This window comes from Microcaecilia unicolor, chromosome 9 (assembly GCF_901765095.1).
Source record: "Microcaecilia unicolor chromosome 9, aMicUni1.1, whole genome shotgun sequence".
NCBI classification, from domain to species: domain Eukaryota; kingdom Metazoa; phylum Chordata; class Amphibia; order Gymnophiona; family Siphonopidae; genus Microcaecilia; species Microcaecilia unicolor.
Window position 1 is genome coordinate 171,097,094 of NC_044039.1, and position 288,358 is coordinate 171,385,451.

The 288,358-nt window shown below is 43.1% G+C and overlaps 1 protein-coding gene across 1 annotated transcript; it reads left to right on the forward strand.

Moving 5' to 3' along the window:
- The first annotated feature begins 102,288 nt into the window (after positions 1 to 102,288).
- TMEM260 (transmembrane protein 260) lies at positions 102,289 to 209,937 on the forward strand. Its single transcript, XM_030214535.1, has 16 exons — positions 102,289 to 102,595; positions 104,483 to 104,514; positions 110,288 to 110,439; positions 139,166 to 139,343; positions 140,263 to 140,376; positions 145,126 to 145,305; positions 147,279 to 147,319; positions 153,292 to 153,378; positions 153,604 to 153,718; positions 169,415 to 169,587; positions 169,984 to 170,155; positions 182,948 to 183,096; positions 192,477 to 192,653; positions 194,608 to 194,661; positions 205,597 to 205,687; positions 209,215 to 209,937. Exons 1-16 carry the CDS (start codon positions 102,418 to 102,420, stop codon positions 209,467 to 209,469), a joined length of 2,148 nt encoding a protein of 715 aa, XP_030070395.1. The 5' UTR covers positions 102,289 to 102,417; the 3' UTR covers positions 209,470 to 209,937.
- Positions 209,938 to 288,358: the final 78,421 nt, after the last annotated feature.

Sequence of the window (288,358 nt, forward strand, 5' to 3'; positions counted from 1 at the left end):
GGACTTAACAAAGATCTAGGTTTTCTAGCCCATTATAAACCATGAAATTTCACTGCTTTGTCACTCTCTGATCACCATGCATATCTTCCTGTCCCCCATCCTCTCTGTTTTTCACCTAGCCCACCCCTCCCTCATCCTTTCAGACTGTCACTGAAATACTTTGATGTTTCACATATATATGCTGTTACTTATCAAAATTTGCTTATTTCTGATCTGACAAAGGGCTACCTTCAAAAGCTAATCAAAAATGTATTGTTAGTCCAATAAAAAAGGTATCATCTTATTTTCTTTTCTATGTTTTATGTTATTCTATTTCTATTGACTGACTGTTAGAAAATGAAATACATTTCTGGGCTACTTATACAAATGATAGAAACAGCATAGATAGGATGTGTTATCAAATATAACTATTACCAGTTTCATACATGGTGTCTTGTGTCATTCAGCTATTGTGATCTCCATAAGACCAACAAAACAGTTGGTTTTAGAACTGCAGAACAATCTGAAGAATGTGAGACTATCAAGTATGGCCACACATATTACAGATTTCAATTCATTGTCTTACTATCATTTTTTCACATAGGCACTGACTGCACTTCTCCTACGCTACAAGAAGCACACAGACTCCACAATGCAATATCATCTGTTAAACAAGGGAACAGCGCCTGCAGAAAGATATCAAGGGAGAATGTAAATCAGAAAGGCTGGAGTTTATAGCATGCAGTGCAGGTAGGGGAATGCAAATGAACCGGTCTGAGTCAGAGTAGGCTGCAACAGCAGCTGAAGCAAAACGGAAAGAGCAGCTTTCTCAAGCTAAGACGTGACATCATCTCTTCACAGATACATGAATGAGAGAGACACCTTGCCTTTTTTTGTTTCTTTTCACAATTTTAATTTCACATCCCCTAACACACCACTGTCTTCTCACTTTTTCGTTCCCTTTCCCCACCCCCACAGAAATCTATAAACATTTTGCTGATGGTTGTCCTTAGGCATATGTGAAAAATATTAAGATTTTGCAACGGGAGAATGCAATCTGCCCCTTTCATAACATTGCTGAAACCCAGTGGTGTACCAAGGGGGGGGGGGGCGGTGGTGGGGGCGGTCCACCCCAGGTGCACGCCGCTGGGGGGTGCCGCGGCACGCACCTGTCGGCTTCGAGTTCGCTAACCGCTCGTTCACTGCAGCTCCCTCTGCCCCGGAACAGGTTACTTCCTGTTCCGGGGCAGAGGGAGCTGCAGCGAACGAGCGAAGTTAGCGAACTCGGAGCCAACAGGCGCGCGCCACGGCACCCCCCCCAGCGGCATGCACCCGGGGGGTGTCATTTTGCAGGGGGGGGCGCGCTGCACCTGGGGGGGGGGGCGCATCGGCGATCCGCCCCGGGTGTCATCCAGGCTAGGAACGCCACTGCTGAAACCTCTGAGGGAAGAGATCTGGAAGCAGAAGCGTAACCAGGTTGTGACACCACAGGGAACAGAGAGCAGACTGCGTAGATACATGCGCGCACTAAGTAGGCACAAGATCATACCAGGTAACAACGAATGCTGACAGATCACCCCCATGGATACCTGAATGTGGAGTCCCCCAAGGATCCCCCCTCTCACCAACCTTATTTAACCTAATGATGATACCTTTAGCCAATCAAAACCTCAACCCCTACATAAATGCGGACGACGTCACAATCTACATCCCGTTCAAAAACGATCCAAATGAAATCACTTACGAAATCAACCAAAGCCTTCAAATCATGCACACCTGGGCGGATGCATTCCAATTAAAACTTAATGCAGAAAAAACACAATGTCTTGTACTCACCTCACAACATAACACAAAAAACTTCTCCACCATAATCACACCATACTGTTCTCTTCCCGTCTCACAAAACCTGAAAATTCTTGGAGTGACTATTGATCGAAACCTTACTCTCGATACCCACGTGAAGAATACGATGAAAAAGATGTTCCACTCCATGTGGAAACTTAAAAAGAGTAAAACCTTTCTTCCCGAGATACATCTTCCGTACCCTGGTACAATCAATGGTAATAAGTCATCTGGACTACTGCAACGCACTGTATGCTGGCTGCAAAGAACAGACTATCAAAAAACTCCAAACAGCCCAGAATACAGCCGCCAGACTCATATTTGGAAAGACTAAATATGAAAGTGCAAAACCCCTAAGAGAGAAACTTCACTGGCTCCCACTTAAGGAACACATTGCGTTCAAGATCTGCACAATTGTACACAAAATCATTCAGGCAGACGCCCCAATCTACATGCTAAACCTTGTGGACTTACCTCCCAGAAACGCCACAAGATCATCCCGCAAATTTCTCAATCTGCACTTCCCCAGCTGTAAAGGTCTAAAATACAAGCTGATGCATGCCACCACCTTCTCTTACATGAGCACGCAGTTATGGAATGCATTACCTACAGACCTTAAAACAATCAACGAAACAAACAACTTTCGCAAATCTCTGAAGACATATTACTTCAACAAGGCCTACAAACAGAACTTACAACTCTACTAATCCTCCTTACCAACACACCCAGCTATGAAAGTCCACCATCTATACTTACCCACCTAACACCTTTCTTCTTTCTTCCCTTATTTAATCTTAGCACATCACTAATTGTATCTGATATCCTGTATGACAATGTCACATCAAACTATGTAAGCCACATTGAGCCTGCAAATAGGTGGGAAATGTGGGAAAATGTGGGATACAAATGCAATAAATAAAATAAAATAAAATGACTGCTGAAAAAATAGGCGCCATCACTGTCAGAAGTCCGTTTAGGGGAGCGGTCGCTCCCCTGGCGCCCCACCTAGCTACGCCTCTGTCTGGAAGGTCCTGAGAATTCATGCACTAGAACATTGATTTTCTTTGTTGTTGTGATAAAAGATATCAAAACCTCCTATTTCTTCATAACAGCAAGCGTCAACTGTCATTTCATTTTCACATATATAGACCAACCAACTCGCGAGTATAAGGGGGAAGTTATCAATGTTGGCTACTGTTAAGATGTTTTTTGGGGTTTTTTTTACCACAACTCATGCTATTTTAGCACAGGTTCCATTTTATGCAGCAAGACGAGGGAGAAGTTATGAATGTAGGCTATTAAACAGTCCTTTATTATTCTGAGAAAATTCTGGGCTATTAGAAAATATTTTAGTTCTGAGGATTTTAGGATTCTGTTAAAATCATTAATTCGTTCCAGACTAGACTATTGCTGTCTTACTTTAGCTATCACTAATTCACCAGCAAAAATTAGTTCAAAATTCGGCAGTAAGAGTGTTTTTTTGATTTAACTAAATTTGAACCACTCCAGCCTTTTTATTCTAAACTTCATTGGTTACCTGTTGCTGAGAGAAAACAACTTAAACTGAATGACACGACTGTTTATATGTTAGACATAATATTTTTTTTTACAAGGTTCCACTGTAAGATATAGAACTCGTAGTCTTTTTCATCTTAGATATCCAATGTTTAAGGGACTCAGATCAGTTAGACACTACACTTCCTCTATTCAATACAAGCTAGCTAATTTGTGGAATCAACTTTCTTTCTGTTTAAGATCATGTTTTCATTATATTAGGTGTAGAAAGAATTTGAAAGCTTTTCTATTCTGTAAAGCTGGCTTATCTGCTGTTTAATTAATTGTATCTGTTGAATAACCTTTTTTTTTTTTTGTAATCCATCCTTGAACTGTATAAGTACAGGTAAAATACAAGAACTGGTGTAACATCAAAGGCATGGGAATGGGGGAGCCATGGGTGTCATGGCACCCCCCCCCCAAAAAAAAATCTGGAGGGAGCAGGAGACGCACCAGGCTCTCTCCATTCCCACCCAACACCCCGCTGCCGCCGGAGCCACCAGTGCTGCTACCACTGTTTCAACAGTGGTGGCAAAAACAGAAAAAAAGATCATGGAGCCTGCACTGTTCCCACTCGCGGCTGCCGGCCCCATCTTCCTCCGACATCATTTCCTGTTCTGGGGCAGAGCCGGCAGACGTGAACAGGAACAATATGGCTCACGATCTTTTTCTTTGTTTTTGCCATCACTACTGAAACAGCAGCAGCAGCAATGGTGGCTATGGCAGTGGGGTGTTGGGTGGGAGAGGGGAGAGCCTGGTGTGCCAGTGGTGGTGGGGGTGTCTGGTAGGAGGGGAAAAGAGGGGGTAGATGCTGGATATTGGGGGGGAGGCTTAAAAAGAGGGCAGATGCCAGATGGAAGGGAGGAGAGAAATGACAGACGCTGGATGTAGGGGGGAGAGAGGACAGATGCTGGATGAGGGGGAGAGTGGGGCTAGATAGAAGGGGAGAAAGGTGGCAGATACTGGATGTAGGGGGGATGGGGACAGATACTAGATAGAAGGAAGGAGAGAGGTGGTTGACGCTGGATTTAGGGAGAAGAGGAGGGTCAGATGCTGGATGAGGGGGAGAAAGGGGACAGATGCCAATGGAAGGGGGAGGGAGGTGGCAGATGCTGGATGTAGTGGAGAGAAGAGGGACAGATTCTGGATGAGGGGGTGAGGAGATAGATTCCAGATGTAAGGGGGAGAGAGGGGACAGATGCTGGATGTAGGGGGAGAGACGTGGCAGATGCTAGCTGTAGGGGGAAGAGGAAGGATGCTGGATGAGGGGGAGAGAGGGGGCAGATGCTGGATGGAAGGGGGGGAGAGAGGTGGCAGACACTGGATTTAGGGGGAAGAAGAGGGACAGATGCTGGATGAGGGGGATAGAGGGGACAGATGCCGGATGAAAGGGGGGCGAGAGGAGGCAGATGCTGGATGGAACTGGAAAGAGAGAGGGGTGAGATTATGGAAACAAGTAAGGAGAAAGAGTGATCAGATGCTGGATGGAGGAGGGAGAAAAAGAGGAGAGACTCTGTATGAAAGTGAGGAGAGGGAAGGGTCAGACGTTAGCTGGAAGGGGAGAGAGAGGGGGCAGACGCAGGATGGAAAGGGGGAAGACAGAGAAGGGGCAAACACTGGATGGAAAGGGTAGAGAGAGAGAGAGAGAGAGAGAGAGAGAGAGCAGACGCTGGATGGAAAGGGGGGAAGAGAGGGAGCAGACGCTGGCAAGAGATTTAAGAAGACAATGAGGAAAGCAAAACAATTGACTGTGACCAACATATTTAGAAAAAGTAAATGGCTAGACAACAAAGATAGAAAACATGAATTTTATTTTTAGTTTAGGATAAAGTAATGTGATAGCTGTGTTAATACAGAAAATGTAAATAAGGCGAAATCTTTATTGGACTAATTTTAATACATTTTTGACTAATGTTTGGAGACCAAACCATCCTTTCTCATGTCAGAACAGAATACCATAACGGCAGTATACTGTCCCGACCTGAGGAAAGAGGTTTTGGCCTCTGATGTATTTAGTCCAATAAAATTGTATCATCATCATTTTTTATTTTATTTGTATTTGTTAACTTGTAGTGTAGTGATTGGAATATGACAGCTTTTGAAAATTATGCTTTCTATTGTTATATTTGCACAGTACAGGGGTTATGCATCACTTTTTCTCTTTCTCTGGAGTTGCACTGTGGCTTCTTGGGGTCCGGTTTAATATTTGTCTACATATTTTCATTTTTAATTTGTGGTTAGTTATTTTACACTGCATGGGGGACTGTCTGTGTTCTGTGTGTGTGAAACAAACATGGTCTTCTGTTTATCTTTAACTGTGCAGGATGGATCTGTACTAATCTGGCTTCTTTAGTTTTCCAATAAGGTTTATTGATGTTCTAGCACCCATTGCAGTGTTTGTGGTGCTGTGTTTTCATAAGTAGGTGCTTGTTATGGGACTCATGGAAATTATGCTGCTATTATGGTATGGTAGACTTGCTCTTTAGGTCCTGAGTGACCTTTGTAGTGTTTTGTATTACTTTACAGTATGCCTGGTATTGGATTTTGGATTTGAATTTAGATCACAGCTTTCTCAGTAATAGCTCAAGACAAGTTACATTCAGGTACAGTAAGTATTTTCCTGTCCCTGGAGGGCTTACAATTTAAGTTTTGTACCTGATTCAATGGAGGGTTAAGAGACTTTTCCAAGGTTTCAAGGAACAGCAGTGGCCTCTCCGTTTCTCAGCCTGCAGCTCTATTAAGTACAGCTAATACAGATAGTATATATTGTCTATATTAGCTGTACCTAATCTTTGGTAACTCAACCACTTACTAAAGGCTAGCTGAGCTGAAGACTGATAGCCATAGGTAAATTATTTTATGGTTGCCAGTAACCTCAGGATTTCTGTTACAGTGCTGCTGAACATCGCTGTTCACATGGCCAATGGGAAAATGCTGGACAGGTGAGCTAGGGATGACAGAGTGCCAAGTATTAAATTACCTGCTTATATTTCCAGACTACTGCAAAAAATTTTCTGTTTAATATGCTGCATTGTTTTGCCATACATTATTTTGATTTTTATGGTACACGATTCCCTGAAGTGTATTACAAAGTGCATAATACCATCAGTAACAGAGGTACTGGGGGGGGTGGGGGGGGGGGGGGGGGAGAGGCAGCTGGTAGACAGTGAAGGGGTCCTTCCCTACTGTGTTCAACAATGCCCCTGCTGTCCCTTTATTTATATATTTTTAGAGTGATGTTTGTACAGACGGATGCAGTATTCCCGCTAAGCTGTGCTGCTGAGTAAAATTCAGAGTACCTATAAACATAGTTAAACTACAGGCGAACAAGGAGGGAAAACATGCAGAACATGGCTCGCGGAATTCTTTCCAGCTTTCCTGTGAGTATTTATGTATGTGTGTGTGTTATCTGTAAGAAGTACTCACAATATAATATAACAGAAAATTTTTGCTCATGTCAACTTCAGTCCTTAGAAGGAACATTGCTCCAACTTCTCCTGCTCTCCATCTTCCTTGCTCTCCACAATGAATTTAGTACCTTACCTCCCTCCTCCAGGGTGGTGATTCTCCAACCGGCCCAACACCAAAAGCACTGAAGTAGGTAGGCACGGGGCCTTGCGCATGAAATAGGAAGTTTGGAGGGGGAGGGAGCAGGCAGGTCTTGAACATGCACAGATGCTCAAGGCCCCACACCCACTGGCCTCTATGCTTTAGGTGCTGTGCCGGTTGGAGTACGGCCACCCCGAAGAAGGGAGGTAAGGCACTAAACATGTTGTGGAGGGGTGGGGAGGTAGAGAGAAGTGCTGGAGACTATGGGAGAAGGGAGAAGAGAAATGCTGGGCACCAGAGTGGGGGGGGGGGGGGGGGGGGGGGTCAAAGATAGGAAAGGATGCTGGATGCCATGGGAGGGGGGTGACTATGGAAAGGTAGGTAACGGGAGATGCTGGAGCTGGGGGCAGATCATGGGTGAAGCGTAGGGCAGAATTTGGGTGGAGCTTAGCCCCCAAACAAAAAGCCGTTCCGCTGTCCCTGTGTAACATAACGAGGGCAACAAACCTTTTTGTAAGGAAAATAAATAAAAGTAAGAGAAAAAGGAGGCCACTTTGGTTCAGAAAAGGTCAAGAAAAAGAGGTTAGCCTTTATAAACTACATGAGATCACAGAAAGAGGAAGACAGGTGACAATATCTGGAAAAGCTAAGAGAAGCTGGTCGATTAATCAGGAAAGCAAAGATACAAATGAAAGAAAAAATAGCCAATAAGGTAAAAAGGGTGAACAAGACATTTTTTTAGATATGTTAGTGATAGGAGGAAGTGCAAAAGTGGAATTTTGAGACTCAAAGATAAGGGGGAAGAAAATGTAGAAGCTAATAAAGACAAGGCTGAATTGCTTAACAAATAATTCTGTTCTGTGTTCACAGATGAAGGGCCCGGAGCAGCACTGTAGAAGAAAAACACAAATAGGAATGGAGGGGCGGTAGGCCCTGAATGATTTTCAGATTGTGTTCATAAAAAGCTAGCTAAACTATAGGTGAACATAGTGATGGGGCCAGATGACATATATCCAAGGGTACTGAAGGAACTTAGAGAAGTTCTAGTGACTCTGCTGGCTGACCTTTCCAATGCTTCTCTAGAGGTAGGAGTGGTCCTGGAGGACTGGAAAAGAGCAGATGTGGTCACTCTCCACAAAATCAGAAGAAAAGAACAGGTTGGGAACTACAGATCAGTAAGTCTGACTTCTGTGGTAAGTAATTTAATGGAAACACTTTTAAAAGAGAATAGCTTTTGGGATCCAGTGGCTTACTGGACCCAAGGCAATGTGGTTTCACTAGAGGCAACTCTTGTCAGACAAATCTGATTAATTTCTTTGATTGGGTGACTAGAGAATTGGATTGAGAGAGAGTGAGCTAGATGTGGTGTATTTAGATTTTAGCAAAGCCTTTGACATGGTTCCACATAGACGACTAATAAACTGAGTGTCCTTGGTATGGGCCCAAAAATGACTGACTGGGTTAGGAACTGGTTGAGTGGAAGGCAAATTGGTAAATTGATCCCATTCTTAGTAAAATGATGTTACTAATGATGTGCCTCAAGGTTCGGTTCTGGGTCAGTTCTTTTTACAATGGAGAAGGGTAGTTAGTGGGGTTCCTCAGGGGTCAGTACTAGGACCGCTGCTCTTTAATATATTTATAAATGATTTAGAGATGGGAGTAACTAGCAAGGTAATTAAATTTGCTGATGACATAAAGTTATTCAAAGTTGTTAATTTGCAAGAGGATTGTGAAAAATTACAGAAGGACCTTACGAGACTGGGAGACTGGGCGGCTAAATGGCAGATGACGTTTAATGTGAGCAAGTGTAAGGTGATGCATGTGGGAAAAAAGAACCCGAATTATAGCTACGTCATGCAAGGTTCCACGTTAGGAGTTACGGACCAAGAAAGGGATCTGGGTGTCGTCGTTGATAATACACTGAAACCTTCTGCTCAGTGTGTTGCTGCGGCTAGGAAAGCGAATAGAATGTTGGATATTATTAGGAAAGGTATAGAAAACAGGTGTGAGGATGTTATAATGCCGTTGTATTGTTCCATGGTGCGACCGCACCTTGAGTATTGTGTCCAATTCTGATCGCCGCATCTCAAGAAAGATATAGTGGAATTGGAAAAGGTGCAGCGAAGGGCAACGAAAATGATAGCGGAGATGGGACGACTTCCCTATGAAGAAAGACTAAGGAGGCTAGGGCTATTCAGCTTGGAGAAGAGACGGCTGAGGGGAGACATGATAGAGGTATATAAAATAATGAGTGGAGTGGAACAGGTGGATGTGAAGCGTCTGTTCACGCTTTCCAAAAATAGTAGGACTAGGGGGCATGCGATGAAACTACAGTGTAGTACATTTAAAACAAATAGGAGAAAATGTTTCTTCACCCAACGCATAATTAAACTCTGGAATTCGTTGCTGGAGAACGTGGTGAAGGCAGTTAGCTTGGCAGAGTTTAAAAAGGGTTTGGACGGTTCCCTAAAGGACAAGTCCATAGACCGCTACTAAATGGACTTGGAAAAATCCACAATTTTGGGAATTACCTGTATAGAATGTTTGTACGTTTGGGAAGCTGCCAGGTGCCCTTGACCTGGATTGGCCGCTGTCGGGGACAGGATGGTGGGCTTGATAGGCCTTTGGTTTTTTCCCAGTATGGCATTACTTATGTACTTATGTATTTTAACATTATCGTAAGCAATATTCCTGATGGGCTGTCTGGTAATGTTTGCATATTTGCGGATGATACCAGAATCCTCAATAGGGTAGACACCTCTGATGGTGTAGATAACATGAGGAAGGCTTGGTGAAGCTAGAGGAATGGTCTGGAATTTGGCAGCTTAGTTTTAATGCTAAAAAATGCAGGGTTATGTATTTGGGCTGCAAAGACCCGAGGGAAAAGTACAGTTTAGGGGGTACACAAAAGAGGAATGGAACTTGGGTGTGATCATATGTGATGATCTTAAGGTGGTCAAACAGGAAGTAAAGGCAATGGTGAAAGCTAGAAGGGTGCATATGCAGAGGATTGGCCAGTAGGAAAAAGGAGGTGATTATGCCTCTGAAACTCTGGTGAGACCTCATTTAGAATATTGTGTACAATTCTGAAGACCGCACCTTCAAAAAGATATAAACAGGATGGAGTCGGTCCAGAGGGTGGCTAGTAAAATCATCCATGGTCTTCATCATAAAGTGTATGGGGACAGACTTAAAGATCTCAATATGTATACTTTGAAAGAAAGGCGGGAATGGGGAGATATGATGGCGACATTTAAATACCTATGCAGCATAAACGCACAGGAGGTGAATCTCTTTCAGTTGAAAGGAAGCTCTGGAATGAGGGGGCATAGGATGAAGGTGAAAGGGGATAGACTCAGAAGCAACCTGAGGAAATGGATGGTGAATTCATGGAACGACCTCCTGGTGGAAGTGGTGGAGATGAAAACAGTATCTGAATGAGCTTGGGAAAAGTGCATAGAATCTCTAAAGAAGTGATAGGGAGAGTAGATGGTGTAGATTGGCAGACTGGATGGGCCCTATGGTCTTTATCTGCCTACATATTTCTCTGTTTCTCTGTTTACTATTAATTCTAATTATTTTAGCACAGGGTCCCATTTTATGCACTGAGAACCTGTGCTAAAATAGCCCAACTTAACAGATGCCCATGTTCATACCTCCCCCCCCCCCAGTTACTAATAACCTGAGTCAAGAATAAAATAAACTATCTTATTGGTAGTCCGCATTAATAACTCCCCCCCCCCCCCTAAATGCCACAAAGCAGTTTGCAACATTCTCTTCCCTGTGCCTATACGATAAAATTCAGCAAAGTGGGGCCTTGAGATTGTCTCCTTCTACCTATCAAGACCCAAGAACAGGAACCCGAGGTCACTCCTGTTCCACCTGGAACAACCATCCTGAGACAGCTGTTACTTAAAAAAGAACTGGGTTAATTTGCATGGTTTGGAAATTGCAAAGGAATGGGTTTGAAGCCTCTGTGCACTTTTTGCTTCTTTTGACGACAGCAATTGTCGGTCAGGTTCTTTGCCCAGCTTGAAAATTGCCTTCACTTTGAAAAGCAAGGTAACCATAGAGAAGTCAAAAGAAAGACATAAACAAAGATCAGGAAAGCAGAAATATTTACATAGCACTAAGAGTACAATTACTTCTGGATAAGATCATTCATTTTTATACTCTCCTTTTCTCTCAGTTAGGTGCCCTTTCACTAAGCTGTGAGGGCCTAAGTGCGTGCAGTGCCTGCCAAAACGAGACTACTGCCAGGCTAGCACGCCCCCTGGCGGTAATTTCAGATTTGGCGTGCGCTCATTCTATCAGTAGAAATTATTTTTTTTAAATTTTCTACCGCGTGCGGCATTTCCAGCGGAAATCGGCAGTTGGCACACGCCAAATGGCTACCGTGCGTGTAGCGTGTGAGCCCTTACCATTAGAACACTGGGTGGCGGTAAAGGCTCAGGCTGTAAATAGGCGCAGGTTGGTTTTAATTTTAGTAAACGGACTCAATGGGGAGTGGGAGAACAATATCGCAAGATAACACAAATCAAACAGAAACACAAACAGAAACGCCAAAAGATCATCACGAACCTTCCTCAACCTACACTTCCATAACTGCAAGGGCCTGAAATACAAGGTGCTACATGCGTCAACCTTTTCCTACATGAGCACGCAGTACTGGAACACACTTCCGCGCAACCTGAAAACGATTTACGAACAAACCAACTTCCTCAAATTACTGAAAACACATCTTTTTGATAAAATCTACGGAAAGAACCAAAACATATAAAATCCACACTCACTGCTCCGTTATACATCAACACATCCACTTATGAATTCTCAACCCTGAATTCTCACCACACTCATACCTTTAATCACAGAAAATGTATACCATAGGTTATTCGTTTTTATCTGCTATGTATTGTCCTCAGACCCTCTAGTTTCTCATTGTTTTCCTTCCAATGTTTCAATGTTCTTTTCCATTGATATATTCCTTAACGATACTTTGATTTTGTCTCGTATAACTCTTCACAATGTAATCCATAACCGAATTGTAACAAAATGTAATTTCCATCATTCATAATGTATTGTAAGCCACTTTGAGCCTGCAAAAAGGTGGGAAAATGTGGGATACAAATGCAATAAATAAATAAATAAATAAATAAATAAATAAAAAACCCACTATCAGTTTCAGACAAACTAAGGCTTTTCAATGACTTTACAGTTCTGGAAGGAAAAAAGCCTCAAAGAGCTCTCTAATGTGCCATTCTTAGCAGAGCTTAGCGGATCCACTTAATCCTCTCTTCATCATCGGCCTAAAAAAACCTTCCACATATTTTAGTGTTCAAAAATTAAATCTTTATATTATTCTTGTAATTTTCTGTTCTTTTTTTCTTATCTAATTTGTTTCCTGCCTAAGGTTAGTGCGTGCAGGACTCACTTTAACTTAATTCTTAGCAGGTGTACTTTAACACTTTAACAGCTTCTTCAGAGTACTGATAGTGTACTTTAAAGCACTTATCTTTTCTGTGTCTAAATCACTGGTCAGCTGCATTCATCTGTTTTAACAGCGCTTAATATTCCTGTGCTGTGTGGTGCCCTCTTCTCCTTTTCTGCCTCCAAGCCGACGGTGGCCAATGTTTCGGGCTACTGCTTCAGGGTTCTTGGTAGCGGAGTTAGTTTTCAGGTAGCCACAGGGTTACACTGCAAAGCGCTTCCATAGTTTTGATTTTAGCGCAAGCCTATTTCCCGGCCCATTTCAAAAAATGCCCTTTTTCCCAGATGCGGTTAAAAAAATGGCCCAGCACACACCAAAAACACGTGCCCACAATACCACAGGCCACGTTTTACCACAGTTTAGTAAAAGGACCCCTTGGAAGATGGTATAAAAGTTCACTCTTGGGCCTTTGTGCCACACGTTTCGTGAATGATGCTTCTACCTGAATGTCACAGTATCAGACAGTGGCACAGGGCTCCCTGAATGTACCTATATAAATTGGGCAGAGAGGATGGGCAGACTGGATGGGTCATATGGCCTTTATCTGCTGTCATGTTTCTATGTTTCTAAATCATCAAAATGTTAATAGAGAGCAACTGCACCAAGACACAGAGTCATGCAATATTTCCTCTAGGCAACTGTTTTTAAATATTTTAAAACCAAAATGCATTACTGTTTGATTTACACATGTGAATAGATACAGCTAGGAATTCTGAATCCCCCGGGAAATGAGGACTTTAGAAAGCAAGGGCTTTGAAAACCCACCTCTGAAGTGACAGATAATGAAAATGTTCTCATGTGCCAATTTCTACCCAAAAGGCACTGCTGCCACCTGTGGTTGAAAGTTAATATTACATTTCATATATTGATAGTTTTGTTTTCTAAAATCTCTGCTATGATGTGATAAAATGAAGCAGAGCAGCTCAGTTTGTATATTGTAAATGAACTGAAAGCCGCTGAAGATCTTGTGTCTGATTTTTGCTTTTTCCACCTTGAACTCTTTGTGACCTTCTATAACATTAGCAAAATTTGCCCCTTCCTCTCTGAGCACACCACCCGAACTCTCATCCACTCTCTCATTACCTCTCGCCTTGACTACTGCAACCTACTCCTCACCGGCCTCCCACTTAGCCATCTATCCCCCCTTCAGTCCATTCAGAACTCTGCCGCACGTCTTATCTTCCGCCTTAACCGATATACTCATATCACCCCTCTCCTCAAGTCACTTCACTGGCTTCCGATCAGATACCGAATACAGTTCAAGCTTCTCCTACTCACCTACAAATGCACTCGATCTGCAGCCCCTCCTTACCTCTCTACCCTCATCTCCCCTTACGTCCCTACCCGTAACCTCCGCTCTCAAGACAAATCCCTCCTTTCAGTACCCTTCTCCACCACCGCCAACTCTAGGCTTCGCCCCTTCTGCCTCGCCTCTCCCCATGCTTGGAACAAACTCCCCGAGCCCATACGCTGGGCCCCCTCCCTACCCATGTTGAAATCATTGCTCAAAGCCCACCTCTTCAATGTCGCCTTCGGCACCTAATCACTACATCTCTTCTCAGGAAATCTCATATACCCCAACTTGACATTTCGTCCTTTAGATTGTAAGCTCTTCTGAGCAGGGACTGTCCTTATTCGTTAATTTGTACAGCGCTGCGTAACCCTAGCAGCGCTCTAGAAATGTTAAGTAGTAGTAGTAGTAGTATATGTGTAGAGGAAAATGTAGCTCTGTTTCTTTGCTTCCTCGAGTCATAATAATCAACAGAAGCCCCAAATGCACAGTACCTCTTAATAAGGTCAATGCACTAACCCGTGGGTTACTGGCCTGCTTTGCGGGAAATTTGCTACAGATGAAAACGAGCTCTGTAATAAACTTTCACGTGACATTTACATCTTCAAAAAACGGTATGCAAAGATGTTTTTACATTCTGGGTTTTTGAGAAATGTAAAATGAATGAGCTGCTTTGCATATTTTAGCATTGCAGCAGTTCATTCATTTTAAATTTAGTACACTTTTGCCCATATGCCACAAAAGTTTACTGTTGTGAATGGAAAACTTTGTAAAAAATTTTCATAACCAGGGTGTTGTATGCTACAGTGCACAATTTTCACATGAGGCGTTATCTGACAGTGCTGACTTAAACAAGGTTGCATGTTCTGTTAGTACCATGTCACCAGGCTTAAAAAAAAAAGCAAAGTTCTGAGTGACACAGTTGTGAGTCAGTCAGGGGTACTTGGGGGTACTGAGTACCGGCACCTTTTCCATTGTCTGCTAAAATTGACCCATGGTCTCCACGTTTTAATGAAAGAGCTCAGGCTCTACACAACAATTCTGCCTTATCATAGGTTCTGTTACTGGTTGCAGGGGGCCTGGCTATTGTGGGGTGCGTCCCTCAGTGATCACTCCCACCCCTGAAGGGTGGCCTGCCATTTGAGTACCGGCACCTTTTTCGCTAGAAAATATGCACTGGAGTCAGTGCACATTAGCAGAGGCAGTGGCAGCAGTGTTTGCTGAATTCCCTCTTTCACAGCTTTACCTCTACAAAGTACTTTTATAGAGCTGGCCCATGCAAAGGTGTATCTGCAACCATTTGTTGACAGATTCCGGAAAAGATTGGAAACTACTAGTCTGAGCAAGTATTTGGATCAAATTAAGGCTTTGTTCCTTAAAATGGAGTTAAGGGTGGGCCAGAAGACAGCTACGTTTTAGGAATGCGCAGCATATTATGATGTAAATGTCTATCTATATGTGTGATATCTCCTATGTTAAGTTGCAGACCAATGAGAACTGGATAGGATGGGAGGTTTATGAATGTTTTTAAATAAATTAATTAAATAGATATACCCTGTGCTTTTTCTGTAGGAGAAAAGGTGCCAGTTCGACCACCCCCCCTTCTCCACATAACCACAATAGGGACCCTGGTGCTCTAACAGCCTCTTCAGGGCAGGAGCAGCTCCTACCTGTGCCAGTTCCAATTTCAAAATGGCTGCTGCAGCCTGCTATGGGACATTGCGGCAGCCGTTTTGATTGCAAAACCAGCATGGGCAGGAGTGAGTCTGGGTTACTTCTGTCACAAAGAGGCTGCTAGACCACCAGGGCATTTAAGATAGGCCCAAGGTGGACCTACGGCTGGGGGAGGGGAGGTTGTGATTGGGATAGCACCCACTGCTCAGCCGGTTGATGGCAGCTGTAAAAAAAAGTGCAGCTGGGAAAAAGGTGCCGGTTTGCCATACTGGCGCATATCAGCTCAAAAGAGCCCTGTATATTCTATCAGGCAATTGCAGCAAATGAAGACAAGAGAGAGGAAGGAGAAACACATATGCAACTGGCAGAACTGTAAAAAAAAATCTTTATTGAAACAAAGGAAGATAAAACTAAAAAATAATAAATACTGTGATCACATAAAACCTGAAATAGCCGTGTTTTGACTTATACCTGTGTCAGGGGTAACAATAAAAGACAGATTTTTGTGGTGGCTACATTATCATTTATTTACTCGCTTTTTGAGCAATAAGACTTTGGAATTTTGTAGTTGCCATCCTAAAGGTTTGTAATCAGTTTTACTAATTTTCCGGCATTTTGATTTCAAGCCCACATATTTGAAGGAGGATTAACTTAAGACAATGGGCCAAATTCTATAAATGGCACCTTCAAAACTGGCACTGAAAAACCACACAGATACTGTGATTCTGTAAGCTATTCCTAAACTTAGGTGTACTTTATAGACTATGCTTAGCTGATGGTCTTGTGACCAGGGGCATAGCTACGTGGGACCATGGGCCCTGGGCCCTCCTGCTACCAACCCCTTCGACCCCCCCTTCCTGCCGCCAACCCTACCCCGCCACCGCCATCGGGTACCTTTGCTGGCGGGGGTCCCCAACCTCCGCCAGCCGGTCCTCTTGCCACGTTACTGATCTGCAAGGGCAGATCTAAAATGTGCCCCCTCACCTCGGGCTCTGGACCCCCCTCCCGCCGACATCTGGCTACGCCCCTGCTTGTGACTAAAATTTAGGTGCACCTATTTAGGTCATCTAAAACCTAAATAGCTGCGCCTAACTTAGACGCAGATTGGATGTATTCTAGAATAGTGAGAAAAGTTTCTTGAAACACCCATGACCATGCCATTTTTTTTACTGCACGCATTAGAATTTACAAGAACTAAGTTATAGACTAAGCCTAGGAAGAAGTGCGCATAAATTCTAATTAAAGCAATTAGTGCAACTAATTGGTTAAGTACCAATTATCAGCGCTGGTTGGCTTATTAATCAATTAAGTTGTGTGCACAATTTGGCTGAGCAGCCAAATTAGCACTCACAACTTAAGGCGCCATTTATAGAATTTGGGAGAATGTTTATAAGAATGCTAAATAGAACATCTTTTTTAAAATTCATGTTTATGCTTGTTTATTATTTGCTGTACCACCTTTTGAAACCAACATCAAAGCAGTTTGCATCAAAATTGCACAAAATCAGAAAAGAACTCCATCATATAATAGGACAGGAAAAAAACTAGCTCATGCATCTCTATGTCTACAAGGCAGATAATCAACAATCAACAGCTAATAAAAATAAATAGGTCATCACTGGACCATAAATTCTTTATAGGAAAGTTTGGCTGCAAAGGACTCAAACACTTTCTCTAGTAGTTTCCAGCTGGGCAAAGGAGGGCGCATGAACATTAAGGGGCACCTTTTACTAAGCCGCGTAAGCGCCTAGGTGCGCCCAATGTGCATCGATTCTGAGTTACCGCCCAGCTACCACGTGGCCCTTGCGGTAAGTTAATTTCTGGTGGGCGTCCACTATGCGCATTCGAGAAATATTTTTTATTTTCTGGTGTGTGTCAGCTACGCGCGTCAAGTGGCATTTGTGTAGGTCATTACTGCCCAGTTACTGTATGAGACTTTTCCACTAGGTCAACGGCTGGCGGTAAGGTCTCAGACCCAAAATGGACGCGTGGCAATTTTCATTTTGCCGCACGTCCATTTTCAGCAAAGACAAAAAAAAGGCATTTTTTTACAGGTGTGCTGAAAAATGATTCTGTGCTTGCCCAAAACACGCGTCTACACTACTGTAGGCCATTTTTAGGGGCACCTTAGTAAAAGGACCCCTAAGACAATAGTCATGTAGAATCTATGTTGGAGTAGAAAAATTAGCCATAGAAGATAGATAGGACTGATGCTTGGTAAACAAAATTTTATGGACCAAAACAAGCACTTTAAACTGAATTCTGTACCATATCAGAAACTAGTGCAAGTTCACAAGCAAAGGTGTCGCATGATCAGACCAACCAGCATGGAACCAAAGTCGAAGTGCTGTATTATGAACATGCATTAGAAACATTGGCACCAGCATAAACAATTTTGCAATAATCCAACTGAGATATAATGGAGGCACGCATGAGCTAATGTTGAGCTGATGCATCAAGGTAACTATGTAACGACTGAAATTGACATAAGCTACAAAAGCATTTCTTAACAGATGAACTCTGAAGACCAGAGCTTAAGTCTGAGTCAAGCATCATGCCCAAACATTTGAAAGACTCCATGAAAGTAATTGGAGAATCCAAAATAAGAGCCACAAATGGACACAGTGGCCTTCCTGTAAGCCAAATAGGACTAGATTCAATATATGGTGCCAACAGCTTAAAGAGATTCAGATCCTTTTAAGAGTTCTCCCCACCCTCCTCAAAATCCTCCCTGGTTATCTATAAGCAGTGTCTAGCCCCACCTCTCCTCCAATCTCATTTGGTCTTCAGAGTGGAAAAAAAGACATGCTCAAGTCCTGCTCCATGTCCTTTAAACCCAACCCTGCTGGCACCATTTTTCCAAATGATGGCAGCTGATTCTAGGCTTTCCTGTGCCTGGTACCTGCAGAACATACTGGGGTCAACTGGAACCATTTTTGAAGATGGTGCTGGCAGAGCAGAAGCAAGTGGAGAAGTCTTAAAATCTAACTGTATACATCTATTGTTTTCCGTTGGTTTTCTATTCATACTCCTGTTTCAGTCATGCTGTGAACATAAGAACATGAGTTGCTGCACTGGGTCAGACCAAGGCTCCATATGGCCCGCTATCCTGTTCCCTACAGTGGCCAGTCCAGGTCACAAGTACCTGGTAGAGTCCCAAAAAATAGCAAGATTCCATGCAACTTAACCCCAGGGATAAGCAGTGGATTCCCCCAGGTTTATCTTAAAACCAGTTTATTGACTTTTCCTCTAGAAATTTGTCTGAACTTTTTAAAAACTGCTTTTACCACTGGCTCTGACAATGAGTTCTAGAGCTTAACTATAAGCTGAGTGAAAAAAATATTTTCTCCTTTATGTTTTAAATGTTCTATTATATAACTTTATGGACTGTGCCCTAGTTTTTGTACTTTTTGATAGATTAAATGATCGATTTGCATTTACCCATTCCACGCCATACAGGATTTTATGGATCCCTTCATATCTCCCTTCTGCTGTATCTTCTCCAAGCTGAAGGGCCTTAACCTTTTTAGCCTTTCCTCATAAGAGAGTCATTCAATCCCCTTAATCGTTTTGGTTGCCCTTCGTTGTACCTCTTCCAGTTCCACTGTATGTCTTTTTGAGATGTAGTGACCAGAATTGCACACAGTACTCAAGATGTAGTCTCAACATAGTGAGTTAGAGGTGTTATAATATTCTGCTTTGTTTTCTATTTCTTTCCTAATAATTCCTAACATTCTGTTGCTTTTTTGGCCACCACTGCAAGCTAAGTAGAAGATTTTGATATAATGTCCACGATGACCCCTAAATCCTTTTCCTCGGTGGTGACTCCTAATGTGGAGCTGAGCTTAACATCCCATAACTGTAATTATTGGTTATTCTTCCCAATGTGTATCATTTTGTACTTATCCACATTAAATTTCATCTGTTTGGATGTCCAGTCTTCCAGCCTCCCAAGGTCCTCCTGCAATTTCATACAGTCCGTATGCAATCTAGCAACTGTGAATAGTTTTCTGTCATCTGTAAATTTGATTACCTCAATCATCGTTCCTATTTCCAGATCATTTATAACTATGCTAAAAAGCACTGGTTCTTGTGCAGTCATTCTCGCTGTTCTTCGTGGTTATTTATCCCCAGTCTGTATCACAGTGCTAGCCTCTCCCATCCAGCCAGAGACCTTGCCCACATCAAATACTGCACATTTTGATCCTACTAAAGGGTCTGTTAAAGTATCGAAACACAAGAAAACTTTGTTACACTAGAAGCATCCACTTTTCCAATTACTTAATTAAAGAAGGGAAACTGAAACAGAGTCTGTTCTGGGATCAATTGAGGTAATGGTCACCACAGAACAGACAATTAAAGATCGGTTTCAAATGTATAATTGCTGAGAGTTTGCAGAGAATGGCCTTTAAGTTTTTAGTCTGTACATAGATTATTCTACCACCAGAGGGCAGTATATCACCTGAGTAGAACGAACAAGACATTAACAAAGAAAAACACCTATGATGAATTTAAGTGGATAAACAAAACAGCCATTTAGATAAATATGAACCTCCCATTTACCTGCTCATCAATCCAGATCAAAGATAAACTATTAAATAAGGTTAGAAGAAGTCTGATGTTGTGATATGAACATAAAAGTTGGCACTAAATACTACTAAGTACTGCTGTTGAATTTCATGCATGTGCTTACAGTAAAGTGCTGTATTTGTTCTAGATAAAATCCTGAAAATTCACAATTCACAATGAAAAAAGTAAAATGTAAAAACAAGACAGTAGTCACTCTGGATAAGAACTGGTATGCTGTATGAAATTCTCAGGGTGATTTGATAACTAGGCATTTGTTATGTGCATAAATGTTTACCATATGGCATGTAAGTATGTATGTGCCCACATACGTGGAAAAATGCAAAAACTCTAAGTCCGGGTCTGCAAATATCTGCTTACTTACATTTTATTTATTTTTCTATTTATTTGGCATAATTGATATACTGCTATCAGGGGTGTAGCCAGACACCCAATTTTAGATGGGCTTGGGCCCAAGATGGTTGGGCAGAAGAACCTCACCCAGTCCCACAGGTGATTTGGTCTCTCCTCTCGCCTGCATGCCATATGGTCTCTCAAACATCCCCCCTCTCCTGCACACCTTTTAAATAGCAGATTTTCACCAGCAGTGAGAAGCAATTAATATACACTGCTCATGTTGGCCCCACAGCCTTCCCACTGAAGAAACTTCCTGTTTCTGCATAGGTGGGAATACATCAGAGGGAAGGCGGTGGGTCTGGTGCGAGAAATATGTATCAGTAGCTGCTTGCTGCGGGCGAAGATCTGCTATTTACAAGGTATGCTACTGGGTGGGCCTGAGCCCAAAATGGGTGGGCCCGGCCCACCCTGGCCCACCCTTGGCTACGCCACTGCTGCTATGGCCTTAAAAAGGCATAAACTGCCGGATTCTATATATATCGCACCTTAATTTCTGTGTGGAAATTGAAGCACATTCTACAACAATGTGTATAACTTAATTGGTTAACTAGCTAATCTGCACTGTTAATTTGATTTTAACAAGCTATTATCGGCACTAATTGTCATTAATTACAATTTAAGCGCATAACTCGCTAAGCGTATTCTGTAATGTGGTATGTGTAAATTCTAAGTTGCATTGTTGAAAAGGGGGCATTGCCATGGGTAGGGCATGGGCATGTCTAAAATCTATGCACGTTGTTATAGAATACACATGCTCTGTGTCTAATTTAGGCGTCAGAATTTACGCCAAGTAACACATGGCATAAATGGCTGTGATTTAAATTTGGTCAGGTGGAGAGGTGCTCAGTGTAAGTCTATATACCGCACAGAAATTTAAGCTTTTACTATAACATGTAGGCATACTTCAGAGAATACGCCTAGGGGATTTTTTTTTCAACATGGAATTTTCAAGCGCCATATATAGAATCTAGCCCATAGTGGTTAACAATATATAAAAACAATATAAAAAGGCAAGAAGCAGTTAGCAAAGCATAAAAGCGCAAATGCAAATAAAAGCAGAAGATAATTCAAAAATTAGAAAGACATAGTAGTTAGAGATGACGGGAAGAGGAAGGGAAAGCCAGAGAGAACAGATGGGTTTTCAGGGCTTGTCTGAAGGCAGGAAGAGAGGATTGATTACATATGGTGAGTGGGAGGTTGTTCCATAGTTAGGGGCCTAGATAGCTAAAGGCTGTGTCACCAGTGGTTGTCAGGTGAATCTGAGAGGGATAGGGGAGGGTCAGAAGGTTATAATCTGTGTAGCAGAGAAAACGGAGGCGAGTAGGGGATGAGAAGGTTGTGAAGGTAGGAGGGAGCAAAGGGGAGCCTGGATTTGAACATGAGAGTAAGGATTTTAAAATGTATATAGGCAGATAAGGCACAGGCAGCTCCTTGTGACTCTGGGCAAGTCACTTAACCCTCCATTGCCCCAGGTACAAATAAGTACCTGTATACAATATGTAAGCCACATTGAGCCTGCCATGAGTGGGAAAGCGTGGGGTACAAATGTAACAAAAAAATAAAGCCAGTGTTCAGAGCGGAGAAGAGGTGTGACATCATCAAATGTACGTGAGTTATGGAGTAGCTTGACGGCTGTGGAGTGGACCAGTTGCTGGCGCTTGAGAGAGTGTAAAGAAAGACCAGCGTAAAGGGAATTACAGTAGTCAAGGCATGAAACAACTAGTGCCAGAATAAGAAAATGGAGTGAGGCAGCTTGGAGCAAGGGAAAAGCAGAGCGAACACGATGAAGGACAGAGAAAGAGGAACGAAGAACAGCATTAATTTGAGGTTTAAGAGAGGGCTGAGTCAAAGATGACACCGGGAATTTTAATAGTCTTTAAAAGGAAGAGAAAGGCCACTCGATGAAGGAGGGGGGACATGCACTTCACAGGAAAAAGGGAAGAAAATGGACTCCACATTTTGTTTCATTCAGGAAAAGGAGATTAGCTTTTATTTATTTATTTATTTATTTATTGCATTTGTATCCCACATTTTCCCACCTATTTGCAGGCTCAATGTGGCTTACAGAATTTTGTTATGACATAGTCATACCAGGATATCAGATACAATTAGTAATGTACAAGGATTAGGTAAGGGGAGAGAGAAGTAAAGTGTTGGGCAGGTAAGTATAGAGGTGGACTTTCATAACTACGTGGGTTGGTGACGTAGTTTGGTAAGGTTATGGGTTCTCTTTGTAGGCCTTGTTGAAGAGATGAGTCTTCAGAGATTTGCGAAAGTTAGTTATTTTGTCAATGGTTTTCAGGGCTGTAGGTAATGCATTCCACAACTGCATGCTCATGTAAGAGAAGGTAGTGGCATGTGTCAGCTTGTATTTTAGTCCTTTACAGCTGGGGAAGTGCAGTTTGAGAAATGTGCGGGATGATCTTATAGCTTTTCTAGGAGGCAGGTCCAAGAGGTTTAGCATGTAGATTGGTGTGTCTGCGTGAATGATTTTGTGTACAATCGTGCAGATCTTGAACACAATGCGTTCCTTAAGTGGGAGCCAGCGAATTTTCTCTCTTAGGGATTTTGCACTTTCATATTTAGTTTTTCCAAATATGAGTCTGGCGGCGGTATTCTGGGTTGTTTGGAGTTTTTTGATAGTCTGTTCTTTGCAGCCAGCGTATAGTGCGTTGCAGTAGTCCAGATAACTTATTACCAATGACTGTATCAGGGTACGGAAGATGTATCTCGGGAAGAAAGGTTTTACTCTTTTGAGTTTCCACATGGAGTGGAACATCTTTTTCGTCCACTTTGAGCCACAAAGAAACTTGTGATAGATAGGTGTTTTAATGAGGGATGGAAGTGGAGTCAGACACCTTGCAGATGATTTGAATGTCATCTGCATAACAGAAAGGGATGCAACCATGATCTTGAATAACAAAGAGAGCAGAGGAGAGAATAGAACATCTGAAGACAGGAGGAATGGGATTATGGTAGCATGATCAAAAGAAAGTTGATATGTACAATTGTAGAGATAGCTAGTGAAGCATGCAAGAACAGTACCCAATATCCCTATAGAGGCAAGGAGATGGAGAAAAAGTGTGTGATCAACCAAATCTAAAGCGGACGATAAATCCAGAGAAATCAACAAGTACCATCCTTTACTGTGTAATAATGCCAGCATTAGAATGTGGCCTTAACACAGCAGCACTTTCTGCTTCATACATAGGAGGTGGCCAAGGCACTTACATTAGGTTTGCATTATTTGGTTATATTAGAGCACTAGGGATCCCTTTTACAAAGCGGCGGTAAGCACACTAATCTGGAGGTATCGCCGTCCCAATGTGGGCAGCAGTGGTAGTTCCAGCCCCAGGGCGACATTCCCTATGTTGGGGAGAATAGGGTTGTAATTTTTAGCACGGTGCTAACCTGGCATTAATTGGGCAGCTCTTTGCGTTACCCGGTTACTGCTGGGTTAGCCCAGGAGCCCTTACTGCTACCTCAATGGGTGGCAGTAAGTGCTTCCCCTCGCGTGGCCATGTGGTAAGAGCAATCTCATCACATGACCATGGCTATTTTCTGCCTTTTTTACCCACTGTGGTAAAAAGGGTCCCAGTGCATGGCAAAAAAACAGCCCCTGCCGCTATTGCAGGGCCCTTTTTTAACTGCAGCTTGGTAAAAGGACCTCCCTACCTGAACAGCACATCTGCTCTTGTTATCCTCCCCGACATACTCCTCCCCCATATTAAAAAAAAAAAATTAATAATAATTACCACATGGTTAGCACATGAAGATGGCAAAGCTAACCTAGAACACTTTAGCATGTCCTGCGTTAGGTTCTTTTTGCTGTGTTAGGTGTGCTTTAGCGTCCTTACATTACCTCAGGTACAAAATTAAACTGTGAGCCCTCCAGGGATAGGAAAATACCTACTGTACCTGAATGTAACTCACCTTAAGCTACAACTGGAAAAAAAATAAAAGCATGAGCCAAATCCAAATAAATATATAGGCAAATAGTTACTCTGAGCACATGTCAAGGGACTTTCTGTGAACAATTTCCCAAGTGGCTTTCACTAAGGTCAATGACCGTTGAGTAAATGTAGCATCCAAGGGGGTCTTTTACTAAGTGGTGATAACCCCAATGTGGGCTTACTACTACTACTAATCATTTCTATAGTGCTACTAGACGTATGCAGCGCTGTACACATTAAATACAGGTACTTTCTCTCTCCCTAGAGGGCTCACAATCTAAGAGGCCCTTTTCGTAAGGCACGCCTAAAAGTGGTCTGCGCTGGTGTAGGTGTGTGTTTTGGACGCGCGCCGGTCCATTTCCTCAGCGTGCCTGGAAAAAAGGCATTTTTGGTGCCGTAAAATGGACATGCGGCAAAATTTAAACTGGCGTGCGTCCATTTTTGGCCTGAAACTTTACCGCCACCCATCGACTTAGCGGTAAGTGGCAGTAAGGTCTCACATGCTAACCGGGAGGTAAGCGTTCAAAGCACGTAAACTGCCGATTGCCACCAGGTAAGTGCCACCTGGTAGAAAATAGAAAATATTTTCTACCGCGTGTTTTGGGAGCACGCCAAAAATGGAGTTACTACCTGGGGCACATGGTAGCTGGGTTGTAGTGCTAATTTGACATGTGTAGGTGCCTATGTATCTTATTTATTTATTTATTTATTTTGGTGCATTTTTACCCCACATTTTCCCATAAGAGCAGGCACAATGTGGCTTACATTAATTCATAAGAAAACAATACAGTACAGAGATGGCACAGTTAAGGATTATGACAGGAGGGGAAGGAACATAGGATAATACGGGGTGTTATCTTAGTAAAAGGACCCCTAAGTTTTTGTGCTTGGGGCAATGGCTGGTTAAGTGACTTGCCCAAGGTCACAAAGAGCTGCATTGGGAATCAAACCCAAGTTGCCAGGATCAAAACCCACTGTACTAACCATTAGGCTAAACCAGAAATACCACCCCCAGTGTGTTGTTATACCTGGCGCTACAAAATATTTTTATTTTTCTACTGCCGGTGTTTACCCAGTGATAATCGGGCAGTGCTGCATGCTGCCTGGTTACCACTGGGTTAGCACGGGAGCCCTTACTGCCACCGCAGTGGTTGGCGGTAATTGCTTTCCCCGAAATGGCCATTTCTTTTGTTAAAAACCTAGCCTTTTACCCGCTGCGGTAAAAGAAGGCCTCAAAGCGCGTCAAAAACCCATGCCGATGCCAGCGCAGACCCCATTTTGCTGCAGCTTATTAAAAGGACCCCCCAAGTTTTCAATTTGTTTGGCCGGTCTCTAGGCTTCAGTATTATGTATATATATTTTTAAGTATCCACAAAGTCTATCTCAAAGGTCTATGATAATGAGTATTAAATCGGAGATGGAAGTCTGTAGAATTTATTGAGAGCTTCCTGTACCTACAGAATTTTACTTGAATTTTATTTTATTTTTTTGCTAATGATGACAGACTGTTAGTACCTAGAGACTGTGTAATGCGTAATCTGAAAACACAAGGGAAAACTGCTGATCAGTTTAAGGAAATAGAGGAACAGTTTAGCAAATATTTGCACAGGACATTTTCCCCATTGGAAATATGCAGAACTTGAGTGAATAAACCTGGAACAATTTTTGAAATGAAACATAACCTTTCGTACAATTTAACTTTTTAGAAATAGGTCAGAAGCAGTAAAGCAGAAATGAGGAGCAAATACTTTACAGCCAATCTTGTTTTTATTATTATTAATATCAGTGGGGCAAAAGAGCAGGGAACAGTACAGAATTGGGTAGGTAATAGCCAAGATAGCTCTGTACATCAGTTTGGGTCTTTTTACTAAGTGGCAGTATGCTCACTGTCGCGGGGCACGCTTAGGTGTCCCCACAGTAGTGTTGGCATCTGGACATGCTTCCCATGCACTAAAAAACACTTTTTATTTTTTTACCTCTAGGGCCTGTTTGGGGTGCAGAGAGAAGGCACCTTTTGGGGCCCTTTTACTAAGCCGTGTAAGTGTCTATGCGCACCCAACATGCGCCAAAATGGAGCTACCGCCCGGCTACCATGTGGCTCTTGCTCTTGCAAGCCCGATATGTCCGTCTAAAAAATAGTTTTTATTTTCGGATGCATGTACTGGGTGCACGCCAAGTGGCATTTGACGTGTGTAGGTCATTACCCCCCCGGTTACCGCATGAGTCTTTACTGCTTGGTCAATGGCTGGCGGTAAGGTCTCAGACCCAAAATGGACGCACAGCAATTTTCATTTTGCCGCATATCCATTTTTGACAATCATTTTTTAAAAAGGCCTTATATTTTGTTAATCATTTTGTCTTTTCAACTTCAGCGAGAGACACAAGAGCTTGCAATTTATTCCTTTTACTAAGCCATGGTAAAATGTGCCCTGCGGTTGTGCGAGTGTTTCTTTTTGGCATGCGCCAGGTCATTTTTTACTGTGTCTAGGAAAACGAGTGTGCGCTAAAATTGAAACCAGCATGCATCCATTTTCAGCCTGAGACCTTACCACCACCCATTGACCTAGCAGTAAGGTCTCACGCACTACCCATGCGGTAAGCATGCAGCACATGCCAATTGCTATTTACCGCTGGGTAAGCAGCCCACGTGGCAATTTCGGAATCAACACACAGTTCACGCGCTAGCCGGGTGGTAGTGCTGATTTGGCGCATGCTGTACGTGTGTCCACCCCCTCCCCTCAGTTATCCCTTTTTAAAGGGTAGAAAGAGGCTGAAGTTATTGGAGAATCTCTGAAGTGGCAAGATTAGATAAAACTATTTTGAATTTTATGATTTCTACTTTATTTATTTAGATTTTGCTCACATCTTTTTCAGTAGTAGCTCAAGGTGAGTTACATTCAGGTACACTGTATATTTCTCTGTCCCAGGAGGGCTCACAATTTAAATTTGAACCTGCCACAATGGAGAGTTAAGTGACTTGCCCAAGATCACAAAGAGCAGCATTGGGATTTGAACAGGCTACCTCTGGATTGCAAGACTGGTGCTCTAACCACTAGGCCACTCCTCCACTCCAGCCACTCCTCCACTACTTTAGATTACAGGAATTTTAAGCACATGATTAAGACATACCTGTTTAGGAAATGTGTGTTAAATTCTGTAGATTACTGATTATAGATCGTTTATTACCTTGTCATTAATTTTATTGTAAATTTTAACTGGAATTTTTTTTACCTTTTGTAATCCGCATAGAACCAAAAGGTAGATAGTGGACTATAAGATATTGTGTTATGTTATGTTATGTTATCCTGAGAATCAGGTTGAAAACACCTGCTCTAGATGATGAAATCCACATGGAATGATGACCATAACTGACAGAATTTCTATTCGGATGTATTCTTACAGATATTTCAATGCAGTACACATATGTCATTGTGACATGTTAACATAAGGAGGGCATGATTTAGAGAAGTGTTTCGCAAGTCGGTCCTGGAGTGCCCCTTTGCCAGTCAGGTTTAGGATATTCACAATGAATATGCATGAAGAGATCCGCATACAATGGATGTATTGAGCATGCAAATCTTTCTCATGCATTTTTATTGCTAGCAATGTGTGTAATATGCATTATGGCTTCTAAAATAATATTTATTGTTTGCTAATAAAGTATTTCAATAAGATAAGGTTGTAATAGTTACTAGTATTATAAGTGATGCACCCTTGAGGGCTGAACTTGGACAAGCCTGGTTCAGACTCAGAGTTTGTTTGCATGGCAGTTAGACTCAAGGAAAGTTGTCTTAGGGCCCTCTTACCAAGCTGTTGTAAAAAGCGGCTTGCGCTAGTTTGGACGCATGAAATGGGTGCATTCTGGGCCATTTTTTACCATGGCAGGTCAAAAAGGCCTTTTTTAAAATGGGGCAGTAAATGGCCGTGAGCTAATATTAAAAGCAGTGATGGCTATTTACTGCCTGAGCTCTTACCACCACCTATTTACTTGGTGGTAAGGGCTCACGTGCTACTCGTGCAGTAATCAGGCAGGCATGTGGCAACGTGGCCGCGCTGCTGATTACCACCAGGAACACCCCCCACCCCACCCCCCTCCACGCTGTTGAAAATAGAAGATTGATTTCTACTGCGGAAAACCACACACCAACTTCGAAACTACCGCCGGGCGCCCGCTGTACCCCAGCGGTAGGGTCAATTTGGCATGCGCTCTCCGCACATTTGCCCTACCACAGCTTAGTAAAAGGGTTCCATAGGACGGTATTCTCAACTTCGATAAATAAATGAACAGTACATCAGCATTTCTTATTACCTTTCTTTATTTTGTAGTGAGAAGTCATAGGAAGGAACAGTGGCAGCTGGGAGACGTTTGGCAAGGTTTTTCTAAGGGAAATGCCCCTGAGATGTGTTTTTCTTCCTCTTTACGATTTATTGGAAAAATGTCCCTATCATTTTCTGCTTGCCTTTGCATTTCTACAGATTGGCGCTTGAGTGAAACCCTAATTGCACATCCTCTGATGTTCATCACCTAGCCTTAGATGCAGCTCTAGGTCCACAGAAACCCCACAAAAAGATGAAAGTGCTAAGTTTCCAAACACATAATTTAACACAGCATGAGGGTAAGGACAAGAGTGCAGGCACATTACTTCAAAGTAGGACTTGCTTACTGATGCTTCTTCAGCAAAACGTGTATCTGTGATTGAAGCGATATACTTGCTGCTCTTCATCCTCTCCCTGTGCTGGCTTTCATGTAGATTTTCTTAGGAAGTGCTTGAAACCTTTCGGATGCGCACCAAGTGGCATTTGGCACGCGTAGGTCATTACTGCCCGGTTACCGCATGAGTCTTTACCGCTAGGTCAATGGCTGGCGGTAAGGTCGCAGACCCAAAATGGACGCACAGCTATTTTGATTTTGCCGCATATCCGTGTTTGAGAATTGTTTTTTTAAAAGGCATTTTTTTACAGGCACGCTGAAAACTGGATCGGTGCGCGCCCAAAACCCACGCCTACACTACCGCAAGCCATTTTTCAGCGCACCTTTGAAAAAGGACCCCATAGTAAGGAATTAATGACTTCAAATGAGGGCATTGTACTAGGTGATAGTTTCAATTTAAAATTTGCAACAGAAGTCGGAGTCAGCCTTGGATATTACATTTGATCACGCGAGATGTCAGAGGCTATGAACTGTATGCTAGAAGATGACATTGTTATTTTCTCTTGTGTTTAAGACATCCACATAGACGTGTTAAAAATAAAAAGAAAGGGAAAACATTAGACTTTGATATTTATTTGCTTGGAAAGGGCACTTGGGTAGTTCAAAGTCGACCGCAGTTTGAGTCTGGTTGCTGATTATGCCTGTGATCCTCACAGTACTGAAGCAAGAGGACCCTGTAGGCTAGTTTAAATCTATGTGAGCACTGTGTAATCTAACCAACAGGATTGATCCAGGTCAGGTATTAAGGGCTAAAATGGATTAAACAAAAGACATTTCCTTTGTAACAAGGAGGAACAAACTTCAAAGGTGGGATTTGTTCTTGTTATGACAAAGAAAGTAGATTTGCCGATTTGCCTTGAGGCACACCCCTCTGCGACTTTCAATTCGCTGGCCCCAGAGTGAAGAGACAGGACAAATTTTCTGAGCTCCCCAAATCCTCCCCTGAGTGAGAACTTTAGCTTAAAAGGATTGGATTGGGAATATTTTTTTCTTGTTTGCTTTAACAACATGCAGACCACATCAGCTGCTACAAAAAACACAGACAGCCCCCTTACACTTCTCCTGATGATGTGCAGATATTCAACGGTAAGAGCTTACAGAGGAGATGTAGAATATGTTAGCGAAATGACAAAGGCTTTCGCCCTCAATGCTCAGAAGCAAAAGCGGGCGCTAGAGGCCATTAGCTCCAGACTAGCGCCCGTTTTAACTAGCGCAGAATGCTCAGAAGGTTCTAGTGCGGGAAACGAGCGCACCAAGGACTAGAACAAATTGCACGCTAATGTAGTCAAAAGGATGTAAATGAGGTCATTTCCTATTTCCTCCCAATGCTCAGAGAACAATGCAGAAAACAAAGCAGCCTCACTGCTGCAAAAATAACGCTAGCTCAGAGCAGGGGTTAGGGTGTTTGAAGGAATATGAAAGAAAACTCAGATGGGTTTTCCAAGTGGAAGATTCGTCTTTCCTGACAAATTAGAACTGGGCTGAAATCTATCCGCTTTCAGTTTGACTTTGAATTATTTGCAGTTTTCCAGCTTAGTGGTTTGGGAAGTGAGTTGTAAACCAAGGAAGCTGGGGTGCAAATTCTGCTTCCCCCATAGTCATGCCTTGGGATCTTGGGAAAAGCACTTCACCTTCTGTTGCCTAAGGTGAGCCAGACTGTAAGCCAGTTTAAGCAGGGAAGCGACTCATGTACCTGAATATGTAGCTCACCTCGAGCTCAGATTTGGAAAAGGCGAGTAATAAATCTAAAATCCATACCCAGTTCATTTTCCATTGTACTGGTGGCAAACTGAATCACCTTCCTTTCTGTATAATAACAGAATAAGAGCAACAGCAAACTCATCCTGAAGGAAACTGTTTTTGCAAAGGTTTTCCTGTGCGTAATATATTGATTTACAAGCGGAAATCGGCTTTTTGAAAACAGCCTACCTGACTTCTGGGAAAAATTGTACACATAGGGGCCCTTTTACTATGCTGCGGTAAAAGGAGTCCTGCGATGTCCTCGGCTCATGGATTAGCCGCACACCAAGGCCTCTTTTACCGCAGCCAGGTTTTTGTGAAAAAAAGGAAATGGCTGTGTGGTAAGTATACACTTGCCACATGGCCATTTCCTGGGGGAGCCCTTACCGCTTCCTGTTTAGGGGCTCCTGCGCTAACCCGGCGGTAACCGGGCTGCGCCAATTACTGCCAGGTAAGCTCCTGGTGGAAAAAAATTTAAAAATAATTTCTGGTGCACCCAAAATGGCATATAGGAGGGGCGGCACTACCGCCAGCTCCCATGGTCAGCTAACAGTAGTGCTGGATTGGCACATGACAAAGCGGCAGTAGCTGTACCCCCCACTCTGTAAAAGGACCCCTCAATGCATGCAGTATACATAGACTCAAAAACAAAAAAACAACACTCAATGTCTGCTTTAAATCCGGGCTAATAGCACTCCAGATTCAAAAATCTGCTGTTCAATACAAACAGAAATATCAAACATACCTTTTTATAAATGCGTATATATGTATATGTGATAAAGGGAGCCCTCAGCCAAAACACCACTTTTTTTTTATAAAGAGGCAATATGTTTCGTTGCCAAGTGGTATAGCACTTCATTCATCGGGCCTCCCTTTCATTTCATTTCTATATGTGCTATCACCCCACATATTGGTGCTCTAAAAATAAATATGAATCAAAACGTGAACTTATCTGAATAATGTAATGATGTCTTTTTGTTTCACAATTAATTGGCCTCCCCTTGAAGCGCCCGACACCGCGGGTTTTATAAAGTCTTTCTTCAGGGACTCGGGTTAAGGCCTTCTGAGGAAAAAATATGACGACATCTTCTCTCGACAAGTTGAGTATGCAGTATACATAGGACATTATAACAAACGTTATGTTTCTGCACCCTCAAAAGGGTGCAAGAGCAGCCCCTAATTTTAATGGCAAAGAAAATAGGTGGAGACAGGGATTGCGCTCATGCATATACTTTGGTATTCCAAAAGTATGTGTGTAATTTTACCTCATGGAGGGGGATGTTTTTATAAAGGCTTTTCCACATGTAATCTGGTTATGGATAAGACTCTTTTTTTTTTCAACGAATGTGTGAAATAAATACAAAGGATTCCTATATAGAAAAAGGATAGAATCAAATTACAATGAAAGCTAAAATGACTTACATAGTAGATAACGACAGAGAAAGACCTGTCTGCCCAACAAGATAAACTCATATGTGCTACTTTATGTGAATACCTGACTTTGATTTGTATCTAAACAAAAAAACAGCACCACGGGCCTTTAAAAATGGAACACAGTTCTTTAATGAATGAGCCTTGACAAAAAGACCCAACACGGGCCGTGTTTTGGTGACTAGCACCTGCGTCAGGGGTCACAGTGATGACGTGGAAAACTTGGGGAAATAACTCTAATATATTCCTCTACAATATATTATTCCTTACCCCACGTCTCCTATAGTAAAAGCTACAAAGCAACAAGGCACTTTCACTTTCTGTATCCAAACGGATATTCCCCAAGTTTTCCACGTCATCACTGTGACCCCTGACGCAGGTGCTAGTCACCGAAACACAGCTCGTGTCGGGTCTTTTTGTCAAGGCTCATTCATTAAAGAACTGTGTTCCATTTTTAAAGGCCTGTGGTGCTGTTTTTTTGTTTGGACTTTAGTTTGTACTTCGTTCCCTCTCTTTTGTTATATTTGATTTGTATCTGCCATTTTCAGAGCACAGATCGTAGAAGTCTGCCCAGCACTAGCCCCGCCTCCCAACCACTTGCCCTGCCTCCCACCACCGGCTCTGGAGTGAGCTTTGATAACAACTCCAGACGTTGGGCAGTAAGTCTAGTGCCAGGCAGACTTCTATGGTCTGGGTCCTGTAAATGGCAAAAGACAGATCAGGATCAAGGCTGGAGTGGGCTTCGATGGCAATATCAGTAGTTGGGATAATGCCAGTGCTGGGCAGATTTCTACGGTCTGTGCCTCAAAAATGGTGGGAAGAGATAGGGATCAAGTATGCGTATATTATATCACATTCAAAGAGTATGCTATGATTGCAGGTGCTGTCTATCTCTATGGGGGAGGGGTAGAATCATGAAGTTGATACTAGCCAATAAATGATGCTAGTTAGCAGTGAGGGAGCGAAAACATTCTTAAGGTTGAAATGATCGACATCGTGGTATTATGTTCCAAGATACAAATCATATAACTGCCTATATGAGGTTGCCATGGTAACACATTGCCGACTGCCCTGTTTCTAATGCCAGCGTTAAATCATGAAGAAGTGGAACCAGGGCAGAGTGCCAGATTCAACTCTGGCCACCTTTTGTGGGCAGACCATGCAGGTCTGTATCTGTCAACATTTACTATGTTACATATATATCAATGCGCACTGGCATGACGTCATGCACTTATATACATGTTATGCTTAGTTGTCCCTGGGGCCAAAGATTGGGTGGAGCAGAGGCAGAGTACTTTATACACCTTGAAAAGATATATCCAGGATGAAGCTGGTCCAGAGGGTGGCTACTAAAATGGTCAGTGGTCAGTCCACCAAGCCTGGAAGTTCAGTTCACTTAATGGGTGGGCTATGGGGAGTGGGTTGTGGGATGTGGAGATGGGAGAAAAGAATAAAAAAATGTAAGTTAGTCATCTTGTTGTCTTGTTATCAGTTGTTTTCTTTCAATAAACATATATTTTTTAAAATGGTCAGTGATCTTCATCATACATCATTTAGAGACAGACTCATAGACCTAAATATATATATTTTGGGACAAAGACGAAAGAGAGGAAATATGATTGAGGCATTTTAATATCTCCATGGCATAAATGCAGAAGAGGCAGGTCTCTTTCATGTATAAAGAAGCTCTGGAGTGAGAGGGCATAAGATGAAGTTGACGGAGGATAGACTCACAAGTAATCCAAGGAAATACTTCTTTATGGAAAGGGTGGAGACAAGAACTATATCTGAATTCAAGAAAGCATGGAACAGGCATGTGAGATCTCTTAGGAGGAGGGAGAGATAGCGGATGATATGGATGGGCAGACTGGATAGATCATATGGCCTTTATCTGCCGTTATTTTTTTTTATATTTCTATTAAAATAGGCAGGTAAATGCCTAAATATGGTATAAATGTTGGTTTCAGCATTTCAGCTGTTGGGGCTCATTCTGAGATTCTATATTACCAAAGCCAGTAGATCTATAAGACAGATTTCTTACATAGGCACCCTGTTATGGCTCTGGTTTAATATACTTAATATAATGCAATAATGAAATACGTCTTAACAGTTTAGAAATCAAATAAAACACAGGTTAACAAAAAAACAAAAAAAAATCAAAGCTTGAACAGCGAAAAGCAAAACTGCTATAAAATCAGTCCCAAAAGTAACAGGTGCAAATTTGCATGCATACTTTTCCTAGTCCAATTTTAAATGTAAATCAAGATACTTATATCCATTTAAGTAGTTACCCATTTCAGGTTGGATTCTCTTTCATAGAGATCTATCCCACCTCTCAACCCCCACCCCTAACAGACTTAAGTAATTCATTCTTGGAAATGTTTACTCATGGAATCCTCATTACACTGATTGTAGAGATCAAATGACTCCCTTGAGGACAGAATCACTCTAAGCAGCTCTAAGCTGTGCAGGAGTCCTCTGCTGGCATTTCTGTCAGTGGGGGGGTTGTGCTTTAATATCAAAGGATCTTTAAGCCCCACTCCCCACTGGCAGGAGCACTGGTGGATGACTTCCACACGCCATAGAGCTGCTTAAAGGAAACATTGCTTGGGGGCCTATTTATTAAACAGTGTTAGGTGTTTAATAGGGCTTTCATGCAAACTAACTGTTGTTTTGGGTTTTTTTGTTTTGGATTTAGCTCACACTTTTTCAGTACCAGTTCAAGGTGAGTTACATTCAGGTACAGTAGGAATTTCCTAGTCTCCAGAGGGCTTACAATCTAAGGAGGCCTTTTACCAAGCTGCAGTAAAAAGGGGGTGGTTTTTGCCACGCACTGTGGCCCTTTTTACTGCAGCACGTAAAAAAAAGACTGCAAATAGCCATGGCCATGCGGTAAGATTGCTCTTACCGCCTGGCCATGTGTATGGGGGGGGGAGCACTTTCCACCACTCATTGAGATGGCGGTAAGGGCTCCCACGCTAACCCAGTGGTAACCGGATAGCGCATGGTGCAGCCCGATTACCGCTGGGTTATTGCCGTGCTAAAAAATACAGGCCAATTTTCCCTAGCAGAGCAAAGAGCTCACGCTAGGCCTGGAACTACCATCAGTGCCCACGTTGGGCCAGTGGTAGCTTCAGATTAGCATGATGTAAGCCTGCATTGGGTTTACTGCCCCTTTGTAAAAGGGCCCCTAAATGTTAGCGTTACTAACAGGCACTAACGCCATCAGTGTGCATTATTAGAGATCATGCAGAGCTCCAAAACAGTTAATGTGCCATTAGCAGCTAGCATTAACCCCCCCCCCCCCCCCCCCCGATTGCATGCCCAGGTATAGAACACAGTGAATTGGGCATGTAACATAATTAGTTAATTGGTGTTAAATTGGTACGGAATTGGAGATAAGTACTAATAATTGGTACTAACAATCACTAATTTGTACTAAATAGCAATTGTGAGCATAACCGAGTTACGCCTCTATTCTGCCTAACTTCTTTCGTGCACATCTGCTAAGGGGGCATTAACACGGGAAGGGCACAGACATGTCAGGGGTGTTCCAGTTATTCCTGTGCACACTTCATAGAGTAATTGCATTTACATGCCCAACTGCTATTTTCCAGGCAACTGCATTTACACCCATGCCCCTCCCTTGTCAAAGCTCCCTTAGCTGCTGTGCACATTGAGGCTTTTGAAGTTTTACATCCATGCCAATCTTGCTTTATGCCAGGGCACCTCTGTCTTAAATGATCTCCATGCTGCCTTTGACCGTGGTAATGCAGCACTTCTGGTGTCCTTAGGTGATCATTCTTTGCTACTTTCCAGGTTTTCTAACATAAGAATCCCTGGTATTGTTTATCAATAGTTTACCTCCTATCTTTCTGGCAGAAGTTTTTCTGTGATGACACACTCTTCTCAGTCATCCTTCTGGTGTGACCCAATGGTGTATCCTGCTTCCCCCACCCAATACTCTTTAATATTTTCCTCAGTTCTCTAGTTTCTCTGATTCAAAACAATTCAATTAATGCTTATTTCTAAGCTGACAACATTATTTTAGTCTCTATTCAAGACCCCCTATAAACCTAACCTCTCTACTTTACAATCCTGACTTAGCTCCACTGATGATTGCCTTAAGTCCAATCATCTCCCTTTCAGCCCCTTGAAAACCATCATCTCTTAGGTAACAGATTGACCCCTTCAAATATCTGCTGTCCTTACCCTGCATGGTCACCCTTTGATCTGTTGCACTCTTTCAGATATCTGGGAGTTGCTCTGGACTCTCAGTTATCATTTCATTGTCATGTGAATTGTGTCATTTGTTCCAGCTTCCAAGCCCTTCATCATATTTGTTCCATTCATATCTACTTAGTAATATTTTACGTTATTCCCTAGTGGCTTCTAGGTTAGACTATAACATTACCTATGCTGATCTTCTGTCCTCTGTCATCAAGCGACTGCAATCTGTCCAAAATACATCCATTCATTTCTCACACATGCTTGTGGCCGCGATCGTGTTACTCCAGTCTGGTTGCCTATTGATTTTAGGGTACCACATAAGATTTTGACTTTTACACATAAGATTCTCCATTCAGCAACCCTATCCTATTTGTCTTCCTTAATATTCCCTTATCTCTTGCATTCCTGCCATAGGAGTCAACTTTTCAAAATTATTGGGGATGTTAAACCGAACAGAAATTACCTCTCTCTGGACAGAGTCAAGGAGTTTGTTCAATACTTGGGGGTACTTGAGTACCCACAGAGCTGGCTCCTATGGTTTCCTCCATCGAGCATCATCTTGTTATTCCACCGGTTTTCTGTTCTCAGCTGGAATCTACCAGGTACTCTGCAATTTTTTTTTTTTTTTTTTTTTGTATGGCCCCATTTTTGTGGAATTCACTCTTTGTTTCCCTTAGATCAGAGCAAGCCCACAAGAAATTTAGATCCTCACTGAAGGCTCCTCTCTTTTCCCAGGCCTTTCCAGGCACACCAGTGGGCTGGTGGCCTTGTAGATAGCGTTCTCACATTCCCCCCCCTCCCCTTCCCCTTCATTCTGTTCCCCTCCCCTTTTCTGACAAATCCGTCCTTCTTCTATTCCCATTCTGCTAGGCCATCCTGTTATCAATGGAGTTATTTTCTCTTTTGGATTTTAAATGTTTGTACCGCACTTTGATTTTTGCCATGAAAAGTGGTATATTGAAAGCTTTAGTTATAACATGGACAGATTATTAAAATGCTTTGTTGGTGGGGTGCCAGCAATTTCAATTGAATCAATTGCAGTTGAAAGAACATATAGGGGTCCTTTTACTAAGGTGCTCTGAAAAATGGCCTGCGGTAGTGTAGATGTGTGTTTTGGGCATGCACAGAATTATTTTTTAGTGCACCTACAAAAAATGCCTTTTTTTGCCGAAAACGGACGTGCGGCAAAATGAAAATTGCCGTGCGTCCATTTTGGGTCTGATACCTTAGCGTAAGCCATTGACCTAGTGATAAGGTCTCATGCAGTAACCGGGCAGTAATGGTCTATGCGTGTCAAATGCCATGCACCAGAAAATAAAAAATATTTTTCAGACGCGCATAGCGGATTTTATTTATTTATTTATTTATTGCATTTGTATCCCACATTTTCCCAACTCTTTGTGGGCTCAGTGTGGCTTACAATAGGATATGAATAATGGAAATACATTTGTTACCATTTGGTTATGGGTTACATTGTACAAGTTATGCGAGATCATCGAAGTATCGTTAGGAATATAACAATGGGACATCAACATTGCATGCTAAAATTGAAATTACCGAAAGGGCCACGCGGTAACTGGGCGGTAACTTACTTACTACTTATCATTTCTATAGCGCTACTAGACGTCTCCAATTTGGCTCACATTGGGCACAGAAAGGCACCTACGTGGCTTAGTAAACGGGCCCCATAGTGATTGGATTGCTTTATAATACTAAGGTTAGGGATCATGTGACTGTTTCTTAGAGAACAACACTGGTTGCCAGTTGCCGTTCGAATTAAGTATAAAAATGTTGTTTTGTCACATCAAGCAGTAATTTTGGGCAGACCTCAGTACCTGCATTTACTTCTTATTCCCTATCAGCCTATTAGACAACTTTGTTCATTACAAGCTAACGTTTTAGTTGTTTCTCCTTGTTCAAAATTCGGACATGATTCCTCATGAGACACAGCTTTTAGTATCGCACTGCCTTTTTCTCTGGAACTCATTGTCCTGGACTTGAGTATGGAGACTTCAGTCCTGAGATTTAAAATGATGTTAAAGTGTTGCCGTTCAAGCAATTCATTGATTGTTAATGGTACCAGTAAACTAATGGTGGGAACAGCATTCTGGGGCAATTTTTAAAAAATTCCTATTGTGTCTCCATTCATTGTAATTTGCTTTATCTGTTACAGATTGTTGCGCTACTTGCATACCCTCCCTTATGTGTCTTGTGGTGTTTTGCTCCGTTTATTGTTTTAGGGGCCCTTTTACCTAGCCGTGGTAGAGTTACAGTAGGCTTGGCACACGGCGATTCAGCCTTACTGCCAGGCTACTATGGGATCCTGGCAGTAGTGCTGACTCCCACACATGGCATTTCTGGGACCAACACATTATTGTTTTTACTTTTTAGCACCGGGGACTTACCCAGCGATAATCAGGCAGTTTTTATTCCGACTTTGGGGTTTTTTTTTTAACGAACTGTTAGCTCCTGATAACATCTCGGAGCTCACCATCGTTCAGTTGCCTGTTGGCTGAGTGATGGCCAGGTTGGTCGCGTCGGCTTTCCTTGATGCTGCGGGGTCCTGGTGCCGCTCCTTTTCGCCAGTTTTGGTGTGGCGGTTCGTGCAGTCATCTTGGTTGTGATGACCCTGCTCGTGTGGCCTGCTCTGCTGATCTTGAGGGCCCTCAGGAAATTCGTCGGCTTCTGGCTTTGGATCATCTGCTCGTCATCGGGCTTGTCCTTGTTTCGGTCCAGGGAGCCGTGGTCTGCTGTATGTCTGCTACGGCTGCCTCGTTCCCAATCTTCATTGCCTTTGCTGTCCTGGCTTAGAGGGTCCTGACAGTTGGAGCTGCGGAGGAGGGCTGTTCGATTCTCCATCTTGAAATCTGCGCCGTTGGTCTACGGTTTTCATCGGCTTCTGGTGATCGTTGCCTCTCTCCTGGCCACCTAATGTTGCTGCTTTCCCCAGTGCCTGTCCGAGGATCGTCTTGCCAGGACTTGCTCCAGTCCCTCTGTCTAATCTGGATCTCCATTGTCCCCCTTGGCCCGCCAGGACTTTTGCTGTTCATCTTTGCCTCCCTTACCCTTCCCTCCTTATCCTATCCTATCTCCTTATCTTGTTCTCCCGCTCTAACTACTGAATTGTAACTGTAATGTATTTATTTAATTGGTTCTTTGTAAGCCGCTTTGGGGCTGCAACACTGTGGCAAAAGGCAGGGTATAAATGTACTGAAATAAATAAATAAATAAAGGTGGTATATCAAATCTTACAAAATAAATACATAAATAATAATGAACATGAACAAACACCTGTGAAAGTGCCAACATTCTGTACATTTACAAATGCGAGTGGTGCATAAATGCAGGCGCTCGGTTATGCCCTTTAAAAGGCTAATGGCAGGGGGTGGGTGTTGTTAATCTATGTTAACTGTTACTGTGGTAATTAGCATGGAACAGTTTATTACAACTCCAGAGGTGCAGCTAGCTGCATTTCATGTAGCCATTAATGCAAGGTAACAACCTTGATCCTATTTCAGCTGCACAGTTGTCTTCCCTAAAGTGCTAGAAATATTTTCAGCAGTCACTATGGAAGTTTTCCAGAAATTGTTGGTTAACCTTTGCAGTTAACAGAATAGTACATAGGCATTTGCTACCGGATTCTGTATAGCTTACCTAGAGATCTGCATTGAAATCCAGGCGTATTCTATAACAATGCATGTAACTTAACTGGCTTAACAAGCCAATCAGCGTATTTATCAGCACTTAAGAAATAATGAGCACTAATTGGCAATAATTAGAATTTACGTGAACAACTCGCAAAGCATATTTTGTAATAAACTGGCCTAAATTCTAAAGCATGCAGTTCAAAAGTGGCATGACTACGGGCTGGGAAATAAGTGTTTCATGGGCATTCCAAAATGTACGCATGTTGTTATAAAATATGGCCCACTGAGCATAACTATGTGCCAGGATTTACGCCACATTTTCATTGATATAAATGGACATGCATAGTTTTAAGCTCTGGGATATCAACTAAGCATATTCTATATACCATGCATAAATCTAGCATCACTTATAGAACAAGCTTAGGAAGAAATGTTTACCACATGGATTTTTTAGGGGCCATATATAGAATCTGGCCCTTGATGTGATTAATTGCTGTTTTCGTATGGAATGTTGCATTGTAATTGCTTCTGTAGATACTTAGTATTAGGAGAATAGATATAGACCTACAGAAAGAAGAAAGAAATCTGAACTTGTATTTATGAGTCACAAGCTGCAGAGATAATTCTGAGCAGTTATGCAGTAATATGCATATATTTTCTATTATTGCCTGGATATTGTGATATTAGAATATCTTGAAGCAAGGACGTAACTGGGAGATACAGGCTGTGAAGAAGGATCCCGGGGGGAGGTTTGTACTGGTGGTATTGACTTTGGGGGAGCACACTTATACTTTACTAAATATTTATGCCCCCAATCATTCACAGGGTGAATTTTATGAATCTCTAAGTACCCAGCTTTCACGATACATGCAGGGGGAAATCTTGATTGGAGAGGACTTTAATTTGACGATGGATCCGGGGTTAGACAACTCAAAAGGGATAGCTAGTTATGCTCAACCAGATCGTGACAGGCTGATCCAATTTTTGAATCAATGGGGCATGGTAGATATATGGAGACTACTACATGGTAGGGAAAGGGATTATACCTGTTATTCTGCCCCACATGACACCTACTCGAGAATAGATATGTGGATGGGAAGCGCGGGAGTGGCCCTACAGGCAGAATCTGCAGAGATCCACACACGGACCTGGTCAGACCATGCTCCCCTCTCTCTAACACTTCGGGGCTTCCCAGTGAATGACAGGCATAAGAGATGGCAGTTCCCTGATGGAGTGCTGGATGACCCTAAAAATGTTCAGCGCATCACAGGAGAACTTAGGGAATTCTTGCAATTTAATGATATCCCGGGAACATCATCAGAGATTCTATGGGAGAGCTTGAAGGTGGTGATTAGGGGGTCCATGATCTCATTGCAATCCCACTTGCAGAAGGATCACAGGGAAAAAGAAAGAATTTTGAGACACACTTTACAACATTTAGAGCTGCTGGCTAAACAAAATCAGGCTACGTCCAGTCAGCACGAGGAACTACATAAAGCTAGAGTACAGCTTTTAGATCTGGAACTTCAGATTATTAAGGAGCAGATGCAGCGGACACAACAGGAATATTATGAGTTTAGTAATAAGGCAGGTAAAATACTAGCTTATAAATTAAAGCAGTTTAAGAATCGAAATATGATTAGTAGAGTGAGATCAGATGATGGGCAGGTTTGGGATCAAATAGCAGACATAAGGAGAATCTTTACCGCATACTACCAGAAAATTTATCAGCCAGAAGAGAGGGTGAATGAGGACGCTATTCAAACTTATTTGAATAGCGTAGAAAATGCCTTATCTGAGGGGGGCGGAACAAGAGATGCTATCGGCACCGATAGATCTGGAGGAAGTGACTGCGGCCATCAGGGGCTTGCCTACTGGAAAGGCTCCGGGTGCAGACGGCTACAGCAATAGATTCTATAAATGTTTTAATTCCATTTTGGCCCCTATTTTGGTCCGGGTGTTTAATGACATTTGGACCGCTTCAGGGATTCCACGCTCCTGGCAATTAGCAGAGGTAGTCTTAATACTCAAACCACATAAGGACCCGCAGAGCTGTGGCTCATATCGGCCCATATCTCTGCTAGGGACTGATTATAAGATCTTAACCACAATACTGGCTACCCGGTTGCAAAAAGTGTTACCGCGTCTGGTCCATGAGGACCAATCCGTTTTTATCGCAATGAGGCAGACATTTGACAATACCAGACAGGCACAGTATATCTTAGATAGAATCAAACAGGTAGGATGCCCAGCAGTCTTTGTGTCACTGGATGCTGAGAAGGCGTTTGATAGAGTGCTGTGGCCCTTTCTGTTTGCACTGCTGTGGAGAGTAGGAATTAGTGGGCAGTATTTCTGCTGGGTCACGGCGCTCTACGAACAACCGCTGTGTCAGCTTCGGCTCAATGGCACGATCACTGACCCCTTTGCATTACTTAGGGGAACTAGGCAGGGCTGTGCCTTATCTCCTCTTCTGTTCGCACTCGCTATGGAACCGTTAGCAATTCAGATTCGGACAGACCCCGCGATACAGGGTATCTGCATAGGGGCACATGAAACTAAGCTAATGCTGTATGCAGATGACTTACTCACGTTGTCACATCCTGAGAGCTCCTTGCAGGCGGTGATGCAGGTAGTGCAGAACTATGGACAGGTAGCAGGCCTAAAGATTAACATTCATAAATCTGTGATCATGCCCATACAATGCTCTGTTGAGATGCAAGACTTACTACAATCTTCCTTCCCTTTTCAGTGGTCCGCTAAATCTATCCGATGCCTAGGGGTTAATTTGACACCAGACACAGGGGATCTGTTTCGGGAAAACTTTCTGCCAAAGATGAGAGAGCTTTTTCAGGAATTGGAAAGATGGGGAGGGTTACATATGTCATGGATGGGCAGAATTGCTGCGGTAAAGATGACACTGTTGCCTAAACTATTATACCTATTCATGGCAGTGCCGGTCCCCATACCGCATACATTCTTTCGTACACTTAATAAGAAAATATTTGCTTTCATCTGGCGTAAACGACCCCCACGAGTGGCTCGATCTATTTTATTTCAACTTAGGAGGGACGGGGGTATGGGAGTACCCAACTTTGGCCTATATTATAAGGCTGCCCTATTTCAAATGCTCTCTAATGTACAGAGGGGCCCGACTAAACTATGGACTTACGCAGCACAGTGGGGTTTGAAGGGAGTGCCAATTTGGGCCGTGGGATGGCTACCTTTACCGCTACTGAGAAGCCTGGTGTCGGACTTGAAAGGTCAGATGAGGGTAGTATTGGGTGAGTGGATAAAGTGTAGAGCAACCTGGTTTCCAGGGCGCAATTATCATTTAACCTATCATTTATGCAACCGATTTCCCGCCTGGCCGTGCAGAAAGAATTTATGGGCAGTGGTCGGCGTCCTCCCTACGGCTCCTTGGGCAAGTCTGGGAGGATGGGAAGTGCCACTCCTTTAACACCCTAAAAGAAGAATTTGGCTTGGGGGACAGGGATAAGTTTTTTTTATTTGCAAATTAGAGATTCCATTCAGAAAAAAGCGAGGGAGGACCTGTCTCTAGAGCCCACAGAGCTTGAACTAGCTATAAGATCAGGAGAAGGGCGTGGAGGGATATCACGTATTTATAGAGCCTTGTTACACAAGACCCAACCCTTGTCCAAATGTATTAAAAAATGGGAGGCTTTGTTGGGTAGACCATATGAGAAGGGGGACTGGAAAAGAATATTCAAACGCTTATTGACATTCTCTGTGGTTGCTCCCTTGCTGGAAAACGGTCATAAAATGCTGTATCATTGGTACCTGACCCCTAGCCGGCTGGCTCGGATATTTAAAAATGGGTCGGCAGCCTGTTGGCGAAATTGTGGGGCAACAGGCACCTTCTGGCATGTGTGGTGGGACTGCCCACTGATTCAGCAGTTCTGGATGGATCTACAGCATAAACTGCACAGTGGTCTGGGGGCAGAGGTAGTGTCTGACCCTGGCCTATGTCTGCTGAATACTTCACTAGGAGTGAGCAGAGCTCCTTGCTCGGGACTGTTAGCCTACATTGTTACTGCTGCCAGGACTTTGATCGCTAAACACTGGAAACAGCAGACGATACCTACTGTGGATCAAGTGCTAGCGAAAGTGGACTACTGTTGCATAATGGACAAACTTACTGCTTTGAGGCGTGGGGGTATGGTGAGATATCGTAAAACATGGTCTGCCTATGTAGAGTGGCGGGGTCTGTCAAGATGATGATGGTATATTAAAGATTTACAGTGCTGATACTGCAGATGGGGAGGTCTTCATATATAAGAGATGCCCTGAGAGGGGAAGGGGGGAGGGGGGGCGGGGTTCAAGTTGCTGTCTATTTGCAAATAATTAGATTGAAATGTTAGTCTGCATGGTTGATGTATATTGTAAAGCTTCATTAAATAAACAGATGTTTAAAAAAAAAGAGATGGGTGTCCTCGGCCGATAATGGAAAAAAGAAGGGTGTCCCTGGCGAGCATTTAGTCAACTTTACTTGGTCCATTTTTTTTCATGACCAAGCTTCAAAAAGGTGCCCAAACTGACCAGAGGACCACCGGAGGGAATCAGGGATGACCTCCCCTTACTCCCCCAGTGGTCACCAAATCCCTCCTACCCTAAAAAACAAAAATTAAATTTTTTTTTTGCCAGCCTCTATGCCAGCTCCATGACAACAGTATGCAGGTCCCTGGAGCAGTTTTAGTGGGTACTGCAGTGCACTTCAGGCAGGCGGACCCAGGCCCATCACCCCCTACCTGTTACACTTGTGCTGCTAAATGTGAGCCCTTTAAAACCCACCCAAAACCCACTGTACCCACATGTAGGTGCCCCCTTCACCCCTTAGGGCTATGCTAGTGGTGTACAGTTGTGGGAAGTGGGGGTTGGGTGGGGGGGTTGGGGGGCTCAGCACCGAAGGTAAGGGAGCTATGCACCTGGGAGCAACTTGTGAAGTCCACTGCAGTGCCCTCTAGGGTGCCCAGTTGGTGTCCTGTGTGATAAAGTCACATCCAGGATAGTTGGGTTTTCAGTCTGAACTACAAGTCCCAGAAGGCATTGCAGGCAAGGAGCCAGGGGGTGAGATGGAAAACCCGGACTGGACTCCTAGCTGCAATAAGGGAGGACATGGGTGTAAGCTGGCAGGTTGTATAGAGTGGCTGCCACTAGGCGGAAAGAGAGTTAGGAAACCCTGTGTGCAGGAGCTCATCATTGGTCTCATTAGTTTAATGCTCAACTCAGCTGGTATGGGTGTGGGGAAGCTAATGGAAGGAGAATGATTGGTTGTGGTAGCTGAAGCCAGGGATTGATTAGGCAGGTGGGAGTGGAGTTGAGTTCAGTTCAGGAGAGAGGAGCAGAAGGAGAGAAGCAGTTGCAGGCTGAAAATCCTTGGACAGGGAGGTCCCTAAAGTACTGAAGCAGGCTGAGATTCCTTGGGTGAGAGGAAGTCTCAAAAGTATTGAATTCATTGTGAAGCTGATGCAGGGGAAAACCCTTGGGTAGAAGCAGTCCCTAAAATATTGAACTCTCCTGAAGGGAAAGAGGATAGAAGGTAGAAAATGCTGCTTGGTGACTGAACTGTGATGATGAACTGAAAGAACTGTTTGTCTTGGGAATTGAATTACTGTTTATTGTGCACTGGATAAAGAGCCCAGACTGGAGCCTGTAAGCCTGTATTGAAGCCTGGTATGTGCTATGCTGCTGTTGGAACTGTGTACTAGAAACCTGCATGGAATAAAAGTCCTTAAGATTGAAGTTACTGGTGGACATCTATTTCTTCATTGTACCGGGAGCCTGTGGCTGGAGATTGTTCTATCCTTGGCTGCACAAGAGAGGCGCCTGGTTACACCTGGCATGTGAGGGGGACCAGTGCACTATGAACGCTGGCTCTTCCCATGACCAAATGCCTTGGATTTGGTCATTTTTGAGATGGGCGTCCTCGGTTTCCAATATCGCTGAAAACCGGGGACGACCATCTCTAAGGTCGACCATCTCAACATTTAGGTTGACCATCTCTAAGGTCGACCTAAATGTTGAGATTTGAGCGTCCCCAACCGTATTATCGAAACGAAAGATGGCCGCCCATCTTGTTTCGATAATACGGGTTTCCCCGCCCCTTTGCCGGGACGTCATTAGAGATGGGCGCCCTTAGAGATGGTCGTCCCCATTCGATTATGCCCCTCTATGCCATACTTTGTATTGTTATTTGAATATTTTTACTGCTGTAATTGCCTATTGCTCATGTTTGATCTATTCTTACTGTACACAGCATTGAGTGAATTCCTTCAAAAAGGCGGTAAATAAATCCAAAGAAAGAAAGAAAGAATCTCCTCAATAGTTTGCAGAGTTTTTAGATAAAGTACAAAATAGAATGGGATTTTTTTTACATTGTGAGAATAGGCTGTTTCTCTGTGATTTCCTGGTCAACAGTACAGCATTGAAATCATTTCAGATTATCCAGCAGCCAGTCACTAGTTCACCATCCAAGGATCACATGAGATTATTGAAAGCTTTCTGTGGCTGACATGAGAACTGAGCATAGTTTCTGGCTGGAATTAAAGGATATAGTTTAAATTAGATTCAACTATTAAATGAATGTGGTTCCGTGGTTTTCTTTTTATGATCTGCAACCAGTCAACTTGCTACGTTTCTCTTGTTATAATATATTTTATTTATAATACAACAGCAGGGCTAGACACTGAAAATTTTGCTTTGGTTAGTATTCAGATTACTTTTCATTTAATTTGATTCATGTGCGTTTAGAGCACCAGACTCATTTGTTTAGTTCCCTCTATTTGTTTCTGTTAAAGTCAGTGGGGGAAGTAAGTCTGGAATCTTGTGGATAATTTTTACAAAGATTTTTTTCTGCATATAAAGCTTATTTACGAGCAGAAAAGGTTTTTTTTTTTTTTTTAATTGAATTGTTTGACTACATAATGGACATAGAAATTATTTATTTTATTATATTTATTTCATACTGCCAAACTCTAGCGTACCTAGGGCGCGGTGGTGCCAGCAGTAAGGGGGTGTGCGGAGCAGGTGTGTGCTATCAGCTCTGCTGGCCTCCTGCCCCAGAACAGGAAGTTGACATCTAAAGGGGCACGGGGTCGGCAGAGCCGACAGCTCACATCTGCTCTGCACACCCCCTTGCTTGGAGGAGGGGTATGTGCATTGCCTGGGTGGGGGGGGGGGTGTGCTGCCTAGAGGTGGTGTACTCCTCCCTGGGTGGCATATAAGGTAGACATGCCGCTGCTGCCAAGGGCTTTCTCATAGGCGTTAAAGCGGTTTACACAATAGAAGTCTATTTAAGGAAAAGGAAGCAACAACACGGGTAGATAGATAAAAAGGAGTATAAAACTGAAAGAACATGCAAGAGGAAGAAGGAGTTATGAAGGAAGGAAGGAGGTAATAAAGAGGTGTGTCCTAAGCACTTGATTGAAGGTGGAAATTGAACACCAACACTTTCATCAGCCAAAGGCTGCAATAAACGCTCTAGCCCAATGACTGCCAGGCACAAAAATGCATGTATTCTATAACTGTGTGCCTAAATCCTGGGAGTACTCCTGACCTGCGTACGCCTCTCCCCTGACCATGCCCCTTTGGAGTTGCACGCAAGATAAGTTAGGAGCGCAGGTTTTAGAATAGGGGTGTAGGGCAGATCCACATGTAACTACTAATTACTGCCCATTAGTGCTTGTTAACACCAATAATTGATTGCTATCACCTATTTAGCCTTCCCCTCTGACCCGTTCCACCTTTCTGACAACGGGAAGTTGCTTCAGAAGAGCAGGACAGGTAAGAGCCCGCTGCATACCGGAGGCAGCCAATGAGTAAGGCTGCCACCAGTGCCGCAGCACCGAAGACTTCAGGAAAAGTGCCTGTAACAAAGAGCAAGCGAGTAGGGCCAGGAGGTGGGGGGAAGACAGTGGACCGTGCGGGCAGGGAAGGTAGGGGGCATAGCTAATGGGGGGAGGAGGGTCTGGGACAAGGGCTTACTGCTGGGTAACAAGTACTGCCTGAGAATCTGGAAAGTCCAAAAATCTGGACTGACACAATCCCCGAGCAGTCTGGCATTTTGGACTTCTACTGAGCTTTAAAATTGTTGGTAAGCATTAGAAGCATGGGGGAAAAAGCACCCCATGACACCAAAAGAAGGGTCAAAATATAACAGAGGAAGCAGATTTAAATCACCAAAACCAGAAACAGATCAGAGGAGGAAATAGCTACAAAGTATGAAATGCAGTTCACCATGAAGGTGCCTCAGTGCTAAGCACTCCCAGAAAAAGTTCCTAACAAGGGGCTACAAACAAAATAATCATAGGTAGCCTTTAAATAGTCCTGCTGTGGGGAAAAAATCCATAAGGCATAAAACAAACTCCACTTATCTTAACAATAGCTTTTGGCCATACCACTGATGCAGTGACAGCGAAATGAGTGGCATTTTGTTGAGCAGTCTGCAGGAACTTTTGTGAAGTTATGACTGATGAATCACCCCTGAGACAATAAGTGGGTTTTTTCACACTTTGGAGGGTGTGCTACTACAGTATTCCTGGGGTTGCTAGCTATTTTGTTATCGACCTTTTTGAATTTGTTGCCAGAGAATGTGGTAAACGCATTTAGCTTAGCATGGTTTAAAAAAGGTTTGGATAACTTTCTAAAAGAAAAGTCCATAAGTCATTAAGATGGACTTGGAGAAAATCCACTGCTTATTTCTAGGATAAGCAGCATAAAATGTATTGCACTGTTTTGGGATCTTGCCAGGTACTTTTAACCTGGATTGGCCACTGTTGGATGCTGGGCTTGATGGACCTTCGGTCTGTCCCAATATGGGCTATGCTTATGTTCTTATGTTCTTTTTGGACTATTCACTTGAAACCTGGAGTGAAGGCAGGAAGCTATTGTTAAGCTAAGTGTTGTTTATGCCTTTATGGATTTTTTCTCCACAGCAGGACTATATAACGGTTGCCTAAATGGAGACACCAATTTATAGAATTGCCTTAATCAGCACTAGGTGTGTGCAGCCCCCACATATTTTTTTCACGTTACCCATGTCATTTATGAGAATTTTTGTGTGCATTTTTTTCTGTTTTTTTTATGGGAGTAATATTGTTAAGATCATGCACTCATTCAATAAGAGCATGCACTCTTTGTGGAAAAAGACACATTCTTTTGAAAGTTTGCATCCTTTTCACAAAGTGTGCACTATTTGTGAAGTGTGCACTATTTACATACTCTCCTGGAATAGTGCACACTCTTTTTCCAACAGTGTGTGCATTTGCACACTATGGACCATGCTCAATAAATAGTGCCCAAATTTGGGCACCGGAAAAAATTGGTGCCCAGCGCTCTGGGTTGATGGGGGGGGGGCTCTTTATAGAATAGTGGGTAGCATTGATTCCAGTGCCCAAATTTGGGTGCCAGTACTTATGCCTGCTGAAATTAGGTGTAATCCCTGGCATCCAATTTCATCATACATCTTTGGTATTCTATAACACTGCGTGCAAATTTTCAGAATGCCCCTGATCCGCCTATGCCCTTCCTATGGCCACACCCTTTTTGGGTTATACACCATAGGATTTGGGCATGCAGGTTTATAGAATAGCAGCCAACAAACATAGCGGGTAAAAATGATGAATTGTGAGATAAACTTATCAATAATGGAGGGAAAGAAGACCTCAGACCAGTGACACTTATTGATCAGTAAGATCACAGCGTTACAGTCACTTCCATGTAATCACTGGTCTTCTACCAGCCTCCTCCCTAAATGTTTAATTTGTGCGCTCAAACATATATATAAATGCTGTATATCCAAAACACAAAACCTCAGCTACTTAGCTTTATTGTTGCAAACTTAAGGGCCTCACCAACGGTCCCGTTTCGCCAACTGGGGCTTCATCAGGGAGAGAAAGCCCTGCAACATCCAACTGTGGAGAAAACCTGGAAACAAGCACAAAAGAACACATCCATTCAGTCAAAAATCTCACACACTCATATCTCCAGACCCCAAGAAAGCAATATCTACTATAATAAACTCACCCTCAACGTTCTGAGGACACTGACGTCAGTGAAGCCAAGCCCTGACTTCCTTCAAAAAGGTTCGAAGGTTCGTGGTGGTGAAGCCACCAAAATCGCTCCGGGCCCCGCCCTCGAGGGCGGAGCAATGGCAGAACAACGAAGGGGTTGGCAAGGAGGGAGGCAGGGAGGCGGGGGTGGGTGGGAAATCGCTCCGGGCCTCGCCCTCGCGTCAAACGTCATGACGTTGGGGGCGGAGCAATGGCAGAACAACGAAGGGGTTGGCCAGGGAAGGAGGGGGGGTGTTGGCGACGAAAACCTTGCTAGCGCCCGTTTCATTTGTTCAGAAACGGGCCTCTTTTACTAGTATGTAATAAAACCATATATCTTCCCTAACCAATTATTGACGTTGCCTGAAGAAGTAAAATAATACCAACAATCATACAAAAAGTCATGTGTCTACCCCCACAAACTGTTGTTGTACCTCAAAAAACACTAAAAATAGTCCCGCAGTTTGAAATGTCTTACCAGGCAAGCTATCAACGCCGCCGAAAAAAATGCGCCACACTTACCCATAATCCTGTGGGCATTTAAACCTCTCGGTGGCGGAGCTGCCGGAAACAGCTGACTGGCGGGAGAAACAGCACACAACGTCATATCCGATAAGAGACATTGTTAAATCGTAAGGACAAGAAGAAAATCCTCAAAAATGGGCAGGGGGCACCTTCGTTGTTCAGCTCTCTCATAAGTGTCTTAAAGAGAACCCCCATAAAACGATAGAAAAATCTTACTTCCTAAGGCATGCATATCAAAAACGCATGAATGCAAAATCAAACAACCAGACACACTCACCCGATACTAAAGGCTTATTGTGTGGTGCACTTGATTTAAATTGGAGTACCCCCGAGCATACACCAAACATATCTTCACCCCACATACACATCAAACCAATCACACATTCATATGTCTTAGTGGACAAAAAAACCAGCCCTCACCAGTAGTAGACAATCTAAAGCAGCAAGAACAAAACATTCCATCTTTATGTCAAAAAAACACAGTCCAGTCTAATTTGGCATTTAAGCCATCAGGTTCTGTTGCCCGTAGATAGAAAATCCATCTTTGTTCTAATTGCAACAGATGTCTGTCAATGTTGCCCCCTCGTAACTTCGGTGCAACTTGGTCAATCACTCTTACTTTAAAATCTTCAAACATATGAGAGGTTGCTGAACAATGAGATACCAATGGAGCACCAGGGCGAGCATGGGCAACACTGTGTCTGTGTTCATTCATCCTGAGGTTCAGAGGTCTAACAGTTTTGCCCACATATATCTTAGAGCAAGGGCATTGCAGGACATACACAACACTCTAGAGAAAGCAATCAATAGTTCTTGATCTTGAAAAACATGGTGTGAGCGTAGCACGTCCCAATGTGTGTGTAGGATACGTGCTAAATGATCACTCCCCACCATGTTCCTCATAACACATACTGTTTTATTGGCATCTGATGTTTTACTTCTGGGGACAAAAAGCAAATCACGATTGATGTATCTGGCTCTCCTGTAAGCTGATTTCAAAACTTTCAGAGGATATCCTCTTTCCAATAGCTCATAAAATAGAATCCTAGAGTGTTCTTTGAAATCCTCAATGGAAGAACAGATAAGGTGGAATCTCAAGAATTGAGAATAATGCAAACTACGCCGTAAAGCATGAGGGTGACAGCTAGTGTACTGCAAGATGGTGTTGCGATCGGTCTTCTTTTTGAACACTTTGGTCGAGAACTGTCCATCTATTTGCACCACATGTACATCCAAAAAATGTATATCATCAAAGGAACAGGTCATGGTGAATTTGATCGCAGGATTACAATCATTTAGCCATACAACAAAAGCTTCCAACTCCATTCTTGTCCCCGACCATAATACAAAAATGTCGTTGATATACCGACGCCACAATTTAATCTTAGATGTAAAAGGGGACTGTGTCAACCACGTATTTTCAAAGTGATCCATAAAAAGGTTAGCAACATAGCAAGATGCACGCACAAATCAAAATTGGTGCCAATTAACATCAAGGACCCTGTTTACTAAGGTGCAGTAGCTTTTTTAGTGTGTGCTAAATGCTAGAGACACCCACATATTCCTATGGGTGTCTCTAGATTTATCACACGCTAATTTTTATCACAAGCTAAAAACACTAGCATTTCTATACTATAGCTTAGTAAACAGGGCCCCAATAATTGTTAGTGGCCAATTACTGGTATTACTTGGCGTGCCCTTTATAGAATTTGGGGGAATTGGTGCATGCACATTTGTTTGCACATATGCAATATTAGCAAAATCTGACACCCCCCCTTCTTAAAAAACATGAAACGTGATATTTCCCATATTGTTCCAAATGAATGCAACAGCAAAAAGCAGGAAAGGGAATCCCTGCAGCATATCAAAAGTGCAAAGGAAGAAGCAGGGAGTGACACAATGACTTCCAGTGGGCAGGCCAATGTCAACCACAATCTTTATTAAGCAAGCACCAATACAAGACCTGACAAGGGACCATGTTTCGGCAGCTAAAGCTGCCTGCTTCAGGGGTCGGATACACTGTAGAACACAAGTGTAATCGCAATGGTGCAGAATGATATGGTGACTATTGGACTTATTTTCGAAAGAGAAGGATGCCCATCTTTCGACATTAATTGGAAGATGGACGTCGTTCTCCCAGGGATGTCCAACTCGGTATAATCGAAAGCCGATTTTGGACATTCCCAACTGCACTCCATCACAGGGACGGCCAAAGTTCAAGGGGGCATGTCGGAGGCGTAGCGAAGGCGGAACTTGGGCGTGCCTAACACTTGGACGTCCTTGACCCATAATCGAAAAAAAGAAGGACGTCCCTGACGAGCAATTGGACGTTTTCACCCGGACCTGTTTTTCTTATGACTAATGCACCAAAAGGTGTCCAAAATGACCAGATGACCACCCCTTACTCCCCCAGTGGTCACTAACCCCCTCCCACCCTCAAAAAATATCTGTAAAAGTATTTTGTGCCAGCCTCTATGCCATACTCAGGTCCATGACAGCAGTATGCAGGTCCCTGGAGCAGTTTTAGTGGGAGAGTGCACTTCAGACCGGTGGACCCAGCACTATCACCCCCCCCCCCCACCTGTTATGTTTGTGGAGGAAACAGCTAGCCCTCCAAAACTCACCACAAACCCACTGTACCCACATCTAGGTGCCCCCTTCACCCGTAAGGGATATGGTAGTGGTGTACAGTTGGGGTAGTGGGTGTTGGGGGGGGGGGTTTAGGGGCTCAGCACACAAGGTAAGGGAGCTATGTTCCTGGGAGCATTTTATGAAGTCCACTGCAGTGCCCCCTAGGGTGCCCGGTTGGCGTCCTGGCATGTCAGGGGGACCAGTGCACTACAAATGCTAGCTCCTCTCACGACCAAATGGCTTGCATTTGGTCGTTTCTGAGATGGACGTCCTTGGTTCCAAAAATCAGAAACGTCCATGTCTAGGGACGTCCAAATCTAGGGACGGCGAAATTTAAGGATTTGGACATCCATGATGGTATTTTTGAAACGAAAGATGGACGCCCATCTTCTTTCGAAAATATGGGTTTCCCCACCCCTGGATTGGGACGTTTTGCAAGGACGTCCAAATTGAAACTTGGACGTCCCTTTTGAAAATGCCCCTCCATGGCTCATATAAACTGTAGGTTATCAAACGTAATATAGATGCTACTGATTGTAGATAAGCAAAAGCAATCTCAGAGCACAGCTGAGACTCAGCAAATGCTGCTGCCAAAAGGCATGAGAAAGGCCTTTCTTACGACTATTGGCAGCAGCGTTTGTATCCAACTCCTGAAGCAGGCGGTTTTATCCGCTGAAACACAGTCCCATGTTGGGTTTTCTATTGGTGCTTGCTCAATAAAAATTGTTGTTGACATTGGTCTGCCCACTGGAAGTCATTGTGTCACTCAGTACTTCTTTCTTTGCACGTTCCAAATAAATGCACATTCCCTAATAAGCACTGTAATTTTTTGATTAATACTGTTTATAGATCCTCTGATGTCACTAATTTTAGATTTCTTCTGGTGAGATATTCAGCAAAGGTATTGAAGTTTTATATGCAGAAATAGGCATTTATAAAATGTTCTGGGCTATACTCGGAACAAGTGGAGGCAGTCAAAGGGGCGGAGCTTGAACTTGAGCACATAATTTATAAAATACATGTATATATATGTGCATACAATTTGCTGGTACATTAGCATAAGCCTTGGAGCAGGTGTATTTTATGTATTTATTTATTTATTTCACAATGCTTGATTTGCTGCAAAATCAATCTCTGTTTTAAAAGGACTATATTTGCTGATAAACATACATCTGATACCTCAGACGTGTGTTTATCAGCAAATATAGTCCTTTTTAAAACAGAGATTGACTCCTTAATTGAATTGTGATAAATTGTCTCTCTCGGAGGGATTTTCAGCTGCCATTGATTTCCTGCGAAGGCAACCATCAATGGTGACTATAAAATAGTACTAGGTTAATATCTATGGCTAATTTCCGGAAGATAATTTAATACACGTACTTATGTATACAAGTTCTCTTGACACAATGGACTAGATCCAGTAAATGGCACCCAAAAAATGTGCACTGAGTGCGGGTGGAGGTGAATCAATTTTTCACTCATTCAAAAAGTACAAAGACCAGGGGACACTCAATGAAATTACATGGAAATACTTTTAAAACAAATAGGAGGAAATAGTTTTTCACTCAACAAATAGTTAAGCTCTGAAACTCATTGCCAGAGGATGTGGTAACAGCGGTCAACATATCTAGATTTAAAAAAAAGTTTGGACAAGTTCCTGGAGGAAATGTCCATAGTCTGTTATTGAGATGGACTTGGGAGAGGCCACTGCTTGCCCCGGGATTGGTAGCATTGAATGTTGCTAGTAATTGGGTTTCTGTCAGGTACTTGTGACCTGCATTAGCCACTGCTGGAAGCAGGATCCTGGGCTCGATGGACCATTGGTCTGACCCAGTATGGCTATTCTTATGTTCTTAAGTTCTAAATTGTTTCCAAGTTGGGTGCCATTTATTGAATAGCAATGTAATACCGGGATCCGCACCCACCTCTGAGCACAAGAATTTACACCAACTGAAACCTGGTGTAAATTCTATAATACTTCATGTATCTTTAGTGAATGCCCTGAGTCGCCCATGCCCTTCCCATGACCACACGCCCTTTTCAGATACACGCTGAAAATTTGCATGCACATCTTTATAAAATATCACAAATCTAAATTACTGCCAATTAGTGCCAATAAATGATTGTTAGTGCCCAGTTATTGGCACTAATTGTCTCATTGGTCAATTAAATTGCACGCCCAAATTTGTGTGTATAACTGTGGACGCTATATATAAAATTTTGGGGAATAGGCATAATTTATGCATATATCTGTCACAAGTTAAATTGTTTATTATACAGTTACCTAATTTTATCTGCCGCGTTAACTGGGAACTGATCTGAATCTCAGTAAGACCTAGCTAACTTCCAGGTTGCTGCACTAATCCAGATATTTGATATTGGAGGCCGGACATGCCCCAGCATTAAATATCTGAGGTTAATTCAGTCCATGGCTGTGAGCAGTTTACAAGCTATATACGACCGTGGGCTGAATATCGGTCCCTCAGTGCTTATCCCTAGACATGACCAACAGGGAATGGATCTACTCTCTAAGATCTAAGAGGTATTTTTTTTAGTGACCCAGATCAGTTACGGTTGGAGGCAAGATTCTGTGCTTGACGGATCTTTAGTCTGATCCTGCATAGATCTTTTCATTTTATATTTCATTGTTTTCTTCCCTCTCACCCTTTGGTTGTTCTTTATTTTGTTTCTTTTCATTCATTTTAAACAAAACAACAACAAAACAAAAAAATCCAAAATAAAACAAAAAACCAAAATAAAACAAACAAAACAAAAAAAGAAAGAAACAAACAACATTTTTAAAAATGTTTTTAAAAAATCCTCTTGCACTTTTTTCCCTGGATTGTTTCAGTACTTCCTGGCCTCTCTGAAATTATTTGTGGGGTCCTTTTACAGAGCGACGGTAAGCCCAACGCAGGCTTACCGCTCACTCTTTCAGGACTGTTGCTCGCTCTACGTGGCAGCCGGCGGTAGTCCTGTCCTGAGCATGCGCCGTTTCCGAGAGGAAAAGAAAACCCCCGGAAATGGCTTGCACGGTGATAACCTGGTGGTAATCGGGCATCACTGCATGCTGCCCAGTTACCATCGGGTTAGCACAGAAGCCCTTATCGCGACCTCAGTGGGTCGTGGTAAGGGCTCACTGTCGCATGGCCATGCTGTAAGAGTTCTCTTACCACATGGCCATGTGTGCTGGGGGCATTTCTACCCGCTGTGGTAAAAAGGTTCCTGGTGCACCAGAAAAACAGCCTCCGCTGCTGGCGCAGTGCCCTTTTTTCTGCATCTTGGTAAAAAGGCCCCTAAATTTCTTCATGGACAGAGCAGAATTAAGGCATAGGCAAAGTAGGCATTTGCCTTGGGCCCAAAAATTTAGGGGGACCCTGTCAGATGCGCTCAGGATTCAGGAGGCTAGAATTGCCAACTGCCTGGATTTTTCAGGATTAAAAAAAAATTGTAAACTACTTGCCTCAAACAGGGGCGTAGCCAGACCTCGACAGGAGGGGGGGAACAGCCCAAGTTGGGGGGGCACATTTTGGCCCGCATCCCCAGCGCCGCCCTCCCACCACCACTTCCGCTACTCCTGTAGCTGCTACCGCCTCCCCGCCACTGCCCTTCTGCCGCCACTTCCGCCCCCTGCTGCAGCTCCCCCACCCCACCACCACCACGAGTGTGCACAGTGACTGAAAACAGAACAGGGCGCTAGGCAATGTGAGACCAGTGTGGGACAAACACTTTAGCTGGCAAGGTTGGGGACCCCTGTCAGCCAAACTAGGGGCCCCAGAGCCAATTTGGGGGGGGACCAGGCCTCCGTGGCCCCCCATAGCTATGCCACTGGCCTCAAAGCCAGAATGATGGCTAAATGGATATTTTTCAGAGTTTAGCCCAATACTACTACTACTTATCATTTCTATAGCGCTACTAGACGTACGCAGCACTGTACACTTGAACATGAAAAGACAGTCCCTGCTCGACAGCTCTCCATGCTCCCCCCCCCCCCTTCCAGTGCAGAGGCTGTGGTAGGATCCAGCCAATGGGAAGGCTTCTAGTCACAGGAAGGAGGGGCTGAGCCCTGCACTAGAGAGAATCAATGGAATTAGGTAATGTTCTAGGGGGGCAGGGGAGAGATTGTGTGAAACGAGTTGCTTCAGAGGTCTATAAAAGAAGTTTTCAAGCGCTGAATATTTGTTGTTATATTCATTAAAGGATAACATTGAGATACGCTTGATCTTATGTTCTTCATGCCCCCACTATTGACAAGACAAATTGTTTGACCTATTTAATTTGATACAAAATGGCATCCTCATGAATACCCTAAATATTCATTACCTGAGTACGCTACATATTCATTACCCACCCTCTAAATATTCATTGCCAGAGTACTCTGATATTCATTACTCACACTCTAAATATTAATTACTCGAGTTCTCTACATATTCATTGCCCACACTCTAAATATTCATTACTGGAGCATTCTAAATATTCATACCTAAGTACTGTACATATTTATTGCCCACACTCTATATATTCATTATGTGAATACTCTACATATTCATTTCTCACACTCTAGATATTCATTACCTGAGTACTCTACATTTTCATTACCCACTCTCTAAAGATTCATTGCCTGAGTACTCTGGAATTCATTATCCACTCTAAATATACCTGAGTATTCTAAATATGCATTCCTAAGCACTTTACATATTCATTACCCACACTCAAAATATTTATTATCTGAGTACTCTACATATTCATTACCCGCCCTCTAAATATTAATTGCCTGAGTACTCTGGTATTCATTATCCACGCTCTATATATACATTACTTGAGTTGTCTAAATATTCATTACCCACACTATTCATTACCTGAGTATTCTAAATATTCATACCTGAGTGCTGTATATATTCATTACTCACACTCAAAATATTTATTACCTGAGTACTCTACATATTCATTATCCACCCTCTAAATAGTCATTGCCTGAGTAATCTAAATATTAATCAACTGAATACTCTAGTGTTCATTTCCCACATTCTTAATCATTACTCAAGTTCTCTAAATATTCGTTACCCACACTAAATAATCATTACTTGAATATTCTAAATATTCATATCTGAGTACTGTAAATATTCATTATCCACACTCTAAATATTCATTATCTAATCTGGTCACGCTGGCTACAGTATTTCAATAGACAGGACATGATGTGTTTCTGTTACCAAGACATGAGATGGAGGATTTCCGTTTTGTTGTTGTATAGAAACTAGGATGTAGGTACAACAGGTTAAAAGTAATTTATATATTACCAGTCACATCATATTATGGTTATTGGAAATGATTATATCCATATCACAGACAGTAAATAATAGACGTTCTTTCACCTAACATTTTATTCATGTTCTGCTTTAATACAGCAAATGTAAAAGTCATTAATCTCCTAACAAATTGAACTAGTGCATGTTGGGGGGAGGGGGACTTCACAGAGAAGATGATGTTATTAATTTTAGGCTGTCTTCATCTTGCACAATTAGTCACTGTTTGCAGCTGCAAATGTTTTATTAATTTTCCAGAGTAGTTGATTTTCCACAGTTTTCTCAGCTTAAATTAACCACTAAGAGCTGCTGTTTCTTCTTAAATGAATTTCCTTTCCACACATACAAAAAAAATGCCTCTGGCTATGTCAATTTTCCCATTTGATTAAAGTACCAGCAGGCAATTAATAGCAGTGCATTTTACAGTACTTTTTACAAAAGTAATTTGAATAGCCCAACTTGTGTATTTGAATTGACTGTTGCAGAAGATTTCATGTACATTTAAAGCCACAGATTCATGGGACAATATAAAGAAGAAATCCTACTACTTGCTCACTTGTGAGTACAGACTTCATACACTTACACGATCATAATGTTCCCTTGTTTGCAGGAATAATTATCTCCAGTAGGTAAAAATGTACACTTCCAGATATTGTCACATTATCACACTTTGTGTAACATTCAGCCCTATTTTAAACAGGTCATAGAAGTTACCTGTGTGCTTCAGGATGTATTTCAAAGTGTTGATTCTTGTTTTTAAGACTTTGACCAGTGTTAGTCTCGAATATTTGAAGAAAAACCTGAGGCTCTATGAACCAGCTCACTCCCTGCAACCTTCTTTAGTAAAGATTCGATATGTTAACACCAGTGATCAGTGTGTTATCCCTTGCTGGCCTGTTGTGCCTATGGCATAAACTTCCTGGAAGCATTCTGATATGATCATCTATTTCAGAATTTAAGAAAAGGGTGAAAACCCATCTGTTTATTCAGGCTTTTATGGAATAAAGATTGTTTTGCATGGTGTTGCCTGTATCAGAATTTGAGAAAAAAGGGTGTATTTTATTATTAGATATGTTTTCTTGTCCCTTGCCTAGTTAATAGGCGGGTTATAAATGAAATAACTAAGTGGCCCTTTTATTGAGATGCGGCAACTAGTGGCCTGCTGCGATGTGATTGCGTCTTCTGGGCGAATGCTGGGCCATTTTTTGCCACATCCTTGAAAATAGACGTGTTTCAAAATAAAAACCAACGTGCATCCATTTTCAGCCTGAGACCTTACTGCCACCCACTGAATTAGCAGTAAGGTCTCACGCGCTACCTGGGTGTTAGGCATGCAGCACGCATCCACTGCCATTTACCACCAGTAGAAAATATTTACTACTACTGTGTGTTTTTGGCGCACGCCAAATTCAGAATTATCGCCCGAGGCACATGATAGCCAGGCAGTAATGCTGATTTGGCATGCACCGGATGTGCATAGGCCCTTACGCAACTTTGTAAAAGGGCCCCTAAATAACTAAATAATAAATAGGAATTGAGAAGTGCAGGTCAGTGTGTCTGAAATTTCACCTGTATTTTAGAACAGAAGCTGCCGACATAGCACCTGTTCTAAAATGCAGGAAAAATTGATGTGCATTCAACTGGGCGCATGCAACACAGACATTCATTTTAGGAAAATGAAAGTATAAAAAACATTGATAGGTTCAAAGCTGACATATAACTGGTTATCTCTCCTGCTTATAATCGAACGAGAAAAATGCCCACGTTCCGACCTAAATCGGGAGATGGACGTTTAGCTCGTAACCCTAGTAGCACTCTAGAAATGTTAAGTAGTAGTAGTAGTATCTCACAAAAACGAATAACGCGGTATAATCGAAAGCCGAACTTGGACGTTTTCAACTGCACTCCATTGCGGAAGCGTACAAAGTTGACGGGGGCGTGTCAGAGGCGTGGTGAAGGCGGGACTGGGGCATGGCTATCACCCGAACAGAGATGGGCGCCTTTCGCCGATAATGGAAAAAAAGTATGCGTTTGTAGCTAGAATTTAGGGAACTTTTCCTGAACCCTGTTTTTTCACGAATAAGGCCCCAAAAAGTGCCCTAAATGACCAGACTACCACCAGAGGGAATCGGGGATGACCTCCCCTGACTCCCCCAGTGGTCACTAACCCCCTCCCACCACAAAAAATGATGTTTCACAACTTTTTATTTTCACCCTCAAATGTCATACCCACCTCCCTGGCAGCAGTATGCAGGTCCCTGGAGCAGTTGTTAGGGGGTGCAGTGGACTTCAGGCAGGTGGACCCAGGCCCATCCCCCCTACCTGTTACAATTGTGCTGCTTAATGCTTAGTCGTCCAACCCCCCCAAACCCACTGTACCCACATGTAGGTGCCCCCCTTCACCCCTTAGGGCTATAGTAATGGTGTAGACTTGTGGGCAGTGGGTTTTGAGGGGGATTTGGGGGGCTCAATACACAAGGGAAGGGTGCTATGCACCTGGGAGCTCTTTTACCTTTTTTTTTTTTTTTGTAAAAGTGCCTCCTAGGGTGCCCGGTTGATGTCCTGGCATGTGAGGGGGGACAGTGCACTACGAATCCTGGCCCCTCCCACAAACAAATGCCTTGGATTTATTCGTTTTTGAGCTGGGCGCTTTCATTTTCCATTATCGCTGAAAAACAAAAACGCCCAGCTCACAAATTGTCGAATAAAACATGGATGTCTATTTTTTTCGAAAATACGGTTCGGTCCGCCCCTTCACGGACCCGTTCTCGGAGATAAATGCTCATGGAGATAGACGTTTTCGTTCGATTATGCCCCTCCACGTGACCTTGGAAACATAACCGGTTATTACCCTAACGCTGTCACAGTGACCGGTTTCTTTTGGCAGTTTGGCATTTGGGAAGACAAAAATCACTGGGGGGTTAAGGAGGCAACCCCCTCTAATCCCTCCAGTACCGAGCTGCTCAAGAGCAGCTGTTAACCACATCCTATAGGCCCCTGTTACCAAGCTGCGGCAAGAGGGGGTCTGTGCTGGTGTCGGCACGTGTTTTACATGCACACTGAGGCCCCCTTTTAGCACAACTGGTAAAAGGGATGTCTCGCCTTCCTGCAGGAAATGGCTGTGTGGCAAGTAAAGCACTTGCCACGTGGCCATTCAGAGGGGGGGGGGGGGAGGAAGCCTTTACCTCTACCCATTGAGGTGGCGGTAAGGGCTCTCGCATTAACCCGGTGGTAACTGGGAAGTGCAGCACTGCCTAATTACCGCCGGGTACACTGCGGCACTACAAAAATACATTTTTATTGCGCCGGAAATGACGGTACGCTAGGGGTGGGAAGTACTGTCGGACTACTGCGGTAGCCCGGCAGTACTTCCTGTATAGTGAGTGGTAAGCCCAGGTGTAATTCCTGCCATCAATTTTTTTTTTTAGGACATAGATGTTTAGTCCCTTTCTGAAATAGGGAATAAACGTCTATGAACTTGCTACACCCAAGCCACATGGATTTTGTAATGGGAAATCTTGCCTCACCAATCTATTACATTTCTTTGAAGGGGTGACTAAACACGTGGATAAAGGTGAGCCAGCTGATATTGTGAATCTGGATTTTCAAAAGACATTTGACAAAAGTACATCATGAAAGACTGTAGGAAACTGGAGAGTCATGGGATAGGAAGTAATGTTCTACTGTGGATTAAAAACTGGTTAAAAGATAGAAAACAGAGAGTAGGATTACATGGTCAGTATTCTTACTGGAGAAGGGTAGATTGTGGGGTTCCCCAGGGGTCTGGGCTAAGACCGCTGCTCTTTAACATATTTATAAATAGGAGTAACTAGTGAGGTAATTAAATTTACTGACAACACAAAGTTTTTCAAAGTTGTTAAATCGCAAGAGGATTGTGAAAAATTACAAGAGGAACTTATGAGCATAGGAGACTGGGCATCCAAATGGCAGATGACATTTTTAATGTCAGCAAGTGCAAAGTGATGCATGTGGGAAAGAGGACCCCAAAGTATAGATACATAATGCAAGGTTCCACATTAGGAGTCACCGTCCAGGAAAAGGATCTAGGTGTCATTATTGATGATACTTTGAAACTCTCTGCTCAGTGTGCAGTGGGTAAGAAAGCAAATAGAATGTTAGGAATTATTAGGAAAGGAATGGAAAGCAAGAATGAGAAATGTTATAATGCCTTTGTATTGCTCCATTGTGCGACCACACTTTGAATACTGTATGCAATTTGGTCATTGCATTAAAAAAAAAAGAGTGAATCAGAAAAGATACAGAGAAGGACAAAGAAAATGATAGAGGATGGGACAACTTCCCTATGAGGAAAAGCTAAAGTGGCTAGGGCTCTTCAGCTTGGAGAAGAGATGGCTGAGGGGAGATACGATAGAGATTTATAAAATAATGAGTGGAATGGAATGGGTAGACATGAATCACTTGTTTACTCTTTCCAAAAATACTAGAACTAGGGGGCACACAATGAAGCTATTAAGTAGTAAATGTTAAACAAATCAGAGAAAATGTTTCTTCGCTCAATGTGAAATTAAACTCTGGAATTCATTGCTAGAGAATGTAGTAAAAGCAATTAGCTTAGCAGGGTTTTAAAAATGGTTTGGATAACTTCCTAAAAGAAAAGTCCATAAGCCATTATTAACATGGACTTGGAGGGGGGGGGGGGGGGGGGAATCCACTGCTTATTTCTAAGATAAGCATCATAAAAACTATTTTACTGTTTTGGGATTTTGCCAGGTACTTGTGACCTGGATTGGCCACTGTTGGAAACAGGATGCTGGGCTTGATGGACCTTCAGTCTGTCCCAATATGGCAACACTTATAGTCTTATGTTCCATTTGAATGCATTTGGGTTTAATACATGCATATCCTGGCTTTTAAAATGCAGACTTAGATGTTTATGGAAGATAAAGTACCAGTTAATGCACGTATCAAACACAAATAGGGTTTGTAAAATGAGAGCCATTGTGTTGTTGACTGGAGTGTCTGAGATCTCATAATATCTGCTTTACCCATGGGAAAAAGCTCATCTAACAAAAATATTCATATAAATCATCAAAGGGGAAGTATTCATCCCTTCAAAAATCAAAGCAGAACAAAAACGTCAAGGCCCTTGTTTTAGAAGCCTTGTGTTCAATCTACATGCAAATACCAGCATTTACTCAAATATATCACATACACTGGTAAAACCTGATTTTAGAAAGCCAGTTTTACATGGTTAAGTGAGCACTATAGCCTGGATTTGCACTAAAAAGAAATGCACGCTGAGCACTATTCTATAAACAGTGCTCCCGGTTGGGCACTGTTCATACAATCACATGTAGTGCCGGGATCCGGGCACAAGGAGTTATACCAACTCAAGCCTGGTGTAAATCCTCGTGTGTAAATTAGGCACGGATCCCCTGAATTCTATAGTACTGCACACATCTTTAGTGAACACCCCAGACCTGTCCATGCCCCTCCCGTGGCCACGCCCTTTTTTAAGTTGCATGTTAAATGATTTACACATGTACCTTTATAGAATAGCACTTAGCAAGAGGTGTGCGCAAATCCAAATTGTCACCAATTAATGCCAATAATTGTTAGCACCTAATTATAGGCTCATTACTCAAATTATGCATGCACTTTTGAGGGCCATATCTACAATCCAGGGGTATATGTAGATTTCAAGGGGGTGGGGCTTGGGTGGTACCAAAATCTACACATTTATTCCCCATTTCAGAAAGGGAATGCAGTGTATGTCCTAATCATGGGTTTAGTTTGGGGGTGAAGGGGGACCCGGCTACATGCAGCTCTCGGTCCCCCCTGCCTGCACTCTGCTCCCCGATAGCCCTCCTCTCTGTTCCTGCCGCCCTGCATTTAAACCTTTTATTTTAAGTCGCAGTGGCGGCATTGAAAAAAACAGCACAGCAGGCTCGCCTCCAGCCTTTCCCTTCCTTCTCAGTGTTCTGCCTTCCTCTGATGATATATTTCCTGTTTCCGCGAGGGTGGGACACTGAGAGGGAAGGGAAAGGCAGGAGGCGAGCCTGCTGTGCTGTTTTTTACACTGCCACCACTGAGGTGGCACCAAAACATCAGAAAGGGTTTTAGAGCCTAAATCATGACACACTACCTCTTGAAGGATCTACACAAGTTTGTGTATAGTGTTTTGGAGTGGAGAGATTGTGTGTTGGCCTTACTGAGGTGGCACCAAAACATCAGAAAGGGTTTTAGAGCCTAAATCATGACACACTACCTCTTGAAGGATCTACACAAGTTTGTGTATAGTGTTTTGGAGTGGAGAGATTGTGTGTTGGCCTTACTGAGGTGGCACCAAAACATCAGAAAGGGTTTTAGAGCCTAAATCATGACACACTACATCTTGAAGGATCTACACAAGTTTGTGTATAGTGTTTTGGAGTGGAGAGGTTGTGTGTTGGCCTTACTGAAGTGGCACCAAAATATGAGAAAGAGTTTTAGAGCCTAAATCATGACACACTACCTCTTGCACTAACCGCATATTATTAAAAAAAATATTTTTGGAGGGGGCATGTCATAGGCAGAGAATTGGTGTGGAAGCGTTAACCAGCTAGAGCGTTCACATTTGTGCACACTGACTGGCTAATGCTCAGTTTACGAAGAAGTACTCCTGCATTAATGTTTTGCAAGTCCTACACACAGATAATCCATAGGAGAACAATGCAGACCAGAGTGAAAGTAGAACTACACTCTTTATTAAAATCAATTGCCCATCGTGGCCATGTTTCGCCTCCCAGAGGCAGCATCAGTGGTTTATCATTCCACTATAAAAATACACATAAAAAATAAATAATTAAAAACATATTAAATAATAATATCATAAATTATTAATCCCAATAAAAACTAACCCAAGAACAAGTACAGACATATATTAACAACATAAGAATAAAAATATTATTCAGTCAGTATGTTAAAACACATTCATTTACTAATCTTCAAAAAACATACATCCAAAACATATTGTCATACAGGCTTCTTAAAAAAATATTTTAAAAGGGACATGTACCTATCAGAGTCCCTAAAGGCACATACACCTGATAGCAGCTGAAACAAACAATACAGCAGTAAGTTGCAATTGCTTAAAAAAAAAAAAATCAAAAAGAAAACACACATAAGCTCTAAAAAGCCAATTCAGCTCAAGACAGAATGATACTCAAATTCCACAAAAGTCCCAAGTACTCAAATTAGAAGTCATAATAATTTTCTTCCCAAAAGAAGAAAATTGAGACATAAAGATTGTGGTCTCTGTAGTTAATTAGGAACATTTACATATGCAGGTTTCTGTACATGTGTCATTTCTCAAATACCATATGTAAATTACCTAATGTCTTCCATTGATGTTTTCGATGGCCACTATATTCAGCTGGCAGCGATCAGTATTTTGCTACTGATGTTAAACCTGGAAATTCAATGCCGGGGGCCATATCTGGAAACCAGCACTGAAGTTGTGAGTTTCCGGACTCGGCTAACACAGTCGATTAAATGCAATATTTAGCACTTAACTGTACATAAGTAATGCCATACTGGGAAAAGACCAGTTGTTTTATAACAGTTCTACTTCAGTAGATCTTTTTCTGAAATACTACCAAAACTGTACATGACCCAATCTGGATGTATCAATTAAGATTTCTTCATGCTGTCTAAAACGAGCCTTTAAACCAGGCCAAACTTGGCCCTTGAGAGCTTCAATTCAGTCAGGTTTTCAGGATTTCCACAAAGAGTATGCATGAGATCTATTTGCATGCACTGCCTCCATGCATATTCATTGGGGAAATCCTGAAAACCCAACCTGGCAAGGGCCAAAGTTGGACTCCCTTGCTTTAAATAAATCCAATATAGATGCATATAGCTTACAGCAGGTGTGGGCAGACTGCAGCCCACTGTTGAATTATTTGCAGCCGCGAGACTCTGGGAAGTATACATATAAAATGTCATTAACCAGAGTTTTGGCAATTTTGAACATAGTATTTCACAAATGTTTTTAGAATTGCCACTCCAGCAGTTTGTTTCCATCATTTTTAGTTCCATTTTTACTTATTTATCAATCACAGGTCTATGGAGCTCTGTGCATTATGCAACCTTCTGTGCGTAAAGGTTGCCCATCCCTAGTTTACAGGAAATGTAAAGCGCTTTTCAAGGTGGAATTCCATGTTATGTCTGTGAAAGCAGGCAGTGGGGCTTATGTTCCAGATATTGAGCTGATGTGAGGTTTTTTTTTTCACATCCTTAATGAAGACACTGGATCAAATGCATGGGGTGTCAGGAAACAAAGAGCTGCAATTTTTGTTGAGGATACTGGTTGTTTCACACATTCTAAAAGTATGATGTGCCCCAACTGAGATCTTCAGTTCACTTAGTGCAAGATAGAATGGCAGCTGTATTAATTGATTAAAAAAGATAAATCAAGAAATAATAAGATTAGCACCAGTTAGGACTTCATAACCGAAAGGTCATTTTGACAGATGCAGTTCATATTAGTGAGCACCTAAAAATAAATGTGTGATTATTCTGAGGCCTCCAAGGTGGACGTAGGAAAGCTGAACCTGTTAGTATCTCCACAAAGGTCAATTTTCAAAGTAGTTTACATACATAAATAGTGTTTTACCCATGATAGTCAGATGTCTGAAAATTGCCCTCCCTCAATGTGCTATAGAATGCATGATTTCCATAATGTATGCATTTTTAGCCATTTGGAAAGCATTTTGGGGGCCATGTTTATGGTGAAGGAGGAAATGTCAGTACTAAGATTGCATTTTCAAATCTTCACATATCATTTTCCAGCATCTCTTCAATTTAAGATATTTCCCCCTTGTACTTTTGAAAGCCAGGACTTTGAGTGTGTGACTCCTCTCGTCTCGGCCACTATATCAAACTCTAATAATAATAATAATAATAATAATAATAACTCTACTGTCTGATATTCACTGGATGGTGCTTACCTGAACTGTAAAGATGTTTTTTTTCCAGAGGAAGAAAATACAAAGGATGTTTGCACGTTAAAGAAAGAAATCAAGGATCAGAAAGGAGAGAAAAATGATAAATGGAACAGAAATACAGATTTAAAAAATTGATAATAATTAAGTGAAGTAATCTGAATGTAAGTATAGCTTCCGTTATAATCAAAAAACATTGAGCAGCACCAACCCCAAAGAGGAAATATTTGGGTTAATATTCAAAACACAAAGCAAAACAAAACAAAAAAATCCCCTCAAAAACACGAATCAACTCCCCCCCCCCCCCCAAAACCTACTGCTGTCAGTGCTTTGCTTTAAATACTGGCCATGGCATTTAAACTGTCTACATATTAAATTTCAAAGTATTATCCAAGATATTTTCATGGGTGGTGATGCCTAACTCAGGGGATGATGCAGAAAGTTATCACGGACTACAGTGTGTCCTTAGCAAGCAGTTTATCTGCTTGTTAATAGCCACTGAAAGTTAAAAAGGTTTCTGCACTTTATTCCTACAGTAAACATCAGTAGTGCACAGCATATTAAAATTCATGCTAAATAGGCTATTAACTAGCCCACAGCAATGCAGGGCTGTGTGCTGATGTCTAGCAAGAGAGCTCAACATCAGAAACTTACCACCAGGTCTGAGACCTGCATAGTGTCATGGACACAGGGGAGGTGAGACCTTGGGAGGCAGCCAGACCCTGACTGCGGCAAACAAATCCCCTGGGCTGGCACAAGGCAGGAATTTAGGCAAGGTAATGAAGGCAGAAACCTGAGACTGGAACCAAGGCAGGAACTTGAGGCAAGACTGGGACCAAGGCAGAAACTTGAGGCAGGGCTGGAACCAAGACAGGAACTTGAGGCAAGGCTGGAACCAAGACAGGAACTTGAGGCAAAGCTGGAACCAAGGCAAGAACTTGAGGGAGACAGGACTAGAACAAGGAAGGACAAGATGCACAAGGCAAAAAATGAATCTGGACAACGCTACGCAAGACAGGAACCAGACTCGGATGAGGCAAGAAAAAGCAAGGCAATGGGGCTAGAACTGGACCCAGATAGGACAAGGCAAGATAATGAAATAAGGCAAGAACTGGGTCCAGACAAGGGAAGACAAGGCAGGGCAAGAACTGGATCCAGGCATGACAAAGTGCAATACAAGACAAGGCAAGGGCTAGAACTAGACAAGGCAAGGCAAAATGGACAAGACAGGACTGGAGCTTGGCAGGAACTCAGAGACAAGGCAGGACTGGAACTTGGCAGGAACTCAGAGACAAGGCAGGACTGGAGCTTGGCAGGAACTCGGAGACAAGGCAGGACTGGAGCTTAGCAGGAACTTGGAGACAAAGCAGGATTGGAGCTTGGTAGGAACTCAGAGACAAGGCAGGACTGGAAGCAAGACTAGGTACAAGGCAAGGCTGGGTCTGGAACAAGGCTAGAGCAAGAACAAGGCAGAAACTGGAACATGACAGGAATTTAGAGACACATGGACCTTGAAGTCACACTAGAGCTAGTAGACCTTTTGCGAAGGCATCTGACCAAAGTCCTGAGTTCCTGCCAAGCTCCACTCCTGCCTTGTATCTAGAGAAGCAGTTTTTTTCCTATAACTTCTGAATCTTACCAACACTTTGTGAGACTGCAGAAAGAATCTTGGATGAAACATTGTAGAGGACTTCCAAAGTCTGCCAATAGCTGATTATTTGACCAATGGCAGCAGACTCTCAATCAAAACTGCAACCTGTCCCTCCAGTTTCTCCCCTGCTGGCAGTACACCAACCAGTGATTCCTGCATTGCCATGATATCGAATAGAGTCCCAGCACCTGGCCTACTCACACCGAAAAGGAGTGCCAAGATCTGCTGCAACTCTCCAGGGCTCAAATGAAATTCCAGTCTGGGATGCAGGGGAGTGATAGGTTCCTCAGGGCTACACCATACCTCACTCTCATGGCTTGGGCTCTAACCTTCAGCCTGAGCAGCTGGTTTGCCCAAAGCAGTACTCGCATAAACAGTAATCTCAGCCTACCACAAATGAGGAAACACCACCTGATGAGCGGGCTAGACAGAGGGTTTCCTCTGACACTTAGGCATTGTTCCCAAACTGAGAAAGCTGAGAAAACTGTAAAAAAAAAACTGTAGGAGGTTACACTTTTTTTTGCCTCACCCTATATATATATATATATATATATATATATATATATTGCACCCTATGTATATTGCACCCTATATATATTGCGCTTAATTGATGAACAAGCTCTTAAATAGTAATAATTGGGCGCTAATAAACAATCATTGTACAGGCATCTGGCACCTAACTTTTCTAGCACATATCTCAAAGGGAATGGCCAGGGTGCATGTTAACAGACAAAACCCACAGGCTCTGGACTGGTCTGCTATAGACACTAGGAACTGAGGTTTTTACTGTTTTACTCTGTTTCACAATAGTGGCCTACAAATGCTTTTCAAAAACTATTTTGTTGTTATCACAGATGCTTTGATTTATCATTGGTCTTAAGATATCCAGCTTTCTCTGGTTGTTTGCTTTCCAGTTTTCCACACTAATTTAATTCTTCATGACTTCTGACCAGTGCACTTGTACTATTATCTTGTGAATTGCAATTAAACACACAGAAAATGTGTGTGAGATGATGACCAGTTTTGACCTAAGCACACCTAACTTGGGTGCTGGCATTTAAGCCTGGTTTCAGCAGGTGTAAGTCCAGTGCCTAAAAGATAGGCATGGGATCCACGCCTAGGTGCTAACAAAAGTTACTTATAGATAGTCTCTACCAAGTACCTATTAGTATGATATTAACAATTAATTAATACAGGACATAACAGCAGAGTTTAGTAACATGGCAAGGTTGAACTTATGAAAAGAAAAATGCTTCATTCATTTTGATTGATAACTAGCCCCGTGCTTCTTATAAGTATGTTTAATATGAAACAGGTCAGTACTTAAAAGATCAAAATTTGGTGCCCCCCAAAAATCAGAGCTAAGCGCAATTCTAAAAGGCACACACACTTTTCTGTAATAAAGAGAGCAATCTGTGATGGCATTTGTTATGTTGTTAAAATAGAAACGGGTAAAGGGTGTGGAGTTACATGAAAACTTTGGAGTTCTTGATTTTTTTTTTTCAATTATGCTAGAACACTATCAACAGTCTTAAGAAATTTTACAGATGAATTTCTTTTCTGGTATTTGGTTATATTCTCATACATTGTTTGAATGCATTTCCTTGTATTGGTATATTGGGGCAATATTCAGTAATCTTGAACTTATATGAATGAGTTATTCCTTTAAATTTAGGACTGCTGTTTCTGTGATCCACCTGAAAAGAAATATTATTGCAGCTATTTGCACAACTTTTGGTCCTACCCCTGGGATGCCCTTGGTCCCTTCTCAAATTAAATGGATAAACTTTGGCTGTATGTCTACTTCTATAGACAAAATGTACCCATTCACCAATGGATAAGCACTTTATGTAGATAGCACCCAATACTGACAGCAAAAGAGTTTTTAAGTATTGACCTGTTTCGTATTAAACATACTTATGGGACTAGTTATCAATCGAAATGAATGAAGCATTTTTCTTTTCATATGTTCAACCTTGATATGTTATTAAACTCTGCTGTTGATGTCCTGCATTAAATAATTATTCATCTCATACTAATAGGTACTTGATAGACACTATCTATAAGTAAATTTGTTAGAAAAAAAAGTCATATTCTTTGAGCTGTTGTTTAAACTAATTATCTCATTTTTTTTTTTACTCCACGTGACTGTTCCATGTCACTGTAAGTTTAATGTACCAAATTGCTTTAATTATACAGTAATTGCACAGAGTGATGGTAATTAAATCTTGATCATTTTAAGTAAATGAACAAATTAATTGCTCTAACTTGGAATGCACACCATAGCGAGAGGAGCTGTTGTGCACTTTAATTAATACTAGCTACGGAATGCTTATCATAGCTGAAATGTGTTTCCTTAATGAGTTTTATATTCCACTCTCATCTCCGCAGAGCTAGGATGGAAGACATGCAGAGAGAGGTACCTTTGATGGGAAAATGATATGAAACCTAGCATTTATCCACATTGGCTTGTACTGCTAGTTTGATTTACAATGAAACTTGTAGATCTTAAAAAAGTTCAGAGAAGGGTGGCAAAAATGATTACGAGAAGAAACACCTCCATAATGAAGAAAAACTAAACAGGATAGGACTTACAGAAAAGAAGGAATATTATAGCAATTCATAAAATCATGGCTGGGGCAGGGGCGTAGCCAGACAACAGATTTTGGGTGGACCTAGGCAAGAAGTGGGTGGGCACCAGGCATTTCCCCACCCTCCCACCCCACGTTTCTTTCTACCTTGGCAGTCTGCAGCAGGCATGCGCTGAAAACTGAGCATGTGCAGGTGCTGGTGTTATGGAAAGTAGCGTTTTCGTTACCATTATGGGGAAGTCTTCAGCTTGGGGTCCCCAGCAGCTACAGCTAAATGTGTGCTACTGTTGGGTGGGCCTGAGCCCTAAGTGGGTGGGCCCCGGCCCACCCAGGCCCACCCGTGGCTACGTCACTGGGCTGGGGTAAAATAGTGAAAAAGAAAATGGCTATTTAACCTTTCAAAAATCTCAGAGGGCTAGATTCTATATATGGGGGCAGAAAATCTGAACGGCAAAAAAATATGCCAAAATTTTATAGAATTGACTTACATTTCCATGTGTTATATAGAATACGCTGAGTGACTCTCCATGCGATCAAATTTGGTCACATCCACGTAGGCCATGTTTTACAATCATAAATCTTGATGCCTAATGTAGCTTCCGAGTCTCGAAGGCCCTGCAAGCTCTCTATTACCCAAGGCTGAATACCTCAAACTTGCAGTTCAGCTCTGAGCTCAGAGACAAACCTTGTCTCTAAAGTTCTAAACTGTGGAGAGGAAAGGAAACTAAAAGGATTTTAAGACCCAGTAACCAGACAGATGGTAAGTACAAGTTTCTATTTTTTTTTTTAATTTTAAACCCAATTTGGTGTATAGAAAATGAGATGTTGTTAACACGTTAGGTTCTTTTGTTGCATATACATACATACATTTAAACATAAACTAACAACTCAAATTTCTCTAGCAGGTGCAGTAGTATTGATTAAGAACAACACTGAAACCATCAGATCAGTATTGACTAAATTATCTTATTTGCTCTCTCTTACTCTATAGTTATAACTTTCCTTTGTAGTGTTTGTCTCAAGAATTGATTCTTTTTGAACTAATTTATGTCTTTCAGGTGAGAACACCCAGAACCAGTCTCTAGAACAGGTTTGTTTAAACTCAATGATTTCTCAATGTCCTTTCCTTTGATGTGCACAGAAGTACATACTTACCTTTACTTTGGTCTTTCTTGGAGCTTCTTTTTTCTCCTTGCTTGAACGTTGGAGCTCAGGTTCTTTTCTTTCAGTTCAGGAACCTAATGCCTCGCCTCACCCTATGCTTGGGATAAACTCCCTGAGCCCATACGTCAAGCCCCCTCCCTGCCCATCTTCAAATCCTTACTCAAAGCCCACCTCTTCGATGTTGCCTTCGGCACATAACCATTATACCTCCATTGAGGATATCTAGACTACCCCAACTTGACATTTCGTCCTTTAGATTGTAAGCTCCTCTGAGCAGGGACTGTCCTTCTTTGTTAAACTGTACAGCGCTGCGTAACCCTAGTAGCGCTCTAGAAATGTTAAGTAGTAGTAGTAGTAATGCCTCACACTTTAAAGAAAATCAACAAAAAAAGCCTTTCTTCCTGCCTAATACCAGGAACAGCCCTAGCTGGTGTACAGGGATAACTGTGACTTTCTAGCTGACAAAATAAATAATAATTCTGCAACTTAAATAATTGTCCTATTCTTTACTGTATATCCTGACTAAAGAAGGACACTCTTCAATGAATGCTGCAGTGACACTGCCCACAGCAACTTGGTCTCTCTAAAAGCATGCAATCTCCCACACTAGAACATCAGCAGATCATGCAGAACACACAAGCTGCAATACTCCAGGCCCAATCTTAAGCCCTGGAGACCAGTTTTCCCAGTGGCTTAACTGGGATTAATCCACTTAAACTTGTTTCACACAGTCATGCACTTGGTCTCTCTCTTTCTCTCTCTCAGTCTTAATTGCAAAACTTTTAAACAGAACACAAGTAACAAAAAAAATCAGTTTAAGATTTAATGTGCTCATATCCAACACCTTTCACTTCCAGCTCACTTTGCCTTCACTCAGGACTCAGGCACTTGCAGAGAACTCACTTTCAAACAATTTTTTGTCTAAAAAATCCTATCATGCAGTCAGAGCTCCCTCCATCATGTTACACAGGCAACCATTGTGAACTGCTACAAGCAGCCAAGCTTTGTTAAAGATGTGGAGAGGGACGAAACAGATGCAGCTGTTGCAAACGCATCAGATGAAGAGGTTATTGACATCCCAGCCGGTGTTACTAAAGAGGAGTTCCATCGCTACGTAGCTGTTGATTACGATCTACAAACAGCTGAAGACAGCACTGATGTCCAGATATGCGCCTACACGCAGGCAACAATGGCTGATGATGGAACAGATGACGAAATGAGCAGTGAGGCACATGCTGATGAAATTCAACAACCTCCTCCTGTCACTTTTGCAAGAGCGATGGAGAGTCTCATCACCGTGCGGGCCTATCTGGAGGCCACTGGATGTCAGTACTATGACAGTTTTTACGGTCTGGCAGACGTAGTCTATGGAACTCACAGACCCAAGATTGTACTGAAGACTATAACTGATTACTTCAAGTAAGCTTAATATCAGTTAACGGAGACTGTATACTGTACGTATAATAATAAACAGTACTGTACATTGTAAGGAGTATGAAGGAAGGAAAACGGTGGAGAGGAACCCCAGCTTCCTACAGGGGAAAAGAGAGCTGGAGGGTAGGAGGGAAGACCCTAGGGGGGCTCCTGTTTTGCCTAGGAGGGACATACCAATAAGAAACTACAATTCCCAGAAAGCCCCAGGAGAACCCCGGGTAAGGAGAAGTAGGGTGCAGAACCAAGAAGCTCCTGAAGAGGGCTGCCAGAAAAGGGAAAAAGCTGAGTCACCACCCTGGTGGAGGAGGTGGCTGAACCGTGGGAGGGGAAAAGAAAAGCAGCCTAGCCCGGTTAATGAGGAAGAGAGAGATCAGCTGGAAAAGAGGCGGGAGGAGGTCAGAAGAGTAAGGCTGACCAAGAGGGTGGGACCCGAGGCTTTGAGCCCGCGCAAAGCCTGGCTATATTGAACTGAGTGGAGAAAAGCCTGGCTGTAATTGGGACTGTGTTTTGAACAGCCTGGCTATATTGAACTGAGTTGAGAAAAGCCTGGCTGTAAATGGGGACTGTGCTTTGAACAGCCTGGCTATAGTGAACTGAGTTGAGAAAAGCCTGGCTGTAAATTGGGACTGTGTTTTGAACAGCCTGGCTATATTGAACTGAGTTGAGAAAAGCCTGGCTGTAAATGGAGACTGTGTTTTGAACCAGTCTGGCTATATTGAACTGAGTTGAGAAAAGCCTGGCTGTAAATGGGGACTGTGTTTGAAACAGCCTAGCTCCATTGAACTGTGCTGAGAGAAGCCTGGCTGTAATTGGAAGGTGTTAGAAACAGCCTGACTTTATTGAACTGTGCTGAGAGAAGCCTGGCTGTAATTGGACTGTGTTTGTAACAGCCTAGCTCCATTGAACTGTGCGGAGAGAGCCCTGGCTGTAATTGGACTGGGTTTAAAACAGCCGAGGAGCTGTTGAAGAAAGGGGGGTTGGGTTGTCTATCCCAAAAAACAGGCCCAAGAAAGAAGAAGAAACACATAAAGAGGAAAACAGAGAGCTCGGTGCTGGTGGTGAGGAGGCTTCACGGACGTAGCCAGTAGGAGCCTTGTTTACAACATATGTTTATCAGATGTCAAGCTTCTTTGGGTCACAATGGTTAAGTGCATGCTCTGGTTAACTGTATGCATTTCTTTGGTTCCAGACCCTTGCACTTAAGCGGATTGCACTGTATTTCTGATGTATTTATTATATATACTTTACACATTTTTTATGCATATTTTCTTACATTGATATTTGTGGTCAAACACCTTTATTCAATGCTCATATTTATGTTCATGTTTATACTATTTCACGATTCATTTGTCCATACATTTCTTAGATACATGTTTTATGTATATGAATAATTGTGTTTAATATATTTTTGATGCTTATTTTTATTTGATGCTTATATATAATTACTGATATTTATGTTTTATCACCGTTTTACCTTTTTGCTTTTATTGTAGACTCCTGAGGCAGCCACATTACATGCCGAAACACGATGCCGTGTCGAGTCTTGAGCACTGACATTACTTTTACTGCACATTGTTGAATTTTTAGCATATGTATTTCATTATGTACTGTTTTATACACATTGTATTTTGAGCATTGGTTTTATGTTAATTTTTGCAGCGTTTGTACACATACTTTTAGTAATAAACTTTTAACTGCATTGTTTTTGAGGTTTGTGTAGCCTTCCACTGTTCCCACTTCCTTGTGTATCACTGGGAGGTTTCAAATTGAACAAGTTCTTTTGATAGTGATGCTCCTTGAGAGGACCTTAGAGGTCTCAAAGGTGTGTAGAGGGCTAACATACTTTAAATACACTGGCCTATTTTGTCTGAGGGCTTTGAAAACCAAACATAGAGTTTTAAATTTAGCTCTGTAATTGTACTGGTAGCCAGTGTAGTTTTTGAATGAAGGATGTGATGTGGTCATGCTGCAGCATTCTAAATTAGTTGTAGCTGATGCAAACTCTTTTTGTTGTAATCTTTGAAGCCTCAGCAGCCTTTGGCCCCCATTAAGCCTAATGATTGTCATGATCAATTCTAAATAGGGTTCCCCACAGCACACTAAAGGCTCATTTTACTAAGTGGCAGTAAGCCCAACGTAGGCTTACTGCTTGCTATACAGGAAGTACTGTCGGGCTACCACAGCAGACCAGTGGTACTTCCCATCCCTAGCGCGCTGTGATTTCCAGCACTACCAAAAATGTATTTATTTTTGTAGCACTTGAGTGTAGCTGGCGGTAATTGGGCAGTGCTATCCGCTGTCCAGTTACCGCCGGGTTAACGCAGGAGCCCTTACCACCACCTCAATGAGAGAGATGTGCATGAAGTGTGCTCCACTTCATTGTGGATATCCTGAAAACCTGACTGGCTGGGGTACCAGGACCAGGTTTTGGAACCACTGTGCTAGCGTATTAACACATGCTAATGTGAGATCTGCACTTAGGAGTAATTCCATAAGGAGGACACTGACATTTAGGTGCTGAGAACACATGTATCTGCCGCTGTTCTGGCCATTTACATTTTAGCTGAACGTTATTCTATAAAATGGTGCCTAAATGTGATAACACATACCTCCCCTTGCTGCCGGTGAAGTAATGCCTACACAACCCACTCAAAGGGTTTAAAAAAAGGTCTGGACAGCTTCCTAAAAGAAAAATCCATAGACCATTATTAAGTTGACTTGGGGAAAATCCACTATTTCTGGGATAAGCAGCATAAAATGTATTGAACTTTTTCGGGATCTTGCCAGGTATTTGTGACCTGGATTGGCCACTGTTGGAAACAGAATGCTGGGCTTAATGGACCTTTGGTCTGTTCCAGTGTGGCAATACTTATGTAAAGTGAACGGGCTGTGTCTGTATTATTGCCCAGCAGCCGCTAGTGCAGCTTTGCAAAAGTGGGGGATGGTCTGAAGGTAGGCACACACATGGATGGAGCCTAGGCAGGATGCACTGTTATGGGGTGAATTCCATATATGGTGCCAAAAATAATCTACGCCAAAAAAACCCGCTCTTAATATTATTCTACAAACCTCACCTATAGTTATACACAGTTTATAGGATAAACTAAAACCTGGTGTAAATGCCCACACATAATTTAGACGTGGATGGGGCATATTCTGCATCAGCGTGTGTAATATTTAGGAACACCCATGACCCACCCATGGCCATGCTTGCTTTTGAGATCTGTGTATTAGAATTTACATGCACCACTTCATAGAATACTCTTAGAAAGTTGCGTGCATACATTCTAATTAGTCCCGATAATTGCTTGTTAGTGGCCAATTAGCAATGATTAGCTTGTTAAGCAATTAAGTTGTGCACACAAATTATCTATGTGTTAATTGTGCATGCAACTACAGTCACTGTTTATAGAATCTAAGGTTATTGTGTAAATTCTAGAGTACTATAATTTATGCTCTTTTTAAATTTTGCAATCTAGATGTGGTATAGTACAGACAGAGAGGGTGATACAGTATACAATAAGAGAAACAAAAAAGAAAAAGCAACACTGGGCCTTCAAGAGTAGGACAACAGGAGTACTTTATTAGCCAAAGACCCGACACGGGCCGTGTTTCGGCGCCAAAAAGGCGCCTGCCTCAGGGGTCTATTAATAAAAACATATAAATACATCAATAAAATATATCAAATAGATAGTAAAAGTATCAAAGCATAAATGATATATAAAGAATAATAATAATAATAAAATATTGATATTACAAGCAATTATATTGACTTAATAAAATGCGTAAAGTTATATTGTTCCAACAATCATATAGTATTTATGTGTACAGTTTCAATAAACTTTAAAATTTTAGAGTATTAAAAAATGTATAGTATAATAATAAACTGATATAATGTCAACAAAATAGAAATATAGACAAACATCTAATGAAAAGATAACAATGTGCAATTTATGGGACAAATAATTGGTATAAAGAATTTGTTGTGTGTGTACACATATATACACAGATATACATTCAAATCTCTGATAAAGCAGTCATGTTTATATGTTTTTTTGAAAATGAAAAACTGAAAGTTATATATAAAAAAACTTTTGTCATGTGGTGATTCTGATGAATGAAATGATGCAATTTGTCTAATCCCAAATTTTATAGTGGTTATGACGTCATCAGTTTGGTTGTCGATGTGTATATAAATGAAAGTCATTGAAGTGAGCTTACCAATTTGTAGATATAGTAGTTAGACAAAGTTCAAGTTATAAGTGCCTACAAAATGAATACAGAGTAAATAAACAGGCAGAAATAAAAAAGTCATATATACCTTCATTTTTAAAGGGAAGCGGCAAACATTCATGGCCCCCTTAAAAAATAGTATTTAGGTACAGTATGTGAAATATGGTAGTAGCAGTGCCTTTGTAAATATTTATGAATACATTTTGTGAAGGTTACAAGTGAAGCCGGATGTTTTAATGGCTTCTTATAGGTATCGTGCCTTGTTTCTAACATATATATGAAAAAGCGGTTCTCCTGCTTTTTCATATATATGTTAGAAACAAGGCACGATACCTATAAGAAGCCATTAAAACATCCGGCTTCACTTGTAACCTTCACAAAATGTATTCATAAATATTTACAAAGGCACTGCTACTACCATATTTCACATACTGTACCTAAATACTATTTTTTAAGGGGGCCATGAATGTTTGCCGCTTCCCTTTAAAAATGAAGGTATATATGACTTTTTTATTTCTGCCTGTTTATTTACTCTGTATTCATTTTGTAGGCACTTATAACTTGAACTTTGTCTAACTACTATATCTACAAATTGGTAAGCTCACTTCAATGACTTTCATTTATATACACATCGACAACCAAACTGATGACGTCATAACCACTATAAAATTTGGGATTAGACAAATTGCATCATTTCATTCATCAGAATCACCACATGACAAAAGTTTTTTATATATAACTTTCAGTTTTTCATTTTCAAAAAAACATATAAACATGACTGCTTTATCAGAGATTTGAATGTATATCTGTGTATATATGTGTACACACACAACAAATTCTTTATACCAATTATTTGTCCCATAAATTGCACATTGTTATCTTTTCATTAGATGTTTGTCTATATTTCTATTTTGTTGACATTATATCAGTTTATTATTATACTATACATTTTTTAATACTCTAAAATTTTAAAGTTTATTGAAACTGTACACATAAATACTATATGATTGTTGGAACAATATAACTTTACGCATTTTATTAAGTCAATATAATTGCTTGTAATATCAATATTTTATTATTATTATTATTCTTTATATATCATTTATGCTTTGATACTTTTACTATCTATTTGATATATTTTATTGATGTATTTATATGTTTTTATTAATAGACCCCTGAGGCAGGCGCCTTTTTGGCGCCGAAACACGGCCCGTGTCGGGTCTTTGGCTAATAAAGTACTCCTGTTGTCCTACTCTTGAAGGCCCAGTGTTGCTTTTTCTTTTTTGCAATCTAGATGTGAACATTTGCATCAGCTCTATTGCTGGTCATATCATATTTGCCCTGATGTGCTAGTATTCTATAAAGAAAGTAGGTGTTTACTTTCCTTTAAAGAATAGTCCCCTACTAATCTTCCTGGCATATATAATATAGGCAGCCCTTTACAGAATTAATGTCCACAAATCTCTCTCCCTTTCAATCTATTCAAAACTCTGCTGCATGACTTATATTCCGCCAGTGTCGCTATATTAGCCCTCTCCTTAAGTCGCTTCATTGGTTCCCTATCCATTTCTGTATACAATTCAAACTCCTCCTATTGACTTACAAGTGTATTCACTCTGCAGCTCCTCAGTACCTCTCCACTTTTATCTCTCCCTACACTCCTCCCCAGGAACTTGGTTCATCAGGTATATCTCTCTTGTCTGTATGCTTCTCCTCCACTGCAAACGCCAGACTCCAATCCTTTTATCTAGCTGCACCATACACCTGGAATAGACTTCCTGAATCAGTATGACAAGCTCCAGCTCTGGCAATCTTCAAATCTAGGCTAAAAGTCCATCTTTTTGAGGCTGCTTTTAACTCCTAACCCCTATTCACTTGTTCAGTACCCATGTCTGTTTTATCATTCTCTTCTTAAGTAATTCCCTTCTCTCTTATTTGTCTGCCCTGATTAGATTGTAACCTCTGTCGAGCAGGGACTGTCTCTTATATGTTCAAGTGTACAGCACTGTGTACATCTAGTAGTGCTATAGAAATGGTAATAGTAGTAGGATGTTAGTAAATAGACCCCACTGACAATAAGAAAGCATGTGTTTAATTATGTTAAAATACATTAACGCATGTTGCCATTAGCATGTGGGAAAGGCTCATGTGGTAGTTCTGCGCTAACCAGTTAGCACATGGTAATGTAGCTGTGCTAATTAGCATAGGAATACTTACTCTCCATCCCTGACTTGCCCCCTCAAAAATTTTTAAAATATTTTTACTGTGTAGTTAGTGCTCACTAATTTGGCAGTTACCAGAAGATGCCTGAGTGCATCTTGCATTTTTAAGCTGTATTAGGCATGCATTAGTGCCTATCACAGCTTAGTAAAAGGGGCCCTAAGATTTATTATTTATTTATTGCATTTGTACCCCACATTTTCCCACCTATTTGTAGGTTCAATGTGGCTTACATAGTACCGTCAAAGGCGCTTGCCCAGTCGGTTGATAACAGATACAAGGTTGTATAGTGATCGTATAAGTTATAATTGGAGGGTCAGAAGGGATGAAGATTGCGTGTTGTCCAGTACAATTATAGTCTTGTTGTGTTGCTGGGTGGGAGGTTTACGTGGGGTCGTTGGGGTAGGCCATTTTGTTAGTGATTTCCTGAAGTTCAGGTGGTCGTGTATTGTTTTCACAGCTTTTGGGAGACCATTCCATAGTTTTGCGCTTATGTAGGAGAAGCTGGAAGCGTAAGCTGTTTTGTATTTCAGTCCTTTGCAATTTGGGTAGTGTAGGTTTAGGAGGGATCTTGATGATTTGACTTTGTTTCTTATTGGCAGATCTATAAGGTCTGTCATATATCCTGGGACGACTCCGCATGATTTTGAGGACTTAGGTGCAGATTTTGAAGGTGATCTGTTCTTTGATTGGGAGCCAGTGCAACTTTTCTCGAAGGGGTTTGGCACTTTTGAAGCGTGTTCGAAGATAGTTAATAGATTCTACATCTCAGAAGAGGGCAGTCTGAAATCTCACTGAATTTTTATTTTTACTTTATTTGCCCCATTCCAGCCTTCCACATAGACTTTGCTCCAGTTCTGAATAGCAAACATGTTTATTCACTAACCTGTCTGAAGAGCTGTTTGCCTTGGCCTCCTTTCCAGTCACAAATTGAGTAAATCAACCCTTCTGGCACTAGTGCCAAGCAGTCCCTTTAAGCATTAGCACTTTAATCAGATTTAAAATATTCAGCAGATGTTTCTGCTGCACATTAATAAAGTGATGGCATTAGTAAATCTGTCATTCCATTTGTCCATATAGCTGGAGCATTTCTTGTAATTCATGTCTCTTTGTAAAACATGAACATATGTTTGAACACTGTAAAAACATCAGTAATGGAGAATAATGCTTTAGAGAATAATACTTTAAATGTTACTTTTCAGACTGATTTTAGATTACTGAAAACGTAATCCATTCTACTGATTTAACCTAGTGGAAGCAGCAGGGTAACAGGAGTGTGTATAAAAGCATCAAACCATTTCAAGCTGAAGAAAGTATTTTTTTCTTACTAAAACACAGGGTCAGTGGTTTTTTTTTAAAAATATAGTTTAAGAAGAGATGATCCACAAAATGGACTAATAATTCTTCCACTGTAGCTTTAGTGAGTGAATAGGGAAGTGATGTTTTCATAAATATTTGGACATTATATACAACAGACACCAAAGTTAATAAGTACTCTGCTCAAAGCTGCTTTGGAAAAATGTGTTGTAAAGATCAAAACTGAAATAAGCTGTAGCATTCCCCTGAAGGTGAATAGATACATGGAAGTTGGATTGGGACTGCAGATCCTATCTCAATTTCAAAATATTTATGGGAAAAGAGTGGTCTACAGTGGACTGAAAGTGAAGAGCTTTTGTTCCTTGTAGACACCTGTCACAAAACACCCAGCAACCACCTGGAGTTAACCTTGTGGTCACTTGGAGGGTCTGTCCCCAGCACTTCTCAGGCCCGCCTAAACCTGGGCATGTGCTCTGTACTAGTACCCTCCTCTCACTGATTGGGGCCCGCTTGCCTCTGGCCTTGTCTCCTACTCTCAGGTTATTCCTTGATGATTTCTAGGACACTGTGGCCACACTCCAGGGGCCCCACAGTCCATAGAAAGCACCCACAGACTCCATTCACAAACCAGGATTCTTGGTCGGTCCAGAACAGCAGCATTAATAAACTAATAATGTTTACTGTCACAGAACTTGAACAGTGAACAGAAAAAGGTGAAATCAGCAAACAATAACAGATAACTGAATATGGATCAGTTATAAAACTATCTAAACATTTGTTTACTACCTGAGTAGTACTTGGGGAGTTCAAGAAATATAGCTGCTCACAGCTTATAAAATATAACTGCTCACAGGGCCTCAGTAAAGAGATATTTCTCTCTCCGTTCCCTACCTGAGACTTGGGAAAATCCAGTATCTCTTGGTTAGTTTTGAATTCCGGGGCCAATCAAAGCCCAGTGTACCAACTTTGAAAGTAACTGGCCAACGGTACTGCAAATTGCCTTTCCATAATCTTAAACTGGAAAACTACTACTACTACTACTACTACTTAACATGCTATTGGAATTAGACAGGGTAGAAGGTAATGTCGTGGGACCATGACCTATGATTTTCCATGGGAGTAATAAAACTAAACAACACATTTTTCCTTCCATAGAAAACAATGGAAGGTTAGGAAGATAAACAGTAGACTGGAAGGACTTTTATTGCATAGAGCTAGATTAAATCTAGTCAGTGTAGCAGCCTTGGGGTGGTATATCAAATCCACATCACTCTTTACATATCCTGATCAATGAAAAACCATTGCTGGGCAACTACAAAGACAAAAAGGACATTGACAATAGAAAGTATAAGTGGACTCTGCCCTTGTTTTTGCTCCAAATATCTTTATTTCAGCAATGGCAAATAACATTTTGAGACTTCAAAACTCAACGACTGACTATTCCCTTCTACAACAGTACACACTTGGAGAAACAGGGTATTTGCTATTCACTTACTAGAGGCCAAAGCCACCTAGGTGTGTCAGTGCTGGACAAGTGTTTGCTTCAGTTTATCACTAAATGTAAGGCACTAACCCCCATTTACTAAGCTGCGTGACTGTCGGCATTAGCGCACTGCAGCCACTAGCGTGGCTTAGTAAACGGTGGAGGGGGGGGGGAATGATCATGAACAGGACCACTGCAAGGGCATTAGACATCCTAGGCAAACCTTAAGCTCCCCCCCAATTAACTGTCAAGTCCCTAGCCCCTGTCCCTCTGAGATTTAAACTGAAATCATCACCCTTCCTAGAACAACCCTGAGCAAAAGATGTATATTGTTTTGTATATATTTACATATCCAGGACAATTTCCAAAAGCCATTTATCTGGGTAAATGGGCTATTTACTTTATTTATTCATTGGGATTTATTAACCGCCTTTATGAAAAGATTCACTCAAGGCCAAGTACATCAGGTACATTTTAATGTAAACCTTACAATTTTGTTAACAACATAATATTAAAATGACCAAATATAAATATGAGGGACATTTTTGATATGACGTCTAAATCCAACTTTGGATGTTTTGTAGAAAATGTCCAAAAATCCAGTTGCAAAAATGGTCATTTTTGAACTGAAAAAGCCTTTTTTTTAACAGCCATTTGCTAGACGTTGTTGTACTCAGTGCATCTATCTCTGCAATTTTCAACCGGTGTGCCATGGCTGCTCCCTAGGTGTGCCGCAAGAGTTCAAGAATCCCCGTGACACTGCCTTTTATGTGTTTGTTTGCAGCCGCATTGTTTCTCTTTCCCTCCCCCACGCTGCACTTCTCCCTCCCCCTCTCTGAGCGTGAGCCAGCAGATCCCCGACACCCCGCTACATGTCCAAACACCCTTCCCTCCTCCCCCCCATGTCCACACACCCCAATCCCCTCTCTCAACTGCAGCAATGATGAACACATGCCGCCCGCAGCTGCCTGGCCCCAGAACCCCCTCCCCTGTACATCTCGCCCCTCCTGCTGATGGAATTTCCTGTTTACGCAGGAGCCAGGACATGCAGAGGAAAGGCTCCAGGGCCAGCCGCAGACAGCATGTGCAGACTGCCACTGCAGCAAGGAGAAAGGTCTGAAGCTCCACCGGCATGGGAAGAAGAGGAAGAGACGTCTAGACACTTGGGGTGGGGGGGGGGGGCATCAGGAAAGCTGTTGATTTGCACCTAGGGAGGAGGGAAGGAAGTTCTCACGAAAGTTTTCAGTTGATAGTGATATCCTCAGATGCCAAAGTGGGGGAAATGCTGGACTCAGTGGTAGGGACACATGCTGCACCAGGAGAGAGAGAGAAAGAGAGAGGTAGGTAATGGAGAGAGACATACTGTGTTGTGGTGGGATGGAGGAAAGATGAGGGAGAGATGCTGGACACAGGGTGAAGGTTGAAGAGAAGAGAGAGATAGTTGACATTGTGGGGAAAAAGCTCTCAAATATATTCCCTGGACAAGCTTTGGCTACATATCAGTGGTCATACAAACTCCAGTAAAGTACTCCCATTGTTCAAAAATATCACCATGTAACAAAATGCACTTTTTAGACTATTTTTTAGAACTTATTACAAATGAGGAAAAATACAGTGTTGGCAAATACCTTCAAGCATTAAGTTTAACACACTCACAAAAGACATCCAGATTCCAGTGATTCTGTTTCGCTCTGGCTGCAGTTGAGGAATTGACTACATCGCTCCAAAAGGAGTTCAGCCTTTAAAAATGATGGCAAACCTGGATGTTCCATTATGTTGGAGATCTCCACTTTTGTCAACCCATTGGATCAGAAGACATATGAACTCAAGATAAACACTACATGCAGATCGAGTTCAGTAATATATTGTCTACTCTGCCCATGCAAGAAACTATACGTAGGACAAACTTCTAGACCTTTACATGTGCGCATAATTGAACATAAAAGCGCCATAAGTTCTTATAAAATAGGTCTACCTTTGGTCAAACATTGTATCGATCAAATGCATGAGTTTAATGATCTGAAATGTTTTGTCCTACAAGAAATTTCAAAATCCACGCGAGGAGGTGATCATCAAAGACAACTATTACAGGCTGAACAACGATGGATTTTTAAATTGCATTCTTTAGAACCGCGGGGTTTAAATTCACGACTGGATTGGTGCTATTTCTTTTAAAACATCCGACAAGAGCATTTTTCAGAACCCCTGATTGGATAATCATTTGTTAGCGTCTGACGTCAGATTTTCTATTTATACTAGCGGGGCAACGCCTCTCTAGGTTAGACATGCTGCATCTGAAACGCTGTGCAACGAGTTCCAAGTACTATGCTGATGGTTTTGTATTAAGAATTTTTTGTCAAACTGTTTATGCTGCACTATATTAACTTTTGTATTTGTATTCCCTAGTAATTACCCGAGACCTTGAAGAAGCAGCGAAACGCTGGCCAACGTCGGCTCAGGGTAATCTAACAGGGAACAGCGCAGCATGAAGCAGCAGTAATACTGAATACCAAGCAATAAAGCTAAGTGCATTGCATTATATACTAAGTATGTTCTAGAAATTAACATGCTTTTTTTCTAAAAAATTCTTAACTTCAAAAAAATAGAAAATTTACTGCGGTCCATAAAATCTTTTTGGGGCTGCTTACAAGGGGTTTTTGCCTATGATGAAGAGAAGACTAGTTGGTCTGTTTCAGCTCCGACAGATTGACATTTGATCTGGGAGCTCTTTGAGGCTTTTCCCCACCTACTATTGTAGTTTTGTATTGAGTGGAAGCTTTCGTATTTAGAATTTGTTCTTATCTCCACACCACCAAACATATTCGTTTATTTAAACCTGGATACTATCCAGATCAGTCTTGACTCCTGTCTTGTACTCTCCTGGCACTACCAAAATGGTGCTGGGGCACTCCATAAACAATTTAGATAATGCTGCTGAAAATCAAAGCACATTCATTGAATGACTGCCCATATCGAATGGCATATCAAGTTGAAGATTGTGGTGTTGGTGTTTCAGGCGCTTCATGATTATGCTCCACTGGCTCTGGTGCAAGGCTTGTGGGCCTATTGTCCTCCATGGGATTTGGGGTTTTAGGATCACAGATTATTGGAGGTTCCTGCATTCCATCAAGTTTGTTTGGTAGAAGTTTGGGCTCGTGATTTTTTTTGTGGCTGGCCCTCGCTTGTGGAATGCTTTGCCTCCTGTGATGCATCAAATTTCTTCCATAGCTCTATTTAAAAATCAGTTGAAGACCCTGTTGTTTTGTAAAGTTTGTTTTTGATGGGAAAGGGTAGCTGCTGTTTTCGAGGGGTATGGTCCATTTTGTTGTTACTGTTAAGTATGTTATTGATTTATGGGTTTTTTTTTTGTAACCTGCATGGATGGGCAGGATGGACAGGCTATAAATGTATTAAATTAATAAATAAGCACTCCTCAATAACAGGGCCATATTTTTTAAGCATTATGGGGGAGATTCTATATAGGGCACCCAAAAAATAGGTGCAGAAATCAGTGCTGTCTAAGCATATTCTATAAGTGGTGCCTACAGTTAGGTGCGGTACATATGCTTAGTTGTCATCCTAGCACCTAAAATTACATGCATCCATTTACACTAATAAAAACGTGGCATAAATCCTGGCATATAGATTTAGGTGCACCGGGCCATATTTTATAACTACGCATGCAAATTTTGGAATGCCCATAAAATGCCCATTTCCCCGCCCATAACCACACTCCTTTTTGACTGCACACATTAGAATTTAGGCTCATTGCATTACAGAATGTGTTTAGCAACTTGTGCATGTAAATTCTAATTTGTGCCAATTAATGCTCATTATTGCTTGATAAGAACTGTTATCAACGCTGATTAGCATGTTAGGCGCATTGTTACAGAATATACTTGGATTTCGGCACAGATCTCTAGGCACGCTATATAGAATCCCTGGGTATGCACAGTTATACAATTACCCCTTATTGCCCATGGATTAAATTTCCTGCAACTTCTGAAAATGAAAAATTCCAGAGAAAAGAATTAGACACTCTTTTACTAAGCAGTGGTAAAAAGTGGCTTTAGAATGCCCTAACGTGAGTCTTTCCCACTTCCTAAGGCCATTTTTGCCACTGGGCAAAATGGCTGAATTTCAGAATTTTCCACTAATGGTCAAGCACTAATTTTCCCTTTAGTATGTGAGCCCCTACTGCTACCTATTTTGTAGGTGTTAGGAACACACACACTAAACCTGCACTAATCAATCAGTGCGCGGCAATGACGACATGCTAACCAATTTGCATCCACATGCCTACTCTCCACCCCCAGACATATTCCCTGTGCCGAAAAATACATTTTGGGTTATGTTTACTAAGGTGCATTAACATTTTTGATGTGCCTTTAAAGTTAAGGTACGGTTAAAAGCAATTGCGCCTATACATTTCTATGGGCACATTGGCGTTTAATGCATTAAACCATTAACAATGCTAACGGGCCTATAGCGCACCTTAGTAAACATAGGCGTTTATTCTTTAGCACATGGGTAGTATGTTCACATGACAAAATTACCATGGGATACCTCAGCGTGCCCCGACGTGTGCCATTTTTGCTGTGGTAAGCACACATTAGTGCTTGCCATAGCTTAGTAAAAGGGTCTCTTAGACAAGTCAAATGCTAGTAAATGACCTTTTATAAATTACCAACTGAGGAAGTACAAATGTTTTCATGGTCGTACACAGAAGCAGAGTTTGGGTGGGTTGAGCATTATTCACACCTACGTACACAGATTACAGAATTCCATAATGTGCACTATATGTGTGTGGAAAGTATCATTTACTGCAGCCCTGAAATTGGTATAAGTGCTAGTGTCCATATGCATGTGCATTCTTTCACACTTAAACTAGCATTTTATAGAATCAAGTAGGCACATATTTGACTTTATAAAATATGCATAAAATACGTTATAAATTTACCCTTTTAGGGCTTGATTCTATATATGGCAACTGAAAACTCCATGTGGAAAAAAAAGTATGCCTAGGCGTATTCTCTAAAGCATGCCTCTATTTTATAAAATAGGCTTAAATTTCCATTCGGTATACAGAATATGCCGAACTCCTCTCCACGTGACCAAATTTAGATGCAGCCATTTATGCCATATTTTACTTGGCGTAAATCCCGACGCTAAATTAGGCGCAGAGTGGGTGTATTCTATAACAAAGTGCATAGCTTTTAGAAATGCCCATGCCCCACCAATGGCCACATCCTGTTTTCAACTATGCAACTTAGAATTTACCACATTACAGAATACACTTGGTAAGTTATCTTAATTAATCTTAATTAATGCCAATTAGAACTGATAATTGCTTAGCATCCAATTGACAGTGCTGATTAGCTAGTTAACCAAATAAGTTACACACAGTTATAGAATATGCTTTGATTTCCGTGCGAAAATTAAGGCACAATAAATAGAATCCCAGCTTTAGTGACCTATATACATAAAAACTATGCACAAAAATGCTTTTATTTATTTATGAATTTTAAACTTTACATTTATGCAAAATACATAAATCATAGAATATACAGAAAAATATGAGATGAAAAATAATATTTTATCCAGGCACTATAAAGTAGATATCAGTTAGTTCACATTAAGAAGATCCAAGAACTAGGAACTTAGAACATTTATAACACAGTTACATTTGTGTAGGAAACCATTTTCTAAGGGATGGAAGGGATTAGAGTTAGCGCAGCCGATTTAACGTATAAGCCAGGGGTAATGCCAAGTTACTCTTTACTGACAATAAATTTTAACAGCTTTCCCGGATCAAAGAATATATATTTGTTGGAATCCAAAGAAATATAACATTTACAGGGGAACTTAAGAAATGCTTTTCTTTTAAAATTACCAATGTTTTAGCATTCAACACCATCAGTGAGAGCATAAATCTATTTGCATACAGGGTCCAATTTTTTTTCTGCTCGTCTTTCTTCCCTAGTATCTTTTAGGTCACATAAGGATTTGGGCACATTTCTTTATTTTTTTCATTGTACTAATTAAATAATATAATAAAGGATTAACATTTTCAGTGGCTGCTTTATCCTGTTACTTTTATCTAGTACTGTGGCAAAAAAGCTGGCTTGTACCTGTCCTTGCACAGAATTGATAAGAAATAAATGTTGTCTGGCCCTTATGTGAAAGAGATGAATTGATACTGATGGGCCCTGCTGTTCAACAGTTAAAATGTTAACATTCACATCATTTGAAGTTTCATCAAACTGACAGCCTAGCACAATAGTTGTCAACCAGGCACAAATCCTTCTCACTCAACCAAAATTGAGCCTTCACCAATACATGCTCTGCCCCTTCAATTACCCTTGTTCTTGCACATCCCCTCAGTTCAGGGTGCTACGCCTCCAAGGCCATTCTTATTGTCATGAATGGAACAATACATTATGCAGTGTGCTTTCATGCTTTTAGAAATGCCTTTGCTTCATACATTCTGAATATCCTTTAACATTTAAAGGATTACACATACCTGTAATTCAAGATGAGTGTGTCTTCAAAAAAATGTATTACAATTAAAGTTCGTTAACACAATATTTTTTTTGTATTACAGTTTTCACATTACTCTCTCATGGATGGAGTAAAGGGCAGAAGATTCCAGAAAAGAATGACTTTCTCAAAGCCAGTGCTTTCTAGTAAGTGTGTAATTCCTGTGTAGCAGAGCTCTCAGAAGTGCACTATCAATATCCATAAACATGAACATTTTTGAGTCAAAAATTCAGTCCTGGTAACCATATACCTAACTGGGCAAAGTCAGAGTTGCTTTTTATGAAGTCCTATCTTCCCAGTTAGGTATTCATTGCCAGTGCCTGCATATCACTGGTGCCCACATAACTTCTGGGTCTGCCATCATTCCACTCCTGGAGCCCTGACACTTCTCAATTGTGCCAGGACATTTGCTGAATTGCAGCTCTAAACTGCTGGTTAAGTGCCATTGAATATTGGTGGACAGCAAGCTCAGCATGGTTTAATGGGACTGGAACCTCTCCTGCTCAATTAACCATGCTGAATATCAACCCCTATGCTCCTAAATTGAAGCCAGCTTGTGATGTTATGGAGGCTAGACCTCTCTGTCACTCTCAGGACAGGATACCCCTTTCCAAACCACCAGGAACTAAGGGTCTTGCAAGCAAACGCCCATGTCTTCCTTCCATAAAGAGTCTAGAGAAGTAGAAGGCTGAGCCCACAGCTGGTTCACAGAATAGCCAAGGTGCTGCATCTGATGTGACCAACTCAGCCACTTCACCAGGGATAGTAGTTCATCCACAAGCCGTTTAGGCTTCAACCACCAACTTGCTAAATAGAACGAGAAGAAAAATACAGTACAAAGGGAGGTCTGTAAGAGGAGAAAAGAATCCAGCAACACATAGTACCATGGGAGTAGTAACTGTCTAATCATCTGTTTTAGGCAAAGAGGGAAAAAAGGAAAATATACTCAAGGATGAGGGACAGAAGTCTCTAAATTTGTTCTAATGGACCTCCAGTCAGTCAGGTTTTAGAATATCCATATATGCATGATCTAGGTTCTCATGTAATGGAAGCAGTGCATCGAAATCTATAAAACCTAATGATGACCCCACTAGCCAAGTCCCTTTTCAGTGAAGGCCTTAACACTTTTCTGTATGCAGACGATGTCACAATATATATATATATATACCTTTCAAATTGAACCTATCAGAAATCACCAATATAATAAAGAACAATGTAAGCATAATGGATTCCTGGGCAACGGCATTCAAATTAAAACTCAACAAAGAAAAACACACTGTCTCATTCTGGAGTGGAGGAGTAGCAGTCCAGTGCAGTGGACTTTGATCCTGGGGAACTGAGTTCGATTCCCACTGCAGCTCCTTGTGACTCTGGGCAAGTCACTTAACCCTCCATTGCCCCTGGTACAAAATAAACACCTGAATATAAGTAAACCACTTTGAATGTAGTTGCAAAAACCTCAGAAAGGCGGTTATCAAGCCCCATTTCCCTTTCATCCCAACATAGCACAAACCACCCCACAGCCATACATACCCCAGAATACACTCACCCAATCTCAGGCAACCTGAAAATTCTCAGTATTACCATAGACAGCAACTTAACTCTAGAGAACCAAGCCACTGCCACTACAAAGAAAATGTTCCACACAATGTGGAAACTCAAATGGGTAAAACAATTCTTCCCGAGGGAAACCTTTCGTAACATGATTCAAACAATGGTATTAACCTACCTCGATTATTGCAATGGAATATACGCGGGATGCAAAAACAAATCTTAAGGAAATTTCAGACCGCTCAGAACACGGCAGCCAGGCTTATCTACGGAAAAACAAGATTTGAAAGAGCAAAACCCCCTCGCGAAAACCTACACTGGCTATTGCCTTCAAGATTGGTACTTTGGTTCAAAAATAATCCATGGCCTAGCTCTTGGCTACATGATTGAACTAATTGACTTACCAATTAGAAACACAACTGAATCAGCAAGAATGTACCTAAAACTTCACTTCCCAAGATGCAAGGGCCTGAAGTATAAATCAACACATACGTCCAGTTTTTCCTACATATGCACACAGATCTTGAATATATTATCAAAGGACCTGAAAACCATGAATAATCATCTAAACTTCCCCCCAAAAAACTAAAGACTCACCTTTTCAAAATGGCACATCCCACAGAACTGACATGAACATCAAATAATGAAACACAACAATTAAACTAGTAAACGGACAATACTCAATCCTTTTCCGCACGATCCCACCCTTGCATTCTGCATGGGACAAACCACACCAAATCTAAGTACATAAGTATTGCCATACTGGGACAGACCAAAGGTCCATCAAGCCCAGCATCCTGTTTCCAACAGTGGCCAATCCAGGTCACAAATACCTGGCAAGATCCCAAAGAAGTACAAAACGTTTTATGTTGCTTATCCCAGAAATAGTAATTGTACTATCCACTCTATATTTGTTCACACCAGAGTCTGTAACCACCTCTCCGGAACTATGTAAGCCACACTGAGCCTACAAATAGGTGGGAAAATGTGGGATACAAATATAACAAATGGAATAAATAAATAAAATACACATTTTGTGTACAGCACAATGTAGGTAATGATGTGCCTGTAAATGCTTAACAGGTTCTCTCTCCAAAAAAAAAAAAAAAAAGGACATCCATAGATATGTACGTAACTCTATTATACAGTGGGGGAAATAAGTATTTGATCCCTTGCTGATTTTGTAAGTTTGCCCACTGACAAAGACATGAGCAGCCCATAATTGAAGGGTAGGTTATTGGTAACAGTGAGAGATAGCACATCACAAATTAAATCCGGAAAATCACATTGTGGAAAGTATATGAATTTATTTGCATTCTGCAGAGGGAAATAAGTATTTAATCCCTCTGGCAAACAAGACCTAATACTTGGTGGCAAAACCCTTGTTGGCAAGCACAGCGGTCAGACGTCTTCTGTAGTTGATGATGAGGTTTGCACACATGTCAGGAGGAATTTTGGTCCACTCCTCTTTGCAGATCATCTCTAAATCATTAAGAGTTCTGGGCTGTCGCTTGGCAACTCGCAGCTTCAGCTCCCTCCATAAGTTTTCAATGGGATTAAGGTCTGGTGACTGGCTAGGCCACTCCATGACCCTAATGTGCTTCTTCCTGAGCCACTCCTTTGTTGCCTTGGCTGTATATTTTGGGTCATTGTCGTGCTGGAAGACCCAGCCACGACCCATTTTTAAGGCCCTGGCGGAGGGAAGGAGGTTGTCACTCAGAATTGTACGGTACATGGCCCCATCCATTCTCCCATTGATGCGGTGAAGTAGTCCTGTGCCCTTAGCAGAGAAACACCCCCAAAACATAACATTTCCACCTCCATGCTTGACAGTGGGGACGGTGTTCTTTGGGTCATAGGCAGCATTTCTCTTCCTCCAAACACGGCGAGTTGAGTTCATGCCAAAGAGCTCAATTTTTGTCTCATCTGACCACAGCACCTTCTCCCAATCACTCTCGGCATCATCCAGGTGTTCACTGGCAAACTTCAGACGGGCCGTCACATGTGCCTTCCGGAGCAGGGGGACCTTGCGGGCACTGCAGGATTGCAATCCGTTATGTCGTAATGTGTTACCAATGGTTTTCGTGGTGACAGTGGTCCCAGCTGCCTTGAGATCATTGACAAGTTCCCCCCTTGTAGTTGTAGGCTGATTTCTAACCTTCCTCATGATCAAGGATACCCCACGAGGTGAGATTTTGCGTGGAGCCCCAGATCTTTGTCGATTGACAGTCATTTTGTACTTCTTCCATTTTCTTACTATGGCACCAACAGTTGTCTCCTTCTCGCCCAGCGTCTTACTGATGGTTTTGTAGCCCATTCCAGCCTTGTGCAGGTGTATGATCTTGTCCCTGACATCCTTAGACAGCTCCTTGCTCTTGGCCATTTTGTAGAGGTTAGAGTCTGACTGATTCACTGAGTCTGTGGACAGGTGTCTTTCATACAGGTGACCATTGCCGACAGCTGTCTGTCATGCAGGTAACGAGTTGATTTGGAGCATCTACCTGGTCTGTAGGGGCCAGATCTCTTACTGGTTGGTGGGGGATCAAATACTTATTTCCCTCTGCAGAATGCAAATAAATTCATATACTTTCCACAATGTGATTTTCCGGATTTAATTTGTGATGTGCTATCTCTCACTGTTACCAATAACCTACCCTTCAATTATGGGCTGCTCATGTCTTTGTCAGTGGGCAAACTTACAAAATCAGCAAGGGATCAAATACTTATTTCCCCCACTGTACATTCTATTGATACAAATGAAATAATGCGGGCAGCAACCAATTTACAAATAATAAAACATACAATATTCTTTATTGTAAATTCCAAATGGCCAATTGATTTTTGCCACACTGTTGAATCTGTAGACAACCTATGTTTGCTATTCATCCCAATCTGCTAATACCTTACACAATAAATTTATTGACATTAAATTTGACATATGATTTACTGTCAGACTATTTCTCACCCTATATGCCAATCAACCCACTACTTGGAAACTAGAACAAGCTGGACTGTTAAACGTTCCTCAACGGACACTACATGCCAGCAGAGTCCTTCACCTCAGTCGCACATACAAAACATGGACAGACCCTCAACTGATACAAAATAGGGGGCCACAAGAAACATGCAGACAAAAACTAAAGACCCCCCCCCCCCCCCAAGAAAGTCAGATTCTATATGCAGTGAAAATACTGGTATAAGTAACAGAAATACATTTTCTTCCATACTCTGCTACATACAAAATTAGAAGATATATATTTGCAAAAAAAAGCAAGCATCCATGAGCAGCATATCCCTTTCCTTTCCCTGCCCTCCATGAGTAACATGTCCCCCTATCCTCTCCATCCCCTTCTGTATGCTATATTTCTCCCCTCCATACATGACGTCTCCCTCTCTTCGCCCCCTCTCATCCATACAGATTGTTCCCTTCTTTCCCTCTCATCCATGCAGCTTGTCCTCTTCTTTCTCTCATCCATGCAGCTTTTCCCCTTCCCTCCCTCTCATCCACACTTTTCCTCGTCTCTCATCTACGCCGCTTGTACTCTTCTCTCTCCCTCTCATCCACGCAGCTGTCCTCTTCTCACCCTCTCATCCACTCAGCTTGTCCTCTGCCTTGCACAGCATGTTTCTCAAAACCTCCTCCCCCTATTGCCTCCTGCTCCTACCTTACACAGCCCTAGTGGTCAGCTGGGGCAGGGGTGATCCTCCTACGCTCCTGTCCATGCAGTCTCCACTCGCCTCCTTACTGAAAATGGCTGCCGTAAGTCCCACAGCAATCTTTCAAGACTGCTGCTGAAACTTACGGCAGTCACATTCAGTATGGAGGAGAGTGGAGACTGCATGGGCGGCAATGTAGGAGAGCTCCTGCCCCAGCTGATTAGCGCAACAACTGGCTCACAAAAATTGACAAAAAACAACCACCTCCAGCATACCATTGTGCATAGGTCTAGTAGCACTATAAAAATGATAAATAGTAGTAAATACAGCAGTCAGTCCTACCTGTATCCTTTTAATGATACAACCTGCAGAAACTGAAACAGTACTTCAGATGAGGACTCGACAATGATTCCCGCAGAAGCATTATTATATTATTTTCCTACTAGTTATACCTCTCCCTATGCTCTTAATATGTCTCTAGTTCTAGCCACTGCCTTGTTGAACTGTTTTGCATCCTTGAATTCATCAGGTCACCATGAGACTTCTCTCCTCATCAGGATTGCACTGCTCAGTTCTGTCTTAAGATTTTGATACTCAAAGTTTCTTAGATTACTCCTTATCACTCTCTACAAAAAAAAATAACTCTTATCTAATAACCACACTGCAATATTGCTCTTGAAAATATTGGAAAGAATCAACACCAGATCTGATCTCTGAGACAATTTGATTACCTCTTTTTCTTTGACATGAATGCCGTTGACCACAAACTTTTTGTCTATCATTTGACCAGATTTTTTTTACCCAATCAACTGTGTTAGGGTCCATTTTTAAGTTGCCTGATAATCATTACATTTCCAGGTTTTAAACTTTTTATAGCTAAAACAGTTATAAATAGTATTTAAAAGAAGCAACAATGGGCCCAATATTTAAAACGATTTAAATGGATAGGACAGGCTTCTGGCTCTTTTAATCACCTGTTCAGGACTAAAAGGGCATATTCAGGGGCACTTAACTGGATAGTGCTGCTGAAATTAGCAGCCAAGCTGAAATTGGCTATTTTGGGGGTGTTTCAGGAGCAGAGTCAGCATTTGGCTGGTTAAGTGCTGATATTCAGCACTTAACCAGCCAAGATAACTGCATTAATAGGACAGCATAAAAAAGTCAATCCTACCTTTATGTAGTTGATCATAGCTGGTTAAGTATTGCACTGAACCAGCTATATTTTTGACGGCCTCGTATACTCAAATTCAATGACAGAGCCCAGATATCCTGGAAATTCAATGCCAGGCATAACGCCGGGGGCAGTCAGTACGTTGATCGCTGACTGCTAAATATGGGCCCAACAATTTTAGCAAACATTACAGACTCCTGTGTTTGCACAAATGAAACTCATCTTCCACTAGAGTATGCTCTAGTGCCACATTTACTGTCACTACCGTTGCTTTACTACAGAGTGAAATCTGAAGATTTCTAATCTTAAAAAAGAAAAAAAGGTCAGAGAACACTTTCACATAGTACAAGTGATTTTAGGCTATTTTTGTGTGTGCACATCCTGAATTTGCCTTCTGTATGGGAGCATTTTAAGTTTCAGACTTGGCTGTCTTTTCTTGTACTGTATAGTACGTTCTGAAAATAGGAAGGACAAACATATCAGGTGCTGAATGGGACACCATTTACTGTAGGGAGGTGCACAGACAAGAACAATTTGTTTCATTTTCTTCACAAGTTGCATGTGTTATTTCTTGTAGTTCACACATTTATTTTAATAGAATTTTTAGTTGATTAGTAGATTAAGATGCATTAACTGATAAATTAATTTAGTGCATATTAAATAAATTTATTGCATACAAAATGCATACCCGTATTTTATTGGTTTGCTCTTGAAAACATTGCTCTTACATGTCTTGAGGACCTGAACATGTATACCCTGCATGCGAGACAGGGGTGATATGATACATACATTCAATATCTGAAAGGTATTAATCTATAAACAAATCATTTCCAAAGATGGGAAGGAGGTAGAACTAGAGGATATGAACTGAGTTTGCAGGGGGACCGATTCAGAAATGTCAGGAAGTACTTTTTCATGGAGAGGGTGGTAGATACCTGAAATGCCCTCCCACAGGAGATGATGGAGATGAAGAGTAACAGAATTCAAAAATGTACAGGATAAACACAAAGGAATCCTGTATAGAAGGTGTGGAACCAAACAAGCTTAGCAGTGATTAGATGGCAAAACACCAGTAATTGGGAAGCAAAGCCAGTGCTGGGCAGACTTTTATGGTCTGTGCCCTGATCATGGCTGGACAGATTTGGACGGGCTGGAGTGGGGCTTCGATGACAACTTCAGAAGTTGGAGAACAAGGCCAGTGCTGGGCAGACTTCTACAGTCTGTGCTTTGAAAATGGCAAGGACAAATCAAGATCAAGTATACATATGTAGTATCATATCATACCTTATGCTATGAGTTTATCTTGTTGGGCAGACAGGATGGACAATACAGGTCTTTATCTGCCGTTATCTACTATATCACTTTGAAGCTAATGCCAGTTACACTGTAACATGATCAACGAATTGCGTTCAAAATCTGTACCCTGGTTCACAAAATCATTCACAGCGAGGCCCCGATCTACATGGCAGACCTACCAACCAGAAATGCAAAAAGGTCATCACGCACATACCTAAATCTCCACTACCCAAGCTGCAAAGGACTAAAATATAAATCAACTTATGCATCCAGCTTCTCCTACATATGCACACAACTACGGAATGCACTACCAAACATCATGAAAACAAAGCACGACCTAAATTAAAAAACAATTTGTTCTAAAAGGCATACCATAATGACCCAACCTAAACACCGGAACCACACAACACAACGAAACTCATACAAGAACTGGACAAAACTTTACCATTCCTCCTTGACTACCCAATGTACCCTATCACTTATTGATCCTTAATGCAAGTACCACTCTGTATTTCTCATACCGGAATTGGCGATCACCCTCACGGTATCATGTAAGTCACATTGAGCCTGCAAATAGGTGGGAAAATGTGGGATACCAATGCAACAAATAAATAAATGATCAAAGTATTGCAGGAGTAATCAGACCCAGTGTACAGATATTAGGTGCCCTATGCAAACATTCAGTCTTGCAACCCCCTCCCTAATTAACTTCAGGTCCCTTGATGCTCCCCCTCAAAAAAACCTCAAACCCCAAAACCACTGCTCATAGAATAATCCAAGTACATGGACTATTTGACAACTGGCCACCTTGCCTATCCCCTCTACTGGTAAGAAGTACCTCCTGTTGTGTCTTTGTTGTTCATCAGGAGCTAGCTAAACTATGGGTAGACAAAGTAATGATGCAGGATGAATAAATCTAAAGGTACTAAAGGAACCTAGGGAAGGTCTGGCAGCTCAGCTGTCTGATCTTTTCAATGCTTCTTTAGAGTCAGGAGTGGTCCCGGAACTTGAGAAAAGTGGATGTGGTCCATCTGCACAAAAGCAGAAGGTTGGGAACTGCAGGCCAGGTAGTCTGACTTCTTTGGTGACTAATTAACGGAAAAATTTCTTTAAAAAAAAAAAAGATAGTGTAGTTTCTGAAATTCAATGGATTGCAGGACCCGAGGCAGCATGTTTTTACTAGAAGTAGGTTTTGACAGACGTATCTGATTAATTACTTTGACTGGATGACCAGAGAGTTAGATTGAAGGAGAGTGCTAGATGAGGTATACTCAGATTTCAGCAAAGCCTTTGACACAGTTCCGCACTAGTGATTTATAATTAAATTGGGTGCTCTTGGTATGGGACCTAAAATGACTGACAGGGTTCATTTATTTGTTGCATTTGCATCCCACATTTTCCCACCTATTTGCAGGCTCAATATGGCTTACATTGTTTCGTAATGGCGATCGCCATTTCCGGAATGAGAAATACAAAGTGGTATTGCATTAAAGTTCATGAGTGACAGAACAGATTAAGCAATCAAGTATAGAGAATTCATTTTCGTAATGAGAAATAAAGTGGTATTGCATTAAACTTCATATGTGATAGAGTAATTTAGGCAAAGTATAGAGAATTCGGTTTTGTCCAATTCTGGTATGGGTTTTGTTGTCTGGTATTTAGGATGGATCATTGTGGTATGCCTTTTTGAACAGATTAATTTTTAGTAGTTTTCGGAAATTAGTTATGTCGTGTATTGCTTTTGTGGCTTTTGGTAGTGCATTCCACAGTTGTGTGCTTATGTAGAAGCTGGATGCATATGTTGATTTATATTTTAGTCCTTTGCAGCTGGGGTAGTGGAGATTCAGGAATGTACGTGCTGATCTTTTAGTGTTCCTGGTTGTTAAGTCTATTCTGATATGTAGACTGGGGCCTCCCCGTGAATGATTTTATGAACCAGAATGCAGATTTTGAACGTAATATGTTCTTTCAGTGGAAGCCAGTGTAGTTTTTCTCTTAGGGGTTTGGCACTTTTGTATTTCGTTTTTCCAAATATGAGTCTGGCTGCTGTGTTTTGGGCAGTTTGGAGTTTCTTGATGATTTGTTCTTTACATCCGGCATAGATTGCATTGTAGTAGTCTACCTGACTTAGCACCAATGATTGTACCAGGCTGCGGAATATTTCCCTTGGGAAGAAAGGTTTTACTCTTTTGAGTTTCCACATTGAATGGAACATTTTCTTTGTTGTATTTTTCGCATGGCTTTCTAGTGTGAGATTTCCGTCAAGTATAACTCCTAGAATGTTCAGGCTTTTACTCTTTTGAGTTTCCACATTGAATGGAACATTTTCTTTGTTGTATTTTTCACATGGCTTTCTAGTGTGAGATTTCAGTCAAGTATAACTCCTAGAATGTTCAGACTATCTGAAACAGGAAGGGTAAAGTTTGGCTACAAAAGTGGTTAAGCAGAAGGCAACAAAAGATAATGGTAAATGAAGCTCACCAAAGGAAAAGGGAGTTACAAGTGGTGTGCCTCAGGGATAGGGTCTTGATCCAGGACTTTTAACATTTTTGTGATATTGTAGAAGGGCTGTCTGGTATGTTTTGTTTCTTTGCAGTTAATACCAAAACATGGAATAGGGAAGACTCCCCAAATAGTGTGGATAAAATGAGGGATCTAGTGAAGCTCAAAAAATAGTCCAGAATTTTTCAACTAAGATTTAACATTAAAAAAAAAGGATCATGCAGACTACAAAAACCCAAGGGAATGGTAGTAGGGGTGAAGTACTTCTGTGCATGAAAGAGCAAGATTTGGGGATGACTGTATCTGATGATGTTAAGGTGGCAAACATGCACAAAAAAAGCAATGCATAAGCCAGAAAGACATTTGAGTGCAATATACATAAGTATAGTCATACTGGGTCAGACTGAAGGTCCATCAAGCCCAGAATCCTGTTTCCAACAGTGGCCAACCCAGGTCACAAGTACCTGGTAAGATCCCAAAACGGTACATTTTATGCTGCTTATTCTAGAAATAAGCAGTGGATTTTCCCCAAGTCCATTCTAATAACGGCTTATAGACTTTTCTTTTAGGAAGCTATCCAAACCTTTTTTAAACCCCGTTAAGCTAACTGCAGTGTCTGTGGCTCAAGGAGTTGCTGCTGCTGATGCCTGCCAAGCCTGGTAAAAGGGCTGTATCAGGGGAAGTCTTCAGCTGACAGAGCTTGGGGCTCCTGCGATCCTCATCACTTAAAGTATTCATATTATGAGTTGGGAGGTGCTGGGGGGGGGGGGGGGGTGGAGAGTGGGGGCAAGGGGTGCAGAGAGAAAATATTATGCCCACCCCCACTGGACTCAGGCCCAACCAAAATTGGCTGTCTGGCTGCGCCACTGGGTCTTACTGGCCAACCGCTGGAGTTGTCATCAAAGTTCACTCCAACTATGATGTCATTTAAGTTTTGTTTTGATTCACTTTTTTATATATGGATGATCTGTGCTTATCCCACACCTTCTTGCATTCCATCACTGTTTTTGGTCTTCACAACTTCCCCCTAGGACAGCGTTCCAGGCATCCACACCTTTTCCGTGAAAAAGCATTTCCTTGATGTTGCTCCTAAGTCAACTACAACTCATGGCCTCTAGCTCTACTAGTTCCTCTCTGAAAAAAAAGATATTCATCCATAAGACAATAAAAACATCTAAATCATACAAATAAACTAAATTGTTACAATACTATTTTAACTTAACCAAGTATCACATATGAAAACTTTAGTTAACAATCATATCCAAATCAATAAAACTAATATAGTAACTAAATCAATATTCTAATAAATGGAATAAAATCCCACCTACTCTTAACATACATGAAACTCAAAAATCTACATTAGTAAATAAAAACACTAGAAAAAGTACAACTGTAGAACTACTGAAACAAACAAACAAACAAAACAAAGATAAGGAAAGCAGCGTAGATGACCGAAGCGTAAGAGTTCGCACAGATTCTGCAGTAGCTGCTACTACCAGCCTTATAGCTCTCTCTAGCAAGTTGGTTGATAAGAAGACGTCCTTGTTCTCAAGTGACCCACCCTTCCCGAACATACCAAAACCCTAAGCCTCTGTACAGAAGAGGGGGAGACTTACGGTTCTACTAGCACATCGTTGTGCAGCTGAAAACAAAATGCTACTTATCCATCAACAGACACGTTGCTTGCGACCACCTATGAAGTGCTCAGAAAGTAAAGGCACATGACACGACGGCGTTTTATTAAACGAATGGCACTTCACGCAGCCTGAAGAACCACCTCCCAGTTTATGAAAGTGGAAACCGCCTTTGCGCCGGACATTGTTTTAGGACAGGGAGAGGCTGTGAGATGTAAAGGCCGCTTACTAAGCTGTCAGGTGGACAGCGTGTGGCACGCGCCCAATGAATCAAACCTCCTCGCACGCGCGCCCGAAGAGGGAGGTAGTCTCGAAGACCACGCCCTTCCGCCCCTACGGGCTGGGGCTCAGGCAGGCGCCGTGGTGGCCCGGCCTTGCTTTGCTGACTTGCCTTGCAGCAGAATTTATGGATTCCAGAAGGAGGCAGGGCCACGGGCCACACGGCAATCACCGGAAAGGTGGTGTCCGCTGTCTGTCCGTGAAGCCTGCAACCCACCCGGCTAAGATCAGCCTCATGGTGTTCAGCGGCGTGTCTGCGGTGTATATTAATACGCTGCATCCGTCGGTGGCAGGCGGAGACTCGGGTAAAGTAGCCCCAGCTTCAGATCAGAGGGTGCATTGATGATCTTTAGTGCACTGCTGGGGTCATGGTTGAGGGGAATCGAATCTCAGAGGTATAGTCACCCAGTTTTAGGCTGGAGACTTTTTGGCCAGGCCTGGTTTTGAACTTAAAACGCAATTTAGTGTGGAGTTTGTAGTGTCTGAGCCTGTCTGTTGGAAATCAGTGCTGCAAGTCCCATAATGCACCAAAATCCTGAGCCTGAAACTGGGTAACTAGGCACCTCTGGAACCGCTTCCTTGGAAACAGTGGAGGGTAGCTTTAATTTCTGATGTTAGGCCTTCTCTAATTCTAAATCCATCCTGGTCTCTGTGTTTGGGGGGGGGGGGGGGGGGGGGGAGACACATTTTATATTATGAATTATTTGGAAGCAGGTCTTGTTTAAAAACAAACCAAACGTTGTAAATCAAACATTAGTAGGTAAAGGTTTGCATGTAGGGCATTCATTCAAGAAGTTATCAATAGAAATCAAACAAAATAAAACATGGAAAAGAAAATAAGATGATACCTTTTTTATTGGACATAACTTAATACATTTCTTGATTAGCTTTCGAAGGTTGCCCTTCTTCAAGAAGTTAAAACTGTACACCCCTTATAGAAAAGTTTTGGAATCACAGCAGCAGTGATTCTAGATAGTAATGCCTTGTATTGAACCAACAGAAAATGATGATGTGGGATATGAGCTTTTGAATTTAATTACTTCCCTTTCCAAATCCAAGCATTTACAGGTAAAATAGATATGTCCTTCACAGATTACAGTCTGTGACCCGAATTTACGAAAATTGGGGTTTTCAACATGTTTTACTGTGGAACCAGCTTATGTTGCTGACCTCAGTAATGCCAGAGAGGAACCCTTATATAGTACAATGGCTCTAGGATTCTCACGATCAGATGTATGTAGATAACTATCAACTGTGTAAACTCATGGTTTGTCAAAGTCTTGGAATAGGCATTAAATCTATCTGCAGGCATCATTTTTTTTGTCGCACAGCAGAAGTAGCACCTAACATTCGTCACTATATATAGAATTCCACAACAGAGACTACATTCTATATATGGCCCCTGAAAAATCATGCTGAAAAAAAATACACCTAGGCATATTCTATACAGTACGTCTAAATTTAGGTGTACTTTATAGAATTAAGCCTAAATTTCCACAAGGATTATAGAATACACCGAGCGCCCGTCCGTGCGACTAAATTTAGTCGTGGGCAGTTACGCCAAGTAAAACTTGGTGTAAATCCTGATGGGTAAATTAGGAGCGGACTGGGTGTATTTCGTAACGACGCATATAGTTTTGGGAAATGCCCACAACCCGCCCATTCCACGTCCCCTTTTCAACTATGCAACTTAGAAATTACACGTATCATGTTATAGAATACACTTAGATAGTTCTGCGTGTAAATTCTAATTAATGCCAGTTAGTGTCAATAATTGTTAAATGGCAATTAACGATGCTGATTGGCTTGTTAAGTAATTAATATGCATGTGCGCAAATCCAGAATATGACCAGATTTGCGTGTGCAACTTAAGGGTTCTGTTTGCCAAGGTGCGCTCATGTTTTTAGCACGCGCTAAAAATTAGTGTGCGCTAACATTACAGACAAAATGAGCGTCTCCATTAGCGCATGCTAGTTTTTAGTGCGCACTGAAAATGCTAGCATGCCTATAGCGCAGCTTAGTAAACAGGGCCCAAAGTCGCACTACATAGATTCCGGGGATAAGTGCTTAATGCCATTCAGTAAAAGGGCCCCTTATTGTGGAACTCTATTACATGCACTTGGATTTGGAAAACATTGGAACAGTATCATTTCCTAATAGTGGTTTTTGATTTTACATTATTTTTTTCACAGGGGAACTGATCACAGCTGCATGTGAGCTTGGAGTAAGTATTATTTATTGTTTAGTGTTTTCATTAGCAGTTTTAGGAATTAGGGAAGTTTAATTTTTAAACAGTAGTTTTTGTGTGGTCTGAATAGTTTGCCAGTGAAATATTCTTTGAATCTTGTTATAGGCAAAATTTTGACTAATATGAGCTTACAATCAGACAGCAAGCCTAGTTCAGTATCATTTTGCTGCCAGATGTGGTATAAAAAATGAACCTATTCTACTACTTAAATATATTCCATCAGGTTGTTAAAAAAAACACATTTTTTTGTATTAAAAGAAATCTATGAAACAAACAAAAAAAAATGCTCAAAAATTGGGGAAAAAATCTCTGAAAAATTGCCAAAATGAGCCATAAATGTTTGGCCATGCACATTCCATTTGTGGCTACTGGGTTGACAGCATTTTTATCTTTTTGTTCCCAAATGCTGGCACAGTGAGTCACATTGGTCTACCTTAGTTCCAAGGAGGGAAATTAAGTTGCCACTAGAAGTGCACTTTTATGGAGGTGAGGAGCAGTACTTGGGACAGCAAGCTGCATATAATTTCCTGCCTCCTTTTGCTTTTTCTCTGTTGACTTGTCATGGATTAAATACTACCAATTGTTTTTTTTTTTTGTTTGTTTGTTTTGGTGACAGAATGTAAGAAGGATCTGGTACCCACCTGGTGTTTTCATTGATGGTAGACTTGAAATATTTGCAAAATTTTACTAGTTTCCTAAACACAGTTTTTGGAACAAACTCTGTGGAGCCTGTAGTTGGTATGATCTTATAAGCCATCTATTTGCAAGACGTTTACATTTTTGCATTTTCAAGGTCATACAGGGGTCCTTTCACTAAGGTGTGCTGAAAAATGGCTTGCAGTAGTGTAGGCGTGGATTTTGGGCACCCCAATCCAGTTTTCAGCATGCCTGTAAAAAAAATCCTTTTTAAATTTTTGCCAAAAATGGACATGCGGCAAAATCAAAATTGCCGTGCATCCATTTTGGGTCTGTGACCTTACCACCAGCCATTGACCTAGCGGTAAAGTCTCACGTGGTAACTGGGTGGTAATGACCTATGTGCACCAAATGCCACTTGGTGCGCGTCCGATACGCGCTGCCGAAAATTAAAAATAATTTTTCAGCCGTGCATATCGGACGTGTGACAAAAATGAAATTACCACAAGAGCCACGTGGTAGCTGTGCAGTAACTCCATTTTGGCGCACGTAGATGCTTATGTGGCTTAGTAAAAGGGCCCCACAATTTTAGTACAAAAACGGCACTTATTTTAGTGTGCTCCAGCACTGATATTGTACCCCAGGCTGGGCATCTGAAAGCTACTGAGGAACTAGATGTCCAGATTGGATTCTTCAGGTGACATTGGGAATCCCAGCGGAGTTACTGTCCTGGCTAAGATCATGCTTGCCAGTCTCTGCTAAGTCTCAGTCAAGTTTACAATTCTGGGAACACCTAGAGATTTGAGGAGTGGCCTAGTGGTTAGAGTGGTGGACTTTGGTCCTGGGGAACTGAGTTCGATTCCCAGCACAGGCAGCTCCTTGTGACTCTGGGCAAGTCACTTAACCCTCCATTGCCCCATGTAAGCCGCATTGAGCCTGCCATGAGTGGGAAAGTGCGGGGTACAAATGTAACAACAACAAATTACATTAAGGTCTCTAAGATGCAAAACAACTAGAAGCAAATGATTTAATTGCTGATTTGGCATGTACTGTGACATTCCGCTAATGTTCCTAATAAGTACCATATCTAGGATCTTATACAGGTTCCATATGAGTTTTGACTTATGAAAAAAGATTTGATGCTCCATAAAATGTGTAGATTAGGACTTTGATTGGATGCTGCGACACATCTCCTTCAGATGCTGAAATGCAAAGATAAAATCCAAAGTGTAATTGTGGCCACTCAAATGAGACTGGATTATATTATAAACTAGTGGAACAATGCCCGTTTCCTCAACAATGAAACGGGCCCTAGGGAGGCTGTCATGTAAGCTTTTTTTTTTTCTCTCTCCCCTCCATGTCCAATTCTCCTCTTCCCTGCCCTCCCATCCGTGTCCCGCGATTATCTCCTCTACTGTCCTCCCATCCCATCCATGTCCATCAATTCTCCTGTGCCCTGCCCTCCCCTTCCCTTCCTCACTCCCCTTGGTGTGCCACGATTCTCTCCTCCCCTCGATTTGTACCTGAACATTCTCTGGCTGGTTGGCACTGGCTTCCGTTCGTAACATCCCTCCTGACGTCAGCTCGCCTCCAGCGTTCCCTTCCCTCTCACTGTTCTGCCCTCTGACGTCATTACGTCTTGATGCAAGGGCGGGACAGTGAGGGGGAATGGAACGCTGGAGTCTGGCTGACGTCAGGAGATGTTACGAACCCAAGCAGCCAGACATGAACGTTGTAGGTGCAAATTATTATATAGGATAATTGTAGTCTTTGTCCACCTAGATGGGATAGACTCTAAATCATGTTTTAAACTGAGTACCGATTGTATTTATTAAACTGAATTGAAAATCAATCAATCATGCTACTACCGAAACCATCCAATTTCTTACACCACAAAAAAAAAGAGATATATAAAATGAGAGAACAAAGATTTTCCAAGGTACAAATCATGAGGATGTAAATATTAAAGAACACTTGAAATTGGGTAAGTCCAAAGAGAAATTTTGTCCTTAATAAAGCAACTAAATCACACCACCTTCTGACAGAGTTATACAAACAACTAACAGATGAGATAGGGCTCCTGTTAGTATCTGTTTTTATGATATTGGCAGGCAGCATACCCTCCAAACTTCCTTTTTATAATACTACAATTACCTCAGTCTCAAAAGAGAATAAAGACCCAACAATGTGCAGTACTAACAGATCTGTCTCCTTATTAAATTTGATTATTAGCTGAACACAGATCTAAAGGAGTGTCCTTTAAGTAAACTTCTAAACAACATATAATTGACTGATATAATTGGGTAATGAGTTCTAGAGTTTGTTACTTTGGTAAGAAAAATTAGCATTATGGATAGTTTTGTAGGTTAAGTTTTTACAACTTGAGAAATGTAGTATGAGATATTCTGTAGATGATGAGGTGGCATTTCATGGTGATAACTTAATGAGATCTATCATATAAGATGGTAAGATACCATAAAGAATCTGATGAACAAGAACACAGATCTTAAATGTAATTCTTTCATTGATAGGTAATCAGTGAAGATCCTTAAGAAGAGGAGATGCTTTAACGTAACTCGGCGATCTGTATATAAGCGGGCAGCCATGTTTTGTGTAGTTTATAGACTCAGCTTAATACCTGCATAAATTGAATTTGAATAGTCAGATTTGGTTAAGACTAATGACTGAACTAAAGTGCAAAAGACTGATCTTGAAAAGATTGGTCTTAATCTTTTAAGTTTCCACAATGAATTAAAGCATTTGAGATGAGACTACTTTGGAAATTTGGCATTCAAAAGAAAGAAACTGATCAAGTAAGATCCCCAAGATTTCCATTGTTGAATCTAAAGAATAAGTAACATTATCAATCTTAAAATTTGAGATGGTTATTGGTTGATAAGGGCTAGTTACTATCATAAATTTCATTTTATCAGTATTAAGTTTTAATTTAAAATTAAGAGTACAGGATTCCATTTAGTCAATACCTACTTAAATTTTGTTTGCAATCCCATGTATTTGATGAATGGAATATAAATTGTAATATCATCAGCGCATAAGAATGCTGAAAATCCATTTTATTCTAGCAAATGATCTAAAGGGATCATCATAATGTTAAACAAAATAGGTGACAGAGGAGAACCCTGTGGCACTCCACTACAAGAAACCCATGACAAAGAGATTGTACCCAGTTGCTTAACTTGGTAAGACCTGGATTTTAAAATCCAGAGAACCATTTCAAGACAGTTCCACAGATTCCATAGTAGTCAAGTATATTTAAAAGGATGTCATGATCTACTGTATCAAATGCACTAAACATTTCAAATTGGAAAATTAAAACTTTGTTGCCTAAGTTTAATTCTTGTCCAAGATTGGCTACTAATGTAGCAAGAACGGTTTGAGTACTATACGAGGGCCTGAAACCCGATTGATATTTATGTAGAATTGAATGATACTTAAGCTATTTCATTAACTGGTGAGTGATTAGCCCCTCCAAAACTTTGACTAATAGAGGTATTGAGGCCACTGATCTGTAGCTGGAAACAATACTAATACTAATTTAACTATTTGTCGGGATCGGAGTTAAGATTATGCTACCATATACCCTGAGATACATTAAGGTTAGACTTGAATATAGGTGATCAATTAAAACCTTAGGGGCTGGTTTCAAGAGATGATTAGGACATGAGTTGAGCAAGCATTCTGATTTTGTATATTTGTGAAGCAGATGATTGACTTGATCTGATGTGATAGGTTGAAATGTTGACCAACTTCTATTCATAGATTTATTTATTTATTTGTTGCATTTGTATCCCACATTTTCCCACCTATTTGCAGGCTCAATGTGGTGGCTTACATAGTACCGTGATGGCGATGAGGAAAAGGGTGATTGATTTTGTAAATTAAGGAATTGCTGTAATGAGATGGAAGGGTTTTTCAATTCTTGTTTTATTTTAGTTATTTTCTGTTCAAAATAGGCCAATCGGTCCACTGAAGGAACAGATTCATTTATGGAGTTTACCTGATGAGTATTCAGCAATGAATTGACTAAAGCATATAGTTTTCTAGAGTTAATTGATGTTTCACCTATGAATTTAGAGTAATAAGTAAATTTAGCTTTGGAAATCATATGTTTGTATTCTGTTAGTAGCTGTTTCCAGTTTATCCAATTGTCATTAGTTTTACTTTTGGACCCTTCTCATTTTCATTTCAGTTCTAATTGTACCAGGGAGATAACCTTGGATTAGGTCTGGATTTGGTTTTGATCAGTGCTATCTTGTCTAGAACTATGCTAGAGGTGTCATTCCATTTTTGAATAAAGTCAGTGGATGGAGGAAAGGAAAATAGTTGACTAAATTGCTCAGTTGACCAAAAGTTTATAGGGTCAATTTTATCTCTGGTTTGAAAGATATGAGAATCTTTTCATGTTTTAAGATTAAATGTAGCTTCCATCCAATTTAATGTAAATGTGAGGCAGCTATGATCTGACCTAAAACTAAATGCCTCCGTTTACACCAACGACAACATGGCGTAAATCCCGGCATATAGATTTCTGCGGGCTGGGCCATATTCTGTAACAAAGCACCTAAATTAGGGAACACCCATGAAATGTCCATAGCCACACCCCTTTTGAACTGGGCGCTTTACAAAGTAGGCACAGTTCATTACCCGCTTAGTGAGTTATGGAGGAAATTCTAATTATTGCCAGTTAGTACTCATTATTGCTTTTTAATTGCTGTTAACAATGCTGATTGGCTTTTTAGGCCAGTTAAGTTACGCACATTGTTATGGAACTTAGATTTAGGCGCGGAACACTAGGCGCAATATATAGAATCCAGCAGTATATGTGTAACTGACCCTATTCTATAAATCGCATAGACAACTTTGCATGCAACTTTATAGAACTAGGGGGCTAATGTTTAATGACTCCTTTAGTAATACAGATGTTCATGTGCTATTGATGAATGTTTTGAGTAGCTTTTTGGTCTTTCAGTTTTTTTTGCTCATTATATTCCTGACGGCCTTTCTGTGACCTTCACTTTTTCTTTAAATGAGATATTAATGTCAGTGACTACATATGAACACTTTTATTAATTTCTTTTGGATATACTTATAGGTTGCACATCCTCCTGGTTACCCGCTATTCACGCTGCTGGCCGAGCTAATGGTTATACTTGTCCCCTTTGGTTCTGTTGCTTATCGGGTAAATCTTCTGAGTGGGCTGTGTGGAGCTGCGGCAGCCTCTTTGCTGTTTTATACTACCTGCAAGTAAGTTGGCTGTTAATCCAATTCTTTATTTTTAGTAACTGAAGTGTTCTTGTACTGCTTTGGAGAACTTCAATGCAGAACAGATAGCCAGTTTGAGATTTTTAACTTATAGTGCACCGGTACAAAATTAAAATTACAAGTACCAGATTGCTCTGTTTTTAAAGTTGTCTGACTATAAATAACTTAGCGGCCCTTTTACAAAGATGCGAGTAGTGCGTTTCCAATCGGCACTTCTGCTGGGGTAATGCATGTGTCTGGCAGTAGTTCAAATTTTGGCGCACACCAAATCCCATGGTAGAAAATAATTTTCTATTTTCTACTGCATTGGAGGGGGGGGGGGGGGGGGGTGTTCCCAGCGGTAACCGGTAGCGTGCCCACGTTGGCACATGCTGCATGGCTTACACCAGGGATAGGCATCTCCGGTCCTCGACAGCCGCAGGCAGGTCAGGTTTTCAGGATAGCCACAATGAATATGCAGGAGATAGATTTGCAAGCACTGCCTCCATGGTATGCAAATCTATCTCATGCATGTTCATTGTGGATATCATGAAAACCTGACCTGCCTGCGGCTCTCGAGGACCGGAGTTGCCTACCTCTGGTTTACACAATGGGTGGTGGTAAGGGCTCAGGCTGTAAATAGGCACGAGCTAGTTTTTATGTTAGCACAGGCCCATTTCCCAGCCCATTAAAAAATTGCCTTTTTCCCAGCAGTGGTAAAAATGGCCCAGCGTGCCTAAAAGACGCGCCCACACTACCGCAGGGTACGTTTTGCTGTGGCTTTGTAAAAGGACCCTTAGACACACAAAATCCCAATGCTTATAAAACTGATGGAAACATTTTTAATATGCTTAATAAGTGCATAGTTCACAACTCAATATTCAGTGTCTCTATCAATCTTCAGAAACCTCTGCTGGTGACTCGTTTCTCAAGAGGAATTTCAACCCCTTGACTCACCACAATAGTCACTTGTTTTGCTAACAGCTTATTTCACTAAAAAAAAAAAAAAAATCTCTCTTTAAGGTTTGCATTATTTGCATTTTTGTATAATTGTATCATTTAAATTGCTTAACTTAAAAGGACTCGTTGCCTTTTAAGTTAAGTGATTTAAATGATACAACTATAGAAATATGCAAATAATGCAAATGTTAAAAAGAGAAAATTTTATTAGTGAAATAAGTTGTTAGCGAAACCAGTGACGACTGTGGTGAGTGACGGGATTGAAATTCTTCGTGTGAAATGAGTCACCAGCTGAGGTTCCAGCAGATTGATAAGAGACGCTGACACTGAATATTGAGTTGTAAACTATGCATTTATTAAGCATGTTAGAAATGTTTCCATCAGTTTTATAAAAATCGGGGTTTTGTCTGTTTGATGATTGGACCCTCTCTTGTTATTTGCAACTAATGATAAGATTAATTATTAGTAACTTAGAGCCAGCTGATCACTCTGATTTGACCAGTAAGTGATTTATCTTGGCAATGGCAATATATTATTGACGTGGTCCACTCAGAATGTGTTTTACACCATAGGAGGAGATTCTATATATGGTGCCTAAAACGTTGGTGCTGAAATCGGTTCCTACTAAGCACATTCTATAATTGGCACCTAGATTTAGGCACCGATTATAGAGTATGCTTAGTTGATATTTCAGCGCTGATATCTGCGTGCATACATTTACGCCAACAAAAACCTGTTAGCTTTAATGTGTAGGTTTAGGCGCAGTGGGCCATATTCTATAACTAGGTGCCTACATTTTGGAATGCCCATAACCACGCTCCTTTTTTCCTCCACGTGTTAGAAGTTTGGCACACACTGTTACAGAATATGCGTAGCGAGTTGTGCGCCTAAATTCTAATCGGTGCCAATTAGTGCTCATTATTGTCAGTGCTTATTAGCTTGTTAAGCCAATTAAGTTACACATGGAGGCATATTTTCAAAGCACTTAGCCTCCCAAAGTTCCATAGAAACCTATGGAACTTAGCCTCCCAAAGTGCTTTGAAAATATGCCTCATGGTGTTATAGAATCCACACCAATTTCGGCGTCTAAATCTAAGCACACTATCAGGCTCATTTTCGAAAGAGATTGACGTCCAAAAAGTGACAAGTCAGCATTTGGACATTTATCTCACATCTTTCTCTGAAGTCCGTCAGAAGGACGTCCAAATCTCAAGGGGGCTTGCCACGGGCGGGACTTGGGCATGCCTAAGACATGGACGTCTTTCAGCAATAATGGAACAAAACAAAGATGTCCAAGACTAAAACTTAGACATTTTGAGCTAGACTTGTTTTTATAGCGAATAGCTGCAGTGGGAATTAAACCCACTTCCCCAGGATCAAGGTCTGTTGCACTAACCACTAAGCTACTCCACACAAGAGGTGCCGCAAATGACCAGATGACCACTGGAGGGACTCGGGGATCACCTCCCCTTACTCCCCCAGTGGTCACTATCCCCCATCCACCCCAAAAAAATGTGATTAGAAATATTACTTGCCAGCCTCAATGCCAGCCTCAGATGTTATAATCCAGCCAATTAGAATAGCATGCAGGTCCCTGGAGTAGTCTAGTAGTGGTGCAGTGCACTGCAGACAGGTGGACCCCGGCTTCTAGCTCCCCCTACTTGTTACACTTGTGGAGGAAACTGTGAGCCCTCCAAAACCCACCAGAAACCCACTGTACCCACATATTTGTTCTCCCTTCACCTGTAAGGGCTATGGTAGTGGTGTACAGTTGGGGATAGTAGGTTTTGGGGGGCTCAGCAGACAAGGTAAGGGAGCAATGGTGAGATGTGTACCTGGAAACATGTTATAAAGTCCACTGCAGTGCCCCCAAGGATGCCCTTATTGCTTTCCTGGGATGTAAGTTTTCCACTATTCTACCTGATGCCAAGCTTTCTTTTTTTTTTTTTTATAACATCTGAACCTTGTGTCTATTGTTTATCATTAGATTTGAGCTTTGAATTCAGATCTGTAGATGAAAAGGAGATCTCATTATATATGTCTAAATACCAGAGTGCTATTTTTCCATACTTCATAGCAAGAGTGTACATTCCCTAATTACCTGGCCCAGTGCAACTGAAACTTTTACCTCCTCAGTGCATGTGAATGGTTTTTGGATTCTCTGATGCCATGTGAGGCTTTCTTTCCAACCAAAGCTTTTACCACACTCAGGACATGTAAATGGTTTCACTGCTGTGTGTATTCTCTGGTGCATTGTGAGGTTTACCTTCTGACCAAAGCTTTTACCAGACTCTATACATGCAAATGGTTTCTCTCCTGTGCGGACTTTCTGATGCACTTTGAGATTTACATTACAACTAAAGCTTATACCACACTTAGAACATGTGAATGGTTTCACTTTATTGTGGATTTTCTTGTGTATTTTGTATGTTTTGCATTTGTTTGAAAATGGACCAAAAAATAAAACATCCAAATCACAAAACATTTTTCCAAACAGCATTTTCAAAAGGAAAAGAGAGACTTTTTTGTAGAAAATGACCTTTCCTGTTCTGATTTTGGACGTTTTACAAAAAACGTCCAAATTCAGACTTAGATGTCATATCCAGAAATGCCCCTTGTGCATTTGACTTGACCAAAGTCACAAGAAGCAGCAGTGGGAATTGAACCCATGTTGCCAGGATCAAAGCCCACTGCACTAACCATTAACCTTTTAGTGTCCAATGTTCCTGTAATAAGCCATATGGGAACAGATCAATGGGAACATTGGACACTAAAGGGTTAAGCCACTCCTCCTCTGTTTTGGACGTGTTGCATTTGGATGTCTTTTTGTTCGAAAATGGACCAAAAAGAGGACGTCCAAATCACAAAACATTCAAATCACAGGACATCCATAGTATTTTCGAACACAAAGGATAGACATCCATCTTTTTCGAAAATGACCTTCTTTCCTGTTCGGAATTTGGACGTCTTTGGAAAACGTCCAAATTCTGATTTAGATGTTTCTTTCGAAAATGCCCCTCCATATAGAATCCGGGGGATAGGGCCTTATTCAAAGGTTATGCTCCTAAATTTACGCTCCTAAAATTTATGTTCCTAAAATTTTAGGAACATAAATTTTAGGAGCGTAAATTTAGGAGCATAACCTTTGTAAAATAAGGCCCACAGGGGGTCAGTTCTATAACTGGGGCCTCCATTTAGGTGCCTCAGTTCTGCACAAGGAACACCTATTCTATAATGGCATCTGGGTGCCCAGATTCTCTTACGGAATACTAGCATAGACTCACATTGGTACGCCTAAATTTAATTGGATCCAGTTACACCAGGTCAGTGGCAGGCATAGATGGGCACGCTTAAGTGCACCATGCAGAACTTATAGTATTCTGTAAGTTGGAAACACGCCCGTGCCCCTTCATGCTCTGCCCATGTGTACGTCCTCCTGCAGTTATGCATTATGTGTGTACAAGTTAATTGAGTAACAAGCCAGTTAGTGCCTATAATTGGGTGCTAACAGTTATTGGCGTTAGTTGGCAAGAATTTGGATTTACGTGCTATTGTATAAAGATGGGAGAGTAAATCTCTTAGCATGTGACTAAAAAAGGAGTGTGGCCATGAGAAGAGCATGGGCAGGTGAAGGATGGTCCCTAATGATGCACACAGTATTATAGAATTTGGGGGAATCTGCACTTAATTTAGGTTTGAAGATTTACACTGAGGGGTTTCAGTTGGTGTAAATCCTCACAACAAAAGTTGGGCACGGATCCCAGAGCTAGAGAATGACATGGGGACGGGAACCCATGGGAAAAGGGACAGATCCCATGGAGATGGGGCAGGGATGGGGACAGAGCCCACGAGGACGGGGACAAACTTTGCTCCATGTCATTCTCTACTTTGAAGGCTGTTAATGAATTGGACTGTTATTTATGTTTGAGTGATGCAGATGATGATTTCATTTTTTTGGAAAAACAAGCAAAACTGCTGGGTGGGGTGGGGGGGGGGGAGGGCTATTATAGATGCTCATTTGTGATTTATAAAGAATAGTTGCATAGCCTATTCATTTTTATATTTTAATAAAAACATTAAAATATAAAATCATAAGTTTTCAAGGCATCTTCAGGTGAGGACAGAGCCCACAGGAACAGAATCTGTGGGGAGGGGGAAGGGATTAAAACAGAGCCTACGGGATGGGTATTGGGACAAAACCTTCGGGGACAGGATGGGGACAGAGACAGAATCTGCGGGAATGAGATGGGGATGGAGACAGAATCCACGGGGACGGGGTGCGGACAGGAACAAACTTTGTCCCCATGTCATTCTCTACATGGCGCTAGGTGCTGTTCTGTAAATGGCACCCAACTCAGAGCTCTGTTTCTAAATTTGGATGCCATTTATAGAATCTGGCCCTATAAGATTATGCACTGTTTTGTAGCCTATAGTGAACTTATGTGCGTAAGTGGGCTTTTCTGTGTGCAAGAATTGCCTTTTATGTTTGTGGTGATAGTTTGCCACTGCATGAAATTGCAGGTGCTCTGGTTTATAATCATTTCAAAATTGCTTGTACGTTTTTGCTTGTTTAACGCATGGTAATTACTGTCATTACAAAAATGTGCATACAGCTGCTTGTTAGTACCAGTCTTGCACCCCATACATGTGCTAGTCGTACTTCGGTACCAGGTATGGTCAATGGATCCTCAGGAGCTTAGCCTAGAATGGGTGGCAGAGCTGGTGGTTGAGAGGCGGGGCTAGTGCTGGGCAGACTTATACGGTCTGTGCCGGGGCTGGTGGTTGGGCGGCGGGGATAGTGCTGGGCAGATTTATACGGTCTGTGCCAGAGCCGGTGGTGGGAGGCAGGGATAGTGCTGGGCAGACTTATACGGTCTGTGCCAGAGCTGCTGGTGGGAGGCGGGACTGGTAGTTGGGAGGCGAGGATAGTGCTGGGCAGACTTATAGGGTCTGTGCCCTGAAGAGGACAGTACAAATAAAAAAGTAGCACATATGAATTTATCTTCTTGGGCAGACTGGATGGACCGTGCAGGTCTTTTTCTGCCGTCATCTACTATGTTTACTATATTTACTATGTATCTAGAACAGTTTCATGGCATATTTACTGAACAGATAAGATCAGCAAGAGAAACCAATGTGTGCTTCTGTTTTACCCTTTCAGTAGTTTTCCGTTGCCTTATAATATAGCATGATGTTGTTGGCTTCTGCAGGGTAAGTCACTTTTAACCATGAGAAAAGAAAACTGCTTGAATTTCATATAGTTAGGGGTTTTGGAAGCCTTTGTTTTCTTTGATGTAGAAGTTGTCTAGTCTGCTAACTTTAGATTTTACCAGTATTTGAGAGGATTATAGGACATGTTAAAAACAATTTCCAGTTCCTCTTTTGCAGAGCAAAAAATAGGGCAGATTTTGATTGAACTAAGTTATCTAAATCTGGTGCTATTTCCGATAGTATTTAGGTTAACCTATTTTATTAAGTACAAAATGTAGATTAGCTTCTGAAAATATGTGATTGAGGGCTTTCTTATAAATTATGTGTTTTGGATAAATCTTGGCAGAGTCAGATATAAATAATCAGAAAGCATATTTGACTTGAAGTGTAATATTTACATGATTGAACATTGATTAGATTCAGCAAGATCTAAAAATATTACATGTAAAGTAAATGTTTGGCTAGCATGGAACACAGTATTTTGGAAGGCAAGTTTTGATTTCATAGGGGAATGCCATTTAGATTATCTGATGTAGTTGCTCCAACAACCTCTCCAGCATCAGATAACTGGAATTCTCCTATTGAATCAAGCGCTTGTCTAGAGATTTTTTTCAGGTCAGGAATTGTTATTATAACACGGGTATTCAATTAGTTCTACTAATAAAAATATATCCTTGTGATTTTCTATGATGAAAAAGTTAAAAATAGATAACTATATAAAATAAGCCGACTTCATATTTCAGATAAAAATTAGTCTATGTTGAGAAATGTGTTTGGTATATAACTGATTCAGAAACCACATTTACTGTAATTAAGGGCTTATGATAGATTTAAACTAATAAACACTGATAAACACCCCCAGTGCAAAAAAAGGTGAACTAGATGTTAGATAAATAATGGAAAAACATCACTTCCCTTGGTTCCCCTGTTTGTGTGTTTTCCATTCAGTTTTGTGCTTTTTCTGTATTTTATTATACCCTCAAAAAATCTCTAAGTAGGTGGAAAATAAACACCTAAATTTATAATTTATAAATGCCTAATTTATAACTTAGGCGTTTTAAGATGAAATCTGGAAAACCACTTTTGTCAGGCATAACAATTGTGCACTCCGTGCTTCTTTCAGATTTAAATATGAAAATGCTTTAATATTAAGAGTACAAGTAATTGATGAAATACAAGTCCTTTGGGAACATCACAATTCAAGTGGCAAATCTGTCTTGTCAAATCAGACACCCTTCTGTAAGGAGTAAGCCATCTCTATGGTAATAGGACTAACAGTGTCCTATTGATTGAGTGGAAAAAGACATTATACATTGTCAGTTGGGTTGTTACAATTTCATTTCTCTTGTGACCTGAGCTTGATCTCTCAAATCTTCCATCAATGGATGTAAAGCCACCAGCAGTGTGTGTATAGGTTCTATTGCCACTTGTATCAAAGGTGCAAAAAAATTTTGAATTTCTCTAATATTCCTAAATTATATCCTTCCAAGCTGTTAATTTTTAGGGGTCTTTTTACGAAGCAGCGGTAGGGCTAATGAGCGGGTAGCTTGCACTACTACAGGGGTAGAATGGGCACCCTGTGGTAGTTTCGAAGTTGGCATGTGCTGTTTCCCACAGTATTTTCTACTGTGGGGGTGTTCTGGCAGTAATCTGCAGCACGGCCACATTGGCGCGCATTGCATGATTACCGCGCAAGTAGCGTGTGAGCTCTTACCTCTAGATCAGTGAGTGGCAGTAAGGGCTCAGGTGGCAAATAACTGCATGCTACTTTTAGTTTTAGCACACGGCTATTTATTGCCCCATTGAAAAATGCCATTTTTCCCCAGCCGCGGTAAAAAATGGCCCAATGCCCACCAAAAATATGTACCCACACTACCACAGGCTACTTTTTACCGGTGCTCAGTAAAAGGACCTCTTAGTTTGTGAGATGTTTATGTGAAGGTCAGCACAAAAGAAAGTGGAAAAGAAACCAACTTCAAGAGGTCAGTCCAAACTCAGGGTAAGATGCTCCAATAAGCAATTTTATTTGGACCACTCTGACACTCCTCCACTCCCTTGAAATTTGGCCATCCCTGTGGGGGGGGGGGGGGGGGCAGTATGCAGGTCCCTGTGGGGGGGGGGGGGGGGGGGGGTATGTATGTGTTAGCAGAGGCATAACGAAACTGTGGATGTCCTCCTTTCAAACATTTTGGACGTCCTCAACTGCCTCCCACAGGGATGGCCAAATTTCAAGGGAGTGGAGTAGAGTGGAGGAATGGCAGAGTGTCCTAGTGGTTAGAGCACTGGTCTTGCAATCTAGAAGTGGCCGGTTCAAATCCCACTGCTGCTACTTGTGATCCAAAATCCAAATAAATAAATGAAAAGGCTGTCAGAGGCATAGAAAAGGCATGGCTGTCCTTCTCACAAACATGTTGGACATCCTCAACTGTTGTCACAGAGAAGGACGTCCTCAGCTGCCGTTGCTTCCCCTCCTTAGGAAGGAAATCGTGTGCAAATGAGCTAATAGCGAGCAGCTCATTTGCATGCAATTTCCTTCATGCATGCCCATTCCTTTCCAGATCGGTAAGGGAAGGGCTTTTTACATTCAGTTAGTGGGACCAGTGCACTACAAATGTTGGCTCCTCCCACAACCAAATGCCTTGGATTTGGCCGGTTTTGAGATGGCCGGCCTCGGTTTCCATTATCGGCGAAAACCAATGCCGGTTATCTCAAACCCGGCGATCTCAACATTTATGTTCAGATTTGGCCGGCCCCAACCGTATTATCAAAAAAAAAAAGATGGCCGGCCATCTTTTTCGAAAATACGGTTGGCTCTGCCCATTTGCGGAGCCGGCCACAGAGATGGCTGGCGCTGTTCGATTATGCCCCTCCAACTGAGCTAATTCCAATAAAAATTCAATTAAAACACACTGCAGTTGAGGCTGTTTTTCCAACATCGAACCAACAATGTTAAGTGCATCCTGCAGAGGAATAATAGTATACAGACAGGTTACATCCATAGTCACAAAAATCAAAGATTCAGGCACCTGAAGATTCCAAATGGCACAATAAGTCAGTTGTGTCCTGCAAAAAAGATGTTGCTTTATGAGCCACTGGTTTCAAAAAATAATCAATAAATTGTGATAAAGGTTCCAAAATGGAATTTCTTAAAGCCACTATTGGACGTCCTGGAGGTTTACACAAGCCTTTATGAACCTTAGAGAGAAAGTATATCCGAGGAGTGGAAGGATCTTCTTGCATCAAAAAGGAAGCTTCTCTTGAAGTAGTCCTAGAAATTTTCAAGGCAGCTTGCACTACTTTAATTGATGCTTGTAGTTTTATGGTAGGGTCAGCTAGTAGCTTTTGATGTGTAATGTCCGATAATGTGTAATGTCCGATATTGACATATACCCTTGTTGCAATAATGTTCTGTAGACCACACAGTAGTTTGCTCAACCTTTATTGGCCCTTAGGATTAACACCTCCTTATTTCATAATTCCTTTAGTGCTTGTCTTTGAGCATAAGAAATTCCATTGAACATATTAAGAGTTATATTGATGTTCCGGCATCGCTAAATCTTTTTAATAGCAATTTTTGAAAAGTTATAATTACTGGATCCAATCCCTCCAGTGGCATCTATTATGATTCACTACATAAGATGGAGATGTCGATGACCGGAGGATGTGCTGAAGAATGTTTCAAATGCAGTTTCTGGAAAATCATATATAATACCACACAGGTTCTGAAGGAATCATAGATAATTGTCTGAACAAAATTCAGGCCAAACTCTAGTAGGTCCAATTTAACAGCAGTCACTGTACATGCTGAAATGTTTATGATCTTTGATCCTGATTCATTCGAGAATTGGTCTGATATCCTCGATAGTTCTGATCGGTTGGTAGCATCTGCTGTTCTGACCCTAAAAAGCCCAGCCATCAGCTCCCTCGATTTGTAGTTGCTAGGATATCTATTCTCTCAAAAAAAAACAAAACCTTGTAGTTTCACCTTGGTCACATTACTTTCCTTCCGGTTAGAACCGGAATCATTCATAGATCCAGAATACACAGTCTGAGCCGTAAGTCAAGTGGGTCTTTCCTTGTACATCCAAAAATAAACTTGATTGGCTGAGTAATCTCACTCATCCCTCTTGAATTTCTTGATTTTTAACTGTCTTATAGATTTCCCAGAAAGCTTGTAACTTCACTGCCATATCAGCTTGCATTTTATTATATTCCTCCACTACCACCCTCTGTTTAAGTGCTTGAGAAATCTCCTCAATCAGCTTTTAAATTCTGTTCCACACTTGCAGTAGTTTCCACTATTAATAACATCAGATCACAAATGCATCTATTCAAAATGGCATTCCATTTGTTAGCAAAATCTTCATTGTATGCAAAGTAGGCGCTTTTTGCAATTGCATACCTCTAGGTATCATATGCTTCTTCATATATTGAGTGAACATGTCCCCATGTAATTTAGCCTGAATCAGGCATTTACTCAAGTTGTCCTTATTGACCTTAAGTGGCTATTCTGGGCACCTGCCATGGGAGGGCTATGGGCAGGTTCGGGCATTACAAAAATTGTGCACAGTTATGGAATATTGTGTTTCTGTGCTCAACTTGGGCACCAAGATTTACACCAGGTTTGAGCAGGTGAAAGTCTGGTGCCCAGAGCTGGGGGCGGGAATCAGTGTTAAGCCTTATTCTATTAAGGGCACATGTCTTTAAAGAGTAGTGTTTAGGCATCAATCTTTTTGAGTACCATTTATAGAATGTCCCCTTATATGTCTGTAAAATTGCTATAATTCTTTGCCAGGTTTTAAACTAAAATATCTGCAGGTTTGGACAAGAGTAGGTCATTTGGGTTAAAATGTCGGTTTCTTGGCTGCAAGACTAACATACATTTGTAAAACCTCTATTACACTTCATAGCTTTCGCAGGGGTCCAGAGCTTTCTATGAAAAAGGAAATATAAGATTTACATCAGAGAAGTGGAGGGAGAGATTCTGGGGCCATTGGTCCAAAATCTACCCTATAACTTGTTCCAAAGCGTAGCCAGGTTGAGGGCGCGGGGGGAGCGGAGAGCAGACTGACGATGGTGCTGGTGCCTATTTTTAATGTGACAAATCGCGTGGAAAATAGACGCCAGCACCGTCAGAAGTCCATTTGGGGGAGTGTCCGTACCCCTGGCTACCCACCTAGCTACACCTCTGAACTTGTCTGAGAGAGTATCCCCAACTTCCTTTTCCCATATTTTTCTGTGCTAATGTATCTTTTCTTGACATTGGACCTAAGAATTTGATACGAGTTGGAAACCACCTTTGGAAGGGAAATTATTTTTAAAGTGACTTTCTCTAAAAGCAAGTCATCTAAAAAAGCAATTTTTTTTTTTTACCTGTTTGATATGCTGTAACTCGACCCAAGCAAAACACTGAGTAGTGGGAGTTTGAATTCCCGTTGAAGCACTTGAATAGCTTTAAACTTATTCTTTTCAATCAGTTGAGCAAGGGTCCAAATGTTTCTTGTTTACCAGGACTTTGATTAATCAACTTTCTGTCTACCAATAACTTAGGAGAGATACGATTCATCATCCAATACACTATCCAAATTCTTGAAATCTGAAAGGTGGTTCTTATGACAGGCCATTTCTTAAATTTCTGAGAGGAGATCATACCAGGAAGAAGATTCAGTGTTATTGGAGAAGCAAAGGCTTCTTCCATAATCAGCCAGATGGTTTTATAGTATCAACAAAACTGCAGAAACAAAGGCCACCCATGTGTAATATAAAGTCAGCATGGTAAAGGGCAAACTCTGAAAAACATGTCTCCTTCTTCCTCAAGCTGTTTTGGCTGTTTTATTTACGGGCTGGCAATACAGGGAGGCCTGTTGTTCCATAGAAATTAATATGCATTCTCAAGTTTAAACGCTGACACAGTCAACTGTAGAGGATAATCAAGTCCTTAGCTATGGTTGTCAGTACTTCAGTATTTTTAATCTTAGTGTCATCCCGAGTTTTACCAAACCAAACCTATTTGGAACAGGTCAATTGTCACTTAAAGGGATATGATGCAATGGATGTCTTTTGTGTATGGTCATTTAGAGTGAGGCACTCTCTGTTATTACAATTAATTTTGTACCCATTATGGAACCAAAACTACCAATGAGGGACAGCAGGGCAGAGATAGACCTCTTTGGGGTAAAAATCAGCAAATCATCTGCATAACAAAAGGACTGATCTCGTAGCTGCAAGCCTTGAATGTCTAGGGAGTGGCGAATAATGATTGCAGGAGGCTCTATAGCTATGTTTAAAAGGGAGATGGGGTAACTTTGCCTTGTTTCTCAGGAAAGTCCAAAAAGAGGTTGCAGTTTACTATTAGCAAAAATACAAGTGGTAGGTGCCATGTATATTGGATGGTAAAAAGAAAATCCCTGTATATGCGTCGGTGTTCTAGTAGCCCGGTACCTGCTTCAGAGCCTTGACAGATTCTGACACCGCCTGTTCCACCGACCCCGCAGCCTTCTCCGATGCTCGTTCTCGACGAGCGCATCCAGGCCTTGTTTCCAGAACTTCTGGAAGGATTACTACGTCAGTCAGCTTTGGTGTCGGGGGGTACTTGCACCTTCCGTACCGTTTGCTGCAGCGTGTCTGGCCCTTCTCCTGCGGTGAGGTCCCCGGCCCTGGTGCTGCCTGTGTCATCGGCGTCGGCTGCCACCCAGCTTGACTCTCCTTCGATGTCAGTGGAGGAAGCTTCGCCGCAGTCCGAGCAGGCATCGGCCTCTCGACATCGCCATTGAGGACGTCACTCCTTGGTGTCGAGGCAGGCTCAGTCTCTGAGTACCTTAAGAGAGGTCTTATCCGATACTGAACAGGAGTGTTCTTGGGAGTCAGAGAAGGATCCCAGGTACTTTTCTTCTGATGAGTCCTATGGGATTCCCTCTGAACCTTCCCTTCCACCACAGAGGAGACTATCTCCACCAGAGAGTCTATCCTTTTCCTCTTTTGTCCGGGAAATGACTACAGCTGTTCCCTTCCCTGTGGAGGTTGAGGATGAGCCCAGGGCTCAGATGCTCGAAGTCCTGGACTATTCTTCTCCACCTAAAGAGGCTGTAACAGTTTCTCTGCATAAGGTACTGAAGGAAGTCCTTATGCGGAACTGGTCGGTCCCTCTGTCTGGCTCCATGATCCTGAAGAAAGTTGAATCCCAGTATCGGATCCATGGTGAACCTGGATTGATGAGGTCTCATTTACCCCCACAATTCTATGGTGGTGGACTCCGCCCTCAAGAGAGCCAGGAGTACTAGAGACTATGCTTCGGCGCCCCCAGGCAGAGAAGCTAGGACTCTTGATTCTTTTGGGAGGAAGACGTATCAGGCCGCTATGCTTGCCGCCAAAATTCAGTCATACCAGCTCTTCACGAGCGTACGCTTGTGGAACACAGTGAAGCAGCTGTCTAGCTTGGTTGATGCACTCCCCGCGGAGCAAGCCGAGCCTTTTCGCCAGGTGGTCAGGCAGCAGAATGCGTGTCGAAAGTTCCTGGCCAGACTCTGCGCAGACTCTCATGGCTGCGTGTCTCTGACCTGGATCATTCGGTCCAGCAGCGAATGGCGGATGTTCCTTGCCAGGAGGACAACCTTTTTGGTGAGAAAGTAGAGGATCTTGTTGATCAGATCAAGAAGCATAATGATGCTATGGATTCTCTCTCCCACCGGGCATCTTCTGCTACTACCTCCTCATCTAGGAGGTTTTTTGGAGGGAAGAGGAGTGCTCCCTATTCCAATCCTAGGCCTAGGTACACTTCTGCTTCTCAGCAGCCTGCCCAGGCTCAGCCCCAGCGCGCTCGTTCTCGTCAACAGCATGCATCTAAGGCCCATGCTGCTCCCCAGCGACAGCAGAGGATGGGCTTTTGACTGGCTCCAGTTAAGCATAGCCTCAGTAAAAGTGTCCGTACTGGACGACTTGCCGGTTGGGGGGAGGTTGATATTTTTTCACCAAAAGTGGCCTCTCATAACCTCTGACCGATGGGTTCTTCAAATAGTCCGGTTAGGATACACCCTTAATCTCTGGAATCCAAACCTCCAAATTGCCCACCGGGAGCTCATTCGTACAGCTCCCAGCACAAGCAGATACTTGCAGAGGAACTCTTCTAAAGGCCCAAGCGGTCAAACCCGTTCCACCAGGGGAAGAAGGGCTGGGATTCTATTCCAGGTACTTCCTTGTGCAGAAAAAGACAGGGGGGATGCGTCCCATCCTAGACCTAAGGGCCCTGAACAAATTCCTAGTTCGAAAAAAGTTCAAGAAAAGTTCAGGATGGTTTCCCTGGGCACCCTTCTTCCTATGATTCAAGAGAACGATTGGCTATGCTCTCTGGACTTAAAGGATGCTTACACACACATCTCGATACTTCCAGCTCACAGGAGGTATCTTCGATTTCAGCTGGGAAAGCAGCACTTTCAGTACCACGTTTTGCCTTTTGATCTGGCGTCTGCGCCCAGAGTGCATGTGTTCCCTTATCTCGACGATTGGCTGGTGAAGAGCACATCGGAGGCAGGCGCAATTCAGTCCATGCAAGTGACTATTTAGGTGCTAGAGCTACTGTGGTTCGTGATCAATTACTCCAGGTCCCATCTCACCCCAGTTCAAAAGTTGGAATTCATTGGGGCTCTGTTGAACACAAAGACAGCTCGAGCTTACCTTCCCGAGGCAAGGGCAGACAACCTTCTGTCCCTGGTGTCCATAGTTCGAGCGTCTCAACAGATCACTCCCATGGCACGACTAAATATGAGATCAGCTCAATGGACCCTAGCTTCCAAGTGGTATCAAGCTGCAGGGGATCTAGAGGATGTGATCCAGCTGTCCACCGACTTCCAGAATTCTCTTCAGTGGTGGACGATTCGATCCAATTTGACCCTGGGACGTCCATTCCAAATTCCTCAGCCACAAAAAGTGCTGATGATGGATGCATCCCTCGGGTGGGGGGCTCATGTAGATGGGCTTCACAAGGAGCCTGGTCCTTTCAGGAAAAAGGTCTTCAGATCAATCTCCTGGAATTGTGGAACGCTCTAAAGGCTTTCAGAGATCGGCTGTCCAATCAAGTCATTTTGATTCAAACAATCAGGTTGGCATGTATTACACCAACAAGCAGGGTGGCACCGGATCTCATCCTTTGTGTCAGGAAGCCGTCCAGATATGGCTTTGGGCTCGCCATCACGGCATGTTTCTCCAAGCCACTTATCTGGCAGGCGTAAACAAGTCTGGCCGACAGGTTGAGCAGGATAATGCAACCTCACGAGAGGTCTCTGAACATGGGTGTTGCCTGCAAGATCTTCCAAGCATGTGGCACCCTCTCGATGGATCTTTTTGCCACTCAGATCCATCACATAGTCCCTCAGTTCTGTTCCAGGCTTCAGGTCCACGACAGACTAGCGTCAGATGCCTTTCTCCTGCATTGGGGAACAGGCCTTCTGTATGCATATCCTCTCATACCTCTGGTAGGGAAGACTTTGCTGAAGCTCAAGCAAAACCAGGGAACCATGATTCTCATTGCCCCCAGATGAGGGGGCACGCCAGATTTGGTTCCCTCTTCTTCTGGAGTTGTCCTCCGAGGAACCGTGGAGATTGGCGTGTTTTCTATTCCTCATCACCCAGAACGAGGGGTCACTTCTACATCCCAACCTCCAGTCTCTGGCTCTCACGGCCTGGATGTTGAGAGCTTAGAATTCGCTTCCTTGGGTCTTTCAGAGGGTGTCTCCTGAGTCTTGCTGGCTTCCAGGAAAGATTCCACGAAGAGGTGTTACTCTTTCAAATGGAGGAGGTTTGCTGTGTGGTGTGACAGCAAGGCCCTAGATCCTCTTTCTTGTCCTACACAGACCCAGCGTGAATACCTTCTACATGTCAGAGTCTGGTATCAAGACCAACTCCGTAAGGGTTCACCTAAGTGCAATTAGTGCTTATCAGCATGTAGAGGGTAAGCCTATCTCTGGACAGCCTTTAGTTGTTCGCTTCTTGAGAGGTTTGCTTTTGTCAAAGCCCCCAGTCAAACCTCCACCAGTGTCATGGGATCTCAATGTCATTCTCACCCAGCTGATGAAATCTCCTTTTGAGCCACTGAATTCCTGCCTTCTGAAGTACTTGACCTGGAAGGTCATTTTCTTGGTGGCTATTACTTCAGCTCATATGGTCAGTGACCTTCAGGCCTTAGTAGTGCATGTACCTTATACTAAGTTTCATCACAACAGAGTAGTCCTTCGCACGCACCCTAAGTTCCTGCCGAAAGTGGTGTCGGAGTTCCATCTGAACCAGTCAATTGTCTTACCAACATTCGTTCCCCATCCTCATACCCACCCTGGCGAAAGCAGTTTGCATACCCTGGACTGCAAGAGAGCATTGGCCTTTTACGTGGAGTGGACGAAGCCCTTCACACAGTCCACCCAATTGTTTGTTTCTTTCGATCCCAACAGGAGGGGAGTCGCCATCGGAAAACACACTATCTCTAATTGGCTAGCAGATTGCATTTCCTTCACTTATACCCAAGCTGGGCTGACTCTAGAGGGTCATGTTACGGCTCATAATGTTAGAGCCATGGCTGCATCAGTGGCTCACTTAAAGTCAGCCTCCATTGAAGAGATTTGCAAGGCTGCAACGTGGTCATCAGTCCACACATTCACATCTCACTACTGCCTTCAGCAGGATACTCGACGCGACAGTCGGTTTGGGCATTCAGTGTTGCAGAATCTGTTTGGGCTTTAGAATCCAACTCCACCCCCCCAGACCCAGTTTTATTCAGTTCCAGGCTGCACTCTCAGTTAGTTGTTTATGGTTTTAGGTCAATCTATGTTATGTCGTCACCGTTGTGAAGCCCAATTAACCCGTGTTCATTGTTTTGGGTGAGCCTGGTTGCTAGGGATACCCCACATGTGAGAACAAGCAGCCTGCTTGTCCTCGGAGAAAGCGAAGATACTTACCTGTAGCAGGTATTCTCTGAGGACAGCTGGCTGATAGTTCTCACAAATCTGCCCACCTCCCCTTTGGAGTTATTACTTTGTTCTATGCTTTTTGATTAAACTAAAGGGGCACGCTCGCACGACGGGCAGGAAGTCGTCTGTGCATGCGCGGTTTGCGCACCAGAAGACTCTGGCAAAACTTTTATATATTTTTTTGTTTGAAAAAATTGCCGTTTCCTGGGCCGACGCGGATGTCAACCCACATGTGAGAACAATCAGCTTGCTGACTTCAGAGAATACCTGCTACAGGTAAGTATCTTCGCTATCCTTGACATTCATTCAGAAACACGGTCCATTTTCCCATAATAACTTAGCTACTGACTGAAGATAGATATTAAAGATGCGGATAACAAGGAGATTTGAAGAACTCTACAATCCATTTTTCTCCATTTAGACTCTCTTCCATTTAAACACACCTTTGACTTCTGACGGGTTTAAAAAAACACTTCTAAATCACCAGAGTAATTCATTTGTCTCTAAATAATAATTTAATTGTTGCAAGACCCATTTTTTCATAATCTTTGCTAGGCAGATTTGATATGGATCAGTAATTAATTATTGATTTACATCCAGAGCTTGTGCCTTCATAAGAGATTGTACAACAACCTGCTTTACTAGGTAGTTATGTGATAAAGTAACAAAATGTATCATGCACAATAAAAGGGGATTAAAATAGATCTTTCTTTAATAACTTAAATGGACATGCATCAAGCAAAAACCCTTGGCAGAAACTTTGGTTACTAACTGCTCTAACATGGGTCGAATTCCTGGAAGTTTTCATATAAAGAATATTTATTTACTTATTTATTTAAAAAATGTATAACCCACTTAGAGCCTGAGCAGTTCATATCAAGTACATTCACAATAAAAGAAAACATACAATACAGACATATCAAACAAAATCAGTAGTGCTGCTCATCCATTATTTTCTCCAACACCAGTGGTGTTACTAATACATTAACCTTTACTAGCTTGCGTTCTGCGTACTCAAAAGCAAGTTTAATAGTTTCCTAATTAAACGTCTTTTCACACTTAAGTGGAATTGCATTATCATTTGTTAACATGACTTACAGTGCTTCCTGCCGCCTAAGAGGGGATATTCAGCGGCACTTAACCGGAGTGTGCTGCTGAATACCCCTACAGACTGCCTAAACAAAAGGTGCAGAGGACAGGTGCAGCACTGGGGAGAAGCCCAGGGTTATGTAGGTGCTGGCAATAATCAGCTGAAAAGCTTAGCTATGTAGGTGGCAACAATGAATATTGGGTCGGCACCCACTTAACTTTTTTTGTTTTTGGTTTGTTTAAAAAAAGAGCCCCCCTGAGCCCTCTCCCGTCCCCCTCTTTCCTCTCACTGCCCCCCCCCCCCAGCTGTCCAGTAGGCCCCAGGCCTACCTGTATCCCTGGTTTTCCAGCGGGGTTATGGGGGCAGGAGCTCAGTCTCTTTATTCCTGCCCCTTGCAGCGCCTCTCCAAAATGGCTGCTGCGACCTCTTGTGGCAACTCGCAAGCTGCCTCTCATGCAGCCATTTTGGAGAGGTGCTGCAAGGGGCAGGAACGAGGGGGTTTGCATCCTTCCCCCCAACAACCCCGCTGGACCACCAGGGATACAGGTAGGCCCAGGGAGAGGGCCTACCTGGACGGCTGGAGGGAGGGAGGGAAAGTGGGCAATTGTCGGGGTGGGCGGAAGGGGGCTCTTCAAAAAAAAAAAAATGTTATACGGGCCCCCAGCCCAATATTCAGCCAGGGTCGCATAACTCTTATATGAGCCCTGGCTGAATTTCGGCTGGGCCTGCATAAGTTCCGATGCCCAGCCTGCCCAAAATTGTCCACCAATATTCAGTGCCGGTGCCCAGACATGGCCCGGTATTGAATATCGGGGGGATAATTTAGCTGGTAACGATCAGCGTTTTTAAAAAATGCTGACTGCTCTCAGCTGAATATTGGGGGGGGGGGGGGTGGAGGTGGGGTTCGTTTTTTAACAACTTTTTAAATTGAGTCTTACTTGCACATAAGCGCTGAAATTCGCGTGCTGGCATAATGGACTCCGGTCATTGCCTCTACATTTAACCGCATTGCAGTCAGTAATCAGTCTTGTGCTGTATCCTATCTTTCACTGGTACCAGTGGAATTGTTTCAAAATTGGGGTTATATGATCCAATTTAGACACGCCAGCAATCAATCTAGCCGTAGAATTTTGAATAACGCGCCAAGCTTTCACCTACGAATTTGCTGTTCCTAAATACAAAGATTATAGTAGATATTAGATGTACTACTGTAATAGAAGGATTAGTCATATGTAGCTATACCAATCCTAAATTTAACTGTTATTTGTTAAATTTTTACAGTTGTGAATTTATATTTGGTTGACTTATATTGTAAATCCATAGTGGGGGTCATTTTTATAAAACTTTTTCTGCATGTTGAGTCTTTTTTTACACACAGAAAAGGTCATTTACACAATTGTGTGACTGCATATTTAAAAAGTAGGCACATGTCCCCGGATTCCATATAGTGTGCTTAGATTTAGACGCCAAAATTGGCGCGGATTCTATACCAGTGTGCAACTTAATTGACTTAAGCTAATGAGCGCTGATAACAGTACTTAAGCAATAATGAGCAGTAATTAGCACTGATTAGAATTTAGGCGCACAACTCGCTAAGCGTATTCTGTACCAATGTGCGCCGAACTTCTAACACGTGGAGGCAAAAAAGAGGCATGGTTATGGGCGGAGAAGTGGGCGCTTCATGGGCGTTCCAAAATGTAGGTGCCTAGTTATAAAGTATGGCCCAGTGCGCCTAAATCTGCGCGCTGAGATTTACACCAGGTTTCCATTGGCGTAAATAGATGCGTGCAGATATCTGCGCTGAAATATGAACTTAGCATACTCTATAATTGGTGCCTAAATCTAGGTGCAGATTATAGAATACGCTTAGTCGACACTGATTTCAGCGCCACTTTTTTAGGCGCTGTGTATAGAATCTCCTTCATGGAGTATACTTACTTTTATGTTTTCTTTGCATTGGAGTTACTAGGGGTCTAGTTTAGGAGATAGTGGGGCTCATTTTCAAAGCACTTAGCCTTCCAAAGTTCCATAGGTTTCTTTGGAACTTTGGAAGACTAAGTGCTTTGAAAATATGCCTCAATGTATGCATGCGTCTGCAGTTACACGTGTTATAAGTGCATGCACACATTTACATATTTTTGGAGCAGGTACAAATTAGTGCATAGGCATTTGTGATCTGTTGGGGCTGTGTTGCCTTTTTAAAGTACACCTTTTCACATAGGCATCCTGTTATAAAATTATCCCAAATTATGTATGAGGTATATTTGGATTTTTGAGACTTAAACTTTTCCAGTATATTGTATTGTGAGGGGCCTTTTTACTAAGCCGTGTAGGCGCCTACGCGTGTCAATTTGGAGTTACCGCCCAGCTACCGCGAGGCCCGGGCGGTCATTTTGTTTTTTACACGCGTCCGCTACGTTCGCCGGAAAATAATTTTTATTTTCCTACGTGCGGCGGAAACCGGGCTGTAATCGTCATTCTGCGCTCGTAGATGATTACTGCACAGTTACCGTGTGAGACCTTACTGTTAAGTCAATGGCTGGCGGTAAGGTCTCAGACCCAAAATGGATGCGCGCCAATTATAATTTTTGCCGCACATCCATTTTCGGCAAAAATTTAAAAAGGCCTTTTTTACAGGCGCGCTGAAAAATGGATCTGAGTGCGCCCAAAACATTCGCCTACACTAGCGCATCTCACTTTTCAGCGCACCTTAGTGAAAGGACCCCTGAAAGTCAAAAGCACCTGTGGTAAGGTAACAAGAAAGCGCCAAATGTAAGTAATGTGAACTTAAGAAGACATTCTCATGTGTCCTTCCTATTCCTACCCCCCCCCCCCCCCCCCCCCCCCCGTTTTTTTTAAATTAAAGTTTAATTTCAGACTGACTACAAAGAAATCTTTGTTCATCTACATTTTATTTCATTTAGCCCTCTTCAAACCTGGGCTGCCTTTTTTTTCTGCTTGGGTAAAAGTATGCACATTAGACTCAGATAGCAGCGTTTTATTTGGAACATAAAATGAATCAAAACTCTTTTTTTTTTTTTTTAATGATTTACAGTCTTTGACAGCTAGAGTTAGAATTAGTTCCAGGAAATGTTAATAATGCACTGCCTAGTCTAATCCCTTTGATATCACCAGGTATCCTCCTGTTCATGGGTTAATTGCTTTAAAAGCAAAGGCAATATTCTGAGCGGTGGGCCGCTTCACCTTTTCACAGCTGTTACCATTGAGTGACAACTAAATCCCATGTGTAAGATGAGGAAGAGCTCAATCTCCAATTGGGAGAAAATTTATGTAAACTGCAATCCCTTCAGTATGTGCAGAAGTCGTAGACTTTCTTGATTTACTTCTCTTTCCCCAGAAAGCTCTATTGTTCACTTTCCTAAGTCCCATCAACCCTTTGTAGCAGAATATCACAGCGGCAGCAGATAGCTTGAAATATATAAATGCTATCATAGCTCTTATTAATAGCAGTGCTTATGAGTCAAGTCTGATAACAGTGCAGCTCTCCACTCAATTTCAGATACTGCTAATGGAATCTGTCTTCTCCAATTGTAATATGAGAAGGCCTAATTTGCTATGGAGCTTGGAGCTGTCAGCAGTAGGGGATTGTAGGGTCAGATGGGAGCTGCCAGGTTTTTGCCCTGCAGCTTGTATCTCTCACTCTGAATAGAGCAGCCCCCTGCCTGCCAGTTAGCTGATAGGCCGCCATGGGGTTTATGCCACTTCATACAATAGGAAAGGGCTACATAGACTGACTTTATATTTTCACAGCTACCATGCAGCATAATTTCTAATAAGTGGTTTTGAACAAATGTCAGATTATTAAAGTTTCCTCAAGTACAAAAACTTATAAAACATTTAAATTGCTAAATCTGATTCCTATAAGTAGAGCCACACCTGTTATGGTTATGTTAATAAATGGATATGCTTTTAAATAAAAGGGTTTTTTTTTCTACATTTATGAATCAAAAACACTTTTTCAATTGTGATTCTGGGCAAGTCACTTAACCCTCTATTGCCTAGGGTAAAAAATTAGATTGTAAGCCCTCTGGGGTTAGGGAAATACCTAGAGGGGCATTTTCGAAAGAAACGTCCAAGTTCGGATTTGGAAGTCCTTGCAAAACTACGAAATCCAGGGGCGGGGAAACTCGTATTTTTGAAAAAAGATGGACATCCATCTTTCATTTCGAAAATACCGTCAGAGACATCCAAATCCTTCTTAGCCAAGATCAGGTGACCCTCAGGGGGAGGAATGCTGGCTTCGGCCTAACCCCTGGTAAGCCTTTTCTTGGTTGAGAGGTGCCCAGCTCTCCCACCGGTTGCCTTTTCAGGTGCCGTGGAGGACTTGCAGCTCATCTGCATATCCTCGGAGCCTTCACCGAAGTGACTCCCAGGTCCGTTCCGATCCACTCGGGGCCTCTGCTCAAGGTGCACAGTGCTCCTACCAGGTGCTGTGGAGGACTTGCAGCGTTCTGCATATCCTCACAGCTGCATCCGGGGTGACTCCCAAATCCACCCCGACCTTCCCAGGGCCTTCGCCACAGTTACCCAGGGCTTTCGCTCCACCTACCCAGAGCTACCAGGTACTTCTTAGCCAGGATCAGGTGACCCTCAGGGGGAGGAATGCTGGCTTCGGCCTAACCCCTGGTAAGCCTTTTCTTGGTTGAGAGGTGCCCAGCTTTCCTTCTAATAAGTTCTGGGAGAAGAGGATATTTCTCTGGTAAGTGAACAAATTTTGCTTGTGCTTTCGGAACTTGAAGATTGGGGTTTAAAGGAGGAACTGTAAGTTAGTGATAGGCTGATATCCTTAATACTTTAGCAAGTTTTAAATTACGGAAAAACTCAAAAAACACTAAGATGGAGTCAGCAGTCCAGCAGCGAGAGGGGTGCTATCCAGTCTTTTGCATTGAGTGTCACATGTATGATTATCTCCCAATTGGTGAGGTGTCATATGTGTGTGCCCGATGCAAAGAGCTCCTAGCTCTCAGAGAACGTGTCCGTTCTCTTGAGGCTAGAGTAGCAGACTTGATGGAGCTGAGGGAGACAGAGAGGTACATAGAGGAGACCTACAGGGATGTTGTAGAGAAGTCCCACCTCCAGTCAGGTAGCCCCTGTGCTACCTTGGAGGAGGGAGGTCTCCTAGAAGGAGAGCATCACCCTGGTGAAGTAGGAAGTACTCCTGTAGCCAGGACCTGCCCACCAGGGGATGTACTATCCTTTCGCACCGAGGATATATCTCCAAATATTGCCCGGGAGGGAAAGGTTAGGACAGCTGTTGTACTTGGTGATTCGATCATTAGGCATATAGATAGCTGGGTGGCTGGTGGACGTGAGGATCGCCTGGTGACTTGCCTGCCTGGTGCGAAGGTGGCGGACCTCACGCGTCACCTAGATAGGATTTTATATAGTGCTGGGGAGGAGACGGCTGTCTTGGTACATGTGGGTACTAATGACATAGGAAAATGTGGGAGAGAGGTTCTGGAAGCAAAATTTAGGCTCTTAGGTAGAAAGCTGAAATCCAGATCCTCCAGGGTAGCATTTTCTGAAATGCTACCTGTGCCACGCGCAGGGCCCAAGAGACAGGCAGAGCTCCAGAGTCTCAAAGCGTGGATGAGACGATGGTGCAGGGAGGAGGGCTTTAGATTTGTTAGGAACTGGGCAACATTCTGGGGAAGGGGGAGCCTATTCCAAAAGGATGGGCTCCATCTTAACCAGAGTGGGACCAGGCTGCTGGCATCGGCGTTTAAGAAGGAGATAGAGCAGCTTTTAAACTAGAAATGGGGGGAAGGCCGACAGTCGCTTAAAAGAGCATGGTTCGGGATAAGGTATCTTTCAAAGATATCACCATAACAGGGAAGATAGAGTATCCTGATAGTGAGGTTGCAAAAGAGATTGTAGTAGATCGGGTATCCTTAAATAACAATAAAAATCAGACAAAAGATTGCCAATTAATACTGTCAAGTACTAAGCATGATGTACTTAGGAACAACAAACATAGTTTGAAATGTCTATATGCGAATGCCAGGAGCCTAAGAAATAAGATGGGGGAGTTAGAATATATTGCACTAAATGAAAAATTAGATATAATAGGCATCTCTGAGACCTGGTGGAAGGAGGATAACCAGTGGGACACTGTCATACCGGGGTACAAATTATATCGTAGTGATAGGGTGAATCGGATTGGTGGAGGGGTAGCATTGTATATTAAAGAGAGCCTTGAATCAAATAGATTGAAAATTCTGCAGGAAACAAAACACTCCTTGGAATCACTGTGGATTGAAATTCCATGTGCAAAGGGGAAAAGGATAGTGATAGGAGTGTACTACCGTCCGCCTGGCCAGGACGAACAGACGGATGCGGAAATGTTAAAGGAAATCAGGGACGCAAACAAACTGGGCAACACAATAATAATGGGGGATTTCAATTACCCGCATATAGACTGGGTTAATGTAACATCTGTACACGCAAGGGACATAAGATTTCTTGATGAAATCAAGGACAGCTTCATGGAACAGCTAGTTCAGGAGCCGACAAGAGAAGGAAAAATACTAGACTTAGTCCTTAGTGGTGCTCATGATCTAGTGCAGGGGGTAACGGTACGAGGGCCGCTTGATAACAGTGATCATAATATGATCGGTTTTGATATTGGCATTGAAGGAAGTGAAACTAGGAAATCAAGTACGCTAGCGTTTAACTATAGAAAAGGTGATTACGACAAAATGAGAAAAATGGTGAAAAAAAGACTGAAAGGAGCAGCTCGCAGAGTAAAAAACTTGCGTCAGGCGTGGATGCTGTTTAAAAACACCATCCTGGAGGTTCAGGACAAATATATTCCACGTATTAGAAAAAAGGGAAAAAAGACTAAACGTCAGCCGGCGTGGCTAAACAATAAGATAAAGGAAGTCATTAGAGCCAAAAAACAATCCTTCAGAAAGTGGAGAAGAGAACCAACTGAAAGTAATAGGATAGATCATAAGGAATGCCAAGCCAAATGCAAAGCGGAGATAAGGAGGGCAAAAAAGGACTTTGAGAAGCAAAAATACATAGTAAAAATTTTTTTAGATACATTAAAAGCAGGAAACCGGCCAAAGAGTCGGTTGGGCCGCTGGACGAAAATGGTGTTAAAGGGGCGATCAGAGAGGACAAAGCCGTAGCGGAGAAATTAAATGAATTCTTTGCTTCGGTCTTCACCGAGGAGGATTTGGGGGGGACACCGGTGCCGGAAAGAATATTTGAAGCGGAGGAGTCGGAGAAACTAAACGAATTCTCTGTAACCTTGGAGGATGTAATGGGTCAGTTCAGCAAGCTGAAGAGTAGTAAATCACCGGGACCTGATGGTATTCATCCCAGAGTATTAATAGAACTAAAAAATGAACTTGCGGAGCTACTGTTAGAAATATGCAATCTGTCCCTAAAATCTAGTGTAGTACCGGAAGACTGGAGGGTAGCCAATGTTACTCCGATTTTTAAGAAGGGTTCCAGAGGAGATCCAGGAAATTATAGACCGGTGAGTCTGACGTCGGTGCCGGGCAAGATGGTGGAGGCTATTATTAAGAATAAAATTGCAGAGCATATACAAAAACATGGACTGATGAGACAAAGTCAGCACGGATTTAGTGAAGGGAAGTCTTGCCTCACCAATCTAATGCATTTTTTTGAGGGGGTAAGCAAACATGTGGACAATGGGGAGCCGGTTGATATTGTATATCTGGATTTTCAGAAGGCGTTTGACAAAGTGCCGCACGAAAGACTCCTGAAGAAATTGCAGAGTCATGGAATCGGAGGTAGGGTATTATTATGGATTAAGAACTGGTTGAAAGATAGGAAGCAGAGAGTAGGATTGCGTGGCCAGTATTCTCAGTGGAGGAGGGTAGTTAGTGGGGTCCCGCAGGGGTCTGTGCTGGGTCCGTTGCTTTTTAATGTATTTATAAATGACCTAGAGATGGGAATAACTAGTGAGGTAATTAAATTCGCCGATGACACAAAATTATTCAGGGTCGTCAAGTCGCAGGAGGAATGTGAACGATTACAGGAGGACCTTGCGAGATTGGGCGTGCAAGTGGCAGATGAAGTTCAATGTTGACAAGTGCAAAGTGATGCATGTGGGTAAGAGGAACCCGAATTATAGCTACGTCTTGCAAGGTTCCGCGTTAGGAGTTACGGATCAAGAAAGGGATCTGGGTGTCGTCGTCGATGATACGCTGAAACCTTCTGCTCAGTGTGCTGCTGCGGCTAGGAAAGCGAATAGAATGTTGGGTGTTATTAGGAAGGGTATGGAGTCCAGGTGTGCGGATGTTATAATGCCGTTGTATCGCTCCATGGTGCGACCGCACCTGGAGTATTGTGTTCAGTACTGGTCTCCGTATCTCAAAAAAGATATAGTAGAATTGGAAAAGGTACAGCGAAGGGCGACGAAAATGATAGTGGGGATGGGACGACTTTCCTATGAAGAGAGGCTGAGAAGGCTAGGGCTTTTTAGCTTGGAGAAGAGACGGCTGAGGGGAGATATGATAGAAGTGTATAAAATAATGAGTGGAATGGATCGGGTGGATGTGAAGCGACTGTTCACGCTATCCAAAAATACTAGGACTAGAGGGCATGAGTTGAAGCTACAGTGTGGTAAATTTAAAACGAATCGGAGAAAATTTTTCTTCACCCAACGTGTAATTAGACTCTGGAATTCGTTGCCGGAGAACATGGTACGGGCGGTTAGCTTGACGGAGTTTAAAAAGGGGTTAGATAGATTCCTAAAGGACAAGTCCATAGACCGCTATTAAATGGACTTGGAAAAATTCCGCATCTTTAGGTATAACTTGTCTGGAATGTTTTTACGTTTGGGGAGCGTGCCAGGTGCCCTTGACCTGGATTGGCCACTGTCGGTGACAGGATGCTGGGCTAGATGGACCTTTGGTCTTTCCCAGTATGGCACTACTTATGTACTTATGTACTTATGACGTCCCTAGACATGGATGTTTCTGACTTTTGGCGATTTTCGAAACCAAAGATGTCCTAATGCAAGCCATTTGGTCATGGGAGGAACCAGCACTTGTAGTGCACTGGTCCCCCTGACATGCCAGGACTCCAACCGGGCACTGCAGTGGACTTCATAAAATGCTCCCAGGAACATAGCTCCCTTACCTTGTGTGCGGAGCCCCCCAAAACCCACTACCCACAACTGTACACCACTACTATAGCTTATGGGTGAAGGGGGGCACCTAGATGTGGGTACAGTGGGTTTGTGGTGGGTTTTGGAGAACTCTCTGTATCCTCCACAAATGTAACAGGTGGGGGGGGAGGTACGGGCCTGGGTCCGCCTGTCTGAAGTGCACTGCAGTACCCACTAAAACTGCTCCTGGGACCTTCATTCGCTGTCATGGACCTGAGTATGACATCTGAGGCTGGCATGACATTTTAAAGATGTTTTTTGAGGGTGGGAGGGGGTTAATGACCACTGGGGAAGTAATGGGAGGTCATCCCTGATTTCCTCCGGTGGTCATCTGGTCCTTTTGGGCACCTTTTTGTGCCTTATTCATAAGAAAAACAGGTCCGGGTGAAAATGTCTAAGTGTTCGTCAGGGATGTCCTTGTTTTTTTCGATTATGTGTCAAAGACGTCCAAGTGTTAGGCATGCCCAAGTCCCGCCTTCGCTACGCCTCCACTTGAACTTTGGACGTCGTTGCGACGGACTGCAGTTGGAGACGTCATCTGGTACATCTGGTAGCGCTATAGAAATAAGTAGTAGTAGTAGTAGAGAGGGGCATGGATAGGTCAGCGGTATTCCCTTAAAATGTGCACACTGTTATAGGATAGTGTGGATTCACGCCCAGTTTGCGCACTGAGATGTACACCCGGTTTCAGTTAATGTAACTCCTCATGCCCAATATTAGGTGTGGATCGCGGCGCTATGTGCTATTCTGTAAAGGGCTATTCTGGTGTAGGCACGTGTTTTGAACGCATATATGTCAATCAGCGTGCCTGGAAAAAGGGCTTTTTTTTGTGGCCAAAAATGGACGTGCAGCAAAATTAAAACCAGCGTGCGTCCATTTTTGGGCTAAGACCTTAACTGCCACCCATTGATTTAGTGGTAAGGTATCACGCGTTAACCGGGCGGCAAGCGGTCAGCGCACGTAAACTGCCGATTACCGCCGGGTAAGCACCACGCGGTAGAAAATAGAAAATATTTTCTACGGCGTGTTTTGGGCGCCCGTCAAAAATGGAGTTACTGCTGCACGTGGTAGCTTCAATTTGACGCGTGTAAGTGCCTAAGCAACTTAGTAAAAGGGCCCCTAGGTGTTGGTAATGGGAAAATTAACATGTGGCCATTATTTCAGAAATAGGAAAATCGTCCATTTACCGGCAGTGCTAAAAGAGATCTTAGTCCACGGGAAAGACCCACTCTGCAGATAGTGCAGGCCACTTTTTAGTGCTGCTTAGTAAAAGGGACCTTTATCTTTGTTGATTGGGATTATGTATGTATTTTCCTTTTCTTTTCAAAGATTTCATATGTGTATTTCCAGGCTATCTGACTCATACGCTGGAGGAATTTTTGCTGCAGGTATGTTTTCCTTTTCTCGACTAACATGGCAGTGGTCCATTGCAGCAGAGGTTTTTAGCCTGAACGCTTTGTTTGTGGGGATGCTTATGGCTCTGACTGTACAGTTTCAAGAAGCAAGCACTGCAAAGGAGAGATCAAAGGTAACCTGTTTTAACCTAAAAAAAAACGTCTTGTCCTGTTACCGTTGGATTTTTCACATTTTGCTTTGTTTACTATCTTAATAAAATCATGTAATGACAGTTGTAGATTAACTTTGAATTTTTTGTTGGAATCAGTTCCAATTGGAAAACTTACGTGCCTATTTTTCATTAAGAAAATATGGCCCATTTTATGTTGCTGCATTCTGCTTTCTCGGAACATTCTACAGCCCTCCATTTTGATTTTCCACTGAATCTCAGTAATGTATTTGACTTTCTTTGTAATCAAAAAAAAAAAAGGAAAAACATTTTTAAAAAACTCCGAAACGAAAACGTTACAAGAGTCCAAAAGAAAATCCCACAGAGATCAATAGTACTCAAAAAAAAAAAAAAAAAAAAAAGTAAGAAACTTTCCATAAATAATCAAAAACAAAACAACAATCTCTTTGAAAAATGCATGCAGTAAGCTCATCCTCATACACATGGCTGCCACTGATCCAAGTACAGATCAACTGTTCATATCCTTATCTGAGTATACTCCATACACTTGATTTCAGAAACTTTAATTTAATAATCACATTACTGATTCACTTCAAGGTTGCCAACATGGACCATGTTTCACTGCTCGCTTTTTCAAGGAACCCAAAGGGGTTGGTCATCTGCCAATGATATAGCAGGAACACTGCCCTTGTTTGACAGTAAAAGGCAAATATTTCTAACTTTTCTCATTCAAAAGTAAGAGACTTCTGTGTGAAATGTGGGAAACATTTCAAAAAAATGGCAGTTTAGAGCATTTGTCATCTCCACTTCTGGTCATTTGTCCCTGATATAACCTCTGCCTTTGTAAACTAGTCTTAACTGTTGATTCTTTAGAAGCATTGTTGCATTTGAACAAAGTTTTTAATATAATATTTTTTTTCAGGTATCTAAAATTGGAGCCTTTTGTTGTGGTCTTAGTTTGTGCAATCAGCACACCATAGTGCTTTATGTACTATGCATTGCATTGTGGGTTTCATTTCAGCACTTTCAAGAAAGGGTATGTTTTTTAATGTTGACATTTAATGTACTTTTCTGTGAGTTATTTCCTTTTCTTCTGAATGAATATAAGATAAGCCATGGTGAGTAAGGCCAAGAGCCATCAAACCCAGCATCCTGTCTCCAACAATGGTCATTTTGGATTACAAGTAGCCAGCAGACACCAAAAAAGTAGATCAAATTTCTCATTGCACATGTCCAAAGGATAAGTGATAGCTTCCCAGGTCTGCTTGGCTAATAGTTTTATATGGACTTATCTTCCAAGAACGTTTCCAAACCTCTTTTGAACCCTGCTCTATTAGTTGCCTTGACCACATCCTTTGGCAGCAGTTTAATTATGAAAAAATATTTTCTACAATTTTTCAGTCTGCTGGTTATTTAGGACCCTGTTTACTAACGTGTGCTAGTGTTTATAGCGCGTGCTAACCGTGCACACTTCCATAGGAATATTATGGGCATCCACACTGTTATCACATGCTAATGCTTAAGGCGCGCTAAAAATTCTAGCGTGGCTTGATAAACAGGGCCCTTAAGTTTCATGCTGTGTCTTCTTGTTTGTGTTTGAAAGGATATATAACTATTCTTTATTCAGTCATTACATCTCGCTTGTGATTTTGAAGGCGTCTATCATATCTTCTCTGTTTGTCTCTTTTCTAAGCCTAAGAGACCTAACCTGCTTAGCCTTTCATCGTAAGGGAATTGTTTCATCTATTTTAATCTTTTTTTTTTTTGTCGCCCTTCTCTGAACTTTTTCTGGTTTCCACCATATCCTTTTCTGAGATCTGGCAATTACAGCTACAAGCCCCGAAATTCTATAAATGGCACTTAAAATTGCAAGCACAAATTTAGGCACGCACCCAGTTTGCACATGCAATTTAATTGACAAAACCAATTAGCGCCGATAATTGGATGTTAATTATCAGTATTAATTGGCTTTGAAATTTACGTTCGCATTTTAAGTCGCGCACATCTGTTCATAATTTTTATGAGCGGTTCCAAAAAGGGGGTGCAGCCATGGGAGGGTCTTGGGTGGATCAGGGGCATTCCTAGAATTTATGCATGCTGTTATAGAATTTAGTCACGAGGATTTACTCCAAGGTTTACTAGGTATAAGTCCTCGTATCCAAAGTTAGGTGCTAAGGCCCTAATTCTGTAAAATATCAGTGCCTAAATTAGGCATCAATCAACAATTTAGGTGCCAAAAATGCTAAGCTCAGTTCTGTAAAGGTCCATGGCGCCTACTTTTCTGTGCATTAGTAGGCTATCACGGCCAATATTCTGCACCAAAAAAAAAAAAAGAGGTGGAGCGTGGGCATTCCTTGAATTTCCATTCAAAAAGTGTATTCAGGAAATGGTTTGGATCCTGATGATGCCAAAGATCCGTGCTGAGTTTTGCACCCACTATAAATAGCACTCAAATCCAGCTGTGGTTTGAGTCACTTTTGGGACTCGGAGAGTGTGTTGGCGTCTTTCTGGTGATATTTTGCAATATTGATGTGTGCCTTGACCCTACCTTAAACCCTACTCGCCTGCATTCTGTCCTTCCTGCTTCCTACTCTTTTCCTGCTCACCTGCTGTCCCTTGCTCCCCTCCATGATCCTCTATACCATCGCCTTGTGCAAGTAGGTTTGTGTGTGTATGTGTATATCCACTGTTGTTTGTCTTGGTGGAGATGTGGGGTGTGTGGCTGCAGAAGGAAGGAAGAGTGCTGTGCATTTCATTGCTGCCGCATTTCAGGCTTGGTTGAGGCACAGACAAGAAGGGAGAGGTGTGATGCAGCAGGACCTAGGATACAGTTCATGGACCTCACAGATAGGCAGTGTATACACAGATACTGCTTTGATAGGGAGACCGCTGTGAGCAGCTCCAGGAAGCTGTAGAGCCCAGTACTACCAGTGCATTTCAAGATGACTGGAGCCATGGCTTTTCTGGCCACAGGAACCTTTCAGACTCCTGTGGGAGCTGCTGCAGGCATCAGCCAGCCATTCACCTCATGTTGCATTGTCTTCCTATTGTATCTGTGAGGTCCATGAACCATGTTCTATGCCTATACACCCGCTGCACCATCCTTCTTCCTCTCTCCCCTCCTTTTCTGTTTGTGCTGGCAGAACATAGTAGATGACGGCAGAAAAAGACCTGCATGGTCCATGCAGTCTGCCCAAGAAGATAAACTAATATGTGCTACTTTATGTGTATATCTGACCTTGATTTGTATCTGCCATTTTCAGGGCTCAGACTGTAGAGGGACATTAATTGTCTCGTTTGTATTTGAACAAGACCTAAATTCGGTAATGAGATTATACTTTAAGAACTCCCTAAAAACATTTTGTGGTCATAGAATATGGATATTCCCAGACGTGACAAAAACTACGAAAGTTAGAAGGAAGTTGTTTCTTGCTTTTAGAGAAGAGATGAGGGCTCTCGGAGCATCATTTCTTCTGGCATATCCATGCAAATGTCTAATTCGATGCTTGGGAAATAAATATATTTTCTTTGAACCAAAACAACTTTTAACATTTTTGGACATGAAGAAGCTATCTAATAGGCTGAAGGAATGATTGAAGGAACAACTGAGTAAGTTAAAATAGGGTGGGATTATTCAGGCTAGGCTGTTTACTAATAATTTCTGTTTTTCTTATTGTATTTTGGATCTCCTTATCTGTAAATCACCCTCCCTCTCTAGGAATTTTGTGGTCTAAGAAAGAGACTAGTTGTATATTCTTCGAAACATTTTCTTCTTTATCTAATTTTTCTCTGTATTTCATTTTGCAAGTTACACTAAACCCGAAATTACCGCCCGGGCCATCCGGTAGCCGGGCTGTAACTCCAAATTGATGTGCATAGGACGCGTGTATGTGCCTACGCGGCTTAGTAAAAGGGCCCCTAGGACTCTTAAATCTTGAAGATAAAGAGGTATGGTCTCTTGACTGAGAAGAGAGATGATAGAGGTCTATAAAATCCTGTTTGAAGGAACATGTAAATAGGGAGTGATTGTTTACTTTTACAATTACTAGAAGGGGTGAGAGACACTAATAGGTATCACATTTCCAAAACAAATCAGAGCAAGTTTATTTTCATTCAAGGCAAAATGAAGCAATGAAGTTTGTTGCCAGTGGATGTGTTCAGGATAGCACAGCTGGGTTTAAAAAGGATTTTGACAAGTTTCTGGTGGCCAAGATGATAAACCATTATTAGTCATGGAGGCTTGACAAGGCCACTGCTTATCTCTGGGTGAAGGACAAGGATTGGATCTGCTTTTTGGGATCTTATCAAGTACTTATGAGTCTGATTGGCCACTGTCAGAGACAGAGTACTAGGCTTGATGGCCCTTAGGTACGCCCCAGTATAGTATCATTTATATTCTTATTATGAACAAGTACTATACTATATGTTTAAACCAGTCCTGAAGAAATCTGGAATCTAATGGGTCAATATGCAGGTGCTGCGGTCCAGCATTATTTTTAGTTACGCCTGCAGCGGTCAAAAAATATTCAGATATTCATTACCATTATCTGGATAGTGACTTGTGCTGAGTATCCAGATAAAGTGAACAGTGTGAGAACTTATCCGGATTGTGCCAATATCCAGTCTGCTATCCGGATGACAAGACATCCTTCTATCTGTCCTAAGTTATCTGAATAGCATCCTATTATTGCTACCAGATGACTTCAGAGACCATCCTGGCTTTGCCGCAGCACTGTCTGCATAGTGCAGAGGCCACTCTCCAGATAATGCCTCTGAATATACCAGTCAACAGCACTTATACATATAGCAGGTGCCCTTACCCAGATAAGTGTTTTTGAATATTAATCAATAAGTTTATTGTTCATAGGCCAAAATGTGTGTTGTGCATAGTTCAAGAAATCCAGATGTAGACTAGAAATATGTTGCCTGTTGGTTTTATCTGCTAGCTTTCTCTCTTTCTTTCATTTTTCACGCTGTTCCTTTCTCTCTTTGACTTTCCCAGCCCTTCTCTACTTGTATTAAGCTCCCTGTTTAAAATTTAGGGGTCCTTTTACTAAGGTGCACTGAAAAAGGACCTGCGCTGGTGTAGACGCATGTATTGGGACCCGCAGGTCCATTTTTTAGCGCACCTGCAAAAAATCCCTTGGGGGGGGGGGGGCAAAAATGGACGTGTGGCAAAATGAAAATTGGCGCACGTCCATTTTGGGCCTGAGACCTTACCGCCACCCATTGACTTAGCGGTAAGATCTCACACGTTAACCAGGCAGTAATTGTCAGCACGTATACAATGCCAGTTACCGCCCAGTTAGCGCCACGTGCTGGAAAATAAAAAAAATATTTTCCGGCACACGTAGCGGACACGCGTCATAAATGAAATTACTGCCTGGGCCACACGGTAGCCGGGTGGTAGTTCAAAGTTGGGCGCGTAGGATCCGCGGACGAACCTACGCGGCTTAGTGAAAAGGCCCCTTAATCTGCTTGAATTGTAAGCAGTTAGTTTTTAAGATACTATAGTCTCAAAATAAATTACTACTGATTTCCTGTTAAAACGTAATTGTAAACTTGTCTCTTTGAATCAGGATTTAGATTGAAAAGCTACATTGGTCAAGGGCTTTAGGACTAGGGAGACAGGAGATACGGGCAACTTTTTGTTGCTTTTTAGCAAGAGATTTAAATAAGTGCATGTATACAAGTTAAATATACAAGTCTTGTATTTTATGCCTTTCTAGATCTTTTAAGTTATTCTGATTCAGTTCAAACTGTAACATAGAATGTTTCCCAACAGGAATTGTCCTTGGCCCATATTCTGAAGTTAGGTTTGTGCTTCTCTGCTGGTTTTGTGCCTTATCTCTATGTACCTGTTTCATCATACCTTGACTATGCACGTTGGACTTGGGGAGACCAGTCAACATTTCAGGGATTTCTGACTCATTTTCTTCGGAAAGAATATGGGACATTCAGCCTGGTAAACCACTTTTGGAAAATACTGCCAGCATTTTTATTAATTCTTGCTAATCCAAGGATGGTACAAAATACACCTCTGGCTATATCACCAAGATTTAGGGGTATGTTTACTAATGTGCACTTGCGTTTTTAATGCGCCTTTACAGTTAAGGCGCGTTAAATGCTAGCTCACCAATACATTCCTATAGGCATGTTAACATTTAACATGCGTCAACCATTAACGCGCATTTAAAATGCTAATGCGCCTGTAGTGCACCTTTGTAAACACAGGTCTTAGGCACTTGCCGTCGGATTCTATATATCGTGCCTAGCATTCCGCATCAAAATCCAAGCATTTTCTATTACAGCATGCGTAACGTAATTGGCTTTACAAGCCAATCAGTGTTTTAAAAAGCTTAAAAACTTAATAAGCTATAATGAACACTAACTGGCAATAATTATAATTTTCGCGCATAACTTGCAAAGCGTATTCTGTAATGCAGAGTGCCTAAATTCTAATACACTGAGCCAAAATGCATGGTTATGGGTGGAGAATTGGGCATTTCGTGGGCATTCCAAAATTTACACGCACTGTTATGGAATATGCTCCTCTGCGGCTAAATCTACATTCCGGTATTTACTCCATGTTTCCCTTGGTGTAAGTGGATGCGCTTAGTTCTAGGCGCTGGGATATCTACTAAGCTAATTCTGTATAACATGCCTAAATGTAGGTGCTGTTTATAAAATACGTTTAGGTGGAAATTTATTCAGCGTGGATTTTTTTAGGCACCATGTATAGGATCTAGCTCTTTTTGATTTAATGCACTTTTCAAAGACTTGAGGTCTTTTTCAACTTTATTCTGTTCTATTTTGTTTAATGTTTCATGTATGGAATAAGTATCTTCCACTGACCCTTCCTGTGGAAAGAAAATTTGAACTTAATCCATATGGATGAAGTAAATTAAACTTAAAGTTCTAATAATCTTTCCTAAAGGAACCAGAAAACATTAAACAATGTAGGTGAGGAACCTTGTAGACGTCTGCACTTCATCAATCAGGTCTCTGATATTCCAGTCTTCTCTTGAAACTAAACTTTTCCTTCTTTACCACATGCAGAAAATAGGGATACACCAAAAGATGTCCAACTATGTGTTTTTACAGGACTTTCTGAGAGGATTAGGGTTTGGGTTGCCAAATTGTTATGAGGGGGATAGGCCTAGAAGCCTCATGGATAATTGAGGAGGTAGTTCAAGGCTGATCTTGTGCCTTGCATACCTGATATCACTATGATATAGAACTGTAGTTGATTTAAATTTCCAGGGAAGAAAGGGGAATTTGGAAAGGTTCAAATGAGCACTGTCTCCCTATAAATTTGATCTCCATTGATTATCAAACATTGGCTATAACAGACACATTTAAAGGTTTTGAACTTGGAAAATATGCTTGAAGTGTAATTTGTGCCAAAACCTACGATATCTAACTTCTATTGATAGACTCTTCTACTCAGAAACTTCTATTATCTTTTTACTTGTACTGGATACTATTTATGAGTATTAGTTGTTAGCACAAATGACTGAATGTTTGTATAGAATCTTCTAGAAATGTGTGTGCTTAATATGTAACGAAATGCTCATAATTGTTTTCCGTCCTCTTTATAGCTCTCCTTTTCCCTTCTTTTTGAGTTCAATGATTTTAGTTCATTGTGAAAGCTTAGTACCCCCTCTTCATTTTAAATGCTTATATCTTCCAGCAGTTATTTTGTAGTTGATTTGCACATTGTGTTGAATGTTAATGCCATTATATTTCAGAAGTTGTATTCCATTGCTTTGTTGCCTGGCTTAATAGCAGCAATACTGTCATCCAAATAGGTAACATAAACCTTTTTTTTTTTTTAAGTCTTTAATCTTTGCTTTTCACTTATCTGAAAAAATGGAATCATCAGATTGTCAGCGTATCAGTGAACATGCCTAATATTAATTCTCTTTTTGCAACCAGGCTTCGTTAGAGACAGGTTCTGGCACCACACAAATGTTGATGTAAGTAGCCAGAAGAATATGTACTATAAGGTTTTTTTGTTGTTTTTTTTTACCTTGGGGCCCTTTTACTAACATAGTAACATAGTAGATGACGGCAGAGAAAGACCTGCAGGGTCCATCCAGTCTGCCCAACAAGATAAACTCATGTGTGCTACTTTGTGTATACCTGACCTTGACTTGTATCTGTCATTTTCAGGGCACAGACCGTAGAAGTCTGCCCAGCACTAGCCCCACCTGCCAACCACTAGCCCCGCCTCCCACCACCAGCTCTGCCACCCAATCTCCACTAAGCTTCTGAGGATCCATTCCTTCTGAACAGGATTCCTTTATGTTTATCCCATGCATTTTTGAATTCTATTACCGTTTTCATCTCCACCACCTCCCGCGGGAGGGCATTCCAAGTATCCACCACTCTCTACATGAAAAAATACTTTCTGACATTTTTCTTGAGTCTGCCCCTCTTCAATCTCATTTCATGTCCTCTAGTTCTACCGCCTTCCCATCTAGGGAAAAGTTTAGTTTGCGGATTAATACCTTTCAAATATTTGAACGTCTGTATCTTATCACCCCTGTTTCTCCTTTCCTCCAGGGTATACATGCTCAGGTCAGCAAGTCTCTCCTCATGTGTCTTGTAATGCAAATCCCATACCATTCTTGTAGCTTTTCTTTGCATCGCTTCAATTCTTTTTATATCCTTAGCAAGATACGGCCTCCAAAGCTGAACACAATACTCCAGGTGGGGCCTCACCAATGACTTATACAGGGGCATTAAAATCTCTTTTCTTCTGCTGGTCACACCTCTCTGTATACAGCCTAGCAACCTTCTAGCTACGGCCACTGCCTTGTCACACTGTTTCATCACCTTCAGATCCTCAGATACTATCACCCCAAGATTCCTCTCCCCGTCTGTACATATCAGACTCTCACCGCCTAACACATACATCTCCTGTGGATTTCTACTCCCTAAGTGCATCACTTTGCATTGAATTTTAATTGCCAAACCTTAGACCATTCTTCTAGCTTCTGCAGATCCTTTTTCATGTTTTCCACTCCCTCCGGGGTGTCCACTCTGTTACAAATCTTAGTATCTTAGTATCATCCGCAAAAAAGGCAAACTTTACTAAGGCACATAGGCGCCTACGCGTGTACAACATGCATCAAATTCCATTTTTGACGCGTGTCCAAAACACGCAGTAGAAATTTTCTACCGCATGGCGCTTACCCAGTGGTAATCGGCAGTGTACGCTCGCTGACGATTACAGCCGGTTAATGCTTGAGACCTTACTGCTAAGTCAATGGGTGGCGGTAAGGTCTCATGCCAAAAATGGATGCGTGCTGGTTTTAATTTTGCCGCACATCCATTTTCGGCCACAAAAAAAGGCCTTTTTTGCAGGCACACTGAAAAACGGACCTATGCGTGTCCAAAACATGTGCCTACACCAGCACAGGCCTTTTTTTCAATGCACCTTAGTAAAAGGGCACCCTTGTATGTTAAAAAAAAAAAATCAGATTTATGGATTTCAATTGTTTTCCATGGATACAAGTGTTTTAAGAAGGCTCATAAATTAACATAAGGGAAAATCCTTTAAAATGATGAACCTAGTCATTGGGCATGTTAAATTCCATTTCAGTTAATATCTCTACATTGCAAGTGTTAATAATGGAATTTATTAATTTAACCAGTCAGGGTTCATCTTTATCATATGAATGTAGATAGCCCTCTCGGAACAGTACTACTGGCAATGAATTTATCTTGAATTCCATAGGAGAAAATTCTTGAAATAGTCCATAAGGTAGAATTTGATTTTTGATTTGTGAGTGAAAGAAAAAAAAAGATCAGTGAGAAGCTTGTATTCATCAGAAAGCGATCTTAAGGAGAAGAGAACTACATAGGCTTGTTAGTTGTTTTTTCGTAACTTCAAATATAAATGTAAACTTCTTCAAAATAAGATGAAAGAGATCTTTGACTTCCAACTAAGATTTAAAAGAAAAGAACATGCTTTCAAATTTAGGGTCCTGTTTACTAAGGTACATTGTAGGCGTGCAAACATTTTAGCACATGCTAAAAATTAGTGTGCTCTAACAGTAGAGACACCCATAGGAATATAATGGGTATCTCTATCATTAGTGCACGCTAAAACGTTTGTGTGCCTACAATGCAGCTTAACAAACAGGGCCCTTAGTTTTAAAGGAAAAATAAAATGAGTTGAAGCATTTGAAATTGAATGTGGTTTAGCTCAATGTCTGAAAACCTTTAAATGTTCTTGTTGAATAAAATCGATAATTGTTGAGAAGGTTCCCGGTACTTGGGGAAAGGTAGTCTTGCTGCCTACATGGGACAGTGCACACTACTTTGTTTAGTGTGGTTGCAAACGCAGAAAGCAGTTAACTACATCACTGGAAGCATAGCTAAATGATAGGCATTGTAGGGAGTAATTGTATGTTAAAGATAATATTAAAGTGACAGAATTGCATGACTTACAGGGTAAGAAAGAGGTACTGTGAGTTAATCTGGAAAGAAGGAATGGAAAATCTGTTTACATTGGTGTGATTTATACAGGCCTCCTTCACAGGCAGAAGAAGTGAACAGAGATTTAATTGAAGACAATCACAATATAGCTATGAAAGCGGACTTTGATCCTGGAGAACTGGTTTTGATTCCCACTGTAGCTCCTTGTGACTCTGGGCAAATCACTTTTACTAAGCCGCGTAGGCATCTGCGCATGCCCATCGTGCACCAATTCGGAATTACCGCCCGGCCACCGAGTGGCCCGGGTGGCAATTTCATTTTTTACGCGTGCCGGAAATTCTCCGGTGTCCAGCACTAACCGGGCGGTAATCTGCAGTGTACGCATGTTCACGATTACCGCCCGGTTAATGGGTGAAACCTTACCTCTAAGTCAGTAGGTAGTGGTAAAGTCTCAGGCCCAATTTTTATTTTGCTGCACGTCCATTTTTGACCCCCCCCCCCCAAAAGAGGCCTTTTTTGCAGGTGCGCTGAAAAATGGACATGCGCACATCCAATACACGTGTCTACATCAGCGCAGGCCATTTTTCAGCACACCTTAGTAAAAGGACCCCTTAACCCTCCATTGCCCCAGGTACAAAATAAGTACCTGCATAAACTATGTAAGCCGCTTTGAATGTAGTTTTAAAAACCACTGAAAGGTGGTATATCAAGTCCCATTCCCTTTCCCTAAAAGGTGATTTCAATATATCACAGATGTTGTTTGGGGCATCCCTGTTGCAGGACCATCTAGAAGGAAGGAAATCCTGGATTCTTTTCAGGGAGAATTGTTCCAGTAGTTGGTTAATAGAACCCACATGGGATGGGGCTATACAGGACCTAATGCTTATGAATAGAGGAAAGTGTTTTCAATATTTTAGTAGGTGATGATCTGACGTTCAGTGATTTCTAGATAGTGTAGATAGGATTTATGAAAAAATCAAGATTCTAGATTTTTAAAAAACTCATTTTGTTCAGTTGGGGGAATACTTTGAGGGAGTTTAGCCAATGGGAACGTGTAGAAGGAGTAGAAAAGCAGTGGACAAAATGGAAAAGAGCTGTTTCAAGATGACAAACCTTTTTTGTTTGGACATTAATTAAAAGTAAGAGGAAAAGAAGGCCACTTTGGTTCTCAAAAGTAGTAGCTGAAAAGGTAAAGGAAAAGGTTAGCCTTCATAAATTATAGGAGAAGAGGAAGACGGGCAGCAACTGGAAAAGCTAAGAGAAGCTGGTAAAGTAGTCAGAGATGGAAATGGAAGAAATAGTCAAATGGGGGGGGGGGGGCGGCATTTTTTTTTTAGATGTATTAGTGATAGGAGGACGTATAAAAGTTCCACTTTAAGATGTCTTTCCATCCTCTACTGAGATATACAGCCCCTGCACTTACAGCATACAATATGAATGTAGTATAATATGCTGATCGGTCCTTGCCATTTTCAGGGCTCAGGTGGTGAAAGACTGCCCGGCATGGCCTTACTTCCCAACTACTGGAGTTGCAGTTGAAGTCTATTCTAGCCTATCCTGATCTCTCTGTCTTTATACGGGACACAGACTGTAGATACCTGCCTGGCACTGGCCTCATTTCCCCACCGCTTGAGTTGATATCTAAGCACCACTCCTGCCAATCATGTTTAAGTTTTTTTGATACTGTCCTTTTTCTGTTTAGGGATCCTTTGTCTCTATCCCACGCATTGTTGAATTCCGTCACTGTTTTTGTCTGCACCACCTCCACTGGGCGGGCAACCCAGGAATTCACCACCCTATCTGTAAAAAAGTATTTCCTGACATTACTCCTAAGTCTGTCACCCTGCAACCTCCATTTATGTCCTCTAGTTTTACTGCTTCTCCATCTCTGGAAAAGATTTGTTTGTAAATTAATACTGTTCAAGTATTTAAACATCTGTATCATATCTCCTCTATTCCATTTTTCCTCTAGGATATACCAATCAGATCTTCAAGTCTCTTATACATCTCTTGGCACAATCCTGATATCGTTTTCATGCCTTCCTCTGAACCATTTCAAATCGGTCCTTAGCAAGATACATCCTCCAGAACTGAACACAATATTCCAAATAGGGCCTCACTGATGACTTGTAGAGAGGAATTAACGCTTACTTTTATTCACTGGTTATTCCACTCTCTATGTAATCTAGCATCCTTCTGGCTATAGCCACCGCCTTCACATTGTTTTGCAGCCTTGAGATCCTCAGATACTGTCTCTCCATGGTGAGAACGCACCTTGTGCAAATCTGATTGTTGCATCTCAAAAAAGACGTAATGAAACCAGAAAAGGTACAGAGAAGGGTGACCAAAACGATTAAAGGGAATGAATATAAGGAAAGGCTAAAGAGGTGTTAGGGCTCTTCAGTTTGAAGAAGAGACAGCTGAGGAAGATATGATAGAGGTCTCTAAAATCCTGAATGGAGTGGAACTGGTAAACTTAAATCAATTGTACGAAAACACTCCTTGCAGTTGCTTAGCACATTTAAAACAAATGGGAGAAAATATTTTTTTGCCCAGCATAAAGTTAAGCTGTGTAAGTCATTGCTGGAGCAAGTGGTAAAAGCAGTTAATCTAGCCAGGTTTAAAAAAGGTTTGGACAAATTCCTGGAGGAAAAGTCTGTAAACCATTATTAAGGTAAACCTGGGGAAAGCCACTGCTAATCCTGGGATTAAGTAGCATGGAACCTTGCTACTTTTTGGGACTCTCAGATAAAATATTGTGACCCAGATTGGCCACTGTAGGAAACAGGGTATTAGGCTAGATTGACCTTTGCTCTGACCCAGTATGGCAACTCTTATGTTCTTATTCAGCCAGATGATGAATACCATGCCTGATAAGGCTGTCACCTTTCGTTTTTGATAACTGATGGTATGTTTAGTTCAGATCTCAGAAAATACGTGCTGAGCTGTGCAGTAAGAGTTGGTTAATTCTTTGTTTGTAAATAACTATATCACTTTTGGGACTCTGCTGACAGGGTGTGGTGTTCGAATCCTTCCAGTATACAATTACTTACATTTATTTTGCTGGAATATGGTTCGATTTGTGAACTTTTGCAAGAGCAAGAAATACCAAAGTTTTATAGAACTTATTAAATTAATACCTTAAAACTTTAAAACTGATGCTTTCTTAATACCATAAAGCTATTTACAAGTACAGTACAGTCTCGATTATCCAACCTAAATAGTACTGACCTGTTGTCGGATAACTTTAAAGTCAGATAATAAGGAAAACACTGCATAAACCTCTCAATGCATAAACAAAGGCATAAAGTTCCCGATTTTCATAAATTGTTCTAAAACAAAGATTTTTAATAGAAATAAATGTGATGATGTCATCAGAGGGTCTGGTGGATATGCCGGATGGTCAGTTTACCGAAAGTCAAATAATCAAGACTGTACTTAGTAGCATTATTTCTCTTTTTGGAATATGAATCTATTAAATATGCAATATTACTCTCTTCAGTTCTCAGTTAACAAGCATGAATACAGAACTTACTATACTGGCACCAGTATTTGTGGTCTTGGCATTAATACGATGTTTAGCAAAACCGTAAGTATTAATGTCTTACTTGCTGATTTTTGTTTTTTGGTGTTTTATTTAAACATTTTTTTTTATCTTTCCTTGTTAGATTCAATCTATAGCTGTATCATATTGATTAAAAACTTCAATAACTCATTTGGAATAGGATGCAACCGAACACTATTGTGTTCTTTGTAACTACTGAATCAGTTGTCTTGATTGAAAGCATTTGTAATTATTTTGTGTCTTTTGCAGAATGAAGCTGAAATACTCAGTTGTGTGCCTATTTACTGTAATGCTTGTCATCTATTCATTGTTCTTTGCATGGAGGGCAAATCTCGATATCACAAAACCACTTTTTCTAGGTGTGGTAAGTTCAAAGAAAGAAACAAAATTCTTCACACTACAGGTATTTTTCATATAAAGGGGGTAACATATTTAATTTTTTTTAATTTTATTTTTACAGAAATTCCTTTCATCAAATCTTCTAAAATGAATTTAAATAATATAATTGTTACGGTTTAACCAGTTAGAAGCAGCAGTGTTAATTCTATATTATTGATGTATGAAGAGTATCATATAAGTTCACAAAATTGAGAGTTCGGAACAACCATGTTCAGTATTAGTTTTCCCATTGATGGGGATAGTTATCAAGCTGCATTAGGGCACTAACCAGCGTTATTTGCCCCTTAATGTGTGTTTAAAGGGCCTTAATCAGCGTTCTTTGCCCTTTACGTGTGTTAAAGGGCTCTAAAGGAGGTTCTGATGCCCTAATGTAGCGTTCTTTGTCCCTTAGGGGCCCTTTTACTAAAGCCACGTAAGCGCCTACATACACCCAAATGTGCAGCAATTCCAAGTTACCGCCCGGCTACCGCGTGGCTCGTGTGGTAATTTCATTTTTTACACGCACCGGAAAATATTTTTATTTTCTGGTGTGTGGGTGGTAATCAGGCAGTAGTTGGCATTTTATGCGCATAGACCATTACTGCCCGGTTATCACATGAGACCTTACTGCTAGGTCAATGGCTGGTGGTAAGGTCTCGGACCCAAAATGGAAGCACGGCAATTTTCATTTTGTTGCACATCCGTTTTCAGCAAAAAATTTAAAAAAAGGCATTTTTTACAGGTACTCTGAAAAATTATTCTGCATGCGCTCAAAACATGCATCGACACTATTGCACGCCATTTTTCAGCGCACCTTAGTAAAAGGGCTCAACTGTTAAATGCTCTAATGCAGGTTGTGGTGCTCCTACTCAACATTATTTGCACCTTAATGACTTTTAATAAAGTTTGTCTCCTCTGTTTCAAGTGTTTGCTTCTTCTGTCCTTTGGGTGGCCCATTCCACTTCTTTTTTGCTGGGCCTATAAAACACTTTTTTTGTTGTTGTTAAACCAATGTCCTGTGTAGCCTACACATGGCAGTGGTGGTTCATTTGGCAACAACTCGAATAACCAGAGTTCAGTCATAGCCCAGTATATTTTCAGTATGTGTCCTTATAATACTAGGGCTATGGTTATGTACTTACCATTCTCCGAGGACAAGCAGGCTGCTTGTTCTCACGACTGGGTGACGTCCGCGGCAGCCCCCACCAACCGGAAAAAAGCTTCGCGGGACGGTCGGCACGCAGGGCACGCCCACCGCGCATGCGCGGCCGTCTTCCCGCCCGTGCGCGACCGCTCCCGCCAGTTCCTTTTTTTCCGCGCCTGGAGAGAGTCGTGCCTTGCCGCTCTCTCTACTTCAGCCGCCGGATTCTTGCGATCGCGTATACGCGGATCGCGCTTCGTTAATTTAATTTAATTTCCTTTTATCTTTTCTTTTTACAAACAAAAAAAAAAAAAAAAAGACTGCGCGTGTGGAGCACGCGCTCCCCTTTTCCCTCGCTTCCAGCGGGGACGCTACGTTGCGGCCTAGTGGTCGCTCGGTCGTTTGTTTTTTCGTGGTGTGATTTTAGCCACCATTGACGACTTTGACTTCGCCGACGCGATTTTTCCGTCGATGTCCTCGAAGGTCCCGAGTGGATTTAAAAAGTGTGGTCGCTGCGGCCGGCCGATCTCGCAGACCGACACCCACGCTTGGTGCCTCCAGTGCCTCGGGCCGGAGCACAATCTCAAGTCGTGTGCTTTGTGTCTCAGTCTCCGGAAACGGACTCAGGTTGCGAGGCAAGTTCTGCGGGACCGTCTTTTTGGAACTTGCGCCGGCCCCCTCGACGTCGACCTCGACGGCCATCGGTATCGAAGGCCGGTTCTTCGGTACCGGTATCGATGCCCGAGACATCGGCACCGATGGCAGCGACCCCAGGAGAACAGGTCCCGTCGGCCCGCCGGTCCGCCGGTGAGAGTGGGGTTGAGAGGCCGCGTGGGCAGTCGGCCCCGGTCACTCCCTCAGCTCGTGAGCCACGGGACCGAACCCTGTCTGACCCGGTGCCTCGAGACCGAGGGGGATCGACCTCCTCCTCCTCCATGCCCTCCGGCGCCGGTGACGTGCATCGAAAGAAGGACAAAAAGCGTCGTCACCGGACGCCCTCGGTGCATCCTGAAGAGGAGTCGACGCCGAAGCGTCATCGTCGAGAGGAGAGGTCCCCGTCGGTTGTGGAGGTACCGACGCGTCGTGGTTCCGGCACCTCGGTGCCATCTCCTGGCTCCCAGCAGCTTCCGGCACCGACACCCTTACCGGCCCCACCGCCTTTCCCGGCAGCGGGCCTGGACGAGTGCCTCAGAGTCATCCTTCCGGGGATCCTGGAAGGGCTGATGCGCCAGGCTGTGCCGGCGCCGGGGGTGCTTGCGCCCTCGGCGCCGATGACTGTGGCGCCGGCGAGCTCTAGCCCGGCGCCGGAGCTGTCGACACCGCCGCCGCTTGCGGTGCCGGTCTCGACTGCTACGCAGGTGGAGTCCCCGTCGACGTCGATGGAGGGAGCTCCGTCCCCGCCGGCGCGGGAGTCCACCGCTCGACGACACCGAGACCTCGGTGCCTCGACGTCGAGCCGGGCCCGGTACAGGACTCAGCTACATGAGCTAATGTCCGATACCGAGGATGAGGACTCGTGGGGGGAAGAGGAGGACCCTAGATATTTCTCCTCAGAGGAGTCTACGGGCCTTCCCTCGGACCCCACGCCTTCACCGGAGAGGAAGCTCTCACCTCCTGAGAGCCTCTCCTTTGCCTCCTTTGTGCGGGATATGTCGATCACCATTCCCTTCCCCGTGGTCTCTGTGGAAGAGCCGAGGGCCGAGATGCTCGAGGTCCTCGACTATCCATCACCACCTAGAGAGTCCTCCACGGTGCCGCTGCACAATGTCCTGAAGGAGACGCTGCTCCGGAACTGGGTGAGACCGTTAACTAACCCCACCATTCCCAAGAAAGCAGAGTCCCAGTACAGGATCCACTCCGACCCAGAGCTCATGCGGCCCCAATTGCCCCATGACTCAGCGGTCGTGGATTCTGCTCTCAAGAGGGCACGGAGTTCGAGGGATACCGCCTCGGCGCCCCCGGGGCGGGAGTCTCGCACTCTGGACTCGTTTGGGAGGAAGGCCTACCAATCCTCCATGCTCGTGACCCGCATCCAGTCATACCTGCTCTATATGAGCATCCACATGCGGACCAATGTGCAACAGCTGGCGGACCTGGTCGAGAAGCTCCCGCCGGAGCAGTCCAGGCCTTATCAGGAGGTGGTCAGGCAGCTGAAGGCATGCAGAAAGTTCCTGTCCAGGGGTATTTTTGACACCTGTGACGTGGCATCTCGTGCTGCGGCCCAAGGTATAGTGATGCGCAGGCTCTCATGGCTGCGCGCCTCTGACCTGGACAACCGCACCCAGCAGAGACTGGCCGACGTCCCTTGCCGGGGGGATAACATTTTCGGTGAGAAGGTCGAGCAGATGGTGGACCAACTGCATCAGCGGGAAACCGCTCTCGACAAGCTCTCCCACCGGGCGCCGTCAGCATCCGCCCCCACTGGTGGGCGTTTTTCCCGGGCACGGCAGGCTGCACCCTATTCTTTTGCAAAGCGTAGGTACAACCAGCCGGCCCGAAGGCCTCGTCAGGCACAGGGACAGCCCCAGCGCGCTCGTTCTCGTCAACAGCGTGCGCCTAAGCAGCCCCCTGCGCCTCCACAGCAAAAGCCGGGGACGGGCTTTTGACTGGATCCACGGGAACATAGCCGCCCTACAAGTGTCCGTACCGGACGATCTGCCGGTTGGAGGGAGGTTAAAATTTTTTCACCAAAGGTGGCCTCTCATAACCTCCGACCAGTGGGTTCTCCAAATAGTGCGGTGCGGATACGCCCTGAATTTGGCCTCCCTGCCTCCAAATTGTCCTCCGGGAGCTCAGTCTTTCAGCTCCCATCACAAGCAGGTACTTGCAGAGGAACTCTCCGCCCTTCTCAGCGCCAATGCGGTCGAGCCCGTACCACCCGGGCAGGAAGGGCAGGGATTCTATTCCAGGTACTTCCTTGTGGAAAAGAAAACAGGGGGGATGCGTCCCATCCTAGACCTGAGAGGCCTGAACAAATTCCTGGTCAAAGAAAAGTTCAGGATGCTTTCCTTGGGCACCCTTCTGCCAATGATTCAGAAAAACGATTGGCTATGTTCCCTGGATTTAAAGGACGCATATACTCACATACCGATACTGCCAGCTCACAGACAGTATCTCAGATTCCGCCTGGGCGCACGCCACTTTCAGTATTGTGTGCTGCCATTTGGGCTCGCCTCTGCCCCACGAGTGTTTACCAAGTGCCTCGTGGTGGTAGCGGCCTACCTACGCAAGCTGGGAGTGCTCGTGTTCCCATATCTCGACGATTGGCTGGTCAAGAACACCTCGGAGGCAGGAGCCCTCCGGTCCATGCAGTGCACTATTCAACTTCTGGAGCTGCTGGGGTTTGTGATAAATTACCCAAAGTCCCATCTCCAACCGTCCCAGTCTCTGGAATTCATAGGAGCGCTGCTGAATACCCAGACGGCTCAGGCCTATCTTCCCGAAGCGAGGGCCGCCAATCTCCTGGCCCTGGCTTCGCAGACCAGAGCGTCCCAGCAGATCACAGCTCGGCAGACGTTGAGACTTCTGGGTCATATGGCCTCCACAGTTCATGTGACTCCCATGGCTCGTCTTCACATGAGATCTGCTCAATGGACCCTAGCTTCCCAGTGGTTCCAAGCCACCGGGAATCTAGAAGATGTCATCCGCCTCTCCACCAGCTGCCGCACTTCACTGCGCTGGTGGACCGTTCGGACCAATTTGACACTGGGACGTCCATTTCAAATTCCACAGCCCACGAAAGTGCTGACGACGGATGCCTCTCGCCTGGGGTGGGGAGCTCATGTCGATGGGCTGCACACCCAGGGTATGTGGTCCCTCCAGGAAAAGGATCTGCAGATCAACCTCCTGGAGCTCCGAGCGATCTGGAACGCACTGAAGGCTTTCAGAGATCGGCTGTCCTACCAAATTATCCAAATTCGGACAGACAATCAGGTTGCAATGTTTTACGTCAACAAGCAGGGGGGCACCGGATCTCGCCCCCTGTGTCAGGAAGCCGTCGGGATGTGGCGCTGGGCATGCCAGCACAGCATGCTTCTCCAAGCTACATACCTGGCAGGCGTAAACAACAGTCTGGCCGACAGACTGAGCAGAGTCATGCAACCGCACGAGTGGTCGCTCCATTCCAGAGTGGTACGCAAGATCTTCCGAGAGTGGGGCACCCCCTCGGTGGATCTTTTCGCCTCTCAGACCAACCACAAGCTGCCTCTGTTCTGTTCCAGACTTCAGACACACGGCAGGCTAGCGTCAGATGCCTTTCTCCTTCATTGGGGGACCGGCCTCCTGTATGCTTATCCTCCCATACCTTTGGTGGGGAAGACCTTACTGAAGCTCAAGCAAGACCGCGGCACCATGATTCTGATAGCGCCCTTTTGGCCCCGTCAGATCTGGTTCCCTCTTCTTCTGGAGTTGTCCTCCGAAGAACCGTGGAGATTGGAGTGTTTTCCGACTCTCATTTCGCAGAACGACGGAGCGTTGCTGCACCCCAACCTTCAATCCCTGGCTCTCACGGCCTGGATGTTGAGGGCGTAGACTTCGCTGCGTTGGGTCTTGCTTGCCTCTAGGAAGGATTCCACTAAGAAGAGTTACTTTTTCAAGTGGAGGAGGTTTGTCGTTTGGTGTGAGAGCAAGGCCCTAGAACCTCGTTCTTGTCCTGCACAAAACCTGCTTGAATACCTTCTGCACTTATCGGAGTCTGGCCTCAAGACCAACTCAGTAAGGAATCACCTTAGTGTGATTAGTGCTTACCATTATCGTGTGGAAGGTAAAGCCATCTCTGGAGAGCCTTTAGTCGTTCGATTCATGAGAGGTTTGCTTTTGTCAAAGCCCCCTATCAAGCCTCCTACTGTGTCGTGGGATCTCAACGTCGTCCTCACCCAGCTGATGAAACCTCCTTTTGAGCCACTGAATACCTGCCATCTGAAGTACTTGACCTGGAAGGTCATTTTCTTGGTGGCAGTTACTTCAGCTCGTAGGGTCAGTGAGCTTCAAGCCCTAGTAGCTCATGCTCCATATACCAAATTTCATCACAACAGAGTAGTGCTCCGCACTCACCCAAAGTTCCTGCCGAAGGTGGTGTCGGAGTTCCATCTTAACCAGTCAATTGTCTTGCCAACATTCTTCCCCAGGCCGCATACCCGCCCTGCTGAACGTCAGTTGCACACATTGGACTGCAAGAGAGCATTGGCCTTCTACTTGGAGCGGACACAGCCCCACAGACAGTCCGCCCAATTGTTTATTTCTTTCGACCCTAACAGGCTAGGGGTCGCTGTCGGGAAACGCACCATCTCCAATTGGCTAGCAGATTGCATTTCCTTCACTTACGCCCAGGCTGGGCTGGCTCTTGAGGGTCATGTCACGGCTCATAGTGTTAGAGCCATGGCAGCGTCAGTGGCCCACTTGAAGTCAGCCACTATTGAAGAGATTTGCAAGGCTGCGACGTGGTCATCTGTCCACACATTCACATCACATTACTGCCTCCAGCAGGATACCCGACGCGACAGTCGGTTCGGGCAGTCGGTGCTGCAGAATCTGTTTGGGGTGTAAATCCAACTCCACCCTCCAGGACCCGAATTTATTCTGGTCAGGCTGCACTCTCAGTTAGTTGTTCTTCGTAGGTCAATTTCTGTGTACCCTCGCCGTTGCGAGCTTCAATTGACCTGGGTTCTTGTTTTGAGTGAGCCTGAGAGCTAGGGATACCCCAGTCGTGAGAACAAGCAGCCTGCTTGTCCTCGGAGAAAGGGTATGATACATACCTGTAGCAGTTGTTCTCCGAGGACAGCAGGCTGATTGTTCTCACCTACCCTCCCTCCTCCCCTTTGGAGTTGTGTGTTTCATCTTTTGCTAGTTATTCAACTGGCGGGAGCGGTCGCGCACGGGCGGGAAGACGGCCGCGCATGCGCGGTGGGCGTGCCCTGCGTGCCGACCGTCCCGCGAAGCTTTTTTCCGGTTGGTGGGGGCTGCCGCGGACGTCACCCAGTCGTGAGAACAATCAGCCTGCTGTCCTCGGAGAACAACTGCTACAGGTATGTATCATACCCTTTCTCCGAGGACAAGCAGGCTGCTTGTTCTCACTGATGGGGTGACGTCCACGGCAGCCCCTCCAATCGGAATCTTCACTAGCAAAGGCCTTTGCTAGTCCTCGCGCGCCAATGCGCACCGCGCATGCGCGGCTGTCTTCCCGCCCGAAACCGGCTTGTGCCGGCCAGTCTTCTTTTCTCCGCGCTCGGTACGGTTGTGGTTTACCGTTCGTGCCCCGAAAAGTCGGCCTCGCGCGTCGTTTTTCGACTATTTTCTGTGAGAAATCCAGAAAGTGTTTGGATTAACCATTTTTGGTTTTTCCCTTCCTCTACTTCGAGTTTTTTCGCCCCGTTAAGTTTTCTTTCGTCGTCGGGGTAGGCCTTTACTTAGGCCCCGGTCGAAGTTTCCCTTTTTTCTGTGCCAAATTTCGCCATTTCGTCTTTCGATTTCGCCAGCGTGATTTTTCCGCCCATGACATCGAAGCCTTCCAGCGGCTTCAAGAAGTGCACCCAGTGCGCCCGGGTAATCTCGCTCACTGACAGACACGCGTCGTGTCTTCAGTGTCTGGGGGCTGGGCACCGCGTCGGTGGTACCGGGACCTCGTCTGCTGATGTCGTCGGACGGTGGTGCTTCGTCTGGAGTGCAGGTGAGGGCTGTCCATTCCCCTGCTGGTGGCGGTGAGCCTTCGGGTGGGTCTCCCCCTACCCTGAGGGCTCCTGCGGTACAGCCCCCCCGAGACCGACCTTCTTCGATCTCGGCCCCGAGGAAGCGACGGCTGGATTCTACGTCCTCCTCGTCGGTACCGGGAAGCTCCGGTGACATGCTTCGCCCCAAGAAGTCCAAGAAGCATCGTCACCGGTCCCCTTCCCATGTCGGTACCGAGAGCTCTGGGTCGCCGAAGGAGTCGGTACCCAGCAGGCATCGGCACCGAGAGGACCGCTCACCCTCTGTTCAGGAGGTGTCGATGCGCTCCACTCTGGACAGCCCGGAACAGCCTTCACGCCCGGAACAGGTTCTGACGTCGACGCCTGCATCGACCTCCATGCCTTTCTCTGCAGCCGCTCTGAGCGAGAGCCTCCGGGCCGTTCTCCCAGAGATTCTGGGAGAGCTGCTGCGCCCTACCCCTCCGGTACCGGCGGTGCTTGCGCCACCGGTACCGTCGAGCGTGGCGCCGGCTGGCCCATCGCCCGAGGTGAGGTCTCCGGCGTCGGTGCCGCGTGCGGTACTGGCTGCCGTCGCCTCCCAGGAAGGCTCCCCGACTACGTCGGCGGAGGGAGCTTCGCCGATGCGGGCGAGGGAGTCTACCTCTCGACGCCCCCATCGTGGACGTGGCTCCACGGAGTCGAGTCGGGCACGGTTGCAGACACAGGTCCGTGAACTTGTGTCTGACACCGAGGGTGAGGCCTCGTGGGAAGAGGAAGAAGACCCCAGATATTTCTCTGACGAGGAGTCTGAGGGTCTTCCTTCCGATCCCACTCCCTCTCCTGAAAGACAGCTTTCCCCTCCTGAGAGTCTGTCTTTCGCTTCCTTTGTCCGGGAGATGTCTACGGCCATCCCCTTCCCGGTGGTTGTGGAGGACGAGCCCAGGGCTGAAATGTTTGAGCTCCTGGACTATCCTTCTCCACCTAAGGAAGCGTCCACTGTTCCCTTGCACCATGTCCTAAAAAAGACATTGCTTGCGAACTGGACCAAGCCTTTAACTAATCCCCACATCCCCAAGAAGATCGAGTCCCAGTACCGGATCCATGGGGACCCAGATCTGATGCGCACTCAGTTGCCTCATGATTCTGGAGTTGTGGATCTGGCCCTAAAGAAGGCTAAGAGTTCTAGGGAGCATGCTTCGGCGCCCCCGGGCAAGGACTCTAGAACCTTAGACTCCTTTGGGAGGAAGGCCTACCATTCTTCTATGCTCGTGGCCAAAATCCAGTCTTACCAGCTCTACACGAGCATACACATGCGGAACAATGTGCGGCAGTTGGCGGGCTTGGTTGATGCACTTCCCCCTGAGCAAGCCAAGCCATTTCAGGAGGTGGTCAGGCAGCTGAAGGCGTGCAGAAAATTCCTGGCCAGAGGGGTGTATGACACCTTTGATGTTGCGTCCAGGGCCGCTGCTCAAGGTGTGGTGACGCGCAGGCTCTCATGGCTGCGTGCCTCCGACCTGGAGAATAGAATCCAGCAGCGGATTGCGGACTCGCCTTGCCGTGCGGATAACATTTTTGGAGAGAAAGTCGAACAGGTGGTAGAGCAGCTCCACCAGCGGGACACCGCATTCGACAAGTTCTCCCGCCGGCAGCCTTCAGCCTCTACCTCTACAGGTAGAAGATTTTTTGGGGGAAGGAAGACTGTTCCCTACTCTTCTGGCAAGCGTAGGTACAATCCTCCTTCTCGACAGCCTGCGGCCCAGGCTAAGCCCCAGCGCGCTCGCTCTCGTCAGCAGCGTGCGCCTCAGCAAGGCCCCTCGGCTCCCCAGCAAAAGCAAGGGACGGGCTTTTGACTGGCTCCAGCAGAGCATAGCCAACATCCAAGTGTCAGTGCCGGGCGACCTGCCAGTCGGAGGGAGGTTGAAAGCTTTTCACCAAAGGTGGCCTCTCATAACCTCCGATCAGTGGGTTCTCCAAATAGTCCGGCAAGGATACACCCTCAATTTGGCCTCAAAACCTCCAAATTGTCCACCGGGAGCTCAGTCTTACAGCTTCCAGCACAAGCAGGTACTTGCAGAGGAACTCTCCGCCCTTCTCAGCGCCAATGCGGTCGAGCCCGTGCCATCCGGGCAAGAAGGGCTGGGATTCTATTCCAGGTACTTCCTTGTGGAAAAGAAAACAGGGGGGATGCGTCCCATCCTAGACCTAAGGGCCCTGAACAAATATCTGGTCAAAGAAAAGTTCAGGATGCTTTCCCTGGGCACCCTCCTTCCCATGATTCAGGAAAACGATTGGCTATGCTCTCTGGACTTGAAGGATGCCTACACACACATCCCGATACTGCCAGCTCACAGACAGTATCTGCGATTTCAGCTGGGCACACGTCACTTCCAGTACTGTGTGCTACCCTTTGGGCTCGCCTCTGCGCCCAGGGTGTTCACAAAGTGCTTGGCTGTAGTAGCAGCGGCACTTCGCAGGCTGGGGGTGCACGTGTTCCCATATCTCGACGATTGGCTGGTGAAGAACACATCCGAGGCAGGAGCCCTGCAGTCCATGCAGATGACTATTCGCCTCCTGGAGCTACTGGGGTTTGTGATAAATTATCCAAAGTCCCATCTTCTCCCAGTACAGAGACTCGAATTCATAGGAGCTCTGCTGGATTCTCGGACGGCTCGCGCCTATCTCCCAGAGACGAGAGCCAACAACTTGTTGTCCCTCGTCTCGCGGGTGCAAGCGTCCCAGCAGATCACAGCTCGGCAGATGTTGAGAGTGCTAGGCCACATGGCCTCCACAGTCCATGTGACTCCCATGGCCCGCCTTCACATGAGATCTGCTCAATGGACCCTAGCTTCCCAGTGGTTCCAGGCTGCTGGGGATCTAGAAGACGTAATCCACCTGTCCACGAGTTTTCTCGAATCCCTGTATTGGTGGACGATTTGGTCCAATTTGACTCTGGGACGTCCTTTCCAAATTCCTCAGCCACAAAAAGTGCTGACCACGGATGCGTCTCTCCTGGGGTGGGGAGCTCATTTCGATGGGCTTCACACCCAAGGAAGCTGGTCCCTCCAGGAACGCGATCTGCAGATCAATCTTCTGGAGTTGCGAGCGATCTGGAACGCTCTGAAGGCTTTCAGAGATCGGCTGTCCCACCAAATTATCCAAATTCAGACAGACAACCAGGTTGCCATGTACTACGTCAACAAGCAGGGGGGCACCGGATCTCGCCCCCTGTGTCAGGAAGCCGTCAGCATGTGGCTATGGGCTCGCCGTCACGGCATGGTGCTCCAAGCCACATATCTGGCAGGCGTAAACAACAGTCTGGCCGACAGGTTGAGCAGGATTATGCAACCTCACGAGTGGTCGCTCAATTCCCGTGTAGTGCGACAGATCTTCCAGGCGTGGGGCACCCCCTTGGTAGACCTCTTCGCATCTCGAGCCAACCACAAAGTCCCTCAGTTCTGTTCCAGGCTTCAGGCCCACGGCAGACTGGCATCGGATGCCTTCCTCCTGGATTGGGGGGAGGGTCTGCTGTATGCTTATCCTCCCATACCTCTGGTGGGGAAGACTTTGTTGAAACTCAAGCAAGACCGAGGCACCATGATTCTGATTGCGCCTTTTTGGCCGCGTGAGATCTGGTTCCCTCTTCTTCTGGAGTTGTCCTCCGAAGAACCGTGGAGATTGGAGTGTTTTCCGACCCTCATCACGCAGGACGAAGGGGCGCTTCTGCATCCCAGCCTCCGGTCCCTGGCTCTCACGGCCTGGATGTTGAGAGCGTAGACTTTGCCTCTTTGGGTCTGTCAGAGGGTGTCTCCCGTATCTTGCTTGCTTCCAGGAAAGATTCCACTAAGAGGAGTTACTTCTTTCTATGGAGGAGGTTTGCCGTCTGGTGTGACAGCAAGGCCCTAGATCTTCGCTCTTGTCCTACACAGACCCTGCTTGAATACCTTCTGCACCTGTCTGAGTCTGGTCTCAAGACCAACTCTGTAAGGGTTCACCTTAGAGCAATCAGTGCATACCATTACCGTGTGGAAGGTAAGCCGATCTCGGGACAGCCTTTAGTTGTTCGCTTCATGAGAGGTTTGCTTTTGTCAAAGCCCCCTGTCAAGCCTCCTACAGTGTCATGGGATCTCAATGTCGTTCTCACCCAGCTGATGAAACCTCCTTTTGAGCCACTGAATTCCTGCCATCTGAAGTACTTGACCTGGAAGGTCATTTTTCTGGTGGCAGTTACTTCAGCTCGTAGAGTCAGTGAGCTTCAGGCCCTGGTAGCCCAGGCCCCTTACACCAAATTTCATCATAACAGAGTAGTTCTCCGCACTCACCCTAAGTTCTTGCCAAAGGTTGTGTCGGAGTTCCATCTGAACCAGTCAATTGTCTTGCCAACATTCTTTCCCCGTCCTCATTCCTGCCCTGCTGAACGTCAGCTGCACACATTGGACTGCAAGAGAGCATTGGCCTTCTACCTGGAGCAGACACAGCCCAACAGACAGTCCGCCCAATTGTTTGTTTCTTTTGATCCCAATAGGAGGGGAGTGGCTGTGGGGAAACGCACCATATCCAATTGGCTAGCAGATTGCATTTCCTTCACTTACGCCCAGGCTGGGCTGGCTCTTGAGGGTCATGTCACGGCTCATAATGTTAGAGCCATGGCAGCGTTGGTAACCCACTTGAAGTCAGCTACTATTGAAGAGATTTGCAAAGCTGCGACGTGGTCATCTGTCCACACATTGACATCTCATTACTGCCTGCAGCAGGATACCCGACGCGACAGTCGGTTCGGGCAGTCAGTTCTTCAGAACCTGTTTGGGCTTTAGGATCCAACTCCACCCCCCGAGGGCCCTGTTTGTTCTGTTCCAGGCTGCACTCTCAGTTAGTTGGTAAATTTTTTAGGTCAATCTCAGTTATGTCCTCGCCGTTGCGAGGCCCAATTGACCATGGTTGTTGTTTTGAGTGAACCTGGGGGCTAGGGATACCCCATCAGTGAGAACAAGCAGCCTGCTTGTCCTCGGAGAAAGCGAATGCTACATACCTGTAGAAGGTATTCTCCGAGGACAGCAACCCGCCCGCCTCCCCTTTGGAGTTGTGTCTTCCCTTGTCTTTGTTTTGCTACATATGAGACTGGCCGGCACAAGCCGGTTTCGGGCGGGAAGACGGCCGCGCATGCGCGGTGCGCATTGGCGCGTGAGGACTAGCAAAGGCCTTTGCTAGTGAAGATTCCGATTGGAGGGGCTGCCGTGGACGTCACCCTATCAGTGAGAACAATCAGCCTGCTGTCCTCGGAGAATACCTTCTACAGGTATGTAGCATTCGCTTAACAGTAAATGAAAGAGAACAGAATTATCAGTTCAGTAAAACAAAATGTTATTTTCTTTCAAAATAATATCCTTCACTGTGCTTTGTGATTCTCCTTTAAATAATACATATCTGATGTTACCTCATGCTGGGGTTTATTTGCACATTATTCGGACTTGAATTTAGGGCACCCTTATTGGATTCAAAGTTTTAAAAAAATACTAGTCTGTATTAAATATTTGTAAATTGGTTTAGAGGTCATTACTAATGGTTGTGTGTACAGTGTGTAATTTCCTTTTTAGGCTATAAAAGGTAAAATAAGTTATTTAAATAAACAATATAGTTTTACTAATTGTCTATATTAAACAAATTCACTATATCGGTTTTAGACTTTCTTCCTCACAATTTCTTGCAAGAATGTTTTTCAGCTTACCCTCACTCAAGTATAATATGTTCATAAGAAGATAATCTCACTCTTAATTACATAATTTATATGCACGCACGCCAATGACTTCACCCTCCTACATATTAGTCACAAAAGTTCCATTAATTAGTGACTCTAAAATGAAATTTAAGCTTACAGTCTTTCTTCTTTTAGTCAGTTTGCTGTTACCATGGTCTCCTTCGTTTGTTTGCCAGACTATCTCCTCAGATGTAGGGTCCATGTCAAACTCAGATTTTGTCTTGGAGGTCAGAAGTTCACTTAAGCAGCTTCCTCTTTGAGTTCCAGGATTTACTATGTTCTGTGAAAGAACAGATGTGGCCTGTTTAGGGGCAAGGGCTTACTTTTGGTTCTTGCTACAGAAGGGACTCTCTGTGGAACCAGTGATTAGCTTTTGGTTCCCTTAGGTCAGCTGTTCAAAAATAGTTGTGCCTTTAACCCATCCAATCCCAACAGTGCATTCACCATAGGTGTTTGTGCCTGTGAGCTCAATAGCAAGTATATTGTCATTTCACCATAGTTATTGAAAACAGTGACTGACTCAGGTTGTACACTGAACCAGTACTTTTGATTCATACACTGCTTTGGGATTTGGTATGTTATGGGATTTGCGTTACAAGACGTATGAGGAGAGACTTGCTGACCTGAACATGTATACCCTGGAGGAAAGGAGAAACGGGTGATATGATACAGACGTTCAAATATTTGAAAGGTATTAATCCGCAAACGAACCTTTTCTGGAGATGGGAAGGCGGTAGAACTAGAGGACATGAAATGAAGTTAAGGGGGGCAGACTCAAGAAAAATATCAGAGAGTATTTTTTTCACGGAGAGAGTAGTGGATATTTGGAATGCCCTCCCTTGGGAGGTGGTGGAGATGAAAACGATAACGGAATTCAAAAATGCGTGGGATAAACATAAAGGAATCCTGTTAAGAAGGAATGGGTCCTCAGAAGCTTAGCGGAGATTGGGTGGCAGCACCGGTGGTGGGAGGCGGGGCTAGTGCTGGGCAGACTTCTATGGTCTGTGCCCTGAAAATGGCAGATACAAATCAAGGTCAGGTATACACATAAAGTAGCACATATGAGTTTATCTTGTTGGGCAGTCTGGATGGACCGTACTGGTCTTTCTCTGCTGTCATCTACTATTTTACTATGCTTTAGGAGAACTGTGGCATTCAGAAATCAAGTGTCGTCATTTTTCTGGGCAGCTGATTTCAGGCAGAACAAAATCTAATTTTTAGATTTTTTACAGGTCTGCAGCACAGAACTTGCAAGCCATTTGTCATTTGTTCACTGGTGTGGGTTTTTAAAACAGTGTGCATTTAATCTACCAGGACAATCCCTACAATAGCCCAGTGTACGCAGCCACCAATCCCCACTTGCTTTCCCCCAAATTTATCATCAGTGATAAGACTTCCCATCCCATAACCACTCTGGCACTCTACAGGACATACCCTGTATCTTTTGAACTGTATCTCACTGCTATGTTCCCAATCCACCCTAGTACCACTCTGGTCTGCCTCTTGCCTTTTATTTAAACTGTTCCTTCAGGATGGAAAACAGAACAGCTAAGGGTGAATGAGAGCAAGCAGGTTTAAACATGCATTTCCTGTTGCATCACAAGATCAGCAGCAAGATGTGCCAGCTCACAAGGTTTCAATCTGCTTGCTGTGCCAGCTGGAAAGTCAGCAGTGGCAGGACATTGTATTGGGTAGGTGTTTCTTGCTGTTATGAGGAGAGAGAGCAGGAGATTGATTGCTTAAGTGCAAAGCTGTCACCCAGTGTTTCAAATTTAAGTTTATTTGATGCATGACATATTGCCCATTGCATAAACGTCTAAGAAAAGGCTTTGTGCTGACAGAGCCATATTTTAAATAGCTCTGGAATTGAGCACATCCTGACCTAGACTTTCTGATTTCCATGTTGTATGTAAAATGGGGCTGTGCGGGTTAAGGTGGATCGTCAGATTAAATTGAACATTTTTAATGCTGCCTTGTCATTGGGTTCAGCTGTCTTTTGATACCTTCAGTACACACCAGGCATAAATATATGGTCATATGTTTTTTATCTAAAAAATCATAATGCTAATTGTTTTCTTTTACCATTATGTAAAGGTTCTTTGCATATTATTTCTTTCATTTTCTTAGGTAGAAAGGTTTTGGATGCAGAGCAATGCAGTGATTTCTGTTCTAGCGGGTCTAGGACTAGCATCACTTGTCTCTTTTTTTGGAAGAGTGCTAGAAGACCATTGGGTGATTAGGTGTCTAGAGTGGCTTTTTGCTATTAGTTTTGTTACCTGCCACATTCATTTTAATTACAGGTAATAGCTGTTTGTGTTTTATATGTATTTCCTTCTATTAAATATTTATTAATTGCTTTGCACTAATGTGTTTCTTTTATTTTTATCATTCAATTTTAATATTAGATAAATTAATACGGTTCCAAGATGCAATTGAGTGTAAAGAATCTACCATAAATACTTGCATGTAATTAAAAATTTAAGTGGGGGGTGGAGGCAACCTAGATGTGAGTTTACCTATGCAGCTGCAACCTATACATTTCTCTATCCACCGATGCTGGTTCCAGCATCTCCCCTGTCTCTCCATATCCCTTCTTAGTGTTCCATTTGTATATAAAAAAAATAAAGTTTCGTAGAATGGAAATTAAGGATGTTTACAATATATTTTTAAGACGTTTTTTTTTTCTTTTTATTTAGTGTTTGTGACCAAAGCAGCAACTATGTGGTGGATAAGTTTGGAAGGAACCTTCTGTCCTCCATAAGCACAGATGCAATAATATTGCTTAGAGGAGATTTACCTGGAAATGCAGTTCGTTATCTTCATTATTGTGAAGGACTGAGACCTGATCTTTCATTGTTGGATCAGGCGGTAGGTATACAACACGTGTGTGTAGGAAATCCAACCACCCTAATATATTATTTGTATTCAAAGAATGAAAATGTAACGTGACATAAGTTTTTTGATACTCAAGAGTTAAAGCCATTCAGTGTTTTGTGGTGGGCAAGTGAAGGGCAATTCTTTATCTAGGCACCCGTATTTACACATGCATTATCCCCCAGACTCTTTGTAAGTTGGCCAAAGTTAGGCATCCATATTTGGATGCGGAACCCAGATATGTGTGCAGACCAATTAGTCAGTTGGGTGCTAATGTAGAAACAGAGAAAAAAGTAGGCAGATAAAGACCATATGGCCTATCCAGTCTGCCCATCCATGCCATCTACTCTCCCTATCAATCCCTTAGAGATCCTATGTACTTGTTCCAAGCTGTCTTGAATTCAGATACTTATGTGTGCTCAGCTGAATATCGGCCGGGACTGCATAAGCTCCAGCAGCTTGCCCGTCCAACATTATCCCCCGATATTCAGTGCCAGGCCATGTCCGACTAAATATTGAGGGGGGAGTGTTAGAGAATACTGTGTTTACATGTCCAATTTGCGTTCCAGGATTTATATCGAGTTTCTGCTGGCTTTAGTCCACATGCCCAAAGTCGGACATAGGAATCCACTCTGAGCGCCATTCTATAAAGGGCACTCAGCCAGAAGCATCCTTTATAGAACAGCACTTAGTACGGATTGTTCCCAGCACCTAAATGTGAGCACCATTTACTGAATCTGGCCCTATGCGTGCAAATATTTAGATTACTAGCAGTTACACGTGTAAGTGCACACATACCCCTGTAAGTGCTAGCACAGTGCCCTACATTCTGTTCTGAATATACCACTTAACTTATGAAGTGTGTGTTTGCGAAAGGGGGCATTCACAAGGGCGGAGCATGGGCAGGACATAGGCAGGGCTCCCACATATGCACAGACCTCACAGAATACTGTAAGTTATGAATATCTTTTGCCACATTTAGGTGCCCACACTTGTACCAATTGTTGGGCTGTGGACATTTAAATGTTAGACACGCTGATCCCAGGTTACATTTGTATTCTATAATGGAACCTAGATGCCATTATAGAACAGACACCTACCATGTGGCTTTGGGCACTCAGTTATAAAATTGTTCCCAAAATGGATGCACTATATATAATTATAGCACAGATGTTGAACTAATAGTCATACAAATTTGTTAAAATATTTACCATTCAGTAAATTTTGCATTTATTCCTTGCAAGACACTATCATTCAGTTAGGATGTCTACTTTAACTTTCCAGGGGAGGAACAAAGTAGAATTTGTAGATTATGATAAAATATTATTTTTGCATGAGAGAAAGAAATGTACCCACCTGTAACCTAAAAGCTCACAGATGTAACAGTAGGGGGGCAGTTCTATAAGTGAGCACCTCCAAGGCCAGAAAAAGTATAGGCAAACTAAGCACGTGCTAATTCAGCACTCACAGCGCTGCGTAACCCTAGTAGTGCTCTAGAAATGTTAAGTAGTAGGTAGACTTTGGTTTGGAAAGTTGAATGGTGACAAAAAGAAGAGTTGGATGGGAGAGACCAGAGCCAACAGTGGCTGCGGAGGTCTGTCTATTCCACACCTTGTGCATTGTCCTTTGCTGGTTTTCCTCTGCAGTCAGAACCATATGGGGCCCCTTTAATGGAGTTTAAAATATATTGCAAGGGGGCCAAATATGCTTGTTTTCTAGGGCCCGCCAATGGGTTAACCCTATCCTGGGTGCCTCCATTTAGGTGTCCCAATGCCATACGGTGAAAGTCTGTTCTATAAGTGCATTTGGACACCCAGATTCCGTTATAGAATATTTGCGTAACAGCATTGGCACATCTTACATTGAGACGACTATAGTTAACACCAGCCATAAACCTTGACATAATGTGGATGCCTAAATGCGGCAAGGACACGTTACTTACAGTATTCTGTAAATGCATGTAACTGAGAAACATACCCATGTCTGTCCATGCTCCACCCATGTTTACGCCCACCATGCAATTGCACAGTATGGGATAGGTTCAGTAAATGGCGCTGAAGGCACCCAACGATATTTTATAATAGGCACTCAAAGATGAGTGCCCATTACAGAATAGCATTGAGTGCCGATTTCAGCACCAGGACTTACATCCCTGGTATTCTATAACAGTAAGCACAAATTTTAGAAATGCCCCTGACTCGCACCTCCCATAGCCACACCCCCTTCTGGGCTGTTCCCTAGCGTTTAGCGCACGCTAAAAACGCTAGCACGCCTTAGTAAAAGACCCCCTTAGGCTGCTTATTTACCTACGTGCTAATTTTCTCTGCACTTAGGTATGCTAGACGTGTAATTACAGGTGCACAGTTAAAGGCTGAAGATGTTTTTTCATTTTTGTATATGTTCATACCGTCTGGTGTACCAAAGTTAGTTTTACTGCAGCATATCGATCCAGATAAACAGTAATTCTTGTTTCTGTTTTTCAAGTACTCCATGTTTTATTTGTATTTAACAAGAAAAATAAATAGTAGCTCTTCAATAGTCTGACCAATTCAATAACATTCAATCAATAAAAAAAAAGCATCAATCACTCATATATAATTAGAAAAATCCTAAATTGTGATAAATGGACTTAGACAAAAAATCTTTTTTCATAGCCTTGCCTCTAGGCACAAATTCATCATTATTCCATTATATTTTATAGTGTTCATTGTAAATATTTGTGCTTATCAAATTCAAATACAGTGCAGTCCATTTAAGTGCACGTCGGATAAGCGCACGCTCTGTTTCTAGTTTAATATCTTTTATTGAATTTTAACATAATACAATAGAAGCTCACCACAGTTCAACAAGCACCAGTTACAAACATGGCAAAACTGGAGCTCACATTCAAGAAACAACTATCCACAACTAGAAACACATTAAGAAAAAAGGGGGAAGAAAGAGGAGGTGGAGAAATAATTAAAAAAAAAAAAAAGGAGGGGGTGCTGGAGGATACAAATCCAGACATGGAGCATGCATAGGCCACAAAATACATCACCCTCAGTGCTTAACTCTGTACCGAAGCAAAATAGGACACCAGTGGCAGCCATTTTTCCCTATAGGAAGCGAAGCGAGAAGATTTCTTCGCCAGATGTAATTCGAATTTGTACATTTGGAGCAATGAGTTCCACCATTCCTGATAAGTGGCCTGATGTAAGGACTTCCAGTGAGAGAAGATCACCTTCAATGCCAAAGAGACCATGGCACCAACAAGAGCCCCCTCACTAGGAGTTAACTGACGCCCAAAGGACTGTTCCCGAAGAATCACAAATTGATAAGAGATGGAGCCAGAGAGGGGAAAAAATGGCTACCAGCTGGGACCAGACTTCTGACCAGTACTTATGAAGGCACACACATTCAAATATAAGATGCCTGAGAGTACCCGTTTGGGAGTAACAAGACCAACAGACAGCTGGACTAGAGGGATTAATAACATGCAACTTATATGGCGTCCAGAGGGATCTATGCAGAAAGAAATACATAGACTGCGTGGTGATAGAAGAGTTAGAGCACCTGAAAAGGGACTTCCAAAGCAATTTCCACAGCTTGCCAGAAATAGGTTGCTGCAAGTCTTCCTCCCAGCACCTTCGCAAACCAGTACATTTAGTGCTGGATTTACAAAGAAGATATTTGTAAATGTGGAAAGCCACATGACCAGTGCGCTGAAGCTTCAGACCAAAATTCAGAAGCCCTGGGGTTTGGGAGAGGAACTGGGCTTGAAATCCACTCTTGTACTGCTTTTTTACCATGGAGCCAAGCTGAAGCCACTGGTAAAATTGGGCGTCAGAAAGGCCAAAGTCCAGTTTCATTTCTGCAAAGGTTTTCCAAGACTGCCTAGTTGCATGTATCAAATCCTCTAAAGTCCAAATGCCGATACGTTGCCACTGAGACCATGAAACCTGCTTATTGCCAATTTTAAAGTTGGGGTTATTCCAAATAGGGATGAGAGGCGTAGCAGACCAAGGGATATCCATTAATTTAGCAAGGGACACCAGTAATTTAAAGGTTGTATGGATGAGCCTCACCCTCCTGTAGTTTCCAACCCCTCCTCCTACCACAGTCTCACTGCTTCTCATCCTTCGAAACTCATGCCATCCGGCTATTCTACCCGACACCACTCAGAGTTGCAGTCATCTACCGCCCCCCCCGATAAGCCCCTCTCTTCATTCCTTACTGACTTCGACGCCTGGCTCACCGTCTTTCTTGATCCCTCCTCTCCATCCCTCATTCTTGGTGATTTTAATATTCACGTTGACAACCCATCCAACTCCTACGCTTCTAAATTCCTCACTCTGACATCCTCCTTTAACCTACAACTCTGCGCTACCACCCCTACTCACCGTAATGGCCATTGTCTTGACCTCGTTCTCTTCTCTTCCTGCTCACCTTCCAACTTCTGCACCTCAGTCCTTCCAATCTCAGATCATCACCTAATCACCCTCTCACTTCATCACCCCCCCCCCCCCCCCTCAACCTCGCCCAACTACAACCACTGCTTTCAGGAATCTCCAAGCCATCGACCCCCCCCCTACCCTATCCTCTCACATCTCCAATCTCTTCCCTTCCATCTTGTCTTCTGAATCCGTCGACAAGGCTGTCTCTACCTACAATGAAATTCTCTCCACTGCTCTGGATACCCTTGCACCATCTGTCTCTCGCCCCACTAAGCGCATCAATCCTCAGCCCTGGTTAACCCCTTGCATCCGTTACCTCCGCTCCTGCACCCGTTCTGCTGAACGACTCTGGAGGAAATCTCGCACCCTGTCAGACTTCACCCATTACAAATTCATGCTGTCCTCCTTCCAGTCCTCCCTATTCCTTGCCAAACAGGAATATTACTCTCAATTAACCAATTCTCTTGGCTCCAACCCTCGTCGCCTCTTCGCCACCCTCAACTCCTTACTTTAAAGTGCCCTCCGCTCCCACCCACCCCTCACTCTCTCCTCAAACACTAGCTGACTACTTCCGCGATAAAGTGCAGAAGATAAACCTTGAACTCGCTTCCAAGCCTTCTCCTCCCTGTGACTTCTTAACCCACTCCCTCAACCAACCTTACCTGGCCTTCTTCTCCTCCTTCCCTGAGATCACCGAAGAGGACACTGCTCGCCTTCTTTCTTCCTCTAAGTGCACCACCTGTTCCTCTGATCCCAACCCCACCTATCTGCTTAACAACATCTCTCCTACAGTTATCCCCTCAATCTGTCACATCCTCAACCTCTCTCTCTCCACTGCTACTGTCCCTGACACCTTCAAGCACGCTGTAGTCACACCACTTCTCAAAAAACCTTCACTTGACCCCACCTGTCCCTCCAACTACCGCCCCATCTCTCTTCTACCCTTCCTCTCCAAATTACTTGAACGCGCTGTCCACAGCCGCTGCCTTGATTTCCTCTCCTCTCAGGCCGTCCTCGATCCGCTTCAATCCGGCTTTCGCCCACTACACTCGACAGAAACAGCACTCTCTAAAGTCTGCAATGACCTGTTCCTTGCCAAATCCAAGGGACACTATTCCATCCTCATCCTCCTCGACCTATCTGCCGCCTTTGACACCGTCAATCATAATTTACTTCTTGACACACTGTCCTCATTCGGTTTTCAGGGCTCCGTCCTCTCCTGGTTCTCTTCTTATCTTTCCCAACGCACCTTCCGAGTATTTTCTAATGGCTCTTCTTCCACCCCCATCCCGCTCTCTGTTGGGGTTCCCCAAGGATCTGTCCTTGGACCGCTTCTTTTCTCGATCTACACCTCTTCCCTGGGCTCGCTGATCTCATCACATGGTTACCAGTACCATCTCTATGCTGATGACACCCAGCTTTATCTCTCCACTCCCGACATCACTGTCGAAACCCAGGCCAGAGTTTCGGCCTGCCTCTCAGACATCGCTGCCTGGATGTCCAACCGGCATCTGAAACTGAACATGGCAAAGACTGAGCTCCTTGTCTTTCCACCCAAACCATCTTCTCCTCTTCCCCCACTTGCCGTCTCTGTTGACAACGCCCTCATCCTCCCCGTCTCTTCAGCCCGCAATCTCGGAGTCATCTTCGACTCCTCCCTCTCCTTCTCTGCCCATATCCAGCAGACTGCTAAGACCTGTCGCTTCTTCCTCTATAATATTAGCAAAATTCGCCCATTCCTCTCTGAACAGACCACCCGAACCCTCGTCCACTCGCTCGTTACCTCTCGTCTTGACTATTGCATCCTTCTTCTCGCTGGCCTCCCGCTTAGCCATCTATCCCCCCTTCAAGCTGTCCAAAATTCCGCCACACGTCTTATCTACCGCGTGAACCCATACTCTCATATCACCCCTCTCCTCAAGTCACTTCACTAGCTCCCTATCCGCTACCGTGTTCAGTTCAAGCTTCTCCTATTGACCTTCAAATGCACTCAATCTGCAGCCCCCCATTACCTCTCTACCCTCCTCTCCCCGTATGTTCCCGCCCGTAACCTCCGCTCTCAGGACAAATCACTCCTATCTGTACCCTTCTCCAACACTGCTAACTCCAGACTCCGCCCCTTCTGCCTCGCATCACCTTATGCCTGGAACAGACTTCCCGAGCCCATACGCCAAGCGCCTTCCCTGCCCATCTTCAAGTCCTTACTTAAGGCCCATCTCTTCTCCCTTGCTTTTGGCGCCTAACCACCTTCCCCATTCATGCTACCTACACTGACTACATAGTTTGTAACCTTTAGATTGTAAGCTCTCTTGAGCAGGGACTGTCCTTCCCCATGTTAAACTTGTGCAGCGCTGCGTAACCCTGGCAGCGCTATAGAAATGCTAAGTAGTAGTAGTAGTATGAGCGGATTAAACACAAGGCCCCTGGGAAGACGCATACCCAGGAAATGGGAGTGCTGCAACGGGCCAAGAAGGGCTCGCTCAAAGACCCAACCACCTGGGCGGGGAAGAGACACCTACAGAAGTGAGCCATTCCATGCCCTGCCGCATAATAAAGGCTTTATGATAAAGCAGGATATCAGGAAATTTCACACCTCCATGCCTTTTTGGAAGTTTAAGCTTGCTCAGTGAAATTCTGGGCAACCTAAAATTCCACAAGAAGTTGGAAAGCATCCTTTCCAGACGCCTATAAAAGGCACTAGGAAATAAAAGAGGGATCATACTCAACATATATGTGACCTTGGGAACTATCATCATTTTAATGGTATCCAACCGCCCCCACCAAGTGAGGTGCAAAGGAGACCAAGTCACCAGTGCAGCCTCGACCTGAGAGATTACCTTGTCGGAGTTAAGTTTAATGGTGTTGGTGAGGTCTCTATCAAAGAAAACACCTAGAGGCATATTTTCAAAGCACTTTGGGAGGCTAAGTTCCATAGGTTTCTATGGAACTTTGGGAGGCTAAGTGCTTTGAAAATATGCCTCCTAGGTACTTCATAGATGAGGAGATCCATTTACAGGGCAATTCAGGAGCAGTAAATGGTGTACAGCTGTCATTTAGAGGCATCTTTTCTGTTTTCTCCCAATTAACTTTATAACCAGAAACCTCTGAAAAGCTAGATATGAGAGCAAAAAGGGCTTTCAGGGATGACTGAGGGTTGGTGAGATATAACAGAATGTCATCCACATAAGCGGAAAGCTTGAACTCCTCCGAGCCGAGATGAATACCAGCAACATCAACTGACTGCCGGATGGCCACTAGGAGAGGCTCAAGGGCCAAATTAAATAGCAAGGGGGAGATGGGGCAACCCTGCCTAGTACCTCTATGCAGAACAAAAGAATCAGAGATGTCACCATTTGCCACTATATGAGCCGAAGGGTGAGCATAGAGTAGCTGTACCATACGCACATAAGTATCAGGGAAACCCAATTGCTTAAGCACTATAAATAGATATTTCCAGTCTACTCGGTCAAAGGCCTTTTCCGCATCTAGGGAAACAGACAGTATGGGATGATCCTGTGACCGAGCAAAATGTATTACATGACAGAGCAATCTGGTGTGGTCAGCACTAATCCGGGACTGAACAAAACCAGCCTGATCCCTGTGAATAAGAGACGGGATAAGACTCTCAATTCTACAGCACAAAATTTTGGCATAAATTTTATAGTCAGTATTTAACAATGAGATAGGCCTATAATTCTGCACCAGGGTGGCGTCTCTGCCGGGCTTAGGCAGCACTACTATGTTAGCATCCAAAAAGCGACCAGGAGTAGTAGATTGCAGCAGCACCTGAAAATAGGTCAACAAATGAAATGAGATGGTGGAAGAGAAGGCCTTATAACTGCATGCCGTACTTCGGTCCCATTTTTGGCACCATCAATTTCTATGGGGACAAACTTCAGTTTAGCACACTGCTGATTAGTGCAAGATTCGCTTATATGCATGGTTCAAGACCACTCTTCTGCAGGAAAGACTCAGCATAAGCACATGCATGGAATATGGAAGCCGATTGGTGTGTGACAAGCAGCGAGATTTCAAATTTACTGCCTCTTTAACTGCCACAGGCAGAATAAGCAAGAATGTTGTTAGGGCGTACACCGGGGTCGTCGTCGCGGCGGAACTGTAAGACTTTAACACTGGCTGAACGAATAGAAGTTCTTTAAAAAATTAGAAAACAAACAAAGTCAAGCATCTATTGCTAAAGAATATGGTGTCAATCCCAGTCAAATTTCAAGTATCTTGAAGCAGAAAGATCAGCTTCTGGAAAACTGGCAAAACAATACAAATCCACAATGGAAACGAAAACGGGCGGGAAAAGCTGAGGAGGTAGAAGATGCTCTTCTTTGGTGGTTTTCTTGAGTCAGGAGCAGACAGTTTCCTGTCAGTGGTCCACTGCTTATGGAGAAAGCTAACCAGCTAGCTGAAAGTCTTGGACTAACTGAATTCAAAGCCACTGTTGGATGGTTGGAAAGATGGAAGGAGAGGAACAGCATAAAATTCAAGAAACACATGGTGAGAAACAAGACGCTGATGACTTTGGTGCTGAAAATTGGGTTGTTTCAGTTCTTCCTACCATCTTGAACAAGTTTGCACCTCGTGACATTTTCAATGCTGACGAAAACGGTCTCTACTGGCGAGCGATTCCTGATGGAACACTTGCATTCAAACATGCCGAAACTACTGGAGGTAAAACATCGAAGGACCGACTGACAATCCTCCTTTGCTGCAATATGGATGGGAGTGAGAAGTTGGAACCACTCGTCATTGGAAAGAGCAAACAGCCCCGTTGCTTCAAGAAAGTTAAGTGACTTCCTGTGTCATACGAGGCTAACGCAAATTCATGGATGACTGGGGAAATTTGGAAGCAGTGACTAAAGAAGTTAGGCACTAGAATGCGGGCATAAAAGCGTCAGATTTTGCTGCTTTGTGATAATTGTGCTGCACACAGGGATGATGTCAGGCTGTCTAACGTCAAGGTGGTCTTCCTGCCACCAAACACTACCTCTCTGATCCAACCTATGGATCAGGGCATAATAGCCAATTTCAAACAACATTATCAGGCTCTTGTGCTACGTCGTCTGATGAGCATTATGGAAGACAAGACTGGCAAGGATAAACGTGCTGTTGAACTGGCTCGTAATTTATCACTGTTGGATTCCCTACATGTGCAGAAAGAAGCCTGGAATCATGTTACACAGACAACCATTGTGAACTGCTACAAGCGGGCAAGCTTTGTTAAGGATGTGGAGAGGGACGAAACAGATGCAGCTGCTGCAAACACATCAGATGAAGAGGTTATTGACATCCCAGCCAGTGTTACTGAAGAGGAGTTCCATCGCTACGTAGCTGTTGATTACGATCTACAAACAGCTGAAGACAGCACTGATGTCGAGATATGTGCCTATACGCAGTCAACAACGACTGATGATGGAAGGGGTATTGTTCATTTCTTAGATCGAAAGATGCGATGCATTGTTCATGAATTAGTTCGGGTCTGCTGGGTAGGCTTTCTGGAAGAAGTGAGTTTTGAGGTCTTTTCGAATTTTTAGATGGGTGTTCACAGTTCTAATGTTTCTAGGTAAAGCGTTCCAGAGCTGGGTGCAAATGTAGGAAAAGCTGGATGCATATGTTGATTTGTATTTTAGTCCTTTACAGTTTGGGTAATGCAGGTTTAGAAACATTCTTGATGATTCGATGATGTTTGTAGTTGGTAAGTCGATAAGTTTGGTCATGTAGGTTGGGGCCAGACCATGGATTATTTTGTGGACCAGAGTGCAAATTTTGATGGCTATTTGTTCCTTGACTGGTAGCCAGTGCAGTATTTTGCGTAGGGTTTAGCACTTTTGAATCTTGTCTTTCCAAAAATGAGTCTAGCTGCCGTGTTCTGCGTGGTCTGGAGTTTCCTTAAGATCTGTTCTTTGCATCCCGCTTATACGGCATTACAGTAGTCAACATGTGATAGTACCATTGTTTGAATTATGTTACGGAAAGTTTCCCTTGGGAAGAATTATCTGATCCGTTTGAGTTTCCACATTGCATGGAACATTTTCTTCGTAGTGGCAGAGGCTTGGCTCTCCAGGGTTAGGTTGGTGTCAATAGTAATTCCAAGGATCTTCAGTTTGTCCGATATTGGAAGAGTATGTTCCGGGGATTTTATGGATGAAGGGAGGTTTGTTTTGTGTTGAGAAGAGAGAATAAGGCAGTGAGTTTTTTCCTTGTTGAGTTTGAGTTTGAATGCCGATGCCCAGGCATCCATTAAGCTTAAACTAGTCTTTATTGCAACAGTGATTTTTGTTGGATTAGAGTTGAACATCATCCGCATACAGGAAAGGATTAAGATTATGCTTGTATAGGGCATGAGCAAGGGGTATCATCATCAGATTAAATAATATGGGTGAGAGAGGTGAACCCTGGGGTACTCCTCAATCGGTACTCCATGATGGTGATATGTTTGAGTTTGCTTTTACTTGATAAGATCTCGTGGTTAGGAAACCCTTGATCCATTTGAGTATATTCCCTCCTATGTCTATCTTGTCGAGTATTCTTAATAGTGTATAGTGGGCAACCATATTGAATACGCTTGACAAGTCGAATGGAGTATATTTTTACCTAATGCAATTTCTTTTTTGAACTTGGCTAGGAGAGTTACCAGGATGGTTTCCATACTGTGCAGAGATCTGAAGCCTGACTGTGATTCATGAAGGACTGAGAAATTGTCAATGTATTCAGTAAGTTGTTTAGCTACAATGCTTTCCATCAGTTTGGTTGTAAGTGGGATGGATGCTACAGGTCGGAAGTTGGTGATATCATTAGTTTTCTTTTTGGTGTCTTTTGGTAATGGTGTGAGTAGTATATTATTTATTTATTTCCTTTGTCTTTGTGGGAAAATGCCATGCTGGAACAAGAAGTTGAGGTGGGAGGTAATCTCAGTGATGAATCAAGCGGGGGGGGGGGGGGGGGGGGAATCATTAGATAATTGGAGCAGGTGTCTAATTGACAATAGGCTGTAGAGATCTTATTGGTTGCTAGTGCTATTGTTTCTTGTGTGATCTTGTCCAAGTTCGGTCGGCTGGGTATTCTGAGCGTGGGTTTAGCTCATTAAGGAAGGTAGTTGATCATTGGCTGCTTTATATTTGTCAGTGTCGTTCCCCCCCCCCCCCCCCCCCCACCACCATTTACTAAGGCACATTTGAGCTCCATAAACAGTCAATGTGCCATGTTAACATATCTCTGGGATTTGATGTAAAGGGTTGGGCAGTGCACCTTGGAGTTCATGCGTGTGATAATACATGTCAATGGCTAATGCATCAGATAACGCAGACAGTTGATTACACCTACAGAGTTGTAGCTAATTGCATTCAGAGTTCGTAGCCCATCATGGGCATGTGGTAGTGGCCATTTCTTTCTCCCAATTGCCTAGAATGCCCCAGCACTTAAAATGGAGGTTTTACAGCTCCCTTTTGCTGTTAGCAGTTGTTACCTACAAAACTTTAATGCAAGTTAGTAAATGGAGGCCTTTACATTCAAGAATCCTTGAAAAAGAAATCAGTCCATGTTATCATGCATAGGTTACTTTAGGGAGCTTAAGCAGGATTTACATTTGTAAATAGCAGTTATTTTACAAAGCCACTATTCATGTATGTTGATCCTCGGCACAAACATTATGGGTAGACCAGAAAAGTATGCCTATAGTTCCAATTTTACAGTGTCAGTACATGCATACTTCAAAAAATCTGCACATCTGCATTTATATCTGCTCTGAGGAGCTCCTGTCAGCTAACTGCTTGTTTGGACCTGGGATTTGATGCTTGCACACACAGGCTGTAAAATTGGTACCCATACAGGTATAAAATGCTGTTCACCCAGGATGTGCCGAAGCATGTTTATTTTCAAGTCTTCTTTTCCATATTTGACAAATATGTATGTCCTGACCTAGGCATTGGAGTTCCTACTAAAATGCCCTATAGAAAGTCATCTTATAATGTAGAAATCAAGAAATAATGCAGTTAAGTAGTGCATTTTGCAATGAAATCTGCCTACAGGTGGTGAACTTACAAAACAGATTGTCTAAGTAATTGCATTAGATAATGATTAACTGAAGAAAAATATGTTCTACTACTTTACTGATGGAATCAGAACATAATAGGTTTGATTTGAGAACTTGTTCACAAACTTGTTTGTGAACACATCTATTTATGTCAGTGTCGTATGTACAGATGTGTATTGATAATTTTAACATTTAGTGATTTAAACATTATCTTGACATTAAAATGTGTCAATTTAGCATTGTTATGATGGATTTAAAAAAATGTTGTAATCTGTGGCCCACTTTATTTTAAGCTTGCTTACTTTGCAGGTGATGACTTATGAGTGGTATTTGCCAAAAATATCAAAGCATTTTCCAGGCATCTACTTTCCAGCAAACAGATGGTATCCTGTGGAAGGGACACTTGCCGACGGAACTCGTACATTTAATCTTCAGCATTTTCTGAAAGTAAATAAACAGTAAGCATTTCTTTCACATGATATAGAGAGGCTTTTATAATGTATTAGTGTATCGGCTGTCAGTGCATGCAGAAGCCTGTTTAGAAGTCTAACTCTTAAAGCAGTGGGGAGATCATTTGCATAATTACATTGAACATTTGCAATGCAAATGCAAAGCATAGCTTAATGGATTTAAGATGTATTACTGCACAAAAAGGTGTACCACAGGATATGCTCAGGTGTCCTGCATTAACATTGAAATCTGCGCATGCTAACCATACACTAAAAAATGTTTCTAATATATTTTTTAGGGGGCATGTCATGAACATAGAGCAGGTGTTCTGTACTAACTACTTAGCATATATGCATTAGTGCACGCTAACTAACTGGCACACGGATTCTATATGAGCCCTTACTGCCTACAAAATGGATGGCAGTAAGTGCTCATTCTGTAATTTTTAAAAAATGGCCACACACTAATGGCAACATTAGTACTTGGCCATTAATGGTAAAAATAGAAAAAAGACATTTTTACAACTGAGGTAAAAATGGCCTTAGTGCATGGGAAAGACCTGTGTAAAGGTGCGCTAAGGTTACTTTTTACCGGTGCTTAATCAAAGGACCCTTAGACTACTATCTACCAGTTTTGTCAAAGGACAAAGATAATTATTTTGTTTTTCTCCAAAGTAATCGGTACATACATAAAATATTCATTGAAAAATCGGAGGAAGTGACCTCACTGCTTGGGAATAGACGTCTAGTAGCTAAACTCTGCTGGAACCGGTGTCAATGCATCTTAGATAGGCTTGCGCCTTTGCAACTTAAACCCTCCTTCCAACGCAAATCTACAGCCTGGTTCACTCCTGGCCTTAAAGCGCTCAAGCAACAAACTAGGCAACTGGAAAGGGCTTGGTATAAATCTAAAGACGCTCACACCTTGTCAGCTTGGAAGCTCTCTCTCCGCTCTTACAAATATGCCATTAAGCAGGCCAAAAGAGCTTTCTATCAGGAAAAAATTCAAAAAGCTATGTTGGACGCACGGAAACTTTATCGCCAACTGAATTCCTTACTTGACACTACTCCAGTTACTTCTCCAAGTGAGGGCATGCCATCCGCGATCCAGCTGGCTCACCATTTCCGGGACAAAATCCTTTTACTTCAGAGCGTGCTCCCTTCAAGCTCGTCCAGTGCTGCTGCCTTCCTTCAAAGTCTTGCACCTGCAAATGGCCCTTGCCCAGCTGATCGTCACTGGTCCGCTTTTGAGCCAGTCACCAAGGAGAGGGTCTCTCTGGCTCTTCGCAAATTTTCTCGTACGCACTGCAAGCTGGATTGCTGCCCTAACTTCTTGCTGCAATCCACGCTGGAATGTTTTGTTGAAGACTTCACATCCTATTTGAACCATATGATCCAACGCGGGCGCTTCCCTGTTGATCATGGCCATATTCTCCTGACGCCTATCCCGAAGGACCCGAAATGTGAGCCTAGTATTCTTAACAACTACCGTCCAGTTGCTACTATACCATTACTCGTCAAAACTATGGAAAGCTTGGTGAATTCTCAGCTTGCTGATTATTTGGACAAAGTTTCAATCCTTCACGCTTCCCAGTCTGGATTCCATCTTCACCACAGTACCGAGACGGTCCTAGTTACTCTCCTGTCCAACTTTAGGAAAGAGATGTCTTTTCGTAAAAATATTCTGCTTCTACAGTTTGATATGTCAAGTGCTTTTGACATGGTTGACCACAATCTCCTCCTCATGTTACTAGCTGAAAATGGTGTTGGTAATACCGTCTTGGATTGGTTCTGGGAATTTCTGTCTTGCCGATCCTATCGGGTCAAAGTCCAGTCCTCTTTTTCACCTTCCTGGAAATCTTGCTGTGGGGTTCCTCAAGGCTCACCCCTCTCGCCTACCTTGTTCAACATCATGCTGACGCCTCTATCTACGGCCCTTCACAACCGTGGCCTGAATCCCTACATTTATGCTAACGATGTAACCATCTACATCCCCTTTCGGTCTTCCATAGCCGATATCTCATTGGAAATTCAGGACATTCTCACCATCATGGACAACTGGGCTAACGCATTCAAGTTTAAACTTAATCAGGATAAAACACAGTGCCTCATCCTCTCCTTCCAGTTCAAGAAGTCCATACCAGTCACGGTTACTACGCAAAACTTCTCCATTCCTGTCGCTGCAAGTTTGAAACTCCTAGGAGTCATTCTGGATCCCCACTTGACTCTTGATCTACAAATCTCGTCCATCACGAAGCGAATGTTCCTGTCCATGAGGACCCTCAGGCTTATCAAGCAGTACCTGCCATTTGCCCTCTTCAGGTCACTTATTCACTCCCTCGTCTTGAGCCATTTCGATTATTGCAATGGTATTTACACCGGTTGTAAGGAGCATGCTGTTAAAAAAACTCCAGACAGCGCAGAACACAGCAGCAAGGCTGCTATTTGGCAAATCTCGATTTGAGGCAGCAACACCCCTTCGTGAGAAACTCCACTGGCTCCCGATCAAGGAGCGGATTGAGTTCAAAGTCTGTGCCCTTACACACAAGATCATACATGGGGACGCTCCTGCCTACATGTACAATCTGGTCGACCTCCCACCCAGGATTGCCGTGCAGTCATCCCGCACCTACCTCAACCTCCGCTTCCCTACCTGCAGGAACGTACGATACAAGCTGCTCTTTGCCTCTTCATTTTCCTACCATTGCCCCTGTTATTGGAATGCTCTCCCGTCAGCGTTAAAAGCGACCACTGATCACAGCATATTCAAGAAATCCCTGAAGACCTACCTATGTGATTGTTCATTCTCCTCAGCAGCTTAATCCTTGCATCTCCGTCTTCCATTCCCCTTCAGTTTCCCCTCCCTCCCCTTCTCTACCTTTTTTCCCCCTTCCCTTCAGCTTTGCACTACTGTTGTTATGATGTACCTTCGCCTGTATTGTACGCCACATAGAGCCCGCCTTGGTGGGAATTATGTGGGATATAAATGTTCACAATAAATAAATAAATTAAGCTTACCTACTCCCTTAAAGCGATTTTCTTTGCTTCTTTTTGCCCTTTGTGAAAACAAACCATGTCCACCCACAAAAGGCTGGAGAAGTATAAATTTACTGGCGCTCGAGGTAACAAAGCACAAACCATGTCTCAAAACACAAGGGCCCGCAACAAAATGGCTGCTATGAACTCTGAATTGGAAGAAGAGATCCGTGATGATGTGACACTCAGTGATGGCAGGCTGTCAGCCAGCAAAGTAGCAGCATGTTTTTCTGAATTAAAATCGGACATCCAGACAGTGCAGGCTAATATTAAAATAGCAGTAGTCAAGCTGCATTTGGAAGTTTGTGATATTGGCAACCACACTGAGTAGGCAGAGGAGAAATTGGAAGGAACGGACACCTCACTGCGCACATTGGAGAAAGAATTACAGAGGGAAAAAACGCTATGACAGGAATTGCAGGCGGCTATGGAGGATCTTGAAAACCTTTCAAGGCGCTGCAATCTGCTTTTTAAAGGCATACCAGAGTTGGAAAAATATTGAAATAGCCAACAGGTGATTCAAGATATTTGTGACATGATTCTTAAAGACAGAAGTCTGGCGGCACAAAGGTATTCACATTCAAGGTTAAAATAAACCGGGCCCATCGTGGACTGGGGCTTCAGAAAGAAGCAGCCCCTTGTTATATTATCGCATGTTTCCATAATTGTGCCACGAAAGAATTGATGTTGAAGAGAACACGTTCATTCAGCGAGATCAAGTGGGTTAACTGTTCGATCACAATTTTCTAAGACTTAGAAAATAAGATGTGTTCATAAACAAGAAGAGATATGCATGAGGCCACTAAATACTAATATCGCTGGCTACACCCATTTGGCCTATCGATCACAGTGGGGAAGCAATCACGCAGGATGCAGACACTAAAGGAGGCATGGCATGCACTATCAGAATTGGGATGTACAGATTCCCCTAAGCCACAAAGGGGTGAACAACAGCTGTGCAACTCCTGGCAGAAAGTGCATTCTGCTTAGGGTAGTCCTGTAAAACACACTTCTGCTACAAATTCGTTTCCACCATGATGGACATTTATGCTATTTCTACTTCTTTTTTTCCCCATTTTTATAAACATGTAATGTCTGTCTTCTGGGTGGAGTGGATGGAATAGTTGTTGGAATGAGTGGGATGTATGGAAGTGAAGAAAAATATGTGTACAGATGGGAACAGTTTAGCTTTTGTATTGAGTGAAGAAATTAGGGTATTCATTAACTTCTGGAGGGGGGTATGGTATCTGTTTTTTATCTGAATGCATTCACCTGGCAATGGCTCTCTTCCTCCTTGCGGGACAGGGTCAGTCGGGTGTATTGAGGGGGGGCGGGTGAAGGGGATGAGGGAGATAAGAAAAATATAGGCATGCGGGTGGGCTCTTGGAATGTGAATGGAATGAATGGTCCAGGGAAACGCAGCATTATTTTTTGAGAATTACTGCGTTTAAAATGGGATGTGGTCATGCTCCAGGAGACACACATCTGGAAGCTTGACCAATATCTTTTGCTTCATAAAGCTTACAGTGAATGTTTTGCACACTTTGACACATTGGAGTGTAAGAAAGGTGGGGCTGCAATCTATATCCAAGCAGGCGTAACTCCTATAGGTTATGAATACTTACAGATTGTTTAATAGAGTTCAGCTCATTATTTGGGAATATATAGAGACCATTTAGGGAGATGAATAGCTGTTAAAGGTCGAGTAGGGGGCACATATGTTGTTTTGGTCAATTTATTGCCCCCAGCGTGGGACAGGGGACGTTTTATCATACAATACAGGAGGCTCTCTGACTTTGTACAGGGAACTGTGCTATTAGGAGGGGATTTCAGTCTACCACCAGGGGCTTCCCTTAACCACTCAAAGGGGGGCACGATGGCGAGCTCTGCTCACTGGAAACAACTTTTGGAATTGGTAAAAATATTTGACCTTTTAGATGTGTGGAGACTTCAGCATCCAGGCCAGCAAACCTACTCATTTTGTTCCCACTTCCTAGAACAGCTACACACATATAGATATGCTTTGGTGTAGTAGACAGTTATGGGGCCAGGTGCTAGATTACCATATTGAAAGTATTCATGTGTCTGATCACGCATCTGTATGGTTGGCCTTGAGAGACTTGGATGCAGAGAAACACCAGACCTTCTGGAGACAATGAAAGCCTATTGGGGGATAAAATCATCAGTGATGATATTCGGGAGGTTATTCACCAGAACTTAGATAATAATGATCATGGTTTAGTCTCCGTTGGCACACTTTGGGATGCCCTGAAAGCTGTGGTCTGGGGCCATTTGCTGAAATGGGGAGCACGTAAGAAATGTCGTAGGGAACAATGCAAATTAGAACTAGACCGGTGGATTTAGAGAGACATTTGCTTCACACCTCTCCTGAAATATGGGCTCAATTAAAACAGTGTCGTGCAGAATTGCAAAGGTAGAGGAAGTAGATTTTATGAGACACCTTTTGAAGCAAAAATGTTTTGAATTTGGGAATAAATCTGGCAGAATGTTGGCCTGATATTTAAGGAAGCGAACAATGAGCACTACGATTTCTAAGCTTAAGGGTCCCAAAGGTGTATCCCGTTACACAGATAGAGAGATTCAAAAAACTTTTATTCAATATTATTCCCAGATGTAAAGTTCTGAGGGTCATGGTTATCTGGATCAGGTGAGCTTACCTCAACTATCTGATGATCATTGAGCCTTTTTTGGAGCAACCCTTCTCTCTTATGGTTGTCCAGAGGGTTATTAAGAATTTAGCGGGGGGGGAGCGCCAGGCTTAGATGGCTTTATTGCAAAATTTTATAAGGTTTTCTGTGGAGAAGTTTATCCTTTGCTTCTCCGACTGGGCAATACCAGTCTCCAGGGGGGAAATTGGCTGAAAGTATGTGGGAGGCAGGAATTTTGCTGCTGTTAAAACCTTGGTGGGCTCCAACAGTCTGTGGTTCTTATAGACCGATTTTGCTGCTTAACGTTGATGTGAAGATCTTGTCTAAGGTTATGGCTGAGAGGTTGGGTAGTGTTCTCCCTCAATTGATACATCCGGACCAATATGGCTTTGTTGCCCATAGGCAGGTAGCGGATAATATTTGCCGTACATTGAATATTTTATGGGCGGTCCATTCCCAGGACCAATCTGTGGCCTTCTTAGCCACTGATGCTGAGAAGGCCTTTGATAGGGTCAGTTGGTCCTTTCTGTGGCAGGTCTTATCGGTCGTGGGGTTTGGTCCTCAGTTTATAGGATGACTGCAACAACTATATGAGCGTCCAACGGCACAACTTCGGATTAATGGTGGATACTCTGATCCCTTCCTAATTGAGCAGGGCAGTAGGCAGGGCTGTCCTTTGTCTCCCCTTCTTTTTGCATTCTCGATAGAACCTTTTGCTCAAAGGATACGCTGTTTAAATTATATTTGTGGGGTTTGCCTTGGGGAGATACTCATAAAATGGTGCTTTTTGCAGATGATCTCTTGTTCTATTTAGGTTCCCCTGGGTTGACTTTGCCCATGTTGTTGAGGGGACTGTGGATTTATGGAGAGTTGTTGGTCTTTAAGATCAACTATGATAAATCTAAGCTAATGGGCATTACTACATCCTCCACTGAAGAGATCCAACTACAACATGGTTTCCCTTTTTGTTGGGCAGATGGCAGTTTCAAATACTTAGGAATTCTGATCCCATGGGATTATACACAGATATGTACATTGAATAACCCATCCTTATTTCAACAGAGTCAGTGTGATCTACACCAGTGGTGTGGAGGATGGCTATCTTGGTGGGGCCACATTGCAGCCATCAAGATGAATATACTTCCTCATTTATTGTTTCTTTTTCAGACCCTACCAGTGAATGTTCCCAGGGCTGACATTGGTTTTATAGAGTGAGCTTTTGGCATTCATGTGGAGGGGTCATCCTTTCCGGCTGCATAGAAGAATACTGTGGAGGGGGGTCCTTAACCTTCTTTGGTGTTATTGGGCTTGCCAGTTGAAATTAATATTGGTTTGGGAGAAAGGTGGGCAGTCAGCAATGGTCAGACTGGAGCAATATGGGATAACTGAGATTGTCTTAAGAGAGAGCATCTAGGCTTCCTATTCTCCCAAGGCATATCAGAAATGTACACAAAATCCATGGGTGTTTCATCTATTACATTTATGGAGCTTTCTTAAGTCATGGTTGAGCCGGGGACGACGCTCCTCTTTCCTAGCCTACATTGGGGGCCGAACCTGTTTTTTCAGTTGATCAAGGGAATCCTATCTTACAGAAATGGGCAGACCTAGTTTTGCTCTGATTTAGAGATTTATTGGATGTGGGGGACCTCCTCTCATTCTCTGCCTTACAAGAAAAATATGCTATCCCTGTTAAGGATTATTTCACTTACTTACAGGTCAAACATTATATGATACAACAGGGCTGGTTGAAGGAAGATCTGAATGAGACTGAATATTTTGAAAATACATGGACAGGTCTGGAGAAGTTCAGAAGGATCATTACAATTCTTTATCGCTTTCTCAGGGGGACAGAATTTCAGAAATATGCTTTTATGGTGTCATGGGAGCGGGATTTGCAAGGAGAGTTGAGTGAATGGCATGCAATTTGCTTGGAAGTTAAGAAACATTCTCCTTATGTTTTATTGAAAGAAAATACATGTAAGATGCTCACTCACTGGTATTATACTCCAGAGAAGATTTACAAAATATTTCCCACTGTTCTGGATATTTGTTGGCGCTATGGAATTGAGAAAGGGACCTTTTTAAACATTTGGTGGCAATGTCCACATATTCGAGACTGTGACAAAGTCAATCTCCACAGCAGTGGGACAGGTTTTTCTTTTTGATCCTAAGTGGTGCCTTTTGGGCTTGGGTAACAGGAGGGTTCTTAAATAGCAACGCCGTGTGAAGCGGATGTGCCTGGCTGCTGCCAAATTTGTAATTGCCACACATTGGCAGCGTTCAGGTGGTCCCACTCCGCTTTATTGGGGGTTAAAATTACAACTTCTTGGGGAAATGGAGCGTATGACACTTGGGACAGTTCGATTCAGAGGATGAAGAATAGACCCCCTTGGATAATTTGCTACAAGTCTTACAATCCCTTTCTTAGATGAAATGGGGAGGGGGTTAATGTAGGGGAGCTATCATGGGTGGAACACAGTAAGCATAGGGCAATTGATATATACCTGGGTTTTGAGTATTCTATTTGCATGTAAGGGAGATATATTTTGATAGGAGTGGGGGGAGGGTACAAGGTTGGGTGGGAGGGAGGGCTTTGTATTTTGAGAAATGGTATGTTTATCTTTTCTTACTATATGTTAATGCCTTGTGAGGTGTCAGTGTTGCATGGTACTTTGTTTCACTTTTACTGTTCTACAATAAAAATATTGTTATAAAATAATATACATTTATTGAAAAATCTATAGGTGTTAATATTGTCAACAAAGTGACAATACAATACAGTGAAAACTGTGTAATAGTATGTTGGGCAAATGAACTTTTCAAATGGGCCTAAACATTCCTATCAGAAATGCTCTCAACGTTGTGATAACTAAATATGTGGCCTATTAACTCATCCAACCCGGCCTGCAGTAGAGGGGCCCAGTTGCCCTGAACCAACATTGCAACATACCCAGATGAGCCCTTGTGGGGGGAGGGAGGTTTAGAAGATAAAGGGAGGGTAGAGGTCATAGAAGCCTTGAACCAACATTGCAACATACCCAGATGAGCCCTTGTTGGGGGGGGGGGGGGGGGTTGGAAGATGGAGGGAGGGTTAGAGATCAGGGAAACCTTGAACCAACATTGCAACACACCTAGATGAGTCCTATGGGATGGGGGAGGGTAGAAATCAGAGAAGTGGGTTTTCATGTGAAGGAGCAGGACTTGGAGGTCAGTCGAGCAAGGCATGGATGTCTAGGGGTTCGGGAAGGGGTTGTAATGGCGAGCAGTGAGGATTGGACATTTGGTGAGGGCATGTGGGAAAATGTCAGAGGAGATGCAGCACCGAGGCTGTATTTATTTATTTTGGTGGACCCCTCATCCATGTTACTTGAAGTGGCAGATACTAAGGGAGCTAAATGGAGGGCAAATGTTGGGCACGCCCCCTACATTTACTACACCAGCTTTGCACTTCACATGCTATAGTTAGGGCAGCTAACACGCTAGAAGTACAGAATCTTACCGCATTTTAGTAAAAAGGCCCCTATATTATATATATGAGAATAGTGTGCATAAAAGTTGTTTGCTATAAGTAAAATGTAATATCTAGAAGAACTTTGTGCCAGTTCAAACTGCTCAGTAGTTTCTGATGAGCAGGTTAAAAATGAATTTCAATGAACATAAAATTTCATTTGTTTTTTTTTTCAGCAAAGAAACGTTTGTGTGTATAGGACTTGAGGAAGGTGACCCTTCCTGGAAAGAGAGCTATTTGCTGTGGCCCTGGGGAGTTTGTGATAAACTTGTTCCTTCCAACAGTGTGTTTAATGCTGAGAAATGGATAAATCTAACATCAACCATGTACAACTGGACTGAAGAATATGGAAGGTGTGAGCTGAGGTTTACTTAATTACTCTGTATTCTTAAAAGCGTCTCTAGAGACTGAGTGTCCTTTTCTTGGTGGAAAGTGTGGCTTTCTTTTCTTATGAAATTGTAGAGTTAATACTATAGCAGAGAAAGATGCAATAATAGATGGTAAGCACCATTTTACATAGAATGTCAAGGTAGGATTTGGAATATCCAAGTCCAGTTCTTTACTGTTTCCCCCAGTATATGATACAAAAGATTCTGCTGAACATGGAGCCTTTTGTAAAATATGTATAAGAACACTGGCAAATACATGTGTATTGGTGGCACTTCCAGTGTGAGCAGCCTTTCAGAAAAAATACATCAGAAATAGAGCAGCATCACTTGCGGCTTTACATGTGTAAGCGCTGATAACTACACTTGCATTACGTCCCACAGATCAATCCAGAGAGTTGCGGGTTATGTCTATCTACCAGCAGATGGAGGTAGAGAGAACAGAGCTCTACCATATAGAATACTGTGCAGCAGTCTGTCTCTTATTATTCTCTCTGTCTCAGAAGATAGGTAGACATATCCTGTACAGCAATCTAGTGCTAGCTCCTGACCTGTCTCATGAATTCAGTTGCACTTTGGAGGTTTAGAGTGTGTCCTTTGTGGATCTGGTGTACACCTGGTGGTGTCAGATCCCTCCGCACCCCTTCCCCCTTCTGCTTGAGAGGGCAAAACATGGCCGTGTCAGGCTTTTAACTATCTATTTATTTATTGTTTTAGTGGTGAATAAACTGGACATTTTTGCAATATATTTTTTGCGATCTGCTCTGTTTTTATTCCATCTTTGCCAGTGCTTCCATGTGTATGTGATGGATTTCCCAAAGCTGTATGTACAAAAGGAACGAATTTAAGAAATTGGAGGAAATACCTGTTTTTAATGAATTATTTGAGGTAGTGTTAGCACAGTTACTCCCTCAATCACTGGTGGAGGTTCCAGGTCCAAACCAGTAAGTTGCTAGCACTTGCATGTGCCTCAGGGCAGGTGCAAAATCCGATGCAGGAATTTAAAAAAAAAAAATGTGTGTGTTCTCTCCAGAACCATGCACCCTGGAAATCTCTGCTACTTGGAGCCATCTACATATGGGTATAGCAGTTTTCATACAGTCTGTATGTTTAAATGATGCTAATTCCACATGTAGAGTGATTTCTATTATAAAGCAATAGTATATAACAGGTATAGAAAAAGCAGCTATGCCTGCAATTTGCAAGTTTATTTATAGTCCTGTGTTAAAGATAACTGGAGATACAGGAGCCCTTTTACTAAAGCCTAGTGTGCGCTAACGGAGAGTAGTATGTGCTAAATACCATGTGGCTTATAGGTATAAAATAGGATGTGCTGTATTTACCCCCGGATTATGTGCCAAGAGATCCTCGCCGAAATCTAGGCGTATTCTATAACAACACGCGTAACTTAATTGGCTTTAACCAGCTAATTTGTTGATAACAGCACTTAAGCAATAATGAGCACTAATTGGCAATAATTAGAATTTACGCGCATAACTGGCTAAGCATATTCTGTAATGACCTGCACCTAAATTATAATGTGCGCAGTTCAAAAGGGTCATGGCTATGGGCAAGGAAATGGGCGTTTCGTGGGCATTCCAAAATTTACACTTGCAGTTACAGAAATCTACGTGCAGAGACTTAGGCCACATTCTCATTGGCTTAAATGGATGTGTGTTGTTTTAAGCTCTAGGATTTCCACTTAAGTGAATTCTATATATTGTGCCTAAATCTAGGTGCCGCTTGTAGAATACACTTAGGCAGAAATCTTTACTGCGTGGATTTTTTAGGCGCTACATATAGAATCTGGCCCTTAGCGTACACTAATGTTTACTAGCATGTGCTAAGCTTTATCAAAAGGGCCCTATAGTTTGTATACAGTGTTTAAAATATTTGATAAGGCATATTTTTTTTTTATTAGGTTTGATCTTTCTTCATGGGAGGCTGTTGCGAATGAAGAAATGTGGCAAGCAAGGTGAAAATTTTTTCATCCTATTCTGTGTATGACTAGCATGTATACAAAAAAGATATACATCTGGTTAATTGTGGTCTAAAGAGAAGATTATTCTAACATGAAATTAATACAAAATAGACATCAGGGAAAATATTCATTGTGAATTTGTTTTTATGTACATTTGATTGTACAGTTACCTATACGGTAGCACTTTCTCGATGACCCAGGAAACATCAGCTGGTGCAGTTTTTAAATGTGATCTTAAAATCCTTGTACTTGAAAAGGCTCGTTAAAAAACATGAATTTACATTTATAGGATACATTGTACAGTATAAGTTATCATATTTATCTTAGCTATTTGTCCAGGAACACTCTTTTCCAATAAATAAAAAAAAACACAAAAAAACAGACAGTACAAAGAAGTGTGCTCGTCAGAGGACCTATTACACTTTTGGCATGATAGCCAACTATTCATTATTCATATAGGGGCCTATTTACTGAACCTTGCTAACTGTTAACATGGCAGTTAGCATGCTAATAGTTAACGCAGGGGTCCTTTTACTAAGGTGCGCTGAAAAGTGGCCTGCGCTAGTGTGGGTGTGTGTTTTGGCCTCATGCAGATCCATTTTTCAGGTCACCTGTAAAAAATGCCTTTTTTGGGGCCGAAAATGGATGTGTGGCAAAATGAAAATCAGCGCACGTCCATTTTGGGTCTGAGACATTACCCCCACCCATTCACTTAGCGGTAAGGTCTCACGCGTTAACTGGACGGTAATGGTCAGCACGCGTTCAAATGCTGATTACCGCTCTCGCGACGGAAAATAAAAATATTTTCTGGCGCACATAGTGGACACGCGTAAAAAATGAAATTACCGCCCGGGCTATGCGGTTGCTGGGCAGTAATTCCAAATTGACGCCCGTTGGGCACGTGTAGGCACCTACGTGGCTTAGTAAAAGGGCCCCTCAGTGCTTTAGTAGCTTGTGCACACTAATTTCCACGTTAACAACCTAAAGTGGGAGGGGATAACAAATGCAGCTTAGGGTTACTTTTCATTCACTGTTAATACGGCAGGTAACATGGCACCGTTAACATCGCCTAAATATGTGCAGCTGACTCTATTGCGTCATCTGTTATTCAGTTAATGTGCCATAAAGAAATTTTCTCTGCATTAATGTCACAGATTGGTCCCTCAAGCCTTGCTGTCTGGGTTAGGAATTCAGCAATAATTTTGCCTTCCATCAATAAGGCAGGATACTGATGTACCATTTATATTCTTTATTTGTAACGTTTATATCAGCTGCTTCACTATGAACTTCTAATTGGCAACTTGTATATCCGGCATACAGCCTTTTTGCACAACTTGATCCAAAGTGCAATTACAAACGATAAAATCAGTAGGCCCAGCTCTTCTGACTGTCCATGGTCCACACTACAGCCTATAGGCTTTAAACACCAAATTCATGTTAACTTCTTCAACAAACTTACAGCTGCCTTGTCAGTCTTTCCACAATAAGTACATAAGCCCAGTATCCTGTTTCCAACAGTGGAAGGGGTCTAAAAGAGTAAATAGATTCTATGCTGCTTATCCTCAATGTTGTTCTAATCATGAAGTTATTTTCCCCGGGCCCTTGGCCAGTAACCATCCCAACCCTTATTGAATGGCAACACTCTAAACAAGGGTGCGTTTTTAATGGCACTGCAGTTACTTATTCCAGCTTCTCTGTCTGCTCTTTCACATAGGCTGTGTGCCCGACTATTGTACACACCAGATGAATGCTTTACTATGGCTTCTACTCAGGTGCTTGTACAGCCCTCTTTTTAACTTCCCAAATCTCTGACAATTCCTTAATAACATGACAACATTGTTTTCCAATAAGCTTCTACCTGTCTTCAGGGGTCTGAGAACTAAGACTCGCTACCTTCCACCTCTCTGTGTTTCCCTCCTGAAACCGTCCTGTGTTTTGGCAGCTGTGTGGCTCTTGGACTTTTCTGCTTCAGTGTGAAACAGTCTGGCATTTCATTAGTTTCCACCAGCAGTCCCCTAATTGAATGCAGGACCTCAGTTATCTTCTCCCAAGTTTTGAGCTCTTACTGCTTTTTTACTACATCTCCCAGAGTTCCTCTCAAATTTGAGCACAGTTCCTGTCAGTTCATGACTCTCAGGAACTGTATTTCCCAGCATTTCCGTTAACTCACTTTCTGTCACAGCTCTTTTATATCCTCTGGAGCTCCTACTAGTGCCAAATTGATGTATAATCAGTGACGTACTGAACAGCAAATTGTTTAGAATATCCCTGGTAATACATGCATTCATTTTTAATTTAATTTAAAATAAATATTTATATTCTGCTTAAACTGTGAGTTCAAGACATATTACAATAACAATTTGTACAAGTCACAATCATACATTGCTTAAAATACAAAAAATGAGTGAACTTCTTACAATCATCCATAAAACAGATGGAAAAACAATAGCTCTCACCTTTGACAAACTTAAAAAAATATAGGGGCCTTTTCACTAAGCTGTGCTAATAAATGGGCTTACACTTAGCATAAGAACATAAGAATAGCCATACTGGGTCAGATTAATGGTCCATCTAGCCCAGTATCTTGTTTCCAACAGTGGCCAATCCAGGTCACAAATATCTGGCAGAAACCCAGAAGGACTTTCCCGTGCACTAATCCTATTTCTAGCATGGCTCGTAAAATAGGCATTTTTCCATTTGTTGAATTTCTGGCTGTGTGCTGTTACTACTACTACTACTACTTAACATTTCTAGAGCGCTACTAGGGTTACGCAGCGCTGTACAATTTAACAAAGAGAGACAGTCCCTGCTCAAAGAGCTTACAATCTAATAGACAAGTGAACGGTCGGTCCGATAGGGGCAGTCAAATTGGGGCATTCTGGATTCACTGAACGGTAAGGGTTAGGTGCCGAACGCAGCATTGAAGAGGTGGGCTTTAAGCAAAGACTTGAAGACGGGCAGGGAGGGGGCTTGGCGTAAGGGTTCAGGAAGGTTGTTCCAAGCATAGGGTGAGGCGAGGCAGAATGAGCGGAGCCTGGAGTTGGCGATGGTGGAGAAGGGTACTGAGAGGAGGGATTTATCCTGTGAACGGAGGTTACGGGCGGGAACGTAAGGGGAGATGAGGGTAGAGAGGTAGTGAGGGGCAGCAGACTGAGTGCATTTGTAGGTAAGAAGGAGAAGCTTGAATTCAATGCGGTATCTGATCGGAAGCCAGTGAAGTGACCTGAGGAGAGGGGTGATATGAGTATATCGGTTCTGGCGGAATATGAGACGTGCAGCAGAGTTCTGAACAGACTGAAGGGGGGATAGATGGCTAAGTGGGAGGCCGGTGAGGAGTAAGTTGCAGTAGTCCAGGCGAGAGGTAATGAGAGCGTGGACGAGAGTTCGGGTGGTGTGTTCAGAGAGGAAAGGGCGAATTTTGCTGATGTTAAAGAGGAAGAAGCGACAGGTCTTGGCTATCTGCTGGATATGCGCAGAGAAGGAGAGAGAGGAGTCAAAGATGACTCCGAGGTTGCGGGCAGATGAGACGGGGAGGATGAGGGTGTTATCAACTGAGATAGAAAGTGGAGGAAGAGGAGAAGTGGGTTTTGGTGGAAAGACGATAAGCTCGGTCTTGGACATGTTCAGTTTCAGGTGGCGGTTGGACATCCAGGCAGCAATGTCGGATAAGCAGGCCGATACCTTTGCCTGGGTCTCCGCGGTGATGTCTGGTGTGGAGAGATACAGTTGGGTGTCATCAGCATAGAGATGATACTGGAAACCATGAGATGAGATCAGGGAGCCCAGGGAAGAGGTGTAGATTGAGAAGAGAAGGGGTCCAAGGACCGATCCCTGGGGAACACCAACAGATAAGGGGATGGGGGTGGAGGAAGATCCATGAGAGTGAACTTTGAAGGTGCGGTGGGAGAGATAGGAGGAGAACCAGGAGAGGACAGAGCCCTGGAACCCAAATGAGGACAGTGTGGCAAGAAGTAAGTCATGATTGACAGTGTCAAAAGCGGCGGATAGATCCAGGAGGATGAGGATGGAGTAGTGGCCTCTGGATTTGGCAAGGAACAGGTCATTACAGACTTTAGAAAGTGCTGTTTCTGTCGAGTGAAGAGGGCGAAAACCGGATTGAAGCGGGTCAAGGATGGCATGAGAGGAGAGAAAATCAAGGCAGCGGCTGTGGACTGCGCGCTCAAGTGTCTTGGAGAGGAAGGGTAGGAGGGAGATGGGGCGGTAGTTGGAGGGACAGGTAGGGTCTAGTGATGGTTTTTTGAGGAGTGGCGTGACTACAGCATGCTTGAAGGTGTTGGGGACAGTTGCAGTGGAGAGAGAGAGGTTGAGGATATGACAGATGGAGGGGGTGATAGTAGGAGAGATGGTGTTAAGTAAGTTGGTGGGGATGGGATCAGAGGAACAAGTGGTGCATTTTGAGGAGGAAAGAAGGCGGGCGGTTTCCTCCTCGGAGATATCAGGAAAGGAGGAGAAGGAGGTCTGGGTTGGTTGGTTGAGGCGTGTGGCCGTTTAAAAGAATGAATGCAAGAGGACTTACCGCCTCCTATTTAGGAAACGCTAAGAGCGCCCATGTTGCCGGTGTTGTTCAGTTATCGAGCACTAATATCAGCACAGTAGAATAGCGTTTCTATGCTCCTGACATGCCCCTCCAAAAAAAAAAAAAACCCCACTTAGTTGCACGCAAGCAGCAAAACACAGAACACTTGAGCATGTCCGATGTTAAGGCATTTTTCTCCGAGGACAAGCAGGCTGCTTGTTCTCACTGATGGGAGACGTCCACGGCAGCCCCCTCCAATCGGAAACTTCACTAGCAAAGGCCTTTGCTAGCCCTCGCGCGCCGATGCGCACCGCGAATGCGCGGCCCTCTTCCCGCCCGAACCGGCTCGTGTTCGTCAGTCTTCTTTTGTCCGCGCTCGGGACGGTCGTGTTTTGACGCCGTTTCGTGTCCCTCAAGTTGACCTCGCGCGTCTTCGCGATTTTTGCTAAAAAAAAAAGAGACCGCTCCGGTCTTTACCCCTTTCCCGTGTTTCCAGCTTTTCCCCGCGTATGTTTCCTTTTGGTTTCGGGACCGGCCTATTTGGCCTTGGTACGGGTTTTTTCTCCCTTCTTTTTGGTGCCTTTCGTCATCATCGCGAATTTTGATTTCGCCGGCGTGATTTTTCCGCCCATGTCATCGAAGTCTTCCAGCGGCTTCAAGAAGTGCACCCAGTGCGCCCGGATAATCTCGCTCACTGATAGGCACGCTTCGTGTCTTCAGTGTCTGGGGGCTGGGCACCGCCCGCAGGCCTGCAGTCTTTGTGCTCTTTTGAAAAAGAGGACTCAGGTAGCGAGATTGGCCCAGTGGAACGCGTTATTCTTGGGCTCTTCGACGACAACAGCACGGGCATCGAGTGCATCGACGTCGACAGCATCGAAGTCTTCGGCATCAGCATCGACTGCATCGAGGCTTCTACCTCCTGCATCGTCGGTACCGAGACATCGAAAGGCTGCGTCGACGCCGATGGTACCGGGACCTCCGCTATTGCTGATGTCGTCGGACGGTGGTGCTTCATCTGGAGTGCAGGTGAGGGCTGTCCATTCCCCTGCTGGTGGCGGTGAGCCTTCGGGTGCGTCTCCCCCTGCCCTGAGGGCTCCTGCGGTACAGCCCCCCCGAGATCGACCTTCTTCGGCCTCGGCCCCGAGGAAGCGACGGTTGGATTCTACGTCCTCGTCGGTACCGGGAAGCTCCGGTGACATGCTTCGCTTGAAGAAGTCAAAGAAGCATCGTCACCGGTCTCCTTCCCGTCTCGGTACCGAGAGATCTGGGTCGCCGAGGCTACGGCCACCTCCCAGGCAGACTCCCCGACAACGTCGGCGGAGGGAGCTTCGCCGGTGCTGGCGAGGGATTCCACCTCTCGACGCTTGTACCGTAGCCGTGTTTCCACGGAGTCGAGTCGGGCACGGCTTCAGACGCAGGTTCGTGAACTTGTGTCTGATACCGAGGGTGAGGCCTCGTGGGAGGAGGAGGAGGACATCAGATATTTCTCTGACAAGGAGTCTGATGGCCTTCCTTCTGACCCCAGTCCCTCCCCTGAAAGGCAGCTTTCTCCTCCCGAGAGTCTGTCTTTCGCAGCCTTTGTCCGGGAGATGTCTACGGCCATCCCCTTCCCGGTGATTGTGGAGGATGAGCCCAGGGCTGAAATGTTTGAGCTCTTGGACTATCCTTCTCCACCTAAGGAAGCGTCCACAGTACCCATGCATCATGTCCTAAAAAAGACATTGCTGGCGAACTGGACCAAGCCATTAACTAATCCCCACATTCCCAAGAAGATCGAATCCCAGTATCTGATCCATGGGAATCCAGAGCTGATGCGCACTCAGTTGCCTCACAACTCTGGTGTGGTGGATCTGGCCCTAAAGAAGGCTAAGAGTTCTAGAGAGCATGCTTCGGCGCCCCCGGGCAAAGACTCCAGAACCTTAGACTCCTTTGGGAGGAAGGCCTATCATTCCTTTATGCTCGTGGCCAAGACTCAATCCCACCAGCTCTACAGGAGCATCCATATGCGGAACAATGTGCGACAATTGGCGGGCTTGGTAGACAAGCTCCCTCCTGAGCAAGCCAAGCCGTTTCAGGAGGTGGTCAGGCAGCTGAAGGTGTGCAGAAAATTCCTGGCCAGAGGGGTATATGATACCTTTGATGTTGCGTCCAGGGCCGCTGCTCAAGGTGTGGTGATGCGCAGACTCTCATGGCTGCATGCCTCCGACCTGGAGAATAGGATCCAGCAGCGGATTGCGGACTCCCCTTGCTGAGCGGACAACATTTTTGGAGAAAAAAGTCGAACAGGTGGTAGAACAGCTCCACCAGCGGGATAACACTTTCGACAAATTCTCCCACCGGTAGCCTTCAGCATCTACCTCCTCAGGTAGACGTTTTTATGGGGGAAGGAGGGCTGTTCCCTACTCTTCTGGTAAGCGTAGGTACAATCCTCCCTCTCGCCAGCCTGCGGCCCAGGCTAAGCCCCAGCGCACTCGCTCTCGTCAGCAGCGTGCGCCTCAGCAAGGCCCCATGGCTCCCCAGCAAAAGCAGGGGACGAGCTTTTGACTGGCTCCAGCAGAGCATAGCCGACATCAACGTATCCGTGCCGGGCGATCTACCGGTCGGGGGGAGGTTGAAAGTTTTTCACCAAAGGTGGCCTCTTATAACCTCCGACCGTTGGGTTCTTCAAATAGTCCGGCAAGGATACACCCTCAATTTGGCCTCGAAGCCTCCAAATTGCCCACCGGGAACTCAGTCCTACAGCTTCCAGCACAAGCAGGTACTTGCAGAGGAACTCTCCGCCCTTCTCAGCGCCAATGCGGTCGAGCCCGTGCCATCCGGGCAAGAAGGGCTGGGATTCTATTCCAGGTACTTCCTTGTGGAAAAGAAAACAGGGGGGATGCGTCCCATCTTAGACCTAAGGGCCCTGAACAAATATCTGGTCAAGGAAAAGTTCAGGATGCTTTCCCTGGGCACCCTTCTTCCCATGATTCAGGAAAACGATTGGCTATGCTCTCTGGACTTGAAGGACGCCTACACGCACATCCCAGCTCACAGGCAGTATCTGCGATTTCAGCTGGGCACACGTCACTTCCAGTACTGTGTGCTACCCTTTGGGCTCGCCTCTGCGCCCAGGGTGTTCACGAAGTGCCTGGCTGTAGTAGCAGCAGCGCTTTGCAGGCTGGGAGTGCACGTGTTCCTTATCTCGTCGATTGGCTGGTGAAGAACACATCCAAGGCGGGAGCTCAGCAGTCCATGCAGATGAATATTTGACTCCTGGAGCTACTGGGGTTTGTGATAAATTATCCAAAGTCCCATCTTCTCCCAGTACAGAGACTCGAATTCATAGGAGCTCTGCTGGATTCTCGGACGGCTCGTGCCTATCTTCCGGAGACAAGGACCAACAACCTGCTGTCCCTCGTCTCCCGGGTACGAGCGTCCCAGCAGATCACAGCTCAGCAGATGTTGAGATTGCTTGGCCACATGGCCTCCACAGTTCATGTGACTCCCATGGCTCGTCTTCACATGCGATCTGCTCAATGGACCCCAGTGGTTTCAGGCTGCTGGGGATCTAGAAGACGTGATCCACCTGTCCACGAGTTTTCTCAAATTAGTACTGGTGGACGATTTGGTCCAATTTGACTCTGGGACGCCCTTTCCAAATTCCTCAGCCACAAAAAGTGCTGACTACGGATGCGTCTCTCCTGGGGTGGGGAGCTCATGTCGATGGGCTTCACACCCAGGGAAGCTGATCCCTCCAGGAACGCGATCTGCAGATCAATCTCCTGGAGTTACGAGCGGTCTGGAACGCTCTGAAGGCTTTCAGAGATTGGCTGTCCCACCAAATTATCCAAATTCAGACAGACAACCAGGTTGCCATGTATTACATCAACAAGCAGGGGGGCACCGGATCTCGCCCCCTGTGTCAAGAAGCCGTCAGCATGTTACGCTGTTACGGCATGTTGCTCCAAGCCACATACCTGGCAGGGGTAAACAACAGTCTGGCCGACAGGTTGAGCAGGATTATGCAACCTCACGAGTGGTCGCTCAACTCCAGAGTAGTGCGCTGGATCTTCCAGGTGTGGGGCACCCCCTTGGTAGATCTCTTTGCATCTCGAGCCAACCACAAAGTCCCTCAGTTCTGTTCCAGACTTCAGGCCTACGGCAGACTGGCATCGGATGCCTTCCTCCTGGATTGGGGGGAAGGCCTGCTGTATGCTTATCCTCCCATACCTCTGGTGGGGAAGACTTTGTTGAAACTCAAGCAAGACCGAGGCACCATGATTCTGATTGCTCCTTTTTGGCCGCGTCAGATCTGGTTCCCTCTTCTTCTGGAGTTGTCCTCCGAAGAACCGTGGAGATTGGAGTGTTTTCCGACCCTCATCACCCAGAACGAAGGGGCGCTTCTGCATCCCAGCCTCCAGTCTCTGGCTCTCACGGCCTGGATGTTGAGAGCGTAGACTTTGCCTCTTTGGGTCTGTCGGAGGGTGTCTCCCGTGTCTTGCTTGCTTCCAGAAAAGATTCCACTAAGAGGAGTTACTTCTTTTTATGGAGGAGATTTGCCGTCTGGTGTGACAGCAAGGCCTTAGATCCTCGCTCCTGTCCTACACAGACCCTGCTTGAATACCTTCTGCACCTGTCTGAGTCTGGTCTCAAGACCAACTCTGTAAGGGTTCATTTTAGCGCAATCAGTGCATACCATTACCGTGTGGAAGGTAAGCCGATCTCAGGACAGCCTTTAGTTGTTCGCTTCATGAGAGGTTTGCTTTTGTCAAAGCCCCCCGTCAAACCTCCTACAGTGTCATGGGATCTCAATGTCGTTCTCACCCAGCTGATGAAACCTCCTTTTGAGCCACTGAACTCCTGCCATCTGAAGTACTTGACCTGGAAGGTCATTTTCTTGGTGGCAGTTACTTCAGCTCGTAGAGTCAGTGAGCTTCAGGCCCTGGTAGCCCAGGCCCCTTACACCAGATTTCATCATAATAGAGTAGTCCTCCGTACTCACCCTAAGTTCTTGCCGAAGGTAGTGTCGGAGTTCCATCTGAACCAGTCAATTGTCTTGCCAACATTCTTTCCCCGTCCGCATTCCTGCCCTGCTGAACGTCAGCTGCACACATTGGACTGCAAAAAAGCATTGGCCTTCTATCTGGAGCGGACACAGCCCAACAGACAGTCCGCCCAATTGTTTGTTTCTTTTGATCCCAACAGGAGGGGAGTGGCTGTGGGGAAATGCACCATTTCAAATTGGCTAGCAGATTGCATTTCCTTCACTTACGCCCAGGCTGGGCTGGCTCTTGAGGGTCATGTCACGGCTCATAGTGTTAGAGCCATGGCAGCGTCAGTGGCCCACTTGAAGTCAGCCACTATTGAAGAGATTTGCAAGGCTGCGACGTGGTCATCTGTCCACATATTCACATCTCATTACTGCCTGCAGCAGGATACCCGACGCGACAGTCGGTTCGGGCAGTCAGTGCTTCCGAATCTGTTCGGGGTTTAGAATCCAATTCCACCCCCCTGGGCCCATGTTTATTCTGTTCCAGGCTACACTCTCAGTTAGTTGGATAAGTTGTTAGGTCAATCTCAGTTATGTCCTTGCCATTGCGAGGCCCAATTGACCATGTTTGTTGTTTTGAGTGAGCCTGGGGGCTAGGGATACCCTATCAGTGAGAACAAGCAGCCTGCTTGTTCTCGGAGAAAGCGAATGCTACATACCTGTAGAAGATATTCTCCGAGGACAGCAGGCTGATTGTTCTCACAAACCCACCCGCCTCCCCTTTGGAGTTGTCTTCCCTTGTCTTTGTCTTGTTACATACGGGACTGATGAACACGAGCCGGTTCAGGCGGGAAGACGGCCGCGCCTTTGCTAGTGAAATTTCCGATTGGAGGGGGCTGCCGTGGACGTCACCCATCAGTGAGAACAATCAGCCTGCTGTCCTCGGAGAATACCTTCTACAGGTATGTAGCATTCGCTTTCCTTTCTTAAACACGTGTTGAGTGCTTAATGCAGCTTACTAAAAGGGCTTCTTAGATAAATAAAATTGGTACAATAACCTAAAATGTATATAATAAAACAAATGTCAATACAGTTGAATTCTCCCCTAAGTACTTCTGAAACAGCTATGTCTTCATTAAACACCTAAACCTCAAATAATTATCATCCTTAATTCTAAAAGGTAGGGACTTTCCACAGTTTTTGATCCCTCCAACTACAGTTCTGTTGTATGTAATAGCCAAATGGCAAGTGCTGTCGATCAGCTGTATTGTAAGAAATAACTGTGAGCAAGCAAATAATAAACTTTGGATGCAGCATTTTCTGGTTCTTGTTTTCAGGTATGTTTTTTTTTTTATGCATTATTTATTTACATCTAAATAACTTACATGATTACAACTATAGAACTTATTTTATTTTCTAGGATGAGAACTGCTTACTTTATCTTTGAGCTTGCAGAAAAGGCTCAGGTGTCTCCAGAGGTGAAACAACAGCTTTATGCAAATTCTTTCAAAGTATGTAGCTTTTGTTTTCTTTTAGTTTTGATTGTGACTGTGGTAGCATAGACCAGTGATTCTCAACCCAGTGCTTAGAACATATTCAACCAGTCTGGTTTTGAGGATTTTCACATTCAATATGCATTAAATAGATTTGCATGTTTTTCCTCTGTCACATGCAAGCCTATCTCATGCATATTCATTCTGAATAACTTGAAAATCCAGCTGACTGGGTATGTCCTGAGGAATGAACCACTGGTTTACCCACACAGCAATGTTAACTTTGCTGTCTGTCTGTCTCTATCTCTCCCCCCCCCCCCCCCCTCTCCCTTTACGGAATAGCACTTAAGAGTGAATTCCTGCGCCCAGCTCTAGACACTGGACCTATACCAACTGAAACCTGGTGTGCAAGTTGAGCGCAGATCCCCCATATTCTGTAAGACTGCGCCCAAATTTTCAGAACACCACTGCCCCTCTCATGGCCACACCCATTTTTGAGCTGTTCACACAGGTAGATCTTAATTGACGCCAATTAACATCAATAATCGGTTTAGCATCAAATTATTGCTTGTTAATGGTTCATTATCCAATTAAGTTGCATGCAGTTCTTGGATCAGTGTCCAAATTGGACAACATATATTGAATCCGGGGGGGGGGGGGGGGGGGGGGGGGGAGGGGGAGGTGAATGTACATGGCCTGCACTGTAACTGGGCACCCATGCCAGCCCAGAGTTACTCCAAGGTCTGGTGGTGATCTCCTGCATTTTCCATCAGTATGGCTACTGTTACTATAACCAATATCAGGTCATTCTATAGGGGGATGGCGTGCACAGTGTGGCTGTGCTGGGGTGCCAGGTCCAGAATATGCCACAGCCGGGTTTATGTGGCATGTAACCAGCTGTGTTGGCCTGCCCCATGGTGTGATTGGTAAGCTGTGGGTGGGAAAGGAGAGGAGGCTGCTGGGTTTAAAAGGAGCACAGGTGTTGGCTCAGATCTCTGTTCCAGCTTCTTTAGCCCACTGGTTATGCCACTGTCTCACCCTTTCTAAGCTGAGATAGATATACATTCTTTAGTTTTTAGATCTCTATGGTGCTTATTTTAGAAGCACCATTCTCATTTTTTAAATTTTTGCCGAAAATAGACGTGCGGCAAAATAAAAATTGGTGCTCGTCCATTTTGTTGTCTGAGACCTTATTGGCAGCCATTGATTTAGTAGTAAGGTCTCTCGCATTAACCATGCGTTAATTGCCTACGCGTGTGAAGTCGGAATTACTGTCCGATTTTCAGCACGTGGATACACGTAAAAATTTAAATTACCACGCATTGGGCGCTCATAGGCACCTATGCTGCTTAGTAAAAGGGCCCCTTTGACATCTATCATGCATACACATCTAAGCTCTGATCTTGCAAATCTGGGATACGGACATCCAAAACTGAAGAATGTCCAAGTGACAAGGGGGTGTGGTCTGGATATGTTTTAGCTGGAACCAAGGTTGGTCCAAAAATTAGATATTCATTCCCCATTACAGAAGGGGATTAAATAAGTCCCCAAAAATTTGATGTATAGATTGACTTGCTACCCAGGATGTGTAAGTAATAGAAAAGTGCTCCTGTTGAGTAGCTCTCCATTGGAGGGATTCTTGTACAAGTGAAACAGGCAAGGGATACCACGCTGTGACAGCTGCAGGAAATAGATGTTTGTTTTTAAAATGGCTCACATGAATGTCTGTGTTCTGGCACATAAACATTTATGTTGCCATTTCAGAACATGAGCATCCCTGTGCTGCCAGAGGGATATTCATGATTCACTTTTGTCCTGTTAATATTTTAGGCATCCATTTTTCTAATATGGGCATTCCATGCCATACGTAGGAGGTGCAGAGACATCCATTTCTCCATGTATTTTGGAACAGGCTTTTCGTTGGCAGTTCCTCTTCTAAGATACTAACGGAACTCGAGACGTTACCGACCCCAGACATCTCAAGTCCCATTTGTGTGTCCTTTCTAAAATACCGCTCTCTATATCCACATTATTATTCCTGTTTGCTGTTACTCGATTAATATTCTGAGCTCACACCATTTCCGGGGGAAAAAGAAAACTCCCGGAAATGGCTTGTGCAGAGATAACCCAATGCTCGTCGGGCATCGCCACGCGCTGCCCACTTACCTTATTAGGAAAGGTATGGAAAACAGGTGTGAGGATGTTATAATGCCGTTGTATCACTCCATGGTGTGACCGCACCTTGAGTATTGTGTTCAATTCTGGTCGCCGCATCTCAAGAAAGATATAGTAGAATTGGAAAAGGTGCAGCAAAGGGCGACTATAATGATAGCGGGGATGGGACGACTTCCCTATGAAAAAAGACTAAGAAGGCTAGGGCTTTTCAGCTTGGAGAAGAGACGGCTGAGGGGAGACATGATAGAGGTGTATAAAATAATGAGTGGAGTGGAACAGGTGGATGAGAAGCGTCTGTTCACGCTTTCCAAAAATACTAGGACTAGGGGGCATGCGATGAAACTACAGTGTAGTAAATTTAAAACAAATCGGAGAAACTTTTTCTTCACCAAACGCATAATTAAACTCTGGAATTCGTTGCCGGAGAACGTGGTGAAGGCGGTTAGCTTGGCAGAGTTTAAAAAGGGGTTAGACGGTTTCCTAAAGGACAAGTTCATAAACCTCTACTAAATGGACTTGGGAAAAATCCACAATTCCAGGAATAACATGTATAGAATGTTTGTACGTTTGGGAAGCTTGCCAGGTGCCCTTGGCCTGGATTGGCTGTTGTCGTGGACAGGATGCTAGGCTCGATGGACCCTTGGTCTTTTACCAGTGTGGGATTACTTATGTACTAATGAGCCCTTATCGTGGTAAGGACTTCGTGTCGCATGGCCATGCGGTAAGTGTTCTCTTAGCGCATGGCAATATGTGTTTGAGATCTTTATACCCGCTGTGGTAAAAAAGCACCTTGGTGCGTGGGAGAAACAGCCTGTTCCGCCAACACAGGGCCATTTTTCCTGTAGCTTGGTAAAAGGACCCCTAAATGCCCAGTACTTATTTTTGGAAAGAGGTATGCCGGGCGGAGAGTGGGCATGGATGAACTAACCAGTGAGCATACTGATGTCAATGGTGTGCTAACTGGTTAGCAGGTACATAACACAGGAGCCCTTAGTGACTCCTGATAGAAGGTGATAAGTGCTCCCACGCTCATTTTTAAAAATCGTTGCATAATAACGCTAACATTAGCACACGGCCAGAAATAAAAGAAATAAGAAAAAGCCCTTTTTGACCGTTGCGCTAGAAATGGGCTTAGTGTGTGGGAAAGGCCAGAGTAAGGATGTGCTAAGCCTATTTCTTAGCACAGCTTAGTAAAAGGGCCCCACAGTATGTTAGTACCAGGAGACTAAAACAACCTCCTCTTTCCAAAGCAGATTTTAACCCGCTTTCATTCTGTATCAGCACGTTACCAGGTTTAAAAAAAAAATTTTTTAGAAGTATGCAAAACAGTAATTCACAAAATATATTTCATATTTTGGTTTGTTTTCCAGGTGTATAAAGAAATTGTAAATTCCTATGAAAAACATCCAGTAAACTGGCATAAAAACTACGCTATTGCTTGCGAGAGGATGTTGCATTTTCGTGGGATGGACATCAACCCTGAATTATTGTTATCTGAGGCAATCAAACATTTCACCCTGTATGTGGAGCAAAGCAAAGAGGATTCAGAGAAGAGTGCAATTTTTGGAGCAATAGAACATATGAAAGGAGAGTTACGCAGACTGAAAAAATCATCATTTGCTTAAATATGAAAAATTAAGAGCACCGTTTTTTTATTATAGGGCAAAATTCTTGTGCTGGAATCTAGGCTGGATCATGAGGCAACATGGAGAGTTCTTAAAGCGGTTTCTATGAAACAGTGATAAGTGGCATGTGAGGACATTTTTTAATGCGATTCTTTGTTTCAGGATTTTGTATTAGATACTCTCTTTAAGAACCTATGCCAAATTCTGTGAACTCTAATTTTCAAAAGGGCATTGTAGAATTAGAGAAATCCTTTAGGAAAAAAATGTTTAATAAACATTTATAAAATATACTTATTTTGGAATTTAATTCCAACAGTTGTAGACCAGAAATCAGTTTGATGATTAGACTTCTTTAATAACAACACTGATTGATGAAATTAAATTCTTGTTGCCACTAAGAAAATTGATTACTAAGAAAATTCAAACTTTTTTTTAAAAGCAAAATAAGTTTTATAGGGGTCCTTTTACTAAGGTGCGCCAAAATGTGGCCTGCGCTGTTGTAGATGTGTGTATTGGATGTACGCACTTGCAAAAAAAGGCCTTTTTTGGGGGACCAAAAATGGACGTGCAGCAAAATGAAAATTGGCACACGTCCATTTTGGGCCTAAGACCTTATCGCCGCCACCCATTGACTTAGCAGTAAGTTCTCACGTGTTAACCGGGCGGTAATCAGCGCGCATACAATGCTGATTATTGCCCGGTTAGCGCCATGTGACGGAAATTTTCCGGTGCGCATAGTGGGCGCATGTATAAAATGAAATTACCGCCCGGGCCACGTGGTAGCCGGGTGGTAGTTCCGGGACTTAGTAAAAGGGCCCCATAATCAGTTGATGTGGAAATGTTCAATTTAGAAAAGAAAATAAACACGGAGAGCTCCTGAAACCCCTGGCGCGTTCCTCGAGGAGAAGTACTTTTTTCCCCTTTTCAAATGGGGAAGAGGAAAGGGAAAACCGGGGTGAAAGCCTCACCTAACCTCGGAGGAAATCCCGCTCTCAGACGGATGACGCTTGAGGATTTCAGACCTCTACCACTGGGTATGCAAAGGCCCGCTTTGATTGATTCCTCCCAATCTGTAGAGGATCCCAGCATTGAAGCGGCTTCGCTAAGTCCGCTTCTCCAACTACCACCCCCGAGACCAGGAAGTAGAATAATGACGGCAGTCAAGCCCCGAAGTGATTTTCCCGAAGTTGGTACTTCTACTTCGAGGGGTGGGAGAGGCCCTGCCGATTCATCTACCCCAGTGGAAATAATATCAGTAGACGCAGTCGGGGCTGGGACCCCTCTGTCTTCTCCAATCACGGGAACTATTTCCATAGGTCTCGAGGCAATGCAAAGACCAGCGGTAGTAACACTAGATGTGCTGTAGGACGCTATCCAGACTTTGAGTGCATTGTTCCTTCAAGTAAATAACTCATTTAATCAAGAATTTTCAGTTTTGAATCAATTCAAAAACTCTTTTACTGAGAGAGTTCAATAACATGAACAAGGAATTGATACGCATGATAGTGAAATAAAAAAACTACGAAGTTCCATTGGAACCCTTATCCAGGATAGAAATATTATGGATAAAAGAATAGAATATTTAGATAATCAGATGAGGAAGAACAACCTGAGATTCCTTAAATTTCCAAGGTCACCATTGATTGCTCCATCTGAGATGTTGAAGTATTTTACAGAAGTATTAGCGATTCCTAAAGAGGCATTACCACCTATTGTTAAAGCTTATTATATCACTCGGATAACTGCTTCTCCTGTGGACTCAACAGCAATTAAATTTAACTGAATTTCTGGAAAGTTCCCTCGAAGTGATAACAAAGCGAACAACTCTCATTGTGACTTTTGCTTTTGAAACTGATAGGAATAACATACTCCGATTATATTTTAGACATATCTCTGCACAATTCCTTGGTACTAAAGTACAAATATTTCCTGATCTGAATAAAGAAACTCAAAAAAAGAAGAAGGCAATTTATGGACTTGAAATCAAGAGTTCTTGCTTTGAATGGGACTTTTCTTTTAAAATTTGCTTGTAGATGTTTAGTTTCCTTAAATGCGGTAATTTATGTTTTTTTTAAACCAAAGAAAATGCAGGAATTTATAATATCTCATGAAGGAGGAGTTGTTCGTAGTCTGGATGCTCCTACAGTTTGAATGCTGGAAATCGCTAGCGTACTTTTTGCATTCCCCCTCTTAGTTTAGATAATAATTTCTTATTTTATTATTATATTTCCTAATATCTTGTCCAACTATATGGTGGACAAATGTTTTTTGTAATTTAAATTTTTTATGAATTTTCATGTATATTTTATTTCTCTTTTTTCTTGAAAACATTTATGTTATGTGAATGTAGTATGAAACCTATAAATAAAGAAGAAAAGAAAAGAAACACATGTTGGCCAGCCCTCTATCTCAGCAGTAATGTAGTCTCTTCGCCAGCGGGCAGAGGTTCGGATACATCATAAAAGTGATGCACTTATATCCTATGGAAAGGGAAGCCTACTGCCACTACCCACAGCTAGCAGAAGAGGTGTCTTTCTTCCAGTGACTTGAATGGCAAGGAACAAATTGTCTAGACAATAGTATGATACATGAAATTAACAAGAGAGAGAAAGAACATGCAAAAATTAATAAATACATTTATACTTTTGTGAATAATTATTGTGGGAGTGGCATTTTTAAATCTGGAGACTAAAACAATATTGAGAAATACTTGCAAAAATCTACTTTTTATTGTGCCTGCTTATTGTGGTATTCTAGAAAAGCTGATTTCTTGTTCGTTTGTCTCAGTTGCATGAACTGGTTGACAAGTGAACAGAATTTCTTATTTTCCTAATTACTTTCATATTTGTGTTTTACCTCTATTTGTTCTCTTGTCGATCTGGTCTCAATAATTAGTAGTCTCCTGCTGCCAAAATGTTAACAAGAGACTTCTGAGGTTTCTAAAAATTCATTTCAGTTGCAAGAATCTTTTATACATATTACTAAAGAGAACATACTAAGAAATGCAAATAATTGTTCTTTATTTTATTATGACAGTTAATTAATAGCAACCTGTTTTAATGAATAAAGTCACTCAGAGTCCTTCAGCACTTCCTAAGTAGAGGCCAGAATCTGTAGGGATTCTTTTCCCTCGATTGTATAGCTCCTAGACTCCAAGCACTATATAGGCCTCTGTATAGAAATGCTCACTAATGAAGAGGGAGGGCTAGAAGCTTGTCTGCATTCAAAGATCACTGGTGAGTCATTCAGCAAGAAAAGGCCCCTTACTAGGAATGGTCACAGTTCCGTGGCATTGTGCTAGCAAAAGGACCTGATCAAAGGTCTCCTGTGGAGCTTGCATGGTTCCCTTTCATAGTACGACCATAATTAAAACCACTAATTCTCTTTTAAAATGCTGCAGGATGCCATGTAGGCATCTGTCTAGAGTGTCCTTTGTGATGTCATAAGCTGTTAAGGACCAGTACCGAGGGCTTTTGAGTGAAATGCCAGTCATGAAGGTGCTTCAAGACAAGGGTGCCTCTAAAGGCTTGACAGGGCCTTGACTACACAATTCGAGCTGAATTTACCCCTTGTCTGCTGCCAGTAAATAAATCTCAAAGGGGGAAAAGCTGAAGTTTCATTACCTGATCCATGGGGCTTTGTTGGTTTTGGCATCACACAGGGGAAGCTCTTGCCTTGCCATTCTGTGGATTTGAAGATGTCCATTGGAGCCTGCAGAGCTTGGACAGGGTTCAGAGTCGAACCTTTTGATGAGTGTCAATAGTTGTAACAGTTCAGCTGTTAGGAAGACAAATAAATGGTGGAGCTCATTAATCCTCCTTTTGGCTCTCAGTGCCTTTTGCCCTTTTATCACAGCCTTATTAGGTTCCTACTCATCTTGAACCCAAAAAAAAAATGAATTGAAGTTGTTGAGTACTAATTGGCAAAGAATTTTAATCATGGTCCAGGAACTTTCACTGACTTGAAAGTAACTTCTCCACAGGGAAGAGCGAAAAACTTTGATTTATATGAAAAGAAAAACCTGGTAAGGTTTAATGTGGTGTAAAATTTAAGGAAGCTTTGCTAAATTGGTGTTAAAATATGGATATTTATATGACATTTCATATTTAAGTGTAATGGCTTACAGAAAGAATTTTAAGTTTATAATCCCTTCTTGAAGCTACTAATTGAGTTTTCTCTGTGGTAGGGAGGCAACACCTGGTAGCTATTTACGTAACACAGCAAAAAATATTTTTGTGAAACATGATTTCCATTAAATTAAAAATTGATTTTGGGGGACGTTATCAGTGTAGGCTACCGTAAGATGTTTTACTGTTAACCCCAGTTAGTATGTACCGTAACTAGGTCTCATTGCTAAAACAGCAGGAGTTTGTGGTAAAATATCTAAATGGTAGCCCAAGTTGATAACTTTGCCCCTTAATGAAAGTAAAAATATATAGATTTTTAAAAAAAAGTAAAATAACTATGTAGGTAACATACCACATCAGTGGAGACAGATTGGTGACATTCAAAGATTGTAATCTGAACATGAAGTTTTGTAATATAGCATATACAGCGCCAGATTCTATATGGAAAACACGCCTAAGCATATTCTATAAACTGTGCCTAAAGTTAGGTGCGGTTTATAGAATACGTATAGCGCCATCCATGCAACTAAAATTTAGGCTCAACCATTTACACCAATGAAAAGCTGGTGTAAATGCCCATGCCTAGCTTTAGGCGTGGAGGAGGAGATTCTGTCTATATATGCTGCCTAAAAAAAAGCAGCACTAAGCATATTCTATAATCGGTGCCTAGATCTAGGTGCCGATTATAGAATACTCTTAGTTGATATCTAAGCGCCTAAATCTGCACGCATCTATTTATACCAAAGAAAACTCGTGCATAGATTTACACGCACTGGGCCATATTCTATAACTACATGCCTAAATTTCAAAATGACCATGAAATGCCCATAACCACACCCCTTCCGAACTTCGTTACAGAATATGCTTAGCGAGTTGCGTGGCTAAATTTTAATTAATGCCAATTAGTGCTCATTATTGCTTAAGTGCTGTTAGCGTTCATTAGCTTGTTAAGTCAATTAAGTTGCATATGTTATAGAATCTGCGCTGATTTTGGTGCAGATCTGTAGACACACTACATAGTGCGTGGGTGGGGGGGGGGGGGGGGGAATGGGTTATTTTTTAACATGGTGCGTAAAATGTAGGAATGCCCACAACCCACCCGTTCTCGTCCCATGGCCATGCCCACTTTTGAGATCTGTGCAGTAGAATTTACGCAAACTACTTTATAGAATAAACTTAGCGAGTAATATGTGTAAATTCTAATTAGTGCTGACAAGTGCTTGTTAACATCCAATTATCGGTCCTGATTGGCTTGTTAACCAATTGAGTTGCGCACACACACCTCAGAATTTGCATGCGCAAATCTAGTCGCAAAATGCAGATTGCAGAATTGTCATTAAACTTCTTTTGCTCCAAGTGTAACTAGCAATGTACTGTTTTGACTATAAATAACTCTATGCTTATACTGTTCCAACAGTTATAAAACTGTCAGCACTCTGCTTGACAACAAAAATCCTTTAGGTGAGTTTCACTACTTAACTCGTTTGTTTTGGAAATGTACCAGAGTATGTCTAAAGGCATTACTAGCCTTGCTCAAAACCAATTATCTCAATGATCTTTTAACACAATTTTAAACCCTTTAATCACATAGGGGTAATTCTCTAACTGTGTGCCTATAAATAGGTGCCCAGAGAGTGCCTGGTAGGAACCTACTCTATAAAGAAGCATACATGCCTACATTCCTTTGTAGAATACTAGTGTAACAGTGAAAATATGCATCTACAAGATTTGTGTCTGCCATAGGACTAAGGGCCAGATTCTGTATATGGTGCCTGAAAAATCCACACAGAAGAAATTTCCGCCTAAGTGTATTCAATAAGATTTATGCACGGTATACAGAATACGCTTAGTTGATATCCCAGCACCTAGCACTGTGTGCATCCATTTACACCAAGGAAAACGTGGCATAAATACTGACACGTAGATTCAGGCGCAGAGATGCATATTCTATAACAGTGCGTGTAAATTTTAGAATGCCCACAAAACGCCCACTTTTAGTGCTCATTATTGCTTGTTAAGTGCTGTTATCAGTGCTGATTAGCTTAAGCCAATTAATTAGCGTGCGTTGATATAGAATGGAACACAAGGTGCAATATATAGAATCCAGGGGTAAGTGTGTGCACTAAATTCCTACAATAACATGCGTAACCATATTCTGTCAGTCCCATCCAGGCTCTGCTTATGTTGCTGCCTGCCTGTAAAACACACGCCATCCATTGAGGTGGTGGTAAGGGCTCCCGTGCTAACCCCTGTAGAAATATTTTCAAATATTTCCACTAGTGTTGGAAATGTTGCGCACTAGTGGTGGAGTAAGTAGTAGTAGTAACTACCGCTGACGCCTGTTAGGCCGGCGGTAGTTCCGATTGCTGAGCGGTAGGCCTGCGATGGGCTTACTGCCACTTAGTGAAAGGGCCTCCATGTACCTGAATCTCAAAGTGTGCAACTCAAAGAGGGGCGAGGCCATTGGAAGGGTCAGGGACGTTCCAAAAATTGGGGTGCAGTGATAAAATAATGCCCAACTGCCATGAAGTTTCAGCTGGCATAAGTGCTATCACCCAAAGTGGGGCATGGGAATCAGTGCCACATGCTATTCTATAAAGGAGGACGTTCATCCATGTTTTTTTTCTGGCATCGATTTTTGAACGCCATTTATTGAATTGGACCCTATACATGTGTGTAAGTACTTACATTGGTCCACTACATGTGCATTATCAGCTGCAGTAGGGGGGAGGTGTGCCTTTGGGTGGGGTTTGGAAATGGCTTACATAATGAATTTTCAAAAATATATACACATTTAAAAAAAATTGGACTGGCTACTTGCACAAATTAGCAGGTATAATTAATGTATTTCTTTTGTTGTTTTACATTAAAAATTATAACAGAGACAGTGGGTATAAAGTATGTGTGAACATTCACCTTTCCGTACAGTCTTAAAACTATCCCCTTAGAGACATTTCATCATTTATACTCAGTTCTTACTATGGTTTGGTCATAAACGTTGGCATCGAGCCTTGCAAGAAAATATAGGTAAAGTAGTAGGAAAAGCTGCCAAATAATTCATGAGCAGTAGTTTCAACCCAGAATGCATATATCTCATAGGATAGTAAAGCTCTAATATCAGATTCATTCCATCTTATTTTTGCCTAATAAGGGAAAAAAAACATGTATACACAAGAGTTACAAACAGGAACATGTCAGCTTGTAGGGCTTGAATACAGTACTCAGTCATGTATTTTCTTTTGAGGGAGTGACCAAGGTTTGAAAAGAATCATTACTCTAGCAGTACATGTTGTAGTTTCCTGGTCTTAAATTGGATCCATAAAATTGTATTCATATGAAATGATCTTATGCATTATCCCCTGGATTGTATAAATGGCATGCACATTTCCACGTGCAAAATTGTGTGATATTCTGATGCATATGCGTGCATAACTTAAAATTGTCTAAAGGTCCACTCAGAGCCGATATTTGGGTGCTAACAATCGATTATTAGCGTTAATTGGCAACGAATTTGGATTTGCATGTGTATATTGTTATGTGCTATTCTATAAAGATCTCAAAAGGGGGCGAGGTCATGGGAGAGTCAGGGGCATTCATTAAAGATACACTCAGTATTAATACTGGGATCTGTGCCTAAATCACATGCCAGGATTTATACCAGTTTTCAGTTGATGTAAATCCTCACGCCCAAAATTTGGCGCAGAACTGGGCTCTATAAATGGTGCCCGACTTGGAGCGCTGTCTATAGAATAGCGCTCCACGTGGAATTTTTCACTGCCAAATTTTGAGCGGCATTTACCGAATCTAATTCTGTGTGCATAAAAGTACATGCAGTGCTAAGAAGGTGCCTACTTTTTTGCAACCCAATGCTAAATGTGTTTTGGGTCAAATTGTTGTAGAAAACAATGCATGTGTTCATATACTGTGTGCTAACATTTGTGTCTGCTTCAGAATAGGCAGAATGAGCCACAGTTTCAATCTAGCCACAATTTCTGCCAGTTTACTCCTAGTTTCATGTTCAGTTTTCATTGCATATAACACCCACGAGTAAAAACCTCCTGGGCAGTTTGCGTACAATTGTAAATTAATGAAAGCAAGAAATGGAACTACAATAATTGTTAGAAAGTGTCTGATCATCATGAAATCACAGTGATCATTCTCGTCTGCAACCAGAACCAAACATGAATTTGGTGTTAAATCCATAGCATTGTAGTTATAAATATGTATTTAAGCCTCTTATAAATCTAAAGTATGAGGATTCAGCACAAAGGTTGAAAAGAAGATTGTTCCAAAGAGATGAGACAACTACAATGAAATTGAATGTATGGTATCCAAACAGCTGTGACAAAAGGATGGTATCGTTAGGAGAAATTGTTGGGATGAACAAAGTGAGCAACAGTGCATATAAGGGATAAGCAGTTGGAATAGAAACTGTGGTGCTTCTGACTGATGTATCTGATGAACTAAATGGATTCTGGCTGATACTGGTAGCCAGTATTCTTGCTGCAGTAATGGTGTAACATGGTCCCAGTGTTTAGCTCCCGCTATCAGTTTGACAGTGGTATTTTGGATGAGCTGTAACCTGTTTCATGTCTTTTAGTTGTAATCCCCTAAATAATGTGTTACAATAATCTAGGTGTCATAGAATCAAGGAGTGAAGCTATCATAAAGCTCCTATGGGCTAATATTCAAAGTGATTTTTAAGCAGGCAAGAGAGTCTCCTGCCCGCTTCAATCACATGGGGCAGCCCAACTGCCGCTATTCAGCAGCACTTAACTGGGCAGAGCTGTTCAATATTGGCTCTGACTGGCCACATTTAAAGTGGGCAGGTTGGGGTGGTACAGAGGGCAGCATTGCCTTTGGCACTGTCATCTTGGAAAATGATGGGGCCCTGTCCTGTGTGGTGCATCCTGGGGATACACTATTTGGGCCTGTGTGCCATATAAGGGAAATTTCCCTTATATAGCAATAGGTCCCGCCCAATGCATGATGTACTGCTCAGGGTACAGCACCATTTTTCAATGGTGGCACTAGAGGCAGGAGCGAGTGGGCATTGCTTCTGTCTCTTTTTCTGAGGTACAGTGAGCTTGGGTGGGCTAGGAGAGGGGGACAGGGAAATTTTTTGACTGTTGGGGAGGGGGAGGGGAAGGTGGTGAGGAGGGGAGCTGCTAGACCACCAGGGGAGCCCAGCTGATGCAGGTATCTGGGGCAGGGTGGTTGGTTGGGTTGGGGAGAGATAGAGGGTGCCAGTAGACACCCACTTCTCTCAACCAACCCTTCGACGCTGGCCTAGACCCTGGTGTTATTTTTCCCATGGTAGTTGCACAGGCAAAGCTCTTTTTTTTTTCTTATTTTTCACACCACAGAATACAAATGCACTGCATTTGTATTCTTTTAAATGTAATTTTGTTAAGGGTTTCTGTGTGAGTCTTAAGCCCCTTTTGCATTGCTATCCCATGGTAACTATGCTGGAAGCTTTTTGAATTCCTTCCCCCCCCCCCCCCCCCCCAGGTAGCTATCTGGGCCCTGGCTGAATATCAGTCAGGATCCGCATATTTCACAATGTTCACCCCTTCTATTTCCCCTCCCACTCCCCAAAATGTACTCCCCTCATCTGATCTCCCACACCTGAAACAATCATCCTTCCCCTGTTCCCCCTCCCCCAGGAAAGAATGGACCCCTTCCCACCCACGGTCCCAATAGCCCCTCCTCCCCTAGTGGTCCAGTAAGAGCAGTGGAGGCAGGGGCGAACCCCACTCGCTTTGGCCCTAGCGGCTGCTGTAGCCTCTCACAGCAGATTTGTGATACTGAGATTGATTATGCATGACAGATATCCGCATATAAAGGAAACAGTGAATGAAAATCTTTGTGAATATCCTGAAAACCTGACTGGCTAGGTGTGCCCCGAGAACTGGGTTCAGAACCATTGCTCTAATCTAAGATTTTTCCATTAATTTTCCAACTGTCAGATATTCCTCATGACCTTCAAGGGCCGTAGATAACAAATAGCTGTAAAAACCCAGTTCCCTGGCCCATCAACCAGTACCAGTCCCCTCCTATGCACCAGTTTACCAAGAGCCTACTCCTACAGCACCACTAATTCATTCATAACAGCCTCCTCAGGGCCCTCCTCCTTGGTCATTCAACTTTAAGGGGCCATTTTACTAAGCCACATAGGTACCTACGCATGTCCTATGTGCATAAATTTGAACTACCACCCGTCTACTGCATGGTCCAGGTGGTAATTTCATTTTTTACACGCATCCGCTAAGCACGCCGGTAGCTGGGCGGTAATCAACATTGTATATGCGTAGACCATTACCACCCAGTTATCGTGTGAGACTTTTTACCTCTAGGTCAATGGGTGGCAGTAAGGTCTCAGGCCCAAAATGGATGTGTGACAATTTTAATTTTGCCGCACTTCCATTTTTGGCCAAAAAAAGGCCTTTTTTGCAGGTGTGCTAAAAAATGGGCCTACACATGTCCAATACATGCGTCTACACCAGCACAGACTACTTTTAGGCGCATCTTAGTAAAAAGACTCCTTAATATCTCAATATTTTTTTAAAAACCCTTTGATTGCTTCCACATAACTTTATTCTCCACAGCTCCATGCGAATCTGAATATTATTAAACAATGATCCAACCATGAAATCAAGACAACTGTTATCCCATGGAGGCAAAGAGCACCACCATGTTATCTGTAAGAAAAAATAAGTCTAGAGTATTTTCTTATGTATAAATGGGCTTATTAACAGTATAGTTAAAATGCAAGGAGTATGTAAGATACTGCAACATCCTTGAGAACACATGAGAAAGGATTGTCTCCCTAATACACATTAAAATCCCCTAAAATAATTGACCAGGAAAGATCCAAATCTATATCTTAACCATTCTAGAAATTTTGGTATCTCCTTATTGCTGGGAGAGATATAAACCAGACAGAGTTAGAAACCTTTATCTACAACAGCCATAATCTCAAAAGCCAACATCACCAAACCATTGCTTTTTAGATTTTTTTTAAATTCTTCCTTAAACATTATTAATGCACTGTTCTCTCTACCAATCCTGTGATGGGTCTGATTCAGAATCACATCTACAGAGACAAACCAGAATTCAACAATAAATCTAATTTGCAACTAACAAATTAATAATATCCAGGAAAAGCTTCATCAGAAAAATGTTCTGGAGGTAAAGATGGTATGGAATGTTCTAAAAGCTTTCAGAGATAGGTTGGCCAAAAAAAATAAATAAATATCACAGAATCACAATGCAACAGTAGATTTGGCCAGTCAGTCCTCGAAAATTTCTTAGGGGATTAGAATTCAACTCTGTTCCCCCAAGCTCTTTTCTTTCCATAGTTTGTTAAAAAAAAAAAATCAATAAAACTGTTGGCAGTTTCTTCATGTTTTGTTTCCGTTTTATGTTGAAGGAAGCCTATAACTAGAGAGTCTCATCTGTGAGGATTTGCAATCCTGCTTGTTCTTCAAGAAAAGTTTAAGAACATAAGAATAGCCATACTGGGTCAGACCAATGGTCCATCTAGCCCAGTATCCTGCTTCCAACAGTGGCCAATCCAGGTCACAAGTACCTGGCAGAAACCCAATTAGTAGCAACATTCCATGCTACCAGTCCCAGGGCAAGCAGTGGCTTCCCCCATGTGCATCTCAATACAGACTATGGACTTCTCCTCCAGAACTTGTCCAAACATTTTTTTTAAAACCCAGATATGCTAACAGATGTTACCACATCCTCCGGCTATGAGCTCCAGAGCTTAACTATTCTTTGAGTGAAAAAATATTTAATATATTTGCTCACACCTTTTTCAGTAGTAGCTCAAGGTGAGTTACATTCATGTACACTGGGTATTTTCCTGTCCCTGAAGGGCTCACAATATAATTTCCTCCTACTTGTTTTAAAAGTATTTACAAGTAATTTCATTGGATGTCTCCTGGTCTTTGTACTTTTTGAAAGAGCAAAAAATTGATTCACTTTTACCCATTCTACTTCACTCAGGTATTCTTTGTGAACAGCAAGATATGTCTTCACATTCCCACCCACCTCCTCCTCCTCCATTTCTATAGTGCTACTAGATGTACGCAGCACTGTACATTAAATATGTAAGAGACAGACCCTGCATGATAGAGTTTACAATCTAATCAAGACAAACAGGACAAATGAGGGGTAAGGAAATTACTAACAGACATGGAGATGTCTTTAGTTTAAATTTTGTAAAGATTAACAACATCTCATGCGACTGTGACGAACAAGAAGCTGACGCTTAAAAGCTTCTGGAAATCCTTCTAAAAGAAAGAGGCTTCTGCACATGGGTTCCATCAGATGGAACCCATGACATCACTCATTTGTGAATTCTTGTTTCCTGCTGACACTGAGAACACCAATAGGTAGGTAACCTGTTTTTCAGTTATGATACTGGACCTTCTTTATGCATACTTGATCAGCTGAAGTAAACTAACAAAGATTTTTGGTTGAAATTTTCCCATAAAACTTTGCTAACTGGAGGTACAAAATGATGCTAGTCCCTTACCAAAAAAGCCTGTATTGACAACCATATGGACAACTGAAGAATCCCAAGCAGAATGTATCTGGGACAACTTTCAAACTTCCTTGTACAAGAGATGTCCTCGGATTTCACTAAAGGGTAAGAGTGTGTTACATTTTACTTTTTATTTGATGAAAGTTTTTTTTTTATTATATCACACATATAAATGCTCACAGATCTTATAGAAAATCTTAATTTTGCATTTTCTATTCATATAGGGGCCCTTTTACTAAGCCACATTAAAAAGTGGCCGGCGCTGTTATTAGCACACGTGTTTCCTGTGTGCTGCGGCCACTTGTAGCATGGCGATAAAATGTCCACATTTGTATCTTTTTCTGTAATGGCCTTGCACTAAGGGACCCTTTTACAGAGCAGCGGTAAGCCCAATGTGGGCTTACCACTCGCTTTTTTGGGACTGCTGCTGGCCCAACATGGCCACCGGTGGTAGTCACTCCCCAAGCGCGCAGCATTTCTGGGGAAAAAGAAAACCCTGGAAATGGCTTGTGCGGCAGTAACCTGGCGGTAATCATGCATCACTGTGCACTGCCCAGTTACCTCTGGGTTAGTGAGGGAGACCTTATCGCCAGCTCGATGGGTGGCGGTAAGGGCTCCCTGTTGCATGGCCATGTGGTAAAAGTTATCTTACCGCATGGCCATATGTGCTGGGGGCTTTTTTAAGTGCTGCGGTAAAAAGTGCCCTGGAGTGCAGGAAAAAGGGCCCTTTTTCCCATAGCTTGGTACAAGGGCCCCTAATTTCCCAATTAGCGAATGGCCAATACCATGGGAATCCTTACTGCCATCTATTTTGTAGGCTCTAAGGGGGGCAGGATTCTATATACAGCGCCTAGAAAATCCACACAGAAAACATTTTTGCCTAGGTATATTCTATAAGCAGTGCCTAGATTCTCCGAGGACAAGCAGGCTGCTTGTTCTCACTGATGGGTGACGTCCACGGCAGCCCCCTCCAATCGGAATCTTCACTAGCAAAGGCCTTTGCTAGCCCTTGCGCGCCCATGCGCGACCGTCTTCCCGCCCAAACCGGCTCGTGTTCGTCAGTCTTCTTTTGTCCGCGCTCGGGACGGTCGTGTTTTGATGCCGTTTCGTGCCCCTCAAGTTGACCTCGCGTGTCTTCACGATTTTCGCTTTAAAAAAAAAAAAAAGAGACCGATCCGGTCTTTACCCCTTTCCCATGTTTCCAGCTTTTTCCCCGCGTAAGTTTCCTTTTGCTTTCGGGACCGGCCTATTTGGCCTCGGTATGGGTTTTTTCTCCCTTCTTTTTGGTGCCTTTCGTCATCATCGCGAATTTTGATTTCGCCGGCGTGATTTTTCCGCCCATGTCATCGAAGTCTTCCAGCGGCTTCAAGAAGTGCACCCAGTGCGCCCGGGTAATCTCGCTCACTGATAGGCACGCTTCATGTCTTCAGTGTCTGGGGGCTGGGCACCGCCCGCAGGCCTGCAGTCTTTGTGCTCTTTTGAAAAAGAGGACTCAGGTAGCGAGATTGGCCCAGTGGAACGCGTTGTTCTTGGGCTCTTCGACGACAACAGCACGGGACTCGTCGAGTGCATTGACGTCGACAGCATCGAAGTCTTCGACCTCTGCATTGGCATCGACTGCATCGAGGCTTCTACCTCCTGCATCGTCGGTACTGAGACATCGAAAGGCAGCGTCGACATCAGTAGTACCGGGACCTCCACTATTGCTGATGTCGTCGGACGGTGGTGCTTCGTCTGGAGTGCAGGTGAGGGCTGTCCATTCCCCTGCTGGTGGCGGTGAGCCTTCAGGTGGGTCTCCTCCTGCCCTGAGGGCTCCTGCGGTACAGCCCCCCCAAGATCGACCTTCTTCGGCCTCGGCCCCGAGGAAGCGACGGTTGGATTCTACGTCCTCCTCGTCGGTACCGGGAAGCTCCGGTGACATGCTTTGCTTGAAGAAGTCGGAGAAGCATCGACACCGGTCTCCTTTCCGTCTCGGTACCGAGAGCTCTGGGTCGCCGAGGGAGTCGACACCCAGTAGGCATCGGCACCGGGAGGACCGCTCACCCTCTATTCAGGAGGTGTCGATGCGCTCCCCCTTGGACAGCCTGGAACCGCCTCCACGCCCGGAACAGACTCTGACCTCGACGCCTGCATCGGCTTCTCAGTCTTTCTCCACAGCCACTCTGCACGAGAGTCTCCGGGCCGTTCTTCCAGAGATTCTGGGAGAGCTGTTGCGCCCTTCTCCTCCGGTACCGGGGGTGCTTGCGCCTCCGGTACCATCGGGTGAGGCGACAGCTGGCCCTTTGCCCGAGGTGAGGTCTCCATCCGGCTACGGCTGCCTCCCAGGCAGACTCCCCGACAAGGTCGGCGGAGGGAGCTTCGCCGGTGCTGGTGAGGGAGTCCACCTCTCGACGCTCCTACCGTGGCCGTGTTCCCACGGAGTCGAGTCAGGCACGGCTTCAGACGCAGGTCTGTGAACTTGTGTCTGATACCGATGGTGAGGCCTCGTGGGAGGAGGAGGAGGAGGACATCAGATATTTCTCTGACGAGGAGTCTGATGGCCTTCCTTCTGACCCCACTCCCTCCCCTGAAAGGCAGCTTTCTCCTCCCGAGAGTCTGTCTTTCGCGGCCTTTGTCCGGGAGATGTCTACGGCCATCCCCTTCCCGGTGGTCGTGGAGGATGAGCCCAGGGCTGAGATGTTTGAGCTCTTGGACTATCCTTCTCCACCTAAGGAAGCGTCCACAGTACCCATGCATCATGTCCTAAAAAAGACATTGCTGGCGAACTGGACCAAGCCTCAAACTAATCCCCACATTCCCAAGAAGATCGAAACCCAGTACCGGATCCATGGGGACCCAGAGCTGATGCGCACTCAGTTGCCTCACGACTCTGGTGTGGTGGATCTGGCCCTAAAGAAGGCTGAGTTCTAGAGAGCATGCTTCGGCGCCCCCGGGCAGAGACTCCAGAACCTTAGACTCCTTTGGGAGGAAGGCCTATCATTCCTCTATGCTCGTGGCCAAGATTCAGTCCTACCAGCTCTACACGAGCATCCATATGCGGAACAATGTGCGACAGTTGGCGGGCTTGGTGGACAAGCTCCCTTCTGAGCAAGCCAAGCCGTTTCAGGAGGTGGTCAGGCAGCTGAAGGCGAGAGGGGTATATGATACCTTTGATGTTGCATCCAGGGCCGCTGCTCAAGGTGTGGTGATGCGCAGACTCTCATGTCTGCGTGCCTCCGACCTGGAGAATAGGATCCAGCAGTGGATTGCGGACTCCCCTTGCTGAGCGGCAACATTTTTGGAGAAAAGGTTGAACAGGTGGTAGAACAGCTCCACCAGCGGGATAACGCTTTTGACAAATTCTCCCGCCGGCAGCCTTCAGCATCTACCTCATCAGGTAGACGTTTTTATGGGGACGGAGGGCTGCTCCCTACTCTTCTGGTAAGCGTTGGTACAATCCTGCTTCTCGCCAGCCTGTGGCCCAGGCTAAGCCCCAGCGCGCTCGCTCTCATCAGCAGCGTGCGCCTCAGCAAGGCCCCAAGGCTCCCCAGCAAAAGCAGGGGACGAGCTTTTGACTGGCTCCAGCAGAGCATAGCCGACATCAACGTGTCCGTGCCGCGCGATCTGCCAGTCGGAGGGAGGTTGAAAGTTTTTCACCAAAGGTGGCCTCTTATAACCTCCGACCGTTGGGTTCTTCAAATAGTCCGGCAAGGGTACACCCTCAATTTGGCCTCGAAGCCTCCAAATTGCCCACCGGGAGCTCAGTCCTACAGCTTCCAGCACAAGCAGGTACTTGCAGAGGAACTCTCCGCCCTTCTCAGCGCCAATGCGGTCGAGCCCGTGCCATCCGGGCAAGAAGGGCTGGGATTCTATTCCAGGTACTTCCTTGTGGAAAAGAAAACAGGGGGGATGCGTCCCATCCTAGACCTAAGGGCCCTGAACAAGGAAAAGTTCAGGATGCTTTCCCTGGGCACCCTTCTTCCCATGATTCAGGAAAACGATTGGCTATGCTCTCTGGACTTGAAGGACGCCTACACACACATCCCGATATTGCCAGCTCACAGGCAGTATCTGCGATTTCGTCTGGGCACACGTCACTTCCAGTACTGTGTGCTACCCTTTGGGCTCGCCTCTGCGCCCAGAGTGTTCACGAAGTGCCTGGCTGTAGTAGCAGCAGCGCCCCTCGCAGGCTGGGAGTGCACGTGTTCCCTTATCTCGACGATTGGCTGGTGAAGAACAATTCCGAGGCAGGAGCTCTACAGTCCATGCAGATGACTATTCGACTCCTGGAGCTACTGGGGTTTGTGATAAATTACCCAAAGTCCCATCTTCTCCCAGTACAGATACTCGAATTCATAGGAGCTCTGCTGGATTCTCGGACGGCTCGTGCCTATCTTCCGGAGACAAGGGCCAACAATCTGCTGTCCCTCGTCTCCCGGGTACGAGCGTCCCAGCAGATCACAGCTCAGCAGATGTTGAGATTGCTTGGCCACATGGCCTCCACAGTTCATGTGACTACCATGGCTCGTCTTCACATGCGATCTGCTCAATGGACCCTAGCTTCCCAGTGGTTTCAGGCTGCTGGGGATCTAGAGGATGTGATCCACCTGTCCACGAGTTTTCTCAATTCCCTGTACTGGTGGATGATTTGGTCCAATTTGACTCTGGGACGCCCTATCCAAATTTCTCAGCCACAAAAGGTGCTGACTACGGATGCCTCTCTCCTGGGGTGGGGAGCTCATGTCGATGGACTTCACACCCAGGGAAGCTGGTCCCCCCAGGAACGCGATCTGCAGATCAATCTCCTGGAGTTACGAGCGGTCTGGAACGCTCTGAAGGCTTTCAGAGATCGGTTGTCCCACCAAAGTATCCAAATTCAGACAGACAACCAGGTTGCCATGTATTACATCAACAAGCAGGGGGGCACCGGATCTTGCCCCCTGTGTCAAGAAGCCGTCAGCGTGTGGCTGTGGGCTCATCGTTACGGCATGTTGCTCCAAGCCACATATCTGGCAGGCGTAAACAACAGTCTGGCCGAAAGGTTGAGCAGGATTATGCAACCTCACGAGTGGTCGCTCAACTCCAGAGTAGTGCGCTGGATCTTCCAGGTGTGGGGCACCCCCTTGGTAGATCTCTTTGCATCTCGAGCCAACCACAAGGTCCCTCAGTTCTGTTCCAGACTTCAGGCCCACGGCCGACTGGCATCGGATGCCTTCCTCCTGGATTGGGGGGAAGGCCTGCTGTATGCTTATCCTCCCATACCTCTGGTGGGGAAGACTTTTCTGAAACTCAAGCAAGACCGAGGCACCATGATTCTGATTGCTCCTTTTTGGCTGCATCAGATCTGGTTCCCTCTTCTTCTGGAGTTGTCCTCCGAAGAACCGTGGAGATTGGAGTGTTTTCCGACCCTCATCACCCAGAACGAAGGGGCGCTTCTGCATCCCAACCACCAGTCTCTGGCTGTCATGGCCTAGATGTTGAGAGCGTAGACTTTGCCTCTTTGGGTCTGTCGGAGGGTGTCTCCCGTGTCTTGCTTGCTTCCAGAAAAGATTCCACTAAGAGGAGTTACTTCTTTTTATGGAGGAGGTTTGCCGTTTGGTGTGACAGCAAGGCCTTAGATCCTCGCTCCTGTCCTACACAGACCCTGCTTGAATACCTTCTGCACTTGTCTGAGTCTGGTCTCAAGACCAATTCTGTAAGGGTTCACCTTAGCGCAATCAGTGCATACCATTACCGTGTGGAAGGTAAGCCGATCTCAGGACAGCCTTTAGTTGTTCGATTCATGAGAGGTTTGCTTTTGTCAAAGCCCCCCGTCAAACCTCCTACAGTGTCATGGGATCTCAATGTCGTTCTCACCCAGCTGATGAAACCTCCTTTTGAGCCACTGAACTTCTGCCATCTGAAGTACTTGGCCTGGAAGGTCATTTTCTTGGTGGCAGTTACTTCAGCTCATAGAGTCAGTGAGCTTCAGGCCCTGGTAGCCCAGGCCCCTTACACCAGATTTCATCATAATAGAGTAGTCCTCCATACTCACCCTAAGTTCTTGCCGAAGGTAGTGTCGGAGTTCCATCTGAACCAGTCAATTGTCTTGCCAACATTCTTTCCCAGACCGCATTCCTGCCCTGCTGAACGTCAGCTGCACACATTGGACTGCAAAAGAGCATTGGCCTTCTATCTGGAGCGGACACAGCCCAACAGACAGTCCGCCCAATTGTTTGTTTCTTTTGATCCCAATAGGAAAGGGGTCGCTGTCGGGAAACGCACCATCTCCAATTGGCTAGCAGATTGCATTTCCTTCACTTACGCCCAGGCTGGGCTGGCTCTTGAGGGTCATGTCACGGCTCATAGTGTTAGAGCCATGGCAGCGTCAGTGGCCCACTTGAAGTCAGCCACTATTGAAGAGATTTGCAAGGCTGTGACGTGGTCATCTGTCCACACATTCACATCTCATTACTGCCTACAGCAGGATACCCGACACGACAGTCGGTTCGGGCAGTCAGTGCTTCAGAATCTGTTCGGGGTTTAGAATCCAACTCCACCCCCCTGGGCCCATGTTTATTCTGTTCCAGGCTACACTCTCAGTTAGTTGGATAAGTTGTTAGGTCAATCTCAGTTATGTCCTCGCCGTTGCGAGGCCCAATTGACCATGTTTGTTGTTTTGAGTGAGCCTGGGGGCTAGGGATACCCCATCAGTGAGAACAAGCAGCCTGCTTGTCCTCGGAGAAAGTGAATGCTACATACCATGTTCTCCGAGGACAGCAGGCTGATTGTTCTCACATACCCGCCCGCCTCCCCTTTGGAGTTGTGTCTTCCCTTGTCTTTGTCTTGCTATATACGGGACTGACGAACACGAGCCGGTTCGGGCGGGAAGACGGTCGCGCATGCGCGGTGCGCATGGGCACGCGAGGGCTAGCAAAGGCCTTTGCTAGTGAAGATTCCGATTGGAGGGGGCTGCCATGGACGTCACCCATCAATGAGAACAATCAGCCTGCTGTCCTCGGAGAATACCTTCTACAGGTATGTAGCATTCGCTTTTAGGTGCAGAGAGTCATATCCTATAACAGTACACATCAATTTTGGAACGTCCACAAAATGCTCATTTCCCCATCCTTAACCACGCCCCCTTTTGCCTGCACACATTACATTTTAGGCACTGTACATTACAAAATGCATTTAGCGATTTTCATGTGTGAATTTTAATCATTCTCAATTAATGTTCATTATTGCTTGTTAGGTGCTGTTAACACTGATTGGCATGTTAAGCCAATTAAGTTATGTGCATTGTTATAGAATACGCTTGGATTTTTGCACGGAACGCTAGGCGCGCTATATAGAATCCAGGGGTAAAAGCTCTGGTGCTAACTCTGCACTAATTGGGCAGCATGTAGCAATGTGTCCATGCTACCTGATTAGCGCAAGTCACGTCTACTCTCCACTGACTGACACACCTCCCACACTAAAAAGTAAAAACTATTTTTTAGCGTGGGATTAGCGCGTGCTGATGGGCACATTACCGCAGGACCCCTCAGCGCATCCCGCAGCAGTGCTTTTTGATGTGCAGTAGGCATGCCTTAGTGCCTGCTATGGCTTAGTAAAGGACCCCATACTATTTTAGTTTCATATAACTATATATAGAAACTGTGCAAAATATAAAGTCTATTCATTAGCTTTTAAAATTAGGATACGCAATGGAGTAAGACATCAGTAACTAGTATTATATCAGTCTTGATTCTTTTACCACATTCTGCTTCTTAACTTATTAAAGTTAATTAGCTTTAGATTTTAACCTCAGCCCCCTATTCTAGGAAAACTAAAACAACTCCTACCACTCTGACTAATTTGACAAGTACATTTGAGCTTGTAAGAATTTGTGCACATGGGATAATGTTTCCCCTGAAAAATGCTAATAAAGTGCCAGATCTCTAGTAACAATATTACATCTGGGGCAGGTAATATTGACAGTAAGTAGATCTTAATGAAATCCCTAGCCACTTTGTTCCTCAGACAGTGCATGTTACATGTGCTTCTGCAGATGTTACCACCTGTGACTTTTGCAGGTTTGCTTTAACCATATAGGTAAAAGTGTTTGTTCCAATACAGAAAGTCCTGAATTGTGATTCTGTGATCTATATGGGATCTTTATATCTTAGCTTAATGTATATAACATATTCTGTATTGTTGACATGTCATTTATTTTTCATCACATTGGAATGCATGTTTATTTCAGAGAGATCATAGAACAACTACAATTTTTTTATTCAGTACCAGGGGTGTAGCCAGACTTCGGCGGGGGGGGGGGGGGGGGGAGGTCTAGAGCCTCCCCCGGCACCGCCGACCCCCCCCCCCACACCATTTTTGACCTCCCCACTGCCACCACCCCTCCCCAGTGCCAACCTTTTCGACCCTCACTTCCCAACACCGCCAACCCTCCCCCGCCGCAATCGGGTACCTTTGCTGGTGGGGGTCCTCAACCCCCGCCAGCCAAAGTCCTCCAGCCTAGCCGCGTTGCTGATCTGCAAGGGCAGGCTTCTGTTTCTGTGAGTCTGATGTCCTGTGCCAGAGCTCCTGCTGAGCTGCATTGACTCTGCTGTCTAGTATCAATGTGTGTTCTGTTTAGTGTTATTGTGGAAGGCCAATAAAAGGCTCACTACCTCTTACTCATTCTATCATTGTGTGATAATATGCTATAGGAGGGCCTGGGCCCATTGAGATCACATATTGCAGTTCATATATGACATAAGTTCACACCATCCCTCAGAATAGCATGTATTGCACATAACAACCCAATTGATAAGTCTTGCAGGTGACATATGAATCTGACAGGACATTGTGACAGTATTCCTTATCCCTCTCTCCCTTCTGCTCATCACAGTGCTCAGGAAACCTGTGTATTAACCTCAGAACCTTGATATCAGATAGGGCAGCCATGGGCATCGAGATGAAAATACAGGATACATATAAACATCAAACATAAAACTTGCATATTTAAATAAATTATTGGTTGATTTACATTAAAAAAGTATTCTAAAACTGCATAAATAAAAAAAACAGGGCAATATATTTAGAGAGGGATTAGGGAAGGGGAAGAAAAAAAAAACTAAATGAGAAAAAAATGTGAAAATATATACAATAACAAAAAGGGTAAGGAAAGGGGATAAGGATCACTATGGGTGGGGGGAGGGAGGGGAGGGAGGGCCCCCCAAGAACTGCTAGAGCTGCCTCAGGAGGTGGGGCAGACTATAGGCCCTGGGAAGGGTGTAGTCCTAGGATACAAGCATGCTCAAGGGCAGATATATACACCCTTGAGCATGCTCCATTCTGGCCAGACCAGCTTCCATTGCCGTTAGTCACGGTCAATGGCCTCGAGCATTGACACTTTCTTCAACATAGCCTCAATTCCAGGGGAAGGTGCAGGGCAAGGTTCAGCTGTACCCAGGGCTTTTTTTTCAGGGGGTACTTGGAGGTACTGAGTACCGGCACCTTTTCCATTGTCTGCTAAAATTGACCCATGGTCCCCAACTTTTAATGAAAGACCTCAGGCTCTACACTCCAATTCTGCCTTGCCATAGATTCTGTGACTGGTTGCAGGGGGCCTGGCTATTGTGGGGTGGGTCCCTCAGTGATCACCCCATCCCTGAAGGGTGGCCTGGCATTTGAGTACTAGTACCTTTTTCGCTAGAAAAAAACGCACTGGCTGTACCTATAGCTGCAGCTGCTCCTGGAACCTCCACAGCCTCAGGTCTCTGCATTGGAGAGGAGGGGGAAAATGCAGGAGGGTCTTTGTAGCTCTCCATGAGAGCTACCAAGCCACGCCTGAGGCTGGTCCAACTGCTCCTGGAGTGGCATATAGGGTCCAGGGTGGGAGGAGGAGGAATTTGTTCATGGGGGCAGGAGAGGTGTACCCATCCTCTTCTTCTTCCTCTATATCCACCTTTTCCTGCTCCTCCTCCTCTTCTTGTATGAGTGCCACTGGGCCTAAACCTGCAGCAGCAGGTCTGGGGAGTGCTGCAGTTGGTGCCTGAGCTACAAAGGTGGGAAATGATTACAGTCATGCTCTACATCATCTGCATCCTGAGCTGTTTACCTCACCTTCTTGCATTTTTCACTGCCCTCCCTACGAAAGGAGGCTTCCACATTCTAAGAGCTATCCCTATGTAGGAGAGGAGGTAGGTTAGTGGTTAGAATACTTGACATCATTCAGGGGAGGTCAGTTCAAATCCCAGCACTGATCACTGTCATCTCCAACTATTCACCGTACCCTCCATTGCCCCAGGAACAGCCAACCAATGCAATCAAGAACATAACTTGTGCACAGTACCCTCCTTACTTTTTGTACTTACATCTTTGGGAAAGGAGGCCTGAGCATTATAATTAGCAGTCAATCATTCCCAGGCCCTTTTGCACTTCAAGCATGATCTTTTGCTGTGGTCTGGGAGGATACAATAGTGCTTTCTCATGGTGAGGAACAGCCTGGCCAAGAGCGAGGTGTCCAGGGCAGAGAAATTCAGCAGCCAACATCTGGATACCATTTTTTCAGTGTCCCCACATGCATAATGTTATTACATCATTACACACCAACTTCAAATCAGCACTGAAACATCAGAATGGATATTTTAATGATTCTATTAAGGGCACGGAAATTTAGGCAGATTCTATAAAGGACACACAAACGGGCTAGGTGTATTCTGTGGAAATTTAGGTAGGTTATATATATGGCGTTTAAATGGCATGCAGTTTTTATACTACTACACTTTGCAGCTATTTTTACCATGCTGATTTTTTAGCGCTATTTATAGAATCTGGCCTGTTATGCTACGTTTATGTTAAAAGGTGTGGTAGTTTCAATCTTGAATTTATATTAATTTGTTATGATACAGTTCGGCTTGACTAACCCCCACTCAGGACTTTGAAATATTTTTCTTAGAAAAAATATATTTGCTTTACTAGGGGCCGCTTTTATCAAGCTATGGTAAGCATTAGTGCATGCTTACCGTAGCTTAAAAGGGCTTACCATGGAATGTGCTGTGGTGTCCTGCGGTAAGTTCCAAATGTGTGGGCACAAACCACACGCTAAAAAATATGTTTTAGGGGTCATTTTGCTAAAGTGCACTGAAAATGGCCTGTGCTGGTGCAGACGCATGAATTGGATGCGTGCAGGTCCATTTTTCAGCACGCCTGCAAAAAAAGCCCTTTTTTGACGAAAATGGACGTGCAGCAAATAAAACTCAGCATGCATCCATTTTGAGGCCTGAGACCTTACAGCCACCCATTGACTTAGTGGTAAAGTCTCATGCCGATTACTGTCCGGTTAGCGCTATGCAGTAGAAAATAGAAATTATTTTCTGCTGCGCATTTTGGACACAAATAGAAATTAGAATTACCACATGGGACATGCGGTAGCCAGGTGGTAGTTCTAATTTGACGCATATTGTATGCGCCTACGTGTAAAAGGGGCCCTTAATGTTTTGTAGAGGGAGCATTCTGGGAGTGGAGAGTGGGCATTTCTGCGCATATCAGTTAGTGCATCTATATTGCCACACGCTAACTGATTTCAGCAGCATTTTAAAAAACCCTATGAAAGTAAACCGTCAATACTAAACACAAAAAATACTCTTGCAATATATTCCTTATTTATGAAAGGAAAAAAATAAGCTGATGTCAGAGAGATAGATGATAAAATATAATATTGAATAGGTGGGTCCTCAGTGTAAAATTTCAAAATGAGATAAAAAGACAATGCTCTTCTCAGATATACAGCCTAGTGAAATAATGTTCACTACCACAGCTGAAGCTTCACACCATCATTAGACGCAACTGTGTGTGAAAAAAGTGCACCAAAATATTTACTGCTAACATAGTGAAGTCTACAATAAACATATCTCTCTGAAATCAAGTCAAAAAATAATAAATGTATTTAAATGCCAAGTCTCTTTGTGCTTCAACCATGCACTTCGTGTCAGCTTATAAAGTCAATCTATGTCATACTTAAACTTGACAACACTTACCTTGAACAACAAATGGGTCTACAGCCGGGTTCAAAAGATCTCCGTTCCAGAAGCCTCTCCATCAGGAACCGCTGAGTTGAACACCAGAATTGGTGCACATGGAACACACGGCTCCTCAACAATGGCGACTGGCTCTACAACGCTGTCACAGAACGTGCTTTTAATTCAAAAATTCAATATTGTTCTTAGTATGTCAAATGTTTTTGTCTTTCTTCCTAAAAATCTGCAGAAATTTGCTCAATAATCAGCCATCGAAAATCCTCATATATGTGATTCATAGCCATGCAGTGGAAGACCATAGGAGCAGAAACTGTTTTGGTCTTAAGGCTAACTGATTCATATAGGATTAGTGTGTGAGCTCTTACCACCTACAAAATAGATGGCAGTAAGAGCTCATGCACTACATTTTGGTAATGGCCACAAACAAATGGCAACATTAGCATGTGTACGAAGGTGGAGAAGACGTGGGATGAACCAAAGACACAATGATGGTCATCAATGGCAAAACCACTTTATTTCTGGTACTTGTAAACATATATAAAGCCCGACATGGCCTGAGTACGCTCTTTGTGAGATTCTTTTCGTTTTCCTTTTTGCTAACATTAGCACATGGCCATTAATTCAGAAAATGGGAAATCAACCATTTTCCAGTTGCATAAAAAGCACATGGGAAAGACCCACATAAGAACACGATAAGGTGACTTTTTACCTCAGCTTTGTAAATGGACCCCTAGGTGAGCAAACAATCATATTCTATTTGGAAAAATAAACTACTTAGAAGCCCCACACCACAGGAAAGCCTCAAATAAATCTCTTTTATCTGACGTTTTTAAAGACTAGCTTCTGCTTTCTGACAGGCAATAGCATTGTCCAGCTTCACTGTGAGGATCAATATCCCTTTTCAAAGCTGGCATAAGCCACAGCTGGAATAAGATGGAGGAAGCATGTGGAACATACACATGGCAAGATGCCACCGTGAAAAATGGGACAAAAAGTCCACTTTTCAATTATTGCACAATCTCATTTACATACTTTCTCAGACAATTATATGGTCTGGATCTATAGAAACATTAGAGAATGTGCAGCATGATGAAAACCACCATGTATCACAGCAGCATTGTGTTGAGCCACACCTATCAACTGATTCATTGTAAAACTGTAATAACAAGGGGGAAAATACACAGAAATGTGTAGAAATAGCACATTGCTGTGTTAATTGTCACGCCACAGTGGGAAAGTAATTAAGTATCTCTGAAGCATAACGTTGTAAGCTTACTGGGGAGGCATGAGAAATAATATGCAGTGGTTAAACTCTGACTCCCAATGGCACAGCACTTAGCATTTGGATCTCATGAAAGAATTAACACCTTCTAGCGCTTAACAGGATGTATATTTATAAGTCATTTCTCAACAGACCCTGCTCCTTTTCCTGCTGCATGGGCGAAGCACCAAACAGATGTATTGACGGGACACTTCCAGGGAGACAAAGCAGACTACAACAACTTTGTCCTCCAAAGAATCGAGTGTTGCTAGTAGTAGCCAGAACCTCAGTCGAGACGCAAGTTCTTAGGATAGGGAAAGCACTAAGGGGCCTATTTACTAAACCTTGTTAAGCAGCTAGAGCAGGTAGTAACGTGTGGTAGCTATTAGCGTAGACCTGTGTTAACAGCTCCTGAATGCTAAAACCAATGCAGTGAAAATCCCTTGCTAGTTGTTTAAGGGGAAATTCAATAAATGGTGTCCAAAGTTTGGTGCTGGGATGATCCATGCTAAGCTAGTATTCTGTAAAGGGTGCTCTGTGCAGAATGACCTTTACAGAATACTGGCTTAGGGTGCATTTCACACCTATGGTCATAAGCATTTACTGTATACATGCCGACTTTGGGCAACCTATTCAGAATCTGGTGGCTAGTGTGAGTAGAGGTAAGATCTGGCTAGTTGGGTGGAGAAGGGGCATGGCTGGCACTGATACCTGCAGACAAGCCACGGATGTGGAAAGAACACCAGAATCCCACGGGAAGCACAAAGCAGGAAAACAGGAGTGGGAAACGGATCAAGGCTCTTCCAACCAAGACCAAGGAGCACCCAATATGAAAATAAAGCTTTTATTGGTGATTCTTTGAGACCATTACTTACTTATCCTACAGTCTTTTTAAAGACCTCTTAGCGGTTCAGTTTTTGAAGACAGACTTGGTAGTTTTACAATACAACACATTCAAGAGACTCCTGAGGCAGGCATGTGGGATCTGAAACATAGTGCCGTGTCGAGTCATCATTAAGAATCACCAATAAATGCTTTATTTTCATATTGGGTGCTTCTTGGTCTTTGTTGGAAGTCTTGATCCATTTCCCACTCCTATTTTCCTGTTTTGGCATTCATGTCTAGCATGCAGGAGCCTGAACAGGTTACTTTGGTGGTGGTTGTGATGGGGTTCTCTTGTTTTGGGAGTTCACTTACCAGAGAAATGTCCTCTTCTCTTGGAACTTCTCAGTAAGAAAGTTCAGTGGGACCTTTCCTCTTTATATAGTTTGAATCTAAGGGGCCTTTTTTAAACAGGCTCTTTGAAGCTGACTCAGCAATCTATGCAAGTATTCTACTTCCCCACACCTAGAGGTTTTGGCTGTTTAGTTTCTACCTCTAGAGAAAATTTCAGTTTAAAACTATGGGGAAAGGGTTTGTACATGGAACAGAATGAAAACGTACTGTTTCTTTTACATCTTTGGGGAGTGGGTCAATGACCCCTGGGGGAGTAAGGGGAGGTCGTTCCTTTATTCCTCCAGTGGTCATTTAGGGCACTTTTTTGTGGCTTAGTCATTATGAAAATAGGTCTAGCTCAAAGCATCTTAGTCCAGGACTAAAACTAAGATGCTTTGAGCTAGACATATTTTCATAATGACTAAGCCACAAAAAAGTGCCCTAAATGACCGCTGGAGGAATAAAGGAACAACCTCCCCTTACTCCCCCAGGGGTCATGGACCCACTCCCACTCCCCAAAGATGTAAAAGAAATAGTACATACCAGCCTCTCTGACAGCCTCAGATGTTATAGCCAGTCCTATTAGTGTAGCAAGCAGGTCCCTGGAGTAGCCTAGTGGTCGGTGCAGTGCTCTATGGAGAAGGGAACCCAAGCCAATAATCCACTCTAGCTGTTACACTTGTGGTAGAATGTGTCAGCCCTCCAAAACCTACCAAAATCCTACTATGCCCACACATAGGTGACACCTACAGCCATAAGGGCTATTGTAGTGGTGTATAGTTGGGTACAGGTTTTTGGTGAGTTTTGGAGGGCTCATTCTACAATATAAGGGAGCAATGGTGAGATGTGTACCTGGGAGTTTTTGGTGAAGTCCACTGCAGTGCCCCCTAGGGTGCCCCACTGCTCTGCTAGAATGTTTGTGTGGCCAGTTTGGGATATAGAATGCTGGCTCCCCCTATATCCCAATGGCTTGATTTTGTATGTTTTTCACTTGGATTTCTTTATTTATTTTTTTTTCAAAAATGAACCAAAAAGATAAACACACAGAGCACAAAAACATCTATAGAAAAAAAAGATAGGCGTTTTTCTGTTTCAAAAATTGATATATTTGCTATTTGGATTCTGGACATTTTGAGCCTAAAGTTCAATGTCGGACTTAGACGCCATATTGAAAACGCCCCTTCATACGTTAAAGATGTCATACCAGGCTTCTTCTGACCAATCAAGTCTCCTGCTTTCAGCAGGAAGCTCCTGCTTTTCAGGTCATCTCCTGCACTCCTGCTGAGGATCCAGGATCTCCCACTGAGCAGCTTCCCCTTCCAGCAGCAGCAGGAGACGCCTTAATAAAACAACATCTCCTGCTGCTATGGGGCCAGTCTTGAAGCAGCAGGAGATGTTTTGTTAAGGCATTTACTGCTGCTTCTGGAAGGGGAAGCAACTGCCATTGGAGTCTGGAAGGGGAAGCAACTGCCATTGGAGCTGTGGGTTGGGCTCGGTGGAGCTATGGGCAGACTGGGAATATGCCCTAAATCTCCTGCTGAATAAGCTGACTTCCTTGGCAGCTCTGCTTCTTTAGAATAAATTAGTGGGTTTGCCTTTGCCTGGTGTGATGATGGTCGTGGATATGGGATGCACTGAACAGTAAGCAATGCAAAAAGAAGATATTTTTTTGAAAGAGATAGGGCCTGTTTTCAAAAATGAGCAAAACATATACTCAAGCAATTTACTGGGCTTCATAATATTTCTCAGGCACTCTGGGCCTGATATTTAGCCCGCAGTGGTAAGCGGCTGTTACACCGCTTTCAGCCATGGGCCAAACTAACCCTAGATATTCAATGCCAAGGCATGCACGTCTCTTGGCATTGAATATCCAGGTATGTCTGATGATCTGGGAGTTAACTGAGCAGCTTCCAATATCAGACCAGTGCCCGGTTAATTCAGCGCATACATTTAGGACAGCTGTTTTGCTGGGCTAACTTTATAGGGTTACATAGCCTGTTAGGGTCTGAAAATCACAGTTAACAGGCTGTTGATGATCTGTCCTAACCCTACCTATGGCCTACCCCCAGTGGCGTTCCTAGGGGGGCTGACACCCGGGGCGGATCGCCGATGCGCCCCGCCCCCTGGGTGCGGTGCCCTCCCCGGAACAGCGCGACACCCCCCCCCGGTGAAAACCCCAGATCCCCCGGCGAAAGAACCCCCCCGGGTGCACGCCGCTGTGGGGGGTGCCGCACGCCTGCTGGCTCTTCGTTTCATGCTCTCTCTGCCCCGGAACAGGAAGTAACCTGTTCCGGGGCAAAGGGAGCATGAAAACGAAGAGCCGACAGGCGCACGGCACCCCCCCAGCGGCGTGCACCCGGGGCGGACCGCCCCCCCGCCCCCCCCTTGGTACGCCACTGCCTACCCCTAACCTATCTGGTTAGGGGATGGCAGGTTAGTGAACAAATTCAGTAGCACTAACCAATTAAGTGCCGCTAAATATTAGCTGCCAGCTCCTCAGTGGTGTTTCCTGCCTGGTTCACCCTTTGTCATTGTCCAGGGGCATGGACAGGTCAGAGGTATTCCAAAACGTTGTGTGCAGTGTTTTTAAAATATAGATCAAATGCCCAATATGGGTGCCAGGATTTACACCAGATTTCAGCAGGTGTAAGTCTGGCACCCAGAGGATTGGCACCAAGTACTATTCTATAAAAACTTCATGCCCCGTTTATAGAATAACGCTTAGCGCCAACCGTTTCTGGTGCCAATTTTTGAGCTGGTTTCATAGTTTATTTGTATTTCGCATTGTATTGGTTTTCTTGCAATGTAATTAATTTTCATATTAGGTGGCTTTTAATGGTACATTGATTATTCATGGATTATTGATTTTATTAGTGTTTTTAATGGTGTAATACATTATACCAGTGATTCCCAAACCCAGTCAAGTTTTCAGGATATCCACAATGAATATTCATGAGAGATATTTCCATGCACCGCCTCCACTGCATGCAAATCTCTCTCATGAATATTTATTGTGGATATATCCTGAAAACCTGACTGGCTATGGTGCCTCCAGGATCAGGTTTGAGAACCACTGCATTATACAATTGTTGGTCCTTGGTTTAGAGTTACTATATCTTTTTATTTCATTGGCATTTCAGTTCTTATTCATTCTCCTTTTGTTCTATTCATTGTTATTTTTAATTTTCAATAATGTAAATGTTTTTTAAAATCTTTTTGATATTACTTGTTTATTACTTATTATATATTACCTATAACTGTACATGATTAAGTAGTTATTGTTTTTTTAGCTGTGTTCTAATTGTTTAGACTCCCGAAGCAGGCCCTTCAGCCGAAACACAACCTGTGTCGAGTCTCGTTTGTATTGATGCAATAAACATTTGTAGGCACATCTAGTTCCGTGGTGTTTTCATCATCCCCGCTGTTTCCCTTTTGTGTGAGCTACTTGCAGTGGATTGCTTCTTCTGCTTTTTGCCCATTTTTCAGCACCATGTATAGAATTCCTCCTGTGTGAGTTGTGTGCTAAAAATATAGAATATCGCTTGCAGCCCAACTAGCACTTATGCATATAATTGTAATAGTCACATACGCAAGTACTGGTAATTCTATAACTTAAACCCCAGGTTAAGAACATAAGAACGTAAATGTTTTGCCATACTGGTACAGACCAAAGATCCATTAAACCCAATATCCTATTTTCAAGAGTGGCCAATCCAGGTCACAAGTACCTGGCAAGATCCCAAAAGAGTAAAACAGATTTTATGCTGCTTATCCTAGAAATAAGCAGTGGATTCTCTCAAGTCCATCTTAATAATGGTTTGAAAATTATCCAAACCTTTTTTAAAACCTGGCTAAGTTAACTGCTTTTATTACATAAGTAATGCCACACTGGGAAAAGACCAAGGGTCCATTGAGCCCAGCATCCTGTCCATGACAGCGGCCAATCCAGGCCAAGGGCACCTGGCAAGCTTCCCAAACGTACAAACATTCTATACATGTTATTCCTGGAATTGTGAATTTTTCCCAAGTCCATTTAGTAGTGGTTTAAGGACTTGTCCTTTAGGAAACCGTCTAACCCCTTTTTAAACTCTGCCAAGCTAACCGCCTTCACCATGTTCTCCGGCAACAAATTCCAGAGTTTAATTATGCGATGGGTGAAGAAACATTTTCTCCGATTTGTTTTAAATTTACTACATTCTCTGGTAACAAATTCCAGAATTCAATTAAACATTGACCCCCCCTTTTTGCAAAGCCATATTAATGGCTGCTGTACAGTAATGCCAACACAGCCCATTCACTTTGAATGGGCTGTATTGACATTACTGCACCGGTAGCCGCTAGCGAGGCTTTGTAAAGGAGGGGGTGAATGAAGAAATATTTTCTCCAGTTTGTTGTAAATTTACTACTTAGAAACTTCATTGCAATAATAATGATAATAAAATTAATTTATAATCTGCATTATCCTCATGTTCTAAGCGGAGAACAATATACATACATAATAAAATTTAAACAAAACTGTATAAAATTGACAAACATAATAAAGCCATCATCACAACACAAATCCCCAAATTACAGGTATTAATATTGTCTATATGACATGATATCCTCATCACTGTTCCAGCCTGCACACTTGGCAGAAGAAAAAGGTTTTCCGATCTTTTTTAAATTGTTCCATGTTTTGCAATGCACAAAACTGAACTGGTAGTGTTTCCAAGATTTGGGGCCAATAATAAGGAAAATTATATTTTTGAAAAGAGTGAACAAGCAATTCAGGTCCACTCCACTCCACTCATTATTTTATAGACCTCTATCATATTTCCCCTCAACTGTCTCTTCTCCAAGCTGAAAAGCGCTAGCTGCTTTATCCTTTCCTCATAGAGAAGTCATCCTATCCCCTTTATCATTTTCATTGCCCTTATCATTTGCTACTCCATAAGGAAGTTAGTCAGAGCATCCTTTTAATGGATGCTTCTGTTATTATTTGCTGCTTCTGATTATTTTGTTTTATCACGATACACAGAGCTTGAAATCAGTCATGAGGTGAATGATTGAATAGACCTCTTGTTGGGTCAGTATGGGAGGCTTGAGCTGCCACATCATCCACCGTTCTTGTTTGATAGATAGAGAACTTCATTATCTAAAGCAACCATAATCCAGCCAATGGTTCCTTTCTCATTATTGAATTTTCTCAACAAAGAATAAGTTTCCTCTCTCTTGGCATTACTCATGTATATTTTAATGATATCTGTTTGATCAGACAACTTTGAATTTGGATGCTGAAATTCAACTTGCAAGCCCATCATTTTTTTGTCTGACATTGAATCCAATATACAAAATGTGAGTTTTTAACACTTCTGTTATTGCGTACATCCTCTCACAGGCTTAGTGTTTTTAATCTTTGCATATCTTCCTATACACAAGAAGAGAAGTCTTATGTTCTGGAGATCTTTATGAGACCCAGTGATGTGGATTGTTTTTCTTGTTAGAAGAGAAAAATTCTACCCAACCACACAGAATATTTGTAATGGGATTTTTATGTAAGAGATTAGAAAGAAAGACAACCAAGGGAACAATGCAGAACATACAATACTGTGTATTATATTAAAGGTTCCTTTGTGCTAAAAAAGATATCTAATCGCCTTCCCCAGTTTGTCCTCATTTCATCTATCTTTGGTAAGCTGCTTCCCATGACCTGTTTGTTGGCAGTGGAGAGTAAGTTTATATGCCCAACCCTTCATACCAACTGGCAGAGGGTGCTCTTGCATAGCTGATCTTGAGTCTTTCCCATTGATAGGATGATGTTGCCTCTCCAGCACACCCTGCTTGAGGCTTCTTGTCCCTGTACTGCACCTCTGAGCCCATATCTGAATTGTAGAACTGCAGTCTAAAACACTTCTGAGAATGTGGTTTAATATTGGCCAATGCATTTTTTTAAGTGCTCTGTACAGATGACATAGTTCATTCATGCTGGGGTGCTTTTTGCTTAGAGGCGTTTTAAACTTTGCAAGATTATGTTCCAGGGGCTAACTAGAAATTCTGTAAATCTGTTAAAATAAGTGGGCTTCCGTTTTTCTCCTTCTACAAGAAACAAATGGGCAATGGTTTATCAGGCACCCGTCTTTCAACAACTTTAATTTCATTTGTAGATTAGGGATGGAAGTAGCATTTCCACTCGATTGGATTCTGGGCTTTAAGAAGACAAAATGTGCATTGTTAGCAGTGCTCAGAATATTTTCCAGACATTAAGCTGTAGGTGGCATTCTTGATAACTGACATCATGGCACTTTTGTCAGGTATTTAGGAGACAAGGATTTACTGCAAACCCATGTTAGGTGTGTGTAAAGCAGCAAAAACAACAAAATGTTCTTGTCAGTTGGGCATGGAGTGGGTAGGGAAGCAGGCAGGCTTGATCATTTGCAACTGGTTAACTGCAGCTTGTTGCATGGTGGTCATTAAAGATCTTTACAATGTTTCTAATGGAAACAATTAGCAAGGGAGTGTTGCGTTATTTACATATTTTATCATTGAGATAATAATCATTTGAAAAAAATCACACTCATATTGTAAAAACATGGAGTGGCTCTTCCTAAAAATGATTGAAAAATTTGCAGATAATTTCTTGCTTTTCATTTTAAAAAGCCCCTATGCATCAGCAGTCTTTTGCTGAGAGTACGTAAGAGGGTTGAAGAAATCATTGTTTATATTTTTATCATCCCTATTAATGGGGTCCTTTAATGAAGCCTCAAGCCTCAAGCTGAAGAAGGCATAGACTACAGGTGGGCTTTGGGGCCCCTTCCCCAATTTCTGCCCTAGGGCCTCTGCATGTCTAATACCAGCCCTGTGCCAGGGTGACACTTATTTCTGGATATGATCATATGATTTGTTATGATACTCTTGACAGCTTTTCAGTTACTTTTGTTGTAGAATTTTGGTATTTTTCGTAATGATTTCAATTCTGCCAAAAAAGTTTTAGGTTTAGAGTTTCGAAAGAATAGAAGACAATTTGCAAACATACAGCATAAGGTGGAGGGGGAAATCAGGGGATATTGTTATAACACAGTGACTATGAGAAATGTACAAAAGTGCCTCCTTCATGTTTATTCTGTAAAGGCAGTATAATTTCCTGTGTACTTTAATAAAACAGGGTCGGCTATTCCTATTAGTACACAAATGATCTAGCAGTAACTTACACTTGCTCTTAAGAAGGTGTAAATGTGTAGGTGTGCTTTATGCATGTGCATGCACATTTGATAAATTATCCACCTTATAATTGAAAGAGAAAAACGCCTAGATTTCGACCCAAATCGGGAGATAGACGTTTATCTCACAAAAACAAATAGATCAGTATAATGGAAATGCGATTTTGGACGTTTTCAACTGCACTCCATCGCAGAAGCGTACAAAGTTGACGGGGGCGTGTCGGGGGCGTGTCGGAGGCGTGGCGATGGTGGAACTGGGGCGTGGTTATCGGTCGAGAAGAGATGGGCGCCTTTCGCCGATAATGGAAAAAAAGTATGCGTTTGTAGCTAGAATTTAGGGCACTTTTCCTAGACCCTGTTTTTTCACAAATAAGGCCCCAAAAAGTGCCCTAAATGACCAGATTACGCCCAGAGGGAATCGGGGATGACCTCCCCTGACTCCCCCAGTGGTCACTAGCCCCCTCCCACCACAAAAAAATGATGTTTCACAACTTTTTATTTTCACCATCAAATGTCATACCCACCTCCCTGGCAGCAGTATGCAGGTCCCTGGAGCAGTTGTTAGGGGGTGCAGTGGACTTCAGGCAGGTGGACCCAGGCCCATCCCTCCCCTACCTGTTACAATTGTGCTGCTTAATGCTTATTAGTTGTCCAACCCCCCAAACCCACTGTACCCACATGTAGGTGCCCCTCTTCACCCCTTAGGGCTATAATAATGGTGTAGACTTGTGGGCAGTGGGTTTTGAGGGGGATTTGGGGGGCTCAACACCCAAGGGAAGGGTGCTATGCACCTGGGAGCTCTTTTACCTTTTTTTTTGTTTTTGTAAAAGTGCCCCCTAGGGTGCCCGGTTGGTGTCCTGGCATGTGAGGGGGACCAGTGCACTACGAATCCTGGCCCCTCCCACGAACAAATGCCTTGGATTTATTCGTTTTTGAGCTGGGCGCTTTCATTTTCCATTATCACTGAAAAACAAAAACGCTCAGCTCACAAATTGTCGAATAAAACATGGATGTTTATTTTTTTCGAAAATACGGTTCGGTCCGCCCCTTCACGGACCCATTCTCGGAGATAAACGCCCATGGAGATAGACGTTTTCGTTCAATTATGCCCCTCCACGTGTGTGCATTGCAACTCTGCACCAGCTGCACCCACATTATGCCCCACAGATCACATAAAAGTAAGCACCATACTTGTTATGCATGTATACTCCCATAAATATTTATAAAGCCATTTAGAGAAAGGGGATGAGACTTGATATACTGCCTTTCTGTGGTTACAAAGCAGTTTACATATTATATACAGGTACTTATTTTGTACCAGAGGGAAATGGAGGGTTAAGTGACTTGTAGAGAGTCACAGGCAGCTGCAGTGGGAATCAAACCCATTGCACTAGGATCAAAGCCTGCTGCACTAACCACTAGGCTATTCCTCCTCCACTCCATTTATAAATTTGTTATATGTGGATCCAAAAAGGGGATGTGACCATGGGAGAGGTATGGGCAGGTCAGGGTTATTCCTGGAATTTGTGCACAATCTTACATAGTAACATAATAGATGACAGCAGAGAAAGACCTGTACGGTCCATCCAGTCTGCCCATCAAGATAAACTCATATGTGCTACTTTATGTGTATACCTGATCTTGATTTGTATCTGTCATTTTTAGGACACAGACCTAGAAGTTTGCCCAGCACTAGCCCCGCCTCCCAACCACTAGCCCAACCACAGAATTAGACAGATCTGCGCCGAATTTAGGTGCAAGGATTTACATCAGATTTCAGTCTTTAGGCATGGATCTCAGTGCCAAATGCTATTCTGTAAATAGCACCCATCTCAGAGCGCAGTTTATAGAATAGCGCTTAGCGTTTACTTTTTTCAGCACCGTATACAGAATTCAGAGTCCTCTAAAAAGCAGGCATAGGACTAAAGTTTCATTCTCCTTCTTACCTGTCCTAAGGCAGCTCAGAACTGATTATACAAATCCGGGTCCAGGCAACGGTCAAGTACAATCAATGGTATAAAATCACCTGGACTATTGCAATGCACTCTACGCTGGATGTAAAGAACAGACCATCAAGAAACTTCAAACGGCTCAAAACACCGCAGCCAGACTTATATTTGGCAAAACAAAATATGAAAGTGCAAAACCCTTAAGAAAGAAACCACACTGGTTCCCACTTAAAGAACGCATCACGTTCAAGATATGCACGATTGTTCATAAAATAATTTACGGAGATACCCCAACTTACATGCTGGACCTCGTGGACCTACCACCCAGAAATGCTAAAAGATCGTCCTGCACCTTTCTCAACCTACACTTCCCCAGCTGTAAAGGATTGAAATACAAACTAGCTCACGCGACCAGCTTCTCCTACATGAGTACGCAATTATGGAATGCACTCCTCGCTCACTTGAAAACGATCAAAGAATTAACTAACTTCCTCAAATCTCTGAAAACCTATCTCTTTGACAAGGCCTACCACGAGAACCCTTAACTAACTATAACACAACACCTCTCCACCTTATTCAGAATGTATCTCTCTATAACTGTTTGACCAGATCCTCTTGTCTTCTTTGACTTCTTTGTAACACCAATTGTATTCTTTACCCTGGTATGGCAATGCCATAACAGTTCTTTGTAAGCCACATTGAGCCTGCAAAAAAGTGGGAAAATGTGGGATACAAGTGCAATAAATAAATAAAATAAATAAATAAATTAGGAAACAACACACCAGTCAGTTAGGACAAGCCAACGAACCTGTTTCCGAAGCAAGTTGCTAGAGGTGCGCTGGGGTTTAAATCCCTACTGGGAAGAGGCATACCCAGCGGTTCTCCCGGGAACTTTGGGACTCTGTCCCTTTAAGAGAAGCTTGGAGGTGCACGTGCAATAGCCACACCCTCCACTGGGCCTGATGCTGCCGACCATGTGGCAGAGCAGGATGCTGTCAGCCCATGCAGTGGGCAGGAATGCCGCCACCCAGAATCTTCAGCTATGCACCGGAGGGGACCAGACCTTGAGCGCGGGAGTGGCCCGACCAAGCATAGGAAAGAGAATGGTAGGTTATGGCAGAAGCCATGACAGAGCAATCTTACCGCATACCATGGCTATTTTCAGCCTTTTATACTGCAGTTTGGTAAAAGGACCCCTTAGTGAATGCCCCTGATTGTCCATGCCCCTCCCATGGCCATACCCCTTTTCTGTAGCATGCTAAAAGATTTGTGTGTGTATCATTATAGAACAGCACTTAGGAAGATGGGTGCACAAATCCTAATTGGAACCAATTAACTGCAATAATTGGTTGTTAGTGCCCAATTATTGCTAGTTATCAACTCGTTATTTAAATAGTGCATGCAAATTGGACGTGTGCCCAAATATGCATGTGAAAGTTTGGGCTCCAAATATAGAATCTGGGGGTTGATGCACATAGATGGCAGAAAGCGACTAAGTGCTATTCTGTAAGAGATCATGTAAGTGGCGTAGTGTATAAGTGGGTGGAGCATTGGCGGTGCTGCCACAGACACATGCAACTTACAGAATACTGTGTGTTACATGCATGCTTGCTGCATTTACATGACTGCAGTTATGCCTGGTATATGGCTGATGTAATTGCAGGTATGCAAATGTTGGACACACCGATACTGGGTTACACTAGCAATCTATAATGGATCCTGGGCACCCAGATATCATTATGGAATAGGCTCTCAGCACATGGCATTGCAGTGCCTAAAAGGAGGTGCCCACTTATTGACTTAAGAAGATAAGTGTTGTCATACTGGGACAGACTAAAGGTCCATAAAGACCAATGTCCTGTTTCCAGCAGTGGCCAATCCAGGTCACAAGTATCTGGCAAGGTCCCTGAACAGTAAAACAGATTGTATGCTGCGTATCCTAGAAATAAGCAGTGGATTTTCCCAAGTCCATCTTAATAATGGAGCATGGACTTTTTTTTTAGGGAATTTCCCAAATCTTTTTTAAACCCTGCTAAACTAACTTGCCCCTTCAGGTATCTCAAGTCTTGTAGGTGATCCAAATGCAAATAAAGCTAAACTTTAAGTGCTGAATAAAATTTCCACAGCTTATAATTGCAGAGGAAATGCTGAATTTTCCACAGATGCTTTTAGGAGTACTGGTAGCAAGTGACAATTTAGGTAACTAGATAATTTTAAATAAAGCTTTTAGGCATTAAACATTTTTTTTTTAAAAAACCATTTAAATAAAAGTATTATATTGTAGACAGAAGGGCTTTGACTCTGTCAGTATTAGAGGTCAAAGTGAAACAAAGCCTGGCCAAGACCAGTTTCAGCAGAAATGAAAGCAGATAAGGAAACCACTACCTAGCTTCATATAGGTTATTTCTTTTAACTATTCAATCCCCTAAGAAAAAGAAATTTAACCACTGCAATGATCCTGTAATCCAGAGAATAATGGAAAGGAACCTCCACCCCCCCACCCCAACACTTCAGCAAGGAACCTGTGTTACCATTTCAACTGATTTTTATCATGAAGCATTTCTTAACTTTAAAGTTAAAATACTAATCCGTAAACTGATGATATGACAGTGTCAAATGTGATGGGATTTTGTGAGTTTCATTATTGTTATGCATTTTTCTTATTTTGAGCATTCCATGTTAATGTTTATTAATGCTACAGAACAGTAGACTTTTTCTATAGCCTTGAGAAGTCTCAGATCACATTTATTCTTCCTGCTGCATCTATTTTAGTCTTTTGTTTCTTACATTTTCAATACACAGTTTCTGCGTTTGTCATATGCACACTGCTGCATTTTTCAAAAGAACTGATTATCATATTTCATCTATCACATGTACAAGTTTTATACATTTTTAGCACTTTTAAAGAAAAATATTGAAAGGTTGTACAAATACTTTGAGTAATTCTATAAAATAGGCACTAACATTTATGTACTAATTATAGGCAGAAATGATTAGAATAATGACATTTACATGCACACAATTATGCCAGCACTATGCCTTGCATATGTGCTCAAGTCTAAGCGCATATGTATGTATATACCCAGTTACAGTAGTAAACATAGCAAGCAGACCAGAGGGAAACAGCTTCGAGAAGCACTGTATTCTGTATGGATACCTAATCATTGCGATGGTGGGATTGTTACGAAAGTTTTATACAACCCTTACATTTATGACCCCTGACGCAGGCATTAGCTGAAACACAGGCTGTGTCGGGTCTTTCAATGAAACCTGTTTCCATTGAAGTTCACTGTTCCATCTGTGGCCTTCTACACTACCATTGCTGGAAATTGAAACCATGACTGTAACCTTTTGACCGAAACTGAAATGTAGAAACAGAGAAACATGACGGCAGATAAAGGCCATATGACCCATCCAGTCTGCCCATCCTCTGTAACTCCTAATTCTTCCTTTTCCTAAGCGATCCCACATGCTTATCCCATGACTTTTTAAATTCTGAAACAGTCTTCGACTCCACCACCTCCACCCATTCCATGCCTCCACCACTCTTTCTGTGAAATAATACTTCCTTAGGTTACTCCTAAGTCTATTCCCTCTTAACTTTGTCATATGCCCCCTCATTCCAGAGCCCTCCTTCATTTGAAAAAGGCTCTTTCTGTACATAAATGCCCTTGAGATATTTAAACGTTTCTATCATGTCTCCTCTCTCCCTCCTCTCTTCCAGCGTATACATGTTGAGGTTCATAAGCCTGTCCCTGTAATTTTTGCATTCAAGACCGCTTACTAATTTCGTTGCCGCCCTCTGGACCGACTCCATCCTGTTTATATCTTTCCGTAGGTGCAGTCTCCAGAGCTGCATGCAGTACTCTAAATGAGGCCTCACCAGAGACTTATACAACGGAACTATCACCTCCTTTTTCCTCCTGGTCATGCCTCTCTTTATGTACCCAAGCATCCTTCTGGCTTTGGCCGTCGCTTTTTCTACCTGTTTGAAAGCTTTAAGGTCGTCAGACACAATCACCTCCAAGTCCCACTCTTCCTTTATACACTGAAGCACTACACCCCCTATACTGTACCTTTCCCTCGGATTTTTGCGACCCAAGTGCATGACCCTGCATTTTTTGAGATTAAATCTTAGTTGCCAAATATTGGTTATTCCTCTAGCTTCGCTAGGTCCTTCCTCATGTCATTCACACCCTCCAGGGTGTCCACCCTGTTGCAGAGTTTAGTATCATCTGCAATGAGACAAACCTTACCAGACAGCCCTTCCGCAATATCGCTCACAAAGATGTTAAAAAAAGAGCCGGCCCTAGGACCGATCCCTGCGGTACTCCACTGACGACATCCTTTTCTTCAGAGCAAGCTCCATTTACCACCACCCTCTGTCTCCTACCATACAACCAATTTTTAACCCAATCAGTTACTCTAGGTCCCACACCGAGGGCACTCAATTAATTTATCAGTCGCCTGTGCGGAACCGTGTCAAAGGCTTTGCTGAAATCCAAGTATACCACATCAAGCACCCCTCCCACATCCAACTGTTTGGTCACCCAGTCGAAGAAGACAGATCCGTCTGACATGACCTGCCACTAGTGAAGCCATGCTGCCTCGGGTCCTGCATTCCATGTAGTTCAAGAAATGTCACAATCCTCCTCTTTAGAAGCGTTTCCATTAGCTTACTCACCACCGAGGTCAGACTGACAGGTCTGTAATTCCCAACCTCCTCCTTACTTCCACTCTTTTCCAGTCCATCGGGACCACTCCAGTTTCTAAGGAAGCATTGAAGAGGTCCATCAGCGGAGCCGACAGAACTTCTCCAAGTTCCTTAAGCACCCTCGGGTGTATCCCATCAGGCCCCATCGCTCTGTCTACTTTTAGTTTGGCAAACAGGTCTTGGTCTACCATACATCCATCCCCTTTAACCTTTGTTTTCTGCAGCCTACCCCCGGTCTTTCATTCGTGAACACAGAGCTAAAATAATTGTTAAGCAGTTCAGCTTTATCCTTATCATCTTCCACATATTTCTCTCCCTCAGCTTTGAGCCTCACAATGCTATTATGGCACTTCCTCTTGTCACTTACATATCTGAAAAAGGTCTTGTCCCCCACTTTTACTGTATTAGCTATCTTTTCCTCCATTTGCCGCTTCGCTTTCCTGATAGCTTTTCCAGCTTCTCTTCGCTTATTTAGGTATTCTCTCCTGTCTTCATCATTCTGAGTCGTCTTATAACGTGCAAAGGCTAGCCTCCTTTCCCTTATCTTTTCAGCTACTACATTCGAGTACCAGAGAGGTTTTCTTTTCATCTTACTTTTATGTGATTTTCTAACATAAAGGTAGGTTGCCTTTAATATAGCTCCTTTCAGTCTTGTGCATTGCTGTTCTACATCCTTCAGCTGTTCCCATCCCGCTAACTGTTGCTTGAGAAATTCCCCCATCTCGGCAAAGTTAGTTCCTTTGAAATCCAGGACCTTCAATCTCGAATGAGCCCTCTCTTCTGTTTTAATATTGAACCATACCATACGATGATCACTAGATGCCAAATGGTCCGCCACCTTGACGTCAGAAACGTACTCTCCATTCGTAAGCACCAGGTCCAGAACAGCTCCATCCCGCGTCGGTTCCGTTACCCACTGCTGGAAGAATTCTACCTGTAGGGAATCTAAGATCTCTTTGCTTCTAGACGACCCTGCAGCCAGGACACCCCAATCAACATCCTGCATATTGAAGTCACCTAACAGTAGTACTTCCCCTTTCCTAGCTATCTTGCAGATGTCTTCAATTAAGTCCCTGTCCATTTCCTCCGACTGTGAGGGAGGTCTGTATATCACTCCAATATAGATACATTTTTCTTTCCCTCTTTCCAGTTTAACCCACAGCGCTTCTTCCATACCCCACATGTCCTGCAGTTCTGTCACTTGGATATCATTCTTAGCATAAAATGCCACACCTCCACCCCTTTTTTTCCTACTCTGTCCTTCCTGAATAGATTATAGCCAGGTATAGCAACATCCCAGTCATGGTTCTCCGTGAACCACGTCTCCGTGACTGCCACTAAATCCAAGTCCGCTTCCATCATTGTAGCCTCAAGATCTAGAAGTTTGTTTCCCATACTACGGACATTGGTATACAAGGCTTTCCAGATTTTACTCTTTTTATTCACTTCTATAAAGGCATTAGATGTCCTACCTTCCTTGGGGTTAATTATGGCTTCGCGGCCTTTTATACCCATCCCCATCAATTTTAGTTTAAAACCCTCTTTAGTATTTTACCCAGCCTGCTGAAGACACTCCTTCCCTTCCTTGACAGATGGACACTATCACCGCTCAGTACCTCTTGGAAAATCATCCCATGGTCTACGAAACCAAAGCACTCTTGTCGGCACCAACCATGCAGCCACGCATTTATCTCCAAGATGCGAGCTTCTCCCATTCGACCTTTACCTTCGACAGGGAGGATCGATGAGAACACCGCCTGCGCACCTAGATGCTTCACCCTCTGACCCAAAGCCATGAAGTCTCATACGATACGTTCAGTAGGATACTTAGCTATATCATTTGTGCCAACATGTATGAGTAGCATAGGAGCGTGGTCCGTAGGCTTGATGAGTCTAGGCAATCTTTCCACAATATCGCGAATCTTGGCACCAGGCAGACAGCACACCTCTCTGGACAACATATCTGGCTGGCAGATGGGCACTTCGGTACTCCTGAGAGGTGAATCTCCAACCACCACTACCTTTCGCTTTCTTTGGGCCAATTGTCCGGCTGTGGTGGCATTTTTGGTCATTGTTTCCTCCTGTTTTTTTAGATGTTTCTAGCTCTTCTATCTCCAGGGCTGTGAACCGATTCTTTAGCTGAATAGAAGGTGGAGTTGGAGGATTGATCTTGTGGGACTTGGTGACCTGCTTCCAACTGTGCTCTGTCTGCCCAAGATCTTCTCTCCCTTTGCTGGAAGTCCTCAATGTTTTGACCTGCGACTCTGGGTCAAATTTCTGGTTGTCCCAAATGTTTCTTAGTCTTACCACTTCTTCTCTTAGTTCTTGCACTTCTTTCACAAGGGACTCAATGTATGTACATTTATCACATGAAACCAAAATCTTGTCTTGGTCCAAGGGTTTTGTCTTGACAGCTACCATAGATGACTTTATATTACAGATTACCAATATTAGATATGCAATTTAATATTTTAGTTTTTTCAGCACTCTAGGTGTACCCTGTCCAGTCCAGGTGATTTGTTCTTCTTTAGTTTGTTGACTTATTACATATTCCAGGTTTATTGAATTTTGTTTCAATTCCTTTGAATTGTCACCATTAAATACCATTTTTGACTTGCAGAATGTCCTTACATCTTCATTAGTAAAGAGCAAACCAAAACAATTCATTTAGTATCTCCACTATTGTCTTGTTCTCCTAGAGTGCCCCTTTTACCCCATGATCTAGCTAATCCCTCACAGTGTACCTGAAAAAGATTTTATTTTATTATAAGTTTGCCTGTACCACAAGCTTCTTTCAAATTCTATTTTCCCTTCCTTATCAATGTTTTATATTTAATTTGCTTGTGCTTTTGCCGTTTCCTGTTTTCTCCCTTCAGATCTTTTTTCTCTTTTATGAAAGATGCTCTTTTGCCTACTAAGGTCTTTCTCATCTCACTTTTTAACCATGACAGCTGTCATTTGGCTTTCCCTTTGCCTTGTCTAATATGTGGAATACATTTAGTCTGGGCATCTAATATGGTATTTTTGAACAATGTCCGGACCCGATGTAAACTCTTAACTTTTGCAGCTGTACCATTTAGTTTTCTTTGTTTAAACATTTTTCTCATTTATATTATAGACCTTCCTTTTGAAAGTTAAATACCAGCACAATAGAGTTCCTTAATACCCTCCTCCTATTTATTAAATCAATTTTGATCATGTTGTAATCACTAGTGCATTATTATTGTGCTGCCAAATTTGTTAGCTTCCCTAATTTCTGTTAACATTTCATTATCTGTTAATTCTAACCAGGCAGATGATAATACATCCCTACCACTATTCTCTTTCTTTTAACATATGGAATTTCTGTCCATAAAAATTCCATAGTGCATTGCTTCTTGCAAAACTTTTATTCTGTTTGACTCAATGTCCTCTTTAACATATATCACTGTCCTATTAATTTGATCTACCTTATTTGCACCCTGGTATCACAGTGTTCTATTGGTGTTCCTCCTTCCACCAGGTCTCCAGGGTGTTTATGATATGCACCTCTAGATTCACTGCTATATATTCTAACTTTTCAATCTTATGTATTTATTTATTTATTTGGGCTTCTAGCAGTTTACACTGACCTTTCAAAGTACATTCTTTGTTTATATTTTTAATCTGCTGACAGGGAAAATTTTCAATCTTTCAACCCTGCCTCTTTGTTACTAAAAGGCACCTGGGTATGTTTGCCTTTATTGCAATGTCTCATGGAAGTATTTAAATGTCCCTATCATATCTCCCCTCCCTTGTCTTTCTTCTGAAGTATACATATTAAGATCACTGAGTCTGTCCCCATACACTTCATGATGAAGACCACTGACCATTTTAATAGCCAGTGTGTAGATTGGCTTCATCCTATTTGTATTGTTTTGAAGGTGCAGTCTCCAGAATTGTACACATTACTCTAAATAAGATCTCATCAGAGACTTATACAGAAGCATGGTCACCTCCTTTTTTCTTACTTACTATTCCTCTCTCTATACCCCCAAGTATCCTTATGGCTGTTGCCATCAACTTTTCAACCTGTTTAGCTACCTTAAGGTCATCAGACATGATCACCCCCAAGCCCCACTTTTCTTTCATGCACAGAAGTACTTCACCCCCCCTATATTGTACTGCTCCCTTAGGGCTCCTTTTACTAAGCAGCGGTAAGCCCAACGTGGGCTTACCACTCACTATACAAGAAGTACCGCAGAGCTACTGCAGCAGCCCGGCGGTATTTCCCACCCTTAGCGTGCCATCAGTTCTGGTGCTAACTGGCAGTAATCAGACAGTGCCACACACTGCCTAGTTACCACCAGGTTAATCCAGGAACTCTTACCTCCACCTCAATGGGTGGCAGTAAGGGCGCCCCCCGAAATGGGTGCGTGGCAAGTACTTTACTTGCCGCACGGCTATTTCCTGCAGGAAGGCAAGACTTCCCTTTTACCAGCTTTGGTAAAAGAGGCCAAGGCATTAGCGGAGCCAGGTGGACAGCATGGGGGTAGTTAAAGCAGCATGAGAGTGAACTTCTGCTGGCGCACATTTTCAATGCAACACGATGAAAAAAAAATAGGCGCCGGTGCTGGCAGAACTCCGTTTGGGGGAGCAGCTGCTCCCCTGGCGCCCCACCTAGCTACGTCACTGGGCCAAGGGGCCCTTAGAGTTTTGCAGCCCAAATGCATGACACTCCATATATTTTGCATTAAATCTTATCTCAATTTATTTGTCCCACTCTTTCACCCTACCCAGTTCCTGTCCTCACTTACAATCTCACTACCCAGCCAATCTTAGAGTTTCCTTCTAGCCTCCCACCCAGGTCTAGAGTCTCTGTGTACAACTGAGTACCTGCTCTCCTGCATTCCCATGATCCCGATATTTGTCTTCCTGATTCTTTCTCCCCTTCTGCAGCACCCCCTCTCTACTACTTCCTCCAATAGTCACTGATCCTGCTTTTCCTCCTCCTTAGCCGAGCACCCATCCTTATGGCACTCCCTCTCTCCTGCATATGACGTCTTCCTCTCCAACAGTATCTTTCCTTTTCTCCCTTATCATTTCCAGCATCTGTCATGCAGTATTATCACTAGGGGATCCAAGCTGCCATATAAGGGTATTGAAGTATATGGATAGGGATGGGAGTATGGGTATATGTGTGAGGTTGTGTGTGTATAGGGTGTGCATGTGTGTAACTGGAATGTGGGGGAGATAGCTTTAAAGGCAGAAATTTGTTGTCATCTCTTTCCTGCTACTTTTGCTGTGTATTCCTATTTCTGTTTGCCTGGGTGGGAGGAGTTCTTTTGAAATAGAATGCTGATGATCATTCTGCAGCCTCTTCTCCCCATAAAAAGAAATGGCTTTTATCAAGCATTACGACTTCTGCTTCTTTGGAAATGCTGCTTCACAAAGGTTCAAAAGTTTACAGCTCCAATTCTTGACAAAACCAGCTCTCATCACTTCAAGAGTTGTACTGCCCAAAACCCACTGGTATCAGGAAAGTTCTTCGTTGACATGATGGCAGCTAGGTTGTTTTTAGAAAAATGAATTTGTCAACCTATGAGGTTTTGTGACACACTAACAGTTGTCTTTGTGAAGAAGCAGATTTTCTACGTGCTAAGGCAGGCATAGTAAGGTTGAAATACCACCTCTGTTGAGTTTATACTTAGTTGATTTCTTTGACAATCCGTTTTTAACAATTTCAGTTTAGAAATAACGATGAACATAGTATAGTAAATGGTTATATAAAGTTGCCTCAATTAATGCCCTAGAACAGTGGTTCCCAAACCTGGTCCTGGAGGCACTCCAGCCAGTCAGGTTTTCAGTATATCCACAATAAATATTTGTGAGAAAGATTTGCATGCACTTGCTCATGAATATTCATTGTGGATATCCTGAATCCCTGACTGACTGGGGTGGCTCCAGGACCAGGTTTGGAAACCACTGCCCTAGAAGTTATTTTACATGAATTACTTTCCCTCATTTTTCTTGATTTTACACACAAATAATATAGGTTTGCTTACAGTACGTCCATAGTAGTGGATGTCTGTCTCATTACAGAGAATGAAACATGGATAAAAATATTTGCATGCTACTTTTATATTAAAAGCAAACGTTAACATTTCCAGATACCTATAAGATGAAAATAATTGCTTGTACATGTCACAAAATGACTGAAAATGGCATCAGAAGCGTATCCAATTAAAATTCATGCCTTTCAACCTTTCAGAAAAATCTGAGAACTGCATTTTTGAAAGACTGATTCCACTGAATGCCTTGATATTCTCAATTATTTGTGTGCCTGGTATTCCAAATAAATATTTGTGAAATTCATTTCAAAAGATGTGAACACAAGTGATACCCATGTGGCCCAAAGGGATTAAACAAATTTCCATGTCAAATATTTGAGGCACATCACTTATAGGGAAACAATGTTTTTGTGTTTTGATGCATTTCATTTTCATAAACTAGATTACTTTCTAAAATTACTTTCACACAGAGAACAGTTTTTATTGCATTCCAGTCAATGAGCTCTTGAGGGTGTGATCTGAATGAGAATAATATGTGTAGCCTTCTCAGTACAAATATTGGCCTGTTTTGTGTTAGGGGTGTGCAGTCCCCCAATTTTCATGTTGTTTAGCTTCCCCTGTTGTTTATGGGAATTTTGGTTTGTTTTTGCTTTTTTCAATTGTTTTTTTTCTTTTGTGGAGCTTGTCTTTTTCAATAGAGCATGCATGTGCACAGAGCACGCACTATTGAAAAATAGCGTGCACTCTTAGGAAAGAGAACATACTTTTCATGAATAATGAGCACCCTTCAAAAAGTGTGCGCTATTTACAACAAATTTCAGGCCTTTTTCCGTTGCCATTTGGGGCTTAAAGTGACACAAAACATTTCCCATGTTTCAAATGAAAGCACAATCCTATATTTTGTAGGCTGGATATAAACCCTCGATATTCAGCCAGCGGCGTACAGCGTTTTTCTTTTGTCCACCAGCAGTGCTAAAACCAGAAATTTAATGCCAGATCCTGTCTGGTCTTTGGCATTGAATTGCCGGGGTTTTCAAAGCTGGCTAGCGCATGGCTGGTTAAGTTAATATTCAGATTTAACCAGCCATGGGTTAGCAGATTAAGGGCCCTGTTTACTAAGGTGTGTTAGCGTTTTTAACGTGCCTACAATTAGCGCATGCACTAACTGTGTAGGTGCCTATAGGGATATTGTAGGTGCGTACATAGTTAGCGTGCATACATGGTTAATGCTCATTAAGAACGGTAACGCTCTATAACGCGGCTTAGTAAACAGGGCCCTAAGATAGGACAGCTATTTATGTGGTCTTATTGATCCTCTAAACCTGGCTAGGTACATCTGAATATCGGGATGGAAACAAACTCCACCCCAGAACACACCTGGAAGGCCCCAGACATAGCCAGCTTGACATTTAGTACTAACTGGTCATTTTCAGCAGCATTAACTGGTTAAGTGCTACTGAAAATTACTGAATAGCCAAGAACAAGTGAGTTAACCGGTCGGTGGATGTTTCCAGCCAGTTAACTCACTTTGAAGATTGGCAGGACAATCTAGAGAGAACTCACATATCAAGATTTGTAGTTTTAATAACTACTGAACAACTCTTGTTTATGGACTTACCAGAAACCTATTTTTCTCTGTTTATAGTGTACAGTGCACTCCATTTAAGTGCACATCGGATAAGCGCATGCTCTGTTTAACTGCATGCCGTACTTCGGTCCTGTTTTTGGCGCCATCAATTTCTATGGGGACAAGCTTCGAAAGCTAATCAAGAAATGTATTAAGTTATGTCCAATAAAAAAGGTATCATCTTATTTTCTTTTCATTTCTATTGATTACCTTTAAAAGTGGACTAACACGGCTACCACACCTCTCTACTGCTTCAGGGGAAAATATCCTGTTCCCTGGCCACAACTTCTTCCAATATGTAAGGCAAAACAGGTGAACAAACCAAAACGTAGACCAAATAGATCCAATGAAGAACTGAAAAAAATAAAAACACAATCCAGGAAACTCGAACGAGCTTGGAAAAAAATAAAAGACGAACACACTCAACGCATGGAAACAAATACAAAGGAAATACAAATACGCAATAAGACAGACCAAAAGGTCATACTATAAAACTAAAATAGGGCCAGATTACAAAGTCACGAAGAAATTATACCAACTCGTGAACAAACTACTAGACATCACCTTGGTCACCACAACCAATACAGACATCCCATCTGCAGACATCCTTGCTAAATACTTCAATGAAAAAATTGCAAACCTATGTAACACGCTACCTCAGTACAACACCGATATCAAAAATTTCATCACTGGCTTGGACCCAACCCCTGGTGAATACCCAGCGGACCGAACCTGGTCAAACTTCGCTCCCCTCACCGCAGAAACAGTCACCCAGGCGATTAATAGGTTCTCCAACTCTCACTGTAAATTGGATACCTGCCCCAGCAACCTAATAAAATCTGTCCCCCACCGCTTCATAGCAGACCTTACATCCCACTTAAACTACATGCTTCAACAAGGTCTCTTCCCTAAGGAAAAAGGCAACATCCTACTCACCCCAATACCAAAAGATCCCAAGAAAAAAATCAAACGAAATCCACAATATTACATGAATCACAATCAGGATTTCGCCCCCTCCATAGCACTGAAACAGTACTAATTACCCTCCTAGCCAAATTCAAGCAGGAAATAGCAACAGGCAAAAAGCATACTTCTCCTCCAATTCGACATGTCCAGTGTGTTTGACATGGTAAACCATAAAATACTACTAAGACTCCAGATTACTTCGGGATTGGCAGACACATACTTAGTTGGATCAAGGGTTTCCTAACCACTAGAACATATTAAGTGAAATCAAGCTCAAACATATCACCACCGTGGAAAGCAGAATGCGGAGTACCTCACGGATCATCACTATCACCAATCCTTTTCAACCTAATGATGACCCCACTAGCCAAATCCTTATCCAACCAAGACCTTAACACTTTCATCTATGCAGACGATGTCACAATATACATTCCTTACAAACGTGATCTGACAGAAATCACCAACGAAATCAAGTTCAGCTTGAATATCATTGACTCATGGGCAAGCGCATTTCAACTAAAACTCAACACAGAAAAAACACAGTATCATCCTCTCATCCCAATACAATACAAACAAACCTACAAACATAAACACCCCAGATTATACCCTCCCTATCTCAGACAGCCTGAAAATTTTTGGTGTTACAATCGACCGTATCCTCACACCAGAGAACCAAGTGAAATCTACAACAAAGAAAATCAAACGCGTGAAACCATTCTTCCCGAGGGAAACATTTCGCAACTTGATACAATCAATGGTACTAAGCCATGTAGACTACTGCAACGGAATTTATGCGGGATGCAAAGAACAAATTATAAAGAAACTTCAGACTGCTCAAAACACGGCAGCCAGACTTATATTTGGAAAAACGTGATTCGAAAGCACCAAACCCCTCCGAGAAAAACTGCACTGGCTCCCAATCAAAGAACGTATTGCTTTCAAAATCTGCACCCTGGTTCATAAAATTATCTACGGCGAAGCCCCGGGATACATGACAGACCTCATAGACCTACCAACCAGAAACACAACAGGATCAACACGAACATACCTAAATCTCCACTACCCAAGCTGCAAAGGACTCATATACAAATCAACCTATGCATCCAGCTTTTCCTACTACATAAGCACACAACTATGGAACACATTACCAAAAGCTGTGAAAACAACTTATGATCACCTAAACTTCCGGAAATCATTAAAAACTAACCTGTTCAAAAAGGCATACCCTACCGACCCAACTTAAATGCCTGTACCCTGCAACACAACAAAACCAAAGCTCGTAATGGACATATAATAACTCTTCCTCTCTACGATTCTCTTCCTCTCTACGATTCCCTAATGTGTCTGTACACACGAACCTTATTCTACCACAACATTACTGTATTTGTTCAGAACCGGAATTGGCGAACACCTTTACGGTACTATGTAAGCCACATTGAGCCTGCAAATAGGTGGGAAAATGTGGGATACAAATGTAACAAATAAATAAATAAAATAAATAAACATCCTTCCCTATCCCCCCCCCCCCCCCCCCCCAGGAGGGACCACTAGACTATCAGGGCCATTCAGGTACGACTGGGGCAGCAGGGGTGTCAGCAGCTCAGTGGTAGCGGGTCTCTGGCAGTTGATGGGTGGGGGGCCAAGGCCACCCTCAGTGCCCAGGGGCCCAGACACTCTCAGTCCAACCCTGAATTCAAGTGAAACAGCAGGAGGATGGCACAGAAGTATTTTCTGCTAAAAAAACAATAACCTTTTGATTTGACTAAATTCTTAGAAATTACTTGGGATAATATATTTGAAAGGTCTACCCTCTTGGTATCTTTCATCACGGAGTAGGATAAAGTTTTAGTAATAAAAGCATGCTTTAAGAAAAAAGATTTATAGTTTTGTAGAACCAAGGTACAAATTTTTCCTGATGTAGCTCGTGCTATGCAATTGTCTAAAATAGCTTTTCTTCGTTTAAAGGCTCAGGTATAGGCTATGGGAGCTATTTTTAAAAAAGATTTCCTGGTAAATGTTTGGTTAAATTTCCTGATTCTAATTTTGTTTTCCTCAATCCTGCTCAGTTGAAATGATTATTATTTTCCTTTTTCTTGGTTAGATGGGGGATTTGTTATTGGTAATTGGGTTTGGGTTTATAGGGCACTGTGGTTTGATGCTTTATGTATCTATTTGCTTATTATTGTTTTTCCTATTTGTTTGCATCTCCTCTATCCTTATTGAAATGGACTTGCTATTTTCTTTGCTTCATGTGTTTGTAATTCATTTTGATCTGAAATAATAATAATAATAAGAAGAAGACAAAGAGACTTGCATAAAGACAGAGCAGCATTTAAAAAGGTGGATGTGGCTGAATCAGTTGGGGTGAATTGCATGCACTTGATACAAATCATGCAATAGGCCCAAAGCTTCAAAACTCACAGAGCAAGAATAGCTAGGAGACTGAGGGGTCCTTTTACTAAACTGCAGTAAAAAGTGGCCTGCGTAGTGTAGGCGCACGTGTTGGGTGCGTGCAAGGCCAGTTTTTACCATGTCTACAAAAAAGGGCTTTTTTTAATGGATGGGATGGGAAAAGGGCCTGAGGTAAAACTGAAACCAGCGTGCGCCCAAAACCGGCCTGAGCCCTTAATGCCATCCACTGATCTAGCGGTAAGGGTTCATGTGATACACACGAGGTGACTGGTCATCGTGTGCCAAGTGCTGATTACTGTTGGAAACGACATGTGTGGGAGGAAATAAATAAATAAATCATCCAGGTGGTATGGGTATGCGTCAAATCTGAAATTACCACCAGGGGGCATGGCAGCCTGGCGGTAATCTCATTTTGGCATTTGCTACATGCATGTAGCACCTAACACACATTTGTAAAAGGGCCACTGAATGACTGCATGAGAAGGCAGACATTACCTGATAACCAATGGAGATCTGAGGGGTTGGGCTCTTAGACCTGGGTAGGTTGGGTCCTGCAACCACCAACTGCTTTAAATGAGTGGTCCAGGTAGCTGGAAGACAGTTAGAGATGGGAAGCAAAGACAGAGGCGTCTAGAGATTGAATAAAGAAGAGAGATAGGAATAGAAATAAAAGCTGAAACACATAGTGAAGAACACATGAAGATCAGTGAGGAATAAATACTTATTACTGGACGTTTATGCTTTTTTAAATGTCCAAAGAGCACTTGAAAATTTGAATAAAACACAAATTGTGTAGCTGGGGGAGGTTAATAGCAAACTCTGAGTTGTGATGCTACTACTAGAGTGGCAGAAATAAGCCCCAGTTTATTGCCTGCTAGTCCCGTCTCCGTTGGCAATAGGAAACAGTTTTTTCTGCTGGCCTAGCATCAGCTGGGCTAGCAGGGCAGTCTTCTCATCCCAAAATTCACCTTCCATCCATTTTGCAGATGCAGGTGTGCATATCACATAGAAATAAGGATGGAGTAGAAAAAATAATAAATCTAATGTAATCTAAATGTACATGCACAAATGTTTGGCTAATCTGCATATTCATCAGGAAGTGGAGAGATTAGGAACCACCCAGTTTATAAAATAAAGATGAACCAGAACAAGGTTTCTTGTTAATGTTTATTCTTTGTTCAAAACTGAAGAAAGAAATCGGAACAAAATAACTAATCCAAACGATCCTACTGAGATCATAGTTTGCAGTTTGTCTTCGTACCTGGTGTATCAGTGGTCTTTCCTCAGCTGTTTGCAGGGAATTTATAAGTGTCATTTTGAGCCAAAGAATTTTTTGGTGGGCTCATGGTTTCCATTTTGTTTCTCTCCATACTTCGTATATCAGTACCCGTTTCCCAGGTATTGGCACAGGTTTGCTAGCTATTACAGCTTGCGTATTTTGCCATTAGTGGATTTTGATTCATTTTCTCTCCCTTGTTTATTATCTCATTTCTCCTTGGTGATCTCATTTCTTTCACCATTTGAAGCAGCAGCTAGCTGCCTTCTTGTTCTTTCTCTCTGAGGTCCTCGAACTCTAAATTATTCAAAGGCCTTTCTCAGCATGCTGCCTGTAGCCCTTACTATCTTCTATGGTGGTTGTTGTGTCCCGCGTTGCTTGGACTTGGCAGGGGTTGCCATTGGCCTAGTGGTTAGGGTGGTGGACTTTGGTCCTGAGGAACTGAGTTCAATTCTCAGCACAGGCAGCTCCTTGTGACTCTGAGCAAGTCACTTAACCCTCCATTGCCTGCCACATTGAGCCTGCCATGAGTGGGAAAAGTGCAGTGTACAAATGTAACAAAATAAATACAACTAAAGAAAGGTGGTCTCAATTCCTTTGCCTACATAAAACGACCCTCCAGAGCACTAGTTCCAGCATGATAAAACCCCCTGATAGCTAATTGTGGTTGTATGCTGAATGTGTTTCTTCTCTTCCCAACAGAGAACACAATCATGAATACCAAACTGTAGATGAAATGAATTACCTCCTCCTTCATGAAATTGAAATGCCTTTCAGTCAGTGCTCACCTGCATTTGACTAGTGCAGCTATTTTGCTAAATCCATTGTACTAATGTTTGTTTAAACATCAGATGCACTGCAAGGTGTGTACTAAAGTGATGCTGAGTCACTTGATACATGACTTGACCCAAGGCAAAACAATGTGTGCATCATATCATTTCACACAAATTTTGCACTGAATCTAAAACAAAGCAGAGAGAAAGAGAGAACTGGCCATGGGGAAAGCTACTGTTCTGCTTCCCACAGATACCTATCCTTCTGCATGAATAAATGGTAAATTTATTTATTCTGTATATTAACATCTCTCAAATAGAATGAGCAGAAAGGGATAAGGAAAGATTAAGAATTGTAAATCGATTGATCTTATCTGGACTTTCACTTAGAGGTCCTTTTCCAAAGCCATGGAAAAAAGTGGCCTGCGGTAGTGAGGGCGCATCTTTTGGGTGCATGCTGGGCTACTTTTTACCGTGGCTGGGGAAAATGACATTTTTTTAATGGGCTGAGAAATGGTAGTGCGCAAAAATTAAAACTAGTGCGTGCCTATTTATGGCCTGAGCCCTTACCGCCAGCCATTGACTTAGTGGTAAGGTCTCACTTGCTACCCATGCGGTAACTATACAGCATGCGCCAATGTGGCCACACTGCCAATTACCACCAGGAATGCCCCCAGAGTAGAAAATAGAAAAATATTTTCGATCCCAGGATTTGGCGTGCACCAAACTCAGAATTACCGCCAGGTGCAAGCACTAATCTGGCAATAGTGCTGATTTGGCATGTGCTACCCATGGCTTTGCAAAAGGGTCCCTTGCTTTCTTTTGAACTATGTTGATACTACAGATGCATTGATAAAGTTGTTCTGTGCTATAAAACTATAGAAGAGATGATCAAGCCAGTAGATACACATTTTGCAATATAATTTTGCAACCACTCAAATTGGTGTGGAGTCCGCAAGTAAATTTTACACCTATGCCTTAATTTTCAAAGTGAAAGTATATGCATATTTTGATTTTGAAAATCACAGCAGCAAAACTACATGCACACATTTGTGCCTTGTTTTGTTAGTGGGATAATTATGTATATATTTTTGAAAATGCAAAAGAATTATGCAGTTCCAAACCCTACCCGAGCTCCACCCCTAGAGCCATCTTTTCATGCTATTGGTTAAGCTGCATGCGTAGAAGAACTATGGACATTATTTAATCACAGAGTGGACAATTTTAAAAGTGTCCATTTCTGTGGCTAAAGCACTAGACTTGTCTTTGTGCTATAGATAACCCAGAACGTTGACATCAACATCCTTACCAAATTGAAATCAAATTATTTTGTATGAGAGAAGTATTTTTATATTGTAAATTTGAATCATGAATATCTGCATTTTTACTTCTGAAATGCAGTAACAGACATTTAGATGAGGATCTTTAACAATATCACAATATTTCCAAGCATTGCAGACTACTTCTTTCCTTAACAGGCACCTAAATCATCCTTCTTCAAGCCTTTGTACCATGCAAGCCAAAACAATTTGATGATTACCTTTTCTGCCTTTGACACATGTTGGCCTCTTCCTGAGCTGTGCTGCTTGACATTATCAAATGCAATGCATCATGGGAACTTGAGGGGCTTGGAAACTAAGATGACTGTCCTCTTCTCCCCATTCCGCTACTTTTTTAAATGGGTGATTTTAGCAATGACTTGAACAAGTAGAATAGCATTTATATGCTTATGTGGATATTTATTAAACTGTCCAGGAGTATACATGCATAAAATCAGGTGCTCCGAAAACATAGCGCCTACCTTAGCACCAAAAAAATGGCTTGCCAAGCTAGCCATAACCAATGGCTATACATGGGTGCTTCCTGTGTCAACTCAGCCTGCCCTCCCTCTTTACAATGCTGCTATGCCACACAATTGAAACAAGATCTGTTTTTTAAAATTTGTCTTTCAAAAATAAAAAAAAAATGCAAAGAATAAACACTTTGAAGAGGAACAGTGGTATCATAGTGAAATAATATTCAGAAACATATAATTTAAACAAGAAATTATCCTATAAGTAATCCAATTATCGTATAAGGAATCCACATAAGGGGATTCCATGAGTTAATAGCAACAGAGGAAGCTGGTATTTATCCAGAAAAGAAATATAGAAAAATAGTGCGGTGAGGCCAGTTATATTCATTGCACTGCAAGCAGAAAGTCAAAACAGTCATGCATGTGGACGGTCCTTGTTCTCTAAGTCACATGTAATTGAGAGGGATCATAAGAAACAGAGAAACATGATGGCAGATAAGGGCCAAATGGCCCATCTGGTCTGCCCATCCTCAGTAACTACTATCTCTTCCTTTCCTAAGGGATCCCACATGCCTGTCTCACGCTTTCTTAAATTCTAACACAGTCCTCATCTCCACAACCTTCACCGGGAGACCATTCCACGCATCTACCACCCATTCAGTGAAAGTATTTTCTTAAATTCCTCCTGTCTATTTCCTCTGAACTTCATTGTATGCCCCCTCATTCCAGAGTTTTCCTTCATCTGAAAAGGGCTCGCCTCCTGTATATTGACATCACTGAGGTATTTAAACTCTCTATCATATTCCCTCTCTTCCGCCTCTCCTTCATCGTATTCACGTTGAGGTTCCTAAGCCTGTCCCCTATATGTTTTACGACAGAGACCACATACTAATTTTGTAGCCACCCTCTGGACTGACTCCATCCTGCTTATATCTTTCCGTAGGTGTGGTCTCCAGAATTGCACGCAGTAATACATTTGCAAGGGTGCTGTGGAGGCTTATCCCACTAACAAACTAAGCTGAAGTTCAGCACCTATCTCCAAACTCTTTTCGCAACAGGAGAAAAGGGGTCAATGTTCAGCTGGTTGCAGTGAGCATTTTGCTGGATATTCAATGTCGGGCCATGTCCGAGCTTTGTCATTGAATATCCAGTTTTTGAGGAGCTGGTCAACACAGAGGGGCATTTTCGAAAGAAAAGTTCAAGTTGCGATTTGGACGTCCTTGCAAAATGGCGAAATCCAGGGGCAGAGAAACCCATATTTTCAAAAAAAGATGGACGTCCATCTTTCATTTCTAAAATACCATCAGAGATGTCCAAGTTCTTAAATTTGGACGTCCCTAGATTTGGACATCCCTAGAAATGGATGTTTCTGACTTTCAACGATTTTCGAAACCAAAGACATCCAAGTTAAAAATGTCCAAATGCAAGTCATTTGGACATGGGAGGAGCCAGCATTTGTAGTGCACTGGTCTCCCTGACATGCCGGGACACCAACCGGGCACCCTAGGGGTCACTGCAGTGGACTTCATAAAATGCTCCCAGGAACACAGCTCCCTTACCCTGTGTGCTGAGCCCCCCCCCCAAAAAAAAACCCACTACCCACAACAGTACACCACTACCATAGCCCTTACAGGTGAAGGGGGCACCTAGATGTGGGTACAGTGGGTTTGTGGTGGGTTTTGGAGGGCTCTCTGTTTCCTCCACAAATGTAACAGGTAGGAGAGGTATGGGCCTGGGTCCGCCTGTCTGAAGTGCACTGCAGTACCCACTAAAACTGCTCCTGGGACCTGCATGCGCTGTCATGGACCTGAGTATGACATCTAAGGCTGGCACGACATATTTTTAAAAATCTTTTTTTTTAGGGTGGGAGGGGGTTAGTGACCACTGGGGGAGTAACGAGAGGTCATCCCCCATTCCCTCTGGTGGTCATCTGGTCATTTCGGGCACCTTTTTGTGTCTTATTCGTAGTAAAAATACGTCCGGGTGAAAGCGTCCAAGTGTTCGTCAGGGACGTCCTTGTTTTTTCGATTATGGATCAAAAACGTCCAAGTGTTAGGCATGCCCAAGTCCTGCCTTCGCTACACCTCCAACCCGCCCCCTTGAAATTTGGACGTCCTTGCAACGGACTGCAGTTGGAGACATCCAAAATCGGGTTTCAATTATACTGATTTGGACGTCTCTGGGAGAAAGATGTCCATCTTCCAATTAATGTCGAAAGATGGACTTCCTTTTCTTTTGAAAATGAGCCCGTTAGCCAGTTAAGTCAATATTTAGTTTATAATAATATTAACACATATAATATAGAATCCGTTCATTAGACTTCAAAAGACATTTGTGTGCATCAGCAAGGAATATTTATTGTGCTAACTGTGCTCTTGCCTCCTTTTCCACCTGTCTCCAAACTTTCTTGTGTAGGAATTTTTCTGCAGAGCAGCCAAGATACCCTGTTTCAGGAGAGCGATTTTTAGCTGGCTCTGGACGTCTGATAGCCCCATTCTGATGCTATCTGGTATCTGCAGTTCTAGTGTGAATGGTACTAGAATTAGGTATCAGAAATATCACCATGTATTAGAATGTAAGTGGAAAATCAGGACTGGTCAAAATCGCTCCTGACTGGAACCGGGTAACTTGGCATCTCAGATTTTTTTGTATGAACTTAGAGGGTAATTCTCAAAGGTCACTGAAATTTAGGTGCAGGAATGATGTGTGCTAAACACAAAGTCTGTAACAATTGTATACGCAACTACCATTATAGAATAGAAATAACTAAATAGCTCTTCCAATAATTAGATGATGCACACAGAGATGATATGGCACAGCAAAAATTGCCATATAAATATTAATAGTGAAAAGGGGACCCTCAGTATCAATATAGACAATTAAGGCACTCACTGGTGCTCATCTCTAATGCAATAGCAGCAACTGAGGGACCCAATAAAGGATCTCACCCACTGTGTTATGTGGCATAATGTTATAGAGGAACAAACCCACAATTATAAACACCCCAGACTACACCCTCCCTATCACAGACAGCCTGAAAATCCTCGACGTTTCTATCGACCGTCACCTTACCCTTGAGAGTCAAGTTAAATCTACAACTAAGAAAATGTTCGACTCAATGTGGAAGCTCAAACACGTGAAACCTTTCTTCCCGAGGGAAAGAAAGAGGCCAATCCGATTAGGGAGGCCGAACACAACTAGGCTGTAGGCAGCAAAAGGAGTAGCAGTAAAGAAAGGGTTAAAGAAAGGCAGGGGGCGGAGGGAGGAGGGAGGGCATAAAGGGCAGCTCAACAGGTAAGGAGGGTCTTTTCATTTCGTAACCTGATACAATCAATGGTACTAAGCCATGGAGATTACTGCAGTGGAATCTATGCGGGATGCAAAGAACAACTCATAAAGAAACTTCAGACCGCTCAAAATACAGCAGCCAGGCTTATATTTGGCAAAGCATGATTCGAAAGTGCCAAATCACTCAGAGAAAAACTACACTGGCTACCAATCAAAGAACGTATCGCTTTCAAAATCTACACCTTGGTCCATAAAATCATCTATGGCGCAGCCACGGAATACATGACAGACCTCATAGACCTACCAATAAGAAACACAATCAGATCAACACGAACATACCTAAACCTCCACTACCCAAGCTGTAAAGGACTCAAATACAAATCAACCTATGCATCCAGCTTCTCCTACATAAGCACACAACTGTGGAAAGCACTACCAAAAGCCATGAAAACCATGGACGACCACTTGAACTTCCGGAAAGCACTAAAAACCAACCTGTTCAAAAAGGCATACCCATCCGACCCAACCTAAGTGCCTAAACCTTGTAACACAATGAAACCAAAACTCGTAATAGACTCTACGCAACACTTGCCTTCTACAATTCCCCAATGTGCCTATAACACATGAACCTTATTCATCTACTACAACTCTCTGCATTTGTTTCACTACCAGAAATGTCGATTGCCTCTACGGTATTATGTAAGCCACATTGAGCCTGCAAATAGGTGGGAAAATGTGGGATACAAATGTAACAAATAAATAAATAAAAATTAAAAAAAAAAATCAGAAGTAAACTTAGGGAGTCTTTTACAAAGGTACACTAGTGTTTTTAGCACATGATAATGCTAGAGGCATAGGCGTAGACTGGGGGGGCGAGGGGGGGCAATGCCACCCCAAACGACGACAAGGCGCCGCCGCGCCATTAGTTAAAAAAAAAAACAACACATGCAGGCACGCGCTCCTCTCCATCCGCTTGGCTTCCCTGCCCTCTCTGTCTGCGTCCCGCCTTCCTCTGACATCAGAGGAAGGCGGGACGCAGACAGAGAGGGCAGGGAAGCCAAGCAGATGGAGAGGAGCGTGTCCGTCTACCCCTCTCTCTTCCTCCCTCCCTCCCTCCGGCACAGGCAGGAGTCTTTTTCAGCGTTCCTGGCAGCGGTAGCGATGTACACGCTGCCTTCGGCGCTGCCCCAAAGCCTTCTCTTCAAGTTCCTGTTCCTGCATAGGTGGGAACAGGAACTTGAAGAGAAGGCTTCTGGGGCAGACCGAAGGCAGCGTGTACATCGCTACCGCTGCCAGGAACGCTGAAAAAACTGAAGACTGTTGCCTGCGCCGGAGGGAGGGAGGGAGGAAGAGAGGGGGTAAACGGAGTCACAATCTTGGACCACGCGGGGGGGGGCAGTAGAAGGAAGATGGATGGAACTGGGAGGGGTGGGGAGCAGAGGGAAGATGGATGGGACTGGGAGGGGTGGGGAGCAGAGGGAAGGAGCAAGAGATGGATGGGACTGGGAGGGGTGGGGAGCAGAGGGATGGACCAGGAGATGGATGGGATTGGGAGAGGTCAGGCACAGCAGAGGGAAGGAGCAGAAGATGGATGGGACGGAGGGGTGGGGAGCAGAGGGAAGGACCAGGAGATGGATGGGACTGGGAGGGGTGGGGAGCAGAGGGAAGGACCAGGAGATGGATGGGACTGGGAGGGGTGGGAGCAGAGGGAAGGACCAGGAGATGGATTGGACTGGGAGGGGTGGGGAGCAGAGAGAAGGACCAGGAGATGGATGGGACTGGGAGCGTTGGGAGCAGAGGGAAGGACCAGGAGATGGATTGGATTGGGAGAGGTCAGGCACAGCAGAGGGAAGGAGCAGGAGATGGATGGGACAGAGGGATGGTGAGCAGAGGGAAGGAACAGAAGATGGATGGAACTGGGAGGGGTGGGGAGCAGAGGGAAGATGGATGGGACTGGGAGGGGTGGGGAGCAGAGGGAAGGAGCAAGAGATGGATGGGACTGGGAGGGGTGGGGAGCAGAGGGATGGACCAGGAGATGGATGGGATTGGGAGAGGTCAGGCACAGCAGAGGGAAGGAGCAGAAGATGGATGGGATGGAGGGATGGTGAGCAGAGGGAAGGTACAGAAGATGGATGGGACTGGGAGGAGTGGGGAGCAGAGGGAAGGACCAGGAGATGGATGGGACTGGGAGCGTTGGGAACAGAGGGAAGGACCAGGAGATGGATTGGACTGGGAGGGGTGGGGAGCAGAGAGAAGGACCAGGAGATGGATGGGACTGGGAGCGTTGGGAGCAGAGGGAAGGACCAGGAGATGGATGGGATTGGGACAGGTCAGGCACAGTAGAGGGAAGGAACAGAAGATGGATGGGACTGGGAGGGGTGGGGAGCAGAGGGAAGGAGCAAGAGATGGATGGGACTGGGAGGGTGGGGAGCAGAGGGAAGCCTACTGGAAAGAAGACACTGCATAAAACAGAAGACACTGGGACCAAAGCGAATAGAAAAACTAAATGATCAGACAACAAAGGTAGATAAAAGTATTTTATTCAGAACTTATTAATTGAAATGTGCATCTGTGATATTTTGCCTGTAAATTTCAATTCCTTCCTCCATATTAGCATATTCATTTGCATATGTATATATGCAAATGATATGCTAATATGCTCCGCCCATTCTTTGCCCCCCCCCCCCCCCAAATGAAACAGTCAAACTACGCCTATGGCTAGAGGCGCCCATAGGAATATATGGGCATCTCACTCACTGAGATGCCCAATATACAGGAAACAATCCAAATATATCATGGGATAAGAAGGACCCAACAAGCCTCATTTTGCTTCTTCTGCAGGAGTCTATGAATGACAAATTATCCACTGTAAAATGTACCTGAAACACTAACGTTCCTTGTGGGTATACAAGCATAAGTCTGCATTTACATGCCTAACTTTAGTCCCAAGCGCTTACACTAGCTGAACGGCTGGCGTAAATGCTCACGGCTAACTGTAGGCAGATGCGTAAAAGCTAGTATTCTAGAACCTTCAAGTGTAACTGCCTGATACTCCCCAACTGACCCATACCCCTCCCAGGTCCACACCCTCTTGAAGTTACATTCTCTGGAATTTGAGCACACAATTTATAGAATAGAGACTAAGGGCAGTTATGTGCACAACTGCTCATTGGTGGCAATTAGCCCCAATGAAGGGCAAATATATTTATTTATTTATTTATTCATTTGTATCCCACATTTTCCTACTCATGCCTATTGTTGCTTGTTAACATCAATTATGAGCTCAAAAGAGTAGCCATACTGGGTCAGACCAATGGTCTATCTAGCCCAGTATCCTGTTCCCAACAGTGGCCAAGTCAGGTCACAAGTTCCTGGCAGAAACCCAAAATGTTCTGCTCCAAAGGAGCAAAAGTGGTGGAAACCAAAAATTATTTAAGACAATTCAATAACTACATATATCCAAATTAATTTTAAATGTCCTAAATTTTCAAAAAGAAAATCTCTTCATTATTACATGAAGTTATGCATGCATTTCTATAACTTGTGCATGTAAATTTGTGCACGTTACAAATTTGGGCATGCAACTTTATAGAGTTAGGTAGTTATAGTTTAGGTTTGAAGTGCAGATTGGGATGACTATGGTGCAATCATTCCTCTGCAGAGGGGTATATAGGTCAATTCAGCACAATTTAACGTAGAAAACAGATTACCAAGCAGTACTCCAAGTTTTGAAGGGGGAGCGGTGTGTGTGTTTCTACACACACGCACACACACACACACACACACACCTTTTCTTTATTTTTCTTTATTTTTTTTTAACAAGTAAGAGGAATGACGTTATCAAAAGTTCTTTGTTCATCAGACTGATTTTCAGTAACCTCTGCAATAGTTTTTTTTTAATTAAATAAACCTCATCTCATCTAGATTGGACCCACTACAGATGGGTCCAAAGGATTAACGACAAATCCTTCTTGACCTAGCACTAACAGATGGATGGCATGTGTCTAATAAATATAAGGCCAAGGTCTGCTTCCTCCTGTTTCCAACTGATATACCATATACCCTGGAAATTACATTTAAACCATGTCCCTTAGAAAAAAAGAAACCAAATGGAATATAGCTGATAGGTAGTTCATATTTCTGGCAAATTATCACCTCAGAACATCAAAGTGACACTTAACCTTTAGGAAAATAATACCTTACCTCCTGGAATGTGACTCATAAGCTGTCTTTACTGCTAATGCAAGCGATGAATGCATGTGTGAGTATGGTTATTATGTAGGCTAGACTTCAGTGCTTAATTTTATGCTGTGCTATTCACAACAGTATTTGCCTATGTGTTTTTATAAAATACTTGCCCAAGTCCTGCAGAAATCATGCCTACTTTGAAGCCTGGGAATAGGCGTAAATGTTCGTACATAAGTATGTGTGTATTTTATATAAAATACACACTATCACCGGGATTCTATATATCGAGGTGAGATTTCTGTGCGGAAATTGAAGTGTATTCCATAACAATCTGCATTACTTAATTAGTTAACCAGCTAATCAGTGTTGACAATTGGATGTTTAACAACCAATTATCAGCACTAATTGGCTTTAATTAGAATTTACGTGCACTGCTTCCTAAGCATCTTCTGTAATGTGGTGCACGTAAATATAATTGGCATAGTTGGAAAATGGGCATGGTTATGAGCGTGGAATGGGCGGGTAATGGACATTTCTAACCATTGTACCTCTATCCAGGAAATCTAGACTGCCTCAATCTTGATTGACTGCACTTTTTGTCCTTTAGATTGTAAGCTCCTTTGAGCAGGGACTGTCCTTCTTTGTTAATTGTACAGCACTGCGCAACCCTGGTAGCACTTTTAGAAATGTTAAATAGTAGTAGTAATTCTAAAATTTATGCACATTGTTATAGAATATTCCCACTTTCTCCCGGATTCTATATAGAGCATTTAGATTTAGGTGACAAAATTGGCGCAGATTCTATAACACTGCATGTAACTTAATTGGCTTACCAACTAATGAGTGCTGATATCAGCACTTAACAAGCAATAATGAGCACTAATTGGCACTGATTAGAATTTAGGCACACAAGTCACTTAGTGTATTCTGTAATGATGTGTGCCAAACGTCTAAAGCGTGCAGGCAAAAAGGAGCATGGTTATGGGTGGGGAAATGGGCGTTCATGGGCATTCCAAAGTTCAGGCTCCTAGTTATAGAATATGGCCCACTGCTTCTAAATCTACGCACCATGTTTTACTTGGTGTAAATGGATGCATGCAGATTTAAGTGCTGAAATATCAACTAAGCATATTCTATAATCGGCACCTAAATCTACTACTACTTATCATTTCTATAGCGCTACTAGATGTACGCAGCGCTGTACACTTGAACATGAAGAGACAGTCCCTGCTCGACAGAGCTTACAATCTAATTAGGACAGACAAACAGGACAAACAAGAGATTAGGGAATATTAAAGTGAGGATGATAAAGTAAGGGTTCTGAACAAATGAATAAGGGTTAGGAGTTAAAAGCAGGATCAAAAAGGTGGGCTTTTAGCTTAGATTTGAAGATGGCCAGAGATGGAGCTTGACTTACTGGCTCAGGAAGTCTATTCCAGGCATATGGTGCAGCAAGATAAAAGGAACGGAGTCTGGAGTTAGCAGTGGAGGAGAAGGGTGCAGATAAGAGAGATTTACCCAGTGAACACTTCCTTTAGTATTTTCATTTATTTAAATATTTTTCTTTTTTCTTTTTCAACACGATTTAACACACATTCAAGCTTGATAATAGCTTCATTCTTTATATATTCTTTATGTATTCAAATACTTAGCTTTTGACTTAGCTTTTGACTTCAGCTACGGCTTTTAAATTTCTTTACATATATACAATTGGAGACCAGATGTCAACCGACACAGATCCATGTTTCGCGTTAAGAAACGCTGTTTCAAGGGAGTCTCCACAAATATGTTAAATGATCTCCATCTTTGCTTTTACCTATGGCTATTTCCTGCTTGAATTTGGCCAGGAGAGTGATTAGCACAGTTTGAGTGCTATGGAGGGGACGGAATCCTGATTGTGATTCATGTAATATTGAGAACTTGTTTATGTAGTCAGAAAGTTGTTTGGTTACCATGCTTTCCATCAGTTTGACTGTTAGTGGGATAGATGCAACTGGGCGGTAGTTGGTGAGTTCGCTTGTTTTCTTCTTGGTATCTTTTGGTATTGGGGTGAGTAGGATATTGCCATATTCCTTAGGGAAGAGATCTTGTTGGAGCATGTAGTTTAAGTGGGATGTGAGGTCTGCTATGAAGCGGTCGGGGGCGGATTTAAGTAGGTAGCTGGGGCAGACCTATGAATTGCATGGGCGACTGTTTCGGCGGTGAGGAGAGCAACGTTTGACCATGTTCGGTCCGCTGGATATTCTCCAAAGGTTGGGTTGTTTCACAGAACTGCGTCAGGATGAAAGTCTCTATAATAAATCCAAAAATCTGTATCTGACTCCTTATAATATTTAATACAGCTTCTGGCAAAAAAAAAATATTTTCTTGTATAGAAATTTTCCACAAATTTTAAGTTACTCACAGACATTCACATCTTAAAGCTATCTCCCTCCATTACAATATAGCGACGGCATTCTTCCTGCTAAATTAATCTCTGTCAGATGAGCTTAACCCACTCACCTCAGTCAGACCAATGTCATCTATTCAAGCTCTTCATTCAAACCCAACATGGTTACACTGTTTAAGATGAAAATCCAGCGCTGTTCCCTGTGGTTCAGTAATCTATCAAAATCACTACCCTTCCAACCTTTCTCAACCAGATCCAGAATCCACCAGCGAATATTGTCAATCAAATGCTGTTCCTTTTGCCCATGTAAAACTAATGGTGCAGATTCCCGGTCAGTTCTAATATGAGATTTATGCTCATTCAGTCTCAGTCATGTCATCCTACCTACAAAGCATTTGTTATTTGGACATTGAACCAAATGTACAGCATATAAAGTCCTACACTATGGAACGGACTTCCCTCTAGCCTAAGACTAGAAAGTAGTTTGATGAAATTTAAGACCGTCCTTGAAATATTTCTATTTCAGGATGCATTTGTAACAACTTACATGTGCTCCCCGTTTCTTTGCTCCGCTGGCTTTCAGGTCATTGAGAGGAGGGCCGCTGAATTTCTGTACCATAACTCCTGCTTATTTCTTGTTGCCTAATTCTTGCTGCTAACATTGTAATTTCTTTTCTATGCTATTTTAGAGCACATTGTAAACCGCTCTGAAAGTTTGCTAATTAGACAATATAGCAAATTTAGAGTAAACTTGGAAGCAGGTAGTACAGTACAGTCTCGATTATCTAACCTTCACTAATCCAACCATCTGGCTTATCTGACAGAACACCCCCCCCATGACATCATCATGTCTCTTTTTGTTTTCTAGCATAGCACCAAGGGAAGTTTCACACCTGAGCCAATTTGTTTCAGACCCTTTGTCACCCTCTTATCACCATTCATATCTCCCTGTGCCTCATAAACCCAGCCCCTCCTGTCTCTCACCTAATCCACCCCACCCTCATCCTGTTAGACTGTAACTGAAATGCTTTGATGTTTCACTTAAATATACTGTTATTTATCAACATTTGCTTATTTCTGATCTGACAAAGAAGGGCTACCTTTGAAAGCTAATCAAAAAATGTATTAAGTTAGTCCAATAAAAAAGGTATCATCTTATTTTCTTTCTAGGTTTTATTTTATTCCATTTCTATTGATTGCTTTTACAGCAAAACAGCACCGTTGTGATGACCCAGGACCCAGATTTTACAGCTTTTGTTAATGCATTATTTGAGGGGGTTACCATTGTTTCTATATTATCCAACTTTTCACTTATCCGAAAATGGGTCGGTCCCCTTTACGTCAGATAATCAAGACTTTACTATATTATAACCCGTTACATATCTAGTTCCTGTGTTGGGATCCAACCATTCCTCCCTTTCCATCATTGAATCACACCACTGGCAACGACCACACACAGAGTGACAGATTCTATATATGGCACTAAAAAAAATTGGTGTTGAAAAAACATTATTCTATTAACCACGCTTAAAGTTGGGCACAGTTTATAGACTAGCACTTATGACTGGGAATCATGCCTAACTTTACGTACAGCCATTTGCACCAACTGAAACATGGTGCAAATGTACATGTATCTCTGTTAATCTATAAGAATGCACACTAATTTTAAGAACGGCCCTATTATGCCCATGACCCTCCCATTTTCACACACCCTTTTTTCAGATCACATATAAATTTTTGGCTGAAATTCAGTGCCTAAATTTATGCACATAGATGTCAACTAAATCTAATTAGATCCAGTAATTGCTTGTTAAAAAGCTGATAACTGGCACTGATTAGCTCATAATTCAATTGAGAACATAAGAATAGGCACATTGGGTCAGACCAATGGCCCATCTAGTCCAATATTCTGCTTCCAACAGTGACCAATCCAGGTCACAAGTATCTGACAGAAACCCAAACAGTAGCAACATTCCATGCTATCAATCCCAGGGCAAGCAGTGGCTTCCCCATATCCATCTCAATAACAGACTATAGATTTTTACTCCAGGAACTTGTCCAAATCTTTTTTAAACCTGGATATCCTAACCACTATTACTACATCCTCCGGCAAAGAGTCCTAGAGCTTAACTATTCTTTGAGTGAAAAAATATTTCCTCCTATTTGTTTTAAAAGGATTACCATGTAACTTCATTGAGTGTCCCCTAATCTAATTGAATCTAATCTACAATTTTTATACCGCACTAATCCCAGTGGGAGGGTCAAGGCAGTTTACAGAATAAGAAGATTCATAACTGAATGAAGAATTACAATATCATATTACATAGTTAACTATTATTTAGAATTCACCAAACAAAAAAGTTTTAAGCTTCTTTCATAAACACAGTTTTTCTCCACACGAATCTGCCTCAGAAGAGCATTCCAAACTGAATGTACTTGGTAAGTGACTAGAACTTCAAAGTGTCTTTTAAAATGAGTGCCTTTAAATATGGGAAATTTTATCTGAAAAATATCACACAATCTAGAAGACAAAAAGAAAATATCAGAAAAAATTTTGAATAAGCAGTTCAGAAGTAGTACCATACAAAACTTGAAATACTATACAAACAGACTTGAAAACAATTCCCTGGTCTTTGTACTTCTACTCGATCTACTCAGGATTTTGTAGACCTCAATCATATCTCCCCTCAGCCGTCTCTATTCCAGGCTGAAGAGCTCTAACCTCTATCCTTTCCTCATATGGGAGGAGTTCCATCCCCTTTATCATTTGGTCGCTGTTCTTTGAACATTTAAATTGGGCGCATGCCCACATTTGTGTGTGCAATTTTTGGTAACTTTTATAGAATTAGAGGTTGAGTGCTAATCAACAGATTGAGATGAAATCTCTCTATTAAATATCTTCTTGAAAACATATTCACTAATATTCTTTGTGCGCTGGAATGCGATGGTAGGATGCATTGTTAATACACTCACCAAATTCAAAACATGCTAATCCTATATAATAAAACGCACCTCCAACATTCTGAAGCTGACTGCATGGCTGAGGCATTCCTGCTCTCTGTATCCATCTCCTGAATTGACATCATGTACTTCCGGGTTCGTCACAAGCAGAAGTGACCAACCACACGAGGTTTCTCGGCTTCAGAATGTTGGAGGTGCATTCTATTAAATAGGATTGGTCAGTTCCTTGAAGCACAGCCAGAGCTCAGCGTCCTGCACAGTAATGCTCAGACACCAGAGAGAAAGGAGGGGGGGGGACTGACACCAGAGAGAGGGAGGGAGGGAAGGAGGGAGGGGGGCCTGACATCAGAGAGGGGGGAGAGGTATCTCTGTCACACACACATTCTCTCTCTCACACACTCTCTCTCACTCTCACACACTGTCTCTCTCACACACTCTATGTCTCACACTGTATCACATTCACTCTCTATGTGTCACACAGTCACTCATACACTCTCTTGGTCTCATACACTCAGTCTCACAGACAGTCTGTGTCTCACACACACTCTCTCTCTCGCACACACTGTATCTGTGTGAAACGCACTCTCTCTCTCACACTGTGTCTCACATACGCACTTGCACACACTCCCATTCTCACACACACACTCTCTCTCACAAACACACTCGCACCCAGACTCACTCTCTCTCTCTCACACACACTCGCACATTCACTCTCTCTCTCACACACACAGTCACTCTCACATACACTCTCTCAAACATACACACTCCGAGGAAAACCTTGCTAGCGCCCATTTCATTTGTGTCAGAAACTTTTTTTTTTTTTTACTAGTGTTTATATATAATGCGGGTAATGACACAGATAATTGTGTCTGAGGTAATACAAATGTTAACACATCTTCCTGTTCACTCTAATGATATTGAAGCAAGAGGTCCTGCTGGGAAAAATGGGACCTCATATAGGCATTTTTAGCAGTTTTCACCCATATCACTTGAGACGTAGTTTGCCAATTAGTCATTTTTTGCATATATGAAGAATTTGCTCCACATTGAAGGATTTTAAATGCCAAGCCAAGTATTAAAACAAAGGTTCACTACCGTTACCACTTCGTGCACAATCAACCTGACAGAAATTCAAGGCTGCCCTCTAAACTCATTTATTCAGTCTTGCATTCCAAGACTGAAACTGACTTTTCTCTTCCTCCATCATTCTCTTCCTTTTCAGATCTCATCTTTTTCTTCTTCTTTTACTATAACTGGTAGAGTTTCTTTCTGATTTAACTTTTTTTCTAGCATGTGTGCACCGCTTTGCTACAGACAGGGATGGCCCAAGGCAAGATGCTGCTCCCCCCCCCCCCCCCCATGCTGAGATGCCGCCCTACCCCGAGTCAAGTTCTGGCATCTACCCCTTCCTTCCTCCACTCCTTTCCCCAAGTCTACCTTCTTTCTTCAGGTTCCAAAAGCCGGCGGCAGTAGCAATTCCCATATGCTGCCCTGCCACCGGCACTGGCCTCTTCTCTAGTGCGGGTCGCCTCTGAGGAAACAGAAACTTACATCAGAGAGGTGGCCGCAGTAAAGAGAAGAGACGGGTGCTGGTGGCAGGGCAGAGTATGGGAATCGCCCCTGGGGGCGTTTCCAGCAGTAATTGGCAGTGCAGCCACATTGGTGCGCACTGCCTGATTACCGCATTAGTGCGTGAGCCCTTACCGCTAGGTCAGTGGGTGGTGGTAAGGGCTCAGGCAGTAAATAGTCGCACACTACTTTTAATTTTAGCACATAGCCATTTACTGCCTCATTAAAAAAAAATGCCTTTTTTCCCACCTATGGGAAGAAATGGCCCAACGCACGCCAAAAACATGTGCCCACACTACCGCAGGCCATTGTTTTTTTTTACCATGGCTTAGTAAAAGGACCCCTGAATAATTTTATGACCTTTGAAAATTTCACCATATCACTTATTGTTCCCATTTCCAGATCATTTTTATATATATTAAAAAGCACCGGTCTTAGTACAGATCCCTGTGGCACTCCACTATTTGCCTTCCTCCAATGAGAGGATTGGTTATTTAACCCTATTCTCTGTTTTCCCATCTTTTAACCAGTTCCCAGAACAGAACACTACTTTCTATCCCATAACTTTTCAATTTCCTCAGGAGTCATTCATGAGGGACTTTGTCAAAAGCTTTCTGAAAATCCAGATATACTGGCTCACCTTTTATGAACAAGTTTATTCTCGCCTTTTAAAAATTGTAGCAGATTGGTGAGGCAAGACTTCCCTTGGCTAAATCCATGTTGGCTCTGTCTCAATAAACCATGTTTGTCTATGTGTTCAGTAATTTTGTTCTTTATAATAGTTTTTACAGTTTTTTCCTGGCACTGACGTCAGGCTTACCAGTCTGCAGTTTCCTGGATCACCCTGGGACCCTATTTAAAAACTGGCATTACATTGGCCACTTTCCAATCTTCAGATATGGTGGGCGATTTTAATGACAGGTTACAGATTACCAATAGTAGATCTGCAATTTCATTTTTGAGCTCATTCAGTACCCTGGGGGTGTATACCATGTGACCCTGCTAAAAATTACTTCTCTTTAGCTTGTCAATTTGGACTACAACATCTTCCAGGTTCACTGAGATTTGTTTGAGTTCCTCCAAATCATCACTTTTAAATACCATTGCTGCCATGGGTATCTCCCTTACACATTCCTCAGTAAATACTAAAGCAAAAAATTCACTTAGGGGACCTTTTACCAAACAGCACAAATCTTGAATTAATACTAAAATGCTGACAGCTCCTATTGTACAGCATCGGTTGGACAAAGCGCATGCAGTATTAGATATATCCTGGAGAATTATTGACACTGTGACATTGGGGCGGGTGGGAGGTGATATTTATTTATTTAACACATTTATACCCCACATTTTCTCACTTAGTTGCAGGCTCAATGTGGCTTACACAATACCGTAGAGGCAGGCTCCGGTTTGGTAAAATACAAATACACAATATAGTAGTAGGCATATAAGAAACATAAATAAAAGCAACAAAGAAATAAAGAGGGGGTGATAAAAGTCCAATACGGTCCATAGTTTTGCTGTGTCACAGGAAGTAGAAAGTTAATTTGGGTCAGAAGGGTAGGCCTTCTTATACAAGTTGGTTTTCAGTGATTTCCTGAAGTTAAGATGGTTGTGGATAGATTTCACGGTTTTGGGCAAAGTGTTCCACCGTTGTGTACTTATGTAAGAAAAGCTGGATGCATAAATTGATTTCTATCTAAGTCCATTGCACTCTGGATAATGCAAATTTAAGTAAGTTCGGGATAGACTGGTGCTATTTCTGGGTGGTAGATTTATAAGGATCAACATGTATCTAGGAACTTTGCCGTAAATAATCCTGTGGACCAGGGAGCAAACCTTGAAGGCAATATGTTCCTTGGTGGGAAGCCAATGCAATTTTTCACGAAGGGGTTTGGCACTTTCATATTTTGATTTTCCGAAGATCAGTCTGGCTGCTGTATTCTGTGCGGTCTGAAGTTTCTTAGTTAGTTGTTCTTTACAACCTGCATAAATTCCGTTGCAGTAATCTAAATGGCTTAATACCATTGATTGTATTAAGTTGCGAAATACATCTCGTGGGATAAAAGGTTTTATACGTTTGAGTTTCCATATTGAGAGGAACATTTTCTTTGTAGTGGAATTTACTTGGCTTTCAAGTGTCAGGTTGCAGTCAATTATGACGCCAAGTAGTTTTAGGCTATCTGAGATAGGGAGGGGTGGTTTAGGATGTTTAAGGTTGTATCTCTCTAAGCTCCTTAACTACAAAAGAACAATGTTGGATATACACTTTAGACACTTTATCCCCTAGGGGCTTCAACAACCAATTAGATTGGGGATCCTTAATGTGATGTTGAACCTTTTGGTCCTTTGATTGGCTTTTTCTGTTTTCTTTTTGATTGGTGGGGAACTGTGGTTTCAGCTATTTAAATAGTTCCGCTTTGCTGCTTGTTTAGAGAGATGTATATCATGGCGAGCATTGTGGTAAGTAGGGTATAAAAGCATATTATGCTAATTTTTGAGTTAGGTTTTTCTCTCATTAATATATACTATGAATTTGTTTTTTTAGTGGACTGGACCCTGACACAGCATAAACGAAACATGCCGGTGGTCCTATCGTCTATAACAGGAAAGAAAAGCTAAGTTACATGTCGTTGTAATGCTTTATAAGATATGAACTAAGCAATTCAATGTTTGAATGCTAATCCATTTTAAAGTTATCAAAATTTGAAAATAATTTATAATAAAATAGCAAAAGTGAGTTCAAATTTAGGCTTTGAGTCATTATAGACCTGTGAAGAGGCAAGGCGAGCTAAGAGTTGATCTGGCTCTTATGAAACAAGTCGCCACTGAGGTCTATGACTTTTTACCTTTAAAAACCTGCTCTAATTCTGGGCTATATGAGACTGTTATCTGTTTATTCTGCCCCCATCTATTGCAATTGACATACTCATGTGGGCCTATTGAAGCTGATTCTTCAGTGTCATTCCTGCTTGCTAAGGCCATTTTTACCACCAGGGTAAAATGGCTAAAAATCCTGTTTTTGGTATTAATGGCCATACTCTAATTTTCCCATTAGCACATGGCCATTAAAACAGATTAACGTATGAGCTCTTTCCACCACCCATTATGTAGGGAGTAAGAGCTTACGCGCTAAGACAGATGATCAAACCCCCGCGCTGTTCCAAACAGCGCTCCAAAAATAGCGCTGGAACAGTGCAAATTTAAGCACACAATTGTCTCTGATCATGGGGTAGAAGTGCGGGAGAATTGTGCCTGAGCATGCGCTCAGCACAATCCTCCCACACTTGTTTGACAGGTCAGGGCTGTCAAAAGCCCAAACCTGTCAAACACAGGGGCTGGAGGTCCATGGGACCACCAGGCCCCAACTACCCCTGCCCTGAGCAACGGGGGCTGGAGATCCAGCGGACCTCTGGTCCCCTCCCCAGGTTCAGGGAGGGCTGGAGATCTGGTGGGTCTCCAGCATCCCCTAACTCCCCCAGCAAAGGGTCCCTGGTGGCCTAGTGGGCGACCAACCAACCCCCCCCCCCCAAGCAACAGGGGGGCTGGAGGTCCGCTGGACCTCCGGTCCCCCCCGATGATCCCCCCAAGGTTCAGGGAGGGCTGGAGATCCGGTGGGTCTCCAGCCCCCCCCTAGTCCCCCAGCAAAGGGTCCCTGGTGGTCCAGACCCCCCTACCTTGTGGGTTGGAGGAGGGAGAGTAGCCTTCCTCCCTTATATGGTGTATAGCCCCACCCAGCACATCCCAGGATACACTGGGCAGGGCTGGGCGCCACCATTTTGCGGCGGCGCAGGAAGAGGAGGGAGGCAGGCTACCCTCCCTCCTCCAACCCACAAGGTAGGGGGATCTGGACCACCAGGGACCCCTTGCTGGGGGACTAGGGGGGGCTGTAGACCCACCAGATCTGCAGCCCTTCCTGAACCTGAGGGGGGGATCATCAGGGGGGAGCGGAGGTCCAGCAGACCTCCAGTTCCCCTGTCACTGGGGGGGGGGGTGTTGGTTGGTCATCCACTAGGCCACCAGGGACCCCTTGCTGGGGGAGTTAGGGGGGCTGGAGACCCACCGGATCTCCAGCCCTCCCTGAACCTGGGGGGAGGATCGTCGGGGGGGGGGGGGACCAGAGGTCAGCTAGACCTCCAGCCCCCTGTTACTGGCAGGTTTGCTGTTGGGGGGAATGGGGGCCTGCCAGCATGCACCATTCCTCCCCAATGATCTGCAAACCCTAACGCCAGCTCAGAGCTTGCGTAGGGTTTGCCGCGGCCAGCGACCCAATCTTTGGCGCGCTGGCCGCTGATCATTGGGGATGAATATGTTTAGCCCAGTTTAGCATGAATTTGCATGCTAGTTGCGTTCAAAACCCTCGAGCATGTTGTTTCACACGCTCGAGGGCTTTGATCATGGGGTGTTAGCAAACGCCGGCGCTAGTATGGTGCTAACAGCCTCTAGCGCCGGCGTTTGCTTCTGATCATCCCCCTGTAAGCACACAGTGTATGGCAATGTAGTGTGCTAACAGATTAGAGCAGAACATATCCACTCTTTGCCCCAGACATGCCCACGTGCCAAAAAATAAATGTTTTTTTTTTAGCACAGGGGAAGTGTGTGCACATGGCAAAATTACCATGGTGCCCCACGGTACATCCTTTTTCTTGCGGTACACACACGTTAGTGCTTACTGCAGCTTTGTGAAAGGGCCGTTAGTCTCCCAGCTATGTCCTTGTCCACCTCTTTTACTCTATGATGATCTAATGATCTGACTCCCTCACAGGCTTCCTGCCTCCAATGTACTTGACAGTTTTTATTCTGAGTTTTTGTCCATATAGCAAGGTTCTTTTCAAATTCTGTTTTTGCCTTCCATATCAATGCTTTGCATCTAACTTACCGCTGCTTATACTGTTTCCTGCTTTTTTCATCTAGAGCCTTTTACCATTTTTGAAAGATGTTCTTTTGGCCTTAATAGCCTCTTTCACCTTACCTTTTAACCACACCAGCTGTCATTTGGCTTTCCTTCCACCTTTTTAAAAACGCGGAATACATCTATTATAAAATGACCCTTGAAATATGAATGATGGGTCCAACTTGCTTAGCAAGACATGAAGGATGGGGAATGCGTTGTAAGAATTGGGACTTTAAGTGTGTTTTGAAGAAAGTGTGAAAGAGTATTCGAGTGAAAGGGAAAGAGTAGTTACAATCAGAGATTAGCTGATCAAGAAATAAGAATGGAAGTAGAAAGGGGTACTGGGTGAGGAGACCTAATCCAGTACGCACAGGGTTGAACAATTTACATACTTTTATCCATAGGAAAAAGAAGATGGGCTTAGGATGGGAAGGCAATAATTTGTATAGTTTGGCATTTTCAAAACTCTATTAGGATATTGGGTGACATAAATGATCTAGATAAACAAATAAGTAAAATATGAATTATTTTTCATGGAAAAAGTGCAAGCGGATGAAGCAGGTGGCACAAATCTCTGTGGATATTTTTGCCCTAAGCAATTTTCAAAGGGGAAATCTTTCCCTCTGAGAATTTCTTCATTGTCAGTAAGTGAAAATATCTGTGGACTTCTCACCTGCACTCAGTCTTTGGAAAATCCCCCCCCCCCCCCCCCCCCCCCCCCCAGTATGTCAGACAAAATTCTGAAAGGTCTATTTACTAAGCTTCGTTAGGTGTTTAGCATGGGTTTAAATGCAGTTGTAAATAGGGTCAGTTATGTAACTTAATTGGCTATTTAGAGCTAAATTGGCACTTAACAAGCACTAAGTATCAATAATTGGCCTTAACAAGTACTAACTGGCAATAATTTATAGTTTTGCACATAACTGACTTATGCTTCTATTCTATAAACTGAGCTTCTAATTTCTATGGTGCACAACTCCAAAGAGGAGGTGGATATGGGAGAACATAAGAGCACTGGGTCAGACCAGTATCCTGTTCCCAGCAGTGGCCAATCAAGGTCACAAGTACCTGGCAGAAACCCAAATAGTGGCTACATTCCATGCTACGGATCCCAGGGCAAATACTGGCTTCCCCGTGTCTGTCTCAATAGCAGACTATTGGACTTTTCCTCCTGGAACTTCTCCAAACCTATTTTAAACCTAGATACGCTAACTGCTGTTACTACATCCTCCGGCAAAGAGTTCCAGAGCTTAACTATTTTTTGAGTGAAAAAACATTTCCTCCTATTTCCTTTAAAAATATTCCATGTAATTTCACTGAGTGTCCCCTGGTCTTTGTACTCTGAATGAGTGAAAATTTGATTCACTTCTATTCATTCTACCCCACATATAGTCCTTAATCATATCCCCCCTCAGCCATCTCTTTTCCAAGCTGGAGCCCTAACCTCTTTAGCCTTTCCTCATATACGAGGAGTTCCATGCCCTTTAACATTTTGGTAACTTTTCTTTGAACCTTTTCTAATTCCGCTATATCTTTTTTGAGATACAACGACCAGAATTGAATGTAATACTCAAGGGGGATTGTTTACAAATGCATTTAACGCACTTATTTTTAGCGCTTGCTAAAAACACTAGCATTCCTTTGTAAAAAGTCCACAAGATGAGGGAGGGAAATGGGCAGGTCAGGGGAGTGTCAACCAATTAGGCATGATATTTTAGAACACTGTCATTTATGCATCTAACTGCTAGTACTTAGGTGCAAAAATTTACTCCAGCTGATGCAAGTGCTCATACCTAAACTTAGGCTTGAAAATGCAGACTTGTGCTAATATTCTATAATAACAGCTCCACGTAGAACTGGCATTATAGAATTTGCACTTAGCACGCACCATCCGGATGCCTGACTAGCCTGCTTATTTTCAAAGGAGAAGGGCGCCCATCTTCCGACACAAATCAGGAGATGGGCGTCCTTCTCCTAAGGTCGCCCACATCGGCATAATCGAAGGCCGATTTTGGGCATCCTCAACTGCTTTTCATCGCGGGGACGACCAAAGTTCAAGGGGGCATGTCGGCAGTGTACCAAAAGCGGGGCAGGGCATGGTTAATAGATGGGTGTCCTTGGCCTACAATGGAAAAAAGAAGGGCGTCCCTCACAAGCATTTGGCCGACTTTACTTGATCCACTTTTTTTCACGACCAAGCATCAAAAAGGTGCCCGAACTGACCAGATGACCACCGGAGGGAATCGGGGATGACCTCCTCTGACTTCCCCAATGGTCACTAACCACCTCCCACCCTGAAAAAAACAACTTCAAAAACTTTTGTCTTTTTTTTTTTTTTTTTTTAGAGTATGTCCTTCGCTATGCCTCCGGCAGTTGAGGACGGTCCTTCCCTGTGTCGGCAGTTGAGGATGTCCAACATTTTTGAAAGAAGGATGTCCACGCCTTCATTATGCCTCCGCTGACACACACATACCTCCCCCCCCAGGGACCTGCATACTGCCCGCCCCCCACAGGGATGGCCAAATTTCAAGGGAGTGGCAAAGTGGCCTAGTGGTTAGAGCACTGGTCTTGCAATCCAGAGGTGGCTGGTTCAAATCCCACTGCTGCTACTTGTGATCCAAAATATAAATAAATAAATAAATAAAGAGGGTGTCAGAGGCATAGCAAAGGCATGGATGTCCTTCTCACAGAAACATCCACATTTTGGACGTCCTCAACTGCCATCGCTTTCCCTCCTTAGGAAGGAAATCGTGTGCAAATGAGCTAACAGCGAGCAGCTCATTTGCATGCAATTTCCTTCATGCATGCCTGTTCATTTCCGAATCGGTAAGGGAAGGGCTTTTTCCATTCAGTTAGTGGGACTAGTGTACTACTAATGCTGGCTCCTCCCACAACCAAATGGCTTGGATTTGGTCGTTTCTGAGATGGGCGTCCTTGGTTTACATTATCGCCAAAAACCGAGGACGACCATCTCAAAGGTCGACCTAAATTTCATGATTTTGGGCGTCCCCGACCATATTATCAAAACGAAAGATGGACGTCCATCTTGTTTCGATAATACGGGTTGCCCTGCCCCTTTATGGGGCCATCCTTAGAGATGGGCGCCCCCATTCGATTATCCCCTCTAGGTGACCTAAAGAGAATTACTTCCTAACTGCTCATGTAAAGAGCAAAAACAGTTATGGCACCGCATTAACAGGTACTGTATATTAACTGCCACTTTAAACATCCCACATGGAAATTCATAATACATAACGGGGAAGGGGTAGGCAAATACACCTTACAGTTAACTGCAGTCCACATTAGCAACTATGCTGTTAATATATGTTAGCAACCACTGTCCAGTATTAGGGGTCCTTTTACAAAGGCGTGCTGAAAAATGGCTTGCGGTAGTGTAGGCACGGGTTTTAAGTGCACGCCGATCCATTTTTTGCACGCCTGTAAAACAGGCCTTTTTTGCCAAAAATGGATGTGCGGCAAAATGAAAATTGCCACGTATCCATTTTGTGTCTGAGACCTTACCGCCAGCCATTGACTTAGCGGTAAAGACTCACGCGGTAACTGGGCAGTAATGACCTACATGTGCCAAATACCACTTGGTGCATGTCCGTTAAGTGCGCCAGAAAAGAAAAAATATTTTTCAGACGAGCATAGCGTTTGCGCGCCAAAAATGAAATTACCGCAAGAGCCACACGGTAGTCGGGCGGTAACTTCAT

Excerpts from the sequence above, each read along its gene's own strand:
- TMEM260 (XM_030214535.1), top strand. The coding sequence starts at position 102,418 with ATGGATTCCAGAAGGAGGCAGGGCCACGGGCCACACGGCAATCACCGG. Across the intron at positions 169,588-169,983 it reads CACATTCATTTTAATTACAG|TGTTTGTGACCAAAGCAGCA; the intron begins GTAATAGCTGTT and ends CTTTTTATTTAG. Across the intron at positions 170,156-182,947 it reads TTTCATTGTTGGATCAGGCG|GTGATGACTTATGAGTGGTA; the intron begins GTAGGTATACAA and ends CTTACTTTGCAG.